Genomic DNA, 257037 nt, shown 5'->3' with positions numbered 1-257037 from the left:
ATTCAGTGCAGTGTGGGGTCACACCAGTGTGTAGCAGAGGGGCAGGATCTGCTCCCTTGACCTGCTGCCCACCCTGCTTTGGATGCAGCCCAGGACAGGATTGGTTTCTGGGCTGTAAGTGCACATGGCTGGGTCGTGTCCAGCCTCTCACCCACCAGCACCCCAAGTCCTTCCCAGCAGGGCTGCTCTTGATCTGTTCTTCCCCCAGCCTGTGTTGGTACCAGAGGTTGGCCTGATGCAGGTGCAGCACTTTGCACTTGGTCTTGTTAAACCACATGTGATTCCCATGTGCCCGCTGCTCAAGCTTGTCCAAGTCCCTCTGGATGACGTCCAGGTCCCTCTGGATGGTGTCCAGGTCCCTCTGGATGTCATCCAGTCCTTCAGGTGTGTCAACAGCACCACTCAGATTGGTGTCATCTAAAAATACTGATGCTGCACTATGGTGTACCCCTGACAGTGGAGAACAGTAGTAGTGGGGCTCCTGAACACTGGTGAATCAAAAAGACCTACTCCAAAGCCTGGGTTTTGAGAGGCTGCAGACAGACTTTCCTCCAGATTTGAAAGGGAAGGGGTTGAGCTCAGGTTCATAATTAATAGGCCAATACAGTGCCCAATTAACAGAGCAAAATACATGTTTTAAGAGTCCTACTATGCCATAAAGGCATAACAGAAAGAACAGAAACCCTGAACTTTCTCTTGTGTAGTGTGAAATCTCAATAATTGAAAGAAGGGGTGAACTTTGGATACGGAACACTTAAAGATTGTCTTGGATTTGAGTAAGTGCTATCTGCAAGCAAAAGAGACCATTCATTCTCTGTGCATAGAGGCTGGTGGAATCTGGAAACAAGAAAGGGCTTTATGTGGTGCCAAGCCAGTTCCCTGTAAGTGATGAGGGAAATCCCAAGCAGGTGAAGGTCACTCGCCATGTGAGCATTTATGGTAAGCCTTGGGATGTGAACAGATGCCTAGAGCTGCCCTCTCAATGCCAAATCTGTGGTCCTGTTTTTTGGACTGCCTGGGCAAAGGGCACTGCTGTTTGCTATAGTGCTGGTGATAGGGAAAGCTCCCACTGGGAACACTGCCATACTGGAGTGATGGCAAATGTGGCATTAATGGGAAACCGCCGTAAGGAAAGCTCCAGTGTGAGGGAAGCTGATTAATGAAGCAGCAGAGAGGGAATGCTTTATTACAAATACATGAGAACTTGCTGTGAACAGAAGTGCAGTGAAGCTTCAAGCTCCCCACATGCTTATTTACACAGATGGAAGGCATGGAGATATTATGTTTCCAGTTTATTGTCCCATATCTTTTATCTGTTTCATATGATAGCTGAACTAATGAAACTTGAGATTAAATTACCACTGTGTTCACTTGGAAGTATATTTCTTGGGTTTTTGGCTCTGGAAATAAAAATATATTGTCATGCTATAAATACATGGGAGCATGAATCAGACTCGTAACAAACTGCTGGCTGATAAAATTACTGCCCTTTGGTGCAATGCCTACTATCTGAAAGCAAATTGAATGGTGTTTTTCTCCAGAGGAAAGCTGCAAATTCTCTTCTGTGTGTATCTGTTCCTAATCCTAACCTTCATGGGACACAGCCCTGGCTCTCGCAGTCATAGAAAATCACTGGAATAACTAAACACACTGAAAGACTAGTGAGATTTTGCCCCTAGATAAAAGTGGGCTGTGCCAGACCCTGCACCCAGCAGCTGTGAACCTAGAAGAAAAGCAACTAACTTCACCCTCCTGCCCATCTGATGAGATGTTGAGCCCAGTTGGTCTTGGCTTCCCATCCATGTGAAGTGAAAGTTTTACTTTACATCTGAGCTGAGGGGAGGCCATGAGCATCCTCAGGCTCCAGCATGAGGCAGGAGTTTGCTTACAGCAGATATCCCCCTTGTTAGCAGGTGCTGTGTGCCACCTGGAAGCTGACAGTTCCCTGTTGCTCCTGGGTTACTTAATTTCTGTTCATACCTGTCTTCCAAGTGTGTGTTCGAGCAAGGAGGCAGAGGGGTTGTTGCAGCAGCCAGATCCTGCTGTAGTTGATGGAAGCAAAAATGGGTCTTGGTAATTATTGTAGTTACATGTTCAGTAAACTTGATGGCTCCCCCTGCCCTCCCACTAGGGACACATGGTCTGATTGACAAGGGTACTCTTTGTTAATGTGAGGACCCTGCTGGGAGCAGGCCGTGCTGGCCTGTGCAAGGATGGGGTTTTGGATCTGCTGCTCCTCTGCCTCCCCAACACCCCCTTGGACTCAGCATCAGTCTGACCTGCAATCACCCTCCAAATGGGAAATGTGTCTTTCATGCCTTGTTGGACTCATGGTATCCAAAAGAGTGGTGAGACGTGGAACACAAAAACGTTCTCTGCCGAGCTCAACAAATCCTTTGAGCAACCCATGTCTCAGGGTTCACTGACTGCTGTCGTTACGAGCATGTGAGGAGGCAAAAAGTGCCCACTAATACAATGGAAGCTTTGTTTAGGGAGCTTTTATTCTGCTGCTGGGACTGCCATGGTCATGACCCTTATTGGGTCTGAAACTGTAGAAAGTTAATCAAAATTGGAGTTGAAATTTTCCATCCGCTACAGATAGTCACCCTTACCCTAAATGAAGAATGAGTTTATCTGTGTAAATGTGAAGTTTTTGTTAAGCAGCAATGGAAACAAACTATGCTAGAAAGTTGAGTTTGTAAAAGTGGCATATTGGAGTGTTTGAAACCTTTTTCACATTAATACAGGTTCCATGAGTAATCATGAACAATGTCAAACCTGATAATTGTAATATTTCTGAAATGAAGTGTTTCTGTTGAGGGGTGCTGGTGGGTGCTTTTCACAGGACAGGAACTCTATTGGGCAGTTTGTCCATCAGTTGCCACTCCCTTGTACTTCACATTTGGGTCAGGTACCTCGCTGCAAGGTGGTGTGAGTGCCTTAAGTGCAGTTCTGGGCAGGACGCTGCAGTGGTCCCTTTCCTGTCCTCTTGACGGAGTTTTCCACTATATAGTGTCAATTACAGCAGTGCAAACAGCATAATGGGATATTTAGGGCTGGCAGATGAGAGCAAGGAGCAGTCCCTCCTTCAGAGCACAGAGAAACACCTGCATTTCACCTTGACCCTAGGATTTGTTTGGGTTTTTTAAAACAAATAATCAGCTGAGTAAGGACTGGTTTGATGAAAACAGTCAAGAAATCCAAGAATTGTTGAAGAAGAAGAGACCACTCACCAAGCACACCTTGCACTGCCATCCTGTCATGCAAGAAAAACAGCCTTTCGCCTTGCATGCAGCAAGCTCCAACAGAAGAAAGAGTTACCTGGAAAAGCTGGTATTTTTCTGGTGGCCAGACACATTGTGCTGGTTTGATAAAGGAAATATGCTGAGCACATAGCTGAAAGCTGTTGGTTTCCCTGGATGTATTTTACTAGCTGGGAAGTTGGTACTGAATTGGCCCAGCAAGCAATTACTGGAAGTCCTTAAACTGATTTGTAGGGTATGTCCAACTGACATGACAGGGCTGTCATGTCCTCAAGCCTTTTATAGCAGAAGTAATAAAACAAGTCTCTGAGGAAAGAACATCATGTATGCTCTGCAGTAGCCCATGACACCTATCCCTCTCAAATGAGAGTTGCCTGCTGAGATGAAAATATACCATATATGGGGTGCAAAACCCACCATAGATTAGAGATACAAGGGCAACAGGTTTCTTTCTCCTCTTTCATCACCTTTATTTATTTAGAGAATGACTGTAAATATTTAGCCCTAGATTAGTGAATAAAAGTTGCTGGTAAGAGGACTGTTCTTCTGATCAAAGGAAGAGTATGTTCTTAATTTGAGCTATGCAGAGGTTGTGTCCTGGTGAAACCAAGAAATCTTTATTGGTTGACAAGCTCAGATTATGTGTTTCATTTAGGGAGAGAGATGGATTTCATGAGTGGACTGTTGGATAAGAAAGTGGTTGGACAGTCACATCCAGAGGGGGGTAGTCAATGGCTTAGAGTCCTGATGGACATCAGTGACAAGTGGTGTCCCTCAGGGATCAATGTTGGGACCAGTGTTATTTAATATCTTCATTAATGACATAGACAAAGGGATTGAGTGCACTCTCAGGAAATTTGCAGATGACACGAAGCTGAGAGTGCATTTGACGTGCCTGAACAATGAGATGCGTCCCAGAGGGACGTGGACAAGCTCAAGGACTGGGCCTTTGGGAACATCATAAGGTTCAAGAAGGCCAAGTGCAAGGTCCTGCACCAAGAGCAGCCCTACTGAGAAGGACTTAGGGGTGCTGGTGGATGGCAGGCTGGACATGACCCGGCCATGTGCACTCACAGCCCAGAAACCAATCCTGTCCTGGGCTGCATCCAAAGCAGGGTGGGCAGCAGGTGAGGGAGGAGATTCTGCCCCTCAGCTCTGCTCTGGTGAGACCCTACCTGGGGCACTGCATCCAGCTCTGGGGTCGTCAGCACAGGAAGGACATGGACCTGTTGGAGCAAGTCCAGAGGAGTCCACCAAGTTGATTAGAGGGATGGAGCAGCTCTCCTACAAGGAAAGGCTGAGAGATCTAGGATTGTTCAGCCTGGGATAAGAGCCTTCTCTGTGGTGATGTAAATGCAGCCTTTCAGTATCTGAAGGGAGCCTACAAGAAAGATGAAGAAGGACTTTTTACAAGACCATGTAGTGACAGGACAAGGGAAGTAGCTCCAAACTGAGATACTAGGAAAAAGTTCTTCACTGTGAGGGGTGGTGAGGCTCTGCAACAGGTTGCCAGAGAAGCTGTTGGATTCCACAGAAGTGTTCAAGACAAGGTTGGTTAGGACTCTAAGCAACCTGGCCTAGTGGAAGGCTTGTCTGCCCGCAGTAGGAAGGCTGAAACTAGATGATCTCTAAGGTCTCTTCCGACCCATGCCATTCTATGATTCTGTGATTCTGTGAGTGATTTTTCAAGCTTTTTGCCTTTTGCTAGCTGCCACTTTTGTACCTTCTTTTTCCAAGCTTAGGATGGTGCTCTTTCTTTGCATGCCAGGAATAGGTGCAGCCTCCATTAGAAATCTATTTCAGAGAGATGTGCTTTCAAACTTTGGTCAAATCACTTCTCTCTTCCCTTAAATGAGATAAATACACTGAGTTTCTTCAGTTATTCCAAGGCTTATTCCATGGATTTCATTATTTCTGCTGTTTTTGAATGCTTAAAAATGTAGCTTTGAAGCACAGACACACAAACTTGCAAATTGCAAATCTGGACTTGTCACTGCACGCAACATTGGTATTCTATTACTTTTTCAGGGACAAATTTTACTTATTACATATCTTGCATTAGGTTATAAACATAAAGTCATATAGTAGTTTGCCATTACTGTGCTGCTATTTCCCAATGTCATGAAGTTTGGCATGCAGCCCTCCCTCATATATGATCTCTCATCTTTGCTTTTCCTTTTCCTTCTTTTATGAAAGCAGATTTTTAACTTCCACCAACTTTAGCGAGTGACCCAGTTCACCCTATCTAACCAATCTCCCTCGTTTACTGTCTCGCCAATTTTTGTCTCATCTGAAAACAGTCTCAGCACTGACTTTCTGTTTTCTTCCAGATCACCAGTAAAGATATTTAATGGTGGAATATCTTTCTACAGGAGTGAAAGTGTTTGGTTGACATTTTCTTTGTATATTATTTTTTATGGTGAATTCTGAATACGTTTGTGTTTTTACAAACACAATATAACAGTGGTAGTTTTTACAATCAAGATATCTCATGGGACAAGGCAAAATTTTTCTTTTGCCTGATCTAATCAAGCTTGTCTTTTGGAGAGAAGCTGTGTTAGCATTGTGGTTTTACTAAGTTGGAGAACCAAGCTAGCATAAGCGCAGCCCTAACCTTTGTCTTACTGAAGTTTCAACCTCGAGGCATACTCAAAACATGCTCAACAACAGCTTTGAAATGCCTTTGATCTCAGATTTCCTCTAGCATAACTACTAAGATATCTTTGGGTCACATGGCTGGTTGCCATCTTAAATACTCAAAATGGGAAGAAAGCAAAATAAGAGACTCATAGAGATCTATTGCAGGACATGCTGAGGGGGTTACCCTATGGGGAATCGATGGTTTTTAAATTCTTCTTGAGCCAGTACTTCCATATGCCTGAAGATCTGATCAACGGGGAAGCCTGCAATAGAAGATGCAGTGCTCCAGGTCACGCTGGATAAAGGTGCATCCCAACCCCAGGCTGCTACCTTGGTGCACACAGGTATTATTCATGGCCTTCCAGCTCTTCTCCAGGGGTCATGGCTCCTACAAAGTAAAACCAAATTGAGGAAGGAAGCAAAGGTAGAAAGGGAGCTGGCTGTCCTTGTCACTGCCGTAACTGAGCAAATCATCCCAAATACCTGTATAGCTGAAGCCAGGAACAGAGCTGCTTTTGATCTAGGGACGCTAGTCTAGATCAGAAACACCTTAGAAGGGGAAGTATGTTGTTTTATTTGCAGCTAGTTTGGAGGGAAAAGAAGGCAACTTGAAGTTCTGGAAACTTGTGAGAAGAGGCATGTCACAGTGACCTTGTTACAAATCCAGGTGCTCTTTGAATCTGTAGTGCTGAGCTGTGACCCCTCCAGATGGATCCCAAAAGCTCAGCCTTGGGCTTGTGGTCAGGCAAAATGTCCATGGAAAGCTCTAAGGCAGCGGTAGTTATTAATGACTGATAGATAAAATGAAGTGAAAATATGCACAATTTTCATAAGAGAAGGAATTTCATTGTCCCAGTGAAGGACTTGCCACTTTCCCCTTGTTGCCACCACTGTATAAGCTTGTGAACAAGGAATAATTTGCCTCTGAATTAACAATTTTGGGAACGCTTATCTTCAATGATCTAACCTCACTCTCTGTTTAGCCAATTTATGACTGAGAATACTTCTTTCTACATAAAATAATATATTATTTCAAATGTCAATGGTATCTAGCTTATAAAATAACAAGTCAGAATCTAGACATTTCAAAACTGGAGCTAGTCAGGAACTTTTTAATGGATGAAAAGAGTCTTCACTGAAAATATTTTGTCCAACTGTGGGAAGCCCGGAATTAATTTTTAAAAATTATGTATTATAGTACAAATGACATCTCATTAGATTCTTCCTTTCAAAGAAAAGATGTGGCAAAGCTATAGGTCTTACTGAAAAGTTCACAAGCAATGAAAACCTTCACCAGTGCCTATTTGTTTGACCTTGTGTGCAATCCTAGCAACTACACCTAACATGTTTCTGAAATTATGGTGTTAACTCCAATGTTCTGTCTAATTTCCTTTCTGTGCCTATATTTCCCCTCCATAAATACTGGAGGGATACTGCAGGTAACTGATGAGCTGTGCTATCATTCTTTATTATTGTTCACTGTTAAATAGCCTTTCTGTGCTATATAACTGGATGTTATTTATTAACACATGCAGCTTCAAACCATGATTCATATGAAATTGCTCTCAGATCTGAAGACAGTCCTAAAATGACGTATTAAACATGACTTCTACCTCAAGTACTAAGTCATGCACCTTTGAAGAAGCAACAGAAGAATAAAACTGAACAGCAATTCGTAAGATTTTCATTGGCAAGGACTTTGCCCTTTCCCCATTTTTTAAATGAGAAATTTAACTAAAATTGCTTTACACCATTATTTTTCTTTAAATTTAATCTGTGTTCGCAAAAAAAAAAAAAAAAGCTTTGCAAAGCTTTGGATAATTTTGAATGAATTTTAGGTGTTGAGCAAATATTCCTTGGATGAGACTTGCATGACTATTAAGTTTCCAAGCTGAAAACTGTTCTGATAACAATGTAGGGTTTTTTTCAAACAGAAGTCTGCATCCTCTTACAGCATCCTTTCCTGTCTCCAGCTCAGCTCTTCTAGCCACCTGCTGCAGATTCTATTTCCATCACATCACGCGTGATTTCTCCCTAATAGACTTCCTTCATCATCTTTGTGTCCCTTCATGGGGCTCCCTCTAGTGCGTCTGTGTCATTTCTACTGGGGAGCCCAGCACGTTGTGCAGCTGATGTGTCTCACCAGACTGAGCAGAGGGGAAGGATCCCCTCCCCTGATTTGCTGGCAGTGCTTTGCCTAAAGGAGCCCAGGATGCTGCTGGCCTTTGCTACAGGGGCACATTGGTGGCTCATGTTCCCTTTGTCCACCAGGATCCCCAGGTCCTTCTCGGCAAAAGACTGTCAAAAGTAAGAATGGACTAGAAACATACTCAACAATCTCAGCCCTTTTCAGAGTGTGCGTGACTGAAAAAACTAATGTTTTGTCATAATTCAATCCTCAGTTTTCTCACTCTGTGTTTACGGGAGGGTAACTGAGAACCTAATGTTTTTTTGCAGCAGAGATGGAGGTGAAGAAAACCAACCTGTCTTGCACTGAGTTATATCTGAGGATGAAAACTATTGGGCTGCAGTTCTTTAATGAGATTAATTTTTATGAAATTTTTATATGCTTTTATTACAGCCAGTAATCCTTGTTGAGGGTGGTGAATGCTGCCCTTCCTGTCCAGCACATCCCCTCCAGGCTCTTCCCCTGTCTTGAGCAATGCTTCTTATCAAGTATAAATGCCTTTTTGTTATGATGATGCAGAAATCCAACAATGATAAAAAGTTGTGGAGAGAAAAATCTGTCTACCTCCACCATGGAAACTGAAAACCATTTGAGGGAGGGAAAAAGTAAATTGCTAGCTATCAGGCTTTTGATGTTTTTTCCTTTCCAAGAGGATTATATAGGTCTTTCTACACACCCCAGAATTGTGTAGCAACATCTTCATTGCTCACCCAACTTCAGAAGTTTCTCTTACGGAACAGAATAGAACAGAACAGAACGTAAAGATGCTGCATTCAAAGCAGTGTGGCCAGCAGGTTGAGGGAGATGATTCTGCCCCTCTGCTCTGCTGTGCTCTGCTGTGCTCTGGTGAGACCCCTGGAACACTGCATCCAGCTCTGGGGTCCCCAGCACAGGAAGAATATCGACCTGTTGGAGTGAATCCAGAGGAAGCCACCAAGTTGATTAGAGGCATGGAACACCTCTCCTATGAGGAAAGTCTAAGACAATTGAGATTGTTCAGCCTGGAGAAGAGAAGGCCTTGGGGTGACCTAATGGCAGCCTTCCAGTACCTGAAGGGAGCCTACAAGGAAGATGGAGACAGACTATTTATTTATAAGAACATGCAGTGACAGGATAAGGGGAGTGGCTTCAAGCTGAAAGAGAGTAGGTTTAGATTAGATGTTGAAGAGAAATTTACTGTGAGGGTGGTGAAGCACTGAAACAAGTTGCCCAGGGAAGTAGTTGGATCCTCTTCCCAGTTGAATGGAGCTCTGAGCAATCTGGTCTAGTGAAATGTTCCCTGCCACAGCAGTGGGGTTGGAACTAGATAATCTTTAAGGTCCCTTCAACCCAAGCCATTCTTTGATTCTATGATAAATTACTGGGGAGAGGGATCAAGACTTTGTGAGTGGCTCAGACAGATATTCCAACAAACAAAATGAGTGCCTAAACATTGCACAAGGTTATCTACAAGTAATAACTCCAAATCAGGCTGTAAAGCCTCAGCACACATTTGTCTCCTTCTAAAATTGTGCTTGGTCAATATGTGCAATAAAAACTGCCTGCTTGGTGGGTATACAAGGATTGAAGGCCCTGCTGATGAACCATGGAGAAGAATTAATCAGTGAGCTACATTTTGTTTTTTCCAGACTTTATTATCCATGACAGTTTCTGAAGATTATTGTCTTCTGAAGAACTGAAGACCTTTTATTGATCAAAACTGTTTAAGAGCACTGATGATATTTTGAGCACTGAATCAATAATGGGACTGACACACCATAAGCCACGGCAGACCAGAGAAGGACAGATTGACTGACTGATTTTTCCTTTTGCAAATTTTGAAGTAGCACCTCTCTGGGCTCCCAGGGCTCCTCTCTACAAATGCTGGGCAGCTGCTGGGCCAAACTAGCACTTGAAATCTGGGGGAAAAAGGTCTTAAAGAGTTGAGGTTACAATAGTGCCACTGAGAACAGGGAGTGACTATCTAAAGGCGTAAATAGAATGATGCAGTGACTCAGAGCAGACCTCTTTATGGCTGCAGTTTAAACAGCAGAGAACTTCATACTTTTCAAGATGAAAAAAAAGTTTTGATAGTGTCTGTTTTCTCTTCCTGTGGCTGATGGTGTGATCCACTTACTGCTCTGATGTAAAGAACTGAGGGCAGACTGGCAGCTCCCAAGAGTGTGTGGTGCAAGAAGCAGCAGTGTCAGTGGGCCAGGCCTGTCTGCAGTGATGCAGACAATCTCTGCACACCTACATAAACACACGTGCATGGTTGCTTTTCTTCTAACAAATGTGATCTAATTAAAAAAACGCTACTTGGCAAAGCAAACAGAAGAGGCAGTGTGGTGTGGGGAGCAGAGAGCTGGTTTCCAAGCCTGAAGGTCCAGTCCTTCCAGGGCTCTGCAGGGTGACAGGGGTTAAGTCGGCACAGTGCTCTGCACTCCTGGTGCCCCCTGTAATTAGATCGGCGGCACTTCAGAGCAGAGCCTGCTTGTGTATAGCTTTGAACAATGAGGTTTTGATCTTGTTGGGGTCCCTTGGCACCACATTAATAGTATTTTATTAAACATATTATACGATTTACTGCCAAATCATCAGGGCAGTTTTTAAGAAGACTGTCCTGGTGATGGAGGGACAGACCTGAGGATGGAAAGTTAAAATGTCTAATCTGTTTTTCTGTTAATTTTAAGCTGAGTATTTATTCCTTCAACAGGCATAAACCCCTGTCTTGCACAGGTCAGCTGTCAGTGAACTAAGATTTGCAGAAATTCTCTATGGATGCTCTGTTACTATTACAATGTATTTTGTCTCTGACCATGACACAGATAATCCATTAAAGCTCATGTTATCATGTTCAAAAAGTGGCTACATAACAAAGGCAATATAAGTCACCACTCATAACCAGATGATGAGGGGTTTGAAGCTAAGAATGAACAGGCTGCCCAGCTGAGGTGGGGAAGAGGGGGGAGTTATAGAGTTATGGAGAAAACCGGCTTAGCAACTCTTGACCTATACGAGAGCAAGGGTGTCACTGTCCCTGTTTTGGCTTGACACATGCAGCTGAACTTCATGCTGCCACTTCCTTTGTCATCTAGAATGGCATCTGTTCTAGGAGAGGAGGGACAGCAAACACCCACCACCCATGAGCTCTGGCACAGTGCGTGTGTTTTCCTAGCAGCCCCCAGTATAGCAAGCCCATAAACACTAGTCTGAACAAGCCAGAGGGATTAGCTGTGAGTGTGTGGTAATTAACCCATGCTCAGCCCATTGGCTGAGGCTCTGGTCCATAACTCTCTGCAGTGTCTGGAGGTCAGCATACTCTTCAGCACAGCCCAGCATTAGCCCTCTGCTCTGAGGAGGCAGTGTGTGCATGGTGTCTTCCCTTGGGGGAGGGAAAAGAAAGTTTTGGTCTTGGAGATACAACAATTCTTACATATTCATTTGGTAGCAGGGGTGAGGCTGTCATGGAGGAGGTTCTCCATTAGCCAGGGATTCCAGGTAAAGGCTGAAAGGGAGAATTGCAACAGGGCTGATCTTCAGAAGTTGCTCAGTAGACTCTGGGTTTGGGTGTTGGAAGAGCCTCCCTGGGTCGTCCTTGCACGGGCCTCGGTCATTCCAGGTGTAATTGCTGCAGCAGCTTGACAAAGCCTGTTTGTGGAAGGGAAAGTGAAGAGGAAAGAAAACCATAGTTGGCTTCTGAGAGCTTGGCTTCACCATGTGGCCGGAGCCCTTGCCTTGTGCTGCCTGCAGAGTGGCACACACATGTAAACAGGCAAGTAACAGCTCTCCTTCCCCATTCCTGAGTCTAAAAGCACTCCCTTGTTTGCTGTACCCTGCTGTCTCCTCCTTGTCCTTTTCTTACACAATTCCTGAATCTTTTTCCTTTTCTCACTTGAGCTCAAGCTGTGATTTAAATGCTGCCTGATTACCTCCTGTTTGCTGTTCAGGAAAGCTGAAATGTGCTTTGTGGCAGTTTTCCAGTAGTAGTAGCAGTGCTTTATCCTGGTTACAGCACGGAATGGGACAGGAATGCTTTCAGTGCTTTGACCTCCAGCAGTTTCCTCACTTACGGTGGTGAAACTAGTGCTCTAGATGAGGTATGTACTGATATCTCTCTCCATCTAAATTTTTAATGGGTAATACAAGACAGATATTTCTAAGCAAAACAATACTTGATTTTCTTCGTTGACTGAAAGGAAAATTGCACTATTTGGTGTATCTTGGTTCATATGCAGACTGATGTCACAAACCAGAGCTGCTACTTACATTCACTTGGAAACACTGCTACTCAAAGACTGACAGCTTGCCATAATCTCCCTGCACTATCTCCCATGCATAAGGGTGGTTGAAATTACTTTTTCAGGGGTTTATGATACTTGTTCTGATGAGTTTATTAATTAGAAGACAACATATTGTCCTGTAAACAAAGTAATGCTTTGCAAAGTATTCTGTTGGGAACACAAAGTTGAACACCACAGTATTATAATGTGTGCTCCATCAGCTCTACATGGAGCATCTTGAAAACTTAGGCATTAATTGCCAGGAGTTCAAGATCCATTAAACCAGAAATAGCAACCAAAAATTCTAACTTTATATACTGGTGGTGAGAAGAGAGTATTTCCTTCCTATAAAGTAGAAATGTGTTTGAAATCCTCAGTCCCAGCACAGCCAGGCTGTTCCAGTGTGCAGCCTGACATCCTTGCAGGTACTCAGGTGTAGAGATTTCACATCCTTATAGGCCTGTATCCTGTTAAACAAAACTACAGAGAAATTTTCCTGTAACAGCTAATGTGCTTTAGACAGCTTACAGATTGTCCCTGAAGTGTGCAATTGAAAAACCACATATCAAACACGATTAAATTGTCATTCTGCATCTAAGGTGCTGTAAAGTATTAAGTCATGTTTCAGGAGTGCACTAAAATCAATAAAAGTCTGGTTTATAAGCCTACTTTTTCTTGTGATAGATAGCAAAAGGTGCTCCAAGTGTCAACCCCAAACTGACATGAGTGAACATACTCTCTTCTAAGCTAGTCAGATAAATCTTTTCATATAGTGGAACATTCAGACTCCAAGGAGCTTAACTTTGCATCTAGATGTCAGCAGGGAGAGCACTGTATGCCTTTGTTCTGTGATGTCTTGCCTCATCTCTGCTGCCTTCCACCAACTCTCTCGTTCCTGTTTCTGCTTCTCTCTGTGGGGATCTTAGAGAGGCAATTCCAAAGGCTTTGAGGAAGACAAGGATGTCTCATGTGGCAGTGTGGATTCACCTGTTTTGTCTCCATTCTAGTGGTCCCCACTACCTTATCTTTTAGTACAGAGACATACAGTTGCCTGGTGGAGGCTCTGTCAATGGTTAATTGGCTTGTGATTTGTTTTTTTTTTTTGGATGCTGAATACTTTTGGTTGGGTTGTTGGTATTTTTTTCCAGTTTTCACAGATGCCTTCTGTGCAACTCAGAGCATTCTCCTGTTTGCAGAAGAGCTTTGTGATCCATCTGAAGGCTGTGGTTTTGGGAGGGACACAGAGATCTCATGTATTGAAACCAAATGTGTAGCCCAGATGAACTATCCTCAATGTCTGAGAACACTACAAAATGTCCCTGGCTGCCCCAGTTTATCTGAGCACGTGTTCTTGTAGTAATTTATCAGAAGATGTTTTTCCTACATGAAAAAAACTAACTTTGGTACAAGTCCAAATGTAGCTCATTCTGTATGAGCATGCTCAATCACAGTGGCTAACAAGGCATCAGCCACATCCAGAAAACTGTGAAAGAATATTCCTGTCCAAAGCAGATAGAAAATTCTACCATGTAGAAAGGCTGAATTGTTTTGGAAGTACTCTTTAAGCATCAAGCACTGTATTCTGTCTTTTTTTTTTCCAATAAGTATAGCCTTTAGCAGTTCTTAACTTTAATAGCATCAGTTTCTAATTATCAGATTTGAGGGTCAATTGCTTAGATCTTTGCCAGAGATGATTGTGCAATTTAGAAATGGTGGAGAAGGCAATCACGAAATTACACAGGACATGAGCTGCAGACCTGAAATGAGTTTTCGAAGACCCCTTAATTTTGGCCTTGTCTCACAAGGGAAAAGTCTGATTTGGCAAAACGATTTTCTTTTATCAAGGATCCTGTGTGAACTGGGTTTGGCTACAGTGAGAAAAATGTAGTGAGGCAAGACTGACTTGAGTAAAAGTGCCTATGGCAATTAACAGTTTATCTCACAGCTGGGCTCTCCCCAAAAGTGGTGCTGCACTGTTTCTAGAGGAGTTGGTACGACATGACTGATTCTGAATACTGAAACTGCATCAGATTGACTCAGTGGTGTGATGGAGTAAGTATTATGAGCCGCTGTGGGAATTTCATCCCAAGATGTGACAGGAAGTACCTTAGTGGAATTACCCTTGGTAGTAGCAGCATCCAGATGGCTCTGGGCCAGGGGAAACTTTCAAGGAAGTTTGCAGAACTGAGGAGCTTCACAGAAAGCTGAATCCTGGCATAGTCGTTCCTGCCAGGTACAGAAATTACTGCCAAACATTACTTGTTTATACTTGGATGATCTATCAGATTAGATATCTTCATTCCCTTTCATTCTGTGTGCATCCTTCAGCAATTCGCTTTAAAATCTGTTTTAAAGAGTGAGGAAACAGAACTTGCTTTGCAGTGAAGCAGAGTTGGAACTGTATCTTACCAGCTACTCCACAGGAAATGCCCTTGAAAACTTCCCTAGGGGTATACAGTATGAAAAGTGAACAGCAAACGACTTATGAGAGCAGGCTCTGCAGAACTGGAGAGATGACTTTTAGCCTTCTGAGACCCTAAATTAATTATACAGAGGCTTCTCTCCTGCTTGACAAGTGGTCCCACCAATAATCTATGACACCAAATCTGCATCCTGCCTTACGAGACATGCACAGTACTTTGTTGGAAGTTTAGTCCTACCAAAGATTACAAGAGTGACCAAAGCTGCTGTTCAGAGGACTTCTGATTGAACCAAGAGAGAAGATGTGCTGCTTGGGCCAGGCAAGTGTTGCAGATGAAGTGAGGCACTTCCTTTGTAACAGTAATAGCAGTATGTTTATTGATATAAAACAGCTATTTAACAATTTTTGATAGTAAATGCAACAGTGGTTAAAAAAGATTCAATAGCAAGGTGCTCTTGATTGTCACTGCATAGAGGACGGGGTCAGACAAAATTGTTAGGGAGACCCTCCCATTGAGTCATGAGGTTCAGAAAGGGCCCCCTCGCATTCTAAACTTCTTTCTGAGGGGAGTCTAGGTGAAGCTGGATCCAGACTTAGTCCCAGATTTGGACAACAGTTTATGTCTAAAGGATTACATGTGTGCATCCACTCTTTATATCACTTAACCAAGATTTCTAAGCTTGCTGAGAATCTGTTGTGGCAAGGATTCTCCCAGCCTCAAGAATCCCCACAAAGAGAAAGCAGAGCTGTCTGAAAACCAACAAATACACCAGCACAGTGGAAAGGCAGACTGAGGCACGATTCATAGAGAGAAATGGAGCTGGTGGTTTGTTTTCCCTGGGGGACTTGTTTTGCTTCAGTATTTGGTAGTCCTTCTGCCCCAGGTGACGTCTGATTCCATTGCAGTGACTGCATGGGCAAGTCACTTCACAGGAAAGTAAAGCAGGTGCAAAATACAGAAAAGTTAGTAACTCTCACAAAAATGTTTGAAACCAGCAAGGCAGTGGAAAATCAATTTCCTCTTTTTTTATCCCCCACACAGCACTTAGATGGAACCTTTAATCTGAATGAACAGGAGGAGGAAATAGATTTTGCTGAAAGTTGCTGGGGTTGCAGTCTGAGTCTGAATTCACTATGGGTTCAAGTGCTGATAAAATGTGACCATCTCCCCTGAGTAAGACAGCTGAGAAAAGGCAGCATGAAATGTTTCTGCCCAGACAGTAATGGAAATGGCAAAACTCATGAGGTTTCGAAAAGATCAGATAGTTCAAACACGTCCTCAGATTTGTCTGATCTTTGCTAGGGCTGTAGCAGTAGCTTTCTTTTTAAAGGAACTGTTACCAGTCACCTTGGGAAGCTGCTAAGGTTAGTTAAGATTTAAAAAAAACAACACATAGATGCAAAAAAACCCCAGACCAAGATTTTATTTTTTGTCAGTAACAGACATTTACCTCTTGTCAGCCAAATGTAAAAAAATGCCTCAAACCAAACCCAAAAACAATTGATGAGATTCATCAGCTGTAAGACAGAAGGGGTGCTAATTAAGTATGTGATGCTCTGGACTAGAGGCTTGGGAAGGAAGTGTTCCATGGGAGGGGACAGTACTCATTAAATTGGAAAATTGCATTTGTCTTAAACAAATAATCACTATCCTCTTCTGTTCAGTACTTTCTTGTTTCTGGTGTGACATACAACCTTACTGTAACGACAGTTCAGAGACAGGAACAGAAAGACCTTTTGTTTCTAAGAATCCTGCTTTTCTTAACTGCTTCTTTGACCCTACTATGCCATGCCTTTTCCAGACAGTGTTATCCCCTTTCTTCAGCTCCAAGGACATGCCCTGCAGAGCCAGCACATTTCAGAGACTGCCTTTGGAAAAGGGCACAGTAGGCTTTGGTTAGCAGCTTTGGTGAGCAGCTCGGTGCTCTGTGGCAGAGCGTTTCCCCTTTCATGTGACTGGGAATTCTTGAGAGTCAGTATCTTCAACTGATGTAAGACTGGGAGACAGGATGTCAAGATATCACTTTCCTTGCTCATGGAGACACTCCAAAAGCTGGTGCTGTGCATGTTTACTAGGTGGTTTCTTAAGCCTGAGGTTTTTTGTTACAACTTTCATGAAAAACATTTGTTACTAAAAAGGATTTTATTCTTAACAGGGTAGTTAGAATGCTATAGGTATCCCTGATTAACATTGCAATTTTCCCTTGCAGTCACAAAAAGCCATTTCACCTTACTTCATCTGTCATTGGTTAGAGGCCAGGAAATTTTACTTCAAGGTTTGTGAAAAATTGATTTTTTTTTTACAAAAAGAAGCATTTCTGACTAAAGAAAAATCCCCATTAAAATGAGCATGAGATCCAAATGTGAAATCTGGCTCAGAACAAAAGCTCTGTGGTTAACTAAACTAGGAAAACTAGAATGTGGGGGTTTTTTTAATGTCACGTAGAGCAGGTGGGTGTTAAAATTCTTCTTCGGCTTGTCTGGAACGAGAGCGTTTCAGCTGCAGGAGCCTCTCCACAGTGTCTGCAATGGTTCTCTCTCCATGCACCTTGTTATCCCGGGTGCGGATGTTCACTGTTCCACTTGCCTTCTCCTTTTCACCAACAACTAGAAAAAACCAAGGCACAAAAGGAATAAACTTAAAATTCAGCAAGCTCTTCCCCCACTCCCCATCCCTGCAAAACTTTAAGCTTGCTAAACAAAAATTCTAAAAATCTTACAGATACCAAGACAATACGTGTGTGTCTAACTAAAATAAATTTTATATAACACACTTGGAGATTGTGTTTCTCCAGTACCCAATCTAAACTCTTTGAAACAACCTCTGAATGTAAATAAAGTGAGATTTTTTTTTCCTTAATAGGGTGATTATTTGTTTGTGGTCCTGAAAGTGAAATGTGCTTGTGCCTTATTTGTATCAAATACTTAAAGTTTTAAACAATAGAACTTTTTCATGGTTCTGTCAGTTACTCTGAGGGCAGAGTTTCTCTGTCAAAGGCTCTTTCGACTCTAGTGGATCCCAGATAACTTTAAGGTCAATGATAGACCCCCAATTTACATGACAGGACTAATGTGCTCCTTCAAATCAAAGACTTCAGGATCAGTTTCTAATTGTCCCTGCATCACCCTCTCTAAAAGAGCACAGCTCAGAAGTGCACTTCAGCTGAATACAGTGAAAACATGGCATTTGTTTTGCTCCATTAGAAACAAGAGCATAAATTACTGGGAGAATGAAAAATAACTGAAGGATCTGACTGACAAAGGACAAGAGACTTCATACATGTCTCCACATGGCTGATGAAAGAACAGCAAAAACCTTTTTCTGTAGCAACAGTAATGCCTTGGGTCACAGTGATCTTTCAGTGACAGCTGTAAAGTGAGAAACGCTATCATGTAGGCAGGAAAGACTCTCTGCAATGGAGACCCTTAGGAACAAAGTGACCTAAAACACCGATTACAATCCTGCCCTGCTCACAGAAGATCAAATCCTGTAACAAGAAAGTCAGCCAGGATAAGGTAAGAAATACGTTACCTAGAATAAAGTTATACTGTGCAAGCTGAGCATTTCTGATCTTCTTGTTCAGTGTGCACCCAGGATCTACATCAACATCTGCCATAAATCCTGCATCATGGAAGTCCTGCCGGACCTAGAAGAAAAAGTATTTAAACTGTCACTACAGGATATTGATGATCATGAACTATTTATGATATGTAGACTTAAGCCAGTTAAGATTATCTGACCCCTAAAACAAAGACACTGTCATGGGCTCAGGTGATAGAGATGAGCCCAGTTCAAGAAATTAAAATTAAGTCAGCGATCATGCAACAACATACACACAACAAACAGGCAGTGATGTGAACATCTAATGTTTGGGCTGAATAGTGATTGGAGTTTGATACTGTAAAAGGCAGCAGGCTGGTAGAGCTTACTGATTAGAAGAGATTTTTTTTTTTTAATTTATTTTGCAGACTATTTTACTCATATACAGTGTGCTTGAAAAAACTATAGGAGATCAATGCTGGAGGCAAAGACTTATTTTCATCTTTCTTACTGCTCTGCAAGATGCACATGGCAATGGGAGACTTGAACCTGAAGGGTAAGACAGCTTTTGAGCTAGAGTGAAAAACTAAGTTTTCCAAAGATAAAAGTCTCACAAAGACCAACATTTGTTGTTTATGTACCCAAAATCTAACTCAGGTTATCTTTAAGACAGATCTACACAACTTCAGCAGCTAATTGTCACTGTAATATAAAAATGACTCAATATGTAAAGACTTAGAACACTTGTCTGAGATAAATACTACTAATCATGAATAACCAGGTATTTCAGCTAAATGTGATATACTGAAAATGAAGCACAAAACCATGTACATCACCTTTTGAGCATACTCATCACACGCTGGTCCCACTGGTACCACCATTACCTGCTGTGGGGACAGCCAGAGCGGCCTTCAATAAACAAACAAAACAAGTTTATTTAGCTTTCAGTATGAAATCCTATTTACAGATAGAAGTACAATCTACACAAGAGACTCATCAAGCCATCTGGTTAGATTCAGTGATGAGAGCCCTACACTCATTATAACTTATCTCCTAAAAAGAGCTGAGTGTCTAAAAGAATTCAGTGTGGGCAAAAGCACTCGCTGACCAGAAGATTCATGTTGTGTTTTCCAATATACAACAAATCATAATTGAGTTGTTGATCTTGTTACTAACTAAGCACAGGAAAACATTTACTTTAGTACAGTCTTGTTATAATCAGAGGGGTCATTCCCAGTGGGTATTATACATATATTACATAGGTAAAGTAGGTCATGTACATTAATAACTCTTTACAAGGCACCCCAGCTGCAAAAGCAGCTGGGAGACTTATGCCTTGGGCAGAGCAGCTGTATGCTGCAACTGCATGAGCAGTATCATATAGAATCTACCATATCTTGAATTATTTAATACTTAAGGCAGGTGGTTCAGAAGAAATTGCCTTGTGGGTATCCCTATGGCGTGTCCCTGTAGCAAGCAAGAAGAACAAACAAACCCTCTTGACTCTTAAGATGACTGGGGTCAATTTCTCTCCTAAAGTGTTTTCTCAAACTGGAATAGTAACTTTTCAACGTTACCATTTGCCTCCATAGTTTTCAGTTAGAATGGCAATCATTCTCTCCACAGATCCCAAGATAGCCCGGTGAATGATAACTGGTCTTGTTTTGTCATTACCATCATGGCTGTAAAGAAAAGGGTTTCGTAAGGTTTTTTTACTCAATGCAAACTTATGCCTGTAAGCATCAGTGAAGCTAGATTATACATAATTTAAAGCCACCAGCCTCTGTGCTTACCTGACAAAGGTGAGGTTAAATCTGACTGGCAGCTGGAAGTCGAGCTGAATTGTAGCACATTGGTGGTAGCGGCCAATGGCATCTTTAATCTGAATGTCAATCTTAAAAACACAAAGATACAAACTTTTACTACAGCTTAAAAGACAAGGATTCCCCTCTGAAAGCAAACTCATTGTTTTAAGACGGAAGGTTTCATTCAATGCAGAGGAACTATGTGCGCCTTAAGACAGCATAGTTTTACTTCAGCCTGTGTTAGGATTTAAGTGATTTGCAGGTTCTGATGCAAAAAATGTTAGAGTAAAACCAGAGTGAGTAAGTAGAGAGACAATACTTCAGGGGGAAACTACCTTAGATATCTCAGATTACTTTTTGTGTTTTTCCATCTGGTACTTTCATGGGCCTTTTCACTGAGTGAATTAAGCAGCCTGTAAGTGCAGAACTGAACATGTCTGCACAAAAATAAAACTTCCTCAACATCAAACTGGCAAACTTACACTTCTGTATTATGCAGTATTTGAATACTTTGTAGCTTATGTTACAAATTCAGGGCATGAACGTGGGATGAGAATCCTACTGTTAAATAGTCCACTTACCAGTAGAGAGTCATATTAATCAATGTTACTAATCCTGACCTATGAGTCAAGCCTATTCTTTCTTTTGCATCCGACACTTAAATCCTGAGTAAATTTATGATACAAGTTAGACAGAATAGACTGATAGAAAACAGTAGATTTATAATGTCCTGACCTTATTATTTATCACATTGCTCACTTACTCATCGTTTTACCAGTATGGCTATATGTTGAGGCTGTGTCCCTTATTTTAATTTATGTATTACACACCCAGATCAGTGTTTTAACAACTCAAGACCTAAATATCTTTCAACTTTGCAATCAGAAGTCAGAGTTTATTGTAGTTCAGCTAGTTACCACAGAGCTTCATTCTTTACAATCTACTTTTTCAAATTCAGACTGTATTAGGAGCAAGTGTAAGGTTAATTAACGTTAACAAAGGTTCCTGTATATTTGCCCTCTTTCAATCAAATGAGGAAATTACTAAATCTTGTTTGCATTTCATGTTATGAATGACTAGCTGCTATAACACATTTCACCTACAACAAAATAAGCTGAAACTGAATCATTAGCATACAAATAGAGTAATCAGAACAAGTTTACTAGACGAGAACACTACATAAATGTAGTGCAGGTGTATTACGGAAAGAATTAAAAGCAGTTGACTTTTGTTCTTCTCGTGACCTAGGATTCACTTTCTAATGCAGGAGCTGCTCTGCTAAAACAGATCTTACAGTGCCACCTTCTGTTCATGTTGCTCACTAAACCAGTCAGCTCTGTTTAAGCTGCGGACAAATAGTTGATTCATGTAAACTGGGTTTAAGTAATGAAATGAGTGTTAGAACTCATGTTACAACTATGTGAACACCAGGATGACAGAGTGTTATCCCTCTCTCAAGTATGTCAGAGTTTCTGTTTCTGGAAAACCAGAAGATTTTAGCCAGACAGCATCTTAAAATGGTATTAGATAACTGTAACAAAAAAAAATCCCTTTATTCCTGGATAAGGTCTTTTGCCTTATCCAAACAGAATTAAAAGCTGAAACCAGATAGGGGCTAGCACATACTAACCTTAGGTCCATAGAAAGCTCCATCACCAGGGTTTAACTCCCACTTCTCACCAAAGGCATTGAGGCTGTTTTCAAGTTGCTGGAGATAAAAGGACACACACTCAGTGTTTCTTTCCACGTTGCAGCATCAGGTCAGCCTGCTACTACAGATAGGTGACCCTACCAAATTCTCTGTACTTCTCAGTTGCTGCTGAAACTCATTTATTGACTGAAAAAGGGAAGTTTTGGAAGAGAGACAACTAAAAAAAAAATTAATTAGTCAAAATTTAAACAAACAAAATTAATGCAACCATTTTGGAAAAGGTCGAACAAGCATTAGCTAAGATGCAAGAACTGTTTATGCCAGATTCAAAGTCTGTAGATAACTTTGAGATGAGATCCACCCTGGTACACCAAATGTCTATTCCGCCCCATCTTCTCACACCTGCACGGGCTAACCCCATCCCTTCCAACCTCCCTTTCAGGAAATAGATTTAAGTCTTACTATAGGGGCTGCCAGAACTGGTTCTCTTTGCAGTTCTTACAGAACTTGCAGCTGCAGCCTTGCTTTTGTAAAAAAAGTTAATAAAACTACTGTTTACCTTTTCAGCCTGATTCCACACTTCAATATCTCCCAGGTACTTTTCAGGACGAGTGGAGAGATTCAGTTTAAAGGAAAATCCAAAGACATCATACACAGTACGCAAGAACTGCAGACAACTCTTTATCTCCTCTTCGATCTTTATGACAAGAGACAGAATGTGTCAATTATGGAAAAAAATCAGTTAATGTGATTTTAATGCCCGATTTCCTTCCACAGCAGCCCATACCTGCTCCATAGCACAGAATATGTGAGCATCGTCCTGCTGGAACCGGCGCACTCGAGTGAGCCCTGTTAGAGCTCCTGACAGTTCGTTGCGGTGCAGGACTCCAAAATCAGCCAAACGTAACGGCAGCTCACGCCACGATCTCGGGCGATGATCAAACATGAGGCTGAAGGAAAAGTTTGTTACCGGGAGCCCACTAAGGATCAAAATTCTGCAAACTGCAGGCAGTGAGAAGCTACCAGTGACTAAGCACGTGCCCATTAAGCCAATGGTGTAATCTGGAGAGAACCATCAGTCATATCTAGTTTTGTCAGGAAAACAAATGCACATCTCCTTTTACAGCTGGTAGGCTTCCCCCACCTCACAGAGAGAAGATACGAGAGGTCCTAAAACTGGGCATTAAAAGCTGAATGCCTAAAGTAGCACAAAATTGACAATGTCCCAGTATTTATTTTGGATATCTAGGTTTTGTAGTATCAAGGTAAGATTCAGGTCTAAAACACTGTCACTATAATGGTGGAAAAATGACACTTCTCAGTGTCTCAAGTAAAGAGAGAATGTAGGCAACAACACTCACAATTACAGCATTCCTGACAGCATGAATACCTGAAGACAGCCATGTCTACAGTTACACAGGCAAAAGGAGGAGGGTGGGATTGCTTTTTTTTTCCCCAACATCTTTGCTAAACTGGATTTGCTATGTATTTACCAGTGTCCTGGGCAGTTCATGGGCTTCAGAGCAAAGATCTCCTTCTCAACTTCAAAGGAAAACATGTTGTCACTGTAATGCTGCCAGTGCCCTGAAGTCATCCACAGTTTGCTGTTGAAAACATTTGGAGTGACAACCTCCTGGAATCCACGTTTTCGATACTCACTCTAAAACAACAGTTAGTTGTTTTATTTTATTGTTTATAGTATTTCTTTGTTTACAGTTGTTTTATTTAGTTTATTTTATAACTTTATTTGTTATAAAATAACTAATAAAGAAAGCAAAAGTACAGACTTCAATCCGCAGCCATAACAATATACAAATGCTGCTGTAAAAAGCTCCACAACTTAGGGAAGGAGGCAGGGAAGAGAAAAATTCAAGTTGGGCATGTAGTAAGCAAGAAGAACAAGTTTCTTCCCTGCAAGCAAAGCAGCAGTCTCTAATTACTCGATCATACTCGATAGTACATTGCAGACCAAATATACAGTAAAAACAAAGACTTTAAATATTACAACAGGAAGATCAGGGTGGTTTTTTTCTACATATATTTTCAAAGTGAATAGGTCTACAGGGCCAAATTAAGTAAGTTTATTAAAACAAATCAATATGCATCAGTGGAACAGCAGTAGTGTGAGCTTAACTGTACTATTAGATGTCAACGAATTCATATTATAAAGCACCTTTATCACAGCTTTAGCTGCAGATATAAAGTACTTGTATAATATAATGTCATTTTGCAGAGACTGTGACAAGACCAATTAAAGAAAAATCAGGTTTCTTTAGTGCCTTATAGAATTAAGAGATTAAAATAACTTGAAATGAAAGGCTATTAATACTGTTATATGTAGCATGCTGTTACACATTTTTCTAAAATCATGCAATTTTTTCTATAAGCTTTCCAAAAGACAGCACTTACCCGGATGAATTCAATTAATGTATTATAAATGTAAGCTCCTTTTGGCAGGAAAAAACAGCTACCAGGGCTAAGCTCATGGAAGAAAAACAGTTCTTGGTCCTGCAGAAAAATAATACTTGAAAAACTCAGTATTTGCACCCTACTTTTTTCACTTAACATTCACAAATGAATTACTACTGACTGGGCATCACTATCAGTTTCAAAAAGAAAAACCTGGAAAAAAACCCCACAATACCCAATAGATCAGATGCCTTTTCACTAGTATTTTTACGTCCATCAGTAGTTAAAGGAGAAGGGGATTGTTCAGTTTCATGTTTCATTACTGATGCTCCAGAACTTCACACTTAACTCTCAACTGTGCCCCCACATCTTCCTTTGTACATCGACAACTAAATGTTTAGTTCTGCTTCTGCAGCTAATTATGTGCACATGAAATGATTGTGTGAACTACAGTGAACTACAGTTGGCTAATGTGACACACTGTGGACATGCTTCAGGTCTGCACAGTGAATTTTTTCATGATGTACTAGCAGCAGACATTATAATGCTGTTCAGAACTATCAGTTATCTGACAGGGGTATCTACTGAAGAAAAACGAACCCAAAAACCAACCAACCAAAAAACATAGCTCTGTATTACAGATTCTGAAATCACACAGAAGAAAAGAACTGTGTGAACAGACCACAGCAAACTGCGTTGGAATGAGCACTGCCCACAGAGTGGGGCATTGATGTGTTGCAGATGGAAGTGTTTCTGTTCTGTTCTGATTGATCTGTGGAATAAGGATGTCATTGCACTTAAAAGAGCAAAAAGTTATTTTTCTAGGACTTTGATGCTTGAAAGAAAAGTACCTGACTTTGCAACTCAAAATAAAATTGTGTCACATCTTGATTGTGGCAGCAAAGTATACACTGTCTTCAAGAGGCTTCTAGTTAAGGGGTTAAATCCACACAGTGTTTTTGAAATACATTACTTAGAAAAACTGTCTCACCCGCCCAATTTTTCTGTGATCTCTGCTTTTAGCCTCCTCCTGGAATTTCTCCCATTCCTTCAGCATTTTTGCATCTGGGAATGAAATTCCATAGATCCGCTGGAGGGATTCCATATCAGCCTTGCCTTCCCAATAGGTAGAAGAATTCTGCATGCAAAAAAATAAATGTAACACTGAAGAAAAGGAGGAGCCTCCACTACTACAGCCTGCTATGAAAAGGCATATAATTATTAATAAACCATTAATGTGGAACAATTAAAGCGTACAGAGAATTTTAATTGTTAATTCAGAGCACTGATCAGAAAAGTCCAGAAAGAAGAGGTGAACACACTAAGCAAATATGGTTTCGGGCTCCCTCCTGTCTTTTTCCAAAGCCTGTCTGCTCTCTTTGTAGCCATCCTTTTCCAACTGTTTAGTCACAAATAGCTATAACCATTAGCTGAGCAAAAACTATAAACTTTAACTGACACAGCTCAGTCAAAACTTGAGCTAAACTTATGTTCCTATCTGTGCTGGAAGTGCAAGCCCTGGACACACAGCTGGCTTCACACCATGTGAATATCATTCCAGCACACGACCTTTCCACAATTTGCAACACTGAGTTTTTAGCCAGGTTACTCATTTCACAGTACATTCTTGCCTCAGCCCAAAGACAGCAACACATTTTCAGTGAAAACATTTGTCTAAGGAAGTTTTAGCGCTTACCTTATGAATTTTTATGGTCTTTATCTTGCCAGTATGTCTGACATGAGGCCCTCTGCATAAATCTATCAAGGGACCACACCTAAGAAAAGGAAAGCATTCATTTGGCATATTTAACCCTAGATTCATAAATCCAGTAATATTATGATCCACGCATAATTACCTGTATACTGTAGTAGTTGGAGTATTGACTTTCTCATTCAGGATGCGACACTTGAATTTATTATACTGAGAAAAAAAGCAGCACAAATATTTGTTAAGTCTTTGTTAAGCAGGAGAACTGGCCAGCAGTTTAAATTATTTGCTAACCTGATGCTATGCTGCATCAAAAGAGGACTGTAGAAGAGACAGACAGAAGCACAGAGCAGTAGCAGAGCAAGCTGCCCAGAAAGCAGTTTGTGCAGTCTCTGTCCTTAAGAAATTTTGAAGGCCCAGCCGGAAGCCTGGTCTGATTTCAGTGTTGGTCCCATGCCCTCTGCATGATATTGGACTGGAGACCTACAGAGGTAGGTCTGAATGACACTATGATCCTCATGATGTCCCAACAGTGAAAACTCAGTAACGTCTACCTCAGGAATTCAAAAAAACTATTTGCTGCTAGATACTAAAGGGAAAGCATGAACTTTTAGTGTCGCTTGGACTTTCTCAGAAGTCCTCGTTTTAAAAAACGTTTTATGAAGCTTTCTGAATGCAGCAGCACATGCAGTTACAGTATCATACAGCCAAGATAATACAACATAACTGCACATAATACACTGCAAATTTGTATCTCTGGGAAATAAATGAATAATGCAAGTTCACAGATTTTGTGCAGGTCACTCAGGGAAAGAAATAGTTCTTACGTTCTCAAGAAACTAAGAATTACACCTTTGCTCATTTTTTTTTCGTTAGATATCACACATGAGTTTATAAGAAACTTAAAAAGTTAATTTGGTAGCCTTTCCTCTACCACTAATAGAACATACACTAAAGTTACAAACACTTAAAGACTAATTGCATGAGGCTAGAAACAACCTTCTAAAACAGCCTACCTTAAACATTTCAAGTAGTGTTTCCTTCTTAACTTCCAGTCTCTCAAAGGCTTGTTTTTCCTTCATTATCTTTTTGCATAATGTTTCCAAAGTAGAGAAGTCATTACTTGATACACCCCTAAAATAAACACACACACACACAGAAGTGAATAATTTTTGCTTCCATTTGCAATTTGTGATCCACTAGCTTGTGGATGGGAGGCATTACAAAGGACAAAGTCATCTATAGCAGTAGATATGATGTTCCAGAAACAAGTACGTAACAGAAATTTTGCTGTGACTGCCACCCCACACCTCCAAAAAACCAGAAAAATACAAAACATACCCTTCCTCAAGGAACATGTCGTAATAAAATCCATTTTCGATTGGTGGGCCGTAGCACAAACAGCCACCATAGATCCGTTCCATTGCTTCACCCATTATGTGAGCACTTGAGTGCCAGTACACCTAGTGGAAGTAAAAAAAGAGGGAATTAGTGCATTTCAACTGTTTTATTTAAAACCTTTTTTTTGAAACTTTTGCTTTTAAGGATACACTAGATCAGTCAGGAGAAGAGAAGTGACCTGCCCAGCAACACTCTCAGCCCAAGCACCAATGTTTCCAAAAGGGAGCATTTCCACCACAAAACTGTTTAGACTGTGGTAGCAAACAATTCTTATTTCCAACTACTGTTGAAATTATTCAATTATTTTCAAGACGTCTGGAAACTAATTCAGAAACCTTTTTTTCCTAAGAACTTCAATCAGTCAACTCTGCGTAAAGACCAAAAGGTGTGCTTTCAACATTAGGCTGTTGTCCTAGTCCAAAGATTTTATGCATGGGAAATCCTGCACATTCCATCTTCTAGGACACCTGAGGTTTTGACAAAACTAAATCTGTAAGAGTTTGTCTGTCCTGACTAGCACAGACAAATCAGGAGCCCTCACTTAGCCAGTAAGAAAACTCTGAGTTTGAATGCAAGACTTTTGTGATGAGTTTGACTGACAGCTTCTTGTACCAACTCATTTTTTCTAAAGATAGTATTTATCAGTTTACTGGATATCCACATTTATCTGAACGAGTAGGCAAAATAAAGTAGGTACATCTGCATGTAAAAAGAAAAAGAGGAGCCCACTCAGTACTTTTATCATTGTACGTAGACAGTACTTTTGTACTGTTTTGTTCTCAAAGGCAGTGCTGAAGAGGTCAGTTCAAAAGACCTCCTTTATGTGAACACAAAGGTTGTAAATGTAAAATTTTAATGAAAATAAACTTGACATAATCTACAGCAACTGTGAGCAGAATTGGCTACAAATACACAGCAGAATGTACATTATCTGTAGTACCGAAACCACTCTGTAAGGAACTATTAGGAAATGCAGATGTACCTACACTGCAAACCTGTTCCTTCCTCTTCATCTTCTGAACACAGTAAATATGCAAATAACTACCAGAGGCTGAATTTCATGTAAATCCAAGGGCAAACAAGTTTTGGTAGAAGATACTCACTGCTTGAGCCTCTTCATCTTCAAACTTAAGCAGCTCCAAGGTACAATCCTCCTCCAAAGGACGATCTAGATCCCAAACCATCTTGTTCACTTTAGCAATAACAGTGTTGTCAGCTAATCCCTGACTACAGAATAAACATAAAAGTACAATTATAAGTCATAATAAGTATACAGTATTTTGAAATCACTCAGTAGAAGTCCCCTGGATTTTCCCCTCCAGGTTGAATAAGATCAGGAGTGCTCAGAGTGGACACAATGTCATAAATAAATTCCAAATAAACAAGCAGCTTAGCCAGTCTTGAACACTCATGAAAAATCCTATTTATATTTCAGAGATATGGAAAGTAAATTGTGTTATATACCCAACATTCACACATTTTTTAACATACTTGACTTAGAGGCAGCCACCTCAAGGTACTAACCTGACTTCCCAATCCTGTTGCAATATAACACAGAACTTCTCTCATAAAAATTATTCAATACCATTTTTGATGTAGTAACTTTATAGTTTGTATCCACTAGGCAAAATACCCTTTTCTTGATCCCAAATCACAAAAGTAAATAAATTCCAATGTCATAGCACCTTTCGGGGAGGGGGAAGGGGGCAGAAAGAAAACAAAAAAAGACATCTCACCTTTAGGAATCATCCAATTTTTGTAATTTTAACTGTCAGGGTGTTCACTGTGTATCATTCAAAAATGACCCACAGCCAGTAGGAGTAACCTGTAGATGTGCAAAACTCTTTTGGATAGGTATCTCCCATGCAAGTAAAAGTACAATTAAGTGAGAGATACTCATATGTTACCTTTCTCTGAAATCAATTGAAACATCACCCAGCAGTTGTCCTCCTCAGGCCAATGCAAGCTGGTTTGCAAGTGCTAACATTCAATCTGATCATTTACTAGCAAATCGGGTCTTAATGCAAGAGCAGTACTTGCAGGAGAAAATCCGCAAGTAATGTGTATCAAAAAGACCTCAATTCTATTCTTATTTATTTTTAGAAACTGTACCTTTATAAAGAAGAAAAAAATTTCACTCCAAAACTAAAACCCAACCGGTTACCTCCAGTTCATTGTACACAAGGTGCTTTGAGAAGAGATAAATGACTAAGAAATCATACATTACCCATCCCCTCAAAGCCACTCTCTGACCCTGACTGTGTGTATCACGGAACAGAACCGTACCTAATTCCACAAGCGATTTGATAAGGAGTAGTCTTCCAAGATTCAGCATCAACCTGCTTGCCATCAGGCAGTGTAACTTTAATGGGTTTACTATCCTTTGCCGCTCTTTCTGCAAGGAGTGCATCATGTTCAGCTTTAAGTTTATTGTACATCTCTAAACGCTCATTGATAAATGCAGGCCAAGGATTCAGCTACGCAGAATAAAGAGAAAGGAAAATAGTTTATAGATTATTAATCTGATAGCACGTTATGTCAAGAATGCAAACAGTAGTTATACTTTTCATAAGCAGCTACGTGACGATATCTATATACGTACTATATCTAAAAAATAATCAACATTATTCCAGGTTATGTAGTATTAGTTACATCATTCATAATGTCATAAGGTTTCAGTTGAATGAAAACTATACCATTGTACACCTGTTTAATAAACCACATATGTTACCAATCACCTACACAGCTTATTAAACACCTGTTTAATAACCTAAATAAGGGCAAAAATCAACCTGAAAAGACTGTATAAGAGCAATGTAAAACCAGATTTTTCTTATTAAGTCAAAAAACTGCGGCAATGCCGGTTCGTGTCCAGCCAGACAGGAACTGACTCCAGCTTACACACGTGTACTGACGTCAGGACTATCTGCCTGGGCACAGCCAAGGTTGCACAGCTCCGCAGCTGGTTCAGGACTGGTGCTGGCTCGCAGCTGGCCCTCTGTGCAGTCAGAAGGATGTGTGTTTTACCCACCATAAAGAGGAAAAGACAAGAGCACCTTATGCAGCCTTTCCTCATCCCAAAGATCTGCCTCCTGCCTCCCGCTGCAAACAGGGTCACAGGTGGAAAGCATCGCCGAGCCGCAGCTGCGCCAATCTGAGCCGCCCTCCCATTACCCCAAGGAAACTTGGTGCAGAACCCGACAACGTCACTTCGGGCCAAAATCTGGGAAAGATGTAACTGTATCGCCTGATAAAATACTTTAGAAGGACGAGTTGTAGCAAATGCCACCAGCACGCCCAGGACACGGCATCTCCCACCCCCTGGCCGAGGGGCAGCTCACCTCCGACCGCCCTCCATCGCCGGCCCCGTCCTTCATCTTCTTCTTCTCGCAGTTTGTTTTCCTCTCTTCCCCACCGTCCACCTGCGGAGGGCGAGCACCATTTCCTCACTCTCCAGGAGTCGCTTTAAGCCCCCTGAGCCCCCCATCCGGCGAACAGACCCAACGCCCTCGCCCCGGGAAGCCCCAGCCCCGCTCCCAGCTCCTTTTCCCTGGGGCACATCCCACCGCTGTGGAAGCCCCACGGAAGAGGCCCAGCTCCCTCCGCCGCCAGCACCCGCCCTCCTGACAGGGCTGCCCCTCTCCCGAGCCCTGACGCGGGGCCGGAGGAGCCTCCCCGGCTCAGCCCGAGGGGGACGTGGATCCCACCTGCCCGTCACCTCCCGCCATGGCCGCGCAGAGCTGCCCGGGAAGGGGCGGGCGCGCAGGCGCCGCTCGGCCCCGCGGCTGATGCAACCGGGGCGGCCGCTCCGGCCCGGCCCGAGCGGGGCCGCCCTGGGCGGGGGGTAGGAGGGGGAAGGCGGCCCGTGAGGGGCTCCGGCAGCTCGGGATGGCAGAGGATCTGTCCGCACCCGCGATAGCGGGGAGCGGGGCTCGTGTCTCCGTACCCCCGCTCCCCTCGGTGCCTCTGGGAGAATCGCAAAGTGAATTAGGTTGAACAAGTCCTCTGAGCATCGCGCCCAACCTGTGACCCAGCACAACCATGGCACGAAGTGCTACGTCTGGTCTTTCCTTTAACACCCTCAGGGGCGGTGACTGCAGGGACGGCAGTGCATTCCTATGTCTAATCACCCTTTCTGTGAAGAAATTCTTCCTAATGTCCAACCTAAACCTCCCCTGGTGCAGCTTAGCATTGCCCTGTCTCTCGTTGCCTGGGAGAAGAGACCGACCCCCACCTGGCTACAACCTCCTTGTTGGAGAGAGTGAGAGGTCACCCCTGAGCCTCCTTCAGACTAAACATCCCCAGCTCCCTCAGCTGCTCCTCACAGGACTTGTGTTCCAGTCTCCTTCCCAGCTCTGTTGCCCTTCTCTGAACTCACTCCAGCACTCAGGGATACCTGGCTACCATTCCCCTGAGGCAGAAGTTCATCAAGGATGGATCAGTGAATGGAAGTACTCTTTGCAAAAGAGACTGAAATAAAATAAAAATTGGACTGAACAATGTCTGATTTTGGGGGAGGGGGGTGGGGGTGTGCAGAGAAGAAGTGGAAATGATTCTCAGGTGGTTGTGTCAGACCTGAAGCGCAGGACTGTCCACAGCTGTCCTGAGGGAAGGCTCAGCTTAATGCCTTAGAAGTTATAGACACTTCTGAGGAAAGGATGTGATGTTCAGGCATTTAGTTTGTAACCTTCTTCCCCCCCTTTCCCTGCTGCTGTTCTTCTCTAATAACAATGTTTTCATTTAGGAAGCTTATTTTCTTTCAGCACATTCTAATGGTGGCTATAGACACCCAGAGTGGTCAGTCCCAAGGCCTGAGGTGTGTCTGGTAACATTAAGTGTAATGGTGAAGTCACTTAGTAGCCTAGTTTGAGGAAGATGTTCATTACAAGATTTCATGTTTTCAAGAAATCCTGGCATAGCATCCTTGCTTTGAAGAGGATAAATCACAGGTCAGGGCTTGGCTTGGACTTCTGCCACCTGCAGAGCATCCAAACACCACTTCTGCCTCCCGGAATAGCAGCATTCTCTTATCTGCAGAAGAGATCTGGGAGCTTAGAGTGTTTCAGTCAGCGAAAATGTTCTCAGATGGACATCAGAGCACCTCAGGCTCCACAAACTTAAGTGCTGGAAGTTTTGCTTAGCTTTCAAATACTGATTATGTAGTGGTGAAGGATGGCTGAGAGAACAGTACCGTGCTATTTGATCACAAATGTAGGAGCTTAAACAATGCAAATACTTTTATCTATATTTTAAATATGAAAACAGAAAGGTGTAGTAAATAGGAATTTAAAGACAGAATCGGGCCTAGATCTGAATAATTAATTTGTTGTCTGAAAGTAAAATATGAGCAGCATAAATATTGGCAAAAACATTTATTAAACAGCTACACTTAATAATATATGTAACATCTTCTGTAGCAATACAATGTTTAGTAATGCAAAGGATATTTGTTCTATAATACTAATTTTTATGTTTGCAATATCTCCAATCTTTTTGGGGTGGATGAATTACAGGTGGCTAAAAGGACATTGCAAAATTAGAGATAAATTATCTAAGGCCAAAATGAACAAAAAACTATGCTGATACTGCTAAAGAGAAAAAACGATTAAGTATTTCAAAAGCAATTGAGAAACTGTAGGAGAACTATCCCTTGTGCCAGAAGATGGCAGTAGCGAAACATGGTGAACTAATAAGACACATTCTGAGAAAGACCCTGCTCACAGCTCTTCATTAGCCTCACTCTTAAGCAGCGTATTTAAAGATATGTGACTGAACTCAACCATAGTTTAATAGTATAAATTGATTTCAGTATGCTTTAATGATTATCAGCAAGCGAATGAATAGATGTTGCTGTTTCATGTGAAGTTTATTGGGAAAAATGTGGTCAGAAATTCCGATTGGAATTGCAGTGCCATTTGGCTTATATTTCATTTAGAAAAAGGAAAAATTAAAATGAAATCAAAATGCAAATAAAAATTTAAAATAATAAATGAAAATATAAGTAAAGAAATATATAAAAAAAAGCTAATGAGAAGTTTTGAAAAGAGAAGACAGTAAAAAAAGTGTGAAACAAAAGGTAAATGAGCATACATGGAACTGAGGAAGGAGAAAGAGGTGATATTTTAAGAAAAGTATTTCACAATCTGTAATATGTTTACACCATTTATTTGCACCAGCTGCTCTAGGGAAACCATCTAACTTGTGATACAGCACTGAAATTTCTGTAAAGTGTCTGGATTTGTTTGCATCTGAGTACATTAAATCTATTTAATCACAGATATAAATCTATCTACTGTTGACTGTGGAGTATATACTAACTTCTCAAACTCACATCTAATTTGAAAATCAAACTGTATGAACACCACCCATTTACATACAGGGCTCAAAATATACCATTTGAATTCAGGGTCGAGTGGATTTCCATAAGCCCACTTCAAGCAAATGGTTATCAGCTCCCATTACAAAATCATATCAATATGGCAATCTCGGGTGTGAGAATTGAAATATCTTTGTGCAGTTTCCTGTTATATTAATTTCACCTTGGCTAATACAACAAAGCATTAGACTTCTTAGAATTCCAGTTAAGCAATCTTAGATATGTACATTCAGAAATTGAAAAATGTGTAAAGTTAAATAAAAAAATTAAGTTGACATTAAATTTAAATACTCGTGGAAACAACGGAAGTCCTGATTCAAACTGGAACATGCTAGGAAAACTGAATCTGAGCTGTGACTTTTGATATATTTTCAACTTTTGGGGCCTCATTATTAAAAGAAAACAGTTATATTTTTAGGAGGACAAAAAAAAATTGATATTTCACTCAAGGAAGGAGACAAGTTTTGATTTTTCCATATCCATGATGGCTTTGTGTACAGTCTCTGCTGTATATAGTCCCTCAGTCTTCATGCTACCAAGAGGTTTACCAAATATCAGGCGCTTTTTTTTTTCTTTTTCAAAAGAGCTGCATGCTCATGCTTGCTAGGGAGAAAACCCTCACTGATTGCAGAAATCCCGCTGACCTTTTGTAGACTGTAGAAGCGCACTTCACAGACAGCCTCGTCCCACCTGTGTTCCCTGGGGTGCAGGTCCTCTTCACTTGCCCCTCTTACCACCTTCATACCTGCAGCAGTGCAGATAATGCATTCAAATTACTCAGGGTCAGTTTGTTCTCCACTACCAGGCAGGGTTTTTGAGTAAAACACAATAAAGTTTGTATTTGTCAAATGTAGGAGACACCCAGTTTCATTGCTCATAGTTAGAGATGCTGAGATGAGAGGTTAAAAATTCTGGGTGGAACTTTAAACCAGGGTTCACTCCTTCTCATCAGATAAGCAGCAGACTTATACTAGGAATCCTTGGGCCTTTTAAAGAAGTGACATGCTGGGTGATTTCCCCTCCTCTCCCCGCCCTTCCTCCAATAAAATTAGATTTGGCTTTCTGCTTCTTCGTAACAAACATATCAATTATAACTCATGTCTCATTTCCCTGCTTGTCAATTTTACCCCTAATACACTTGGCTAAAATGTTCTAGCATACTTATTAGCTGAGTCAATAATATTTTGTTGTCTCACATCATGAAAAGTAGTAGGTGTGGATACATTCAATTAACTCAGATCTTCCTGTGTTCTTTTCATAGAATTCATACATGTCAGTTGGAGGGGCACATTATTAATCCATTATTAATTATACATTAATGTACATTAATTATATACATTATTAATGTACCTAAGATTAAGATACTTTTCCAAACTTTTGCCTTCAGGATAAACTACCCCTGCTTCACAGTATTATAGCAGATTACTCCAATTTTCCAGAAAGATTAGCACTTCAAAACTTGAAACTATTGTTTGTTTTTCATTTAAGACCTTTTTTGGATATTGGTCTCAGAAAAAGATGTGCTGTCTGCAGTTGTGACTCCCACTCTGGTCTCCACTCTCAGTCTTGTGACTGGGCTGTGAGATGTGGATCCAGAGCTCCTGCCTTCCATTTCCTGTTCTTTGCTTAAGATAAAACAGTGAGGCACCAGTCATTTAAAAAGGGAAATAAAATGTTAGTGATTTCATATAATGAGGAGGAGGAGTGATAAACTAAAAAAAAAAAAAATGAAAATCACGTCTTTGACTGTCATTAATCACAACTTAAACTACTACAACAAACTAATGTTAAATATCACATTGATACATTTTTTGCCAAACTTCTGGATCTTGGACATATCCTTGAATTTCGTAACTAAATTTAAACTAGCTTTTACTATAACTGAGCATCACCAGGCTATTGTACTACATAAAACTTTTTTGCCCATATATGGAATTTTCCAGAATACAAACCACTTTTTTGTTAATCTTTTTCCTAACAAAGAAGTATCATCATTCCTTTTAGTGTGTATTTCAGAATTCAAAGTCTAAGAGTGTGGGTTTTGTCAGATATTTTTGTAATAATGGAATTCCTTTTTTTCCTGATAGATACCTCTGATATTTTTTCCCTCAGAATAGTATTCTCTGTGCCTATAACAGCAGACAATGGATATACTTACATAATACCAATACAATTAAAAGTTAAATTTCACAATTTATGAAACTGAAAATAATTAGCACCAAAAAAAAATTAAAATTAGTGTGGTCAGAGAACCCTCCTGATACTCTTACACGAAAAGTAGTGATTTGCACAATATTGAGATTGAACTGCTCCTTCATCTGTCATGGCATGACATGGCACATGGAGATTTTTTTTACATAGCGCAACTAGAGGCAAGAAATGCATTTCCTAGTCATTTCTTTGGTACAGTCCATAACCTTCAATGTTCCGAATTCGATTTCTTATTCCAAGCATTCTCCATCACTACTCCATAGCACTGGGAATGATCTCCAAATACAGGAGAAAGGACAAAAAAATTCTTGCATCAGCTTCTTCTGCTAATACTCCAGCTCATAATTTTGAGGGGAAATGACAGACTATATGGAAGTTGTTTTCTAGGATTTTGTTTCCTTTGACCATATTTTTCATTGACATTACGATCTAATTTCACACATTTCCAGTGAAACTTATTTTATTTGAAAAGTCTGTTCTCAGTTTCTCTTTTCAGCTATGACTCAGATGTTCTGGTGATCTTCTCATTAACATCCCTTTTTAACGATGCTTCATGGACACAGTCCAGTAACATTGTTTCAAATAAAGAAACACATGAAAGCTGATGAAAAGAGGGACATCTTAACTGTGAATTTTGTCAAAGCTCTTGTGACAAGTTATATAAAGGCTTTTTCCTTTGTGTCCTTTTCACTTGAAAGTATTTGGAATATTACTAAAAATTATACTAAACTGCTAAATTGTTTCAAAGTTTTATAACTACAGGGAGTAAGGACAGAAAAATCCTTAGTTAGCAGTGGCTGCTGGAAGATGGATTCCTGAGGGACTCCATTGTTAGGTGCTGATCAGAGGAAAAAGGTATTCCCAGGGGACATACAAAGCTTTATTTATTTGCAGTTTACCTAGACGAATGGGATGGGATGTCTTTGCAATAGCATGGAACAGAAAAAAACCCAACTGATCACTATCTTTAAAACATCTGCTTCATATGGAAGGACAACAGTATGTCTTTTCAGTCTTCTCTTTTCTGTGCTAAGCAAACTTAACATTTGAAGCTGTCTCAGGGGGACATGCTTTCAGATGCTGGTTCTTCCGTTCTGAACTCTCCAGTTTGTCTGTGATTCTCTCAAAACAATAATACTTAAAATGTAGTACTCCTGCAGAGCAGAGAGACTATTGCTCGGAGCTGAGGCAGAGCACTTCAGTTAGTATAACAGCATTTTATAGCTCACTCTTCTTCAGTTTGTGGCTCATTAGGATGAGCAGCTCCATTCTGTACTGTTTTTCTGTATGCTTTCCTGAAGGGAAAAGCACTGGACATTACCAAATTGCTTCTTTGACTTCAAACTACCTCTCCAGTTTGTTGGTCACAGATTTTTAACATGTGCTCCGTCCTCCCTCATACGGCTAGTGACTTTTTGGACAAGAACAAAATATAGGATATAATCAGCTTGAAATATCCCTCTGGTTTAACACAGTTTCATCTAGTCATGCAAGTGTTCAGTAATTAATGCAGTCTATATTAATACAGACCTTTTTGCCTCCATAAAGTGATTATTATCACAACTGGCTGCACTTCTCACTGCTCTCATGTCTTCCTGATGTCTCTCCATTAGTTTGTCATGATTATGGCTTTGTCTTCTTGTGGTTCTCTCATACCTGATAATTACTGCATTGCTCATTGTGCATTGCCTGTGCTGCTAGGCTGTGTACATAAAGCTTTCCTTCACAAACATCATAGGGTCAATCACCCCTTTAAACAATGGCACCGCTCAATGTAGGCAGTAAGGGTTAACCACAAGAGAAGGAAAGATGGTAAAAAAAAAATATTTTCTACACACATACACCTATATATATAGGGGTGTGTGTGTGTGTGTGTATTTTATCATCTAGGTCACCTGCCATCTTGTTGCTGCAACTCACCTGGAGCTGTTTTCTGCACTAAAGATTATCACCCCCTCCAGGCTCTTGGCATTTCTTCATGTGGAGCCGCTCCCTAGCTCGGTTCTGTCAATGACCTAGTTTAGCAGAAACACCTTTTACACTCAAATCATACTGACAGAATGAGGGTAAGTAGCAATTACACGTGCAGTTGTTCTGACATATCTGTAAGGGCAGTAAAGTCTGGCAGCAAAACCCAGCCAGACAGCCAGCTAGGGGCTGGAGACCCATTCCCAAAGCCCCTTCTTCTACATCACCTACTGCCAGAACGGGCATGACTTGAAGCCATTTTTTTGGCCTCTTTTTTTTACTCACAGCAGTACAATTGATTTTGGCAAGAACAGTTGTGTACAAGAACCCAACAGTCCCACTTCAGCTACAAATTATATTGGGGTCTTACTCTGCTCTGCCCTACATTGCACCAGCTCTCGATTGCCTTTGAGAGAAACAAGTTGGCCAAAGTCATCTGCCTAAAAAGATCTGTCTGGTATTAAAAGAACAGTGGAACAATTAGTGTTGAAAACAAAAAGAATTAGAAACTGGTATTTTCTGTCCTTGTTTTCCTATGTGAAAACTGTTGGGAAAATCTGAGAGGAAAAAAGAAGTTTAAAATTACTTACTTCTTCAAAAAGGTGTCTAATTCCTGCTAACATTTCCACAACTGCATGTGTTTGCTCTTTCTGTATGTTTTGGCAGCAAAATACATTAGGATTTATTTTTTTTTATAAATGTAAGCAGTGTTTCTGTTCTTTTGACCTTAGTCTATAAGTGCACATATAGGAGAATGAGTTAAATATTATCAAGCAGGTTTTTGTGTGTATGTATGTGACAAAAACACCCTGTCAGCAAAAACAAAATACACATTTAAAAGAAAGAACAAGCAGGCTCTTAAGAAATACATAATCAACTACACATAAAGATATCACTTCCTAGAGGTCTCTGTTGTCAGTGTGCAAATAGAAGCCACACTTCCAAAAGGCCTTTCTGTCTTTGCATAAAGCATGAGGACACCTCTATTTCCTCTGCCTCTGCTTCTGGCAGCCTGAAGAAGTGATCACTGCTGAGTGCCTGCCTTTTATCAGGAACTAGAACCTGTGAACCTCTGTCCATTTTGTTTGCTGAGCCCTTATCCATCTTGGCCTAATTAAATGACATTAACTGTTGTGTGAAATGGCCAGTTCCTCATTAAGAGTAAGATCTCCTCTTTTAACTTGCTTTGCTGTATAACCCTTTATAGACTACTGGCATCCCACTCTTTGCTCTGTGCTTTGTCTTCCTCCATCCACCCATCTGTTCCTGGAGCTTTTGTCCTTCTCACTCAGTAATCTCATTTGTTCCCATTCCAATGATGTGATGACAAGTGACAAATGTGTATTTCACTAAGTCCATACATTCACTTTTTAAATTGCATTAGTGCTTTAATAAACTGGAAATGACAGAACTCCTGAAGCACATATTTTTACTGAATTAAATATTTAAAATATTTTTTAAATCAGCTAATTGGAATAAGATCTGTCAACACTATTAAAAATGTTTTTTCCATGCATTCCCCATATTTTAATCATCAACTAACATGCAAGAGAAAAGACAGCCAGAGATTTCAGCACTAATTTCTATTCTAAGGAGTTCCTGCCTCTTGTCTCTGGCATCTTTCTGCTGTCCTTTCAGATCTCTTCCTCTGCCATGCCAACACAACTGCAAACCTTATCAAAGAACTGATCTGGCTTAAAAAATAACCCGTGTTTACCCTCAGAATATTCTTAGAGATCAATCAGTTCCTGGGATGATATGACTATGTAAACTGACACTGCCTGTAGAGCTGAATATCCAGACAAAGCATAGATGTCTGGTTTCTTTATATTGTGAGAATTCTGTTTAATTTATATTGGAATACATGTGAAAGTAGCACTTTGGGATAGTTCCTGTTTTGAGTTTACACACAACATAACAACAATCCAGTTCCTTGGTTGTCAGTGGATCTGGGATGTCTGCTCCTAGCTGTTTTTGAGGAACACCAATTTCTAACATTTCTTTTACAAGCAATGTGGGTACCTACTGCAGAGTTACTTAATCTCAAGCAGAAATGTTCTTTGCTCTCCAAAGCCTTTTGGTTCCACTGGACAGAAGTGCCATAATGTTGGTAAGGCACAGCAGACATTTGTATTTCACCACTTGCTATTTATCTCAAACTATGATATAGTTGTTTGATGGAGACAGATGTATGTGAGGAACAAGGTGGCCATTGTCCTGTGCACTGCAGTAACTATCCAAGGCTGAACTATCTAAGACATGGAAATGAAAAACAAGTGAAAATCACAGCAATGCTTGGATCCAAACCAAGATGATTTATCCTCCTAATTTAATTTACTTAGCATAACAGTCTGTTCTATACCCAGATATTACCCAAAATTACAGAAATTTGTTGCCTAAACAAAGTGAATATTTTGTGATGTAGTATAGGCAGAAGAGGAAAGTAAATTTTGCAGACAGGCAGTATGAGCCAAGGTTATTTATAAAGTTACACTGTTAAAAAGGATGCAAGAGTTGCATTCTCAATATTGCTCTCATGACTAAAAATACTTGCAAAACCAGAGGAAATGTGGTGATACTTTGTTTAAAGTGAAAACAATTACAAGAACATCTTTCTTCTTAGAAATAAAAATAAAATCTTAGAAATAAAATCTTGAAGGTTTTGATGTCCAGTTGTGATCGGTATGTTCTTCCACAGGCTTCAGTGGAGCCATGCATTGGCTGTAAAACACAAATGACTAATGCAAATAACATTTGCTGTGCATAAAGCTGTCTTTTGCCCATGTTGTATGTTGTCTGCGGTGGCAGGCAGCAGACAAGAAGTATTATTCCTCCTTAAACTGTCATGACAAGAACTTTAATTTTAATTATTTATGGAAGAGAAAGGAGTGGGGGGCAGTCTTTTCATCCTACCATCTCCTGGTTTTCCCATTTGTAAAATAAAAATGACATCCACCTGCCTGTCTTTACCATACTTGGTGCTGTGAAGTGGAAGCTGTTAAGACAGCAAGAACAGTGAAGTGCAATTATTCTATATATGTGTGTATGCCCAAGTTTCGTGTGTAGTTCTGTGATCTTGTTGTTCTTACGTACATACCTCCACAGAAGTTTGTGTCACTTAAAAGGAAAATGAGTAAATATGTCCCCTTTCCATTTATTTGTTTTTTAGCATCAGATTGGCTCATCTTGAGTTTTCATGCTGCAGTATTTTCACCTGAAAACAGCGTTGATTTTTACATAACCTAAGTATATGAAGGTAGGGTCACAGAACACAAAAAGAAACACAAGATACATCATGTTGCATTTACAAATCCCATAGATATGTTCAAGAAGAGCATAGATTCCTTAAAATAAAAAGAGAATAAATTTCTTGAAAAACAGGGAAAGAATTTGCAAGTCTGAGTGGCAGGGTGTGTTTGCAGTACAGATGATATTGAAGTATTTCGTCTTTTCAGCCTGTAGGTGGGACTGTGTTTTCAGTGAACCCATCTGTGAAAGAAATTCAAATGTGCATCGGCAGCTCAGGCTGCTGCTAACACTAGTTGGAGTGAGTCAAGTGATTCTTGACTTGTGCTTAAGTTATTTCTGGGGGGAAAATAGCCCGTGCCCGAAATTACTTTAGTCCTAAAGGACCAGCCTGAAATCTCTGTTCTCACTGAAATCCATGGGCATTCTGCCTGCTACAAATCCACAACTGCAGGATTTGTTCCTATTAAAAAGCACTTATGTAGCTGAAAAAAATAATGTCTGTGGAGAAATGTTAAATTTATAACTATGGAAAATACTGTAAGTGAACTAACGATGAGGCAGATTAAGTGACATTTCGATTGGAGATTAACAAGTAAATTCTCATGCATAACTTCCTGGCTCAGAAAAATAAATCAATCACAGGCTGGGATTCTTCCTCATAAAACCTCTTAGGGTAAAGTGGAACAACAGAAATGTTCATGGCATTTTGAGCACACAGAAACACTGTGACTCCCCTAACATTGAATGCAATTCCTCAGGTAAGTAAGGACCACATACTGTGGGCCAAATGTTTTTATGAAAGCACTGAAATTGGACTTTGATGCTAGTACTGCTACACAGTACTGGCTAGATGCCTTTTGTTTCTTTTTTTTTGCCTCATACTAGCCCTGCTTCTCCCACTCTTCTTCATTCCCAGCAGTACTTTACCTCACAAGGAGCAGCTCGTGTGAAGGGAGAGCAGCCCTGTGATTTATGGGCTTACTATCTCTTCCGTTGTGTTTACACAGCTTATGCTCAAATAACACAGCTAGGAGAGTATGGAGCTCACATGTAAAATGAAAAAGATATTCTGGTGGGGGAAGGAGGAAATCAAGAGAGATCTGACCAGATTTCGGTGTTGTAAACACATCTGTAGGGTCACCATAAAGCAATGACTACAAAGGTCAGCATTTCAAAATGTGTCTTAAGAAAATGTTTTTGTAAGCTTTGTGGTGAAGATGGCTGGCGTGTTGTATATTGTAACATTCTGCTTAATCTCTGCTATGTTATACGGAGTCATTTACAACAAAAAATGCCTGACATAACTTACAGCACAGGAACACACAAAACCAGCTTCACCAGGGTGGATGTTTATGTAATCTTCAAGAACACTCTGAAGTTTGATTCAGTAATCAAATAAAACTATGAGAGGCACATTTTTCAGAGACACTACCCATCTTTGAATTTCTGAGCTTCTTTATTTTACCGAGCCTTGTTTGATAAATGCCAATGATTATTTCTGTACATCGCCTTATCTGCTGTTTTCACTTCTCGGCTGTAATTGCAAAAGCACTTCCAGCTTTTCTTTATTTAATAGAGGCATCTTAAAGGTGAGCAGATGGTCATCCCAGGAGTGCAGGTTTCCCATTCATAGCTTGCACAGTGAAGGCAGCAACAAAAGTTAAGTTTACACATACTGCCCTGACAACGACCTCTGTGCTGAACTAAACAAACCCCTTCTGTAAAGCCAGAAGCAGTTCGCTCACCTTTCGAATGCAAACCTGGCACTGTCTGAATAACCATAAAACATCAAACCGTGCAGCCCTGCTCCTGGCTTCGAGGATATGTTCTGTCACAGGGCACAGAAAACTCCACAGAGAGCCATCCTTCAGGATTTTGCTGTCAAAAAGGATCAGGTATTCCAAAGCCTCTTTCACAAAGCATTCTGCACATTTCACATTACTTTATTCCAGAAAAGGCATGCCCATTTTAAATGGACGCTAACCAAATCTTAAGCACAGCAGCTTTATGGTCAGTGAGTACAGCTGAACAGGGATGCCCTTCTGCCCTGGCAGTGTTGTCAAAAGAATTCAAAAAGTTCTTTTTTTCACAAGAAAATAATCTCAGAACAGGACTTGTCTCCTTCACTGGAGGTAACCTCTGCTGCTTGGGGCATGAAATTGTGTCTCTCAGACACAGCGGGAAGTGACAAAAAATGGCATCTGGACCTTCTTGGTGCAGGGGTCTCTGAAAGACCCCAGAAGGACACAGGCAGGGGTCACATATCCAGTGCCAACTTCCTCATAGGGTTATGCCGTGCACGGACATCTTTCTAGGCGAGAAGATGGGAGCAGGACAGCCGTGCCTGTGCCTTGCTGATGAGCCCTTCAGGCTGGTGCCTTGCTTCAGAGCCCATCAGCAACCCCTGGTGCTGATGCCGGAACCCCTCCTTCCCCAAATGCCCCAGCCCTGCGGCGCACCGACCCCTGAGCCCTCGGGGTGGCTCAAGTGCTTTTCTTATGCAGCTTAAGCAGGCTGGAGCAACCCCAAAAAACTATGAAAGTGCAACGGGATCCTTTTACTCCCCGGCTCCAGTTGCAGGGGATTCGCTTGGCAGGGGGGGCAGGGAGCCGAGCAGGAAGGTACACGAATTGCACACACATCAGTGTCAGATGCGTGCGATAAGGACACCCCCCCGCCCGCCCGCGGAGGTGTGCAGAGCGGGGGGGCCGCCGAAGAGAGGGGGCGGGCAGGAGGGAGCGCCCGGTCCGGCTCCTCCCTGCGCACAAACCCGGCCGCGCCGCGCTGGGTGTGCGGAGACGCCGCCGCCGCTCCCGCGCTACTTAAGCGCGGAGGGCGCAGCCCGGCAGCCCCGCGGGGAGATCCGGCGGGGGGGCGAGCAATCATAGTAATAGTCGTCTATCTCTAAGAGAACGAGAAAAGCACAGCCGAGATGCTCCGTCCGTGACCCGCAGGCGGGGAAAGGGGTGGGGGGGCCAGGTTGTGAGTCCGCCAAACACCTGAGAAATAAAGCACGACCGAACAATTTTCGAGGCGGGCGGGGGAAGTGGGGGGCGAAAAGTTTGCCGGAGCTCGGGCGTCTCTGGGGGGGGCGGGCGCGATGCCGCCCTGGCTGCTCGGCAGCCTCTGCTGCGTCCTGGCGGCGCGGGCGGCGCTGGGCGGCGGCTCCGCGGGCGCGGAGGAGGAGGAGGAGGAGAAGCTGATCCGGGTGCTGGTGCTGCTGCCGCAGGACGACGCCTACCTCTTCTCGCTGGGGCGGGTGCGCCCGGCCATCGAGTACGCGGTGCGGAGCCTGCGGGAGAGCGGCGCGGGTCTGCCGCCCGGCTACGCCTTCCAGCTCACCTACGAGGACTCGGCGTGCGGCAACCGCGCCCTGTTCAGCCTGGTGGACATGGTGGCCCTGCAGCGCCGCCGCCCCGACCTGCTGCTGGGGCCCGTGTGCGAGTACGCGGCGGCGCCCGTGGCGCGGCTGGCGGCGCACTGGGACGTGCCGATGCTGTCGGCGGGCGCGCTGGCCGCGGGCTTCGGCGCCAAGGCCGGCGAGTACTCGCACCTCACCCGCGTGGCCCCCGCCTACGCCAAGATGGGCGAGATGCTGCTGGCCCTCTTCCGCCACCACCAGTGGAACCGGGCCACGCTGCTCTACAGCGACAGCAACCCCGAGCGCAGCTGCTACTTCGCCATGGAGGGCGTCCATGTGGTCTTCCAGGAGGAAGCCTTCCACATGGCCGTGCACAGCTTCGACGAGACCAGCCGCCACCTCGACCTCGACGACGTCGTCCGCGCTCTCCAGACCGGCGAGAGGGGTGAGTGAGTGTCGGCGAAGCGCCCGGCTTGGCTCCTCGGTTAAGGCTGAGGCGGTGGGAACACCCGGGGAGGAAGGACCTGCGGGATGGGGGGAGTCGTGGTCCGTCCGCGCCTCTGGGGAAACTCGCTGCGGTGCTTGGCGGCATCCCCGGGTCGGGCATCCCCCGGCAGATGACAACTAGCAGCCCGGAGTGAGAGCTCTGCCCGCAGAGGTTCATTAGAGCTTTGCCTCCCAACGGCGGAGAGGGCGGCTTGCCCTCGGGGACCGCGATAGGAGAGTTTTGTGGCATAGTAGGAAATCTGCTTTCTGCTGACGGTCTGGTTTACTCAAAATTGCCCAAATCTACAGGGTTGCAAATGTGTTGCTTATTCTGTGACGTTTCTGCAATGACTCTCTAAGTTCAAAGACTAAGCAAAGATGTTTTCTTCTCACCCCACTGTGTCATGTAGCGGGAGCTATTTTCACACTCCTGCCACTGGACGCCCCTTCGAGTACTTTATAAATAACAAATGCGTTTAGGTGAGGGGGTCATTTCAGGGGATGGGTGCGTGGGAATCGCTTGAGCGCGTGCTGTGTTATTTGCCACCAACTGTTAGCAAAACAGCGTGGAGATAAATGGCTTGTAAAACGTCTTGGACAGTCACCCCTGGGCTGGATGAACTGACTTTGCATCATGAAACACTAAAACAAAGTGCTTCAAAACGTGCAGTTTTGTGTTTTAGATGTATTTTAAAGTGAGATCTTGCCAAGCAATGTGTGGGTATATGGGCTTATGAGAAAGATGTTTTCTGTTAGAGGGTTTTAGCAGACACAGGCTTCCCCAGTAAGTTATTGCAAAAGAAAAGATGTATTCTGGGAGTGGACCACATGATAAAGTTAAGTACTTCAATATCTTCCAAAAGAGCCATAGATGTGCAAAGCCCTTTGTATAACTGTTACATATCTTTGTTTTAGAGTGTTAAAATAGCATAAGAATTGGACAGATAAAGATCATGCGATGTGTGGTTGGCAGAACTGGTGTTCTGGTGCTGTAGGCTGTGGATGGAGCAGCCTTGCACTGCTAATGTTGCGCTGCTGTGAAATCCTTAACCGTGCAGGAGTGTGTGTGAGATAACTGAGGTCTAACAGCATATGGCTATTTAATTCTCTATTCGCTATTCTATTCACTAGGTGCTTAAAATAGAGCTTTCCTTGTAAGTATGATTCAGGGAAATACAATGAATGGAGAGAGAAGTGTGTCAGTGCTGAAGAAATTGCTGTATGGGGAAAGATGCTTGTCGTGTCTGTGTGTGTAGCTTTCCTGATGCTGAGAGGAGCATAGCAGTATACTTAGAGCAGGAAAAGACAAGTGCTTACTCCAACCCCACTCTTCAGACCATGCTGACAGTCAGGAAAGAGAAGCTTGCTTTCAGTGTGACAGATGTTTTGCTGAGGTGAGACCTTTGGTCTTTCACCATTCTGGAACTTGCAAATGACCCAACAGGAGTATTTCCCCCCCCCTTGTGCCCTGTGGGGTCACTCCATCTCACCTTGTCATTTGTTATCTGGCTCATGCCACTACCGCAAAATGCAGCAAGCGAGGCCCTCCAGCTTCCACTTGTGCCTTTCTGACACTAAAGACTGACTGCAGGACTCACTTGGCACGTTCCTTTGGGACCTTTCAGGTTACCACAATGCACACAGTTGTGCATTGTGTGGGTGCACTGTATGCTTTAGCTGACCAGATGAGATCTTCATGTCTCCTGGGGACTCCTTGGAACTCCCTGTTGTGGCCAACAGGGCATTGTCCAAAGCGCTTTATAGAAATGTTTTTGTTTGATTGGTTCCCAGTTTTTGACAGCTCCTGTGTCACAGCTACTGTGACACTGTGTTGGGCTCTGACCCTGCACCATGTCATGTTTCCAGAGATTGCTGCTGGCTAGGGTCCCACTCGAGTGGTCAGGCTTCCTTGACCTGCCTGCGTGGGAGTGGGCTTTCAAGCAGATACCTACTTGAAACTCTCCCAGAGCTGAGAAGGAAACTGCCCCAGCAGCTGTCCTGTGGGGCCCGAGACAGGGGCTGATCCTATGGATTAGGCTGCTGCTGGCTGGGGCTGAGCTCCCAGCGGTCTGGGAGGAAGAGGTATACTCAACCATGCACCCCTCTTTACCGGGGACTGCCTGTTCAGTCCCTGGAGCCACTTGAAAAAACTGAAGTCTTAGAGCCACAACAAAATCATGAAAAATATGATACTAAAAGTTAGGCACTTGTCTTCAATTAATTTCATTAGTAATTCAAGCTCCCTTACAGGCTCAGTTAGCTGCACTGCAGACTTGATGCTGTAGGCTCAGGTCACAAATGCAGGACTGTGCTTAAATGCATAAGTATGTAGTCCATGGGATATGTGTAGCAAAGGGGACGCTTACTCCTTTAGCTGGAACTAAACTCTAAAAATTTGCAGGACGAGTCAATAATCCTAGTCAATAAATTCAGCATGCTAGTATTAGAATTACTGTGCTCTGTGTGTATTATGCTGGAGGGAGAATGTTTTGTCTATGTTTGCACTTACGTGTTTGTATGTACACAATAGTATGGTACAGATGCAGATTAAATACATAATTTGTGTTTTTTGAAGATCTTGAGAGGCATGTCTGCAGTTTATTTGCTTCAAAATCTTGAAATATGTAATCTTTGCTCTCCTGCTGGGTTAAAACCCCCATCCAAATAGTTAATATTACTTCCCTTGCATTCCTTTAGAGGCTTACAAAATATGATTTAATGTATTTTAAAGTAGTTCCCCACACACACTCTTTCTTTTATTCTTTTTGGTCAAAGTCTTTTACTGGTGTTGTGGGAATCTCTTTGATTCCATCTACAGATTACAATTTTATGATAGATGTGAATTACAAAGGCAAAGTCAAGGGAGAATTGAGAGGGCAGCAAGGAAACGTTTCAAAAGGAAATCTCTCACCTATACTGAAATTAGAAACAGTGAGACAAATTCGTTCCTGATGTACATCTGGAAAAGATTTGGTCCAAATTTTATTGTAAGAATTTTTTTCTTCCTCTTTTCCTTCATGCTAATATACTTCACAATAGTCATGAAATATGTCTTGCTCTGTTGCTCTGGAAATTATTATATTACTCTGCTATAATCAGTAGGACAGAGCTATGCATGGTATAACTCTCCTGAAGCACGGGGATGTACTGAACGTGACTCACTCCGGCGGCACATCTGGAGGTTATGCCTGAGATGGCATCCAACCAGAAAAGCAATGGGAGAAGATTCATTGTGTGCGAAAAGATTTGGCCCGTTTGGCCTTTTCATTTCTTATAATAGAAAACACTTCTACCGAGAAGAGCTGAATGTGGTTTTGATTCATTTTTATTGTTGGGTTGAAAATATTTGCGTACATTATTGTAGCTTTTGAGTCCTGCCATGCGTGACGGCGTTCTTGGAAACGTGTGCGCAGTTGGTTTCGAATCATCGTCCTAGCTGGATCTCTTATGACTGTTGTAGGATATGTCCCCAACGTACACACCGATGAAACACTTTCCTGCTCCCTGTGATGTCAGTAGCTTCTTACCTGTAGTCTTGTGAACTTGCATAGCAGTTTATAGTGTAACATGCTCTGTGTGGGAGTTGTCTCCCTATTGCTGAAGACCTCACCTGAGTTTCTGCTTTCTCTTTGCAGAAGGAAGGGATAGCAAGGAGTGTAGTCCCCTGCCCAGCAGGTCTGGGGAGAGACCTGTCAACCACAATTGTCACAGTGTGGATCAAGGTGCCCACACGGAGCACACCTGTGGGCTTGTAGGTCCCATTGCAGCAGCAAGGCCTCTGCTTAGCTCTTGGTCGGTGATAAATGAAGCTCTGTGGTGTTTAATCTTGTACCCACCTTTAATCTTGATGCTTAGAAAGTGGCACTTAATTTTCCTATTTCTTAATATTAAGCATCCCATCAAAGATTGTTGCTTAGACTTATTGTATGGTCTCTGGAGAGAAAGTCACATTCTGGAAAGATTCATACCACTGGCCCTGCTGCACAGGTGCACAGATGCTCATCTTCCTTAAGTGCAGAGAAGCAACAAATTCTATATCTAAATATTAGATATCTGAAGTGGAAGTGGTTGAATCTATGCCAGACTGTTCAGTGGAATGGAAATTGAAATGGTAATGCCATGGTATCACCTTAATTCTCCATCTTCAGATTGTTTTATGTTCACTAAGAAGTAACAACAGAGGCTTCTGGTTGCAGTGTACTCTACAAATATATGCAGCTAAAGAAATTTGGAGCCAGAACTTATCACATCTTGCACAGGTACAAAACTAGATCACACAGAGGCTCTATTTAATTATCTTCTTCAGAGGAGACAAGGGAGGAGGAAACCTCCCTGTGTTTGCTACCTGTCTTTTCAGCTGTTTGGGAAATCAGCTTTGTTTGCTATCTGTGTTGTCATGTTTGTTGCAACACTGGGAGGACAGCTGAGGTCGCTGTCTCTGGCAGTATTCATGCTTAACAGGCTGTTCCCTGAAGTTCTTGAACTGCTTCTTATCTGTGTTTCTCATTTTCTTCCACCAGTTGTAATCATGTGTGCCAGCGGTGACACTATCAGGAACATCATGTTGGCTGCTCATCGGCAAGGAATGACCAACGGGGACTACGCTTTCTTCAACATTGAACTCTTCAACAGCTCATCATATGGTAGTGTTTTTCTTGCCCAGGTGTATTGCAAAGTCTTTGTAAGCTTGGTAGTATTTCTAGATTTGTTAGCCTCAAAATACGCAGCACTGAGTCCCAGAAAACACCACTGTCTCTCCCTGTTGTTGCGGTTGTCTTCCTCTTGGGCTATGGCATTGCAGGAAGTAAAACAAACCTTGTGGCTGTAGTTGATACTGGGTGGGTCACAGCATAGCACAGGGGTTACTTTTTTTATTACTTTTCAGGGAATCAGCACCAGGCAGAGACATTGGTTATGGTGTGGGTCCCCCACTCAGCAGTGTGCTCAGGTCTAGGCGACTTGCACTGTCCCCACACTTGTGACTGCCAAATCTTGGGGCAGGGGTATTCCTGGCTGCCTGGTGACCTGTGGTCTAAGCAAATGGCTGGAAGGAGGCACTAATGACAGCCAGTGCTGTGGGCAGCTGCAGGCCTTGGGTCTCCAGAAATCATCTCTGTGCTGGAGCGTCCACGCATCTAATTTATTTCAGATTTTTTCAGAAACAGTATCTGCAAAAATATTCAGCCGTGCTGTGTTGAAGGGAAAGTGCTAGATGGGACAAAGGCAGTCCAGATTTATTAAAGTGGATAAAAGTGACTGACTCCACCACTAAGTGAAAAGGATCATATTTGTCAAACTAAACCATGATTTCAAAATGTGAATTAAATACATTTTCTTTTTAAAATACACCTAATATTCCTATATACCATAGTATCAAATGTAACTGCATGTTACATCAGTGCATGGCAGGGACTATACCTGCTCTTAGGTGCTGCAACTGTCTCAAATTTCCAGTAATATTGGAGCAACATGTTTGCCGAGTTTAAACATTAGATGGCTGAAGCTGGGGTAAGTTAGTGTCTTGAAACTAGGCCTTATTAAAGTGTCAACGTGGCTTTTGAAGAGAGAACCTTCTTTTGCTTTCTTTAGAAAAAAAAATATTTAAAAAATAATTTCCCCCTGCAGATTGCTTTAATTAATCCACTACAATAACAAATTATTTCAAATTAAAAATGAAGTGGGAGTTGAGAAGTGAAAACTTTGGATTTTTTCTTTCTTTAAGCCTCAAAGGCTGAGCAACAAGAACAAATAAATTCAAAAAAGGATAATTTTTTTTAGTTAATCAGTTAATCATAAATTAAGGTTTTTTGCATAAACTTTTTGTTACCCATCTACCACCACTGAGATTATTTCACCGTAACCAGTGCTGTTTGTCACGCTGTATAATGAAGGTATGTAACTCCTAGAATTCAGAGATCTAGATATGTACAGAAGTACAGATACTGCTACATGTCTAGGTTAGCTAAAGAGTGCCGAGTTTTGCCAGGTAATAAGGAAATTGCTCAAATAACTAAAAGATAAAGTTGCAAAAGAGGATCATAGCCAGGGGTTCGAATCAAGGTTTGCTTGTTCAGTTGAGTGACTTTGGAGTGACTTTATCCCTGGGGACAAACAAAGCTATTTGGCATTGCAGCTTTATTCAGGACCAGAGCAAAAAGTTGAAGTTCTACCCATATCAGCAGTCACAAAATCCTGCAGTTTTTGCCCTTGTGTTAGACTGTGGGAGTTTTGTAGACTTGACTTTACTAGAAACCACTGATCAAATAACTCTTCTGACTGCCAGCATTGACTCACAGTAGAAATGCATCAGAAGTGATTCACCTGGCCACATGCGCAAGTCTGCGTGTGAGCTGGGCTGTCTTTGGAGAGAAATAGGCACCTCTGGACAGCAATTCACCTCATCCTTAGGTATCCACTGTGGCTCAGGTGGATCCCTTACAACTGATGGTTTCCTTGCCTTGGCTGAAATGGGCTCAGGGTGACTACCTGGGAAGTAGTAATGTGGAGATTACAGCTGATGTGGGGTGGGTGTCCCCAGTGATGCAGCCCCAGGTAGATGGCACTTTGCCCAGCCAGGTACAGGGCAATGCTGGAATTCTGACATGCAGCCTCTGTGGGGGACAGTGGTGGGAGCAATTCTCATTTGCCCCACGGTTTGTGGGAGCCTCAGCACCACCCTCCTTTGCATCACAGGTACTCCTATCTTCTTGTAGCTTTTCTAAGGGATTAATGAGAACTGGCTGTCTTCTGATGTAGTGTAGTTGGAATGTGGCATTTCCTGACATTTCTTTTAAACCAATTTTTTCTGTTTGTGGATGTGTTTCCCAGGAAATGACTGTGCATCAGAAGTTGACTTTTATGCAGATGGTAACTGCATATGAAAAGAAAACATAAGAGAAGTCTAGAGAATTTCCCCTAAAGCTCATTGTTCCCAGTGCCTGGAGATAGTAGATTTTGTACTTTATAAAATCTAAGAGTGGGAGCGATTGGGCAATTGGCACTGCCTTTATGTTCAGATGATTTTATTGCAGTTTGTTGTTGCCCTCTGTTCTGAATATTTTTAATTTTTCAGAAGAACAGGCATATTAAATGCCAAGGCTGCAATACACAATTGAACTGTAACGAGATGACCCCCCACAAAGTAATCCATGAAGGAATTTAAATATGTAAATTATTCTAGGAAAACTGTTATGCAAGTGTGCTGTCCCCACTCTCAGTGTCAGGATTTTTAAAACGAAACATGTATAGTGTCCAGGACAGAAACTTACACTACCTTCTATATTTGCATCTATAATCTTACACTTTTTAGCCATCCCATCTCCATTTGTAAATGCAAAGCCCTCCTTTCTGTAGTCTCTGCTCTACTTGAATGTTGCACCTCTAAAATGCTGGTACCCAGCTGGGGCATAAGCTTTTTGAGACTCCTGCAAGGCTTGTACTTCTCTTTTGGGGAATGCAGCAAGATGTGCTAGCTTACAATTGCTGGAAGTGCATTTCTTTCTCTTGGAAAGCAGTAAGGAGGACAGGTGCAGGCGCTGAACAGAAGAGTGGCAAAACCAGACACTGGGATGTTAGTTGCTCTCCTGTATTTCCACTGGGTCTGATGAATAGAGTTTTGGTGTAAGTTATTTTGGCTGGTTAAATTTTGTATGGGGAAAAAGTCCCTAAATGGAGGCATATGCATCTAGAGCTTCTTCCTAAAAAAATGAAATCACTTTAAAAAAAAAAAGAAAAGGAAAGAAATAGCCAAGTTCATGATATGTCCTGAGTAGTGCTGGGCTGTGATAAATAAGGCTTTCCTGGTGTGGAAAAGAGAAGGAAAGGGGCTTAGGTGCTCCTGTGTTTCCTGTCTTGTGCTGGGAATGACAGGAGCTGCCCTGGAACCAAAAGCTGCAGGAGAAAAGACTTAACTTCCAGAAAAATGCAGGTCCTTTGCTCGTTCCCATGTGCTTTCTGAGAAAGCAGAGCAATTCTCCAGTTAATTCCCAGCAGCAGTGCCAGGGTGCTGGGAGGACAAAATGCAAGTTCTGTTCACCTGCTTCAGGGGGCAGAGGTGGTATGTCTATGACTTTGCTCTTGCAGCCATGTGATGCAGCTGGTAGTGAGTGCTGTGCGAGGAGCACCATGGTTTTGATGCTTGGATTCCATCTTCCTTAACGTCTCCACTCCCAAATCACTTCTCTTGGTCCAAATGACACCATGGTCCTCAACTCAAGGAAAACCTCTCTCATTCCAGGTTCCCTTGTGCTTCCAGATCACCCTTGGGAGTTTAGCATTAGTCTTTGCCTTGGCTCATTTAGCCATAAATGGGGATTATTGCTGCTGTTCGAACAATAAGTTGTCTAGCTTTTAATTATTTGTAAACATTTAAAGGCACACTGCTTAGGGCTACCACTGTACCCTCTAGCCTTTTTTAGTTATCATTTACATTTGAGTTATCATTTATATTTTAGCTATAATTATTATTCGCCTGCTCCAGAACAATGTGAACCTTTCCACGGACATCCTGAAGCTTTGGATCATGGTCTCAGGGCCTGCTATGGCCAGTCTCTGTTCTGCAGAAGGACTCCTCTGCTAATAAACAACTAGTCAGCTATCCTGCTTTTTAAAAATGTGGTTTCTTTACTGGTGGTCTGAGTTAAATTGTTCCCTTGCTGTGACACAAAACACGTGTAAATACAGCGTAGGCGCAGGATTCCATTTTGTTTCCAAATGTTCCTTTTCCTCTAAAAGCTGGACTGGTATGGCAGCCACAGCACACATGGTTTTTTCCTTGTCTGCAGTGGGAGAGCTGCACCGTGTGCCTCCCATTCAGGGTGATGCTCTCATATTGACTTTACTGGTGCCTTTCTGACTGTCCAGGAATGTCGCTGGTGGAGTGTTGTGTAAGAAAGTCTTGGTGCTTGAATCCTCCCTCCCTTCTTCTAACTTAAATATCTCTGCGTTTGAGATCCAGCTTGTGTGTTTTGTTCCCAGATGTCTTCTCACACTCAGGCTTCACCCCACCCTTTGAAAATAATCAAATACAGTAAGGGAATAGTTGACCTTCAGTTTGCATGTTTACTTCCCACCAACTATTCCTCACTGCCTGGTTTTCTTCGCATCTGGAGAAGGTTCAGTTTTCCCTTGTATTCTGCTATCTCCCCAAGGTGCACGAAAGGGGACTTTTGGGTGGAAAAAGGAAGGCAATCCTATAATGGTACCTAGTTTGGAGCAGGAAATATGCTTGTTTTCCCCTTTAGGAAATGGTTCTTGGAGAAGAGGAGACAAACATGACCTTGAAGCCAAGAAAGCATACTCGTACCTCCAGACTGTCACTCTGCTAAGGACCGTGAAGCCTGAGTTTGAGAAGTTTTCATTGGAGGTGAAAAGTTCTGTTCAGAAGCAAGGTCTTCATGAGGATGACTATGTAAGTACTTGACGAATCATGGCATCTTCAAAAACTTGCTCCTAATTAAAGAAAAAACATCAGTGAGATCTTCCCAAGACAGAGTCACCTGGGTTCAGTTGCAAAATCCTCCTGTTGCATATATAATTATTTTTTTTTTGGTGGATAACGTAAATAGCAAGAACAGACTTGGTCTAGGTGCACTAGATCTGTACACCACTATCCATGACTAGTTGGCCTGTGCTCATCCCTTAGTTCATCAGCAGGAAGGCTGGGGAAAGGCAGGTTGCCAGGTCTCTCACTTTACCACCAATTACTTGTCTTCTTCTAACAGGCAAATAACTATAGTCTTCTTTTTTGTTTTCTCAGAATAATTATTTTTTCTTAGACTCAGATCTCAGAAAGGTACACTCTCAGTATTGCATCTGACGAAGTTATTCTTGGTGTGAGTGAGAAAAGGGGTCTTATTTTCCAACAAAGCATATTTAGGTAGTTGCTGTTTTTCAGTTTGAACTGTCTAAAGTATCAGTAAAGTCCTTCCAAGTTGTTTTAAGCCTTGGGGTATGCCCCTGTTGTCCCGAGATGGACGTGGGAAAGATTTTTTTAATCTCTCAAAATGTAGAAGGAAAATGCCTTTGAAAATTGCTTTTGAGGTACTGCTAAGCTAGTTCGTTAGGCATTTTTGTAGAAAAGTCATCTGTGAAGGCAAAAATGTATAGCACATACCTATAAGGATTCCTTCATGCTGATACAAGTGCTTCCCAGACAGTCAGCCTTCTCTCTGGTGCAGAGTAAACCTTCCAAATATAAAGAAAAGAAGCTTGAAGAGAGTTTGGTCAGCCTTTAGCTGTAAGAAATGAGAGCAAGGAATTAATGCCTGAAACTCGTAAATCAACCCAAACCCTTCATTTTCCAACTCCCACTTAGGCACCTACCTCACATCTTTGCTTCAAACATTGTGTCCCTCACAGGTGGAGACATCATCTTCAGTTGCATTATGTTGTGTTAAAGAACCTTTCCTGCAGTTTATTGTATAACTTAGGCTGCCTTTACAAAATTTGTGCTTCTTAGAAATAGAATATATTTTATTTAAATATTAAAATGCTAAACTTGAATCACATCAGTAGTTTGTATTTTTCCTGTGATACTTTCAAAGTCTAGTCATAGTCTTTTGAAGGCATTTTTTTTTCTTGGGTTAGTAGAGAAACCCAACTAGCAATTTCAAGGTGCTGCTCTCTGAAGAACCTGCTAAATGAGTTCGGAAGAAGGCTTGGAACTGTAATTTGTGCTGTTCCTCCCTTTGCTCTCTATGTGCCCCTTTGCAGGTGTTGCTTAGCAAGCAATGTACCTTGAATATGTGCTATGTGCCCTTGGTTATGGTTGGTGAAAAATGTGATTTTGAATATTAAAGATCCATTCACCTGCAGTTTTGTGACTTTTTTAGTCTGGGCAGTGTGACATCTCCCCAGATCAGAAAAGCCTTATACTGCTGAGAGCTTAGGATGCTGCCTGTGGGTAGCTTGGTGGCAGGCGTGGGGATGCTTTGCTGTTATGTAGGATAGGGACCCTCTGCAAACATTGTACAGTGTTGATTTGTTCTGGACAGATACAAGATACTCTGTCATGGTCAAGCAGAAGTGGAAAGCAGAAGAGAGCAAATTCCCCTGTGCCAGCATGGGGGAGATTTTGCAGGCTGATGTGCTTGTTGGGGAAATGCAACTGCACACCCACTACCAGAAGTGCTCTTTTCTGATTCCTCACTCCATGGTCTGTCCTGTAAATGCTTCTGGCTGTCTGAGAGCAGCTGTGGGGAATGTCTCCCTACCATCTCATCCTTGAGCACCTTCTGCCTGGCTCTGAGGGCTTCCTCTCTCTGTTTCCCATTTCCACCTCTGATCCAGAGTTTTTCATCTTGTTCCAAGCACTCCTTCACACAAAAACATCAGCTTTTGCTAGGATTGGGCAGTGTCATGGACCCCCTCCTGCTGCTGCTGCCTCTTCTGCTCCTCTTCCTCTTCTTCCTTTCCCACCTGGCTTTCTGCACTCTTCCCAGTCTGTTCTTGCTGGGACAGAGGGAGGATCTTGTGATCTCTGTACATGTACCACAGCTTCCTGCCATCTGAAACATCAATCCTTGATTCATAGGAAACCTCAATAGTGGAGGCCTTAGGGATCTGGACTCTCAGTGGAGGAGCTACAGATCATGGCTATGGGGGAAGGAGGTTTGATTTGAAATGCAGAGCTTCCTGGATGCTTACCTTACATAGCTCTTAGCAGACCCTTCTCTACCTGCTTTCTCACAGCACTGTAACAATGGTAAAATAAAATGTCTTCATGAGAGTTGGTCTTGGGTTGAGTATCTCAAAAGAACATTAACTGTGTTTCTCCATTAACAGCATGTGAATTTTAACTTTCTGGTTTGCTTTTCATAATTTATGGTGAATTATACATTTCCCCAGTTTGAACAGTGGGAAAGAGATGCTTCATATTCCCTTAACTGATTGTCCTGCTGCCCTGTTCAGAGGAGAAACGTTTTGGGGCAGCTTTCAGAATTAAAAAAAAAAAAATCCATTCTGAAAATTAATTGGGAAAAAAAAAAAAGCCAGACTGAAGGCCAATTCCTTCCTCTCTGAAAGATTTGTGGATAGTGGGCACCCATTAATAATGCTTCATGGTAAGAAAGCGCTTTGGGTGTGCATTAAGCAAGGCTGTGTCCTCCAAGGGAAGACTTGGAGGCAGAACTCCTTGAGTTGAGTGGGTAGAAAGTGACAGTGATGGATTTTTCTCTGCTGGATTCTGCTCCTGAAAACAAAAACTATGCAGAAAGATAGTCAGTAGTTCAGTCCATCTCAAGTCCTATCTATGGGTGTTGAAATATAGTCCTCATTCTTTTCTGCAAGCTTTGTCCCAAGAGGATGAACTTAGGGGGGTTTGGATTTGAAGCATTCAATGTTTCTGCTTTTCTGTGTGGATTTTTTCAGTGTCATGGGAAAGTGGGGCCCCAGGTCTGTGGTCTAAATTATCTCACAGTGACCCTAAGTCAAACAAAAGTCATTAGTGCTGCCATTTTGTCCTGGCTGCTTGCCAGTACTAATCCTAATGGCATTATTATCTAACAAAAAAGAATATCATAAAAATGGAAAATAAGCAGATGACAGAAGGAAAGATAAGGGAGACAGAAAGGGCAGAGTTCTAAAGCAGCAGCTGTCCCATTGCCAGATGCAGAACACATAATGGCCCTTGGAGAAGTAACAGGTCAAAGAGTGTTGGCCGTCTCCATCTCCAGCTGTGAAATTACACAGAAAAGAGAAAAACGTGTTCGGGGTATGGCATTCCCAGGTCAGAAGTTACTGTGGTTTCTGCATGGGTGTTATCTTGTGGAAATAGAGAAGGTGGAGGAACCTGTGCCTTATGAATGAGCAGGAAAGTGTGGAAAAAGAAATTTCTTTGACTCTTCCAGGAATCTCTCTTCTGAGGGGGAAAAGCTTCTTTAAGCACCTTTTAACTAGACAGCATTGAAAATAAGAGAGGTTCTGAGAAAGCATCTCAGAAGTATTTGGGTAGGTTGTAGTTGCACAGGATGAGGCTAAAAATGACGATGTTCCCTCTCTGCGATGTCCCATTGCAACATCCCATTGCAAACAGTTGCCTGAGACCACTAGCAAATACTATTAGTTTGGTTGTTCACCACTCTCTGAGTACTGTCATATTAATGCAACCCAAAGAACTGTGGGCTGAAGCATTAAATCTGCTCAGCCATTGTTTGAGCATTCAACAGTGTCATTATGTTTTTTCAAGAAGCATCCTGTAGTTTTGTGGAAAGCCTGACCATTTTATTTTGTGCTTACCCGGAGAATGAATTCGCTGATAAAATATCCAAAAAAAAAGGAGGAATTTTTTCAAAAATCTATTCAAATTTGGGGTTCAATAAGGACATTAGAATCACTTTAATGCTTTTATACCAATGACAGCAGTTTTATAGTGTTAATGCATTAACAAGACATTAACAGCAGTGTGTTCTGGTCTCTATAAACCAACTGAGATCCTTGGTTTAATTGCAAAATACAGGACAAGCTCTCCTTGCAGACCTGTAGCCTGGTTGAGCCAGACAGCAGTGGGAATTGCATGCAGTTACTTGAAGGAAGAATTTGAAACTGTCTCTAAATTGGTATGTGAATAACTCCCAACACATACTGTAGTTAAAAATGTTTATGAATAAACAGTGTTTCAGTTAAAGTATATGCATAAGCCATTTTTATTAAATAATGCTGAACACTTAATGAATTGGCGGTAGGCTGCAGTTTGGAAGCTCTTAATGCACCTTCTGTTCCTGACTCAGGCCTAGGATTCAATAAATGCTTTTTTTATGTCCAACCCAGTATTCTGAGCTGGGATGATTTTACAGCCCAGGATATTTGCTCTTCTGAGGTTACAGACCACCCATGGCTTGTTTTTTCTTGTCCTTTAAAAGCTGAAAATGTAACTAATCAAACAAATATTTCTGCTGTGTTAACTACACGACAGCATTGTTCATGAGGTAGAGGCATGGGTTTTATCCTACCCACAGCCTTTTTCACCCTGAAAATGAGCATCAGGAAAAGCAGACTGGAGCCTGATTTGCCAGTTCAGTTATCTCAGTGAAAGAATGAGCTACATAGATTAATTAGATCAGCAAAATGCTGCTACCTATTGGAAAGGGCAACTCTGTTTTATTTAACATTTTCAGCCCTCTGAAATGAGAAGTGGTGCACTTAGGAGCAACAGTTCTAGCTCCAGCAGTTAACTACAAAAGCTACATGGGAGGTAGCTCATAAAGTTTATCATCTCATCCATAACATCCGTGCCAGGCTTTTCTCTGTGTGTATTCCTTACGTCAGCCTTTTAATTAGGATTGCACACCAGCTAAGATAAGGTTGGAATAAGCGAGCAATTCAGTTGTGTCACTGAGATGCTGAAAATGTAACTTATTCAGTGGTGTCTGTCCCACTTCTCTTTTTTCAGGCACAGGCAGGCAAGATTAATGTCAAGCTTTTGTGTCTTCTGACTACATCAGAATGGGAGAGAGTTTTGAGGAGATTTAAGAAAAAAAAAAAAGGCAAAAAAAACCCTTCGAACCCTGGCAGGGAATAATTTGTTCAAATGAATGGGTCTATTCAACTGCTGGAGTGCTTTGCTAATTGTGTTTGAGAGAATAAAAGCAAACCACAAGCTGCTTTCAGCAGCCGGAAAAAATGAGTTCACATGCCAGCTTATTAACAAGATGAATTCTATTAGGAAAACATAGTTAGGATTTTCACGACCAGCCCTTCACCCCTTGGAATTAATGAGAGTTTCTTCAATTTCTGTAAGAGCAGCATTGAACTGTAGACTGCTAAATTTGGTGAATACAACAGACACTTCTTTTTTTTCCTGAAGTTAATGCTTTCTCAGTGGAAGACTAGTGTCATCCACATCAGGGTCTCAGGCAAAACTGCAGTGTAATAGTATGTTATTTGCCATTAATAGATGCCATAAAAGACAGTAAAAGAAAGAAATTATTCTTCTTTCTTCCAGTGGATTTGTTTAGTTTTTCTAGCCTATCTAAGCATATTTTTTGAGGCTGTCTTGAGCCATAGAGGAGATAGTACAAAACTGTATGTATATCTGAAAATAGTAACATCTGAACTCTTTGGGCATGTAAAAGTTTAGAGTTGAACTTCATATACATGTTGTATGTTTTCCATAGCCCCATGTTTTTACTTGGGTTTCACAGATATTCACATTCCACTTTCCTAAACAGACACTCAGACATTTATGAGTAAGGCATTCGCCCTTTGAAGTGCTTGCTAGAAATACACCTTATTTTCCACTTTCAAAGTGTGAAAAATATGTCTTCCTACCAAGTTCATAACCTGCTTCTGTTTTTAATGCCTCTCTATGCTGTTTGCATTGCTAATAGTCCAAAGCTAATTTGTCCCACTGAGGCATCGTTTTTATGTAAAATCATAGGATTTTTGATGCTGATATTTAAATGGTCCTCAGGTTTGGCTCTGAAATGTTTGAATGAAGGAAAAGGTAGACTGTATCTTGTTTAGCATAAAATGACACTTAAAAGATGAAATACCTTTGCTAACTAACTTTCTAGCAGCCAATACCTTTGTCTATGACTCCTGTTCCTGGATATCTTATGAAAAAAACCTCAGCTCAACAAAGCATGCAGAGAAAGTTTGGATGAGCCTGTCCTATGTCCGGATGCTGCTTCCGGTGGGCAGCTGGAAACTGGTTTTTTGTGGGAGTAGTGGACTTGCAGGATGGCTGAGGGGATGCTCCAGCCTCAGTACCTTGGGTGCCATGGATGGTTCACCTCACCTGTGCCAGTAACCTCACACTGTGGTAACAAGTTGGGTTAAGAGTTCAGTGTTTGACTTCTGGCTGAGGCAAACAGTTTAAATGAGAGAGTTGATTCTACAAGAAGAAGGAGGGTGGCAGGGGTTGCTGGGAAGGAGACATGCTTTGTTTTCTTCAGGGGCATAAAAAAAGGACAGTTCTTCAAGGCCAGAAATGTGTATTCCTTGTTTGAGAGCCTGAGAGCACAGGAGACATTACCTCCACAGTGGCAGATCCCACATGGAGTTGATCCAGGGAAGCTTTCCTGAACTCATTTTTGATACAGTGAAAGTGATCCTGAATGAGAGTGGGGCAAGGTCTAACCTTGTGGTATTCAAATGACAAATCTCCTGAGAAACAGTATAGATGGCGATCAGTAACAACTGTGATCTCCTGCTGTGCCAGCGTGTTCATGTCTTATGGCTGAGTGCTCTGAGGTTAAGCAACCTGAATGTAGCTCTGAGACAGACTCATTCTCCAGAGGGACAAGTCTTTTTAATATGAGGGTGTGCCAGCCCCGTGGGTGAGTCAAAGCACCCCAGTGCAGGAGTGTTGGCAGAGCAAAGGCAGACAGCAGGGCTCAGGTGTGCTCCTGCGCTGTAAGAGATGAGTGTACCATGCTGCCAGCTCTGATGGATTGTTTTTTTTCTTTTTCCGGGGGATATTTAGCAATTTGTCAAATGCAGAGGGGGTAATGTAGTTGGCCTGTGAGGATGGGCTGGGTGAATAAAGGCAGCGGTGTTTTTGTGCATGCAAGGAGGCGTAGGAACCCACAGGAGGATCCTCACAACTTTTCTTCTCTCTTTCTTCATTAGCAAGAGAAGCCTGATACAAAAATCAAAAGGTCTAGCCCACTTTAAAAAGAACTAATATATCAAGGCGTATTGAAGAGAGAAGGACTGTCTCTGTCCCAGAGCAAATGAATAAGAGGGGCATGAGAATGGGGCACAGGACAATGGGAGGAGGGAAGGTGGGGAGCTCTGGATGCCCTGCACTCTGTGGCTGGGAACAAGGTGGCATTTCACTAGACAGGAGGACATTTACATCGGATGGGACACATATTTGTACAATGCATCCAGTTAGCCCATCAGCCTGCAGACTCTGCAATACCTTAGAAAGCAAAATCAAGCAGGATCTCAGGGATCAGTCAGTCAATAAGGAAGCAAGAAGCTAAGAGAGTGAGGTTTTAGTTTTTTTGGAGGGGCTGCAAATACTCAAATTTGGAGGTGTTAACTATCATGCTGCTGCTGAAGGGTGGGAGGACGTGTTTCAGATGTGTAGCTGGAACGTTACTGCCTGCTGATAGGTACACATAAATATCTTCTGACATAGCTGCTGCACCTATCCTTTCCCATGCTAGTGCAAGTATGCCAGCAAAGGGGTAGTTAATCAGTCAGCTGAACACCTTTCATCAGATATCCACTATCTGGAAGAAAATAACAAAGCCAAGTAATTAATTTTTAAACTATTTGGTATGGAAGCATGATTAATAGCAGCCTGAGGGTTTACATTAGTTCCATGCCATTAAAGTTTACAAGTTCATATGCCTATTTACCCTGGTATTTCATAAAAGGATCATTTGTCATGGCAACCTCAGCCTCAGGTGGGCTCTTCTGGCAAATTATTGACGCTCAGCCCAGAGGTTCCCCAGGTCTTGGCACATCATAGGTTTTCCCCAGCACCTGGGTTTCAGCTCTAGGAGTGCCTACATCCCAGGATGCCCTGCAGAGAGGGCCAGGGAAGGGTGGAGTTCAGATTCCCTGAAAGCAGAGATTTCATCCTGAATTTCTCTCCTGCTAGCACAGTAGAAGTAGCCCCAGGGCTTTTAGATGAAAAAAGGGCAGGGAACTTGAAAGGACTGACACCCTGTGGGGTTTTTGTAAAGGCTTGACTGCATGTTCTTGCAATGGGGAGCTGTTACCTGCCTATGTGAGAGTAGCCAGGTCACATCCATCCCTCATTCCTTACCTCCTCTGCTGGCAGGGGTGAGGTGGGATGCTGGTGCTTATGAATCCTGGTTTTGTGTGCCTAATTTTTGCCTGGTACTGAATAAGGAGATTAGATGACTAATTCCAGTTCCAAGCATACTTTCGAACTAAGCCGTGCTTTTTTGGCTGTGCCTAAATCATTCCTGTTTAGCCAGCCCTTAAGACTGCATTTAAATCAAATGCTATGCTGGGTAGCCTTCGATAATCTGCTGCAAAGCAGAAATTAAATGGTCCTTTTCATCAGATGTGGTTTTTACCCCACTGAAGATTTCACCAGCCCGCATGTGTAGCACAGGCAAATTGTTTTAATGCATGGGTTGTCTCCGCAGTGATACAGTGATTTTTCTGAGTTTTGCCTGAGAACTGATGTAATCTGGAGCATTTTTATTATGGAAAATAAAATATGTCTGTGATTTCCGTGGTTTGATGGTAATCTTAGAAATCCAGAACCCAAAACAATTGCACATTGTACAAGGATAAACATTTAACAAAAAAAATGTCTTTCCTGTTTGTCCTTGCTCTGCATTTCTTAAACCAGTTTAACTTATTTTAGCAAGTGGAACTGATTTTTTCAGATGAGTGACTGTCATTCTGAAAAACTGAGATATGTTCCTGCTTGAAAAACAATCTTGCTCGCTGACATTAAAAACTTAATATGTAATTAAAGGACCGGGCTGGTAGTTTTTTGTTACTAGGTGTTTATCTGCAATTAATGTGTCCCAAGTTAAAGGCTAACTTAAAACATAAGCATTCATTACAACTATATAACAGGTTAACATCAGACTACCAATGGGAATCCTTAGAAAAATCTATTTAAAACAAGTATGTTGTAATTTCTGTGTGTGTGTGTTCAGCTGAAAAGAGTAACTTCTTTAATATCTTTCATGTTTCACCACTGTGACTAGATGTATGATTTCTGAACATAGTTTTGTAACTCATCACGTGAATGACCACATAGTTTGTTAGAAAGCAGGAAATTCTAAAAAAGGCAGCTATACCTCTTACGGTTAAGATCCCTTAAGTATTTAGTCAGTCACAGTATACTGCTTTGTGCTAGACACCCTTTGCATTAGTTGTTTATCTGGAATTAGAGATGTATTATGAATGTAGGGCATATCACATTAACTACAAGCACATATATTCTCTGATTCTATCCTTTTCTTGATAGGTGACGTGCAGCCCTTTAGGGCTAAATTACATAGGTGAATAGTATGTGTGTAAAGCATACATAAGGGAGAACTTCCCCTAAATGATCATTCTGTAGGTAGTTCACTTCTGGTACAAAACAGTGCTGCTCCTTAGATAAATCAGTTGTTCTCCTTTGAGGCTGATACTAAAGGTGCTACAGGAACCAAAACCACAGAGAGGTAAAATGGCTGGTAGCAGCTTGCAAAAGGAATCTGTGAACATGATGGATAGAGCCAGAAATGAATCCCATGCAGGTTTTCAGAGGGGAAAATCTGGTCTCAGAAGAGCATCCTGTTCCTGGAGCAGAGCAATTTTCAGCCCAGCCTGCCCCTGCGTTGGCCATGCCGTTGGAGGTCTGGAGAAGGTCTGAGACCCAGTGATGTAAGGCTGTGGGTTGAGTCCAAAATTTGTGCAAATGAGTGACAGTAAGAGCCCCTTTATGTGAACAGACTGTGCATAAGGTTCTAACTCTGCTGAGGTGGCAATTCCTGTGTCTATGTTTAATAGAAGGAACTCATTTTGTCTCTATCTGGAAATTTCTGCCTGGCCTGTTGGCAGCAGGCACTGGGAGTTTAAAGCTATTTTCTAGATAACATAGGAGAGTGTTGGAAGCAATAAACAAAGAATGGGCAGCTTTCACAGGCAGTGGGATGAATGGGTTTCTCCATACCCTTGCATCTCAGTTGTTACTGTGCCCTGGTGTATTTTAGCTGACATTGCACAGCACAGCCACCCTGCAGCCTGGGACTGAATAGGTTTTTGCTTTAGTTCACCATTGAGACAATAGAGCAACTTGTGGCTGCCCCAGCGGGATGACCAGGAGTAAATCTAGCAGTTTTTCAAGAATGGGTTATTAGGAAAAACAAGGAAGAAACACTGAAGAATGAGGATTAGATACAAGACAGAGCTGGCTTTGTGGTTAATTTTTTCCTCATAGCAAGAAAATAACCTTCACTGACAAAATCCCTTAACTCCATGAATTTGGCAGCCTTTTTTAAGTAAATCACAGATATTGCTTGTTAATATACTTTTCTTTTTGTAATTTATTTATTTCAGCAGACCTTCTTGTGGAATAAAAGGCTTCTGGTCCACAACTGGCTTTAAAGTGGCTGAGAGTTTGTCACTAGTGGTACTTCGGTCCTGCTCGAGTAAGCATCCTCTTGTCTAGGTGGAGCCAGGGTAGCAGTGCTTTGGCATGCCTGGAGTGCACATCAGCTCGTGTACCAGCTGGTCAGAGGCATATCTGAACAGTGCAGGCAGGCAAAGGCATGGTTTCACCCTTAAGGAAATGGGTTTAGCTGCGGCGCCCCATCTTTGTGTCCGAATCAAACAAAGTGCAAAAAAAAGCAGGGATCTTTCCATATGCAGGCTCTTTCATGGTGGAGAAGGATGGCTTATGAGCTGTGAGCAATGGTTGTTCCCCAGACTCCCTCAACCTGCACTTCAGTTGCAAAGTCCTCACGTTGGGGCCTCGTTGCCTGGTGCGCAGAGCACTGAGGTGGAGCACGCACCTCCATCTCCTCTGCACTCAGCATTACTACTGTACCAGTGGATACTGGAAAGGAGATGGACACAACCAGACAGCCTTGCTGGAAGATGCTTCCTTAAAGGGAAGTGATGTCTTGTTCGACTGAGGTGCTAAATTGTTAAGCCAGAATTTTAAAGTGGAGTATATGCTTCAGTTTGCAGAATTCACATAATAAGGTGACATGCTCCCCTATAAGAAAAATCTCTTGCAGGTTTCCACATAAACACTGTCTCCCTGTGAAAGATGAAATTGATGCAATAGTACTTGAATAAATCTTTCTTAAATATGCACAAGGTTTTACTGTTACGTGACATCTCCTTGCACTGAGGAATGCTCATCCTCTTTTTCTAGGGAGACATGTGAGTTCCAGCCCCAAATAATAAAGAATGTTTGGACAGTTATATGTCCTTTAGAAAACAAAGTCCTGGGCCCTGCCCTCATGTGTTCTTGAGCAGGTGCCCATTTGTGTATTTATAGAGATTGAATATCAGTGAATATAGCGAGAAGCTGTCCTTGGCTACAGCTGCATTGCCCAGAATTTGGCGTAATGCCCTATGTTCTCTTTCAGTTTTGAATTAAATATTGAGGAAATGGCCTTCTCTGAAGAAGGCACATGTTTCAATTATTTTTCCCTTTCCTTTTACTGTTTCTTTGAAGCACTAAGGTCCTTTAGAAGGGCATTCTGGTTGCCCAAGTGAACAGGCTGTATTTTCGGTCTTAGGCATCTAAACATACAGGTTTGGTTAACTGTCTTACAGCTATATCTTCTTTTCCAGTTGCTGGGCTGGTTCCACAGTGATGTGATCTCTGTGGAAACAGGTCTAGTCATGTATCTGTGTCTGCAGGCATCTAGAGGCATGCTGTTTATGACAGCTGTCTATGAGTGCATCCTCTGGCTTTGCATTTGTTATACTTGGGAGTCCTTGAAATCCCAATCTCGATGCATGGAAGTAGCTGTTATCAATAGGTGAGGTTTGGGAGCTCTGCGAGTTTCTATTGCATTGTGGCATTAAGAAATCACGTGAAGATCTGAGGAGGTGGATGGTACGTAAATGAGAGCTGTGGTAATCCTGTTATGGTGGTAACACGCAGAATCATACGTGGTAGTGTTACGCCTGTAGGACTAATAAATTACTGCAAAGCTGAAACTGGACATGATATTCCTGGTTTGAAATGCACTTCCCCTATTCTCAGGTAATGCTCAAGTGTAAGGATATTCTTCCCTCACCTTCACATTCTCAATCTACATCTCAGTTCCACCTAGAGTTTGACTTGAGTTTTTATAAACTAAAAGTTTAACAGAAAATCAGTTTGTAACAACAATGTTTTATCTTTAAAAAAGAATGATTAAAAAAACCCTGAATCGTTTCTATCTGTCGATCATCTATTGTATAAGAATCATGAGCACCTTATTCTGGATTTGTGCAGCTCAGAGCAAGGGCATAGAAACTCATCGAGGAACTGCTGAGGGCCCCTCTGGGCATCCCAGTGCTTAAGAACAACAGAAGCAGCAGTGGCAATGTCCTAAATGGGAATGTGCAACATCAACAAATGATAGCAAAGAGAAAAGTCCCTGCTCCAGAGTTAAGTGAAGAGTGTATTGCTGGATAGTGAGTCAGCAGAACACAACTGAAGATATTTGACAAGAATACATGTAAGAAAAGTTAGCTACGTCAGGGTTTCTTAGAAAAGCTCATAAATAAAGGATCATAATTATAATTGGCTTGCTGAAGAAGGATTAAAAAGAGAGCACTGACAGTTTAATTGCAACTGCTTAAAAAAATACTTTTATTGAGATATTAAAAAATACTTTTATTGAAGCAGCATGAGATAGCAGGAAGACATCTACCTAAATAGTAAGATGTGTTATGGAGAAATCCATAGTCATGAAGTCTGTGAACAAGCTTGTTACAGAATCACAGAATAAGTCAGTTTGGAAAAGACCTCTGAGATCATCAAATCTAACCTTTGACTGATCAGCGCCATGTCAACTAGAGCACGGCACCAAGTGCCAGTCTTTCCTTGAACACCTTCAGGGATGGTGACTGCACCACCTCCCTGAGAGATTGTCATGAGATTGGTTTAAAATACATCATAGCATTTTTTTTTTTAATATAGCTGCTGTATTTGAACTTTGTTGCCGTATTTTTACTGTGCTATAGTTTTACAGTATAACACAATACTGCTGAACTTCATGAGGTTCACTTACAGTATTCATAATCCTGATGTTGGATGAGTGCCATATGTTTATAGGATCAAACTTCCGTGCTTGATTGCTTAGTTTCATCTGTGTGGAATAATCTAAACCAGGTTGAAGGCAGACTTCAGTGGGCAGTATCTCACCTGAGCATCATGTCAAGTATGTAAATTGATAAGATTTTTGCAAAAAGTCTAGGTACAACCCTCTGCAGTTCTGCAAGGTCCTCACTGATTTTGGCTGGAACTATAATTTGACAACTTGAAAATAACTGTGGATATACTGGAAAGTAGATGCAGAGACCAGGTTTGGGAAATGTTAGTTGTTTGCCTTTGCAATAGAGAAAAAGTGCTGATGATGCTCCCCACCTGGCACTGAAGTGGTATTAATTGCTGTAATTGCTGTGATTCAGAGTTGGGCAGTTCCAGATGGGAGAGAGTAAGCTTGCTTAACAGCTAGTAGGCAGGATATGGAAAATTATGGGTCCTGCATAGCTGTAGCTTGGCTCTCTTCCATGTCAGTAGTATTTTGCATTGCTGTGTATGCTGTTAACACCTTGGTATATATGAATAGTGTGGTCACACTATAGCTGCTTGGGGAACTATAACTTTGAACTGTGTAAAATTTATTCATATGATTTCCATTGAGAGAGGTTGTTTCTTTTTTTTTTTTTTTTCCCCGATGGAAGAGGATTATTTAGAGTAGAAAGGCAGGAAAATAAAAGGGGTGTATGTGTGCTTATCTTATTTAGCTATGGAGTTAGCTTACCTGCTTTTTAGGTATTTGAATAGGATTTGAAAGTAATATGGAAGATCTCATTAAGACATTTCCATATATTTATACTGCAGCCTCCAAAGCTGTTCAGCAAACCTGGTAGCTTCTGTGCTGCCAGTGGCATTGGTGCCACTTTGAAGGGTGGCTCTGCTGTGCAGAAGGAGCCAGGGACAATAATTTTTTAGTTGACATGCAAGTTGTGAAGCTCAGCTTGCACCTGTGATTAAAAAGCAGCATAAATGAAAATCGAAAATACTGTAATCAAAATTTTCTGCTTTTTATTAGAGCTCAACTAAAAGACTTTTACTTACTTACAAGAGTAGTTGACCTCTAGTAGATTTTGTACCTTCTGTAGATTTTATCCCAAAAGTGTCTAAGGTTGAACCACGCACATAATTACTTACCATGGACACCTTCAAGGAGCCTGTGAAGACATCTTCATATTTACTCTGATTTCTATTTGAAATATTCATGGAATATATACTTCTGCTGTCCCTTTTTAACCCTTTTCACCAGCAAGGAGCAATCCCTTCAAAATTTTCTGTAGCTGTCATTTCACATGTTCCCCTGTCCTTTGCATCGTGCAACCCATGTTCTGTGTGGAATTATGGAAACTTCTAAATGATTGAGAAGATGATATGCATAAAAACTTTATGCCCCTCATGGTATCCAGTATCCCCTTTCAAGAACTGGTGCTTGAACATGTTTCTGGAATAATGTGAGAAGTTGCAGCTGTGTCCAGCAGATGATTTGGCTGGGGAGTGTAGGTGCAATCTCACCTGTAAATAGTAACTATTACTCTTTTAGAAGAAGATTTTAAATGGCATAAATTACCCACAGTTTCACCTTCCTTGGCAACATAAGATAAAATGCTGGGGTTTGTGTTTCAGCAACTGAGCAGTGGCATAGATGATCCTCTGACAATTTTCTAATGTGATTTTTCATATGTGATGTCAGGGGGTTTGGCCAAGAGGGGCTTTGGCAAGAGGCTGTGGCAGTAATCTCCCAAACTGCCAACTGAGTTTTGACAGGGCTTATCTGGCAGATCTGCAGTGTCTACAGAAGTGTTTCCAGGCCTGTGGCATGAGTAGATTTTAGGTTGAGCAAATTAGCTGACAAAAAGGATTTTGAAGGTTGCTGTGTTACGCTGAGAGGTCTTTGCCATGGACAAAGGAAGTGACAAATAGCTTTCTTTGAAACAAGTGCCAGCCACAAGCTGTAAATCAGCCAGCAGGGAGGTAGAGCTACTAGAGAGACTAGAGAAAGAATGTCACGTAAAGAAAGCCCATGTTTGATCATCCACAGGCCACTTGGACTGTAATACTGGCACATGAAGCAGTTGTCGAGCTTTGTGGTTTCTTGGTTTGGTTGGGTTTTTTTCAACTCTGAAAAGTTAAACCCCCTGCTGGCAAAGCCTGTCCTAGTGTGCACTCTGTCCATCAGCTCTTGTTATTCCACTAAAAGCCTGACTTTCACCTCTTCTTTCATGCTTTCTCTCCTTAGCTCAGAATAACTGCAGCTGCCCTTTAGTCTTTGGCTGTCAGAGTGAGCTGAGCTGTCTGTGCCTCCTGTAGCGCTGTGGGCTCTTTCCCTGAACTGTAATGCATTTTCTTAATGCAATATAGTTTGGAGTTACTGAAAGTCTAGTTTTAAATGTAAGAGCAGTGTAAACTTTTGTAATATTCAGTAAAGAATTCCAAAATTCTTCTTACTGTTGGCAAGTGCTTTAAGAGTGAAGGAATGTCTTGGATGTAATTACATTATCAGGGTTTGATTAGTTTGGCTTAACCAATCAACTATGTAATGCTTTTTATCTATGGAGCAGTTATTTACTTAACTGGCTGCATGTTTTTGTCTTTGAATGTTTCTGATGTCCAGGTAAAACTGTGAGAGTTAGACTGACACTTTATGTACTAGCATTTTAAATTGTTTAGATACACTGAAGTGGAAGATATCCTAAATCTGTCTTTTTTCTGTCCAGGGCAATATTTGTAGAGGTGAGTTGTTCACTGGAAATGGCAATAAGAGACCTCATAATGTGGTACAATCCTTGCTAACACCTCTGCTAGGATGTCAGGAGGTTTTTTATTGTAGTGAAACTCTGAGTGAATGGGAACATCTTTCTTGCAGCTGAAAAGATAATTCGTTCTGAATTACTGTCGTAAAGTGAGTGCATTGCATTGCTGATGTGTAAGTTGCTGCCTACAGAAGAGGAATACCTGTGCTGCTCAAGTAGTGTGTGTCTCCTTCTTCTGATGGGCTTCCATCTGAACTCAGCTCCTGCAATAACTATTGCTTCACTACTGAAGCACATCAGGCTCCCTGTGAGCAAACCTGTAATGTTTCTGCAGCACTCAGCTTTTAAGTGTTGTTTACTCAGTGATACAGACCAAAAGCTGTAGTTTGCCTATGGAGACTCATGTGAGGCGGAGCTGGTAGGTAGCAGTTTTCTTTTGTATTAGGGTTATAAGACAACGTTTCATTCATTTCATGTCACTTACTGAAAAAACTATAAAGGACAGGCGGGAAAAGTTCTGGCAGTGCCAGAGAATACATTGCTGGAGAGGGTAAGTAGTTTTCTCCATTTGCTAGTGGAGAGATGCTTGGCTGAACAAGGGCCAGTAATGGAAGCGGTAATCATTAAACAAGCAAAGACACCAGTTGTGCTCTCCAGAAAAAATCATGACAGAACATACTTCCCGGTCCTGAGACGTGCTAAGTCCCCTGCACAAGGGGAGTGGGACTGCTGCGGGATGAGGGTGCTCAGCCCCTTACAGAATCTCACGTGGTTAAGTGCAGAATTTGTGCATCTGGGCGTGGGAACTGTGATCTGTGAATTTCTTCCCTATCTGCAGAGCTGTTCAGACACAACATTAAAGTGTGATTTGAGTGTTCAGAATAGCAGATAGTGGTTAACTGTTTTTAAAAATGGGTCAAAAGTTGCCGTTTTCCCCCTGAGGTTTTTTTGAGACACATTCCTTTGGATTCCAACAGTTGAGAAAATAACTCTCCGAATTAGTCATTGTGGTTAATTTGTAGATTCCCTCTAGTGAATCAATTCCATAGGGAAAAAATTTGTAATGTGTCAATTGCCATTGCTCTTTTTTTTCTTTTTTCTTTCTTTTCTAGGTGAACATGTTTGTGGAAGGATTCCATGATGCTATTCTTCTTTATGCTCTAGCTTTACAGGAAGTCCTGAAGTTTGGTTTCACTAAGAAAGATGGGGAAAAAATTGTTCAGCAAACACGGAACAGAACATACGAAGGTAAGAGTTACTGTGGCATTCCAGATTTTGGAGTCAAAAGGATTGAGGTCTTTGTTATGTGCAGAGTAAGGACCCATGCCTATTCCACTCTTAAATGAGAGGGAAGTAACATATGAAACCACGTACATCTTTAAGGCTGGCTCACATACCTCATTTGTCTGACTTTTTTTTGCACCACCTGTCGAGGTCTTACTTAGTTCAAAGTACTCTAATAATTTAATGACCCTCACTGATGTGGTAAAGAAATACCAATAATTTTCTCAGGCTCCTTCTTTGTTTTTGAAAAGATTACATCTGCTCGCTTTACTCATGTTCATCTATTAACTCTGAGATTGCCTCATTTTTTCCATGTCACTTTTTTATCTTAAAAGCCTGGGAATGGATAGAAGCAAGCAGGTGCCAGGATTAAGGTTATTTTGTGTTTCTTGATGGGACTCCACTGGGCCCTAGAAGGATTTCCCCCAGCCTCCTTTCAGGAGCTGTGCATGTTATCTCAGAGGCAGCAGCTGAACACCACTGTGCCTTTCTGTGCCTAATCCTGGACATTACAATTCCACAGTGCAAATGGCACTTGTGTATCACCTTGCTGATGCAAAGCAATGCAAATGCTTTTTCCAGGTAAGAATTGTAGTAAAGAAACTGAGGATTATTGGTTTCATCTGTCATCTCTTAAAATATTTCCATCCGTCTCTTTATGATGTTGCCATCCATCTCATGTAATACTTCAGTCATTTGGTGTAGGATTGGCAAGATTTCCTATGGAAATGCCTAAGAGAAGTAAACATTTCCCCTAGATAAGACATGAATGATTCATTTGAATGTGTAAGAAAAACCCTGGTGGCCAGGTTCTCAGCTCTAATAGCACACTGGATGTTGTGTAGGAAGGCAAGAAGGGCAGCAGCTCCAAACCAAGTTTTTATTCTCAAACTGTGGCCTGAACAGAAGGCAAAAGGATACCCAGGGCAGCTTAAGGGAACTCAGGGATTGCTTTAAATTATGCTGGTTGCAGTCATCACATAAGAAGCCCTCCACCAGCTGGAGATTGTGCTTGATGTCCCACTACCTCTCTTCACATCCATGGCTTCCCAAAACAGTCTGTTTTAACAGAGGGAATTTAATGTTTAGGGATTTGCCTCAGTCTTTGCTTGTCCTGTGTATGAACAAATGCCCCAGTACAGCCTGTGTTTTCTCTACTCCTGTTTCTGTGCTCCAGGAAGCCACCCACCGGGCGTGCCCATGTGAGTCTTTTGTAGGACCATGTGCTTCATGGGGGTTTTACATGGTTGATTCTCACACCTTGCGTGTAAAACCAGCCAGGAGGAAAAAATGTTCTCTCTCCTCACTTGTGAAAACCAGGTTGTTGTTGATTGCTGATCTGTGTACACTTATTCTGAAAATGTAGCTGTAAAGTTTGGGCTGTGAGGGTGCAGATGAAAAGGTCAAAACACCACGTAAGTCATATCCCGTTTCCTCCCCATGGCAGTATTTTGCTGGACATAAAACTGATTTTGGAAGAGGCCTTTAATTTGATATCTTGCAATCCAGTCCTTTTAGGAAGGTCATGTCCCTTTGTTCTTCCAGTAGACCCTTCTCTGCGGTGGCTGCAGCATTGCAGAGTGCAGTGCCTGCACACACCCATCAGGCTCTGCTGCAGGACTGAGGCTTTATAATTCCCTTCAACTTTTGCAGGCCTCAGTGATGAGAACTTCAGTTTCATTAATTACGTTAATTCAACTGCTGACATTTAGATATCTAAGTTCCTTGGCACCTCATGTTACAGCTTGGTCTGACCCATCAGGACTCCCAAGAGGATCTGGATGCTGCTTCCTGCAGCATTCCATCTGCCAGCCACAAGTGCACAGATATCATGTGCTTAGGAAGGGTTCAGTCTGAGGTGATCAAAGGGTCTCTTACTGCTTGCGTTGTTAATGACACCTTGGTGTGACTGCAGGGCACATTTTGTGGAGACTATTTTCTATTAATTGGAATTTCCTCTGGAAAAGTAGCAAAATGTTCTGTATGTATCTGTATGTATCTCACATAACAGAACAAAAAGAAAGTCTAGGTAAAATCCTTCCACCTTCATCCAAATCCAGTTCTCAATCAAGGTTGTTTCAGAATTTCCTACCTATGTTTTCTAAGGAAGAACATTGCAGGAAATATCAACATTCCAAACTACCTGTTCTGATTCAGATGGTAAAATTAAAAATTAGTCTTTCCTGCTAAAAAAAAAAAAATCCCATAGGAATTCTGAGTTTCAATAATTTTAGTACCCACTTCCAAAAATTTTTGGTTTTCTTAGGCCAGGTTAACAGCTCCTGTCAGATTCAGAATCGAAATTGCTGTGTAGGCAAGGACATAGTGGGCTCTTCTTCCAGTGCTCTCACAGCCAAGTGGTTGTTACACCCATTCTGTTTTCCTGCAGTAATCGAATTGACAGTTGTTTGATTACTATCTTGTTATAACGAAACAGATGCTCAACAATAATCTTTGATTACCACTACATATTTTGAAAATCGCAGCAAGTCAAAACATTCCTGACATCATCTCTAAATCAGAACAGAGACAGGATGAATGAAGATGTGTTAATCTGTTGCATGTTCACTGTCATTAGGCACATTGAGGGGAATTTATACTCTGACTGAATATCTGACCTCTCTCTTCTGATTTACCATCGCTGAGAGCCTGAGTCTCCACAGCTTTGTGTCTTCTCTGGTCATGTAGTTGGTGTAACATGGATATACAGTGGTACCTATTTGCCTTGCACATGTGTAAATAGCTGTGTTTGGTGTCAGGCAGTGGAGGATCACATCTGAGAGTATCTGAGGTGATAAAGCATATCAGCAACTTCATGATGTCTTCATCATAGTTAATTGGTGTTTGATGGCTTTTAAGAACCAATTTGACTTACACAGCAAGAATTTGGAGCCATGCTGTTTTTACACAAGGACAGAGATTGTAAGAAGAGATTCAGACTGAATCCAAGGATGTGTTTATTCCTTGTGACATCTGGAACAAGTTGCCCTAGTGAGGTTGTGCAGTTTCCATCATTGGAGGTTTTAGAGACTAGATAAAATCCTGCACATCCTTCTCTTCTGACCTTGTGGCTGACCCTGCTCTGAGCAGGGTGTTCGGCTCTGATATGCTTTGAAGCTGGCTCCCTGCCAAGTCTCCAAACCTTACCACAAGAAGTCCCCTCCCCCCCCAAACCTCAGGGAGAAGAGGGAGAAAAGCAACCAAGAAAACCGAAACGAGAGAGAGACAGCTAAAGCAATATATATAAATATATTTACACTTATATTACAGTTATATACAATTGAAATATATATACAGTTTCACAAGGGAAAGGAAAGGGGGAAGGGAGAAGGAACAAAACCAAAATAAAATATATATATATATATATCCTGATTAGTAGCCCAATATCTAGCAACTAAAAAAAGTTAGCAAAGAAATATCTCACTACTCTCCTTGGGACAACCGAGAGTCGCTCTGGACCGATCGCCGACAACCTCCGCCTCCCAAGGCTGACAAGGCCTAACCAGACCTCACTCCCCAACACGGCAGACTCAACAGCAGGGAACCTGCACCTCCGAGTCGCCGGAAGGAAAGAGAGCGAAGGCCTCTCCTCCTTTCTTCTTATAGTCTGGCTTACGTAAAAATTGTAGGGAATACTGGGTAAATCTGGGCTTTTCCTTGGTTACAAACTGGTCACCAAGGAAGGCCTAGACCAAACTACCACAGGCCCAATGTCTCCTGAAGCCGCTTCAAACTTGAGATATCCTACGAGTCTATGATTCCCAGTTTCCCTAAAGTTTCCCAGAAGTTGTAAAGGAAGGAAGTGAACTGGGGGTCTAAGAAATATATTACAAACAGCATCGTATTATGTAGTTAATCTTAAGTAAATGAACACAGGGCTTAATGCATATGTAGTGCACATGGTGGCTCTTGTTCATACCCTCTCCAGTATCCCATTAGATGGAAACTACGTTGGACTGGCTGTGTGGGTGCAGTCTGTGAGATGTAGGCCTGTGTCCTCTGCAGCACGAGCTGGACTCTTTTTATTGAGGCACCATTAGATATTTCAGGGTTAGGCACTCTGTAAATAATTCACATTAAATATATTTGTGTTTTATTCTTACATGCTGGCTTTTGGATTAGATTTTTCTCACGTAGTCTCCAAAAAGTCTCACACATTTGATATTTAAAAAGGAGAAATGTTAAGAATTCAGGAATGCAGGCACCAAGATGAAATTACAATTTCTTTTGGAATGCCAACAAAAATGCTGGGAGACTGATGAGATTTCCTGTCATATCGGTCTGTAAAAACCTGTCCACTGTTTTCTTGTGTTCCTTGAAAAGGCTCAGTATTTTAACTAATTAATCTTCTGATTCCTCGCATGCCATTCTTTAGGCATTGCAGGGCAGGTGTCCATTGATGCAAATGGAGACAGATACGGGGATTTCTCTGTGATTGGAATGACAGACCCAGAGGCAGGCACACAGGAGGTAAGGAAACAAACACCATTGCACTTGGCCACTGATGAATTAACCAGTGTAATGTAACATGACATCATCTCTTTACTTGGTGGTTTAACCTTATCAACTTAAAGACCAAATCCTTTCTGTAAAATAACTATCTTGAAGTAGTTATCTGAAAGTTTTTTAAACTTCTTTTCTTTCACAATACATCTTTCTTCACATGATGCTAGCCTTTAACTAAAGTGTGAATTCTCACAAGCCAGCTAAGCAATTATAATTCTGAATATGAGGAATTATTGTTCAAAGTGAGCAAGACCTTTTATTCACTGGTAGGAAAAAGGATTAATCTTACAGCAGCAGTGATGCACAAGTTATCCTGATGTATTAACACAGCAAGTACATGTATTTCAGTCTTACACTGAGGTCAACCACAAGAAGGAGTGCAGGCCTTGCTTGGCCTTGTTTATCAGGCCTAAATGCCTTGTTTTCAGTGTTTAAGAGACATTTTAGATGGCTCCATATACACCACATAGGTTATTCCACTGGATGCAGGAGTGGAAGAGATGAAAAATAGCACGTCTAGGCTGAATTTATTAATACATGCATTGCCTAACTCCAGTTGCACCTTTTGTTAGTTACAAAGTCAGTTTCTGCCTAAGCTTTGCTGGTCTGCCCTATTTCATCAAGGTCAACTGTAAAGCAGCAGTGCATCTGAGCTGGACATTTCCATGTGTGGATTTGAATCCAGTGAAGTTATATTGTTCCTGTCACTGCTGCAGCAGAGACAACTCAAGGAGCCTTTTTAAAAGTGTGAGGATGTCTTTTGTGCATTAGTGGATAAAAGTCGATAAAAACTACAGCAGTAAACTGCAGACACTCACAAGGGTAGTAGGAGTACAAGTTGTTTGCAATAACTTTGGTTTGAACAACCTGTATTTCTTCTGTTTATTCAGTCCATTAACTCTTTATCTCATTTATCAATTTAATCTCCTTCTCCTACCCTCCCTTCCATTGCTCTTTTACTTGCAATTTAAACTATCTTTTACTTTTTTAGTGTTACATTTCTTCCTTTAACTTATTGTTCAGTTTCCCTCTGCTTTACTGTGTATAAAATATACATACAATTAACATTTTACATGTGATTACTTCCACTTATCTGCTACATCATTTCTACTCTTACTCTAAAAACATTGTTTCTTTGATAACTTATTTTATTAGTTTGAAGTTTTTTTCTGTGTCTGTACAAGAACGTTTCTCAGCTGAACTGCGCCAGATGAATGGGTGTTTGGGCAGAGCTGTTTTCCCAATTCTGTTCGCACAGTTTAAAGCTAGAAGAAAACTTCAGATTACCTAGTTTGACCTCTGCCATTTTACAGACAGTCAGGTTTCTTACCCTTGTATGGAGCCCTGTAGTTTACACGTGACTAAAGCTCAGGCTGTAACAGGCATTCATTTTTCCTTTGGAGACACTGAGAGAACAGGGACTGCCTCGCTTGTTCCGTCAACGTTTGTTCCACTGTTTAACCACTTCTGCTCTTCAAAAATCTGTATCGTCCTTCTGTTCTGAATCTGCTTGGTTACTGCTTATAGCTTTTTGTTCTTAAGCCGTTCTGCATACTTTCATATTTAGTTTGTCCTGCAGGTAGAGGACTCTCTCACTACTGTTTGATAAATTAAACCATCATTTAATGAATAATTTGCTTCCTGCAAATTGTCTCAGAGGTTTTTTTCCTCTGCTTTTTCCAGTTTACTGAATTTGCCTTTATTTTTGAACAGACGTTAAAAAACCTCTTTCTGCAAAGAATTTCTATTTCAGTGGCAACAGGGAGAGAAATTAGCTCCTTCATCTAGTGTAAAATCTACCTTTGTATGTCTAACCAGAGCAAACGTTCTCTAAACTTTTTAGCTTCAAAATGAAAGTTAGGTGAAAGATTTGAACAGGCCTTGAGTTCTAAACCCGGTGTATTAATACGTGGGTTTTATCCATGGTGGGACAAATACATCTTTTGATGTGCTTCTGCCACTGCTTCTGACTACTTAAGTGTCATGATATTTGGCCTTGCTTACTGTACATAGATGTTTTTAGACTATTTTCAGATTAGTGAACTACTACTGTTAGCACAATTTAGTCCCACAACTTTGCAGTAGATTCAACATCTTACCTTGAAAAAAACTTGGGCTTAACTGTTAAAGGCAGGACTGAAATCCTGAAGTGACTGTCATAGTTCTTCAGAAGGTTTGAAGACTTTAACTGACCTTAATCAAGTACCTCCAAATTCTGACAAAATAGAAAACTCCAACCTAGACTGTGTAGTTGGAAATCTCAGCACTGTATCTACTTGAAATCATAAAACCATAGGACCACAGAATGGCTTGGGTTGGAAGGGACCTTAAAGATCGTCCAGTTCCAACCCTCCTGCCCTGAGCAGGGGCACTTTCCACTAGACCAGGTTGCTGAGAGCCCCATCCAGCCTGGCCTTGAACACTTCGAGGGATAGGGCATCCACAGTTTCTCTGGGCAACCTGTGCCAGTGTCTCACCACCCTCACAGCAAAGAATTTCTTCCTAACATCTAGTATAAATCTCTTTTAGTTTAAATCTGTTCCCTCTTGTCCTGTCACTACCTGCTGTGATAAAGTCAACCTCTCTCTATTTCATAACCCTCTATAAGTACTGGAAGGCTGCAATGAGGTTTCCCTGGAGCCTTCTCTTTTCCATGCTGAGCAACCCCAATTCTCTCAACCTTTCCTCATAGGAGAGGCGTTCCAGCTCTCTGATCAACTTTGTGGCCTCCTCTGGACTAATTCCAACAGGGCCACGTCCTTCTTGTATTGAGGACCCCAGAGCTGGGTTCTTTGCTCCAGGTGGGGTCTTACTAGAGCAGAGCAGAGGGGCAGAATCAGAATCGCCTCCCTTGGCCTGCTGCCCACCCTGCTTTGGATGCAGCCCAGGACATGTTGGGCCTTCTGGGCTGCAAGTGCTCATGGCTGGGTCATGTTCAGCTTTTCATCCACGAGAACCCACAAGTCCTTCTTGGCAGGGCTGCTCTCAATGAGTTCTTCCCTCAGTCTGGACTCATGTCTAATTACTGATACTTTCACTTGGATGAGAGTCCTGGGCACTCAACCCACTGTGCAGCAAGTGAAGAAAGCCCAGGGACAAAGGAGGAATATTCAGAAGGTTAAAAATCTTAAATAAATGGGATTTATATAGAAGAGAAGCCTGAGGGCAGACCAGATAAGGGCCTGTGAATATGTAAAGCAATGTTTCAGAAAGGAAGAGTCTCTGTGTCCACTGGCAATTGGGTAAGTAGTGACGGACAATTACAACAAAGGAATTTTAGGTTACATGCTAGGGAAAACAACTGACAGTAAGGCTAGCTAAGTTCCGGAATAATTCCCTGAAGAAATTATCAAGTCTTTGTCTTTGAAGGCTCTTAAGAACAGATTAGATAAACATCTGTCAGGAATGCTTTTGCTCAGCTGATTCTGCCCTGGGGCAGTGCATACACTACATAACTTCCCACAGACCTCTTCAACCCTCTTCTTCCAGGGTTCAGCATTGTGCCACAGGAGTCCAACTGAGTGATGCTGCTCTCCTGTTTGTTTTACTTCTCCAAGTTCATAGGAAAATCTTTTCATTCCTTTCATGTTTTGCACAGGTGATCGGGGACTACTATGGAAAGCAGGGGCGTTTTGAGATTCGGTCAAATGTGAAATACCCTTGGAATCATGGCAGGCTGCGGCTAGATGAAAGCCGAGTTTCAGAGCACACAAACAATACACCGTGTAAATCATGTAAGTTTAGTGACTTAATGCTTCTGCCCCAACTCAAGAGAGAGGAATCCATGTGTTGATGCAACGTAACAGGCCGTAATAAATTGCTTTAGCACAGTTGTCCATCTAACACATAGTGACAGTCTCTCTCTGCTAACTGCTTGGGAAGTAAAGGTCTGGCAGCCGTGGGTAGTACATGGCCTGAATCTCTTCCCTGAACTTAAGCTTGACAGCAATCATGATTCACAACACGGAGCCCTGGAGGCTTTAGGAGTTTCCAGGGGCCTTTTAGTCAGAAAGAAGGATATAACTGAAACCCAAAACAGAGAAGAATCACACTGATAATTAGCAGCTGTGCTGCCAGTGCTGATGGGAGCAGCGTTCTCCCAATGCAGAATGATTTTCAGTGCTATGAGAAGGGACTGTGAGAGGTCCAGCAGGCTGAGAAGTGAAGTTGTTTGAGTGGGGTAACATCTGTGAATTCTGAAAGCTCAGACTGTCCTCCACAGAGCAGGTGTCCATATTTTCCAGCACATTGACTTTCCAGACCATGTTGTAGGATTGATCTCCATTGCAAAGGAGATCAGCGTAGGAGGATACCAGTGCCTCGGTGGCAAAGGGTGGTCTTAGCTTTTCACAGAAAACAAATTGCTAGTCCTGAAGTGAAAAGGTAACTCCAGCCTGATAATTCTTCAATCCTTGAAAAACCTGTGTGTACACACGTGATGTAGAGACTGTTTCCCTCTATGGTCAGTGTGGTGTAACTATGCACCTTCTTCCTGCTGACGTACAGACAAAATCCCTTCAAAGGGGCGAGGGCAAATGAAGAGAAGGGAACAGTTTAATTTCCTTAATATTTCTCTGTTCCTTTCCACAAACTCAGGTGGACAAGGAAATGGGAGCAGACTACATGCATATGAAAATGCCATTGTTCTTCAGCTGCCCTGTACTTCCCAGTGACAGTTCTCCTTGGGCTCCCCTTCAGCCACTGTGTCCCTGCTCTGCCTCTGTTGAGATTTGGAGCAAGGCGAAGCTCATGTGGCTTTAACTTGAAACCACGTATCTTCAGGAAAAAAACCCAAAACCAAAAAAACCACCCCAAAATTGAGGAACTGTTGGATAATCATAGTCATTTTAATAAACCCGGGTGATAGAGGTCTGTGATGCTAAACCAGGTGAAATGAGTTTGTTTGTGTTACAGTGACTCGGTATACTCAGTGCTGATTCCCATTATGTGCGTGACTGTAATCCCAATCTGTGTTATGATTCAGACCAAGCTTTCCAGAGAAGTTTCCTAACAACATTCCCTTGTATCGTATCTCCAGAATTGTGTCGTCATCTGACACTGATTTTGGAGGCTTGTTTAATCCCAAGGAAAGCATGTACAAAAAACAAACGTGCAGACACTGAAACAGGTTCTCATGGAGCTCTGAAAGGCTTTAGTTATTTTCTGATGTTGGTCACTAATTTCCTAGTTGTGTGTATTTTCCAGTACATGAATGCAAACAGTTCTCAATATGAACCCTGATTGTTTATTTTTCCCCTTCTCAAGCAGGTGGTCTAGGAGAATCAGCAGTTACAGGAATAGTTGTGGGTGCCTTGCTTGGAGCAGGATTGCTAATGGCTTTTTACTTTTTCAGGTTAGTCCAATTGAAATTTTGTAAACTTTTTATTTGTCATCTAAGTGTCTCAGCTCCTGGCACAACATCCTTGATGGGAGACAGAGAAGCACCATAATAATCTGTGGTAACGTTTTCACCAAAGACAGTGAGCACATTTTGATTGTCCCTTTGTGTTTATCTAAATAATTTTGTTGATTTGGGTCTTCATCCTGTAGCTACTCACATCTCTAAGTAATGTGACTCATGGAAGTAATTGCAGTGGGTTCCAGACATTCACAGTTGCTTTAGTAAAATGCCCTGGCCTTGAAAGCCTTCTTTGTTTGGTACTCATTTCTAGCACAGTTGTGCAGGATGTGATTGTATGAGAGGTTTACATCATTTGCCTGGTACTGAGCTTATTTTTTTGCATGTTGAGTGGAATTGTACTGGAAAAGAGAAAGAGATTTCTGTTTTGGTCTGAGAGATTATTTGGATAGCAAAGCTGTGCATTTAACTTAATAAGCTGAGGTCAGTGCAGGGGAATCAGTGTTTTATTCTTGTTTAAGTAAAATAATTCTTACACCGCTAGTCAGCAAATGTGAAGTCTTGACAGCTGCTCCTGTAGTGACAGAATAAATTAGTTATACACATTCAGCACCTTATATATACAATAATTTATCCTCATGATATGGAAGAGTAAAAACATATAGGAGAAGAGAATTAACCTCTGCATATAAGAATGAAATAACTCTATCCAATAAAAATATATGTTATAAAGAAAGTTAACAAAATAAAACAAGCAAAAGCTGCCTCAATTCACTGGGGCACTTCAAAGGTCCCAGAACCGGGGTTGTTCGTCAGGTGCTTGCAACTGAAAATTCTACAGGGTGATTTTAATCTTGCATGTGTTCAGTGCTTATATAATATGTTGTTTGGGTTTGAGACAACATTAAGTTAGCTTGGACTGATTAAAGACTATCTTTAAAAGAAAAAGAAAATACGAGTCTGTCCTTATATTTTATGTAATCAGAGATTCTTGCGTCTTATATAGATTCTCAATCAAATTACAGTTGTTAGGTGTTTTTAGCATTGCTGATAGTGGGAGAGAATTGGTATGTAAGGACAAGAAATGAGGCAGTAGATATCCTGAGCTGGTATAAAGCTATGGGAAGTATCATTGTAAGAACAGGACTTAAACTCATAGTCATCTGACACAAAGATTTGGATTGGAAATCCATGTGAGCAAAGGAGGGTGTCTGTAAAAGTAGATGTACACACCTGAGTTCAACACCCAGTCTTTTTATGTATGGTCAGAGGGGAGAAATGAACACTCTTTTCCTCTGCAATTTATGTCATCCTCATGTAAAAGCTAAACCAGGTCAGAATAATGTCTCTTAGAAGAGCCTGTTTCTCTCTGTTAACTGAAGGAAGCTGCAGGTACTGTCAGATGGATCTGCACATTGGAGATGTCTAAAGACATATGCGTGAATTTCATCCTGGAGATCTGATTGCAATTGCTCAAAGCAGGAGTAGGGACAACCTTCTTATTCCACCTGTAGAGTTAAATGTCTGAAACATAATGTATCAGGATGCATGGGTTGGATTTTCAGAAAATATAGGTTTAGCAGTTGTGTGCCTGAAAGTAATTTGTACCTTTTAAACTGTATATGTACTTTCTGACTGTGTCTAATTTGAATCTGTCATTGTCACAAATGAGTATGCAAACACAGTTTTGAGTGTGCACGCAAACTGTTAAAATATCTGGGTAGGAGTTTTGATATGTAGCTTTGACAGGACTTAAGCACTTGTACATCCAAAATGTGGACCTATCCTTTTGCAAGAGCTACTGCTATGCATGCTCTGAGCCATGGAAGAATCTGACTTAAAAATACATAAAGGAAGTAAACAAGACAGTTTTATCAAGTTATGTTGGAGCCTATGATACAGACACAAATATCTAGGGAATATTTTCAGAACTTTTAGGTTGCCACTTTCTATTCAGACATGCTACCCAGATTAAAACCTTGGTGTTTTGAAAATCATTCTTCCACTGCTACATGTGCTCTGACTCTGGCTACACATGCAAGTGGAGCAGAGCTTTCCTTGGCATACAAGCTTTTTGCCGTGCATCTCCACAGGCAGTACAAGCTCATCGGACTGGACTAACATCTTTTGGAAAAATTTGTCCTGAAGCTGAGGAGAAGCATAAATGCAAATCATCTTACGATTTTTGGAGCAGGTTTGGGTACTAAATGAGAAGCTGAAAAGTAGTCAGAGGGCTTGTTTGACGTATAAAGTAACATAGCAGAATTCTTCTAAAGGCCCTAGAGGAAGACACACAGGAAGAGCTGTGTCTGATGCATGAACATTTGTGTTTATTTCTTATCTGTCCTCTGCATCCCTCTCCTTAATTCATCATACTACCTCATCTGACATTACAAACATAGTAGCTTTCTCAGAGGGAAATGGGAAAATCAGTTAGTTAATACACAGTTTTGATGAGAAACGCAACTGAATAGTCAGTTCTGTTGTTTGAACTCTCCAGAAAGTGCCCCCCCCGCCTAGTGAAAAGAAATTTGTCTTTGATCAATATAAAGCAGTGATGTGACACAGTTCACATGACACTTCACAAAAACTCCTAATCACTTAGATCAGAAATTTTCAAAGAAGCAAATGTCTGTGTCTTGGTGCTTTGAGACTGCCATGTAGAAATTAACAGGCATTCTTGAGCCTGGGTAAAATGTTTTGAGGAAAACGACTTTAATCTTTGACCAGGGTTTCACATTCTGCCACATTTCATTTTTCAACTGGCACCCAGCTGTCCCCTACAGGCATTCTTTATAAGGGAAGTCTGTTAGCCTATAGCTGGAGAAGGGTTTCTCACTCTGTTTTTTTTCTTTTCATGCAGAAAGAAATACAGAATAACTATTGAGAGACGAACTCGACAGGAGGACTGTAACATGGGGAAACATCGGCAGTTACGTGAAGACTCCATTAGATCTCATTTTTCTGCTGCATAAAGAAGAGGAAAAAGAATCCCATTCTTCCTAGGGAAAAAAAAATAATTAGGGAAAAGGACACAACCAAAGACATCAGTGTAGAAAGAGGCTCTTGAAGAACATACTCTTTTAAGCAGTAATTTTGTCTTAATTTCTTTCAGAAGCTCAGGAATGATTTACTAATCACATTATGCCGCATGGCCTTTCATCTCATGAAAAAAGAAAATTATGCGGTTTGATGTTATAGGGTGTACTTAATATGTAAAGACAGTATTTCTTAAAGCATGTATTGAGGGCAGCAGATCTGGGTTTAGTTGATGGGGAATGCCTCATTGTGTTCCTTTTTTTTTTTTTTTTTAGCTTCTACCACCTCCTTCCATAATTGCATCTCATCCATGGGTGTCAGATATGGTTTCACAGGCACAGGTGCTGGTTGCTGTCAAAAGGAAAAAAAGAGATTTATTTGGGGTATGATCCTGCATCACTGAATCACTGCCATTGGTTATAGGGGATATAAGATTTGGTGTACGGAGTTTAGTTCTGGGAAAGAACTGGCACTTGGGTCTAATTAACTCCACTGAAAAAGGCAGGTGGAAACACACACAATTCTTTCCTTGTTTGTGTGGTATCACAATCAAAAGCACTGTTTCTCCCTCTTAAATGCTGGGAGTTACGAAAGTCTTCAGTGAAGAATGGGGAGTTTTGGTGGTGTGAAATAGGGAGAGAAGACAATCAGGCCTTGGAGAGGACTGTTTAATTCCTCAGTCTTAACATGTGTTTTATCACGCTCTTTTCTCTCCTCTGCCGTGACTTTTCAGAGTGGCAAATATAGACCGTGTCGAGCCTGCTCCTGTTCTCAGTGAAGTCAGTGGCAAAATCCCATTAACTTCAATGAGCACAGGACTGCATCCAAAACTGTAAATATGAAAGTGTTTGTATAGCTGATGCAATTAAAAAGGGGATCTTTTTTTGTGTAAAAATGACATTCCATGCTTCCATTTTATTTTTGGGATATTTTTTATCTTGTATTTTTCTATTAAAGTATCTATTTTTGCTTTGGTAGGATTAAAAATAAAGGAAGAGGATGTTTTGAAGACATATTTTTTATGATAGGAGTAGTATGCAGGGAAAGTCAACAGCTGTAAATACATTTTAGAACTAGCATTTAGGGGAGGAGAAGTGACTTTGTTGATAGTAACAGACTTTCTTCTCCAGGCATGTGCAACATTCAAGTAGTTACTTAAACAATATAAATGCAGTTATTGAGTTGTCAATGGGATGATGGTGCTGATGGTGAAAATTACGAATTTTTCTTGTTAAAGGGTCCTACAGAAGTTGGTGAGATTTAGCTGTCCCTGTGTGTACAATTGAACAACCAAGGAACTACCTTCAGGAATTGGGTGGTAAAACACTCTTCTAGTGGTGACTTTAATCCTGCTGCCGTCAGTATCCCTGGGACTTTTGCCATTGATTTTAGCAGGAGCAAAACTGAATCTGTGATGAATTAGCTACTGACAGGTTATTTTATACTAGACAAAGGAAAGTTTTGCACTTTCTAGTCAACAAATGGAAATGAACCGTATACTTACTGTAAATGTGGTGAAGAAGACCCATAAAATATTGTCTGTGGGAAAACTGAGCTATGACTATGGTTCTAGTGCATGAAATATTTTGGTTTATCCCGTTCTGATTTTGTAAGAAAAAATTGCTGGTCTGAGCTGTCATAATCAGATTTGAAAATTAATCTCAAAAATGGCTCTGAAGCCTGACTTCTACAAAACTTCTCATCCCTGAGAAGCTAGGGTACCAACTCTGAGAAACCACTTTGGGGTTGCTGTAAGTGAATGAAGAGTTAAAACCAGCTATGCCTCCTTTCTGCTGCCTTTTATTTGTTGATGGACTTTTTTTCCCATTATATTTCACTCCTTTCTTAGCATATATAGAGGTTCATCACCTGCCCTTGTTAAATACTGTCCAATTTTCCAGACAGACAGAGGGTAGGTCTTCCTGACTGTCAGGGCAGCTCCAGTACAGGGAGTAGATTTGCATCATCCCATTGCCACCTCTGGGCCTGTGTGACTTCTGCAACGGTGCCTTGGGCAGGTTTCTGAAGTAGCCTCCTTATCTCATGGGTACCAGAGAAGAATGTAGGCTAGAGCAGCATTCATACTGCTATGGAATTGGGGAGAAAAAAAGACTTTGTGATTAGTTTATTTTTCTCAAGCAGTTGAGTTTGCCTAGTCCCTGGGCATGCTTAAAGTTTGGGGTTTTTTTTAATAGTTTCCAAGGCAGTTTTGATCTACTTCTTATTTTGCAAAGTTGCATTTCAGTATCTTCTTTTGCCCGTTTGACTACTTTACCACAGGAAAAAAAGAGAAGGAAAATTCTTACATATATAAAAATAAGAGGGTGTGATTTGAACCATAAACTTTTTTTGAAATTATTTTTGTTGTGACTTTGCAGTGTAAACTAGTACTCAAACAGTCACTTAAGACAGTTGTGTAGATTTTATTTTTCCTGTACCATGCACAGTTGGGTCGGACCAGAATATCTGAGACAGGAGATCCGGCTGGTACAAGAAATTGTTAAGAGAGTTTGTTTATTTATTGTGTCATTTTATGATAACTATAAAAAAGTATAGTGAAATATTGCTTTTTATTAAAAAAATAATGATTCTGATCCTTGGTTTTATGTAGGGTTTTAAATCATGATCTCAAGAAGTGTTTTCTGTGAGTGTTTCTATGAGATGTCTCTTGGTAGGATGCTGACAGAGGCTTAGCCAAAACTATACATCTCAGCACTTCCCAAGAAAGGTGAATCTTTCTTGCACATTAGAGTGTTTTAGATCAATGGGGTTTAATCTTTCTACATTGATGCACGCAAATGTGCATTCCACTTTCCCGTGGAAGTGTGGAGATTATTTAAGACATTTCAGGTAAGTAGATTCCTGTATAGCATAAACAGACTTGCTCATCTTAGCTGCCTTTCACAGGCCTCTTGCAAATAGTTCCCAGGTCTTCTCTGGACCATAGATCAAAAACTGCCTTGGGTTTAGATTATTCAGCGGAGAGATTCTTTACCGGCTAATGCACTGTGCCTTTCTGGTTCATCTGCATTAGCTCAATGCCACAATGTTTAAGCTTCAAACTCTGCAAGGGAATGTCTAATCAAAATAATAATAATTGATTCTCAAAAGAGGTTTCAAGACCTACATTTTTGACTTCAGCAAATTGCCCGTATTACAAACACACATCTGTATTACAGAGCAGCACAAGGAGACCCTTCTCCCAGCTCAGCACTTCAGAACATACTTAAAATATGTTCAACTTCAGCTTCTAAGTGCTTTGCTCACTTGGGACCAAAGGATATGGTCCTGGCCATGGCTGAACCAAGGGGAAATTTGCCATGTGCTTGAATTGGAGAAAGGTTGGCCCTGTAGGTCATATGTTTCTTGCTAAATCTAACAGTTGTGCCTGTTAAATTGAACTTGAAGTAGCAGCTTCATACTTTTGTTTGTCAAAGTTTAACAAATTCTGCTAATTTTGGTTTGTTTTGTTTTGTTTTTTAATCACCAAATAGTGATCAGCTTAATGGCTGATTCACCTCAGAATCTTCTTCCCAAGGATTCTGACAGTTTACCTGTCACCTTCTTAACTTCAACACACAGGCTTCCACTGCAAGTGACAAAGATGAAGCAACACTTTGAAAAGTATCTGTAATTTATTATCCTGAAACCCACAACTTCAGAGTCAGATGCCTAGATGTTTTGTCCCGAGCCACTGGTAGTTCTGGAAGTTTTTTTGTGCTTCATTGAAGGCTACACCCAGCTAAGCTCTGAAAACATTCAGTCATTGGTAAAACTGATGGTTGTGAGTGGTCTGCACCTTGCAAGATTGTGGCCAGAATTCACTATTAAAGAGTTAGGTTAATTCATGTATGAAAATAAATTGAATTGATCTATTTTCAATTTAGTTTTAAGAAATGCATTATTGCATTATTGAAAGCTTTTTTTGAGGTTTTTTTATGTATTAATAAACTGTAGCTAATGCTTTGAAAACATTCATGCTGGAGAAATTAAGAGTCTTCTCCCTTACAGAATGTTTTACTGGGAGGTTGATCTCTGAGTCATGTTTTGGCTTGGAAGTGCAAACATACTGTCATGAAGCTGACAAAAAAACTCTCATTGATTCAGTGGAAGTAAACTCAGGCCCTCAGTGCAGTGTCTTTAGGCTTGAAGCAGTTCAGGGTGAGTTTCTCAGCTTTGCAGTAGAACAGGCTGCATCAGCCTTAGCTGACCTTGGCTCCAGTGCTATTTTCACCTCATGAATGCCATAATGCTCCTGGAAAGCCAAGAATAGACATCAAAGACAGGAAGCCAATAGTCCTGGTCATAAATTTCTCTGGCAATTCAGTCCACCTTTCCCGCAGCTCAAGACATTTCCACATCCTTCACTGCCCTCCTCTGTGCTTCAGAGTGTGGCCATGTAGCAGTTCTAGTTCTTTCAGTAAAGCAGTTGAGGTTATTTTTCCTCATTTTTGCCCAGGGTAGAGTAAGCAGTCTTTAATCCCCCTTTTTTTTCATGGTCTTTTGTGTAGATTTAGAAGTACTTTGACAAGAGACAGCCATTTCCCATAACCTGATCAGAAATGTTCCTTCACTGCAAGTGTTGGCTTTCATGTAATTTCAGACATGGTTCATTGTCTCTATGCTGCTCAGCTGCCAGCACACCTCGTGTTGGCCCGTGGCCACACCAGCCACTGTGTGAGATCTAGACCCAGAATTGTCTATTGGGTTTTTTTATCCTAATTGTTGCTGCTATAAAATGATGTCAGATCTAGCCACCAGCTTCCCCAAAGCAGGGCATATGAGAAGAGAAATACAAGTTTCTAATGGTACATTACCTTTTTTCTTGGTTAGCATTGTGGCCTAGTAACTCACCTCATAACAGTGAGCAATAAAGAGACAAATTTCAGCAAAGTGCATGTTTTGGAGGAGTCAGTTTTAGGAATACAGGAGTTACTTTTTGGAATATATTTTTAAGGACATGCTGGAAAAAGTTTTGCCTTCAGATATGTTGTATGTGTCACTTCTCCTCCCCCCTTTCCTTCTTGCTGTTGAAAGCACAAAAAGATTTGTTTGTGTATGAAACCTTTCAAATGGGAGAATGGAAGAGTTTGCACTGTGCTATCCCTGCTTAGAGATGGAAATTAATTCAGATGGCTTGAGGCCTGAATTTTTTTCCCTTCTTAGATACCTTCTAATATCTGAGGTCTGAAACTGATGAAAAATGATCGTTGAAATTAAAACAAATAGCTGTTTGTGAGAGACCTCAGACTTGGCTGTCTACAGGGGTCAGCAAGCTGCATGGCAGACATTGGTAGTGTCTGTTCTCTTCTAGAGAATAAAAGAAAGCCTAAACACTGGGGTTTGTCCCACTGAAGTCTTAAGTCTGTCTTAAATGCAGCTCTCCCTTTATCTCACCCACAGAGGAAGAAAGGATAAAGGTTAAAGTTGGTATTTTTATGGTGTTACTGCTGGTTTCGATTGAGAAGATAATGCTGCCATGGTTTTGAGGCTTTCTTGGGCTAGTGTTTAATTGTGTCCAGTGTATCATTACATAGACTGTTTTATTACACTATTACTTCTTCCAGAATTTACCTTCTAGGAGGTCCTAACTGACATGCACCAGATTTACAGAATATAAACCTAGCTTTCAAAAAGAGAGGCTTAGAGTTCCTTCAAAATCTTTCACTAACCACTAAGTTAATATTCAGCATCAAAGGCAAAATATTCTAAATAACCTGACACTGTTAAAGTTTGTATGTTAAGCTATATAATTTCAGAAATCTTAGGTGGATTCATTAGATGTTGAATCTTTGAAAGGTTAAAATCCACTCTGTGTGAACTGTTGCTTGTGTTTCTGTCATGTGAATGTTTCTAGAGGACACTTGAGCAAGCAAAGAAAATGTACCAAAATGAGTATTTAAGAAAATAATCTCATTTAGTTGTTTCTTTTGTAATCCCAAATGGTATGCACAAGGAACACACAATTCTTCCCCCAGCCCCCCAGCTATGGACAAAGGTTTTGTTAATTAGTTGTTTACTGACAGCAGACATAATGAGCACAGGTGTCTTGGTTCATAGTTGAGGATGATCTGGACTTCTCTTTCTCTGAGAACAGTGTGTGAAGTGTGATAGAGGAACGAGCCATCAGTGGTCATTTTTCTGGGTTCTGTGTGAGAGGTAAATGTTTCCTCGCATGTTTAGTAGCGCCCTGATGTAACATTGAGATCACTTCTGCGGTATGTGATCCATGGGATTAAAAGATCTGTTGAAAATACAGATCTTTGGGTTAGGGTTAGAGGGGACCTTAAATATCATAGTTCCAACCCCTCTGCCGAAGCATCTGCAGCTGAGAGAAGAGGGAAAATGCTCAGGGACTGACTGTACTCCTGCGATGATACTATTGACTGTATGGAGGATGGGATTGAGTTCCTTCTGCACAGTACCATCTTTATTGTTCAATATCTGCTCTCTTAGAGCTGCAGCAGAAAGCTTTTAAATCTCACATAGCCCCCCTGCCTTAAATGCAGACAGGATTTAAGTGGTGCATGGGGCCTGCTCAGGGTGTACTGTGTCCTTAGGTCGGGTATTTACCCAATAACACTGTCGTCTTTACTGCGCAGGTCTCAGAGTGCTGAGAAAACTTGAGTGAAGTGGCAGGATGAAGGCAGTGGGTAGAATTTGCAGTGTTTCTTGTGCATAACTATCAAAAACTAAGAGGACTCAGGATAGGCACTGTGGACATTAACTTTGTCCCCCTTTTTTTCAGTGATACTGTTATTAATGTAAAAATACTGGACAACAGAGAAACCTAGTACCAGTCTAGTAGAAAACAAATGGAAAGCTGCACAGTATATTGTACTGATGTAAGTAGAACTATCTGCATATAATGTGATTTTATTTATTGTTGTTTTTGTGTAGAGGAGAGTGCATATTCATGTCTGTGGATATAACCTTTTTTTATGTGTGTAATGTATTTTATTTCTTTTATGACTTGGTCTTTTAAAATATCTACATTCATTGGTGTCCTTTGACTTTTTGTTCTGTGCATTTTCTTTCACACATTTTAAAGATACAAGAATATCACATAACCTAAATTGTAACAAAATGTTTCCATTAAAGACATAGGAATATGTTATCACCTGTTTCTGTGGTGTCTTTTGTCGCTTATTCACTACATTCTTGGTCTGTTTCATATAGAGGGTACTCTCCTATGGTACAGAGTTAATAACAGGAGGGCTATTCTGGGTCTAAGACACTGTATAAACCCCTGCTTTTAATGATGTTTAGCAACTGATTAAATCGGGAATCAATCTAACCTTTCTCTGGGAAGAAAATTCCCCCTAGTATTTTAAGGTCTGGGAAAGGTTTTAATCAGTAAACTCCAAATAAACTTTGGATATTTTTGTATTTATTCTCAGTCCTCTAGAAATGCAATTAATTATGCACCAAATTATTTAGATGCATTGGAACCGTAAGTAGGAAGCATTAATTTTTATAGCCTGCAGAGAAGCAAAACTTAGCATGTTTTCCTAAGCTACAGATTCATTTCTTTGCAGCAATCTTATCAAATTGGGGGGATTTGATTCTGTTTCTTTCCTGTGTTATTAAATACAGTCTTCACATTATCCTGTTTTGTCTAGCCTTCTGCTTTCTGTATGCGTGTGTCTGTAGGAGCAGTGTTGCCAAAAGTAAGATTTGTGCTTGAGAGTATGCCAGGCCTTTATAATCTAAAATAACTTGGAAATGAGTGTGAGGTAGAAGTATCTGATCACACTCCTATCAAAACTACAAGTACTAAGAATTCACTGGAGAGCTGATGGAGAGATAGAAACATCTTCTGGGTTAACTGTGGACCTAAAGCCTTTCTACAGCCTAGGAAACAAAAAAGAGCAGAGAGTAAAAATACAGATTTAGAGAGGCCCATTCAGTTAGGGAAGGGTTGAACTACTTTCCTAATTGCACTGCCTTTCACTTGTCAATCTCTAAATGTGTCAGTACATTGAATTAACTCAATACTGCGAAGAAAAAAAAATTAATATTACCAGTTTTTACAGCTGATTAAAAGTCCAAACAGATTAATTTTCTTGTAGAAGGTATTCTCAATATTTGTTAGAATTGAGATTATTTTTTTAAATTTGCCTCCTCACAGATACACTTATAATTATATGCATGTCGTACAAATAAAAGTAATTATTTCTCCTGCTTTTGCTTGATGGCTGTGCTCTTATGTCTTCATCCCATTGCAAACAGGATTTCTCTGGAAGTACCTAGTAATTTTCCAGTATTTCTGTATAAAGCATTGTAGAAAAAAAAATGCACAAATAGTCTTTTGTGCTCCTGATAACCGCAGTAACCCTTAAGGTGCTTTGTGAACAAAAGTGCACATTTTACATGACTCATCTACAGTCTCCTCTAGCAATTTAAGATTCTAGTCAGGGTAAACTAAAGATTAGTTTACTAATGTTTGTTAATATTCTAAATTTTCTAGAAATCAGTAATGATTAATGTTTTACCCCCACTATATTATACATCTTCAGAGAAGACGGCAGGAAGACAGACTTCTGACATCTTTCCTTCATTGACAGCAATGGAAAAACGTCTCATCAACTTTCCTAAAATGAGCTTTTCACTCAGGCTTGGGAATATGGCTTGAGAGATCATTGACTGAATTTGTGTTCAGTGCATGACCCCCAGGCTATTAGTGCATGCCCAACATGTCATTATGTTCACAGTGACAGGACTTTCTTCCACTGTCGCTAGATTAATCATTTTTTTTAGTAGCTTGTCCTTCAAAATAAATGCTTGAGATATGTGTGATGAATTGTGAACATGTATACGTATATCAATATTTATGAAACAGTTCATCCAAGTGTGTTGGGTATCCTTTTGTCAGAGAGCATCAGCCAGTCTGACAGGTAAAAATTTCGTGTAGTGAAATTACTTAAGGCAATTGATCTTCAGTGGTAGCAACTTTTGGATATCATTTTAGATATCCTGAAACCTAGCTGGACACATTTTTGTGGCTTTCTTAGGAAACTATTTCTTGAGGAACATTCATCACATTTCTGAAAAATTATGGTGGCCTTTGAGCCAAATCTTGGTCTTGAACCTCTGCCAATGTTTTCTTGAGTTGAAAGAGCACTGCCAATAAAAAATAATTGTACAACTGACAGAACCTCTTTTCTTGCCTCCTATGAATAATTTACAGTCTATCATGCCAAGAAGGGTCTGCCTATGTACATATGCTACTCTTGGTAAATATTCCTAAATCGTCTTAGGGTTGGTTTGGTGGTCTTTAGTTCTCTACCTCAGAAAAAAATAATCATATTCCTCTTTTGATAAGTAAGTGCTCTGCCCAGCTTTTTGTTCTGGCAGTGCACTGGTTTATTGTCAGTGTTTATTACTTCTTGACATTGCCATCTAATTTAGACAGTAAATCCCTGGTTTCAAATTTTCATTGCACATACATGTAGTTCAGAAATAAGCTAATGGCAAAAGTCATAACCATGAATTTATAATCATCCAGGACAGGCAACATAGGAAGCCCATGTCTATGTAAGCCCTGTTCTTCTCCCACTTGTGTTTCTGCAGTACCAAAACAATGTCCTCAGCCTGCCCTATTCCTACTGCTCACTATGTGAACAACCTCCAACAACTACTACTGGGCTGCCTGTAAGCCAGCAAACTTCCCCTTTTGGGGTCTAGCAGGCTGATAGCACAGTTATACCATATAAAACAGAAAGGAGAAGCAGTGCTTGAGCTTCTTCCTCCCACATCTTGCCTGTCGTTACAGTAGTAGTGCTATGACTGGGGGAAAACCAGCATCCTGGCTTTGGATGAGGTATGGAGCTGCAGTTTTTCTGCCTCCCAAGAGAAAAATATGAATGTGGACCAGTGTTTTGCTCTACTCATTTACTGTTGTATAAAAAATGAAAATTCTGCATGTAAAGGTATTTAAAAATAATTTTCCCGTAATCTAAATGCCTAGACTACTAGACTACAGCAGGCATTTCTCACTTCTTATTTCTCTTGCTGCAGCAGAACAATTTTTTTATCATTATTTTGTCTTCAAATGGGAAGAGCGAGAAGGTAGACTATACTGGAGCACAGTGGCAATTTTCACAGCAACATGGATTTGAGGATTTAAATCCCTCTTAAACCCTGACAGAAGAAAGGTATGATCTGGTGCTTGTTACAGCCCTGGTAATAAATATTTATTAAAATGACTGTAGTAGGAACAGTCCCTCTGAGTGTGACTTATGTATCCTTGCCAAGTTAGATGCCTGAATCAAGGAGTGGACTAATGTCTCTGACATCTAAAGAGAGAGGAAGCTGCTCTCATGATGAAGAGTTTCAGATAGGGAGGAAATCCTGACAGCACTGTCTGTTGTTGAACTTGCACACACGTGATATGCCCCTGCTGAAAAGGATTGCCAGTAACAATTAACTTGACTGTTGCTTGGGCAGCCTTAGAGTGTATAGTATGCTGAGACTCCTCTGCAGTACTTACCTCCATGTGCAGGAAGGAGGGTCTAGAGGAAAAATTCGCAGCCCCTGACTAAATCCCTTCATGCAAGATTTCTTCAAAGCAAATGAAGGGATCCCACTTGCCCCCACTTGATTACTTCAGTGTTTCATGGAATATCAACTGGAATAACAGTTTAAGAAATAGCTTTCTCTTTTAAGAAAAAATACTTAAAGGAATACCTTAGACATCAAAAGGGCCAGTCCAATAAAACCACCCTCAATTAGGTAAGGGAGAACAAAAAGCGCAGCAACAGCCTGATGAGTACAGGAAATTAAACTGAAAGTCTTAGGCTACTGGGTAATGACTAGAAAAAGGCATATTATAGGTTGGGGAGACAAGGGCTTTGGTCTCTGTTCACAGGATAGATTTACCAGAGCAGAGAACTGGCCAGTATCCAACCTCCTACCCTCCTGGGATAGAGAGAAACAAGGCTTTCTACTGGGTCCTGGGCAGTTTCAGGGAACAAATAATGGAGCCTGTCAGGAAGGCACCAAAAGGTTTAAAGAATGTGGACTAGTCCCTGCCTTTTCACATGCCTTCTTAAACAGAAATAAACCTCAGAACCACCTGGGATTCACCCAGCACTACTTATAAATATGAATAATGGAGTAAAGACATCCAACAAAGGAAAATGCAGGCTATGTATCAGAAAAAATTGCATAAGAGTGTGATCTATTAGCACTCGTACACTCCTCCCAAAGGGGGTGGAGGTGGAATTTCTGTTGCTCAAAGTATTAAAACCCCAGGCCCTTGGGAGTGTGCTGCGGGAACAATCTCACACTGACTGGAGGGAGGATGAGGTGATTTAACTAGTAGTCATTTCCACCTCCAAATCCCTTTTATGTACATGCCAGGGTACCTTTAGTGACAAGCTGCAGTTCAACGCCAGAGCTGAAAGCAGCCTGGACACAGCTCGAGAGAGTGATTCAGAAGAAGTAGACAGGAAAGGAGGTATAGAAAGAGGGGTGGGGGTGTTAATTTGGCTGAGACAAGCCAAAGAGCATAAAAAATTTTCCAGTTCAGTTTCGGATGGGAACTGAGGCTGAAATAAAGAAAGAGTAGTTAAGTGATCCCATCATTCCTTAAATATTTATAGACATATGTCACATGCCAGTGGCAAGTATATTAAAGCCTCATTAACACTGCTTTCCTTAGTCAAGGCCTGACAAATTAATATAGATACTAAGGGCTTCTACCTCTGCCACAGATACCATTGCTCTCTAAGCCTTCACCTGGACCTGACCAGGGGAAATTCTTCTCCTGCCTGAGCTGCAACAAAAGTTTCCATCGGCACCAGCAGCAAGCACTTAATTTCCTCCTCCCTACAGCTCCCCCTTTTCTGCCAAGGAAATAAAAATGAAGGAGAAATAACCTTTCCTAATCGTGAATGTCTGCATAAGAGATTATATTCCTTTTCACCCCTTTGCGTTGTCAGTTGTTTCTATAGTCACTCCTTTCATCACTTGTTTTCACTTTGTCATTTTTTCCCTTTGTTTCCTCCATCGTCCTCTCCAGTGCCTCTACTCCATCCCTAACCTGTGTCCTTCCCTCTCCCTGCCAGTTTTCCTAAGTGCATTCTTTCTCTTTCTTTAAAGCCATTTTAAAAATTATTGTCTTGTTTTAAAGAGTCCACCTGGATTGTACACTCCTGTAGAAAAAGTGTCAGCCAAGCTGGCAGCCTGATACAACGAATCTCTGGCCCAGCGGTCTTGCCATTGGTTCCCCCAGGCTGTGCTGAGGGGATCTGCATTGTGCTCCCTTGTTCCCAACCTGCTCTGAGTGTTACCGTACCCCCTTACTGCTGCAGGGACTGATACTGAAGGAGAAAGTACCTTTCTCTATTGCTATGTGGCTCTGATTTTATTTCTGACTCACAGCAGAATAACTGCAAACAACTGCATTCCTTCAGAGGACATTGTGTCTGTCACCTGTCCATTAGCAGGTGTCAGACAGTGTCATGATTTTTTTTTTTCATAAAAGACAACACAACTTTCTTTAGGATATTTTGAAGATTTATTTATTTATTTATTTATTTATTTATTTATTTATTTATTTATTTATTTATTTATTGCTAGGTATAAGAGGCTTCTCTCTGATTTCTCAGAATCTAACCTCCCAGACTGGAAGAATGATCAAAATCCATTTGCAATATTGTAGCCTTCAACAGCATACAGACCACCTGTTGAAAATAAAGGTTATTGTCTGCCAAACAAACATTATTAGGAGTCTATGTCCTGCTAGAACATGATGTACCTAACTTGGCAGACTAATGTTAACAGGATAGTGCCATCACAGAGGGAGGAGGCAAAGACACACCCGTACATATCCCATGATGCCAGCACAATTCTTCCTATTCCTAGAGGCCTATAAAATTTCAAGCTGACTGTGTTATCTGTAGACCTACAGCCCTGTGTTTAGGCAGCAAAGAGAACCACAGTGCAGGAGAAGATCTTCAAACACTGATAGTAACTACTACTTACACAAGGCTCCACAAGGATAAGAAAGTTCTACAGAAACACCAACCAACACACCCCACATGGCATTGACAATGAGCAGTGCTGCCTCTCAAGGAATGTTTTAATCTTCTGGCTAAATGCCAGCTTAGTTTTCCTTGTGAAATAAGTTCTACAATTGAAACTCTGCGTAAGTTGATTTCTCCCATGACAGATCAGGCACCTGATGCAGCCCTTGCACTTCTGTCGCTGATTTGGCCAAATGTTGAACCTGACTATGGAGCAGATGCCACAGCTTAGTTGCATCAGAGTAGGGTGGTTAGGTTAAAATTCTTCCAGATGCAGCAGCCAAGGCTTTGAAAAAGTAGTAATGGTTTTAAATCTCTCAGTTCAGAGGATGCGTGATTTGAGATACTTTGATGTGATTTGTCTTTGTCAAAGGCTTACTCTGAGAAAATCACAGCTTCTTTAGATGCCCATGTATAAACAATGCATCCAAAATCACTAATCATTTGGAAAACAGAAGTATTTAAAAAAAAAGGTTCTCACATCCTTTTCAACCCCCAAATCCCTAGTTACTACACAAAAAATCTGATTATTATGTCCTTTTTTTGTTAACTGGTTACTTCTCACTAGTAGTTTCACAAATGCACATATAGGGGAACACACTGAAATAGCAAGAAAAGTGTATAGGAAACTTTGAAATATTGGGGAAAAAAAAGAACCACCAGCCCTGTGAATGGAACAAACCTGAAGTTGTTGCTTGAGTAACACCTGCATTCAAAATGCAATCTGAAGCAGGGCTTTCAATCAAAAACATCACCTTTCAGGCCTGCAGCTCTGGTAGCTTTAAATGTCCACATATTTACATTACATTTACACTGCTCCACTGCTCTGTGTTTCATTAGTTGCTTAGGCTCCCTTGTGGTTGCAAGGCTAACTGGATTAGTCCATGATTCCCAAGAAAATTAGTGTCCTGGGTGGGAGGCAGGAAGATGGGCAGTGTTGCAAAACAATTGTTTCCTATTGTAGTTCCGGTTTAAAAATCAAGGAGATAATGTTATACTAAGCTACTTATTAATAACTAATGTTATTAATAAATAGACTAGATATAAATCTAGTCAAATTGTATCAATGCATTCTCATGCACAACACACTATCTTCTGTATGATCATGCCAGATATATATATATGTAGATATATAGATATATGAAATACCAAAAGCATGCATTAACTACGTGGTGGAAACAAAGCTAAGTTGTATAACTATGTGTTATTTTTAAAAAGTTAGGCCTGAGTGCTTTGTGTGCCATAGAAATCATACCTGCTCATAGATATACACATTTCTTTCCAATGGTTGGAGAGCAAATTAATAATTGAGGAGCAACAGCTTTTTATGGGAATGAGAACTCTTTTCCCAGAACTTCCTTTGCACAACTTTCTTCAGGTTTGTCCTGTTCAGAAAAGGAAAACACAGATCTTAAGTATAAAGGACAAGCTTTAGAAACTGTTCAAGGCATGGTCTATCAAAATACATCTGGTAGAATTATTTCCACTGTCCCACCCTTAAGACACATGTGTGCAAATTTTCTCACAAATACTTGTGTATAGTTCTATCAAAGTAAAATACAGTTATGAAATGTCTTGTTTTATTTTCTATGTATTGCCGTTCTTACTCACGATTGGATGATCACATCTGAAAAGCTTCATATGTGAGATTGATTGAAAAATGTGCATCCACACTGTGAAAAAGAAAACACTGTTGAGCCCTGCTATAATGCTCTTTCCTAGAAATCCTGTTACAACTTTTTAAAATTAAAAAAAAATATTTTCTGTCAGCCCTTTTTTTTAAAAGAAATCAGTATTTTCTGCAAGAGAAAGAGTCCTTTTTTTCTTTAAATAGGTCTGTTGTCAAGCATTTAACACTATATTAGGAAATACTAAAATGTAAATAAGAAATGCTGCCTTCATCATTTTTTGCTGAAAAAGAACCGAAGGTTCAAGCAAGAGTTTTGTAGCAAGGTAAAACTTAAAAGAAGGTTTTCTGTAATTAAGGTCCTCATTATGCCTTCCTCTGTGCTTATGTGGTTTCCTAAAGGAATGAGATCATGAACTCCAGTAGTTTGTCGATCAGTGGCAAGTTTTGAAACAGTTGTTTATTTCAACTGTTTGACAAAGGGGTGGATGAGTGAAAAAGATACTTGGGGTTCAGAGATTTTGTTTAAATGGATGACTAAGTACAAGGAGGGGATAAGAATCAGAGGGAGAGAGAAACAGCTGAAGACCTCTGCTGATGGAAGGAATCAAAGCTGGGTTCAGCGTTTATCATCTCTGTTGTCCTGGTGCTACCAGTACCAATCCATACACTGAGCTGGTGGTCAAGCATGCTGTCCCAGGCTTCTTTCTCAGTAACAGGTTTGAAAGGTAGTGTAACTTGGAGTCATTACTTTTCATTTGGCATTGAAATAGATGAAGGAAAAAGACAAAGAAAGGGAAGGATAAATATTTCTTCAACACACATCTAAAACACTAATAAGCAGGAGTTTGCAAATCAAAGGAAACAAGGAAGAAACCCTCCTAAGTTTAAACTGAGAACAACTACTCTTATTTTTTCTTTTTCTACTATTATCTGGAGTTTTCCTTCTTCCTAACATTATCATTATTACCTTACATTGAAGCCTATGCTAAGTGTGATTTAACACTGGAGACAGAAAAACAGAGAGGTCTGTTTTTTCAGTATCAGGGGTGTCTTTGTTGTGGAAAGCTGTCAGCTCCCAAATGTTGTCTACACTGCATAGATCTGTATACTTTGGCAGGTTTATAGCTCAGAATCTAGCTCCCCAGAGACTTGCTGCAACTTGTAAACCCATAAGGAGTTTTTCAGGCCAGTTCTATATCCTAATTCATTCACTTATGAGAACAGTTTCATTGTAAGACTTTTAAAAGGCATTTTCAAATACTTGTTTTCCTTTGTCATTTTTGCTGTAACTGTGATTTGAAACATTGAAAAAGATGTCAGGTTAGGTTCCTGGGCAATATCTGGATTTCAAGGTGGAATTCCTAAAGTTTTGGGGTTGTTATCTGAGATGCAGAAAAACAGACAGGACAAAAAATATTGCAGCATTTGTTCTTGGCTTTTTACTTGGATTTATTTCTAAATGTACTGCTTGCCCTTTAGGTCAAATGCCTATATCAGCTGTGCAGCTGGACAAAATATTTCCAGCTGTAAAAAGTGAAAAAAGCAAAAAATAATCATCAAATTAAACATTTTATTTTATGTTTAGCAGCAGAGTTCAGGTAACCTGAGACATTTTGGTGTTTTTATTTGTTCTCTTGATGGGAAAACAACCTGTTTTCATTTCATTTTGATCTGAATCTGTTTCTCTCTGCACGTTTTCAGCTCACTTAATTAATTGCTGATAAAGCAAACATATGAATAAAAGATCATTTAAACCTACTCTTTCATTACTAATATCTAAAATATTCCATTTATTTCAGGGGAATAAGTAACACAAAACTTCTTTTTTGACTACAGATTGTTCAGGAACCTCCAGTAATATGAAATCTTAGCTCAGTAAATTACTTTACACTTTGTCTCAGGATTATAGCTTCTTTGGATGACTGGATTGCTTGGCTTGAATCTTTTATCTTTTTTTCTCATCAGTTCTTCCAGTCTTCCGCTCTTAGTCTTTCATGTTCTCTCTCTCTCTCCATTCTGTGTGACCTTTTCTTTGTACTCTTAAAGCCACAGATACTAACTGGTTTTTTGAAAGACACACTAAAAATTGACTCACTCCTGAATGCCAAGAGTAAATTGCAAATTATTTCCGCCACCATTCCAGGGGGTCCGTTCAGAGCCCCCTGAGATGAGGGCCTGCATTCACAATGTAACACGTACAGAAAGAGGATAGCCAAAGCTTTGCTGTATTCCAGCAATTCCTGCCTAAGCAATGGCCTAGAGGGAGGCTGCTGCAACTGGAAACACCTTGAAGTCCTGAAAGACCTTCCAACATGCCTCTGTTCCTGTTCAAGGTGAGAGACGATGGAGGTGATTTACTGATGCAGCTGATCCTTTCACTTCCTTGCAGAGCTCCAGCACACCTGGACCGCTGCCCCACTGGGACCAGGAGCAATGATGAAATCAGCCTCTGGAGGACCGGCTGCCAAATGATTCAAAGAGTATTGCGCAAAAGCACATTTCTGATAAAGTGTTTACACACCAGTTTATAGTGTTTTCATGCAACCCATACATCCTCCTATTCGGTTCTGGTTCATTCCCCCTGCCCACAAACACAGTATGTAAGAGTGTCCAGAGACAGTGTGATTATGTCTGTTTTAACAATACACACCATCCTGTGGAAATGGGACCAGCAATTAAAATTAAATTATGTTTCTTTTCCTCTTTGAAATCATCGATGAAAAAAATAATCTAAAAATACTGGCTTAACCTTTTACTAATATCACTGTGAACTTTGGTTTAAGGTCTCTTTATTTAACTGTTTAAAAGAGGAAATGATAACAAATGTTTCAAGGAACATTTTTTCCCAAAGACGTAGGAACTCTGTCTCCAAGCAAAATACTTAACCACTTCTTGTTTACAAGAGGTATTTTCTGATGTTCTTCTCTGGTTTGAAAAGTTCCAAAACTCACATTAAAAAAAAGGGAGAAGCACCTTTGTGGAACTCACAAAAAAGATCCCTCACTTGCATTGCAGTTGGTTTGACAGAGAAATGTAACAGAAGACATGAGAAGTACCCAACAATGAGTTTTCTTATAGGACTACACTGTGGAGTACATAAGCACAAGTGAATTTAGTAACACCTAGCCATGTTAGATTGCAGTTAAATTAGAGCTTTCGCTTACTGAGAAATATTTGATTTAGCTGAAGTTTCCAATACAGAGTTTTAAAATTGAATGGAAATAAATAATTTAATGCTGCAAAATGTTTGGGACATTGTTAACTAAGTTAACTTCTTTAATTGGGGGGGGGGGTAACCCTACACATGTTATTAAACTGATTTTTGCACAGTGCTGAATGTTTTGTCCACATTCTCTCCATGAAATTGACAGAGCTAAGTGGAAGTAAAGAGGCATGTGAGAGGAATCATCACTTTAATTTGATTTACTTATCAAGGCACATCTAGGAACCTGCAGATTGGAGAGATTTTATTCACCAATCTTTAGTTACAGAAATAGTATTACTGCCATCAGAGGAGAAGCAGGCGCCTCATGGGCTTTCTGAGCACGTTAAAAGTGCATAGTGAAAGGACTCAGCACGGAGCTTTTCAAACCTCTAAGTATTACCAGTTGAAACAATTTTTAGGATTTATGTTGCTTCATTCTTATGGATGTGGAGACCATAACCTGGCCTGCAAAATTCAGTTGCTTCTTCAGTTTTTTGCAGCTGTCCTGGACAGTTGCTGGATCTGGTCTCTTGTGGGAGTTCTCTGTTGAATACTTTCTGACAACTGGACAGAAGGACCCTTGTTTAGTTGTTTTCCTCCTTGCAATGGAAAGAAAATTCACTCTACCAGCTACTTTGAGGAAATCTCGATATGGAGGGAAGAAGAAAACTTTTAAAGAGGTTGATATTTAGCATTTTTAAAGGTGAGGAATACATACCAGCCAAACTGTTGGACCACTGGTACTCAGAATCAAAGACAAAACAGAGGAAAATTAATTTGTCTGGAGATTTCAGTCCTTCACTTGTATAAGGCAGTAAGAGTAATCACAGTGAAGTCAAGAAGGTCCCTCAACTGACTGCAAACAAGGTTTTACTTTTAAGCCTGGATGTAGATGTTTGGTTAATATCAAAGAAGTTCTATTGCTATAGCTGGGAAAAGAAACCAGGGAGGTTGATTCTTCCTGGTGAGGGACATTATGACTTTTATCATTCTTAGTGAGAGATGAATGCATTACTCAGGAGAATAATAATAATGAGAAAGAACTCAGATTTTCCAAGGGATCTTTTTATTTAATTTTATTCATGTTATATTTATTTCATTCACTGTGCTTGACAGTGGTCACATAGTTTAAAGAAAGCTGAAAAAATTCTCATCAGATAAAGCCTTCCCAGAGGAGGAATTTCTCCCAGTCTGTATCGGTTAGTGATTATTTTGTATCCTGAAGCAAAGGATTCATACATAAACATAAGCCACAATTTCTATCTGAATTCATACAGTTATGTGTCTGTGAAAAAATAGCATTTTCCATGATGGGTTTCCAGAATATTTCTGTCAGATATTCCTGTGCCTTGGGTACTTTTGAAAAACAAATTAAAAGCCATTATAAAGTGAATCTCTGAAAATGGGATGTGACACAATTAAAAAATGGGGTCTCTGGACATTTTTCCTATGCCAAAGCACCACAGTGGGACTAAGTGAAGGTTGCATGGTACACTGCACACCTGACATGAAAAATAGATTAAAAAAACTGCAGACTGTACAGACCTTTTACAGTTTTCCTCAGAGAGACCCACTGTAACAACCAAAGCATCAAGCTGGCAATGACCACAACAGCAGCTCTGTCCCAGGGCACTGTCAGCTTCCTAATGCTCCAACTCATTTGTGACTCTGCACAGCTCTGAGGAGTTGTGTTTGAAGGCTGGAATACTGAAGGACTACTGCTGACTGGATTTACATTGCTGGAATAACTGCATGATGTGCAAAATCTCCTGTAACTTCTTTTTTCCTCATACTGTTTTATCTCAGCATGATGAGAACCCCTTCTGCAATTTCATTAGGTGGGCCTGAGCTGAATACAAAATGCAAACTCTGACTGGTAAAGGATGCTTTCCTCACTCAGATGAAAACATTTGGTCTTAAGCCAGATTTAGAGCTTTCACAAGAGTACATGGTCATGAAGCAAGGCATCTTGATTTTTGCCAGCACCTTGTGTAATAAGAAATCTGTCTAGCCATTCCAGGAGGAATTTTGGATGTGATTATTTCTCACATAATTTTACAGTTTTTAAGTACTTCTCACTTACACGTGAGTGGAAGGAAAATGATAGTCAGGACAGCAAGCCCTGCAACAGAAAGTTGACCCTGGCAGTGCTGCCCTTAATCAAGCTGAAGTGCTAACCATTTCTCATAGAAATTATTTCCTGTCTGCTGGACGTATTCCCACAGCACCAATAGAGAGCTGGTGTATTGCTGTAATTGAAAAAGCTTAAGTTGTCCAGGAGGCTAGCTTTGTATGAAATGCAACACAGAATATCTACTACCAGATAGCAGAAAATACAGAAATTAATCCAAACAATGTTACTTTCAGCTCAAAAAAAAAAAAAGAAGTTTAATAAATGGAAAAACTAACACTGATTGCACTATACAGTATGCTATGCTACCCTTTTAATAACCCTGACTCTCTCACCCTTTCACAAAATCACTCTTTATCATACTACGGTAAAGCATTTTCTCATTCATTCTGATCTCAATTCATTCATTTTCCACAGTATTTCCCCTCTATCCCACAATGTCTAGTGCCTACTTATGCAGAGTTTAATGACAGCTTAATTCCACTTATAAATACCCGCATCTAAGTACATATGAATTGCTTTCATATTTAGTGGAGCTATATACAAATCATCCAGGCACCACTTACGGTACCCAGGCTTCAGTATATAGCTGTTTATCAGATCTGCTGTGTATTCATTCATGAATGTTTGGAATGCATTCTATAGCAATTAGACAGGCCTGTCTGTTTATACTGGTACTAATCTAAATCAAACCTAAAATAAATTTTATTCAAAAAAAAAAAACCTACGTCCTTCTCATGCAGAGATTTGCAGAGTACTGATCAGAAGCCATTATCCTGTTGTGCAACAAGAAAATTTCAATCTCAGGTTGTGCAAATCTGACAACACACTTACATATTTGCAAGCATCCTCTGCATTTCATTTAAAAAAAAATGAAGAAAAAACTTAAAGGTGTTGATGCTAAGTTAAAAGGGGACTCCTGCAAAGTGTCTGTCCTCAGGAAAATGGTCAAGTTACCACTTTTGGATATTCTTGAGGTTTCTGAGAATAGTAAAATGACCGTTCTGTTCTTCCCTCTGATTTTGGTGCCTAATGACCAATTTCTGAGAGCTAGAAGCCTGTGGTCCCTGAGTTTAGACACTGTGATTAGCACAGCAGCCACAGACTCCCTAGTGCCTGAGCATAACCTTTCACAGAGTTCCCTTTCATGGGCAATTTGACTTACAGTTCATGTCTTCAGGGATGCACGATCATGGAAGCAGACAGACATAGCCCTTGAAAAAAAATCTGTTAATCTTTACCTCTGCTAGCATAACTGATCTCCAAATCCAGACAAAAAATAAGCTGCCTGTATTTATTTTCCTGCTTCAGTTTCCTCATACTTAAGCAGTTTTTGGGGTTAAGGTACTCTACTAAGGAGCTCATTAACGTTTTCTTCTTCCTACTGTACTTTGACTTTTTCTTCAAAGCACAGAGTTGAAACAAGCTTTTCTCTACCCTTTTCCAAAATGTCCTCTAGAAAAAAAGAGTTTTCTTTTATAACTTACTTTATGATGACAAGATGACTAACTTTGTTTAATTTCTCTCTCTTGGAGTGCTCGAAAATGAAAAACTAGTTTGTCCTGAGCAAAAGTTTTCCTCAATGCTATTTGAATGCACAATCACCAAAAAGTTTAATATATTATAATTATGTTCCATTATTATCCCTGTAACCAGTGCAAGATTCTTTCTTGACAGCGCTGCTGAGGTTTAACCTAAGTAGGAAGGCAAAAGACAGCAGCAAAAGAAGCCAAGCTCCACCTCCAAAATAGATGTTGCAAGCTGACAAAGTCATGTGCGTATGGAAATCTCATTTCACATGGACATTTTCAGTGACCTTTTTCGTTATTCTATTGCAGAAGTGATATTCTGCAATAACTGTGTCCACATGGCCAGCTGTTTCCTACTTAATTTCTATAACAATGGCATAAAGACAGCAGGGGCCTTTTTCTGGGCAGGAATCCTGTGGTGTTTTTTCCAGATGGTGAGCTAGCTGTTTGTGTTCTGGATCTTGTGGTGTGTTGTGATTGCATAGCAGAGCCAGCTGGAATCAGCCAGAATTGCAGGACTTGTGGTCAAACTACAGATTTCCACTGGTTCATCTCCTTTTGGTGAACCAAAGCATTTTCAAGCTGCTGTCAGTGCCCACAAAGGGAACTCTTTTGTCTGCCATGCCCCTAAAAGCCTCTCATACAAAGGGGCTGAGATCTCCACACTGAATGGATTTTCCTATAGAAAGCACACAATATTTTAACAGGCTATTTAGCAGCTCAAACGAGGTGATGGGCACCAGGAAGATGAGAACACTAGGCAGGAATAAACTGTTTCTGAAATAATTTTATTTTGTGAGCACAGGTGAAAGACTGAAGGTGCTCGGGAAGGCACGGTGCTGCAGATCTGTCATGCTTAGTGGGGACAAAAATAATGTAAGTATTATGATGATTTCTGTTCTTAGGAACTCTGCCATGCCAATCTTACAGGTATGGAAGCAGCACAGCAGCATGGAACATAAGTCATAGAAGGCATGGGAGATTCTTGGTGACATTACTTGCTTGTTCCCAAGTGATTTTAATGTACTAATGGCACCCCATGCCCATATTTTGCCTACTGCACCAAGATGAAGCATTCTAAAGAAATATGTTTAAAGAGATGTTTCTCCATAGGTTTTGACGGCCTGGTTGCTCAGTATGGAGGCTTCTCCAACAGCAGCATCACAAACTCATGTATACATTGAATAAACTGTGACATTGCTCCAAAACCCACAGGGGATACTTGCAGTGTTTAAATTCTTGCTATTGTTTTGAAAAAAACCCAAAAGGACAGCTTACCTACCATTCCCCTTGCTCGTGAAGCCTTTAAGCAAGAGTCCTGCAGAAGCTAATATGGGAAGATGTATTAGTTTTTCCTGAGAAACTACAGATAGACAGTGGAGTGTGAATTTAAAAATCTGAGCAAGAAAAGAGAGTTCTTAAATGGATGACTGTGAACACTACTCCCCTGCTTGCTTGCTCTGGGCTGATAAGAACAAAGGAGAGCATTTTTCATGGAGGCAAAAAAAAGAGGTGCTCCCAGACAGCAACTGACAATGACAACAGATTCAGAGAGGATTTGTCTTCCTACATGGAACATCAAAATAAAGAGACTTCATTCATCACATCTTTTAAGCATGGGAATTATGCTTTTATGGAAAAGAGAATGACTTTTCACAGAACAGCATATGTTAAGTATGTCACTTTGGTAGGAGAGGCCACTTTATAAACTGTATTTTGCTGATCTGCATTAAGACCAGTGCTTTTATCAGCCATACATTGTGCATTCAGCTTGAGGTGCTTTGCCTTACAAGAATCAAATCAGATATTAAAAGAAATATTCTTATCAGCCAAATGTAGGATCATTGGACGTGTAAGATCTATGATCGTTGAAAAAGAGAAAAGGTCTGGAGAGGGTCTGACTTCCTACCACTCCCTCAGTGAGTTCAGCAGCATACTGAAAACTTCACTTTCAAGCAGGAGGTAATGTTCCACCCCCAGCAGCTCTGTCTGCCCTGAAGGGAGCTGGAGATACAGCGAGGAAGGTGCTGCAGAGAAAATTTCTCCTCTGAGCAGGCAGCATTCTCAAATACTCACATTTGTCATTGGGTTGTTGTATTGCTGAAGGCTACTGTGATCTCTGAGAAAAAAACAGTAATAATGAGCACTTGTGCAAAATCATTTGTCTTTTCTCTGGTTGCTGCCTCTGTTTGCCTCTGCCCTCTAAATACTATTGTGGAGTGGGTAAATGGTCTCTCATGTGCTGCCCAAAGTCATCAGATATATCCTTAACTTTCTTTATCTCCTCCTTTATTTCCATGTGTTTTCACTTTCTTCTGTGATTTTGATAGATTTCTGGCCCATCTTCTTTGTTCTTACCCCTTCTCATTCAGGCCAGCAGTTAGTACATAATAACGAATTTCACCTTGGCTGTCTTGGTACTTTGTTTATGTTGGTTGTAGAAAAGAGAAAGGAAAAAAAAAAGGCCCTGTCTGTGGGTGTTAACAAAGTAATATTTCCTTACTCAGGCTCCATCAGCTTGCACAAGATGACAAATGCCATTTTTCTCAAGGCCAAATTATGAATCTTCCTACAATGAACCACATGCTGCTACTGGTTGTGTGAAGTAATGGTCTGGACCAGTGGACAACAGCATCTGGCTTTACAATGTGAAGTGGGACACATTCAGCTCTTAAAAAATGCAGCAGTCACAGGCCTCGAGTTTGAGGCAAGGGGAGAGTGAATTGGGTGGGAGAAGGATGGTAATTACACCTGCATGTCTGCGGCAGCCCTTATGGGGTTGGATATGAATTTTTGGATTTACTGTTATTAGAAGAGACTGCTCACAAGACAATAAAGATTGAAAATGTATGCAAAAATTATGAACCAGGTAAACGCCTCCAAAATCTTACTGGAAGGGAAATGCCTGCTTATATGTAATTGCTGTACAGTCCAGCCGTGCTGTCCATCTTCTGCGCTGAAACAGGACATCCCTCTGGTTCTTTGCAAGGCTCAAGATTCACTCATCCTCTGCAGATTTCTACACAGATGTCCTAAACATTTGAGGCACAAGCATTTTTTTGTGTCAACAAGAAATCCTGGCTTTCAAGAAGGAGCTCCTCATCAGTAATATCTAGGCCATATCTCACTAGTCTCTTTATTGTTGTTCTCCACAATCCTGGATGCTGAAACAGCCACCCAGGCATCGGAAAGTAGAAGAATCATTGGGATGCACAAAGTTAGCCAACCAGGAAGACAGCAGAGAATAGAAAAGCACTGAAAGACTGCTGTGAAGTATAGATACACACATGCAAAGATTAGTCAGCAAACACTAGCCAGCTAAACACAAGGAACTGGAACCTTTTTCAATATAGTCAGAAAAAGTCATATCAACTGGTAGGTGAATTCAGAAAGAAAGACTGCAGAAAGAGTAAGTGTGGAGAACAGGCTAACTCAGGCATGGTCACAGATACTGAAATAAAGTTCCCTCTGCCAAAGATCCATGAACCATGCAAAAATTTCTCTTAGTATTAAGTATGAAGCTATTTTTCTGATTTCTGTGTATAAGCACTGCAGAAATTGAAGCTTAGGTTCATAGTCTTTTGAAAATGCACCCAATTAAGCTCACTAATCAGGTGCAAAAAATTCAATTCTAGATATTAGCATATAGCCCTGTGTAAATAATTGATTTTTTGGTTGACTAGGCTAGTGTTTCTGTTCGATTTCACTTGAGTACCCAGAGGAGATACAGACTCCTCATTAACATGGAAAGAAGCATCATCTATTAGTCTTTGTACCTCAAAGACTACTATAAAAAACACAGAATATATGTATACCTTGATACAGTTAGAGTAGGAGGTAAGGTTTAGTTAGTAATTTAATGTTCTATTTCTCTCTATTAATTTTTGAAAATGGTTTTGTTGTTGATGTTCAATGTAAGTTATGGAGACATGTGACAAACAGCAAATGAAAGTAGTCTTGGCTTTAAGTATGTCCAGATGAGGTCCACTTTCTAAGAGTCAAAATTTTTCAAGAAACTGTTCACTCATGTTTAGCTTAATAGGTCCATGGCTTTGTGTTCCAGGGCAAAAACAACTACAGGGATAAAATGAGTTACACCAACACATACACAGATTCTACACCACTGGTGTCTCTTGCAACAATAACTCACAACCTCTGTTATGGAGATTTTATTACAACACAATAAAAGTGTGACCAGGCCCCCAAAACCACAGTTATGCTTTGATTGAAACTACACTGCCCAGGGTGGCAAATGTAAATGTCCAGATGTGCACCAGCAAAGGAGGTGAAAGAAAAGCACATTGTTCATCTTTAGCTGTGAGGAAATAATTTTTGTGCATCAGGTGACAACAATTCTCAGAGGTGATCTCGGTATCAAGATCATGCCAGCTTTTGAGAAAAGGATCATGGTTGGCTTTAGATTAAGTAAATCTTACTGGTTTGGTAAAAAATTTCATATGAATATTTCTTCCATTTTCAGTTTGCACCTATATACAAAATGAAACATTTCACAAAAGGATTTTGAATTGAAACTTGTAGGTAGTTGACATGGGTGGAAATTTTCAGCCTTAAATTTGCTTAATAGAAACCATGCTGAGTTGACCTTATGGATACGCAGCAGGGGAATCCAAGGCTCATGCTGAATGCAAGGCAGAAGACATTTAAGTGCTTGCCAACCTCAGCCAATCTCAGCCTATTACTCAGCTCAACAGGGTATGAAGCTCACATACACATATCTAAAGTATCTAGAAACATTATGTGAGATCAAGTCAAATCCACACATGCATGACATTTAATTACAGCAAGTATTGAGTTGGTTCACAGATGTTAAAGTCAGAAAGGATTGCTGTGAGCTTCAGCCTGGCACCTCTACAACAGAGTATAGTCATATTGTGATCATCTGACTCATGAGCATTGAAAGAAAACGACCACTGAGTTCAGTGAGCTGATATACTCTTAGCAAATACAGTTAATTACTTTTTATTATAAAATTTTCATGCAAAATACCCTCATTAATGAAGAGCGCTTGATTTTCCAGAGTTGTTTGATGAATTTTGGCCAGGGACAGCCCTAACGCAGTCCAGAGTTAATCAGGGCAGTGGATTGCTGTGTGAACAAGTGGCCATGGCCTCGTGGTTTACCTTTCTGTGCTATAGGAGCTACTAGGCATCCCTGCTGCCAGAGGTGAGCACAAGAGCTCATGGGACAGCAGCTGTGGCTGGGGTAACCACTGCACCACTAAGCAATGACAGCCATCCTGTGCCCTTTCAACTTCCTGGCTGGAATCTCCAACCTTCTGCCTTCTTCCCTCTCACCGTTCCTCTTCCACAATGTGAGCAGCTCGATCCAAGTCAGGAGCATGCTCCTCACCTCCAGTGCAGCAAAACACAACGCAGCCTTTGATGCTAGGAAGCCTTCAGTCAGCTCTGAGTCAGGAATCCTTTAAATTAATAAGATGTGTCTTCTGACTGCTGACAGGAGTCCCTAGACCCTGTATTAATCATTATTCATTAATAATCCCAAACTAAAATCTATTGGAACAAAAATTCCTTTTGGAAGTAATACCATTCAGATTTCCAATATACTTGGAATTTTGCTTCATGTTGCCCTCAGGTGAAGAATGAAAGGACTAGGATCACCCATGCCACCAACTAAAGTACCCAGAGGACCTCTTACCTCATTTTTACTGCATACCAGAGATTTATAGTATGAGACCTTTGATTTTATAGGGTGCTGTAAAGCAAATTCAAATACTAATTTAAATACATGAAGATTCTACCATTCAATTTTGTGAGCTATTTCCCTCATGGACAGACACCTATCTGCTGAAAACAAGTGAAACCTTGGACGTGTGGGGATTTTTTTGGCTGGTTTCATGTTGGGGTTTTATCCAAAGGGACCTGTGGGTCATGGACATTTATTTTAAATAAATGTGTGTTCTGATGCATATAGCATAGAACTCAAATTTTCACCCAAGGTATGTGTTTCTAGGCACAATCTGGGGTTTGGAAATACTTGGGCTACATGCTGGAAGGGAGGCTGTTCCATGGCATGCTGCCACATCCCTTTTGATTAGGAAGCTCATGGCTGGATAACTTCTGAAAACAGGAAGGTATGACAGCAAAACTTTATTTCGAATAAATAGCTCCTACATAAACACAGGAATTCCACTGCCATTCCTGCTTCTTATCCTCATCAGGTTTTGCAAGGACAGACTGGCTGGGTGACAGGTCTGATGGCTCTCGGCTGGCCACAGGTCACTGAGGGCAGGTTCCTTACCTAGCTCAGCTGTCATCTGAAAGAAATTCTCTGAAAAGTCACAACACAACCAGTGTTGGCAGAATTTACTGTTCCTCTGTGGATCTAGTGATTTTATAACATTTTCATGGAGACCTGAGGGGAAACTTCCAGCACTTCCAATCGTCTTACACACAAAATGTCTGCCGCCTCCCCTGACTGACAGTGGTTTGGAAGCCAACAAAACAACTGTGTTTTCACAGTGGGTGAAAACAAGCAGAGAGAACAACAACAGAGAAAAACAACAGGAGAACAAGGGAGGAGGCAGCCACAGGGTGAGGGCTGAAATTGGTTATGGGTGGGAGTGGGACGCCTGGTCTGGGCCTGTCTCTCCGTGTGCCGTGTGGAGGGAGGTCACCCCTCCTGCTGCTGTGTGGGTGGGTGTCCGAGGCTAGATTTTAGCCTTGGAAGTCTGCAGACACTTTGGAAGTACTGTCCGCCATAAGTTCGACTACCAGCAGGAAAATGAAGAGCACTAAAACTGGATTATATTTAACATATCAGCAGTGATCTCTGACGTGTGCTTGTGTTTGTTGGGGCCTGGCTGAGGTCAGCAGCCACGAGCAGCGCCATTTCTAATGCTGGCAGCTGCCGACTAGCAAAGTAGGATTTTCCTGAATTGTTTTTGGTGTATTTCAAACATTACGGAAAAAATTTCAAAGATGTCTTTAGAATGAAAAAAAAGTATGTTCTTTTCTGGGGAAAGAAATCCACCTGTCTCAGGTATATTGCGTGTCTTCTAACAGGGCAGTGAAAGTATATCGGTGCAGGAATTTGGAAGGCTGAGAACACCAAGTGAGCAGGGAAGTCAGGTAGAGGGAGGTGGAAAGTGACTAGAAGACCGCAGAATGGAGTTGGGGGAAGCTGCAAATGGTAGTAGTGTTCCCACCGAGGCTGAAGGGCGCTATTGCAGACCTGAAGAAGGGTTGAGTTCAGCTTCTGGTCTGCAATCACTGAGAAGAAAATGGATCACTTGGAGGTAGCTCAGGCTTAGGGAGTTGCAATGGGGCATGGAGGGAGAAGTTCATAGGGTACAGAAGGTGAAAGACACATGGAGTTTTTCAATTATCAGATAGAAAAGCATCATTACAGGATTGTAGTGCTGTGTCTGCAAGACAGCATGAGAGGCAATAGAGAACAAAGCTTTCTAGGCTATATTGACTTTGGTGCTGTGCTCAGTAGCATCTTGAACACTACAGTTAAACATGAATTGACCTATGTACTAACTACACGGTGCACATGTAAAAATCACTGATTCAGAAAAATTGACAGAACGCAATCTAGAGAAAAGATGCAGTAACTATTTGATGAAATACAGGTGTAAGAAAATGTTGCAATGGTAATGGTACGAGCTGTTACTAATTTGCTCTATTTATAGTTCAGTTTCTCCTAAAGTTCTCAATGAGGTTTGACGTAAAGTACGAAGGATTACTAAAAATATTTGTTAAATAAACAAAATGAAGCATATACATTCAATTTCTTAGAAGGTTGGTTAAGTTCATTTTAACTTAAATCATCTGCTTCCAAATCATCATAAAATTCAATCTCACACAAAAAAAGTGAATGTGGAACTGACTCTTGGTGTTTATGAAGCAATGTTACATCATTTCATTCCCACATTTAACTCACCTTTTAGCCATGGAGTCACACTTTCAGTGTTTGTATACTTACAATGTATTGCAGTTTCAACAAATCCCTCTTTAGAAGTTGTAAATATTCAGGTGAGAATCAGGTAGAAGAAAATCCAAACCATATTTGAGAATTATTATTTAAGTTCTACTCTCTCTTGCACGAAGTTTAAGAATATTAGTAGAAATCTGTTATCTTAACCATTTTAATCTTAATGTCTGCCATTAACACTTTACTATGCAGTTCCTAAATTACTGGACATTAGACTAGGCTTGTCATTGCTTCCACAAACTCACCTGGACTTTAAAAACAGACAAACCTGAAAATTTTCTGTATGTCCACCCTTGTGGACCTCACAGTTCTGATAAACTCTAAAAAGTACTTTGCACTGATAAATTAAAAATCCATCCTCAAAGTTGCCCTCTAATAGTCATACGTTGTTTAAATATACTGTGCAAACTGTGACTCCTTGGAACAATTACACAGATCAGTTGCCTATATTTCTTTATAAACAATACTGAGATTAATTAGTTGGAATGGCTTCCTTTGCTTCGCCTCTGATGTCATGAAAATGCTATTGCTAGCTCTTCCTTGGACAGAATAAACAAGAGTATCTGATATGCAAGCTAATATAATATCCTTTATTTACATGATTGTAAATCCTGTTAGCTTTAAAACAATTTTGAATCTAGGAGAGAGCCAAAAAGAAGAATAACAAAGGAGAGAAGTGACCTCAGCGATTCCACGCTGACGTATCTTCAGTCTCAGAACTGTCATGGGAAGCTTGTGTTATCAGTTGGCTTGGGAAACCTGAGTGATGGCTCTACCATTCTGCCCAGAGCAGGACATAAACAACTACTAATTGTTTCAGGACTTCATATCTTTTACCTGTATCTCTGTTAAGCTTTCTGCGTAGCATTCATAGGGTATCAGAGATGTTGAGTAGAGCTAATCCTTTAAAAAGAGTTAAACCAGAATTTTAGGGCTTCATCTGCAAAAGAACTTTGTATTCAATATCCAAGTGTTTTAGGCTTCTACTATAACATCTGTATTTTTTTTCTGTGTCTCCGCATCATATTGTTAATGTAAGTATCTAAATAGGAAATCTAACCTCTTTCAAAAATGGCAATCATATTTCCTCTGAAAATATTGTTGCATGATACAGAAAGGCCATGAAAGGTCAGCCAGCTGGTGTTGTATTTGTGAGGGAGTGCTACCCAATCTTAAGCTCAGGCTGGTTATCTAAGCACTCTTACAAGTATATTTTGAAAAGTGTAAGTATTGTCCATGCTACCTTATGATATCTACTCGAGAATGAACATACATTATAAAAATGATAAGCATTTAGCATACTTTGTCTATTTAAACATACCTTTTCAGCTACATTCCACACTTTGAGCTTTGTTATAAGATCAGCTGCTAAAGATTACAAAAAAAAAGAACCAAGGTAGAAGCCAGAACCATAGCACAAGCAGCAAAACTCATAGTTGTTCCAATGCAAATGAGTTTTCAGTCCAGCTTTGTCGAGGAAGGACTCACAGAGAAGTGGCTAGGAGTTTTTCTTGTCTCACAAGTAAAAGCTGGTTTTGCCTTACCGGTAATTGGTTGAGACCAGGACTTCACATACATCCAAATAGAAGTTTATGACACTGCGGTACCTTATTTAAGTCTACAGAATAACCTAAATGACGTAAGGCTGGGAAATTGAAATCATGTTCAAAGATTCCATACAGGTTAAAATTTCGTTAGAGCTGATTTCCTGTCACTAAACTCATAGTGGTCTTGCCTTATCAGATGTCTGAAAGCATAGAAGAGCCATCTTGCCCAAGGTCTACCCAAGCTACTTGCCATCATAAGTGAATGCCTGGAGAATAGTGGAAGCATGGCAAACATTTTACAAGTACACCAAATATTTTTGTTTCAGGAACTTCAAAAATCCTTCGTAGATCATAAATCCTGTCCCCAAAAGTAATGATTCCCTAATGCAGTGCATAATCTGAATGGATGCTGAGGCAATATCCCATATACTGAATTCATCCCGTTGGAGAAAATCTCCTGATACACACTCCATGCCTGATATGTAATAGCCTTATTTCTTGCAACCCCGTAGGGAGGTTTGCCTGTTTGCATCCATTCTGTAGCACACACATCGTGAGCTATGTTGGGTTGTCTGCAGGCATGTTATACAGTAGATCTGTTCTTATTCAGTAGGTCTAGTAATTTTTCAGGGAAAGGATAGTGACATTCAGACTCTACCTGCATGACTTACAAGGGCTGGAAACCACTGTTTTTGTAAATTCATTCCCTTTTTTCAGTAAGTGTGTGATTTATGGGATCAACCTTACAGGGTTAACTTTGCTGAAGTCACTGACATTCATCCCATGATTTGGCACTCTTCCTTTCTAAGAAAGGCACATGAAAATAACAATAGGAAAAGTAACTGGTAACTTAAGCTCAAAAAAAAAAAGGTACCTGATTTTGGTGTTTTCTTTCTTTCCCTGAATTTTTTCCTTGACAAAAATAGGTAAAGTAACCATGGACCATATATTACCAAGAAATCAGATATTATTCAGAAACTTAAGCTCTTACCAAAAACCTGAACCAATGTTTATACACTTAAAACTTTGTAATATTTAATTTTGTGTGATAAATATTCTTCTATTTTAAAAGATCACTAGGAATTTCCAAGTATAAAACTGAGTCTGACCTGGCTCACATGTTAGACTTGTGAGTAATCAGAAGCTTCAGATTTAGCAGAGTGAAAAAATTAAAATTGGATTCAGATTTGCTGTGAATTTTCATTTTCCTTCTGGATTCCATGTCTCTCAAGTGTACCTTAAAATAGTATCATTTTTGATCCATAATATAACTTTTATAGAATTACTGAAGCCTATGCTATCCATAAGAATTAACACAAGTATATGTAATTTTATTTAATATAATTGATGTGCTTAATGTACGTTAACACACTGAGAATTGTGCTAAAGTTCTGAACAGTACAAAACTGTTTTAAAAAAGGGAGCTCACAGGATATCTGTGACTTTTCTAGAGGAATGACTTTAAATGGGTCCTTCACTATTTTACCTACCCTGGACTCTATGGGCAAGTCTGTGTGACTCCACACTCTACAGCTGGTCAGGTAAAACCGCTACTGAAAAAGCACCGGCTCTGCATTTCCTCATCACAGTTAACATTGAATCCATGGGCACACTCTCCTCCCCTCCTGCCTCAGCCTATTTGCCATAAAGCAATTTTATCTTTCTGCTTCGTGTCTCACTTTTTGTCCCAAACATTTAGCTAATCTTCAGAGCCCTGTAAGATTTTTCACCTACAAGATTGGATGATAGATTCCAGTGCTTTTATTTGCAAAGAGTGTTGTCCTAAATGAGAGAGAAGACAACGCTTTATTTACTTTAGTGAGCCCCATTCCAGACAGCTCTAAATTCCCAAATTTGCTTGTTTAGTTTGTTGTTACACTTGGTGGTGTGCCCTTGAGGGAATTTTTCGAGCAGGTTTGTGGAGTTGCTGTTTGTGTTTGCTTTGTTTCTGATTTCTGATGGTGTCTTTTACTGTTGTGGTATTCGCTCAACTGAAAAGCATAATTTACCTTTACAGATTTGCTGAAGAAAATCTGTCTGCTGCAGTCATTATCTTTATAAGATTTAGTTCAACGCATGGTCACTTACTCCAGGATGTGAAGGAGACAATAAAGGACAGGCAGAAAGCAGTGAGGGGGTTACTAGAAAGTCTTGAAACTTAAAGAAATACTGCCATTCAAAATGGTGTTTTGTTTCATGTGCAAAGCAGGTTCTTGTGACAGGATTAAGTTCTCTAAGATTTTCAGAAAGCATTTGCAATACGAATATGAAAGTTTTACCTGTTTTTTTTATATATGTAAAACTTGCTGGTTTTTATTCTAATTTTTTCAGACTAACTTTATCTGTTTGTATTAGTAGCAGCCAAGCACGCTGTCCTAAGGGCTCTAGTGCAACACATTAGTGATCAAGATGCCACAGTTCTACTGGTCTTCTGTGTGATCCAGGACAAACTGATCACTGTGTGATCCAGGACAAACTGAGGACTTCTCTCCTTCAGTCTTGGAGCTCAGAAGATGCAATACTGCAGACCTAGCAACTTCCATGTGGAAAAAAACCACCACTTTCTGAATTTCTTGGTGGTATGTCAAAGACAATTTTGTCTCCAAGAACATTAATGGGGGCAAGGGAATAGAACAATATAAATATTGTTCTTTCAAGAGTATTGAGTTGTTAAAACAGAGGTAGGACTCTAAGGTTTAGCTGGTTGGGTAAGATCCTTAATCTCTCTAATCCTCCAGCTGTGGATTCCTTACCCCATCTTCTTTTTGTTGCTCATTCTTTATACCATAATTTTTTCCCATCTGTTCTACTACATGCATCCATAATTTCATAGCTCCCACACTAAATGAAGCTTTGACTTTCTAAACACTGCTTGAGGCATTGGGGCTTGTTTGTTGTGGTTTTTTTACTGCAGAATCCACTGTAAATTCTGTCTTCAGTTGGTTATTAGGTTTTTTAGGATGATCAGCTCTTCTACCCAGAGCAAGTCACTCTAACATCTGATAACTTCTGGTGAAAATAGTTGTTCTGCTACTTCAGCTGTTTCAAATTGTGAATAAATGACTATTTGCACCCAACACATGAGCTCTTTGCATTGCCAATATCAAATCCATGGTTTTCATTATTTTAAGCTACTGGTATTGCAAGTGCTGTCTAACTGCAAGGCATTTGGTCTCAACAACTGAACGGCACCACAAAAATAGAAAATATTTCATTGCTATTTATATTTTATAATAATAAATATAGCAGTGATATCAGGAGAGATATATGTGTGACAGTAGCTTTTGGAAAGTTGTTGGCTGTGTTCTGGTAGAGCATAAAAACCTTTTCCTCTGTTTTGTCTTCGACTGAGGTTAACAAAAACAGCAAACTGGACAGGAAAAATTCTAGGGCATGGTCAACTATGTCTTTTTCAGTCACACTCATTTTTACTGGGAGATGAAGAATAGGATTTTTGGTTCTAAAACAGGAGACAGTAACGTTGGGCTGAATAAAAAAAATGCTAAGGGATTTACATATCATTCTACATCTTTGAACTGTATGTTTCTAAGTCATGTTATAAACATATTTCTCTACTCTACAAACTATTTTAACTGATGCTTGGACTGTATTATGTCACATTCCTGTAAAGATGCCGATAGCTGAGTTATTCATTACTATGTAAAGAATATTATTTGGCTACTTTCTGTTTCTTCATCCATCTTCACATCTTCTTCCTTCTGAAATCCCCTTGTGCCTGATGTTTTTGACTGCATAATTTTAGCCAGAGATTCTATAATTTCAGAAAACTCAGTGTATGGGACCGTAATCATCTCAAGGTCATCTGCTCAAGACCTGACCTTTAAAAATGAAAATCATTTGAAGATCAGGGAAGGTGAAGAGGACTATTGAATCACAAATTTGAGTGTGTAGGAGACTGAAGGACAGATTGTGTGCAGTCACAAATCACAGAACTGAAGGCTGATTTCTAAGTAGTCGACTCTGACATACACTACAAGAGCAGTGAGAGAGTCCTGTAATTGCCATGACATTCACATTCAGATCAGTTTGAGGTGAGCAGTGAAAATGGATGACTAGGACATCACTACTTACAAGCTGTCAGGAACAAACTTAAAAGATTACACCAGGGAGAGCTGCACATCCACACAGATTATTAGTGCTGACATCAGCTGCTGAAAGTAACTTGCACTGTTTTTAGAAACCATCCTTGGTATGCATTGGAGATATTCAGAATCCCTACATGGTAACCTTATCTATAGCCATTCTGCCTCATTTGTTACTTTCAGGAGATACCTATACATATGTGTTTATGAACTCTGTAAATAGCCATCCTCATTTTCTACATTGAAGGAGAAATTGATTCTTCTTTAATACTAAATTATTTAGTAACATCAATAAAACTTCTGAGCCATTTCACAAAGTTCTTCAGAGAACAGCTGCTACTTCATGGTGTTTCTGAACACTTCATCAAGCTGAGGAGGACAGACCTGCCAGCTTTCACCTGCAAGAATAACCTGGCTTACAGTCTTGATCTTCCTCCAAGGGGAAGGGCTGTACATTTAGTGTCATTCCTCGGTCAAGTTAACACTAAAGATGGTGGATCCCTGCAAGCAATTTTTCATTAATAAGTGAGTGCCTTTTGTGAAGGAAAGGACTGGACCACACACAGGGAACGTATTACCTTTTTCCTTCCTACCATTTCTTCTTTTGCTCTGTGTCTCCTTTTCCCTAATCTCCTTATTTTTATCATATGAAATCTGAAAGCGATTGAAGGAAGGGAAAGGATAAATATATTTCCTGAAACTGTTAGTGTGAATGAGGATTGATTTAGAACTGTGCAGCACCAAAGTAAAGAAAGGAGACCCTGTCAGCAGGTGAACCCGATGGAATAATCTCTTTTAACTCCCACATTATGAAAAACCTTTTTCCTGACTTCCAGAAATGCTGAATCAGATACCAGATAAAACCATGATAACCCTGAAAAGAGATTTCAGTTAGTATTTGTTGTTCTTGCATTCAATCTCATCCTGGTGCTCACTAGCTTAGACAAAAAATTTTTTTCTCAATTCATTCTTAGAGGTCATTTCAGGCTTTGGGAGATATTGAACTTCCAAGTACTTGCATTGTTTCTGAAAAGGGGCAGGAAATGATTTATAAAATATCATTCTTCCTCACAGAATTTATGCCTGGAATTGGAACAGGAAGACAGCTGCATTTCTTCCAGCATTTCCATCAGGATCATTTTAGCAGCTTAGATAGCTCTAAGAAACTCAGAAACTGACCTTTTTATAACTATCTAAATGAAATTCTGGCTATTATTCTCTGGATTCCTGTTTGGTGTTTAAAAAGTTTTCTGCACATCTTTATGGATTATAAGCTTGGTATGTCAGAGTTCATTTATGAGAAAAGCAGTAAATCTGTGTAAAATATTTTTTTAAAGTTAAGGAACATACGTTTGCTTAGAGACTTGTGCAGTTTCTTTGTCAACTATCTTTTATCCTTCACCATGTAAGATCTTCTAACATGTTTGATAACTGACAAGCTGCCAGCTCTCTCACATAGACCACCCACTCTTCACAATGACGTCAAGGAAGTCCCCAAGTTTGCATTATTCAATGGCAAGGAAGCCTTTGCTATCTTTGACTACACAGCTGGTGAGCAAAGGGATGGGAATCTTTGGACTGAACTGCATCCCTTGACTCTGATTTGTTTTCTCTTCTCTTCTCTTTCTCCCATAACAAAGAAATCTTCTGTTTCATATACTTGCAATGGGAAAAAAATGCTCCAATTGATGACAGGTGTTTTAGCTTCCAGCTGATTTCAAAGTGCGTCATACCGCTAGAAAAAAAAACAGCTGAAAAATTCATGGAACTTTAAAAAGCCTTTCACGAGTCGTGCTGTGTGATCACTAGGAATGTGCTTTACTCAGCTGAGCTCAGTGCAGGGCTGCATGCTTCATCTCTTACCTTTTTACCCTGCTGCTCTTTCCCAGTGTCGTTGTAGTGCCCCAATCTCTGTCCCTGCAAATTGGTTCACAAGAGCACAGAATCACAGAATAGGTTGGGTCAGAAGGGACCTACAGGGTCATCTAGTCCAGTCTCCTGCAATGAACATCTTCAACTGTATCAGCTTACTCAGAACCCTGACCTTGAATGTTACCATCTGTGACATCTAATGGCAGGAGAGGTTACTCGCAATTCTAATTTCCTTCTTTGTACTCCGCATCCTCTGCCGTCTGCTCTTGGACTCTTCCTGATGTTTTTATGTTGCAAAACTCTTCGAGACAGGATGTTTCCCTTTTCATTTGTTAAGGATCTAGTGTAGAGTAATGATAAACAGGAATCTGAGGCTACGATGAATATCGAGTTGCTGTATTTTCCTGGCATTGTGGAATGTGTCAGTTACTCAGGTGTGTAGGACTAATGCAAACAAGGAGAGAGACTCCCAATAGCCAAATATCAGCTAATACTTAACAACGAGAATGATACTAAAACTACTAAGTTTTTATGACTTTGTATGCAGATGTCCCCCTATTTTCACTTAAGACCTGCAAATTCAGATTAAAAGACTTCTGAAAAGAAAAATGTTTTGAATATTCGTGTAGAGGAAAAATGAACGGTGTAAAAAGTTTGATTTCCATCTATTAAGCCAGAGTGAAAGACTGTGGTTGCACCAAAATTTGCCTTCATTCAAACTGGTAAGCACTTAAACGTGTGCTTTCGCCTTTGCCTTCCTCCCCAGCTCAAATATGGAAGACATGGGAGGCCCAGTGATCAGGGATGGATCATGCTGCCCTAAAAAAACCCTTCTGTGCAAAGCAAAAGGCAGGTAAGGAGTGTTACCTTAGCACATGCACCTGCCAGCTGAACCAGTCTGTCATCTGATACCAGAGGCTTCCCCCCTCTGCATGGAGAACTGCATGGAAAACTGCTAAACCCCACATTCTGTCAGCTACCACATCTCAGCTGAGGCATGTGCCTGTGTAGTCACAGCTGGGAGGAGTAAGTTCACTCACTAGGCTGTAAGACAGGGGCTCAAGACCAAGTTCAACATGCAAGGTGTTTAGTATCTGCAATGGGGATGGCTGATGAAATTTTCTGAATGAACCAGGCAAGCCTTACTCCCCTCTAACGGTTAGAAAGATTTTAGGGAAAATATGTCTTTGTTTGATATCACGTTTCAGCCTTCTGTTTAGAAAATTCCTTTCTGCTTAGAGAAGATTCCCTTTCTGTTTAGAGACCTGCCTGGTCATTGTATACTCCTGTTTAATGGCACCAATGGCTGCAGATTAGATCTGCGGAACGCTGAGCAGTTAGTGCTCAGTGCAAAAGGCATAGCACAAGAACAAGAAAATGGCAAATTTTACCTTAAAATCTGTTGAAATATTGGGATAGAGTTGTTGGGAAAGAACAGTTGTGGACCTAAGATAAGGCTTATGTCCTCAGAATACCTCAGAATTAGGTGGTTTGTTTGAAGGAATATGATAAAGCACAATAATTCCACTGACTGATGTGCACTGACATCTCTCTTTTGAATGCTTTTTATGAAAATTGAATTGTAAAAGCTTAATTTATAGAGTTCACCTTTAGGAATATAACACATTTTGAGTAACTTACTTCAGATGACAGAAATTTTATGAGGCACTAGAGAGCAGAATGGAAGAACCATCATTTACCTTTTATGGTCCACCCATTAACACATGCTTTATCTTCCTGGACCAAACAGGAAGAATTATTGAAGCCTGTTACATTAATTAGGCATACATTTGAAAAAAAAAAATACTTCTAAGCCTATTACATGGATATAATCCACCTCAAAATCTCTTTTGCAGCTTTTGTGCAATAAAAATTTGTTGGTACAAGTAATATGGCTTATAAGGGGAAGTCAAATTTACATGTGTACCTTGGACAGATCTAAGTTTTAATATGCATAATTGCATGAGGAAACATGATTTACATATATAGGTTTTGTTTACAAATAGGTGTGTACAAATGTTGAGCATCCTATTGAAAGTGTGAAGTTTCAGTTTAAATGTCACTGCCTGAAGGAATACTGAGAAAACTAAAAGCTACAGTTAAATAAATGGGCAGTGAAATTTAAGTCTGGCAATCCTGCAACAAGTATCTTTACTAATTTTAGTTTCAAATGGGAAGTGTATACAGAAAAGAAGTGTGGAGAAATAGGGTCAGTGGTAAAACAGAACCCTATTGGTCTGGATTAATTTCATTTAACTTTAAGTGCTTATTTGAGTTGCCTGCTAAGACACCTTTTCCCTCAGTCTGTTTTCTAATCAGTGGAGAGAAAGGCACCATAAACTGGTCAACCATCTTTAAGCCAAAATCATCCTTGGAAGTCATCTACCTGTGTCTTAAATATAGGCAGTATCTAGAGCAAATGAGCTGCTTACTTAGGCACCTTATGGATAACCCAAAAGAGGAATGAACCCAAATCTAAATGGATGTCTTAACAAACCTGGACAAGAAGTTTGCTTTTCCTTTTCTAAACTTAAAAAGTAAATAGAAAGCACCAAATAAGTTTGATTACCATCTTCTAAAAATCTTTCATCTTCTCTTGAAACCCATTGTTCAGTTCTGCAGAAATCATCATGCAGTTTTACATATTGCTTCCAGTCTGTGGTGACAAAAGTGAGCATGATGCTAGGTATTGCCTTTCTACTCTAATTTCTAGTAAAATACCTGCTAATTAAAAAAAGGTCTGAAAAAGAGCCAAGAGAGAGAAAATTCTGAAAAATACCATAAGTATATTTCTATACTCTTTGTGAAAGTTGTTTCAGCTTCTGGTGAAGCTCAGATGTTTCCATTAATTTTAAGTTCTTTGTTCTCAAAAAAAAAAAAAATCCCATCTTTCAAGGAATCTCTGTTTTGGAGTTATTCTATTTTATGAATAAAATATGTGGAAGGAGATCCAACACGGACATTTTGGAACTGATTTATTTCCACTGGATTGAGTTAAAAATCAGATATGACATATATCATATGCTTCTTCCAAAGAATTAGCAATTCCTTCCAAACTGAGAACTAAGGCAATTATTGTGCCTCACCTAGAAAACAGAAAGAAATATTTCTGAATCCTAGCTGAACAGGACTTTGCATCAGTTGAAACAATAGATGAACTTGTCCATTGAGTTACTTTCAAGCAACGATTTCTCTTCATAAAGTTCAGCAGCTGCATTTCAAATCTTGCCTTGTTTCAGTCCTCAGGCCTTCATGGCTGCAGTAGCAGCACTCTCATTTTTGATAAGCAATAGCAAGGTCTTTTCCTTGTGCTTACCTCTCAACTAGGTAAATGCAACATAGAGCACATTAACTGGAAGTTGCTTAGCAGTTGTTACTGATATATCCACAGGGAACATTTTGGTCTAACAGCCTTGATCCAGATTGCCTAATTTCTTATGTGCTCTGATCAGCATGCAAAAGTTTATTTGCTGATTAGAAGCTGAAGTGTAGGAGCTGGGAGACCTAGCTGGAAAGAATTTCTCAGGCCCTGTCCTAGGCCCTTTAGGTTTCTTCCTCTTAGCCCTTCATGTTTCTGACAGGACCACAGAGAGCAGTGGCCCAGGGTGTACAAGGGTACAGTCCCGTGTTTGTACCAGTTGCTCTTTCAGAACAGAACCTGTTTCCCAGTCAAAGGAATTCTGTGTCCAATGAATAGGCAGCAAGGCTGCTCTTTGGCTTCAACAAAAAAGTAAAAGGATCTCAAGAAACTGGAACTTAAATTTCCATTTTAAGAACCATGTCAGTGATTGCCATAGCAAAGGAAGGACATGCTTGATGTAGTAGGATGGCCCTTTCACAACTCCTGTTTTCGCATGGAACTGGCCTCAGCTGCTACAAAATGGGGACGAAATTACATTCCTTTTTGTTCTGGAATTCAAAAACTCACAAAGATATCCTTTTGCTCCAAAACATGTTACTGGTTCATTTCTCCTTGAGTCATCTCTTGCATCTGTGCCGGTTAAGGATAAATTGATGGTGTTCTGATTTGGTTGAGATCACATTTAGACTGCCAGAGGCTGTAGCAAATGAAATGGATCAGGTTTGTATTTCACTTATCCCCAGGCAACCCTAGTGGGTTCAGCAGGTTCACAGGGAGGTGATTGAGAACCAGATTCAATCTGTGTCTTTTTTACAGGGTTATGTGCAATCTGTCACACATGCTTCTCTATTTTCAGACAGTTACTCTTTGTATTACACTTCTGCATTGCATTCATTTCAGCTTAGCCACAAACACCAGCTGAGAAGGAGAGTTCTCTAAAAAGTTTGTTTCTCACTCTCTCCAGATATGATCTATACCATGCTCAGGCTGAATGTTTATTTAGATATGCCCTACTTGTCTCTGAGAAGTATGAACAAGTTGCTTATTCACGTACTCATGAAACTGGTTAAGAGAAAAGCCTGTAAACCAGATACCCTACGTTGCATTTAATAATTCTTCAAAAAGTATGCTTGTCTTTCTTTTCCAGCCATTGCCTTGTTGCTCTAACAGGGGGAGTTTATCAACTTAGTTTTCCAAAGACATTAATTTGCGCTGTACAAGTTGGAGAGATATTTTCTTAACCTTAAATAGGAGGAGAGCATAAGTCAGAAGACTCAGAACCTCAGATGACAAAAATAGATTAATTTGATAAGAGTGATTTTTAATAGCCAAGGATCTGGCACATTATCAGAGCAGGCAGCGCAGCACGATCTGATGCAAAGGATTGTTAGGTAACATACAAAGCAAGGAAACTTCAGTTACTCATCTCTGAGGAGCTGGCATGCAGAGTTTCTTCTAAATCATACAATCCCTATCACTGGGCTGAAAAACTGAGGCTTGACCTTGAGGGCAAGGCTGACAGTCTTGTTTGTTGAAATGTACCCTTAATTTTGAAAATGTCCTCCCCTTATATGATGGATTTGATTCTTCACTGGAAAATCTTCTGCCAGAAAGATTGCTTGGGATTCCACGGGAGTTCATCTGAAACACATCCAAGATGGAGCTCAGAGTTTGTGCACACATGCAGTATACGAAGCTGTGTTGCCTGGAGTGAACTTAAAAGGGAAAATGAGCAGGCATCTTTTATCCTGAAGGTGACTGTGCCAAAGCCTTCCTGTACCATTTTCTGTGTGTGAGGACAGGAGTTTTAGATGGCTTAGGGAAACACGCTGCTTGTAGAAGTGGTACATAGCAAAAGTATATTTGAAAGAGTTCTAAGCCAGTTTATTCAGATATTTTCAATATTTGACGTAAGATATGCTTCAATAAAGCAATACCATTATGAAACTACAGTTACAATTAATAGATAATAAGTAGAGGGCTGAATATTACCTACTTTCAAAGTTGCCTTTGCAGATCCCCTTTCTAGGCAAGACACACCTTTCTCCTACTCCATTGCATTCTTTATTTTAAACTGATGTTTCTTGAATTCCATCACCTGACCCTGATACAAATGAGGATTTACACTGCTGGTAACTCAGTGTGTGGAAATCAGTGGAAGTTCTTCATTGCAACTGCATGCAAATTTTCCTAAATGTGTATTCTGATATAACAGAAATCACTCCAGAAGCAGATGCTCATCCTTACTTGTGATTGTTACCTACAGAAGCTCTTGTCGTCTCCTGTTTTAGGAGATATGTATTTGGCAAAATTATACTTTCAATGATAAACAGTGACCAAACTTTTACTTGCTCCAATTCTCCTTCTTGATAGACAGTGTTGATTTCTGAGAGATTGTTTTTGTTTAAGGAGTACTTAGTTAGGTATTGTGCTAAATCTATAGGAAGATTTAGATGGTTAAAGCAGGGCTTTAGGTGACAGGATTTAGATGCCTAAATGGTAAACTACAAAATCCTAGTTTACTACAACTTGGGGAGGATTGTGAAGTCTGTAGGTAGTTCAAACTTTTAGAAGAAATTTCTAGCAGTATCTTTGTCCTCCTAGGCATGGCACTTGTGGATAGCTTCTGCTAAACTTACGACAACAACCTCCTGGGATCTGCCAGCGAGGCGTTCTTCAGCCTCCCAGCTGGAAGATCAGTCTGAGGGTGTTCTGAAGGTGAGCCCGTCAAGACCGGTCCCATCCAAAATCTATCAGAAGCAGCTACATTTTTTCAAAACATAGGTGAGGGGGATGTTTCCTCATCCCATTTACACCTAAAGTTTATGGATGGACAGCTTGGTACGTGAGAAACCTATTGACAACCCTCAGTCTGATGGCCTAGACTCAAACCCTCTTCTTCCTAGTTTATGGGGAAAAAACCACTATCCCTAAAGTATAGACTACCAGCCACGGACTACCCAGGGTGCAGCTGGGTAGTCTGAAGTGGCTATTAGCAGGGGTGAGAAGCTGGGTGTCAGACCAGTATTCTGTGTTATGCTGTGCACGTGCTTTCTAGGCCAAACACCAGCTTTTCTCAGAAAAAGCCTTTCCTTTGGACTTATAAGTATCTTTCTCAGCATAAATTCTTCCACAGTCCCCTAGACAAATGACTCCCAAATACAGGTAGCGTCCAAGTAAACGCTAAATATTTTCTGGAATACTAATTCTGCATGTGACCATTCTAGCGCAAACTCCTTTTGCTCAATGTCCTGCTGTAAATTTCCAAATTTGCACCTGATTTGGGACTGATTTGTTTACATTTCCCTCAGGCTCCCTCCAAGGTTTAGTGAAACCCTCCAGCGAAGTCAGGGATATTTTGCAGCATTGTGTTCAATGCAGTTGCATAAAACAACTCGATTGTCTTTGACATTTAGGTAATAAATCTCCAAAAATAATAGTAATAATAATAATAAAAATAATAATAATAAAACCCAGAATTATATCGATTATAAATTGAGAGTCATGTCCCAGAAGAAAATTTTGATTAGTGACTTTATCCAATAATTATTATCTATCTGATCTGACCTTTTTTAAACTAGATATTCCAAAGCAAAGGAGATGTTGTCCAAAATTATATAACGAAAACTGGTGTATATACACAGATTTAAAATTAAATTTTGTAATAAAAATACAGATGTTAATAACATTAATAAATACCAAGGCAGTTCTTATAAGTTTTGATAAACAGGAGCAAAATATTATCTAGTTCTTGTTTTGCATTCTATAAGAATTATTGTATTATCAGGTGTAATCTTTTCCATACAAGAAGTCTATAGTCCTAAGAAAAATGTCCAAGAGAAGTGGCCTTCAGCAGGAGTTATACTCAGTATAATAAAAACATACAGAACATAGAGAAGAGGTAATAATGAACCCATAGACAAACTTCAACATGCTAGAGACTTAAATATTTTACAACAACAGTACACTAGGGGGACAAGTTTTACTCTTTCTTCAGTCCTGGACATATGTCGTAGTCACAGAAGACAGTGCAGCTCCAGGGAATAAGTACTTTTGGCACTGCTAGTAGCGGATCCTGCTCATAGCAGGTCAAAAATCATTATTCTTACTCCTCTAAAATCAGAAAGTAACTAATACCTAAAAGTTTTTTGGTCTACAATTTTACTTTCTTCCCTTCAGCTCACACAGGTGTTTCTCCGGCACAGAACTGCAATTGTTAAATATGAATGTGGCAAGAAAGAAGAAATGAATGCTCATAATGTAGAAATTGATAACTTCAGATATCATCAATCAGAACAGACTGAATACTTTTCTGCTAATGTAAATCTGCAGCATTTTCACTGCATAAAATGAACTTGCTTCAGGACAAGTGCTATCCAGCTCCTAGCTTATTTTATATGGTACAACTAGAAAAACTGAGTTTCATACCACGGAGCATGTTTAAATTCTGGTTTAATAGGAAACTTGATTAGTTTGTTAAATATACTCCACTTATTTCTTTGAAGAGGTTAATAGAATTGAGTAACAAAGTGAAATTAATGTTTTCTTATTTAGGTGATTTGTGTTTAGCAAAGAATTGGTAAGAATAAAGGGAGGAACTCCTGATTTCTCTGGTGCTGCCTCTTGTCTCTTTCAAAAAATCACAGAATGTTTCACCTTAATTTCCCCCCATGCTTTTGTTTAGTCTTTGCTGTGCTGGCAGCCCCAAAGGGCAGTGTATGCTCAGGACACTCTTCAGGGGCTGTAATGCGTGGGTGAGTCTTTCAAGAATTCATCACCTGAATGTTCCTGTTTAAATGTAAACATAACTAATACGAAACTGGAACTGAATTTTTTCACTGAGTTGTCATTCTTCAATAGGGTGTGTAATGTTGTGGATACATCTCTTCTTAAGTATGCTGGGTTCTAAAATTTACTTCCATTTTAAATATCCTTTTGTCTCATTATAAAGTTCTAGAGAAAAAAAGGTTGTATGAAAAGGTAATGATTGCCTAGTATTCCACTTTTATCAGATTGTGTTCTTTATAGAATATTTCTCCAGAGCATCTCACCTGCACAGTTGCTGAAAATATTCCATGATGCTCTCTCAAAAAACTTTAGGAATCCAGGGCTATTTGAGTTAAGAACTTCTTACTACAGCCTAACCTAAACTTTCCCTTCCTTAGTTCCAGGCCATTGTTCCAATGCGATTGTAAATATTTTCCTTCCTTCACTTAAGATAAACTTTTAAGGAAAACATCAAGCAAACAGAAAAAAAAATAAATAAATTAATCTTCTCTTCTTCTTTATAAGCACTGAAATACCAAGTGTAGTTCAAATGTGTGTAGCTTTTAATATTTACGCGAGAGAACAGTCCATAAGTGGAGAATAGTCAAACAAGTCATTATAAAAGCTGCTAGCCTGAGCTACTGAAAAATTCCCAGGAACAAAACTCTCTTCTGATCAGAGGTTTTCAAATGAAAGTGCGCACTGCACATATTAGTAGTGCGTGGAGAGATGGTTCTTCTCTATATGTGACCTCAACTCTGACATTTACATCTAGCCACCAAATTAATATAAATGCAGTACAGTTCAACTGCTGTAAAACATTTCACTTGGTACTTTCTGATATTTCCATTAAGGAAAGAGAAAAATTACAATATCAGTACTGCACATACTAAGTAAAATAATAGGAAACATCAGTAAAAATATAAATAGAGGATCATCAATGATCTGGTGTTTAGTGAGACCCTGTGAGTCTTTTCAGTCTGGTTCAAAAGAGTTACGTGATGACAACAACTGTCAGGCAGTATACAAATAAGAAATCAGAGTTAGAAGAGAGGATATTAAATCAAATATAGGCTAAAAATTAGCCTTTGGAAAAAAACAAAAGAAACAAACCCATCACCACCAACAACTAATGTGGCAACTGGTTACAGAAAGAGTAGTGGATTCATAGTGGATTCTTAGTTCCTGGAATTTTTCAAGTCAAGTAATTTCCACTGAAATGGAAATTAGTTCATGAGACCCTCTGCAACTTAACCTAAACTATTCCTGTTTTGAAGAGGGGGTTGCACAAGATGCCCTCCTGAGGTTTCTTCCAGCTTTAGAATATAAACTACTCCACAATTCTATGGTTTCTGCTTTCTCGGAGATCTGATTAGATAACCCTTTTTGTCCCTAAGGTAAGTTTCTACTTGTTTGCAGTATAATGTAGAGATAGCAGCAGCACTGCAGCTGCAGAGAGTACAGCTCAGCAGAGCTAATTTATCTAGACTTCGGTGTACCTTGTCCTTCCGTAACCCAAGGCAGATCTGATTTGCAGTATTCCAGAACCAAGGTGTGCATGTGTGCCACTGGAATCCAGATGCTTTACTTGTTTGATGTTAGCCTTTGGTTTTGATATTTGTTTGCGAATAACAAACTAAAACCCATTCAAAGTCAAGTTAGCACTGGTACAGAATTGGGTAAAGGAGATATCTTTACGGTTTTAGTTCCCATTAGAAGGGGAGGAATAAAACAGGGCACAGTACCAACATACTGTTACCAACACAGGGAAAGATATTTTCCCTGCCCCCGGAGGAGAAGTCAAAGAGTTTGTTATAATTAGGATGTGAAAGGGCTATAATAAATCATAGGAGTCTAGAGGAACTGCATTCAAAGCCATGTATAAATACCGAAAAGAGTTGCTCAGTGAGGTATTTCTGGTCCTCCTAACATCCACGTGCAGCACTAGTGGTTTGTTTTGATAATGTTTACTCAGTTACCAACTCTGTTGATTTCTGTTACCAGCATTCTGTTGATTTCTGTAGTTGTTATGGCTAAAGGTGAGGGAGGAGGAGGACTTAAGAATGAATGCAATACTCTTGTTGATTATGTGTGGGAATCTGTATGGGACTATGCAGAATAAAGGCAGCCTTCAAGGCATGGGACCATGGGGAAGAAAGCCAAGCACAGATTCACTGTTGGAGAAGGGGAGACAGAGAAACACAAGCTAAAGAAGATAAAAGAGAGTTGTAGTCTTTTTTATTTTCCCATATTGTTGTATTGTTTATAACTTTTCTTTTTGTTAAACTCTGGCTTTAGTATTCTGGTGTGGTTACTACACTGCATTTTGATACTGTATTAATATAAGTTTTGCATAACAAATATCCATATTCAGCAAATATTTATCTATCTGTTTGATGGATGACAGATCTCAGTGTTTTTCCTTTGAAATTTTCTCTTCTTAAACCCATAAAAATTATCATCAGTGAGTAAATCTGAACCAAACAGAGCAGACAAAGAACTCCACCTTCCAATTAAGTATGTTAGCTCATGTAGCCCAAATACTAAGAGGGTACAGACATTAAAACATTTACTGTGTTGATTCTACTTGGCCAAAAAGTCTGCTCTTTCTAGATGTGAAAAATCAGTCTGCTAAAAGAAGTAAAAACAAGTGAGGAAAACTAAACATTCAGCACCAGAAATAATTCTCTCTTAGAAGAGAACAAGGACCTAAATACCTGTTACAGTATCTCAGACTGTTGGATGTTTCTGGGTCTTGGCCTCAGCTCCACACCTGGACAGCAGCACGGCAAGGGAAGCAAGTTAAATATCCATTTCACTTGGAACACTTGTCATGCATTTTAAAATACAGGAGAAATACTTGGAATCACTCTGTACATATCTCACAAATATTTTTTAAATTTATGTCATTGCACTAGAAACCAGCAGATATTTACTGACCCACTGAGTACGTGTATCAAATGGAACCTGAATGTTGACTGAGGAGAAAGATGGGACCAGCAGGAAGAAGAGCAAGGAAGCGGGTTCCCAAAGTGTTGCGGTGAGGTTAAACTGCTTTTCTTTTGCCTGTTTTGTTGCTGTTGTTGTTTGTGCTGCAGTAGCAACCTCTGAAAAGCACTGACATGAACAGAGATTTCTGCAAGAAATCTAGGAAGCTGTTTTATATAATGTGTTTTCTATTTTTGAGAAAAGTTACACGTCCAGGTTGTTAAGAGAGGTCCCTGTACCTGGTTTGTTTGAAGAAAATCAATAAAAATTGATTCTTATGGAGAAGGGCAATAATAAAATTATCAAAGTTAAGCCAGAAAGATACCATCTTTTGTACTTATGTGGTAAAGAGTAGTGCTAATGGGAGAAAACAGAAGGAAAAGGTAGGAACACCATGTTTCTGTGAGCCTAAGGATGGACAACAACCTATCCTTATCAGTTATTCGGGCTGACTGAAATGTAAGGGCTCCAGAAGCTGTTCCTGCAGTTCACATGGGGCAAACCAGCTGAAAGACAGAAAAAGCTTTAAGCAGGACTCCATTACAGAGTTCCATAGAAAAGACAGCAAGAGTTTTGCTCTGTAGCAGGGAGAAAGTGATCTTAACAAGAAGAAAGGAACAGCTGCACGAGCACAAAGTCAAAAGACACAATGCAGGAAGTCTAACCAATGGCCTGTGCATAAGTTTCCCTTTTTCTAGGATGGGACATTACTATTGCTCTCCCTCCCAAGAGTGCTTGTAGATAAATAATCATAGTAATGCACTATTTGGAGGTTCTAAAAACAGAAATTTGATAAGAACAAACGATATGCCAGAAAAGGACTGAATTTCCAAATTCAGAATTAATTAAAATCTCCTAGTAAACACATTAATCAAGATCTTAATGTTATGGAAGAATTTGTGATTACATACTAAAACTGGGTCCTTTGAGGAGAACACAAACATTTGTCTAGTGGAAAGGACAACATACAGGGTACACTGTGTACTTGCTTTTAAGTGCAGTCACCCTGTATCTCGAGTACAAAAAGCATGTGGGAAGGCACATGCTTCTTCAGCACACAAACTATAACCCGCAATCTCAACACAAGTGGCATCAAGATATTTTTTTTTTCTCTCTGTTGGCACAAATGCAGTTTTGCCCTCACCTCTTCGCACCTCTTTTCTGTTCATTACATTTACACAGCTGGATCTTGCTGGACACTGGCTGTTCTAGCCATGCCCACTGCAGGCCCTCCTTCCCTTTCCCTCCTGCTTTCACACCTTGGGGTCCTTTGCAGAAACACAAGGCGGGCTTTTAAAAGCACTTGTTGTGTCTCCTTCCTTGGCTGGACAGCCCGTTTATTTTAGATAATGCTACTGCTTCAGATGAAGGAAATGGAGAGTGTCAGAGTGTTTCATGGTGCTTATGTCTTCATAAACACAAGATTTGCTGACTAGATATAAAGCAAATGGAAGGTGAAATCCTACGTTATAGAAATGAGAATTAAAATAATTACAAATGTGAGGATTTCTCTTTCTCACCAAAACCTGAAGAATGACTTCTATGCCCAAAACCTTGGCTGTTTTTGGGTTTTTTTACAGCTACCCTAGCTAGTTTAATGAGAGATACTACTTTAATTTGCAAATGCCCTTTGCCCAAGACAGGTATTTTCCTCATATGCAGGTACAAACACTATTTAGGTAAATGCTCATTAAGGTTTTGTGGACAACTCTCTGCCCATACATCAAAGGACACCCACCCATTATATTTTTTTAATTTAAAAATTTAACATAATATTTGATATCCCATACACAAAAGTCCCTGCCTTGTCCTGCTCTCACTACATGGCTGCCAAGAGTAGGTGATAGGTATGGGATGATCATTGTGGAATGACGATTGTTGTGAGAATTAGGTTTCCCAGACTGTAATTTTTCATTTTGGAAGGCAGCAACTCTCAGTAAGTTGAGTTCTCTCTGAAAAGAGACCAACATCCCACCATGCAATCAGGCCCCCTAGGATACCTTCACAGGCAGTTAAAATCAGGGTACCTATTTGCTGGTTTGTTTTCACTTGGAGGCTCAGCCTCCACAGTGCTCTAAGGCTGAAAATCCAAATCCTGGTTGTGCAACTGTGATTCGAATGGACCAGATCTGGAAATGGCCAAGCACTCAGTCCACTAGGAGACAACTCGCACTCATTTCTTTTCAAGGACAGTCTTGCTGCAGACAGTGGGTCCTGTGCTAATAGCAACAGTATGAATGGAGAATATGTAGGTCATGAAGCTGGTTACACCTTATCCCACACAGAATCTGTTCCTGCTCTCACTGAAAGCCCATGCTCAACAATAGTAAAGCTGCTCAAAGGCTTTGAAAAACTGACAGGAAGGTATTTTGGTAATCAAAACAAAAGGTAAGCACAGCAGATCTCCTCATGTTGGACCTACTTCTGGATCTTGGCCAGTCTTGGATTCCACTGGAGAGAGAAGAATGAAAAGTTACAGCTGTTCATCACCGAAGCACAGCCCTACTGCTCTGGAGGAGTAAATGGGAAGCTGTGATGCTGTGTGGAGCTGGAGATGTATCAATGCTGCAGCATGAGCCCAGGAGGCAGGATTAAGATTCCCAAAATATTTCTCCTGCAGTCAGTATGTGTTCAGTGGGATCAAGTTGCCTGTAGTCTGACAGTGTTGGGAAAAATTAATCCTTGTGAGGATGCTTTTAATTGTCTAATGTGAACTGTCAACGCTAAAGAGCAAAGTCTGGGAAATTTTACAGGGTGAAATGTGGACTGTGCAGTCTGAATTTCTTCATTTTAATATAAATTGAGAATCTCTGTATCTGCAGAAGTGTAGCTGTGCAATCACAGATGTCAGTGAAAGAAGTGGTAATTATTTTCTATATTTAAAAATTCCATTTTTTTTTTTTTCTCAGCTTTTTCAGGAGAGCGATTTCCAATATTGTAGGCCTTTCTAGATATCACACTCTAATATTGAATCTGCTTTTTGGGCAATTGGTTATCTCTAATTTATCATTAATTTGTGACTAGGCAATACTGTGCTACAAGAACATATAAGCAGTTCATCCTCACTTTTGTGTTCAAAACAAAGAGAAATGTTGACCTAAACACCCTACAAACATATAGTCTAAATAAGTTTATAAACAAAATTTCCAGACTATTTAGCAACACCCTCTGTATAAAGTGTCTTGTGTATGTACATCTGACAGGAAAAGAAATTATTGAAACCGTAATAGTTTCCAAATGTAATTCTATACTGAGCTGATATATATTGTTCAGTGTATCTGAAGCAATGAGTTTTTGTGGTCAGGGAAACTCTGCGAGGATTAGAGAGATATTTCAGCAGTGACATGGCCAAAACAAACAAATACAAATATTTAGTACTTTTTCTAATTCAACCTGACAGCTACTGTTATCAGTAACTGCAGAGTGTGGAGGTGACAGATTTTGCCACTGGAGGAGCAACAAGGACTTCATGGGATGATAACTGGTCTGAGTTTAATCTTTTAAATTAAAAAGCTGCAAAAGTTTCTCAAGGGTGAGAGAGCACAAATAAAAGAAAAGGTTGTACTTGTTCTGTGGGATCACTGTGTATCTAGATAGAGCACAAACAGCCAGGCAGGAAGATGCACACAACTTAGGTGCAATGTAACCATAGACAAAAAACCCAGGTAGTCAGTGTGTTTCAGAAAAAAAAAAAAAAAAGAGCTATGAAACAGAGCAAAAGGTTGTTGTATTGAATGTTAGAGAAGTTTACAGGACATTTATGTTGCATTTGTATAGCATCACAGCAGCAACAACAGGTTAGAGGGCTAAATTAGAGGGCTAAATGAGAAAAAAAGGAACTAATGTGCTATGCACATGAGTGTTAAGGAGATAGTTACCATAGGAACAGTGACTGTGCGTAATCATTCATGCCTTTCAACTCCAGTTACTAAAAGAAAACAAGCTCAAATTATGGAAGCTTAAATTCAGATCAAGTGTAAAAGTGTGTAGCTTCCTAAATTCAAGGGAATGGCAAGATCCTGCACCAGATCATGGACTGACCAGCATGCCAGAGGAGAAAAGGGAGAACACCAGAGAAATGCAGAATACCCACCAACTGGCCAGTGACAGTGTCTTCTATTTTTCTCTTTCTGGAGAATTACTGACATTTCTAGACATTTAAGAAAAATTAAGAGTAATTACTCCTTCAGAAAACATCTAATTTCTCTAATTTCCACGAAATCTGGACTGTTCTGCATTTGTTGCCTGGTATGGACATGTAGCACTTTCACTGCTTCCCATGCTATGACCACAACATACTCTGAACATCATTTGAAGTTCCTCTGAAACACCATCCCAGCTTCATCGCACGATAAGTAAAATTTCACCACACCCAACTTCAGGTGTCTTCTGTGAAAGTTCTGTAATCTGAGCTGGCTGTCCAGGTCCCCTTCTTATCCAACACACAGAAACAGGCACTTAGGGGAGCTGGCTGTCTGATGTACATGGACATCCTCCTGCAGGTGGCTTCAGCAGTTACGTCACCTACTACTCCATCGTCTCTAAAGGAAACCTGGACGACTGGCTGACGTTCACCTCACTGCACAGTAGATTTTGTGTGGACACATATCTTAGCTCAGATATCAGAAACTGATGCTCTGGCGTTTTCCATGGATATCCCTGCCACGTTTTCCTTTGCATGGCTTCTCAGGTTCTCCATGTAACCTTCCTTTCTGGAGCATCCCCAGTGCCCAGCTCTGCATGTGGACTCACTGCCAAACATTCTGCACAGATAATACTGTTTGTATGTCTGCCTCTGCCTTTCTTCCAGTTCTCATAATCTCCATGGCCCATCATCAAATAGATTTTTTAAATGCTTTTGCTGAACAGTCTCAACTCCAGTTCTAACTTCACAACTCTGGAATTGTGTCAGTCTCATCAGGTAAAATTCTCCATCTTGACACTCCTTCAAATCCACAGCAATTCTGAACAAAAATTGAATAAGCAGGAAATGCTGTTTACCCATAACAATCCTTTAGGAAGTGTGCATTGGATTGATAATGTCTCATCAAAACCAAAACCAGTATCTCTTCAGTTTTAAAATAGTTCTAAATTCTCATGGATACCATAGCACTCAGATAAGCTTCTTTGAATTACTCTTGGATGATGGCATTTGCAACAGTTTGAATCACTAAGTCTGGGCTGTGTGAGGACTGCAACTTGCTAATGAGCATAAAACTGTCCTTTTGGAATAAGTTCATCCGAGCTCTGTGGTATTAGATTGGTCTAAATCAGAAGAATATTGCCCCTTGTAATAATTTTTGCTCAGAGTATTTACCCTAATAAATTGATAGATCAGCTCTATCCTTCTGTTTATAAAAAGAAAATTAACTTATTTCCTAGTTGGCCCAGGAATATAATAGTTTAATTATTTCTTTTTCTTTTTAATTTTTTTAAAATCTTTCCCATTCTTATTTGGTTCCATGGTGATTTCAAATTTCCCCAGACACTGAAATATTTCTATATCACATTCGCATTGAAGACAACAACATAAATTCTACAAAAATAATTGGTGTCACATACATTCCTCTCACAAGATCTGGCTAGTGTTTGAGGTTATCTATTCTAAAGCACACACAGAAGAATTATATAATAAGAACATAGGAAGGGATGAACAGTTATCAGTAATCTGTTTTGAAAATAGTAAAAGTTGATCTTTACTTGGCAAAACAGTCTTCCTTCTCTTTCTTTAGTTCAAATTAAAAATAGGGTTTTATGCTGTAAAAGAGAACATTTCATTCAGAAACAATAGCTATTAGATGAAATTACTGGTTTTCTGGGTTTTGTATTCCTTTCCAAACTTTCAAAGAGTAACTGTCTTGGCACTTTCATGACAAGGGCAAAACCCCATGGAACTTCATGGGCTGTCACCTCTATTGAAGAACAAAGAAACCTCATAAATTAATTAATATATAGCTGAAAGGATAGAGAGTCACTCTAGGTTAAGCACACCTTTGTTCAATGTGATTGAGCACCTCGAAGGCATAAAATGTAAACCCAAAGGCCTTCCTGCCAAAATATATCACATCCAAGGCAGTTTTTGCCATAGTTTTCAAAGCTCTTTATACCTTTGATGCACATTTTCTGACAGTAGCTTAGTAATGTTTTCTTTTTAACTCCAGCTACGTTTGGTCTGAGATATGAGGGCAGGATTATTCAGAAACTCATATTGTGAGGGGTCTCATTTTAGCTTCAAAGGATGTCAGTAGGACTAAAATTTGCAAGTCTGAATTATGTCAAGCAGTAGACAGAGAACAGAAGGTGGGCCAGCAATATGCCATTGCCGTGGAAGAATAAACAGCATAGCATGACTGACAGTACTATAGCTATTATTTACCATGCAAGAAACAGCATTTTCTTTTAGGCTTGATTATTTATCGTTGAAGGCCAAAGTGGCACTTAGTTATCGCTAGAAACTTGTTTTAACCACATGCCAATGATGCTTTTACAATATTATTAACTATCTGCATTCCTACCTGCCTTAGCCATACTGTCTTAAACCATTTAATAAAATTATGGTAGCTCGGACAATCTCTTATGATCACTCACAGACTGTTTGTACCTTCTGTAACAGCAACCCCACTGCTCTTTCTGCTTGGAATACAACTAAAGAAATTGCTTTTTCCTACTTAGGATTGGATTTGAATATAGAAATATTTCTTTACAATAATCTATATAAGCAGCTTCATATGTTCTGTTGCTTAGGCTCCTGATCTTAGTATTTCAGTTGTTTCTTATTGACCAGAGTTTAGAATGCATTTGGCACCATCTTACCATTTGCTGCCGCAGCTTCTGGGGGGTTTTGAGAAAGAGCACATCAAAAATTCCTGCTGTATATTTGCCCTCTCTCTACTTAAACAGCTTATCCTTTTAAGTAACATTTATTTTATATACAAGAATAGTAAATGCAAGAGAGTGATTCAGATTCAGGTTGTAAGTAGCTACCAGTATTTAGATGTCTAAATACAGGCAAGATAGGTTTCTAAGCTTTTGGTACTATCACTAAGACTATTTCCTAGTTTCCTATTTTATGGAAGGAGAGTTGACGAAACAAAATAGAAGAAAGAAGAAATGAACTCATATCTCCAAAATGCCATGTCAGTCACTTGTCTGCCATGACTTAGATGGCACGTTCTTTCTTTTATATAGATGTAGGAATAAGTTCCCATTTGATGCCTATTTTTCACAGCAACAGAAAATAAAAATAAAGTAGCCAGAGCTTTGCCCTGCATTAGGCAGATTCTTATATTGACAAGAAGAACCTCAGAACAAACATGAAAAAAATGCATTTTGGTTCATTCATTTATGGAATTTTCTCATACAACAGCTATTGTTAAGAACCTGGGTGAGTCATTAGGATTTAGGTAGTTTTGACATTTTTATGTGTGCATAAATAGTTATAGTACAAACTCCTCCTATTTATTTTAATAAGAACTCAGTCCTATCAACAAGTTCAGTACATGCAACTGAATATGATAAGCTGTAATTTCTAAAGTGTATTTGGGAGAAGTATGGGCTCCTAGCTAGTGAAAATACAAACATAAGTATAGTCAAGATGGAGTCTCAAGGTCTGTAGTTTTAGTTTTATTGCTTTTAATAGGCACTCCAATATCAGGGTAATAGAGTAAGCGGATAAAAGAAGCTTTGTAACTTCAGCTATGAATTTGAAACCATGAAAGAGTTTACAGTCTGGAGAGGCATATGAAAATAACAAAAGAAACCAGATAACTTAAACTGTTACTGGATGAAATTACTGTTTTCAGGCAATTTAAATACACAGTGATAAATGAACCTCTCTGAGATTGTAAAACATATTACAAAGGCAAATTCAGACTGTCTACTGATAGGAATCTAGCAAGCAAGTACAACAATTTTTTTTCAAAAATATTTTATTTAATTTAGATCGCTGCAAGCTTGATCCAGTTTTCAGTCTTTACTTTGGTTTAAAAGTGTCCTTCAAATTCACTGAGCTGTTCACTGGACCAAATTCATTATGACCATAACAACTCTTCCAATAAATCAAAACTCAACCACTTACCCAAAGCCTTGATTGCTTCTTCTACTCATGAAAGTTGCTCTTAAAGATACTATTTTCCTCTAAAAGCATGGCTGCAGTCCACCATCCACCACAGAATAGTGGATAAAGAAAGATAAAGAAAATAAGCCCAACTTCTTTTCAGACCTGATAATTATTCTAGAATACTACGAGATTTTCTGATCAGTAAAGGTTATACATTATTTGCACTGTCAAAACTGGCTGTTAAAATTTAAAGTTATTATTTTGTTTTGTCAGTGGGAGTATTGCAATTCTTTATAAGATGATATCTAGGACAACAGAGCAATTGTCTGTGATAGATGCACAATCCTTCAATCCCTTAAAGAGAAGTTGTACTTTCTTTGTGGTTCCTATTGATTCAAGCAAAACAGCTCTCTACCTAAATGGTTGCAACGGTGGCTTTCAATCACATATTGCTGTTCATAAATAATGAAGATTATACCCAAATGGATCATAAACTTTAATTAGGAAGAATGTCATAACAGGACTGGAAGCTTTTGGTGGTTTAGTTGGCATTTCGAATAACAATTCTTCATGTCCTCTTGAAAATCATGTTTTAGTGCATGTTGTGTAGTGTCTGGCACATTTTAAGAAAGTGGTTTGATCCTTTAATTGGCTCCTGTAGCTATTTTCTCTCTCTAACATGAAAAGTTTAGCTTTCTTTCAACAGATTTCTAAAATCTGCCATGAAAAGTAGCATACTTTATGACATGGTCTCATGTCATTTTCTTCCTCTGACATGTACACCTGGCAAAGGCACAAAGTGAAAACATTCCAGTTGTAATCACTCCCATTTAGGCAGCATGCTAGCGTTCTGACAAAGATATAAATATTAATATATTCATATTTAACATGACTTCTTTACCGTCATGCAACATGAAATAGCTGTCACAACTTTCAGAATATTTTTTTTTTCCTGTATTTAAGATTTACACTATAGATTACAAGTGAGGTAGAATGAATTGGTTCAGGAAAGTGGATAGCTGTAACCTGAAGTTTCTCCTCACTTAAGTTGCAAAGTCAAAACAAATATTTAGCCTTTGGATTGTTTCTATTATTTTTCTTACTTAAGCAAAGAAAAGACAGAGGCACACACTTTCTTACATAGTTCACTAAAGATAAAGAAATACAGATATTGTGGTCTTTCATGGAAACTTTGCATTGTTCCTTATTTTGTTGTTTTAATCTAAAATCAAAATAATGTTAATTAAAGGCATATGGCAGCTCTTTATACATAACAGTTCTTCATACACAAAAACATAACAGTCTAGGAACAATTATTTGATACCCTGCAGATAAAAGAAGAAGTTTCTTACAAGATTTATGGCTATTTTACAGACTTACAGTAGTTTGTTCTCTCATGTACCTTGGAAAAGCATTTGAAATTTATAATCAACTCCAGGGATGAATTTGACTGTGATTCTTTGAAAACCCCCTTGCAGCTGAACTCAGTTACAGAACACTGCTCTGTCCCTCCTCATGCAATGCCACTGAATTCAGGGAGTGGAATAGAGCATGTGTATGTTGCCATCCATGGTAAGAAAAACTCTGAGACAACTGGTAGTTTGTGTAATTTAAAGTGGAAATTTACGCTGACTAGCAATTGGCATCTGCATATAGGCCACTTCAGAAAAGGAGAAGGCAGCTGGTTGTGTGTAACTCAGCTCAGGAAACAGACAGAAAAAGCTTTAACAGAGATGACTGTAACTCAAAATGCAAGCAGTCCATTTACATATTAAAAAATAAATCTACCCTAGTCTTTCTGAGTCATACATATCTACTATATTTAATTTCATATACTCATATTGAAGACTTCTTCATGAACAGAGATAGCAAACCTTTCCCTTTCCTCTGTGAAGTCATGCTGGCCAAGAGGAGCATCAGTCAAAGGCCTGCTCATGCTTACTAACATGATTGCTAAGAGGCAGCAAAGGGTGCCAAAGATTAATTAACCCATTAAAAATAAAGAAGTGCTTATCATAATCTCCAGAACTATACCAAGAGCTGCTACTCAGAAACAAAAGCCACACTAGATGCTCATCCTGTCTCTTTCTTACTCTGCAGAATTTAGGAAATATTTCTCACCGTGTTACTAAGACCAAACTACACAAATTCAATCATGGTTTCTTTTTGTCAAGTTTTACAAATACAGAGAAAAGGATTCTAGATAAAAATAAGATTGATGCAATAGTAATACTAAGATTTATATATCTGCTGATACTGTATAAGACCACTTTACTCATAAAAACTTTTTACTAATTAGGCATTTACAAGAATATTTTTTTCCGAAACTGTATTGAACTAAGAGATTGATCTTATTCACCCCTGAAGTCAGGACTTTATATGGGCCATGATTTACTTTAACACTTTAGTCAAATTATTTATTTGCTGAATAGAATGTTTTAGTAACCAAAAGTGAGTATGTGACGTATCCATTGGCATCAAGTTATATAGTATATTAATAATTTTCTCATAGTATTTCACTATTACCTGCTACGATCAATTTCTCTGGTTATGGAAATCTGTTTAGTGTTCAAGGCTTCTCTCATGATTTGTAAAACAACAAAATCAAAGTAAGTTCCCTGATGGCTTCTTCAGTTAGGGTAAAACTTGCAGTAGATTTGACCTTAGTGACTGAATAAACAAAAGTAAGAATTTTTAAAGAATAAGTGATAGTGTTGTATTTCTACACTAAAGTCAATGCATGGTCTAAACTTCAAAATTTTGCTGGCATATAGAGCTGACTACGGAGTAAAACTGTCTACTGGGGAAAATTCATACTGAGGTTTGAATGCCTCAGTTTCAATTTGGAATGCCTTATCGGCTGGAGACAGAAAAATATGTCAGCAAAGGCCCAGGCAGAGATGCAAGCAGATTTGTACAAGCAAGCTTTAGCAGCTTCCAGTACAACTTGGAAAGGATGAGCATTAGGGGAATACTGCCTCCTTATGCTGACCCACGAACACAGCCTGTGTAATATCAAACAGCAGCACAGAGGGTTGTGAAGCTACCTTAACACTTGTACATCAGAAGAGGATGCAGGTAAAGCCACTTCCTTTCTGTTGTTGAACTAAGGATAGAAAGCTGCTGGCATCACTAAAAGTGCTTGAGACCTACATAGTAAGAAAAGTCATGTAAGATTTATACATACGATCCCTCTCTCATGTGAAATGGCAGGATCTTAGAAAAACAACCCAAATGTTTTAAATAGAGCAACATATTTTTTATCCAGGTGGAATGAACAGAGGGAAATAAAGAGTGAAAATGGTTTGAAGATTAAGGAATCAATTCCCAGGAAGTCAACCTACCCAAACACAGGAGAGTAATCTCCTGGGGAGAATTCACACTGAGTTTTGAATGTCCCATCACCTGGCTGATGCCACTGGGGTTCCTGTTCAACAGTCATAGTTGGCACTTAAGAGTGAGAAAAATACTAGTTCGTGAATTCTCTTAAATACTAGACCTGTGACAGAACACTACCAGAGCTGTGACAGAAGCATTCAGAATCTTTCTTTTGTTAGTTTTCATGCACTTCCTTGTATGAAAAGATGCCGTTAATTAATTATTGTGGTATATTTCTGAATTAGGTGGCTGACATTGTAATTCTGAGTTTTGTACCCATTGCTCAGTTTTCATCACTGTTTGCTTTCTCTCCTTCAAATTCTTTTAATCTTGTCATCCCTAGAGAAAGGACGATCTCTTCAGGGACATTACTCAGCAGTGCCAACAACACTGCTCTAACAGCATGATTGCAGTAGTCATGAATGTGGAAAACACACAACCTCTAACAAGGACTGAAAAAACATGATGCACTTGAATCCATGCCAGCAAAAGAGGTTAGCTTACATTCACAGAAGACATGCACCTTGACATCTGAAAATGTCTTTTAGACAAAATGATGCTGCATGTCACTACCAGCACCACTGTTTAAGCCTGATTCTATGATTCCATGGTTATGTGTTTATTCAAGTGAAGGGGGTACATAAGTCCTCAAATACTGTGGAAAAGAAATTCCAGTTATCATGACGAATTGGAGAAGAATTCATTTTCTTGGATTTTATTACTTTGGAGTAGTCGGTGTCTTCTGAGCTTTGTACAACAATGAGTGCATCTTTGACTGCTTGTGGGTGACATAGCTACAAATTTTGGACATTGTTGTGAGTGGACTATTTGGGTCTGTACACTGTTCCCAAACCAAAGTTCATCAACCCAGCAGTGCAAATGAAGGTCAATAATGCTAACAGGGTAACATTCCCAAGCAAAAAATTTAAATAATTCCAACTGGAGTGATTCAACAAAAAGCCTCTCTACCCAGTAGCTCATCTCTGACAATAATCAGTAATGCACAGGAAGAATTTTATAAAGGGGTGAGGTGTTAACAAGTTTATTCTGTAATACACCCTGTCTGCTGCTGGCAACTGAGAGTTCTTGGACTTTCTGAACCAGGATTTTCATCTGAACCACTGAATTCCTCTAATGTCTGCTTGGCTGGAAGAACAACTAATGTATTTTTGAGTACTGTTTGTATACTAGAATAGTACCACCATTTGGCTGTATGGAAAACTATGCCAAACATGCCATATCTTGAGTCTCCTTTAACAAGACTTAAAGGATGTTTTCTGAGTCATTCACTTGAAGCATTTATTTAAAAATGAGGTGTGTGCAGAAAATCTTTCATAAGACCCAACCCTCATTTGAATTCTAGACACCCTCAAAATTCTACAGTAGAAAAACAGCAATTTCAAACTTACGTGGAAAACAAATTGAAAGTCTTTCCTGAAAACATGTATAAGTATGAGGGATTGAAAAGTAACTTAAGAAATTATTAGAACCAGGTACTTCTTCATAGCAGAACTGCAAAAGAGAGAATTGTAGTTGAAATCTTGAGGGAAGCAAATCTACTAAAGAGGCAGCAGTAATTTGAAGGTGCAAGTACTGTTAGATATTGAAGGTGTAAATTCTGTTAGATATTGTAATAAGTGTTGATATAACAGGCAATATTATCTTTTTCCATGCTTTCCTTCATGTAAAACCAGAATATATGGAGTTTGAATACTTCTCCATCTCAAGAGAGTTTATATATATATATTTATTGAAAGTTTGTTCTGTTTAATCTCTGGGTGAAAGTAAGCAAATGATAAGGAGCCTTGATAGGAAAATGTGCAGTGTTTAATTTATTTTTTCCCCAGTGTTTTCAGTGTGACTGCTTGTTATCAGTATGATTGAAAAGGCTATCCCAGGTTTTTGTGTCCTTTCTTTGCTCCCCGTGGAGACTTGGATGGATTCACTCCACGCAAAACAAACTTGTTCCTCCACCCATCAGAGATAACTTTTGTAATTGTACAAACATCAGAGTGTAAGTCTTGTTCTGATAAATTTGAAATGTCAATTCTGTGAATGAAGCTTCACAGTATGTTCTTTTGAGCAGTTATAAACAAGATATGAATATTGTATCTGACATAACAAAATCTGTACCTCATTCACAGCTTTCGCAAGGAAAATAAAACCCTCACATCATTACACTGGGGACTTCTTGGAATTGCAGTGAGAGATGATGATTATGCGGAAACTGAGACTTATAAATGCTTTATTGTTTTGATGGAAATCAGCCAAAAAGGCAGATAAAAGACTTAAGAAGAGCTAGCTAGGAAACAAATCAGAGACCTAAATGACCCTCCTGGAAAAATAAATTGTAGAACTTAACATCTGGTTCTTGCAGTTGTCAGCTCACTCAGCAAAGGGTCAGACTGATTAGCTGCTTGCATACAGAATATAGGGAAGGGAGTAAAGACCACATCATATCAACAGTAGCAGGCAGTGCCAAGTAAATGCTCATAATCTACAGAGATAGCAGCACATAGCAGTGTCTAGATATATAAAGTTTGTGTTCGTGTTTCAGTGTGACCTGTCTTCACTGGCGCAGCCATGCAAACAATAACTGGTGATTAGCTGTTTTTTGAGGAGGTGCATATGGAATCTTAAGCATCACACAAAATATTCAGTAGCAAGTTACCTTGGACTTTGTTGCAAACTTTTAACAGAGGCCAGGTTTTTTCAGTTCAGGAACTGTTCTTCCAAAAGTTTCCAGTCAGCTTAGACAGTGGTTAAGTGACTTAGCTCAGAACAATAATTTGATGAAAAACCACAATCAAGACAATGGGTTTGAAGAAGATTTTTGCTCGAAATAAAACTTTAAAATTAAGGAGGTGGGAAGCCCTCTCAACACGAAAGAGAAATACCTTCTCCTGCATGCCCTGAACAAGCAAGAAGACTAATACTTTATGTAAGCTGTATTTACATCATGCAAGAAAAAGGAGGCTTAGGAAATTACTAAGCATGAGGAACCTGAGGCACTATCTCAAAATGAAGCTTAACACAGTGCAAATGCAGGTGTATCATTCAGCTTGGGTCTTATTACTCCTTGCAAGGTGTGCAGCATTGTAAAGCATCAGGGACATATTGTTTATCTGCTTCCAGATCCCAGCTGTCCTTCCCCACATCACCAGCATTGGTCTTTTTTCTGATACTAATAAACAGTTAAGAACACAAAAACATTTTCTTTGTTATTTAAGGAAGAGTGAGTGGAGTTCAAATGTGTTTGCTTTGTTACATAAACTACACAATGTGTTTGAAGCTTGTTTTTGACCCCTCTAATCTGCCCTTAGCCCAGGATGGCAACTCTAATAGCAAACAGCAGACTACCCGGAGGTGCAATTCCCAGGAGTCTGGTGGAATCAGAGTCTTCTTGCATGACTAGTTATTCTCACTTTCAAGCCTTCAGCATATTTTGCTCGCAAATAAGTGTTGCTCCAGTGTAGAAACTGGGCACTGGCGGGGTATTTTATAACATTCTCTTTTGTGAAAAGAAGTCTTCTTGCCTAAATATTCAGCAGCAAATTAATCGGCTGGTTTTTGATGATGCAGTAATTAATGTGAACAGGGACAGGATGCTGAACACACCCCCACACACCCACCCTCGCCCTGAGTCTACACCCCGCCCAAATACATAGAAATTTGACTGTTATTCTGTCAAGCTTCTTGACAGCGAACATCTTGAAAGGCTACTGGTATGTCTCCAGACATTCCGCATTAAAGCCAGGGCAGCCAAGCCCAGAAATGTCGGCTTTCCTTAGAACAGTAGTAAGAGAGGACTTGGACTCTTTTTCTGCCCTGCTTACTTTCTGTGAAACATGATGAATGTCACCCAGATGTTTCTATAGGAGCTGTATTTACTTCCAGCAGCTTTGACCATGGTGGTTGACTTATAAAGCTACTACCTTACAAGGCTATTACCTTTTTACAGACACAGTTCTTTGCATTTTTTTAATTTCTAATCATGGGGGTTCACAATACTTCATTCAGTTCAAGGTGCCTCGATATACACTATAGGCTAAATCTTGATTTATACAATCCAGTAGAATTGTACAGTCAACTGGGGTAGAATATGGCTCCAAATTTTTTTTCGGAAGCTCATATATTCATTATCTTGTCATCTGCTGTAGTCCCTAAAATAATCCTCTTTTCCTCAACAGAAAAAAGTGCTGCTGCTCATTTTAACCATCAAGGCATTTTTAAGGCCATCACAAAGCCCACAAAAAGAGCACTTCAGGATACTTGAGCTTGAATATTAAGTATTCAAGTACAACTTTACTCGGCTCTGGCGAGGCCACATCCTGTGTCCAGTTTTGGGCCCCTCACTACAAGAAAGACACTGAGCTGCTGGAGTGTGTCCAGAGAAGGACAACAGAGCTGGGGAAGAGTCTGGAGCACAAGTTTGATGAGGAGCAGCTGAAGGAGCTCAGGGTGTTTAGTCTGAAGGAGTCTCGGGGGGACCTCATCCCTCACTACAACCACCTGAAAGGAGGTTTTAGTGAGGTCAGGGTCAATCTCTTCTCCCAGGTAACAAGAGGCCTCAAATTGTGCCAAGAGAGATTTAGATTGGATATTGGAAAAAATTTCTTCATGGAAAGGGATGTCAGACATTGGAACAGGGAGAGGATTTAAAAGACATATAGATATGGCACTGTGGGACATGGTTTAGTGGTGGACTTGGCAGTACTGGGTTAATGGTTTAACACAATGATCTAAAAGCTCTTTTCTGACCTAAACAATTCTATGATTCTATAACTTCATGTTCATTCATTGTGATTACTGAACTTGATAAATCTTTGATTTGGATGGAACACGTGAAACCTTTACATTTCCTTGGTCTATTTCACAGCTTGAGCTGGGCAACAAAATGAAAAAAAAGTTGATTTAGTGAAACACTGTCATGTTTCAGGGTCTTGCACTCTCTCCATTAAAATTCTTTTGTAAAACAAAAGAATGCCATTTCGTTAAACAAAATAGCTACATACATTTCTCCATATGTTATTTTCTCTCAAGGTTGATGCATATAGAAAATCTGTATTGCATTAAATAGGAAGTGAGTGTAAATATGACATATGGAAATCTTCCAGATGATTGAAATGTAAAAAATTATTTAATGCTGCAAAACATTTATCTACTCTCTTAGCTAGCAGCACGCATTTCTATATAGAGACAATACAAAGCTTTTCAATTATTTATTTTAAAGGAATTTAAGCAGCACTTTTAGCAGAAAAAAAAATCTCATCCTATTTCTGCATAGCTGTGTTGGGATTCCTACTTAAGTCAAAACAAAACGAGATCAAACTAAACTCATTCAGTCAGTGCATATCAAAATCAACTTCACTGAAGTAAGTGAAATTCAATGGGTACAGAAGTTATGAGACTGGGGTCAGTTCCACTGACCTCAGTACAGTTACCTCTGATTTGCTCCAGTGTGAGATATTCAGTCCTGTGTGGATAGACTTGCACATTCAATTTAACTCCAGGAATGAGCTTGAGATGCAAAGTTTAAATCCACATCCACATTTCTCAAAAATAGGGTGTCAATTTGGGGCTTGACAGTGGGAAAAATAGAGGCTGGTTGCAAGTTCAGAATACTTGGGTATAGATGAATTTCTAATTAATTTATTTTAAAATCTGCAAATCAGCATGCTTGTTTATATTGAAAGGACGTAACTACATGTCTCTGAATTTCTGCAGTAGGGGAAACTAATACTTAAAATAGAGCATATGCTTGAAGTGTGAGGAAAATTATCTGCTGTTGTGGAAGAAATCCAGAACTCTGGACTCAATTCTTGGCAGACAAACACCTTTTGATTCATCTCTATACCAAAACCTAATGTTGACATTAAAGAAGGACAAGATGAATAAAACTTGGTTTATTAACTCTTTTGAGTGTTCTGTATGAAGTGAGATAACAACGCTGGCTAAAGTGGTGAAAGAATTTGCTGTGCAGAAGTTTGAAAGGGATGGTAACTGCAGAAATTTCCTATAACCCTTGAACCTTTCTTATTCCTACAGCTACCTCCAAAATGTACTGGTTTTTTGAAGTTTAGAATTGTTTCAAGAAATCTTTTTAGATTTTGGTTTCTAATTGCATCTAAAGTGCCAAATGTGTTAAGGAGGGCTGCTCTTTCAGTTTATTCAAGATGTTTGAATACATTTTAAATCCACATGGAAACACAACTTAAGTATAAAGCCTTTGGATATGTCACCTCATTACACCCCTACAGTTCCAAAAACCTGTGCCAACCCACCTACCAAAGTTGTGAACATGTCTACTTCACACTGCACTCTTGTTGTGTTAAACCAGGTAGCAATTAATAAAGATTAATAAAGATCACATTGTCAGTAGAACATTATAGACATTTACTTAAGAATGTACATTTTTTTGTTTCATTTCTTATTTTCAAAGCATATCAGCAAAATCAGGAGGGCATCAAGATTTCCTTTGAACATCATTGTTAAGGATTCTTGCTAGAATCCCATGGAAGGAAAAGGAAAATAACCAAACATAAAATATAGCACATCTGCCTTTTTAGGTTGACCCAAGAACAGCCAGACATTGAAGTGAATTCAGATCTGTTCTCTTTTCTCATTCTCATATGGAGTGAACTTCCAGAGGAAATTAAGAACAAAGTGGAGGTTGGGTGATGATCTGGTCGTAACCATGTAATCATAGGAAGACAGGACAGGGAACATGCTGCAATCTTCAAGATATAGTACAGTACAACATAAACACAACATTTTCCCTGGAGACACTTGCTTAATGTACTTAAATGTTAGAAAAATTCTGAAACCTATTGAGACTTAGATTGGTGAGTGTTTAAATTCCTTCAAATCCGTATAGCTGGAGAGAATAAAGACCTAAATCCAGACAAAAAAAGCTGCCTACAGGCTAGGAGTTGAGTGATCGGCCAGCAACCTTCCCTTAAAAAAATTGTACTTTGATAAGGCTACCATTCTGACAAACAGCATGATGAATACAGATGACAGAGTTTTGTTTAAAGTCTCTAGGTCATATTTGATGGTACAAAAACCCTATGAGTGTATACAGTAACCACTGACTTAGCTTGGTGTGGTTTTTTAAATTTGCTTACTTTCATATTGTAGCAGTAGGATGTATAATCTGAAACAAAATAAGTAGGTGATTCAGATGTCATACAACTTTACTTGGTTGATGGTTGTTCCTTTTTTTCTGAAAGCTTCCATGTAAAGATTTATAGATAGAACAAAATGCAAAAAGAAAATATTATTCCGACTGAGGTCTTTGGTGAATGTAGATTGTTTGCATCTGTTGTGCTGCATGAAACTTCACAGAACGGCAGATCACTGAGGAGATCAAGAGTCAGAAACTGATCCCAACAGGAACTCCAGAAGTGTAATAGAAGGGTCCTCTGAGACTGTCTCACCCTGGTGCAATTATCTCCTGTTACTAGACAAATGTTGAAGCACATTTGAGTCACTATCAAAACGAAACGTCAAGAAATGTTTATTTTCAAAGCTGGAGACTCTGCCCCAGGAAAGCAACCTTCTGAATGACCCTGCTCTTCCTGACTGCGTCAAATGACAGAAGTAGGTGTAGGGTCATGTCATCTGATAGGCACAGGAGCAAGGGGGTGACATTTCTGCACTATGAAATGGGATTCACAGAGGTTAACTATTAAAAAAAATTATATGCATGTACTAGGATTCTGATTATACTTACGATTTTAAAAAGGTTCCTGGGCATTCAGGAGGCCCAGTGGATGTGAAACTAAATCTTTGAGGAGGCTCCCTGAAGAGCATGTCCCCATTGAGCTCACGAGGCAGAACTACATAAGCCTGGCCCATCCATAAGGGACATAGACCTTGGATGGTAGCCTGAAGTTAGGCACATCATCCCTGATCCAGTGGCACCTGTCAGCAGCCAGCATTTCAGCAGGGCTTTTCCTTCAGCTTGCCCTATGTTGGTTCTGCTTCTCTTCAGGATCTGAGGGCAAAAGCTGATTCTCTCCCTGTTCACATGGATCAATTACAGGTAACTTTTTTTTTTTGTTGATTTGTTTTGGTTTATACAATCAAAGTTTGGACAATGCAATGCTGCTTTTCATGAGAAAGGCTTTGATTTGTGTTTTTTTGGTGGGGATTTTTTTTTATAGTTTTGTTTTAATTAAATTTACTTGAATTTTTAAGTTTTCTATTGTGAGCTATCCTAAATTCAGCACAAAACTGAAAAGAATCATTGAGTTTTTAAACTATTTCTTCACTTTTGGGACTTTTATTAGAAGGTGTTCCATCAGTATTAAATCAAGGAGAGTGAACAGCATTTGGATGTGGAGAGGGGATGGGGAGACCAGTATGACTGCATAACCTGCATAAGCACAAAGGAAAGGAGCTCAGACTCCAGACGTGCAGTTATAATTCATTCAGCCTAGGCAGCTGCTGATTGATGGAAATCCCTGAAATTTCCAAAGCAAATGTACAGAACTGACAAGATGGTTGAACAAATTCTTATGTCATATTTTGATTTAACTCTTTCAAAGCACTCATTTTAAATTGAAAGGCAGAGAAAATGTATTTGCTTGGTTTTTCACTGTGTTTTGTTATTTCCCAGTAACATAGTTGGAGAAAACCAATTTTTCTGGGTTGATGGAATTGCTATTGAGAAACAGAACTGTTTGGCTTTAGATCACTGAGTTGAACTGGAAGGGGTAAAGCCTGTCAAGGTTTAGTGACTGCTCCAGGCTGCATATAGAATTAATTAGTAGATTCAATTTTATTCTTGGTTGCACAAAGAAAAAAAAATACCACTACTATGACTTAAGCCTTTTTTGGCAATCTCAACAGAACAAGATAGGTCAAGATTGAAAGCAAAAGAGTGGGGTGGAGTGGGTTGGGATGGGGGAAATTTCCTCTCAATCCTACAGGTGCACTATCTAAACCAGCACTGGAGCACATGGAGGAGGTCTGTACTGCCACAACACCAGCTGGATCTCCTCTGAGCTTAACCAAAAGACCTGGATACACAAATTCAGATTGGAATGGCCTGAAAACACTTCATTTAAAAGATAACAGATCTCCAGTGTCTGTCACCAGAACTCCTGAGTTTTCCCAGGCTTTCAGTGGGTCCCAGGAAGTTAAACTAGAACGTGCTGTAAATGGAGTAATCCTCTCCAGCTCTAAACAGACCACTAAGCACAGCGCACTTTCACTGTGTTTGACAAAAGGAACATTTTCAGCACATTTTTATCAGTGCCTGGCTTTCATTTCCCCATTTGTAAGGTTCCTGGTATTAAGTTCATCTTAAGGCAAACATTCACTGTGCACTGATAACAAACTGGAGACACTCTGCATTCGATAGTGGTAAAGTAACCCCTTTCTTCCACAAAATATAAAAACATATTTATTTTAGCTAAGTTTGCCTAGGAATTGATGTTATTTGTCTTACAATGTACAAGGAAGAAAAAAAAGGTCCTTGAGCTACAGTAAAGAAAAATTTATATAAAATTTTTGCATGTGACATTAGAAAATCTCTGAATCACTTCTATCAATTCTATCAAGACAGAAAGGTAAATGCTGAATGTTTTTCATGTGAAAAATCCATAATTTTTTCACTTCACATATCAGTAAATTATTGCTTCATTTTAAAAAGAAGTGGTTGTTTAATATTTATGGTAAAATGCTTCAATTTTAGTTCTTAAAATGATGGAAAGGAAATTGCAGTGAATAACTCATTAGTTGAATTTTATATTTTATTTTGTATTTTACAGATTGTTGTTAACAGATCGTTAGTTCCAGGAATGTCTCCATTGAACATTAGGTCAAAATTGCAAAACTATCCTAATTCAAATAATTTTTGAACCTAGGGGAGTTTTTCAATGAGGACAGTAAAGGAAGTATTTAATACTAATATGTTGTTGCACTTATATATTTATAAATAACTGTAATAAATATTTATTTATGTACACTTTAAATCTGAGGTTGCTTATGTTTAAATGGAATTAGAAAATAAGAGTTAAGGTCCAATTCTTGTTTCAGCATACACAGGAATTAATTTTCTTTGAATATTTTCTCATATTTACCGTAAGTGAGCTGTCTTATTTAATACTACTGAAAATATGCTTCCTTGAGAGAAAAGTCAGGAGAAATAAAGAATTATAAACTGAATGTTTAATTCGGTTCAAAATTTGAGGAAAATATGCCTTGTTTTAAGGCAGAAAAGGTAGTTTTACCTAACTCTTATTGAAAAGATGTCTTTGACTGACATATTTTATCTAATCCTACTTATTTAAGAAAATAAAGGTGCTTTACGGCAGTTCTATTTCCAACTCTCTGCCATTAGACTGCTTGCCAAGTTTTTCTTGGCTAACACTATGGATAATTATTTTTCAACTATGTGCATTTTAGCACTCAAACCACAATATTTACCTACATAACAACTATGGATAGAGTGCAAGTTCCTCAAATCAGTATGGCAGAGCCATTTGTGTGAGCAAAAGCCATAAGGATAAGATACCAGTATAAATGATAACTATTTCAAATGTACAGATATTCAAGTGCTGTAAGCACAGATTTACTCTTTAATATAATTTACACTGATGTTACCAAGCCCAGTATATTTCTTTAATTGTTGTTTTAACAAGTTGCCAATAAACCAATAAAAAAAAGTACTATTAGCAATCTATGTTCTCCAGTGAAGTATATTTTTATCCTCTAGGAAACAAACAAGAGACAGGTTCATTTTTCACAGCCCTGTGTGTGACTTTGTGCAGTACTCTTTGGCTAATACAAGCTATACCAGAAGTTCAGAGCCTTTCCCTTTCCATCCCTTAATGCTGAAGGATGAAGAAGAGGAGTGCTCTTAATGACTGTATTTGCCTACTGGATCCAGGCTATGTGTGATCTTCCCACCTTCACCAGGTTTACACATACGGAGGAAGTGATGAATATCCATCCAGCTTTTTAAGGAAGCAGCACTGGCTAGTTCCTAGCAGATCTCAAGTACTTAAATAGTAGTTTCCTACAGGACTCCAGTAAGGCACAAGACTCTCATTTAATGTTTGCATCAATTGCTTTATTTGAGAACTACTGACCCATCTTTTCATAGTCTACGTCCCAGGAACGCATTCAAGTGAGATTTGAAACACTGGGGGGTTTTCTGTTATTAATCCTTGGAGCATTAAATGATTGAGGCCAAAAAAAAAAGAAAACCAAAACAACCCATTAAATTTTCCAAAGTTTCTGCTCCTCTTAGCTGCCGCCTTACATAGCTGTAGGGGTAAATATTGAAATGCACTGGCATTCAGTTGCTAAACTGATGATGCCTGGATGGAATGAGCTGTTTCAAAAACATTTTAAATTTTATTTACTTTTAAGGTGGATGTTAAGCTCCTGCACCCATCCCAAAAGGTAAATCAATTGGGAGAAATTGTGATACGTGAAAGCGACAGTCTGGAGTGATTCTTGACTGAGTCATGGCTAAAGGGCAAATATTTATGTTTGGATAATGTTTGTTGCTATAAAAAGCAAGACTGATCTTGATGGATGGAATACTTCTTGATGTGGAGGCTGGGGGAAGAAGCTGTAGTAGAGAGGTGTGCCTGTTCCATTCTAGTTATCATCTGTTGCACTGCTGCTTGTGTACAAAAATTGCCAAGATATCTTACCAGCCTATGTGATCCATCAGAAACACATCCTAATTCCCTTTGAATGTGCTAGCTATTTTTCAAAGGATTGCCAAGGGCTTTGCTAAACAATTTTTAGAGCATCTTTATGAAGCTTTCTCTGCAGATCTTTCTTTTCAGTTTTTTAGTTTTCTGTTTGGTCGCCTGAATCTTGTGTTGAAAGAGAAAGGAAATTCAACCTTCAAAGAGGGGCAGTGCATGGTTTCACTATTGTGGCCATGTCTCAGAGTAAATCTTATGACTCTTTCCCTACCTCTGATAGAGGAGTGACCTGTCCCTTCTCCACTCAGCATCTGAAAACCTCTCTACTTACACAGACCCACTCCAGCTGTCAGTACACTTTGAATCCCAGAGAACCTTGGGTGGCCCATAGTAGATTACAGGAAATACAGAACAGCAACATTTTGCACAGGGTATTATTCTTGTTCCCAAAATTAAAGACAAATCTGGGAAGAAGAGAGATCAGATTTCTGCCATCATTAATCATTTGTGCTTAAATCCACAGCACCTCTATGATTTATTAGCATTCTCTGAAAGAGTGGAAAGTTGTCCAAATAATCATAATTGAATAAGTTTTTGATTACCTACTAATCACTCTGCAAACTGAAATTGGATTTTATATTTGAGTGGGGATTCACATAACAGGTTTACATAATTTTGTTAGCCAGATAGTTCTCTTCTTATGAAGCACAGCGAACAAAACAAACAAAAATAACCCAACCTTTATTGCTCTGTTTGCCTTTTGATGTGTTGGCAGCCTGGGCCATTTTTAGACCACACATAAGCACTCCCTAGAGACAGGTCTCAGAACAGTTCAGCCTACAAAAAATAGAGTAAAAGTTCAGGTTCTGATACTTGGTTTTTGGTGCTTCTATTTTACAGTATTTGAGAAAGGTAAAATCACAATGCAGAGATAGAAATCTGCCTGCTTGCTCAGTCCTCTTCTGTTGTCTGCTTTGGATGCTCAGGCTGGCAGGTCCTTAGAGATGTGTGGAAAGGTGATCAATTCCTGTAGCAACAAGGCCCAATGATTTCCTCGTAATTTTGCAGAAAAGAGAGTAATTTCTATGAACTGGAGTTCTGACAGACACACATTCACAGGGAACAGAAGTCTTTGGTTAAAAGTGGCTCATTATTTTTTGAAGTCCAGTCAGTTTGAAAAAGAAATGGTTTTGCACACACACCAGCCTATTCCAGGTGGCCAAATTTGGCCATTCCTAATGGCCAAATTCCAGGTCTCTTCTTGGAATTGTGATGCCTAAATTGATAAATTCTATCATAACTGCATGGTTGGCAAAGGTAATGGTTGCATAGCTGCAAAGAGCTCTTCACATGCATGAAATAGGTGTACCCAGCCTAATTAATATTGTGATGTTAATTAATTAATTAGGAAAGGTAATAATATCTCCTGGGGCAATGGTTTCTCTTTTGGTCTGTTGGTTTTATGATGGCGTAGCAAGGGATTTATCCACGAGACAATCATTAGACTAGTGTTCCAGCTTCTGGTGGCTTGGATCACCAGGACGCTCTGGAGATAGGAGGGAATGTTTCTGACCTGTTCCTGGCTTTCACTTCTGAAATGCAGAACAATAGTCACTGCAGATGTAATTGCATGAGGTCTTTCTTCATGAGCAGCTCTGAGGAATCACGTCCCTCTTGCTCTTCAATCTTCTGGTTTTGGGCTGATGCCTTGAACAAAATGTAGCTTGCTGAGTTTCCTGGGACAGCCTAGAGATAAAATATTTTGTGGACAAATGTTGGGGTTGAGCCTATGAGCTGCAAAGTGATTTTTGACACAGGATTTCTCTAGAACACCACCCTCATGAAGGGCTGACAGCAAACCATTGCTCTTGGTGACAAAATCAGTCATCTCATGCAAAACATCACAGGGCCTATTCTCTAACCTTGATGATCCCAAGGGATTTGTAGTCCTCTTCTCTTTATTGGGTCCCCTTTGTCTTTCCTTTCAGTTCTGGACTCTTCATGGTCTATGCATACATTCACTGAGACATTCTGAGAGCCAGGCCCTTCTGGCAGCCACTCTGTCCCTTGCCGGCCTCTCCCTTCTTCAACAGGCCTCTACATCTGCTCCTGCATGAACCAGCAGCGCTGGGATGTGGGAGCAGGTAGAAGCATCAGGTCTGTACATCTGAGGCCATGAGTTCAGCTCATAGATGAAGTGATGGGCACAAGCATCCAGGAAAGGTGCTGCTGCACTCGGGAAATGACAGTAGAGCCTCCAGAGCCAGCAGAGCTGAGACATTGTCAGGGCTCCCTGTAACCGATACAAAGAAAACCCATCCCAGCCGAAGCCAGACCCTTGGCACATCTGTACCTGCTGACAGAGTTATACAATTTGAAACAAAAAAGCATTTTTAAGGCCAGTGGGGAGGAGGAGGCTTCTGCCTACATAAAACATGTCATGCACCATTTGCACAGACGTTTATGTTTTAGTGGTGCTGGCAATACAACTTTCCTTTTTCAAAGTACGTGCGTATGCTCTAATAAGAGAGAGTTACTGGGAATGGATAACCAGCTGGAAAAATGTGGTCAAGGTAAAACCTTTCAGGCCCATTCACGCCTGTGAATTAATTTAGCTTTTCATTTTATGATCTTGAGTTATGAAATATTTGTGCAAAGCATTAACAGCTAAGGCAATTCAAGAGACAGTCGATTATGCCAAACTCTAATCACTAGACAATAATTAGGCTGTCAGTTACAAAACATAGCATTTGTGATATTTCCAAATGAAGCAACAGCCAACGCCATGTGCCAAAACCAGGGATTGGTTCAGACAGGTAAGAGTCTCTTCATTTGACCGTTGCCAGCGCAACTTCTGAGCAAATTAAAACCTTGTGCCATTGTGCTAGTGAATCCAGATTTGACAGAAGAGATTATGGAGACATTCTCAGTGAAAGCCCACAGATAATGAAAGAAAAATTTGCTAAGAATACAGTAGAGATTTTCCCCTGATTTTCAACACAATGGCAGATTATTACTCATCCCATTATCTGAGATCTCAAGGCATTCCTTTAACACACGCATGAGCAGAAGTTAAACATCACAACATCCGGAAGAGTTTAGGGAAGCCTGTTTTCTGTCTCTTGGATGTGAGGTACATATTAGTTCCAGCATTTTTGAATAGCCACTGTTAAAGTCATGTAACAGGATCCATTTTTAGGGTTAAAAGATTAAATCAATGGTTTGCTAGATTAGGGGCCCAAAGTACACTTAGTTGTCAATGTGCCCATATTTTTTACTCCTAGGGTTCTTTTACTCACATTTACCTACTGACAACTCCCCAGAGGCTGTTTGCTGGGAGAGGTAGAAAATTAAGATGCACTTAAATCTTTGAATTTATGCTCATTGTCATGCATAAACACAGATAAAGAAAACATTTAAGTTCAAATGCAGAAATGGTAGCTGATGCTGACTTCACACCCATGGTGACATAAACAAAACCAGTGATATTTTACATTCAAATATGCCATTTGGGGCTCATGCAGTGGCTTGTTTGTGGCTGAACTGTCCAGTGTGACAGCAGGAAAAAAATCTCACTACCTGCAACTAACCACTGCAGCAGGTATTTGACATGCTAATTATGAAACCTTTGCACTTCCAGAGCAAGAGTTATTTACTGAAAACATGGATGTAAAATTTCTCTATGATAAAAAACTAGTTCTATAATGGGCAAAAAACCTCCATGGTTCCTCCTCAGTGTAGAGAACTGCTGTCCTTTTCCTGAAAACATCCATGTGCACCTGCAGCTTTCATTTCAGGTAACAGCGAAACTCACCATGAAAAGGATTAACATTCAATATTCAAAAAGGAAAGACTTACTAGAGATCAGTATTTTCTCTTTTCATGGTTTCATTATAATTTATGTAATATTTAATTTTTTCTTACAAGGTCATAGAGTCATAGAATGGTTTGGGTTGGAAGGGTGTTCTCGTTCCAGCCCTCCTACCATGGGCAGGGTCACCTTCCACTACAGCAGGTTGCTCAAAGCCCCATCCAGCCTGGCCTTGACACTTGGAGGGATGGAGCATCCACAACTTCTCTGGGCAACCTGTGCCAGTGACTCAGCCTATATGTCCCAGAGAATCTTTCAGTTTGAAGCCATTTCCCTTTGTCTTAGCACTACCTGCCCATATAAAAAAACCCTCTTCAGCTTTCTTGTAGGCCCTTTAGCTACTGGAAGGTGCTAGAAGGTCACCCTGTAGCCTTCTCCTCTCCAAGCTGAACAGCCCCAACTCTCTCAGCCAGTCCTCATAGGAAAGATGATTCAGACCTCTGATCATCTTCACGGCCCTGCTTCCTTTCCTGGTGACCCCTGAACTGGATACAATGCTCCAGGTGGAGTCTAATGAGAGCAGATCCTGCTGGCCACACTCTTTTAGATGCAGCCCAGAAGTCTGGGCTGTAAGTGCATATTGCTGGCTCAAGTCCAGTCTCTTATCCACCAGCATCAAGTCCTTGTCCTTCAGACTGCTCTTGATCTATTCATCCTCCAGCCAGTACTTGTCCTTGGGGTTGCTCTGACCCAGGCATAGGACCTTGCACTTGGTCATGTTGAACTTCACAAGGTTCACACAGCTTGGTGTGAAGCCTGTCCAGGCCCTTCTTGATGGCTTCTCTTGCCTCCATCTTGTCAAACTGTGTGACACCACACAGACTGATGTCACCACTGAAAGTGCTGAGGGTGCCCTTGATCCCAATGTCCATGTCACCAGCCAAGATGTTAAACAGTGCTGGCCCCAATACCAACCCTGAGGGATACCACTTGTCAGTGGTCTCCACTTGGACATTGAACTGTTGATCCTGCAAATTCCATGTGACATTACTAGATTTTATTTAAAGGAGTGAAGTAGACTTAGATAACTAGAGCTCCCATCTGCAGATGGGCTTGACTGTCTAACCAGAATTGGTACCCCTCAAGATATCAGAGAACAACTTTTCTTAAAATGCTTTTTGGATACCGATAACCAGTTCTTAACCTCACAGCCCTGTGCACAGATGCATATACACTGTGCATATCAGCTCCTTGAGGTAGACATGAGTTCACCTACTAAATAAATACCAGAAGTGTTCTCCCGTTTGATAGAAGAGGTCATTAATGCTTTGGCAGTTGCTGCTAGGAACAACCAGCTCACCCACTGTAGCCATTCTTAAGGATAACAGATCCAACTCTAAGTCCCAGCAAGCTGTAGAACAATGTGAACAATTTTACTGCCTTTCACAAGACCAGCACTCATTACTAATGAGTCTGTGGTTCTCAGAAATTTTAATTTGGAGAAACAGACATTCGGACGGTATACAGACATTTGTGAATTTCTTTTCCATTGTAAACATGCCTTTTATTTTTATTATTCTATCTAGTCATGCTTAGGCAGGTATTTGTCAGCTATGTATGAGTAGATTCTATGAAATCTCAGACAAATTGGGAGGGGTAAATACTGCAGAGGACAGAAAATACTACTCAAATATTTAATGAAATTGAAAACATGACAACAAAGACAGACTTCTTCCAGAGCATTTGAACAGTCCCAGTATCAGCACATGTAGCTGTTTTGCAGTGGTGAAATGCACTTATGCTCACAGTACCATTTAGTAACATAGACTTATATTGACTCATTTTCCACAGAGCCGTAAAATAAACACAGAATTATCAAATCTTCTACTAGTATCCTAAGCCATTATTCTGTTATTACAACTAGAAACATACAGTGCAAGAATTTCTGGGGAATGACTTACTGCCAAGTGAGGACAAAAGGAGAAACGTGTAGAAAGAAAGAGAGATACCATAAGAAAGATTTTGAAAGAGATATTTAACATGACTTTCCAGTGCAATATGGCAGCAAGAAAAATTTAATTACAAACTGCAGGACACTAGGTCATGGGGAAGACAGGTTGTATAACCCTGTCCATATGGTTCTGGTGAGACCATACCTAAAATTACGTTTGGTTTTGAGCAACTTGGTGTACAGGTGATTGTGCCAAACTGGAATGAGTCCAGAGAACAGCAAAACAATTATTAAATGGCTGAATTTATGAGGAAAGATAAAGCAGCTAAATATATACACCACTTGGCTATGAGATATCTAAAGGGAGACATTAGTTGTTTGTTAGTACGGCATTCAAAGACTTAAATGCCAAAGAGGCTGAAAAATCATATGAATTATTTAGTGAGATATTAAGAGGATGTAGTTAAGGCTAATGAAATAGTCTCCAGTGATAGTGCTTGAGAAAGGGCTGGCCCTCAACCATGTAATACAAGAGCAGTCTTTGGTCTATCTGCCACATTATCTGTCTGCAGGTTTATTGAAAGAACATGTGTGTAGGCTAGGGAGCAGAAAGTAAGGCAGTAGAGTCAATTTCACTCCAAAATTAATTTGTGGCTAATAATGTGCAATTTATGCTCTGGGTGAACAAACAATATGACTTATATATGTAAACTCTCCAAATTCTTGTGGAAACAAAGCGTTTGGTACAAGGACTACAGCATTTAGCTATCAAAAAACAGAAGTTTCTGTGCCGCAACTCATGTGTGGGCTACACATGCATTGCAAACTCTGATATTAACTATTCTGTTACTGATTTACATCTGCAGTACAACTGAATAAATTTAAAGTGTTCAGTGGGTTTAAAAGAATGTACTATGCTGCCTACTGGATTTTCCAGCATGAGAAAGAAACCTCTAGAGGCTTTTCTTATGTTTTCATGTGAGATGGATGAAACTACACAAACACAGAGATCCCAAACTCATTTAATCTCCCCTCATTCCCTGGCAAAGAGTGTATAAAACTTCGGAGATCTTTGGTTCTGCTAAAAAAATAGACTTCATCTATTTCCGCTGTGCTGTTACGGTTTTTATCTATGGTGCTTTGTATGGAAGTTGCCAAACAACATCTGTGTTGCTCATGAAAAACAAATGAAAATCTTTTCAGTTTGTTTAGATCAGCACAAAAATACATTTTCATGTTAAATAGTTTCTGTTCTACCATCTATCTGATGAAGAATTGACTCACAAACACATGAATCATAATTGCTCCTGGCACTTTGCTGCCTTAGGTGAAATACCAGCCCAAATACCCATTCAATTTTTTATTATGTTTGACAAGTTAATTTAAGAGTGCTTTCTATTCAGTCAGAATTTTGTGAGATAATTTGTCTCTTTGATTTTGCTGTGCTTTCTGCTCTATTGTCTTCAATCAGATCCATGCTTCAACATGTCTCTTTCTTCTTGTTAGACTTGTTTCCTAAGCTTATTACAATTCTATTTGCCATCCAGTCTCTCTTCATGCATTGCTTCTCTTTTCCTTCCCACACTCTGTTTTACTGCAGTCTCACATTTTGAGGTCCAACCATCACCGTTGCAACATGTCGTCACCTAATGAGCCCTAAGGCTCATGAATGCACTTACCCTTGAAGGAAAAGTGCTCTGCACCTTGGTGTTTTAAAGCCTGTGATGGAGAAGAAAAGCAGAAAGATTTCTAAAGAGGAAGAAAAGGCAATAGTTTCAACCACAAAACCTCCTTTATTCTGTTTTTATGTAATTTTAATGATTATGTATTTTAGTATCTGTGGGTTTTGCCTCCTATCTTTGAAGTGCTGCCCCTCCATATCTGAAAGCAGAGTTCTTACAATCCAGTGTGCTGGGGTAGATGAGCACCTCTTCTCACTCCTTCACTTACAAATAGGCAGGAAGGACCATCAGGAAAAGAGTTTCCTGAACTTATTGGTTCTGCAGAATGAGCTGAGACATGACTGACACAGGTCCTTAACACACAAATGTCATCTTTTGGAACAGCTTTGAAGTAGTTGCTGGCAGAAAAGCTCTGTTTGGTCCCAAAGGATTTCGGTTTAGCAAAAGCTCCCAGGTTCATCTCTAGAAGATAAGGATGTGAGATGGGTGTGACAGCAGAGTCCTGCTATAAACTTCAGGTCAAATGCCTGAAACTCATATGTCCTTCAAAGAGCAGACCTTTCCAAGACCTTTCAAAAAGCTGCACTTCTTGCAATTCCTGCAAAAGGGCCAGAAGCAGAAAAATTTCACAAAGAATTTGTCCAAAGAAAGCTCCTTCCCTGTCCCTCGATGGGAAGTTTCCCTTGGTGAAACCTATTAAGATGAAGTAACCCTTTGAGATGGATCTCCACTAAAAGTCCAAGTTTACACTGATATTCAGGAACATCTTAAATAACGGGAGGTGAGATACTCCTATACTATACATTTTTTCATATGCATATGAATACATATATGAATGTACAATATAAATTTACTAAACCTTTTGAGTATTCATATTATTAAAAGAGTGTATTTTAAAATTTAAGAAGATAGTACATTCAGTCCGGGTTCTTCTCTTAATGCTGTGTCCTGCTCGTTTCCAAGTCTATTTTCCCAGTCTATTTTCTACTGTTTTCATCAAGTGTTTTTAAGAAGATGTCTTGTGTGAATGTGAGACCTTAAAATTGCCAGATAACCATATTCAGACTGTCTAGGGAAACTGTGAAACCTGATGCATGAGAAATAGGATGCAAACGGATTACAGAGAAACTAGAAAAGTATCCAGGAGTTTGGGAGCGTAGGCATATTTTCCAAGCACCATAGAGGCACTTAGCCATGGTTTAAATGGAATGTGTTACTCCTTGATTTAGTTTTAGAAAAATACTCAAGAAAATTTGAGGCCTCTTTGGGACACACTAATTTTTGGTTTTGCAGTTGCAGCTGTCCACAGAGATTAAGGGACTTGGATCAGTTCCAGCCTTCATTTACATGTGTTGAAATAACAACATTCTGTTTGCTGTGTCACATGGTGGTGCCTTTAATTAAATGCATGAATTTGTGTCCTAACCACTGAAATTGAGACGAAGATAGAAATAATAAAGGATAGTAAGCATCGTTAAGCTTCCTTCCTGTTTCTAATTTAACTGTTACCGTAAACTTTGAATATGAAAGTGCATACATGACTTTCATTCCAATATGAGAGACCTTGACCCTAAACACTGCTTCAGCTGAGCAGGTTCCTGCAGCCTGCAGAAGCACATGAACCTGACATGCACACAAGCAGCAGTTAAGGGTGTAATCTTGTATCATTCTTAACAGCACAGTAAATGGCACTGGTAGTTGAAACATTCTGAAAGAATAGTTCATCATACAACTCGTAATATATACAGAAGGAAGAGAATACAGCAAATACCTGTTGATTTTGCCAATCAACAGACTTTCCTCACGGGAATAACTCTGTTGTCCTCAGCAGGAGGGAAGTACCCTGCAGCGTCTGAAGAATGCAAGAAGCATTCCAGAAATCATGTTCATTGTTAGCAGTGTTCAAGTTGTATTTGAAACAGTGTATTATATAAAAAAAAAAAAATAAATGTCCCAACTAAAACTTCACCAGGCACAAATCTCTGTTGAACCTCTATTATCAAAAAATGACTGGTTAGAAGTCAGCTGTGGAAAGATACAGTTTCTCACTACTGTTCCCAAACGCGCCTGTGACAAAACAAGGGATGTATAAAATCTTTTATTGCCTACCAGCAGGTACCATCAACTACTAAATTCTAGGCACTGTTAATGACATCACCAGGGATCATGACTTAGGTCAACAGCTTGGCAGGAGGTGCTGGCAACTGTTCAATCAACAGCAATCAAAACTGGAAAACCAACATGCTTGCTACCATCAAATTTAAAAGAGAACTTATTGTGCCTCAAACACAGCAGCAGGTTTAATAGAAAAGTAGACATGTTTATGGTTTCAGATTTACAACAAGACTTATAAAAACCTTATTACTCAGAATCCAGTCTGCCTCCCTAGAAACTAAGAATGTTACTTTGTTGAGAAGAAGGATCTGTTGACACAAATGTCTTGCTTAAGTTTGCCATTGTGGTTAACCAAAATACATTTACTAGTGAGAAGGTAAATAAAAGCAAACAAGATGCCTCTTATACCACAATACAGTAAGGTTCAAAATGACCAAGCTTAATGCTATGGCATAAATATGCTTAATGTTTATGGAATTTTTCTAGAAGCTATTTGGCCTGTTGGGCTTAACGTCTTATATGAGACCTACTGAATGGGAATGTGTTTTCAGCATTACACATACTTAAAGACCTCATCAAAAATATTCTGAGGAGGTGCCACGAATGCCACAGTTAACCACACTGCAAATAAAATGGGTCATGGTCACTCTTAGATTAACATGAATAAATCAATCTTGTCCCATTTAGTATATGTACACAGAAAAATTAACTGACAATTAAAATGATAACAGTATTGGAATCAATGCTATAAACATAAGTCAACTGCACAGACTGTGATGAAAAAACACTAGCTCTTTGAATGCAAGAGAACAGAGAAACTGGGAGAACAAGTTCTGGTGTTTGAGTTTCTGTTCAGAGATGCAGGGTCTTTCACAGTTGCTGGACTGCTTCTCCTGTAAGCAATCAAAAGCATGCCCAGCATCATCTGATGGTAATGGAGAGACAAAGAGCTGGATGTCCAGTCTCGGATTGCTTTGCTGCCATGCAATAGGCTCCTCATTTTTGTCTTCCTCCTACATGGAAGAGAAGAAAGGCAAAAAGAGAGAGAGGGAAACTACTGAGAAGAAAATAAGGACACTATTTCCATTTCAGTATATAGCCTTGGACTGAATCAGGTTGGTTTGCAAACTAAGAAATCTCGAGAGACAATTCCCTTTCATCTGAATTTATGTTTTGTTAAATTCATACTTTAACAGTCCCTTAATTCTATTTTTACAATTAAACTTGAAGCCATAAAAAATAAAGTATAAGACCAGTCTCCAGTAGCTTTAAAAAATATCTGTTATTAAGTCCTGCTCCAGAACATGCCATTTAACATTAAAATGAGCTTGTTTTCTCAGCAGAAATTCTTTCTTTACTCTCATGCACATCTGTGAGCAAGACTGGAGCCTCACTAAAATTAATATGAAAATACAAAACAATCAGCAGCTGTTGAAGGAGGGAAAAAAGAAAAAGGTCAAAGTATTAAGATCATGTGATTGCTCAGTAAGGCTATCATTTACCCAGAGCCACAAATCAGAATGGAAATAGCAAATTTTGCTCAGAGATCACAGATTCCTTCAGAGAAGGACCCTACATTGCAGCTGTTATTTGTGACAGTGCAACAAAACCACTCAAAGGAATAATGCAGTCAAGTAGTAGAACTTTTCCACTTCCACAGAAAAAGCCCCAGGCTCTGATTTCTGCAGCTTCTCCCTCCTTTTTCTGGCATTTTTCTTTCTTGGTGGTGGTAAAGGAAGTACAGTGTTTCCCATCACTCTTTATTTAACAATATTGTGCAAAAGCTTGTGAAACAATATTTCTTACATTACATCCTGAGAGAATGAGGGCTCAGAAGTTGGTCAGTGGTTCACTTGTGGAAGACCACCACTGCCCTGAGGTGTCATTCTCCTGTGACTTTTGTGTTTCGATGAAGCACTGTAAACACCCCTTGTCATACCACTGCAAAATAAACCAGATTCAGTTCTGTCATAAGTGCTCACATGACTGTGTATTGTATGGGAGCTAAAGTGCAGTAACTTCTGGTAAGACTCCAGGGAGGAATAAAATGGTTGGCTGACTATGCCTGAGAATCCTGATTTCCAGTATTACCTTATGTAGTGGTTTGAACTAAGTTTTCCCCCTGAAGCTAAGAGAAAGTGGTAACCCCCAAGGGGTGGTAACCCCTGGAAGTTTTGAAGTTCTGTCCAATCTGCGCTCCTGCGAAATGTAAACATACCACAAGCAAAGGGAAGAGAAGACTTGTAGTTTGGTTGTTGTAGGAGAGGTGGCCATGCTGTAAGACCACGAGGAAAGGGGCTCCAAGCCCCTTGGGGCTCTGCCCCCCCCCAGCCCCAGCTGGGGGACTGCAGAGACTTGGAATAGTGTTAGACTGAGTTAAGTGTCTGTAGTTAAGCTGGGAGATGTTTTCTCCACCGTGGGCAGCGGAGACAGAGCAGAAGCAGAGATGCAGCGTCCAGAGGCTATGGCTGAAAGCCAACTGATAAGAACTGAACCGGAGAAGCAGCCGAAACGGCATGCAGCACCGCAGAGAGGACTCTTGGAAGGAGAGCTGAGAAAAAGAGAGTCAGCAGCAGAGTTACAGAGTTTTGGGGGTAAGAACTGGACCAGACCCCCCAAACTCCTTGGAGACCCCTCACGTCCTAGAGGGGAGGGGTGAAGTGCGACATGCACTTGCAGAGAGGAGCTAGAAGCTCAGTCGTCCTGAGAGCTCAGCCAGGACGGTGTGGGAGGTTGGCCTTGGGGACCCTCCCTTGCTGCAAGCTACAAAGAAGCTTGCAGCCTGAGGCAGGGCACAGAGGCCCTGCAAGGAGCTTGAATCTCCTGAAGATACCAGACCGTCACGAAGACCCCCTGGGCTCGTGATATGACCATGGTGGAACGACCTTTGTCTGGGGTGACGTAGCCCACGGAAGACCCCTTTTGCCTGCATCAAGGGACCGAGGGGGATACCTCCCTCGTGAGTGCTGGTAGAAATCCAGCCACAGCTGCTGCATGCATGTGAAGAGGACAGATTGCTGCTGTAGAAGATACTCCTGCTTAGAGACTGGAAAGGGATCTGTCCTTCTTCCCTCCTGGACTTTTATTTGGAGGGGAGAAGAGATCTGATCATTGTAAATACATATGTCATGGTAGAGATAGTTGTGATCGTGTGTATAATGTATTATAATATTTATTTGTACAGTCATTGTAATATATTCCCTTTTCCTCATTTGGAGTCCGGTGTGTTTTGTCTGGAAAAAACCCATCTCACGTTAGGTTGAGATGTGACAGGGGGCTAGGACTAGGGAATTAGATTTTTGGGGATCTCAAACCTTGACACCTTAACACACCAATAAGCTTTCAATTTAGTTCACAGAATTTCTCTGTCATTTGTTGTTAAAAAAAATGAGGTAAGCTAGAAGGAGGGAGATAGAGGAAATATTTAAGGTAGCTGGATCATGTTTCCCTAGGGACTTTCCAAAGGACTGGTATCTGCCATGCTTTTGAACTGTATCCATAATTACACAGGCCTTCCAACCTTCCAAAATGCTGCTGTCAGAACATCTTCGTCAGCTTCTAGTCTACAGGCCACTGGCAGGCAAAGTCTTCTCTAACTTCACTGAGTTTCTCAGCTGGTCAATGTCATTGTAAGTTCACTCCCAATAGTTTTTAAAAGTCATGGTGATCTGGGAAGGTTCTTGAGACATAGAAAAAAAAAATATCACTCCTGTCTTCAAGAATGACAATATGGAGAACCTGGAGAACTACAGGCTAATCAGCCTTAACTCACTCCCCGAGAATGTGAAGGAACGAGAATTTGTCCCCTTTTCTATGAAGATCAGAATGCTGTGTCATTTAAGGTGTGAAAATATATATCAGAAAAATTAATAGCTGATAAAGTCTTCACTCAAGAAATCCTTAGCCACTAACTTCTAAGAGCACAGAGCAGACTGTAGTGAAGATCAGTCTATACAGACCATTACTGGACTCTCATCACAAGTATTCACAGATTCACAGAACCAATTAGTTTGAAAAAAACCTCTGAGATCACTGAGTCCAGCCTTTGACTGAGCACCGCCAGAGCAACTAGACCATGGCACAAAGTACCACAACCAGCCTTTCTTTAAACACCTCCAGGGATGGTGACTCCACCACCTCCCTGGGCAGCCTGTTCCAACGTCTACTCACTCCTTCTGTGAAGAAATTCTTCCTAATTCACTGCTCCTTTCTGTCCCAGACATGATAGCATGGCAATTATTAAATAATTTATCCCCACTTATAAGCTTTTAGGCCAAAAAACTAGCTACTCTCAACTGCAATAGAAAATTGTTCATGAAGTTAATGCTGTGAGTTACTGTTTCTTGGAAAATAACATGAGAAAATAATAAATAAAGATGAGAGGATCAAAATACAATAAGCAAATTATGGTTCAAAGTGATAACATATCAGAGAGAGAAAATAAAGGTATTTGAATACCGAGTTTGGAAAACAAAAAGATTTTCTGTAGTGTTCATATGGCACAATAATCACTATCCTTTTAAAAATGTTTCCTCAGAGGCATTAATTTTCTGTGAATCCAACAGGTAAAGTACAAACATCAGACTCTGTACTGATATGTCTAAATAGCACTGCAGGCTTTTAGGTACTTCTAGGATTTCACAATGAGCAAGAGTTCTCCCTTGTATAGGAAGTGGAGATGTGGATTATGGGTAATGCTACATGGACATAAAGGACTTCAATAAGCAAGGCGAAAAGCAAATAAGACAGGGCAGAGGGTAGTGGTGGGAGCAGAAGTATCTTTCATCAATTAATGGTGACACTCAAGACATATTGAGGGTCCCGGGCAGAGTGTCCCGGGTGCTAGCTTAATTTTTTTTCCTCTGCTGTAAAAATGGGAAATCCAAATTAATACTATTTCATAAATGGAAAAGTCAGATTTTTTTTCATAATAAGAGGGACTCTACCCAGCCACAGACTGAACATGACTCAGATTAACCAAGTGCCACCCCTTAAAATAAATCTGTACCTAGTCTGAAGAACTTCCTTTTCAGCCTGAGTCAGAGCAAATAAGTTTCAAGCCATGACAGCATTACTGGTTCATAGCCATGAAGCCCATTAACTCATTTACCAGCCTCCATTTTCTGCTGCTCATTAACATTCACAAAAACTAACATTCCTTTTCAAGAATGGCATCATTTTTTTTCATAAAACTAGCCCTAGCAGTGAAGTGTTGTCTACCAAGGAGAAGGTGCTTGCATCATTAACTGCTTTGTATCTGTGCTCTGAAGACTGCAAGAGATTGCACCTTGTTTCTTGGAATAATTAGGACTGAGTTGATACAGATAACTGTGAAAATAATTCCTGGACCCTAGCAGTGTTCTCATTTTTGTTTTGAAATTACTCACATAGTCCTACATTAAACACTTGCAACAAAATCTGGTTGTCTTCCATTATTCTGAAAGGGAGTAATAAAAACAATAAAAATACAAAAATAATTAAAAAATAAATAAAAATATTCAATATTGGAGTCAAGACTGTTTCAGTTTTCATATGAATTTTAATTGATTTAAGATCGATGATTCTCGCATAGGAATGTAAGAGCACCATGGGTCAAATCAAATACATTAATCATGATGGTAAGTCTCAAATCAGAAGCCCAGATGAGTGCTGGTACTCGATACCGCTCTCCTGCTTTACCGGCAGATGTCTCTGTGTCAGCTTCTCCCTCTATCTCTCCTCTGATAAAAAATCCCCATTTGAACACTGTGCTGCAAAAGGATGCCTAACATTTTTCATTGCACCTGCTAATCTGTGTCTGTATCCACGTGATTTTGAAAGAAATTCAAAGAATCTGGCTTGTCTAGACTATTTTGAAATGCAAAACAAGACTTTTTTTAAATAATCAAAACTACCAGCAGTTAAATCAACATTAGTTAGTGCATCCTCATCTTGAATGTCTACATGTTACTTATGAACTGATGTAGTAGATTAAATGCTAGTTCATTAGAAGTACATCACAACTATTGATATAAGGAAAAATAGAATTGACACAAAAGAAGAAACACCCTACAATAAAAGTGGCTCTGAATTTCACATTATTTTAATTCACTTTCACATTCAAAGGAAAAAAAGATGGGCAGAAGTATTACCCAAAGGCAACTATCTTTTCCTCTAATTGTTAATTACCTGTAACAAAATTGCCTGAGAGAAAAGCTGCTACTAATCAATAGCTGGAATTTTTTGAGATTTGCAGTTCACATTTACACATGACAGTCTGTCAAATGCACGTAACTGAGAATTTTTCCTAGTGCTGATAAAGTTAAACTTATTAGGCACCTGGTAGGGTGCCCGATACTGGAATGCCACCCCAGGACAACCAATTTCCTCCCAGTCCACAATGTAATCAAAGAGTTATGGGACAATAGTGCAGAACAGCATGAGGTTAAGAAGCAATGATGCATATGCACTAAACACCTTCAAGAACCCTAAGTATACCATATACCTCCTTTTATCCTCAGGTAGAATGCCTATGCTTTTTCAAATTTTTCTGCAGCTGCAAGCAACAGAATCATAGAACCACAGAATGGTTTGGGTTGAAAGAGACCTTAAAGATCAGAGATCACAGAATCACAGAATATGCTGAGTTGGAAGGGACCCACAAGGACTATTCAGTCCAACTCTTAGCCCTGCACAGGACCATCTCCAAGAGTCACACCATGTGCCTGAGAGTATCATCCAAACGCTTCTAGTTCCAACCCCACCACTGTAGATAGGGACCAAACTCACTAGGTCAGGTTGCTAAAAGCCCCATCCAACCTGGCCTTGAATACTTCCAGGGATGCGGCATCCACAGCTTCTCTGGGCAACCTGTGCCAGGGCCTCACTACCTCAGATCATCTTTGTGGACCTCCTCTGGACCCACTTCTAACAGATCAACATATCTCTTGTGCTGAGGAACCCAGAGACGGAATTGTAGAATCATTTAGGTTGGAACAGATCTCCAAGATCATCAAGTTCAACTGTTGACCTGGCACTGCTGTGTTCACCACCAAACTGTGGCCCTAAGAGCCACATCCACATGTTTTTTGAACACCTCCAGGAATGGTGATTCCATCCCTTTCCTGGGCAGCCTGTTCTGATACCTAACCACCCCTTTAATGAAGAATTTTTTCCTAATATCCAATCTAAACTTTCCGTGTTGCAACTTGAGTCCATTTCCTCTCATCCTGTTATCTGTTACTTGAGAGAAGAGGCCTACCCCCATCTGGCTACAATCTCCTTTCTGGTGGTTATAGAGAGTGAAAAAGTCTCTTCTTAGCCTCCTTTTCTCCAGGCAAAACACTCCCATCTCCTATTACCTCAGACGACTTACTCTCAAGACCCTTCACCAGCTCCACTGCCCTTCTCTGGACATGCTCCAGCACCTCAAGGTCTTCCTTGTAGTGAGGGGCCCAGAACTGGAAACAGGATTCAAGGTGCAGCCTCACCAGTGCCCAGTACAGGGGGATAGTCACTGCCCTGGTCCTGCTGGCCACGCTTTTGCTGATACAGGCTAGAGTGCCTTTGGCCTTCTTGGCCACCTGGGCACACTCTGGCTCATGGTCAGTCACTGCTGACCAGTACCCCCAGGTCCTTTTCCACCAAGCAGCTTTCCAGCCACTCTTCCCCAAGCCTGTAGTACACAAAGAGTTACCTTGTGACTGCTGTCAGGGCTATTGAAGAATGGGAATATCAACACAGTTTTGGCTGTGCTTTAAAAATGTGTGACTGACACTCACCCATCACCATCAGAGATGCATGTGTATAATAGGAGGACTGCAAAGGGATGGGATCGTGACTTTCTCTGAGTTGTTTCATTTCTGTTTCTGTCATTCCCCACAGGACAGCAACTAGGAGAGCCCTCCCTCAGTAGGGAGGCAGGGTGCAGGGAAATCTGGAGGGAAATCTGGAGATGATGAACACAAGCAAAAGAGGAGTTAGCAGTGAAGATAAGTGGAAAAATAAGTAGAAATTGGGGGTACTACAGGATCAAACATATTGCTCTATTTCCTTATTCTAGAGGGTTAGAAAGATGTCTGAGGGCGAATGTTAAGTGAGGGTGACTGTGAGTTCAGCTCTTTCCTGAAGTAGGATGCCTGTCAGACTGCAGGATTTGAAGGCCACTGGCTTGGGGTATTGCCTGATGCCGAAGAGATTCCACAGACAGGGTGTCGAAATTGTCCACGGTTGAAAAGTTTACGGTAACTGAGATCATTTGCCAACATATGGAAGGTAAACCTAGAGTTTCATACATGTAAGTATGTATATACAGAGGTGAATTATGGGCCAAATACCTCTTTTTGATCTAAAAAGGTAAGGGAAAGAAAATAAGAGGACAAAAAGAAAAAAAATTCAGGACAGAAAAAAAAAGTCATGACAATAAATTAACTGTAGCTTGGAGAAGAATGCAGTTCTAATGGAAGCTCTGTACAGTAGTGAGCTGAGAATAACATACTGTATGCTGTGACCACTGTGATCTAACATCAGCGAGGACACGACCCTGACTTTCAAAGTTTAGTGCCATTGTGGAGGAGGAGTCCAGTCCCTACCACATCCAAAATCTGAACAGACATACCAATTATTGCTCGAAGTGATACCTGTAATTACCTCCAGGACAACTCCAAAAAGGTAGTTAATCTAAACTACAATAATAAGAGCTACAAGTCCCACTTAATTTCAGAATAGTTATGCAGATCTTCAAGGAATTCCAGGAAGAATTCCCTCAGTTCTCCACAGCATGCTGCAAACCACTAGAACAGACCACTACAGAAATAACCCAGGGAATTTCTCCACTGAAGCTTTGTTTTTGAAGACAGTGCATGAACATTTTAAAAATTGGCTTCAGATCATGAAAGAATTAGGTGTAGAAATTAAAGCTTCCTGGCATAACACTTTGATGGAATGCACTCATCGTTTATGGAACAACTGACCCACATGTACTGGATTTTTGAAAACACAGTATTTTCTCACACATTAACTCTTCTCTGTTTGAACTAGGGCTACTCCCTGAACTTCTGTACCAAACTGGCACATTAACTGGCACATTATTTTCTTCCAGGTACTTGTTAACAAAATTAGCTTGTCTCAGTCCACCTCTAACTGTCTTGGAAACAGAAAACAGAACAGCAGCTAAAAGTTGCTGAAAGTTTTGTAATCTTATCCTGAAAGATAGCTATGTTAAAGAGGATTTCAATTTTAAACACCTAAGGAAGGTATTCATACACTTTCACTTCAGGTAGCATTCAAAGAATAGCTATATTGAAAACCTTCTTCCATCCATTGTTTACCAGAGGAATAGTCCAGATTCTTAACTAGTGTGACTCCAGTAGATGTGAGTGTACTGTCACTTATGTGAGGTTAATATTCCCTCTAACACGGTTGGTACCTACACAGACATGGTTAAACACACTAGATTTCAGTATGTAATAACTAAGGAATTCAACAAGGTACAAAGAACAATGAAGCTCAGCATCTGAGAAAAATGATTTAGCATGGTACACGAAAGAGGCAAGTTGCCATTATACATTGTTTCATTTTTCTCCCTCTGAAAAGCACCTCAGATTTCGTTTCATATTAGGTCTGACTGGTTCAGCTCAGTAAGAATCAATACAAACTCTTTGTTCAAATGGAAATCACATCTATGAGTTCAAGTATGTTCACTAAAGCAACAGGTCCATTTGCCTTTCTTTTCAAATATCAAGACTCAGCTCCATCACTATCCTTTAGAACCCTGTATCAGTGTGCTCCTCCTGCCTCTTGCTTAACCTTTCCAGAGACTTATTTCCTAAAGCTGCTCAATTCTGTCCAACCCTCGTCATCTCCATGCACTCATTACCTACCTCTCTTCCTTTTTTTCTTCTGCATTTGCAGCCTCGTCTTCTGACAACTTCTAAGTTCACACCTCATATGCTTGGTAACTTCTCCCAGTACAATACTTCCACACCACTCCAATTGGCAAAGCTGTAACTAAGCACCTGTGTAATCTCACTGAAGTTGACTTCCATCATACAGCTGTTTTTAAGGAATGGCCTCCTTGAGTCTTTTCCAGTAACAAGTGGCTTCAGGACAAAAAAATTATTCATCTGAGGAAAAGCTGTGATGTGAAAAAGCGTTAACCCACCTCATTTCCATCCAAAACATAAGGAGTTTGACCCACTGTGATAAGGTGAGCACTTCCAGAGGAAAAAGAGTAATTCAGCCTTGAAAAAAACTCTCAAAGGTTGAACAAAAATTGAGAAAAACACATGAATATATAATTGAGAGAAACACATAAATATATATGTGTTGGAAGGCCATGGAAAGGAGTTTAAATTATGCTTATCTGACTAATTTACTTATGGTGAATAATGACTTACCACTGTTCTGTTGAATGCCAGTTGTTATGTTACTTGTAAGTGAAGTGTACAGAGCAGGACAGAAATGAAACAAACGTAAGAGACTTAGAGTTTGTGCATGTCATAATCAGTGGGAGAAAAACAAACACTAAGACCTTCTAAAGAAAGTAACCAGTCCTGAAGGGTAAAGGTACTACTGTTTCATTTCATTAATTTAAATATTTACAGGCCTTCTAATTATAGAATCGTAGAATGGCCTGGGTTGGAAGTGACCTTAAGGATCATCTTGTTTCTCTGCCCTGCCATGGATGGGGACACTTTCCACAGACCGGATTGTTCAAAGCCCCATCCAGCCCAGCCTCAAACACCTCCAGGGATGGGGTATCCACACTTCTCTTGGCAACATGTTCCTGTGTTTCACCACTCTCACAGTAAGGAATTTCTTTCTAATATCTAATCTAAGCCTATTTTCTTTCAGTTTGAAGTCATTTCTCCTTATTCTGTCACTATGTGCCCTTGTAAAAAGTCTCTTTCCATTTTTCTTGTAGGCTTCTTTCCGGTACTGGAAGGTCCCAATTAGATCACCCCAAAGCCACCTCTTTTCCAGGCTGCACAATCCCCATTCTCTCAACCTTTCCTCATAGGAGAGGTCCATCCCACTGGTGGCCTCCTCTGGACTTATTCCAACAGGTCAATGTCCATCTTGTGCTGGGTAACCCAGAGCTGGATGCAGTGCTCCAGGTGGGTTCTCACCAGAGCAGAGCAGAGGGGCAGAATCCCCTCCCTTGACCTGCTGCCCACCCTGCTTTGGATCAGCCCAGGATGTGGTTGGCTTTAGAAAACTCAGTATGGACAATGCATTTAGAAATCTCAACAAAAACCTCAAAGAGAAAAAGTAATAGGTATTCTAAGGAATGTCCTCTAAGAAAAAGAAATCCAACTTATCACTGTCAATTCAAGAGCTCCCTCATTGACACTGCTTGATGACAAAACAGGGTAAAGGAAATCATGGTTTTCTTCTCTTTCGTCACAGTCGTCCTTTGATGAGCAAACCATCATACTGCTACTGCCACTACTTAAAAGTCTACTACAAAGAGATTTTCCTTCTTGCAGCACTGTGTAGTTCGTTTTCCCAGAAGAAGGCAGGTATTTGTATATTATGTTTTCTCCTTGTCTTCTTTTTGCATCTTGTTCAAATTCCCCACCCCCTTCACCCTTGCTTTGCTCTCTCTTTCTTCCCCACCAATATTACTACCACGTGTACAACCTTCTCACACAAGCAGTTGGGTTTTTTTTTTGGCCCTCCACACTAAGTACAAAAATGTAAAACCTGCAGTCCTGGGTATGTTACCAAAGGAAACAGTTTTACTTAAAATCTTGTTTTTGCCAAAATATTTTCAAAGTATCTGGAGAGGAGTCAAACCACAGTGGCTCTCAGTTGTATTTCCTTTTACTATTTCCTCAGGTACTCCCAGCACAGCACTAAGTAATTGGATAGTCCTTCAGAAAAAAAAAAAAAAATAAAAAAGGAGGCTGCACGAGACAGTTTAAGAATTATCCTTCTGGGGCCTGTGGGGATGAATACAGGGCACACAGCTGCCAAACTTGAAATCCTTGCTTGTGTTAGTTATTCCTGAAGACAGGAATCGAATATGACAGCTTGTACTAAATACACTGATTATGTTCAGCCTTTGTAATGTTGTTTCAAGTCTGCATAACTTCTGAAAATTAGGAATCAGAGACTGAAATTATCTGTGATTTTACTTGATTTTGGTATCTGGTCCTGACTCTATTTCAGATCACTCTTTTCCTATAATATAGATATTGTAATACAAGTTTAGATATATATTACTCACAAAGCATTAAAAGTGCAGTGGGGAAAAAAGTTTCTAAGGCAGTTAGATTTGCTGAATTAGTCATATAACTATATGCTATAAATGCTATCATTCCATTTTATATGCCATCTAACTAAATCTTTTTACGTCCCAGACTTCAGCTTATATGGAAAACACAGCTGCAAGGCTTCTTGGTATAAGCCAAAGACATATTCCTTGTGTACTGGGGGTCTTCCCACAGGCCACCTGTAGTCTATTATTTTTAAATTTTACTTAATTCTTCTCAAGCTATTTGTGGTCTTGCTGACATCTCCAGAAGACTTATTCCACATCTCTCTTCAGGAGTGTTAAGATCTTGAGAACACAGACACTTCACTTTGGCACTAAGGATTCTGTCTGCTTCTCTTGATGGTTGCTGAATTCTCTCCCACTAGAACTGGAAAAAATCTTTTAAAGCTGAAGCAGGAAAAGTCTTTTTGTTCTGTGCCTTCGTGATCATCATAGAAAGCTTGATGAGAATGAATTCTCATTATGTTTTCCTTTCTTTGCGAGATCGTAATTTCAGGGGAGCAGAGGGACATCTGACATTGTTTGGTGAAGAGCATGAGAGACTGGCTGAGGGAGCAGCAGAATAAACGCAATTCAAATATCACAGCCCATATGATCCAGAGTTTATGGCTAGCCCCAGAAGGACGTCTGTTGTATGCAGTGCGTGCAGCTATGGGTTTGTTGGAGAGACCTTTCAGTGAGTCAGTTGTTCCCTTACATCTTAGAGGAGCCAGTGTTACCAGATGGACTGTAATAGGTTTGTAAAGAAGAGATGACAGTTCCCTGGAGTACACATTGCTGCTATCCAGTGTATGGGCTCTACTGCAATAATGTCTTACAGCCCTTAATATGCCTTCTCGAAGATTATTCATTTGAAAATGTGCACACATAAACAACATATATACAGCTGGAACAATGTCCAAAACACAGAACCTTTCACCTCAAGCTGGGATTCTCTCATCACCCGGTGTTGTAACAGCACCCCTTTCCAAAAAGTGTTAGGAAGAATTACATACTCTGCAGTTTGAGTTGAAAGTCAGTGTATTTATGCTTGGTGGGATGGAAACTGATATGATTCTGTTCTGTTGCTGTGCTGTTTTTGGCTGAATAGTACTAATTTTCTTCATAGTAGCAGGTATGGAGCTGTGTTTTGGATTTGTGCTGAAAACAGTGTTGATAACACAGAGATATTTTAGTTATTGCTGAGCAAGTACTCACAGAGAGAGTCAAGGCCCTCTCTACTCCTCACCCCACCCCAGCAGTGAAGGGGTTGGTGGTGCACAGGAAGTTAAGAAGGTCCACAGCTGGGACAGCTGACCCCAGCTGACCAAACGGACATTCCATATCATATGGCACCATCCTCAGCATACAAATCTGGGGGAAGAAGAAGGAAAGGGGAGGAAGTTCAAAAAAATGGTGTTTGGCTTCCCAAGTCATTGTTACACGTGTGATGGAGCCCTGCTTTCCTGGGAATGGCTGAATACCTGCCTGCCCATGAGAAGCAGTGCATGCACGGCTTTTGCTTTACTTATTAAACAGTTTTTATCTCAACCCACAAGTTTGCTCAGTTTTTCCCTTTCAAATCTCTCCCCCATCCCACCTGGGAAATAGGTGAATGGCTGTGTGGGGTGGAGTTGCTCACAAAATTGCCCTGAGAGGAATAACCAAAAAGTGCATCGGAACAGAAACTGTTCTCAACTACAAATATTGCCATGCACTACTGATATCCTAGTATGTCACAATATCTTACTGCTTCAGTCAGGTGCGTAAAATCAGATTTTGTTGCATCACTGAGAGCAGTCTATACTCTGAAAATGTGTTTTGGATATACACATGCAATAGGAAGTAACAATCCATCACAACTTTTCAGTTTCAAATCTTTGTTCCTGGGATCATATGGCAGAATATTTAACTTCAAATCATCTTTCTTGCTACTAGGCTCACAACACAGATGAAGGAGCTTCCCTTAGAGAAGATGGCCATAAGGCAAAATGTCACAAGGACCTGCAAATCCCTTGGAATCAGAGGGACATTTTTCATTTGCTGTTCCAGAAAGAATAAATCATCTGTTCATTCTGATATCCAAAATGAAGTTAAAATGCTGACTTTTTGGAAGAAGTCACAGAGACAGTGGAATTGAACTCTCCAATGTGAGGGGTTACAAAACCAAGATGTCAGCCACAAGTTAAGGTTTCAGAGGTTCAGACTGAACACTAGAAAAACTTCTCCACTGGGATAGCATTACAGTACTGCAACAGGTGGAATGTCCATCCTGGGAGGTTTTCAACACTTCACCATACAAAACAATTGATCTAGTATTGGCAAAAGTCCTGCTCCAAAAGAGATGGTGGACTGCATGACCTCCACTGTTTCTTCCAGCCAACATTTCTATGATTTTACTATGAACAAGAGCTTTAGCAAGTGCTAAAATCAATAAGAAAGGAAAACAGAAATCAAGTCAATCCAGCTATGCAGGAAAGATTTTAGAAAGAAAAGTTATCTATGAGTATATACGGGTTTGTTTTTCTTCAACACCAGTGAACTTAAGCAACAGCTTATAAGGGGTGTTCAGGAGCATCCCTAGAAAAGAAACATTTGGAAGGATACTCCATCCAGTCTTCCCTCTAATTCCCTCCTGCTGTCCTCTGACTTTATTGCAGGGATGCCAATATAGGTGGTCACAGGGAGGATTGCTCTACCAGAGCACGGTAAATCAGGCACATCACTTTGTTAGCTTTGATGTGGAGTCCACATTGGAAGATAACTGTTGATGGCAGCAGAGGTGGAAAAGCAGTTCACTTTAACACAGATCTGACTGTGCTGCATTCCCTTCTGAGATGTCTGGCAAATGCCTACAATGAAATGGTGTCTTATGGTTTGAATTGTGCTCTGTCTTTCTGTAGAGAAAGAAGGCTCATAATGCAGGATTAATAATCCCCATAACAATTCAATTTCCTGTGTTTTATCCACTCATGCAGGCACTTTTCTTTTTCCCAAGGATGAAAGAGTCTGTATTTAAAACTATTTATTTAAAAATATTCCAGCTGCTGCCTTCTTATTGGCTGCTAAGTTTAAGAAGAAAGACTTCACTCAATATCATCCTGCAGTCAGACTCCAAAATGAAACAACCTCTTTTTTTTAACATCATTGTTTTTCTTGAAGGCACCCCAACTTATAATTGGTCCCAAGTTACTTCTTAATTTCTCCATATTTTTTCTTACTCTGCTTTATTATCATGAGCATAGGAAATATGAGTCAGTAACCCTAAGATCATCTATTTCACTCACTTACAGGGGTTGAAGCCCAAGGCTAACAAAAAGTGTCAAATATTTCAAATAAACTGAAAAAACCTCTACCATTTACCACCCACAGCTGTGTTCACATTTGTAGCAGCATCATAGCTGGTCTAAAACATGTTTAAAGAATTAAGCATAGTAGCCCCACAAAAAAGAATGTTTAAGCTCTCAACAGTTATACCTGAAAAAGAATATATTATGAGATGTTCTTTTAAATGGAGTTTTTAATGTCTGTACATAAATTTTATATATTCTTTGATACGTAAATAAGAAATTTATATTTGCCTTGAACTGCTGAAAATGTGACCAGTCCCCTTATTTTCTTGGTTAAAAAATGTTACAGATTTCTTTTATTTTTTCATTTTCCTGACATTATCTTCTTGTTTTCAGCTGAATCATAAGTACCAACTCTTACAGAAAGTCCATTCTTTCAATATTTCCTGACAGACAAAAAGCAGTATTAGCTAGACTTCTCTAGTGCTCATCTATTCTCCAGAGACTTTAAGATCTGTATTTAGGGTCAGAGGTTCAGGGGATTTAGATGAGTTTATATGTGTTTCTCTAGACCCACCTCAGAACAGCTAATGGGCCCCAACCAGAGTAGCTTGGATGTAGCTTGACACTTCCCTGGAAATGGCGACTTAAGAAATCTTTCACCACAAAAACCCAAAAATCTTAAGCCAAAAGTTAGTGGTGACTGCTGGACCTTTACTTTATTCACTTAACAATTACTCTATGGTTGAAGTGTCTTAATTCAAATGGAATTAGACTTTGAAGTCTTTAAGTGCAGAGTACAGCAGAACATCCGTGAGTTATGCCCTTGATAACAGCATTCACAGGAGCCAGTACATAGAAGACAAGGACATCTACACAGGAAAACAGGAGCAGTGGTGGAGAAAAACATCTTTACAGCCACTTTCCTTCTGGACTTAGACTACACCAGATGCTTGAATAAAAGTGAGGGTGGCAGTTTCAAATCCATACTTGACTTCTCCATTTGGTGTGGGAGTCTCGTTACTCTATTCTTCTAAAAGATGGGAAGAGATCCTAGTAGTGTCACATTTTTGGTAACAGCCTAGTGGTGAGAGCATTTGTGCAGGAAGTGTGAGTCCTGATCTCAGTGCTACACTGTGTATCCTGAAAATGTCCAGAAATAACTTAATGCAATTTACTACATTCCTTGGAATTGTTAGTGTGTTTAGAAGAAAATTAATTTGCATTTTGGCAAACAGTGACACCACAAATTCTGGTTTTCACGGGAAATATGCAGTACATACAGAGCATTGCTAAACCACAGGGTGCCATTCCTGAACGGGTGTTACAAGTTGAATTTTTACTGTGTAAAGATCAGTGGAATCAACTTCAGCAGTTGCATGTTTTCAGTTAAGCTGGGCAGAGTCACTATGGGTGAGCTGTAGATAGGCAGGAGCTATGATCACAGCCTAGTCCTAGCAGTTAGAACACTCAAAAAATTGCACACAGGATAATCTACTTTGGGAAATTCAAGTACGAACTACTGAGTGTCATTTAGGTGCTATTAACCAAAAACATATTAGGTAAGTCAAGGAGAAACATTCTAGATGACTAAGTGGCTTCACTGGTGGTTAAATGAGTGTCTGTGGTCCTTCTGTTTAATTATGGAACTAGAAGGTTTATATTGCTCATTCAGTTTTGATGCCTAAGACACATACTAGAGTCCTACATGTTTTTTCAGACTTACCTTTTAGGTAACTGAAAGCAACACCTTCCCCCTCGAATTGACGGAATTTTTGTTCCTTCCCAACTTTGAAAAATGTTGTCTCACCTTTCATGTCTGATATGAAGAAATATGAACGTTAGGCTACCACATACCTTTTTAAAACCATTATATTAGCTTACCTGGGATAGTTGCATAGTAACATGGCAAGCAGCTTGACTTTGATTCTGTGCCTCTTCATCAGCGTTTTATGCACTGAGAAGGGCAATGGGTACCACTGGGTAGTTTTCAACTTTCTAATGAAAGTTTTTCCTGTTGATGTAAACAAAGTAATCCAAATTTTAAAAATCGCTTAAAGTAAAATTGTCTCAGAGTCATTCTGCTGATTAGAGGCAGACACTGCACAGAGATATTTTGCTCTGCTTTCCCTCTGAAGCCCTGTATTTCATTTGTTTGGGAATTCAGTCAACTCAAGGCAAAAGTTCTTTGTGGGAGGTTTGTAGGGTATCCACTGCATGATTATACATTTCTTTGTTATGGCATTGACTGATTTGTATCATGTTCTTGTGGTGCTCAGCGAGCCCGGGAGCTGAGCCAAGTCTCTTATTACACATTTGACTGCAGAAATGAGTACATCTGGGAAGACAGGAGTGTTATTAAACTGAATTATGTTATGTCTTCATTTTTCTGCTCCAGAGCAGCATGACATAAGAATGAATTGTCAGATTTGGGGCCTTTGCATGAAGGCAGTGAGTTAAACATGAATCTGGTACAGACTGGGAAGTGATTTCTACTAAATTTCAAAGAAATTCATTAATCTTACCATAGTTATAATATCTTCTTAGTCTTTTTGTCGAAAAAAACCAACCTAGGACTCTTTAGTGTGACTGCCTTTTGATCTGTAACACAGTCTTATACATTTATGTTTAGTTTGGCTCAGAATCACCTATAAGTCTTATGCAAAAAGATGGCTTCTCCTAGTATTATCCCTTCAAATGCAATATGATATAAAGGTGAAGCTAAATTCTTTCTTGTGACTCATCAAGAAAAATAATGTTTCTGCAAGCCCAGGTTTGGCCTTAGGCCTTTGGCCTCACCTTCACCTGTGCAGAGATTCTGTGAGGTTAAGGTCCCCTCAACGTACATCTTGTTAAACATTTTCTTATAATTTTCTCTCTGAAAGAGAATAAAAATACATAATTTTTTTTTTCTAAGGTATCCAGAGAATTCCATCTCATATAATTTTTTCTAAATCTCTCCACAGTCCAGTCACAAACTAGAATTGAGCATTTGTTGTAATACACATTGGAACTGCTGCGTTGACCAAATTTCTAAGTGTTTTGATAATATGGTTCAATTAATATCCACTTCTAAGCATCCAGAAGATGAAAGATCACAGAGTAGTCCCAAATAACAATTTCTTTTTGTTAAACTTTTCCCTTCAAAACTGAGAAATATGTTTTAGTTTGTTTTACAGGCTAAAAACCTCACAGTTTATGAAAATAATTTTGAAAACAATACATATAGAGGGAAAATTAATAAAATATCTAACAATTAGAAAAATTATTAAACTAGCTGGTAAAAGTGCCAGTACAAAGAATAAATAGCACCAGTAACAATTCTACTGGGAATGTGGGTTAAATTGGGGCAGGTTAGGTTGGCATGTGTGAAAATAGGGCAAAATTTTGGAACAAGAAATCTGGTTGAACAATGAGAATATAATTTATGATGAGTAACTAATGCAAAAGAAAAGTAATGCAAAAGAAAAATAAGCAAAATATGGTCATGAGCCTGGAGGAAAGATGATCCACCCATAAGCTTTTCTAACTTCTCTCCTATAAGCAACACTAGTCTAATAAAACTTTTTGTGTTTCCCTCTAAGCCTTTCCTTTCAATAAAAAAAATAATTACAAAAAAATGAAAAAATAAAAAAAAGAAGAAAAAAGAAAAAAGAAAAAAGGAAAAAAGAAAAAAAGAGTATATTTGTAGTAAAGACTTTATGCAAATGGAGATTTTAAGATATCTGATGAACACAATAAAACACTGTACCTGCCTGATGCTTGGGGGGAGGTTTCATCCAATCAGAATATTACAGAACATTTGTTCCCAATCTCACAAGCTTCCTCCTCAGTTTTGTGGTCTGCATTCCTTTAAAAGAAGCAGTTGCTGCAATGGTTGAGACCCCACAATTCATGACCTAAGGCTTCATCTATTGTTACTGAAATTAGAACCAAAAGCTTGAACTGACATTGCAAGTGAAGCAGGAACCAGCTGTCAGCTTGAGCACAGTGCAGACGAGGGGCTCACAGAGCAGCCAAAGTCACAGGTCATAAGCCATCTCACCTTTGAACCTGGGAGCTGACATCGCAGCTGGATTATGTGGAACAGTCCCCCACAATGAGCGTGGCAAAGACGTGCACTGCTCTGTCCAGGCCTGCACTCCAAACAAAGTCTCCTTGGAAGTCAGAAAGTAAAAGAAAGGCAGGCAGTCAGACTCATTGGGAAGAGCATTGCAAAGGTTTTGGGCTGTTGTGGGTTGAATGCTGACAGGGACATGTGGAAACAGCATCATGCATTTTCACCTTCCCAAGTATTGCTCTCATCTTGCTTGTTTCAGCCTGCGCCAGTGGGTTGTCATCTGAAAGGTTATTCCCTGGCCTTTGCTGATGCATTACACATGATGACAGCTGCATGAGTAAAGAACAAGATAAACAGCTGGGTGTTATCATTCTAAGCTAAGACGATGGTGTTTCTCTTTCCCCTTCTCCCAGAAGTCTTGTGGATTTTTGAAAAGAATTTGTAAAGCCCTCAGTCTTAGCACTGATCTCTGCAAGATGTTCACAGAAAGAGAAGTTGCTCTTTACTACTAGGAAGAATTCTAGGAGACCATGCCTATGCATGCCTATGCATGACAAACATGCTGGTGTTAGCATTAGTATGCTTTGCTGTGTCAAGGCTAGAGGGAAGTCCAGTAGTTTGATCAGGAATATTTAATGGTTGCTTATGGCCTGGAGGAAGTTTTTAAGTAGCCTCAGCACTCACAAATCCAGTTCATACACTTATGCTGAGGTTGTCTTTCAGGCTTTACGATGGCAGGAAGTCCAAAAGGAATTAATGTTAATATGGCACTATCCAAAATATCAGGATGAAAAGGTTTACTGTGTTTTGGTTGTAAATAGACTGTTTGCAAAAGAAAAAAAAACGTTGTTTTCTTTTTTTTTTTTTTTTTAAGACCAATCCCCTAACATTTTGAAAATTAAAATGAAAGTTATGGAATCTAGCTTCAGCAGCAACAAAACACTCTGAGATCAATCCCAAATGCCACTGTAAAAATATATATAGAACAATTTTACAGAGACATGAAATATGAAATGAACTTGGATTTTAGTATTGTTACAAGCAGCCAAATAGTAAACTCAAAAGGCTCTTTCTTTACAATGCAGACATCAACAATGTTAACAATGGCAGTTCTGCTTCAAAGTTCTAATGAAAGCCTTAAATTCTTGTAAAATGTTAATAACTACTAAGGCCATTTGTTCTTGACTGGAAAAAATAATTTCATTTCCATGTTTTCTCCTCAGATCATTTAGACTGGGCTATACTTGAAGCGTTGACCACAGTAAGAACCCCAGACATATAAAAGAGCCTGAGCAGTTATGCTACTTGCCAAAGACAACTGTTAGTTTAGGAAGTAGTATGGCGAAATCACATCACACCACTTTCAGGGGTCAGACGAACGCACGCAATTTAAAGAAAGAGAGAAATCAACCATAACTTAACTAAAATTTTGAAGACCTGGCATGAGTCTCCTATCATTTTTTCTCTCCAGTTGAAAAGATGGGTAATATTTCTAGTTCCACCCTCATACCCACTAAAAATAGCACTGAAGCAAAATCAAACTGATGCTTTCCTGCTAGGTGAGCAAATAACAGACCAGTATATAGAGTGAGCTGGACCTGAAGAGCTGCTTTACACATCGGCAATTTTGCTTCAAGTTCAGTTAGAATTGCTTTGAGGCCACAAAACAATTATTCCTCTGGCACAGAAGTAAAGGGGGGTTATGATTAAACATCACAGTAAGCAGAACATCTATCTGTACCCTAAGAGTTGTCTTTTTAGTCATTCAAGAAAAGTTATGTCTTCAAGAACATAAGGAGGAAGGGTTACAAATCAAAAAAGGACCTCTTTCTGTATCTGAAGATAATCTGAATGAGTCTAATGCATGCATCACAGGCAAACCTGTTGCTTTAAATCCACTTTTCTCTCTCAGTGTAATGCTCCCTTAATGTCTGGTTCAGCTGCCTGACAGACAACTGAATTGACTCTTTTTGAAGACACATTGCAAAAGGTGCTTTCTAGGGACCACCCTTCTGCTGATGAGAAGAAGCTGTTAGCAGCTTTTCTCTACCATTCTGCAATGCTGTGCGTTTTCATATCTTTTGTTCTCAGTCACTGGAAATCATATGTAATCGTATAGAAACTGAGGCCATCTGACAAGTCCAAGAATCAGTGCAAGGGGGAAGTACAGGTTATCACACAATTTGCAACCCCAATGTCTGGACTGACAAAGACAGTACAGAGCTAATTGCAGAATTCATATAAAAGAGAAATAGAAGAGTAAAAACTGAGTGAGATTCTTTTTCAGAAAGAGAGGAGAGGTGGAACATTACCAGAAGGGCCTAACTTTTTTATTCAGAGAGAGAGAGATGGTATGAACTGCTGCTATTAGGCTTGAAGTTTAATGTTGCATAAAGGGGAGAGGAAATAAGGTTAACTAAACAGACAAGCCATGTTTCTGGTTATCCCAGCCTTTTCAGGAGGAAAAATATTTGTTTATATATAAAAAAAAAAGAAAATAAAATAAAATTTAAAATTTAAATTTAAAATAAAATTTAAAAAAATTAAAATAAATTAAAAAACATAATCTGAGAATCTATAAAAAGTGTGTGATAGGAAGGCTGAGCTTGCTCACATGAGAGAAAACATGGGATTGTCAGCAGAAAAAGCCTTAGAAAACATGAAACATCCTCATATCTTTGCTACTATCTCTTCAATTTGAACAGTTCTTTACACATGATCTAATTTTTCTATACTGGATCCAAATATGCCATCACTTCCCTTTCATGGGAGTTTATAGGAGTTTATTACTTCATTCAAACATTTTATGTGCTGGATTTCTTTTGTGGTCAAAGAATCAAGGGTACACTAGTCATTCTCATACTCTTTTCTAAGGAGAATATACATAATTTCCCATCAAAACTAACTATATGACAGAGATGGGGTTGTTTGGCCTGGAGAAGAGAAGGCTCCAGGGGGAACTTAAAGCATCCTTCCAGAATCTGAAGAGGGCTACAAGAGAGCTGGAGAAGGACTTTTTACCCTTTGTCTTAGTGATAGGATGAGGGGGAATGGGTTTAAACTGAGAGAGGGCATGTTTAGATTAGATATTGGGAAGAAATTATTTGCTGTGAGTTTGGTGAGACACTGAAATAGGTTTCCCAGAGAAGTTGTGGATGTTCCATCTCTGGAAATGTTCAAGATGATGTTGGCTGGGGCTCTGAGCAACCTCATCTTATGGAAGGTGTCCCTGCCCATGGCAGGGTGGTTGGAACTAGATATCTTTCAACCCAAACCATTGTAGGATTCTATGATATATCACGATATTCAACAGTTTTGGGCTTCACCCTGAACTCTGGGCTAAAGCAAGAGATTCCCTCCCTTTCTATTTTCTGTAGCTGCTGATGATGTCATTGTCCTCTATGGGACACATGCATGAGCCAGAGTTGCTATTAATTTCAGAATTTGTCAAATGCCACCTGTGAGACACTGGATTATTATATTAATTATTACCCTTTAAACTTTTGCCAAGTACTCTCATTTCCTAAAATTTGCTAGTAAAAGTGCCCCCTGAGAAAATGTGTGCAGCTTTTCTCCTATGTGCTCTCTCTTAAGGTGTTAAAAGAACCAAATACTCTTCTAAAAAATTTGGTGGGGAAATTTTTGGAGCCTTGTATATTTTTAAAATAAAACTCCTTTGGTGAGCTTGTAGCTCAAGATTTGGGATCTTACATCATCCTCTTCCTAAAGTCCCAGATGAAGAACAACATACTATTTATAAATTAAACAAAAAATACAATCAAGTTGCCACTGACAAAACATCGTAATGTAGAAAGAACTAGGTGCAGAAGGCAGATGCTAAAGGAAAAGGGTCTGAATGATTTTAGCTGGAACCTGCATTTTTACCAAGGCCTAGTTTCCTTCGTTCACAACACACCCCAGCTGGATCATCCCCTCCAGGGCATGGAATATATATTGAGATTTGTGTTTGAGACTTTGTGACCTTCCTGGGGAAATGGTCTCCATAATGTCACAAATATCTCAGAGCAAGTAATTAAATTCCCAATATTATGCTGACACTGATGCGTTCCACTAGTTTGTACTTAATAACACCCAGCTGCAGAAGTCACGAGAACAGTAGAAAGGTGAGCAATAAATAGAGCTGTGTCTGTTCAGCCGTCACCACAATTAGGGATGATTTTTTTCAAGCTTTATACACAAACTTTGCCAATAAAGGTGGCTGAATTGCTGGTTCCAGTTTGTTGATATCTGTACTTTTGTTTTCTTTTTACATAGATCCGTTGCCTCTGACAGTCCCGTGCTTGAAGGAAACCAGAACACAGTGCGAAACATGGATAAACTATCTATTTCTGAACTGTTCGAGGTCATCAAACAAAACCAAAAAGCGTCTCACAAAATTTCCATCTGGAAGCAAGAATTGGCTGAGCTGGATGCACAAACCCTGTCAAGCCTTCCCTTAAGTCTCGCCAGGATATTAACTTTGAAATAAAGCCTAGTTTTTCTGAGTTCTGTTTTGAAGATTTCTGCCCTATTCAGAATGTCTGACTTCCCATTATTTTAAGAAAGAGGTAAAAGCAAACGAGTGGAATTTGGAAATATATCAGCTCAATTATATTGTTGTCTAGAAGCGAGTCGTGCTGGCACATAAAACTAATTTATGGTTATAATTACATGCACGGGACAGTCATAACACCTTTGCTTGATTCATCTAGTAGTTACAGCCACTAGAAGTACATCCATCCTGCATCAACTCAGCTATTGGTGACCGTCTATAAACACCATTTCTGCACCCTGCCTTAGTACAACAAAAAAGAAAGAGATTTGGAGGGCCATGAGGGCTGTTTCAGAGAGCTCTCCTTGTAATAAAAGTTTCTAAAAATTCATCCCCAATTTCTACGTAGAGGGTCACATTCCTGCCATATGAAAAGTTTACCACCACGTTGCAAACCACTAGAAATTAGGGAATTGATTCAGATCCAATATCAACAGTGCTCAACTCTTGCCGACAGTACTATCATACAACAGGAATCACCAAATGGCTTGATCCAGTGCCTGCCTAATTGAATAGGAAACTTTCTGTGGGTTTGAGGGAGAGCTGGTTGAGAAAAGGAAGAGATGTCCAACACTGATTTAGATATTAACATGGCTAGGTAAATTTTCAAACTTCAAGTCACAAGACTTCATGTTTTTGTAGAGAGGACATGTGGTTTAGTGACTGAACAGCTTTATTTCTTTAAAATTCTTAACAGCATCAAAACACTTGTTGGATGAGGATAAAATACATACACAGACAGACAGGAAAACATGTCACAACATTTATGCTAAAACCTTCAGGTTCATATACTAGCCAGTCCTTTGAAAATATTAATTTTTAGAAATATTTTTTTCCGATTGGTTTTCCACTGCTCCTTGGGAAATGAGGTCTTATATGGCTCACAGTTTGCACCATAATTCATGACTTTGAAGCATCAATCATGTCTGGATTGTTGAAAAGCATGGTGTTTAAAAAGATTTTGCCTGAGAATTTCAGACTGGGTGTTCTCTGCCCACATATTGATGATACATTTTTTTATACTCAGTGCTAAAAAAATATTTAACCAACTCCTTCACTTAACCAAGCTCCTCTCAGTGGAAGTGAAGCCACTTACTCCTATCTTTTGTTCATTTCAAGGATATTATGTATCAGCTGCATTCAGATTAAAACATCAACTGGAAAAAGATATGATATTTTCAAAGTTGGTGAGAAACAGAAGATAAATCTGACTGATTTTTGGAATGTAGGCTAAAAACATGACAAGAAAGTATTTCCCTGTAAAAGCATTAATGACTGTTGAGCAGGGATGAGTAATTGTCAAGAATCTGTCATGAGGTGCCATCACCTTCGTAGCTGCTTCTATTAGTGAGCCTCAGCTCTAGAGTGGCAACATTCCCTGAGTGAAGAGACTGGACTGCTGTGCTCCTTTGTTTCCAACTGCTTCTGCAGACACCTAGACTTTTTTTGTAAGCAGCCAAATACTTATGTATCAGCTGGAGAAAAGGAGAGCCAAAGTTTTTCTACACAGACCACAAGCAAGTAAGCCATCGTTGGTTCATCCACGAACAACAGCACGGGAATCCCTGAGAATGTGTGTAAACAACCAGTCCAAATAGGGAATCCAGAGCAATGCAGTTCCAAGATAGCTCTGTGTGTGAAAAGTGAGCATGTGTGGGTCCTGCTAATGGAAGAGTGCAATCCCCATTAGTCCCTCTGGAAAACTCCTGCCAACAGTTTTGTGTCTATACAACATAATTAAGAACATCAACATGATAATATAGCCTATTTCCTAGCACATAAATTGTATGGGATGAGAACAAAATGGGTCTGCATTGCTAAACTCTCAGTGCATCCTCCCTAACTCTGTGTCAGTAGAAATCATTGACCCAAGAGATTGTTCAGAATTTGCCCAAGTCACACAGCCTACACAGCGAAGGTTATAGCAAACAGTGCCTTTCAGACCTCCATGTTCTCAGAATCACAGCTAGAAAGGACCCACAAGGATTATCAAGTCCAACCTTTAGCCTTGCACAAGACCATCCCCAAGAGTTACACCATGTGCCTGGGTGTATGCTATGGATAACAGACACGATCTACATGGCAGGAACATGAATCTTTATCTTTCATCTATCCAGCTTAGTGGCTATTTTAATGTTACTCCTCTCAGCAGCACATCTGACCCAAATCATGGTCTGGAGGGACTATTTGAGTCTGACCTGAATCCATACACCTGCAGGATTTTTCTGTACTCTAGGCCTATGCTTCTGCTACCAGGCTGCCTTATTCATTTAGCCCTTGGAAGCCCCTTGGAAGAGTGTGCTAATAAGCTCATGTATTGTTACTCCATTAGTTTATTACCTCTTTGCGTTCAGATTACATCTTTCCAAATTCTAAAATTTCAAAGTAAATATTGTTTATGAGCTCTTAGGCTGGGATTCGTGGCACTTATTTTTAGCTCTAAAAGTGGAGCAGCTTTTCTAAGCTGGCCATCCATATTCCTCCTCCAGGGAGTGGCAAGGGCCTCCAAAAGGCAACTCAATACAGCCAAAAATGGATGCCTAAAATAAATGGGATGAATCACCATTCAGAAGCTTCTTTTGTTCTGTAGGGGAAGCTTGCAAAACTGGTTCTAACTACTAGCCTAACTCTGTCTACAGTTAGCTGAGAGGCATAGAAACACTTTACCATATTTTAAACCGTCCATTATGAGTAACTTTAAAAAGCCCGTAAATGAGGTGAACACCTACATCTGCTACATTTACAATAGAAATCACTTTTACTGTTAGAAATTATTCAAGAGACAAACAGCAAGCAGACCAGCCAAAAGGAAGTAGAACATGGCAGGTTACAGAATTTCTACCACAACATGTTTTGAATGCTCAAAATTTACATGAGCCCAACGGGAGACTGAAGAAGTTCAAGGCAGAGAAATCCACAAAGGTTCCATATATAGCACATATTGTCAGGAAGCTACATGTTGTTACAGGATGAGATATTACTCTGAGAATTTATTATCTGAATATTATTACTGAGAATGCTTTGCTGAATTCATATACGTTGTCCTACGCATCTGCTTTAGGCCACTGTTGAAGTGGGAGTGTAAGAGTTAGATGACATTGGTCTGACTGAGCTGAACATTTCTTTACGCTCAGTCATTTTCTCTCTATCATCCATTCTTTTTTTTTTAAATGAACTACAGTAAGCTCAGATGCACTATACAGCCTCATTCTACTATTTTTTGTTGTCCAACCTACTAAAAAGCCACATGAAACAAGTAAAAACTTACAGCTTTTATGTGGTCACCTCCACCCTGAGCCAAACCAATTTTTTGGTGTCTTTGGACTCTAAGCGTCTGGGTCTTAGCTTTACATCCTGTAAAGGAGAGAGGTAATATCACAGGGTTCAGACAGAAAAAATAGGAGAAAAACAAAGCTTTAAACGTAAAAATTCTGAATCAAAGTTTTCAGACTGTAATGACCCTGTTACATGATTGTTTGGGTTAGTTTTCAGTAGAAGTTGTGGGATGTTGCAACAATTGTGAGCTGTATTTCTGGGTCTTGTGGGATGTTTCACTTTTCCTCTTTGGACTGAGAATTCATCTCAAATATGCTCACAAAGACTTTAGGTAGCTGTGAGTATGAGGGGTTCCGCCAGTTCGGACTAGGAAGATATCCTCCCTCTCACTTCACACTGTGTTCTGCAACAACACAGTACCATGCCTGTTATACCACTGAGATCAAGTTCTCTCAAGAAACTTGATATACCTCCAAATGTAACCAGATGCATCAGAAATAGAAAGGGGCAAAAAAAAAAAAAAATGGCAACAGGTCTTGTCTGGGTATGCTTTTTGTGCAAAGAGGATCACATTTGAAAAGACCAGGAAAGGTTGATTTGTTTGTTTGTTTACTCAATCCTGAAATACAAGATCAAGGGCACAACTGACGAAATTGAAAGGCAAGACATTTATAGCTGTTGAAAGAAGAAACACATAAAAATAAGCATTTTTTTGAATAATAACCCCTTACGTATTACCAACCCACTAGAGGAAAACCTGAAGGACTCACAGAAGAAGGATTAGGCATTATGTGAATTGTACAAATAAAACATGATTAAATTTTGGGACCTCCTTCCTCTGTCAGTCACTAAGAAATAGGAGTTAGGAAGTAATTTCCTTTTGGGTGAATTTTACCATAATTTTCTGTTTCATAATTTTCTTGTAGATTCTCCACAAGATATTGCTCACAGACACTGCTGGAGGCAAGATACTGGATTATGTGAATTTTTTATGTGTTCTAATAGGAGTGTGCGAAAAATCCTTAAGAAATTGTTCAGGTTCTTATCAACTATGAACTCCATTTAACACCTGTGAAGACTGTTAAAAATGTCATGGCAGTCTTCCAAATATATTTGAATTTAATCCAAAGGAGAAAAAAATGCTGCTGAAGTAAGTAGGACGACTTATGTGAAAAGTGTTAAAGAATGAACAGAGAACTTTTTTGCTTCCTTTTGTATATCATTCCTACTTTTATTAGATATTGTCTAACTAGACTATGTTGTTAGTGCAATTAATTTGACTTTAGGAAATATTTCTATGCAAGAGAAGATTTTAAACTTAAACAACCAGTAAGACAAGACAGAATTTTACAATTCTACTTGGTATTAAACTAGAATAGGTCTAAACCAAGGACAGGAAGTAAGACATCCAAGGGAACAAGACATAAACTAAGTACAAGAAGCAGTACCTTTGAAACAACATGAAGCTGAATGATGACTAATCCACCTTCTTTAAGTGGATCAAGAGCCCTGAGATTGCGTTCTGCATCCAATTTTAAAAAAGAAGTTTTTGAAAGTTGTGGATTACCTGGCAGAATAGAATATAGAGTATTAAAAAAAAAAAAAAAAAAGAAAAAAAAAAGTCATAAAGAAGCTTGAGGACTTAATTTTCTTTAGAAGAAAAAAGTCCAAGAAGGACATAATTGTAGACTCTGTTACATAGAAGGCTGTAAATACAATCACTGTATCATGGAATCACAGAATGATTTGGGTTGGAAGTGACCTTAAATATCATCCAGCTTCAACCCCCCTGCCATAGGCAGGGACACCTTCCACTAGCTCAGGCTGCTCAAAGCTCCATCCAACCCATCCTTGAACACTTCCGGGGATGGGGCATCCACAGCTTCTCTGGGCAACCTGTGCCAGTGCCTCACCACCCTCACAGTGAAGAATTTCTTCCTAATATCTATTCCAAATCTATCCTATTTCAAATAAAACTATATCTCATTGTTCCTTATAGCCCTCCATTTTTATAATTTTGTGGTACACTCCTAGCCAGATGCATCTCAAGGGAAGATTGCTTGTGCTTAGTGGGAAATCCCAACAGGCTACGCCAAGGAGGACAACTGAGAATTTAAGACATGGAAAGATCAAGTACTTGTAGATACGCTGGAAAAATTGTAGCATACCACACAAGCAGCTTTTGTAATTCCCAAACCTGGTATGTATTCTTCATTCAAAACTAACATGACACAGATGCCAAAACCTACATTGTTTTCTGTGCTGATTTATATTGTGGTTAAAATAGAGAAAGTGCCTACATTTTCATACAAAATATTGAATTCATGTACAAAAATTCCTTTTTTTTGTCTTTTGAGTTAATGAAAAGTGAGGTCTTTTGAGACATTTTAAGATTGCAATCCAGCCACCTTTGGGACTGGCAGTCAGGGGCATTCAGATGTCTGCTGAGAGAGAACTGAAAAGGCCTAAAAAATGAAGGATGAAGATTCAGTGGCAGAAGCTGGGACATTATCATAGGCCAACTTCCATGTCTAGGACCATCATTCTGTTTCCTTTCAAAATACTAACATGTAAATAGTTTTCTATTATTAAGAAAATTTAATTTCACCATTGGTTTTTAGTTAATTTAACTCTCAATCCCAGCACTTTTTCTAATATGCATCTGCTTAAATTGCATTAAAATCAGATCCATCTGAATTTCTTCAACAAAATATTTGAAATCTTACTGAATTAATCAAGCAGCTCTTCTATTTCATAATAGTGTGTAAGGAAGGATTGATGAGAAGCAATTTTTTTTATCTCATTCACCTTTAATTCAGATTATTTTAATAGGAACAGGGAAGATCAAGTTCCTTTGGACCACTAGAGAAATAATAGTGAACTGAATTCTTTCCATTAAAATTACTTATTATTAAGATAATTATTTTTGAACAAGAGTCACAATGCTGTCAGGTACCACATTAAAACAAGATAAGCCCCTGTTCTGAGAAAACAAGATTTCATTTGTTCTATGGGGGCTCCTGCTCTGTCACTTTTGGGATGTTTAGTTCCTTTATTAGAACTAGGAGCAGCCCTACAAACATGGAAAATGATCTACAGAAAGGTGATATAATCAATGACATTGCAGACAGCAAAAGCCATGGAGTCTGGCAAAAATTTCATGCAGCAGGAACAAAAGTAATTACAAGAAGTCATACAAGAAAGGGTCAGAGAGAAGTGTGAAAGGTGTATATGAAAGTTATCAAGTATACATCAAGTTGAGAACTGTTGCAAAAATCCAAGAATAGACTCAGCTGGAAAGGACCTAAAATGATGGTCTAGTCCAACTGCCTGCACCACTTCAGGGCCGATAAAAGTTAAAACCTTTAACTCAGGGCATTGTCCAAGTGCCTTTGAACACTGATAGACTGGGAGCATCAACCATCCCTCTAGGAAGCCTCTTCCAGTATTTGACCACACCGTTTTCAGTGAAACTGCTTTGTTTGACAGTGTCAGTACCAAGTGCCATGACTTCAGTTCTACTTGATCCATTTCATCAAGTTCCCAATTAATTCGTCAGACATACACACCATTAATAAATAGTCTATAAATAAATTAGTACATGCAGCACACTTAAGTAAGAGGAAGAATTTAGAAATGCAACAAAACTACCAGTTTTGATATTTGACTGAAATCCTCGAACTTCACACATCATCAAACATCCCTTCTCTAGTCACATTACAGTGTTGAGTACCCTGAAGCTTGTCAAACCTGAGTGGACCCTGGGGAATACAGCGGTCATGGGGCTTTGCAGGGCACAATCAGCTCTTTAAGCTTTCTGCTTTAGTGTACAGACAGGTCAGGGGCCTGGTTTTGCACTAAAATATCTGTTTTAAAATATTAGCAACTGCATGCCCCTTTTCTATACAGACTTAAAGACAGTAGAAGTAAGAGGAGGTCATGCCTTGTAATCCTGCAATTTTGAAATGGTGGCTGTAGGATAAAGGAGTCAAAAAAAAAAAAAAGAAGTCTTATCTCCAGAGGTGAAGTAAATGAATGAATTAATTTGTAATGGTTCTCCAGGGTTGCTCTGAATTCCATTAGTTCTCTGTTCTGCTGATATGGTAAGGGCATTTAATTCTCTTCAAAATCAACAGCCAAGGAAGGCACTAACAGCTTGATCTTGCAAAAGCTAAGTTATAAAATCATGCATGTTTTTGGAATCCCAGGAATGTGCAAAGATTTAGAATTTATACTTCTAGGATTACATTTTTTAACCCAATTAAATCTGACTGTGCCAGATGCAGTAGCTGAAATTACAGATTTGGAACCATTTATTCAGAGAATGTTCCAAAATAGATGTAAATCAAGCACCATGATTATTTTTAAATGAACCAAGAAGCAATTTGTTTTGTTTAACAAAAGTTTTTTAATACCACAAATTCTTGTATATTTGCATGTGTGTTAGCTAGGGTCTGGATTACATCTACATTGCAAAATAAGGTACCCAGGAAGAAGCAAAAGTGTGGAGACATTGTGAGGCATCAAATGCTGTTTCCTAATTACAGGATAAATGAGGAAGGCAGTATGAATTGTACAGCACTGTGCAGATGTGCAGTTGAAGTTCATCCAGACCATTCAAAATCTCCCGAGACTTGAGGCTGAAAGCATATTTTGAACAACTTTACTTCTACAAGATCTGTTGTACTTCACCAGGTTCAGTACTGGTACCTAACCTGAATCCACTAATTCACTAACCCTGTGAAAGTCAGAAGGCAAAAGTAAGAGTACGTATGTTAAGATTATTTTGAAACTTACCTTTGTTGACAAAACTGGGCTATCCTGCCACTGTGGCAACCATTCTCCTGACAGAACCAGGAGCTATGCTCTGCCACAAAGGTAAATTTATTCAGAGCTTTCAGCAAGAGTCTGTGTGGAAAACACAACACATGTCCCTATCTATATTTTTCCCAGCTTCATAATAATAGAGAACATGTTAAAAAATGCTAAAAGACATTTCAAATGAACTGCAAATTAGTTCCCTATCAGCTCAAGTGGTACTTTCATTGAAGTTTGTGTAGGAGATGGCTTACTGAGAAGGAGAGTCATGAGCATATTCCTCAGTTGTCTTTTTCAAAAGTTTGCATTCCCTTTTGATCAGTAAAATACAAAATTCCAGTGACAAGGGAATTAGTCAGGTATAAAAGCTCTCTCTGCCTATCAATCGTTCTGTGTCATTATGAGAGAAACAGCAGAAGTGGATCATTAGACTTTGAACAACCTGCTCACTGAACTATTACTTAAACATGGATGGATATGAGACTGGAACTCCCAAGAGTTCCCCCAAGGAAACCAAGGATTTACCATGACACCACTGCTTTCCTATTGCACAGTTTTAATTTCCAGCTAATAATCCCATGAACTAGTCTTTACGGCTGACAGAACTTGTTCTCATGCATCTGTGTTTGTCATAAATCCAAAACACTGAAGGCACTGTACCTCCCCATGCCTTCTCTGTGGACTTCTTTCTGTACATACAAACCCAACAAAACCAAAACAACTGAAAATTAAAGAAGCAAACAAACAAACAAACAAAAAAAAAGCAAGTAAGCAAGAATCAACCAGAAACAAAGACATAAATTTCTGCCCCTTCTGAAGCCAGTATTTTTACTACAGTGATGTTGGAGATGGAGATCCTAGGGGCATATGTATCATCAAATATGTTGGGGTTTTTTTCAACTGGGGAGAAAACAAGCAAACAAAATAAAATACAGATGCTATCCAGCTGCCCTAAAGTTTGCACAAATGGGAATACTTTAAAGGGAAGACTTCCTTATGAGTTTATTTAGCTTTTAGAGAAAATGCTCCTGCTTCTCTTTTTCCAAACTCTCTGAAGTAGGTCATAGTGGAAAAGACAAACGATGATATTATTCATGTTATGAGTTTTTCCGTTAATTATAAGAGCAGAAATTGGACAGACCTAATTTCTAAAACACTCTATCGTATAAATCCTTTAATCAGATCTCTAGGTGTCTATTTGTTCCCAAATGGAAAGAACCTGACAAAGTTGACAAATAAGGCTGTCCAGGAAAACTGTAGAAACTGAGAAGGCAGAGAGCTATGACTGATGCCTCTTGATGTAGCTACAACTTGCAAGAAAGTATTTCACTCAATCACAGAATCCTTGAGGCTGGAAGAGACCTCTCAAAATCATCAGAGCTCCTCAGAGCTCACATCACGGAAAATTCACCAAAGCCCTTACAGAGTCACAATTCCAGAAAATCCCTTGTGATCAGGCATCCAACACAGACTTGTGCAGATAGAAGTTTTCTTAGGACTTAGACAAAAGTAGAGTTCTTTAAAAAAACAGTAGATATTGCAGGAAACAGCTGACTCTGATGACTCTTACCTGCTAAGTCATGCGTCTTTCTGTAGACTCACAAGCAACAGAAGGTCCACAAAGTCTTCAAGGTTTTCAGAGAATCTTAGGATGGTTTGGGTCGGAAGGCACTATGAAGGGTCATCCAGCCCAACCTCCCAGCAATCAACAGGAATATCTTCAGCTAGATCAGGTTGCTCTGGACCCCACTCAACCTGGCCTTGAACACTCCCATGGGTGGGACATACACAGCTTCTCTGGGCAACCTGTGCCAGAACCTCACCCCCCGTATCTCCCCAATTTAGAAAGAAAGCTTCACAAGGAAGCTCTATCTTGTTCCTACATGGAAGTTTTTGTGTAACATTTCACAACCAGCAATTCTGAGTTCATAGAGCTCAGCCCAAACTGAAAATACCACCTGTGGAACAGTTCTAAAACAGCCACATCTTCACAAGGATTTGCATCCAACACTCATTCTGGTACAGAGGCAGAGGTTCTTTATTTATAGTGCTCTTGAGTTATGGCAGAACTGGTATTTAGGATGCAACTGGACTCATATGCTTGTTGTCTCCTCTATTGGTTTTGGCAATGAATCAAAGACGGAAGGAAAGGGAAATAGACCTTGAACCTCACTTCTGGACTTTATGGTTGGCAACTAGAACTTTCATAATTACGTGGCAACCTTCCACATTTGTGCCCTCACAGTGAAGAGAAAGGGAAGGCTGCTTATTCGAGAACCGGTTTCATCCCCAGTTTGCTTTAGTACCAGGAAGCTGATCTAGTGCAGAAAATAAATAACTCTTTGGAATTACTGATAAATCTCTCGATTGATTGTGTTATCCATTGGCTTTTGCAGCTGGCTATTGAAAGAAATGAAATATCAAGTCCACAATCCAGCTGTGAGAGTTGGCAACATTCTAGCATAATGGAGACAAAAATGCATAAAGTCCAATTGCTTATTGAATTTACTGAGATTATTGTTGTCAGCGGGATGGTGAGATTCAGAACTGAGTTCACGAGGATTTCAGGAGTAAGCCAGAAAACCAAGACAAAATGTAATTTTTTTTCATTGGAGATTGAAATATGCAAAGATATTGAACTTTATTCAGATGCCAGCGAGACTAATTTCTGATATTCAGTGGCGTTCTGAATGACCACGAAAAATGTTCCTTTCATCGAGTAATATGCATTCATGCCATCCTTAGGAATGAGAGATTGTAACATCCATATCAGAGCATGGACTGTGTGCCTAAAATTTAATTTGAATCTTTTGCAGGCATTGGGTGTAAGCCAGTAAAGAAAATAATTTAGTCACTCATTCAATAATTCCTTTCTTAAATTTTAGTCAATACCAGCCTAGAAGGTGGGTGGTAATGTGTGGTTCTAAATCTCAATAGTCAGTTATGTGCAAAGGTAAAGAAAACATGAAAAGAAGGCTGAAAAACACAGCAATTCACTATTGTATTGTATCACTGGATCATATTTTACTTAAATGCGCACAAAATGTTTCAAATTCTGAAGTTTAAAAAAATACTCCAGGAATCCCAGTAGGTGGTGGTGGGGGGGTGGTCATAATAACCTTTCATAAGTGCCACTTTCTAATTTTGCAGCAATTTACCCACTGACCTCTCTCTCTGATTTCTTCCATGTTGCCTGGAATGCACTTGAGAGAAACACCTCTCTCTGCAAGCTTTATCCATGCCCTGAAGACTGAAAAATGCTCAGTTGAATGGTATTAGCTTATTTATATGTATTACTATAGGAAGAAGAGGAGCTTTAAGTTTCTTATACATTATTACAGGAAACCACTTTAAGTATCTCATTGGTTAGTCCTATTTTCTCTTTTTCCTGTTCTTTGCTGATGGTAGTTACATTCTGTCCTGTACCATGCCTCTGTGCAGTTAAATCAATTTAAATTGGTCTGAATGTGATAACGAGGAAATTATTGTGATCCTAAAAATTTCAGCTTTTAAATCTATTTGTTAAAGTGAGCTGAATTTTGGTGTCACTACATTTTAAATTTCTGGCAGTACAGAACTACCCTTTATAACACCTTGTACATTATCGGGATCTTTTTTATTATCACACAGAGAAGCAGCTAAAAATGGCTAAAAATGGCTCCTTGATACAAGGGAGTATCCCAGGCAATTTCACACGAGAGCCTTTGAATCACAGAATATTCTGAGTTGAAAGGGACCCACAAGAATCATCAAGTCCACCTTGATGTGAATGGCCCATACTGGGATTGAACCCACAGCCTTGGTGTTATTAGCACCATGTTCTAACCAACTGAGCTAAGAAAGACTAGACATGTTTCATGTCAAGACACATTTCATGTCAAGACATCAAAGAGAATTCACTTGAAATGTCCCATGCCATATCCAACAGGACACACGGTAAATAAAAGGAGTTTTGTTTTGCTAAGTCTGAAAGGAGAGGGCATTGCTCTCTCGAAACATGCAGATAGACAGCAGTGATGGAGAAAAGGTATTTAAATAGAAAGATAACTTCTGCAGTGTTTCTACCATGATATATCAAAAGAACCAGCTAGTAAGAACCAGTAGTGAATGATTAAACCTAAATATTCTTCTTTAAAAGAGCTTTTGGAGAAGCCTTTCAGAAGAAAGAATCAGACAAAAAAATTTAAGACGTTTCCAGGTAAGGTTTGATTACATGCTTTTTCTTTCTCTATCACAGCTAGGAAACTAGACCTCATGGTTTCTTCCTGCAGTGTCTTCCTACACAACACAGTCATGATTCACCCATTTAAAACCTTGTAATAGATTTAACATTTTCAGATGGTTTCAGATATTGATTTGATTTGATGTTACAAGTTGTAACCTGAGAAAGATTTCTTCCAATATTTTAATTCACAGTATCTCTCTGTTATTTTAAGTATCAGAAGAAATTCTTTCTTATGAATTTGCAATGAGCATTCTCACTTTTCCCTGTATGTTAATAACATACAGGGAAAAGCTGTCTTCGTACAGAGCCAAGTAAAGAGTACAGGAAGAGATCAGGAGACTGTTGAGACAAGTCCAGCAATATGACAAATCTTCTCTAAAGACCATTCCCATGGCAAGGTAGATAGTACAATTCCATATGTTTACGCACAACTCTTCTACTCAAATTTGATCTCTGTTCCACAGTAGTGTCTCCATTAAAATTCCAAGTCAAATGATCGATTAAAATCCTACATCTTGTTTTTAAAACAAAGACCTCACACACAGCCATCAGTGAAAACAGAGATCCTAGCAGAAACTTTTACCTGCCTCTCTATTCTTTTTATGCTTTATTTTCATATACTGCCAGTGCCCAGTAGTACAATGCTTGTATGACAAAGTTCTCCCCAGAGAACATATTTTGGCAATGACTATAGACTGATAGACACGGGTATTTCACAAACTACCTAGTGCTGTTGCTGTGTAATGGAGAGCTTGAGTCCCATCGTGATGGGAACTGCAACAATGGAATCCAGGTAAAAATGTAACTGAAAAATCATTCAGCTTTAACGCCTTCCTTCACTAGATACAGTTTTCAAAAGCATGTCCCTTGATTACTTAGAATAGTGTTCTTGTAGCAGATTTTAAACTTTAGGAAAGATGTTATGACCAAATGCTCAGACACTTCTGTAGCACAAAATACAAAACTTCACTTATTGAAGCTTCGCTCATTTGGTGAGTAACTGGGTATATCACTGTATCTCAAAGTCTTTGGCTATTTCTGAAAAATTCTTGAGGTTGGAGGAGATGAAATATGGTTAATTAGTATGGTTTCTGCATGAAATAAGGTGAATAACCAGTGAAGTGGAGCAATGAGCAACCAGCGATTCACAGCTACTGGGAAGTTAATTGGAAAAGACACTCAAACACCACTGCACATCCATATCTCAAAAGATAGTCTTGTGTGATATTTTTCTCCCAGCATTAAGCATCACAGAGTCATTGGGAAGAAAATGGACATGTGCAATTGTGAGAAAATAAAATGTTTAATATATAGAAACCTGACCTCCAAGAAAAAAAACAAAATGGTGGAAGGGCCAGGTAAATATGTGCAAAAATGTTCACAGGACAAGCTGTGATGTTAGACAGAGACATCCCTCCTGGGAAGCTCAAAAGGCACTGCACTTGGGAACTTCTATAATAACATTCTGGAATCTGTGGACTATAGTAACTAGACTTTAGCCATGAAAATCAAGAAAACGTGACTCTTATCCCCTTTCTCTGAAAGTCTCCCTTTTGTTGTGTGGGTAACTGGATAGTTTTTTTTCATAGTAGCTAAAAAAGCTGTGACCTCTGTGGAATCTATTAGTTCTCTGCAGCAGAAAATATAGGCTTCATTTTGCCAAATCGAGGGCACTTATGCTGGGGATGACAAGCGAAGTAGAATTAATTTGCAGAAACAGGACTCCAAAGTGGGCATCAATCCAGAAGAAGAGTTCCCAATGGGAACATTTGCAACCTGCTGCTTTTTGCACATGAGAAAAATTAACTTAGCTACCAGTAAATACACTAACAGTTCTCAGCTGTGAGGAGGAGGAAAAAAAAAAGCCTTCCCCTCCAGACACTTTCCCTGGAGATCCAAGAAAAGCATGTGGGAAATGCACAGAAACGCCAACATGCCTCATCAACACCATTCCCTCAAACCTTAGCTCTCACACTAATGTGAATGAATCCAAAGCACTTTGAAGGTTTTTATACAGATTACTGACGTAGGAGTCATGTATAGGATAGGCAACTCTAAAAAAGATACCACAAATTCCCTAGTGCCTTATTTGCTGCTGCTCCTGCCAGGACTGTTACTCCGTTAAAAAAATGCACAGATCTAGAGAATGGATAGAATTAGCCACTGTTTTCTGTATTTACTTACTCAGAAATATAAACTAGTAGGCTTTATTTTGTGATACTGGGCAATACAAGGGAACTTCAGGTGTGTTGGCACTTTACTGTTGATCACAGAGGTCACATTTATGTCCCCAACAGACAACCTGCTATGACAGGTACAAGAAGTTAAGATGCAAGACTTATACTGACAAAGCCATAAAGACAAACCTTTTCCACACCTTTCCCCAGACTGCACCAGAAAATGATACTTATTACTGCTTTTACCTGTGACTAAGCTGAGCTGGTTTAATCAAGTGAAGGAAGTGCTGCTCACAGCAGCAAAGTTGTGAGCAGTGTATTCAGTCCTTTGGTTGCCAGGAATATAATACTCAGTGAAAACATGTGACAAAAAATTGTTAACTCTGAGGAGTGAGGGAGAACTAACATAGTCACTGTTGAATAAAGATACAGAGTCTACTAGCTGGGAAAATTTGCAAGTGTAGACTCATAACAAGAGTGAGTAGTTGAAGTGATCCTCTGAAATATGGACATACAAGCCAGTTTAACAAACTCATCAGAATAATATATGCACATACTACATAAAGCAGTCTTTTCCAGCACAGTCAGCTTATATGATACAAACTGACCTCTTGGGCATTTTTGCAATCACAAGAGGGAGGATGAAAGTGGAAGATTTATTTCATTTTAAATAATGGCAATACTTCATAATTTAATTTTATTATTTCTGCATTAAAAGGACGCTTTTCAATAACGAGTGAATGTTACACTTTGCCTTGGTGTCCATATTATTGTTTTACAATGAGCTCTACAAACTGTAACATCTGGGAGCTCTACAGGGCTTCACTTGGGAAACATGAACACTGAAGGAATATTCTGTGATGCTGGCAACAGTGGCTCAAAGGACAAAGATGGGTTATAGAGATAGCCAGTGGATTCAATTCCCATGATTATGAATCCACAGTAGATGATGAGACAAAAATATTCTGCAATATGATCCAAAGAAGGAAAATCTTGGCTTCAGTCTAATTCTAGATAAAGCAAACTGCAGAGAAAAGGGTTTTCCATGAAAAGCTCTCTGCATCAGCTTCTCAGAGACAGCACTGCTCTCATGGGGAGTGAAGCAGGCCTTGCAGAACAGAATTAACAATACATCAAGGAAGGCTTGAAGACACTTTGTGACAACAGAGTAATGCTAGCCATTATTGGGCACTGTGAAAAGTCATCCACTGGTATTTCATTGATGGCAAAGACACGGAAGGTAAAGTTGCCCATGTTGGTGCTCAAAATTACAGTTACTTGTACAATTACATCTGGAATCAGCACTCAAGCTCAGTTCTAAAGACAATCTACAAAGTATAAACTTGATAAAAATAAATGCTATTGTATAAAATAAGAGAAAAAGGAAGAGGGATTTCTGTATATTATTTATGTGAGGAAATCTACTGCATTTTTCCTGGAAGACTATGGATGGCTGGAGAACAGGTGGGATTATCACCCCAGTAGCGTATAAGTGAAACCTAAGAAATAGAGAGGGGAAGTGGTTTATTATTTGGACTGTTTAATGCTTTGAGTTATTTTTATTAACACATATTTAACTCAAACACTAAGAGACACCTGGAAGAAATATTGAATCCACTTGCTTTTCAGTGGAGGACTGAGAAAGCTTATAAAACACCTATGGGACTTTCAAAGAGCCTTCTAGGGAAAACAGGAGAGATCAGATTTAATATAGCTAGCTGATACTTTTAAAAGGAAAAGAATCTATGACTACAACACCCTAAAGGCATATAAAAGTCATCACAGCTTCTTTTTCCTGATTTTTTAGTACTTTGGCAGAAGTTTTTATAAAGCAGGAGGAGCCAATGTCCTCTGACATTATCTCACTGGGATAGAGGAGACTACTACAGCACCACACCTACACACCAACAACGTCAGTACTTTGTTTTGCCACAGCAAGACTTTTGTTTTATTTCATGGAAGTGGAAGAGCTCACCCTAACTAAAAGTAGTTGGAGGTTGTCAACCTGTTAGACTTCCACTAATAGTTTCTAAACTCTCAGGAGCATTTTGGTTGTAGTTTTGAAGTCTTTTTCTGCAAGGCCAGAGCCAGGAGACGGCTGACAACAGAGATGAGAGACAGGATAAAGGGGTATTGAAAAGATAACTTAGCTTACAGTTAAAAGAGTTAAAACTAAATAGAGTTAAACTATTTTTAGTTGTACATAAATATGGGTAAAGGAGTTTAACTCACAGTTGGCCTTGGAGGGGAAATCTTTTAATAAGATAACATTAAACTAATTTGGGAAAAATAGATATAAAAGAGACCACAGCTTAAATAATACAATGGAAATACTTAGCAATATGAAATACACTGGGCTAAGGATCAAATCCAGGGGAAAAAAAGGGGAAAAATACATAACTAAAATAGCATTCAACACCTAGACTAACATAAAGCACATCACAACCACATTCTCACTTGAAGACACCTTCAGATATGCAATTAAACAAAGTCACATATCTGGTTTAATATTTAGTCTCAACACAAAAATAGGCAGAGGTTAGAAACTAAATCTGAAATTTGTCTATGTCTGGGGTAGACAGATATTTAAAGTTAAGCAGGAAGTAAAACGTGTAAAGACATTGTGGTTAATGTGTATCTTTTCCCTTTGGCTGTGAGTATCTGCTAGAAACACCAGGTTTTCTAATGCAGGCACACAAGACACTAATTAAAATAACCTCCCAAGCTATTAGGACTGTTTCTCCAAATCAAAGATCAAGATAGCACGAGGTATAAAAGCCAGACACTAGTAAAAGAAAGACCACATGGCATTATTGTCATCAATACTATTTTGTAGTTTAAACACTGCAACTTCGCATGAACTTGCTGTACTGTGAGTTTTATTGGCACTGCAAATGTCTCAGGCCAAGAGTTCAGAGCATCTCATAAAAAACTTGGGTAATCAAAATCAAGTGTTCAAAACAATCCTAACACCAAACGAAACAGGGAGATTTATTTACTAGTTACCTCAACAGGACTGCCAAGTAAGGGCCTTTTTTTTTCCCAAAGCACCCACGCTGTTGTGGTAACAGACATTCAAGCTTCTCTTGTTATTTGTGTCCAATTTACAGGAAGACTGGTGCCTACCAATCTTCAGTTATCTCAACCAAAATCCTTGAATTAACCCCAGAAAGGTGGGTGTTCTTAGGCTAAAACAGCCATAGAGCATTTCAGTTCCCTTTGTCAGAGGAACAGCATTTCCTAATCAATGCCTACCATTAAGGTAGGTATGCCAGCTAGCATTGTCAGATGTCACATTTTCCAAATTTTTTACTTTGGACTCAGAATTTGAAAACGGTCAGTAAAAGAATTGTAACAAGCTTATCATGTCTTAAGAATCTTCCTTCTCGCCTTTCACAAAGAAGGCATATCGACAAATCTATCAGCATAAACCCAAAACATGCACGCAAATGGAAAGACTGTAAATGTAAGAGAAGTTTCCAGCAGACCTATGATAGAGTCTTCCTACATTTTGTACTCTAATGGGATTTTAATGTTCATTACCTGAAGTGTAACTTCCTTGTAATCTGATCGTGTTTCATATTACTATGATCTTATAAATTTTATTACATGGATACTGTAAGCAGCTGCTAATACCAGAATCCTGGGATGCTGTTAGACAAGAACGATCCTGAACAGCTGACTGTCTCAGTACATTGACTTGTCATTAGCATCAATATCTCCAAAATCATAATTAGGCCTTGCCTTTCTTAACTTACCAGCATTCACCTTCCTGAAATCCTGTGCCTTTATAATGGCTTTGCCAATGACTTCATGCAGAATGTGTGCACAGTGGGGGATGGGACAGGGGAGCCCTGTGTTTTGTCGATACACATTACTGTTCTTTGATGGTTAAAGCAGGTGGAGTTGCTAGGACAGCTATAAATGAACAGTGAATGAAGAGGGATGTGTTCTGAAAGAGGCTGTGAATATATTTCTGTGTAGAATGGTGTTGGGACATCCCATCCGTGGAATACAAGCACCATCCTGTCCTACAGCATTCTGAAAAGAAACAAGTTAATGGTGCTTGCCCAAGAATCACAGAATTGTTAAGGTTGGAAGGGACCTCTGGAGAGCATCTAGTCTAACCCCTCTGCCAAGGCAGGATCATCTAGAGGAGGTGACACACTAACATGCCCAGATGGGTTTTGAATGTCTCCAGAAACACGATCACTCAATACTCTTTTTTATGGTAACCACTAATAGCTGCTGGTGCAGCTTATTATCCTTGTTGGCCTTGCTTATGGACCCTAAGGCCTTTAAAGCATCATATCTGGTTTTGGTCTGGATGTTGGAAGGTGGAGGTTGAATTGGAGCCCTGCTTTTGTGAGTCATCAGGGTCCAAGGTGCCTTTGGCTCACCAGTATCATTGTAAGTGCAGGGTTTTGAAGTCACGTATCCATCTCCCTTTCAGACCCTCTAATACTGCACAGCCTCCCACATCAGCATCTAAGGCCTTTTGGGGACCTAGGCCTTGTTCCAATAGCATCTATCATTTAGAGAGAGAAATCATCTTTCTGTTGTGTACATTTATTGTGTTTAGACCAAAAAGCCTTAAATTGTGTCTGGGGATTCCAGACATCACCACAGAAACACAAATAATATCACAACTTTGGCTCCGTGTCTGCTATACTTATAGCCTAACAGGGAAGAAAGTTTACTTGCAAAATGTTTGCAATGTGGTTTTTCTTTATCTACTATAAGAAAGTCCTACATGTGAGGGAGGTTGTTCCTACATTTATGTGTAAAGAAAAAGTCTCTCTGGCTTTAAGAACCCAAACTGCAATAACTATTATCCATCCCCTCTAGAAAGATTGCATTTCTGACAAATAAATTTCCTGAATATTGTTCCAATCAAGTCCCTTGTTTTCTAATTTTTCACCAAACTCCCAGATGGAATGGTTTGCCCATGGCTACCCATGTGTAAGGCCTATACTAACAGTCTGAATATCTAGACCTATCCGAGGTGTCAGCAGCGATCTAGAGGAATTAAATGAGGAGCCACAGTCACTTCTGCTATCTTATGAGCCCACGTTCTAGAAACACATAGCAAACAGGTGAATGGCACCACTGCTGACACGTGGGACATGGTGTTGCAGAACAGGAGAAAAAATGCAAGCTCCACACGCCCCATAAGCCCTCTGCTCACAGGCACATCAGCTGCTTCTCCTCATGGGACCCCAGAGAGAATAAAACTGGAGACAAATTTTGTGTGCAGCCTCCAAACTGAGACTATGTAGTATGGCAAGAACTGCTTCAAGGTCAAGGAACATCTGTGCTGTGCTCCACTCCATGTAAGAACATACTGTGTTCCTTCAGTTCAGCTCATTCAGCCTTAAGCAGAGGGTTTAGGTGTTAGGTCTAAATGACTTATTTACACAAAAGGAAAATGTGTGGGTCAGGTTCAACAAGAGGCATTAGAATATGCAGTACAAGACTACCACAAGATTGAATGATTTCAAATATTACCATATTTTCTGGGAAGAAAATAAACACCACCCAAGAGAAAAAGTGGTCAGAAATCAGAGACGTGTCTGACCTGAGTTGTACATACCACAGTGTTGTTGCTCAGGTCGACATTCCCACTGAATCACTGGCCAGAACAACACGGCTGCTGAATTCAGTTGCTGCACTGCGAACCCAAATGTTAAATACTGGGAACTCAAACAATAACCTTTCTAATGCTCTGAGTTAGTTTTATTCCCACACAACTTTCCTATCTCCCCTTTCACTTTATTATTTAAGGATCTATTACCATGGGTTTGTACAGCAATTTAATCATACAAGGCCTGATCTTGTGTGGTGCTGAATACCTTCAGCTAGCACCACACTTCACTGGAGGAATGTTTTGTCTTTGGCTACATTTTCAGCCTGGCTGTTCCCCCTGTCTTTTCCACACAGTGGTGCTACATGATCCATTTAAAGGGCACCGTCACTGTTGTTTGTATTCCTGATACACAGAATTTTTAAAGTAAATGATTTTGTAAAGTAACTATTTTAAGAGTTAATTAAGCATGTCTCTAAGTTTAAAAGCAAAGAGTGTTTCCACAGACTTCAAGGGAACTATTCGTATGTTTAACATTGTTAATTAAATTAAATTCCAGCCAAAATGAGCTGTTTATTTTACTCCTTGTTTATGTCATTCAGGTCCCAAGAACATGGCTAGCACTACAGATTCACAAAACTGTAAAAGGAGCCTGTGACATTCAGTATGTCACACAGACCCTATACAGCAAAATAAACATCACTGAATCCATTAAAACAAATCATCATCTTATAGTAATAAGGCACTTCACAAGGGCTTTCCAAAACACTCCACAAGGCAGATCTATTAAATTATGCACAGCCACAACTACATGTAATATAGATCGAGGTTTGTTGGGTGAGGGCACCTAGGGCACCTATCCATCCCAATCCTGCCAGTCAGATGCCAATATCTGTAATGGATGCCCAGAACAGTGCAAAGGCATTCCAGGTACTGCAGCCATTGCATTGGCTTTATACAGGGCCCAGCTCAGATGCCTATACACAAATGCATACAGTACAGAGAACAAACAAGAGGGACTAGAGACATGCGCACACCCGCGTGGGTATAATATCATTGGCACCTCAGGAACACGGTGAGATGGCTCCTGTGACTGGAGCATTGGAATGGAAGATTTTAGGTTTTTTTGAAAAGGTAGATGAGGAGACAGTGTAGGCATCTATGTCAGTGACCATCTGGAGAGTGTGGAAGTCTGCCTGGGGAAAGATGAAGACCTAGCCCAGAGGTTGGGAAGTGAAGATTAAGGGGAGGGCAGGGACTGGGGATGTCAGAGTGGGGGCCTGCCACAGGCCATTTGACCAGGAGGATGGTGTGGATGAAGCTCTCCCCAGGCAGATGGGAGCAGCCTCACCTTGCAAGGCCTGTTCCTCATGGGGGATTTGGAACATCCCATTATCTGTTGGAGGGACAACATGGCAGGGCACAGACAATCCCGGGGGTTCCTTGAAAGGGTGAATGACACTTTCCTTACATAAATGATTGAAGAGCCAACAAGGACCTTGAGAAGCAATGCTGGACCTTGTGCTCACCAACAGGGAGGAGCTGGTGGGAAATGTAGTGCTTCAAGGCAGCCTTGGTTGCAGTGACCATGAGATGTCATACAAGAGAACAACTTCCTAAGGTCTTACCAAAAGTTTTAAAATTATTAGCTGAGCACGAACATGAAATACTATGAATGTGAAGAGTGTTTGCACCTGGTTCTTATCTCCCCCTAAGAACATGAAGAACCAAAAATAATCATTATTCAGATCATTACTGGGAGATTGTCTGTATTTTTGTGTGTTCTGGACTCAGGTACAGGGAATTGTCAAGCTACCTTTTTAATAATCTATTTTGTTCTTCTAGCCTGTTTGAAATAGCAAATGCCCTTATGGGTAGCATAGCAGTGTTTAATCAGTAACTAATTACAATGTCTGAAATTTGAAAAGAAAATAATAAGAAAAATCTTCCAAATGAATTTCTGAAGTGGTCATTAATTTTCCTGGCTACAGTTATGAAAACAAAATTTACCAAAGCCACTGATAAAATACAGCTCAGCAAAGAATCAGATTTTCTATGAATATTTGTAATAAGTGATTGATGGTTTATATTATTGCCTTACATAGTAGTTAAATTTTTTTAAAAAATAAACCTTACTAGGAAACAATATAGAATATTTCTCTCCAGTGAGAAGAAGTTAAGAATTTTCAGATGAAAGTGGTTTGTATGTGGAGTGAGTAGATCATGCCAACATGACTTAAATGTTTGTAACTTGGATTCCACACAAATTTAGTTCAGTTCAGTTCAAAAACTATAGGAAAAACTCAGTTAGATTGAACTTTAGCCTTCAAAACAGCAGGTAACCATAGTACAGCTCTACATTATAGTGGCCTGAGTTCAAATGGGGGGAGATTGACACCCAAAGATTCACACTCTTAGGAGAAATTTGTTTTGGTTTTGCATAGATATTCAACATTTCCATCATAAGGAGAAAATATTTTAACTTAATGAAGACCTAGTCCTCCTATATTTCTTCCATCCAGTCCTCCATTTACATATAAAGGCATGAAACATTTATTACAACTAGCCGAGAAGCTGGCCTAGTACACTTGTATGAGATGGGATAACCATAAAATTCTAGCTTTTCTTTTCATGAAAAATGTTTAAAATGTACCCAGACTAGGACCTGATGTTGGAACTCAACTGAAATGTGTTAAAAGAGAAAATCTTCTTCTAAGAATCATAGACCTCTGGTGTTGCAGACCATGCTCCAATGCAAACAGAACATCATTTTAGAGTAGTACACAGCTGAGTGGCATAACTTTAGCTATCAATCTTTTTAGCTTCACCTGTTAGGAATGTTTTCATCTGAATAACTTAGTCCAGTAGCTTTATTCTTTTCAATATACCATTAAGGACACAAAGGGCTATAAATTTAATGAGTATTACTGCTAAACTTGCCTTTCTTTGTTGAAGAAGTTTTAGAGAAAAATTACAATCATTTTTTTAAAAACTCCTTTATGCTGGGAAATATCCTTTTCTCGCAAGATGTAATTCTTAGGGTACTTTTTTCGTCTTTCTCAGTGATACCTGAGTTTATACAGATAAGCCAATCCCATTGAAGGTTAAATCTTGATTTGAATTAGACAGAATCATATGTACGCACTCATCCTCTGAAACGAAATACTTTTTTAAGAAAAAGAGGTGTCTTTATCTTTCTTTGAACATTGGATTGATGAGAGCACTCAGGCTGGTAAGGAGAGCATGGTTAGGAGACAGCTGTTGAACTGGCAAAACCAAACCAGTGAAACAAGTTTATAAAGTTTTGTAGCTCAGTGCCATTTCCTTGGATCATGACAGTAACATAAAATAACTCTGTTCTCTTTAGGAAGAAAACAAAAACTTGGAGATGCAATGCACTTTTGGAAAAGCAGCTTTGTGCTGGGCCTGGTCAAATTGTTGTCTGGGCTAATGGTGTAACATTTGTCGAGATGAAGTTGGAAACTGGGAAGAAAATCTCTTAATCACTTCTATATATTTTACACTGACCTGGAAATGGATTTCTTTTGGTTTCGATATTCTACATTAATCTTCCAACCTGAAATAAAAGTTTCCAAATACATATATATTGCAAAACCAACTGGCTAATCCCTCCATGAGTGAAGCCAAGTCAAATGTTGCTCGAGCAAAGACAAAACCCTGGAGGTTTAGTCTGTGTTTGGATTCATGGTCTGATCCAAAGCTAATCATAGCCACAGGAAGCAGCACTGCTGTGTTGCTCCATTCTTCAATCTGCTCAATGCTCCTGATCACTTTGTCATCCAACACTTCCCTTGCTGGAAGAAAGTGGACAGAAGTTTGGACACTGGGACAATCACCACCATTTTTCCTGGAGAAAAGGAGGTTCCTCCTTCAGGAAGAGCAATGGTTTAAGGAAAGCTTCACAAAGCAAGGTTTTAGCATAGGTGTTGTGAATTGCTGGCTGAAAGAGCTCCTCTCCTGAAGGCATGCTGACCCTGAGAAAGCAGCTTCTAGCATTAGTATGGAAGGTAAATGCTGCCCATGAATACCCATATTTGCCTTTGCAATGCTTTTTAACACTGGCAGGAATGTTTCAAGGAAACTCTTTTTCACCTGTGAGTTGACAGCATTTCAGCAGCAGTGAGTAGGAAAAAGGAGAAAAAGAAGAAAGGCTAAACTTAGTGTCACTGGCACTTCTTGGTTTCTTTTTCAGAGTTTTATGACTGTCACTGGCAACAATGGGAACAAACTCAGCAGAAGAAAGGACTGTCTAATCTGCCCTGAGCAGTAGCATTTGAATTCCTGTGTAAAACCTCTGAGATTTTAGTAAGAATTAAGCCTTCTCCAAAAGGCATAAGGTTGTGAAAATTCTTGACACTTTTGTCCACAGTTAAACAAACTGCATAATCACAAGACAAGACAGAAATTTGGGGGATACATTTTATACTATGTAGACAAGAAATAAGATGTATTTTTTCCTGCTGAATGAGGTACACCTACATTTGTGCCCCTTGCTTTCTATAGACTGTACATTTCAACTTTTGCTATCGAGAAATTTAAAAAGCTCAAGAACTCTTTTAAGTGGCACTTCTGCATTGTACTGTGCAATTAATAAATTATAATCTATTACCACAGAACAGCCTAGACGTCATATGGAACTGAGGTCCCCATGCACATATGTCACGAATTGTAGAATCTCTGATCTGAGTATGACTTGTGAATTATTTGTAAGATCCCTTATGATGCTCAAGCGTATATTTTATGTAACATCTCATGGACATGTAAACCTGTATACTAATGACATTTAAAAGGCAAACCCTGTTTTAGTCATATATGAAGGTTTCAAGGATTTGTGCTGCGATGGTAGGGAACATAAGGCGGGGCTTCCATCCAGGTGGAAAATTTGCACAGCTGGTCAAAAAGAAAGTTGGTTTCACAAAGGTAAAGACATTTCCTGCTGTCAAAGCTAAACATTGATCCAGCAAGGTGCTCAATTACAGGTTTAACAATCTTGAGTAAACTCACTGGTCCTCAGGAGTGTTGCTGGGCTGAAATGAAAAGTTAAGAGAGTTTTAAAATCGTATTTCCTTTGTTTATACACTAGCAAATAATAATTATAAAATCACACTATATTAATTTCAAAGTAGATTTCTTCCTACAAACATTCAACATAAAGCCCTGTATACCTGTACAATGGCAGTCAGGTATCTCAAAAAATTACTCAGAAGACACAGAATAACATACAAGAGAAAACTGCGAAAGAGACTGGGATTTGCAGGCCTTAAAAGAAAGCAAGGTAATAAATGAAATGCTCCTTACCAACTACTCATAACTGAGGCTACTCAGCAGCTATTTTTCCTGGAGGAGAACCAAACACTGCTCAGCACTCAAAGCTAGTTTGAACCCAAATTGCACCTTTCAAACCCCATCTTTTCTTCCGTAGGTCACTTCAAAAATAGTGTGATGAGCCTGATTTACAGCACACATCTCCAGAACTTTTGCCAGCCTCAGCATCTTCAGATACTTTCAGATTAATTATTTTGACATCAACTATTTCATACAGTAACTCAAAGCTTCCCTTGAGATCACCTCTATTGGATCCATGTATACCAGGTGTATTTCTGCAAGAAATTGCTGTTGAAATTAGTTTCACTGCCAATCCCTCATCTTTCAGGACCCTTTACTTAAACTTCAGTTCACTTCTGAACTGAAGGTGAGAAACACATATATGAATGCAAATGGTGAGTTTTGCCAGTTCTATTAACCTGATCCAATCTTCGTGAGGAAATTGCTTTGTGATCTCATAGCAATAGATTAATTACTGCTGCTTTTGAGAGAAAATGCTATGTGGAATTGCAAAACTTACATGTCGATCTACAAAATAGTTTGAAATAACAGTATCAGTCTAGGGGTTTATATATATATATATTTCTATCTGATTTTTTTTACAAAGTCAGGTTCCACCCAAGTGGGTCTTTTTTTCAGATATATCGAAAATCATCCTGAAACAATAAATCATTTTCTCCCAAAAGGTTTCAATTATGATCAGCAGTGTAGAACAAAGTAGTGGCTCAAGGCTGCTGAAAAGTATGCTGGTTCTTAAAAAGCCCATCAAGTTTTAAATCACTGCTGTAAATAATTTTGGTTGCACTCATCTCCTATTTCAGACCACTCTACTCTCACTTTCCTAGTAAACAGGCAATGCAGGAAGCCTGCTCAAACTGATCTTTTTCTTTGCAAACTATTATACCATACTTCAAAACCTCAGGAAGGTGATTTCAAAACTTTTCAGCTGTTCAGGAACCCAGACTAACCCGCTGAAATCTACTGACCTCACATATGGAAAATAACCAAGTAGGAACTAGTGTGTATATCCTCTTTGAACTTCCTCTTACACATTTCAGGCATAAGAAAAAGACTGAAAAGGAAAACCTTTCCTTCCTATAAACATTAAGCTTTACAATACCATTCGCTTTCCGTTCTCAAATTAAACCGGAGCTCACATTTTGTTATGGTCTTGAGTTGTCTGCAATAAAAACACCTTCCCCCTTCCAAAATATAGAAATCAAGGCATAACAAGGATCGTAATGTTTGAGGTTGTTTTAAACCACTTAGGAAGTCTGCAGAAACTGTACTCCCACAACTACTTTGCATTGAGAGGAGAATAGGTTCACGAAAGGAACAAGAAATCTTTGTTTTGGGTTGTTTAAGATGTAGAACAAAGGAAACTCTTTGGCAACAAACAAGCCTTAACAGACCTTAGAAACAACGAGAGTCAAAAAAAAAACAAACAAACAAAAAACAACCAAAAAAACCACAACCTTCTCTTACAGGATATGAAAGAAACAAATTTCACAGCATTCCTCAAGCTTCCTATGTTTTTTTTCCCAGGCACTACCTGACGTGTTCCCAAAGTCACAGAGGACTCCATCCTAAAAGATGCGTGCATTCAAACCCCTGCCCACTCCACCGTATCTCTTAGGAAGTGTTCAGAGAATTGCACACTCATTTCCAAAGTTCAGCTTCCTGGATATTTGTGTCCTGCTAACTCTCAGCAGACAGTTTTTCTTTCGTAAGTGCACAGCTTTCTCTTCTTAAGTGCGATATCTTTGGCTGAACGCATCCTTTTCCAAACAGACTTTTTTTCCTGAAAGATCAAGCTTTCATTTGTTGTTTTTCTTTCATTAACTTAGAGACCAGTTGAGTGTCCTGATATTTCTCTTCATCATATTTCCATTGTTTTGTAAAAGACTTCTGCTGCTCTCTTGTCTCTGAGGTTGGTCCTACATGACTGAAATGTGTGGGAGTCTTTCTATTGAGATGCATGGAGGCAGAAAGAGATCCTCAAAGCAAGGTAAGCTGGTCAAAGCCCAGTTCGGTCTCATTTCTGACCAAATAATGCATTTACTCTTCATATTATCTGATTTTGTTTACAGCATACACTCTGATTTCTAGTAAAGATATAGTAGTCAAATGTAACACAACAGAAAAAATAGAACATGTATAAACTTTTCAAAGTTATCTTTTTCTATCAGTTAAACGCACAGTAGAGAATTTCATAAAACTCTTCTTGACTTCCATCTCCAGAACAGTATTTCAAGCAAGTGAAGAAACCTGACATTCACATTTGAAGTGTTTTTGAACTGACAGAAAGCTTTCATCCATAAATTCATCCACCATAATGCAAAATTCATCACTACCTTACCTTTACCTTCTCTCTCTTTCTATACGGATAAAAAAATATGTTATGAATAGATGAAACTGAGGTGATAAATGTGCTGGAGCATGGAGGGAGCCATTTCCCTTACGACACTTCCACATGAGCCAGCACAAATGTATGTGCTCAGTTTGTCAGGTGACTGGAAGTGTTAGCAGACCCAAGAAAAAGCTGGCATTCTTCTTGACCTCCTCACCTTCTCTGCAACAAAAAGTCTTCCTTTCAGCCTATGGTTCAAAAGGCAAATTAGTGTTTTTTCACTAAGATCTGGAGAGGAAGCCCCAAGACTCAAGGCCTAGTTTGCATCCAATCCTCATGCAAGTCCCTTTTTCCGTGCATAATGATACATAATTAAATATTTATTTATATGTCTCTTTTGCGAGGTCTGTGGCACTGATGGAGTCATGAGATGAATCCATCAGATAAAAAGGAAATCTTGTGTACTACTGTCATGAGAGCTGTTGTCATGGTTTAGGAATGGTACTCCCCAGTTTAGTATCCCCACTGAAACTCCAAACCACACTGCCACTCGCTTGCTCCCCCTGTCCCTCTCCGTGCTTTCCATAGGGGGCTGAAGAGTAGAATTGGAGGCACAAAAGGTGAAGATTGTGGGTTGAGATAAGAACAATTTACTGGAAACAGCAATGAGATAAGAAAACAAATAGTAACAGCAACAATGCTAATGACAGAGAGTACAAGAAATGAAAACATCACTACTCACTGCAGAAATCCCAGACAATAGAAAATGCCCAAGTGCTCCCTTCAGCTCAGAACCCAAGCCAGATGGAACAGTTTCTTCTTGGAAGAGACTCCTTTCCTCCAGCCAGGGAATGATGTAAGGTGTTATAAATATCCTCTGGGTCCTGACCATTACCCTCCTGGCTAGTGCAAAAATTAACCCTGTCCTGACCAGAACAGCTTGATGCAAAGTACAGGATAATGTCTTGAATTTACAAGACAATGAGTGAAGGGAATGCAAGAGGAATGACACCACAGCTGCCAGTTCTGTCTCCTGTACTATCAAAACGTCATGAGGAGTCTCCATGAAAAACCCAGGCTATGACAGAACTGGCAATGGTGGACTGATAACATATTTTGGCTCTTTGTACTTTGGGTGAAATGAAGCCATAAAACATTTTGACACATAAGACATGACTTAGAAAGGCTGCATCAGGTAGTGGAATCAGCTTTCTCAGGATGAAAAGGCAGCATCTGAGAGTCTTTGTAACTCTCAACCCAAGACAAAGAAAAAGCATGGACAAAATGCATTACTCAGAAAGCCATACAGCTGTGCACATATGTGTATTTTTTCCACAACGGATACTGTTTACTTGCAAATTTCAGCAACTGCATAGCATTTTAGGGTCATCCAATCATATTATCACGTATCAGACAGTAACTACACTTGGTAGTCTGGTTGTCATCTAGCTGGTGGGTTTGTATGCTCTCACATAATAATTTGCACTGGCTGCTGTAAGACACTTGTTAATAACCACAGAATCACAGAATCAATTAGGTTGGAAAAGACCTCTGACCCTAAAAGCCAACAAGACCCTAAAAACTACAGTCTATGAACTAACTTCTCGAACTCAGATGTCCTGCACTGTCCAGACCTACAAACAAATGGCAAAGATCTTGGGATCAACTTTCCCCGAGTCTGTGGTGGCTACAACCCTGAGCCTAGGCTCTCAGGTAGGTAAAGCAACCGACTGGCTTCACGCTTTTCCCTTCCCTTGTGATATGGAGCAGGCAACGGCAGTCCACAGGACCCAGCCAGCATGACAGGGGGGTGCCATGCCATGGTGCCTCACACTGCTCAGAGGCCATTGTGACATGGGCCCCTGCCCTGACTGTGGGAATGTTTAAGGAACAGAGAGCCTTGGAGGTACCCAGTCCTAAGGAAATACCTCCCTCAGGACTCAGCAGCTCGCCAGGGCAACCCTGGCAGGTCAGAGGCAGAGGATGCCAAAGGCAAATACGGACAAGGAGCAGCTGACAGCACACATGAAACAGGCACATGGCAGGGCTTCATCAGCTTCCCTGGGCAGGGATGCAGATGCGTGGAGAGGCCACTGGGAGCAAACAGCACAGCAGGACACAGCAAGGCCGTCGGTGTGCATTGAATACAACCTCGGCAGTATGTCAGGGGGGCACAAGAAGAAGGGGACTGTTGTAAAGCAGATCATTGTGTCCTTCAAGAGGAAGCCTCCAGAGGAACTGTGCAGGAACTGCCTGACCCACACCACGTGCAGACAGGCTCCACTTCGGAGAGCCAGCCTGCCACAGCAGCAGGATGACCTGGAGGACAGGGAGATCCAGCAGCCAGAGAATGAGGGACAGTGTTTCTCCCGGAGGCAGTCAGGGGGACTCTATGGCAGACCTGGGCAGGTGGGTGCCAAGGATGGAATGAGACAGCCTAAGACAGGACGCGACAGGTCCATGAGCTTTCCATGGACCACACGACAGCAGCCACAAGTTGTATATGTGAACTTCACGAAGGGCACCATGAGCAAGCAGGAGGCATTGGAGTGTCTGGAAGCCCATACTGCCACCAGTGAGCCAGTGGCTTTGGCCGAGGAGGAAGAGCGGGAAGAGGGTGTTGGTAAAAAGCTGTCCCAGGAGGAGAGGTGGGAAGATTCAATCAGCAGACAACTGGACCTGAAACTAAGCATGAGTGAAGCAACAGCAGCAGAAACACCTGCAGGACATACCTACAGATCTCCTTCCCTCACAGTCATTGATGCCCTGGCTCACGAGAGGCGGACGTCCTTCCAGAAGGCACCAAGGGCTCTGCACAGGGCCTCCACTGCCACAGAGAGCAGGAGAAGCAGCAGGAGCAGTCTCTCTCCAGAAGAGCAGGAGAAGCAGCACGCAAGAGACTGCACACCGGCTCTGCTGGACACAGCCCAGTACATTACGGGTGAGGTCGTACACAAGGCTGTAACTGTGATCCAGGAACCCAGTGAGCAGACAGAAGAGCAACAGGACCTGGAAGACAGCATGGATGTGTCATTGGTCACACCAGCAGGGGCAGAAGACCAGACACCTGCCCCCAACAGCTCCACAAACAATGGTTTACTGGACACAGCCCAGTACATTACGGATGGGGTCGTACACAAGGCTGTAACTGTGATCCAGGAACCCAGTGAGCAGACAGAAGAGCAACAGGACCTGGAAGACAGCATGGATGTGTCATTGGTCACACCAGCAGGGGCAGAAGACCAGACACCTGCCCCCGACAGCCCCACAGATGATGCCCCAGCTCTGCTGGACACAGCCCAGTACATTACAGGTGAGGTCGTACACAAGGCTGTAACTGTGATCCAGGAACCCAGTGAGCAGACAGAAGAGCAACAGGATGTGAAAGACAGCATGGATGTGTCATTGGCCACACTAGCAGGGGTAGAAGACCAGACACCTGCCCCCGACAACCCCACAGATGATGCCCCAGCTCTGCTGGACACAGCCCAGTACATTACAGGTGAGGTCGTACACAAGGCTGTAACTGTGATCCAGGAATCCAGTGAGCAGACAGAAGAGCAACAGGACCTGGAAGACAGTGCGGATGTGTCATTGGCCACATCAACAGGGGCAGAAGACCAGACACCTGCCCCCGACAGCTCCACAGGCAATGGTCTACTGGACACAGCCCAGTACATCAAGGGTGGGGTTGTGCGCAAGGCTGTAACTGTGATCCAGGAACCCAGTGAGCAGACGGAAGAGCAACAAGACCTGGAAGACAGTGCGGATGTGTCATTGGCCACATCAACAGGGGCAGAAGACCAGACACCTGCCCCCGACAGCTCCACAAACAATGGTTTACTGGACACAGCCCAGTACATCAAGGGTGGGGTTGTGCGCAAGGCTGTAACTGTGATCCAGGAACCCAGTGAGCAGACAGAAGTGCAACAGGACCTGGAAGACAGCATGGATGTGTCATTGGCCACACCAGCAGGGGCAGAAGACCAGACACCTGCCCCCGACAGCCCCACAGACGATGCTCTGCTGGACACAGCCCAGTACATCAAGGGTGGGGTTGTGCGCAAGGCTGTAATTGTGACCCAGGGACCTGAGGAGCAGACAGAAGAGCAACAGGACCTGGATCAAAATATGGATGAGGTGACAAAAGCCACAACAGAAGAGACAGAAAGCCCAGCAGACACCCCGCACAGCCCCACAGAGGATGCCCCTGTTCTGCTGGACACAGACGAGTACAACAGGACAAAGGTCCTGGGCAAGGGTGTAATTGCGATCCAGGGAACCAAGCAACAGCCAGAAGAACTGAGGGACCTGGAACAAAGTACAGATGAGGTGACAAGAGCAACAGCCACAGCAGCAGGGGCAGAGATACCCAGGCACATACCCCACACAGTCCCACACAGCCCCACAGACGATGCCCCTGTTCTGCTGGACACAGCTCAGTACATCAGGACTGAGGTCGTCCGCAAGGCTGTAATTATGACCCAGGCACCTGTTCTGCAGCTGGAAGAACAGTGGAACCGGGAAGGAAGCATGGATGAGGTAATGGCAGCAACAGCCACAACAGCAGAAGTGACAGAAAGTCCAGTATATGCTCCGAACTGCCCCACACCTGATGCTTCAACTCTGCTGGACACATTCCAGTACATCAGGAATGAAGTCCAGGGCAAGGCTACGCTGTTAGTCCGGAGTCCTGAACAGCAGCCGGAAGAACAGCAGGACCTGGAACAAGGCGTGGATGAGGTGGTGAGAGCAACAGCCACAGCAGCAGGAGCAGAGAGCCCAGCACATGCCCTGCACAGCCCCACAGACAATGCCCCCATTCTGCTGAACACAGACGAGTACAACAGGACAGAGGTCCTGGGCAAGGGTGTAATTGTGATCCAGGGAACCAACCAACAGCCAGAAGAACTGAAGGACCTGAAACAAAGCACAGGAGAGGTGATGAGAGCAACAGCCACAGCAGCAGAGGCAGAGGTTCTGGCACATACCCTGCACAGCCCCACAGGCAATGCTCCAGCTCTGCTGGACACAGCCCAGGACATCAGGGGTAAGGTCATGGGCAAGGCTGCTCTAAACAGTTCTCTAAAGAGTTCCAAACAGCGGCCGAAAGTACAGCAGAACCTGGAAAAAGGTACAGATAACATGCTGAAAGCAACAGCCACAGCAGCACAGACTGCTCCAACAGCCAGAAGAACAGCAGGACCAGAAAAGAAGTATGGACGAGGTACCGGCAGGACCAACCTCCTCAGCAGGACCAGAGAGCCCAGCAAACGCCCCCCAAAGCCCCACAGCTGAAGCTCCGACTCTGCTGGACACAACCCACTACATCAGGAGTGGGGTCCTGGGCAAGGCCGCTCTTGCAGCCCTGGGACCTGTCCAGCAGACAGAAAAACAGTGGGACTGGTAAGGAAGCATGGGTGAAGGAACAGCATCAGGAACAGCTGCATCCAGCTGCCCCAAGGACTTGGCACTACCAGCATATCCTTGTCCATGGCTTCAGGGGACCCACCTATGATTTGATGCGGACACATTTTGAGGCTAATGAAATGTGATGATTTTCCAACAGTGCTTCCCTGTTTCATTTTGCCCTCTCTCTGTACCTCCTTGTATTTACAGGTCCCCAGGGCTGTTGGCAAGAGGTCTTAGTGCTCCTAATGTTCAACTCCTTTCAAAGCAAGTTGTTACAGTTTAAATCCTATAGTTCAAAATTTCCTCCTTCCATGGATTTGGGAGGAAACAAAGGAGACATTCCCACTGTTAGCTCTGAGATCCTGCAGTACACGACAGGGTTGTAGCCATCTGACAAATTGCCCTCCCTGCTACATGAACCTGTCTGCATATGAATCTTTTATCTCTCACTTCTTGGCAAGGAAAACCCAGAAACCTTTAAATAAAGTCTGATTTGATATTGACAGCTCCTTTTGAGAGTAACAGTAGGGAGTGGGAGCACAAGACCTTTGCTGCTCAGCCATAATGACTTTATTTATTTCTGGACAGTGACTGACAGTAACTGTCCATTACCATCATCATCATGGCTGGGCTTCACAAACGAAGATTTGGGAAGGGCTCTACCCATGTTTCTTACAAGTGTGTTGGTGGCTAAAAAGGCCAGTATGAGATAGACATGTCTGGTTGCAAAAGGCACAGCAGAAGGACTCCTTAGGTGGTATATTCTGCAAGGCATGGTTCTTTCTGCGTTGTCTTTTCTTCTTAAGAGTGATCCTGTGTGCTTTCTCAAAAGCATCTGCAGAATAGTGTATCTGCAGATAGTGTTTCTCCAGACCTCCTGATTGGAGGCCAGAGTAGACCAGTTATGTTCATCAATATGGCCAAGGCTGAGATGTTGTTTCAGGGAGTCCTTGTATCTTTTCTTCGGGGCTCCTCTCATGCGGCAGCCAGTGGCAAGTTCACCATAGAGCAAGATCTTAGGAAGGCGGTGGTCCTTCATCCTGGAGACGTGTCCTGCCCATCGCAGCTGTGTTCTCATCAACATGGCCTCAATACTTGTGATTGCTGCTTGTTCTAGAACAGATGTATTGGTCACATAATCTGACCAGTGGATATTTAGGATTGTACAAAGGCAGCGTTGATGGAAACGTTCTAGGAGACGCAGGTGGTGGCAGTAGATGACCCATGATTCAGATCCGTACAAGAGAGACTGTCCATTACATTACACATTTTACCAGCATCTTTTTTTCATCTGATTATGTACAAAACTTCACTTTATAGTACTTCACTCTACTTACATAAAATTTTGCAAAACTTACCTTTATGGCTGAAGAGAATACCCATTTTTCCAGGAGACAAACCTAATGGACTCTTTCTGACAATGAAGACAGTTTAATTTCATTTATGGAATCATAGAACATGCTGAGTTTGAATCAGGATCATCAAGTCCAACTTCTGGCCTTGCACAGGACAGCCCCAAGAATCACACCATGGACCTTGTCCATCACACCAGAGCACTGTCCAAACATTTCTTGAACTCTGCCAGGCTTGCCGCTGTGACCACTTCCCTGGGGAGCCTGTTCCAGTGCCTAATCACGCTTTGGGTGAATAACCTTCTCTTAATATCCAACCTAAACCTCCCCTAACTCAGCTTCACACCATTTCCTTGAGTCTTGTCACTGGTCACCAGAGAGAAGAGATCAGTGTCTGCCCCTCCTCTTCCCCTCATGAGGATGTTGAAGACACAATGAGGTCTCTCCTCTATCTCCTCTTCTCCAGACTGAACGAAGTGATCTCAGTTGCTTCTCTTACGGCTTCCCCTCCAGACCCTTCACCATCCTCATGGCCCTCCTTCGGACATTCTCTAACAGCTTAATGTCTTTTTTGTATTGTGGTGCCCCAAACTGCACACAGGACTTGAGGTGAGGCTGCCCCAGTGCAGAGCAGAACAGAGCAGGACAATCCCCTCCCTCAACTGGCTGGTGATGCTTTGCCTGATGCCCCCCAGGACATGGTTGGCACTGCTGACTCAATTTCAACTTGCCATCGACCAGGACCCCCAGGTCCCTTTCCACAGTGCTGCTCTCGAGTGCCTCGTTCCCCAGTCTGCACACACAACCAGGATTGCCCTATGCCAGATGCAGAATCCAATACTTGCCCTTCTTAAACTTCCCATGGTTTGTGACTGCCTATCGCTCTAATTTGCTGAGGTCTCTCTGCAGGGCCTCTCTGCCCTCAAGGGACTTGACAAGCTCCCCCACAGTTTAATGTTGTCTGCAAACTTTCTTAGTTTGGACACAGACACAGACACTTCAAGTCCTGTGTCCAAGTGATTAATGAAGATATTGAAGAGCACTGGGCTCAAGATGGAGCCTGTGGAACCTCACTAGTGACGGGTCACCAGTCTGATGTTACCCCATTCACTATAACTCTTTGTGCCCAACATGTGAGTCAGTTGCTCACCCATCACATGATGTATTTATCCAGCTGTGTGCTGGACATTTTGACCAGAAGGATGCTATGAGAGACAGCATAAAATGCTAAAGTCCAAATAGATTACACCTCAACTAGGTAGGTTACCTTGTCATAAAAGGAAATCAAGTTCGACAAGCAGGATTTTCACTTCATGAAGCCATGCTGGCTGTGACTGATGACTGTGTTGTCCTCCAGGTGTTTTTCAATACCTCCCAGAATAATCTCCTCCATAAGCACTGAAGTGGGACTGACAGACCTGGAGTTTCCAGGGTCCTCCTTGTTGCCCTTCTTCAGAATTGGGACTTTAACGAGCTTCCGGTCTGCTGGGACCTCTCCAGTTTTCCAAGAACACTCAAAAATCATTGAGAGAGGTTTTACAATGACATCACAGCTTTTTGAGGATTCTCAGATGAATTCCATCCAGCCCCATATATTTGTAGGGGTCCAGCTGGAGCAGCAGATCCCGAACAAGTTCATGGTCATCTGGGAGTTTATCTTTCTCACAGTCATGGTCTTCCAATTCAGGCCGCTGGGACCTCCTTAGCCTGTTGTCAGTGTTGAAGACAGAGGTGAAGAAAACACTGAACATATCTACCTTGTCCGTGTCCCTGTTTAAGAGGTGATCATCTTCATCCTCGAACAGGCTGATTTTATTTCTGCACTGACTCTTGCCATTAATTTATTTGAAAAAGGTTGGTATTGCCCCCCACATTTCTGGCCAACTTCAACTCCAGTTGAGCTTTGGCCACACGATTTTTCTCCCTACCATGACAAGCACTATCTCTGTGTTCTTCCCATGTCACCTGACCTTGATCCTACTGGATATACACCTTCCTTCTTTGCCTTATTTCCAAAAGAAGATCCCTGGTCAGCCAAGCCAGTCTTCTCCTCATCTCCTTTACTTCTGACTTTTAGGAATTGCCTGCTCCTGTGCCCTTAGCAGGTGATGTTTAAAAAGTGGCCAGCACTGATGGACCCCAGCACATGAAAAAACTTTTTCACAAGGCACTATATTTACTAGTTCCCTGAGTAGTCTGAAGTCTGCTCTCCTCATGTCCAGAGCTGAAGCTTTGCTGGCACTTTTCCTGTCAACAGAGATTTTAAACTCAATAAGCCTCATCAACCAGCACAAATCTCTCCCAGTAAGATGTTTTGTATTTAGTGGACAAACCCCCAACCTTCCTTGCAGTGATTCATTGTTGGATGACCAGATTGGGAGTGACTTTAACAGTGGCAAAGAGGTGAAAATAGAGCCCTTGCTGCTTCTTTAATGTTTGTTTTTCAGATTAGAGCCCACATCGGATCTGTTCCCAAACACACCTGACCTCCACTGCTTCATTTGTTGCATGGGTAAATGGAGCATTTCATTTCCAGTGCTATCAGACTTGGACTTCTGACAAGCATTTGCCTGTAATACTAAGGCAAGATCCTGTTGATTTTACAATTTTCCAGCCTTGTTTGTTTTGGCGTTGTGAAGAAGTCCTACCAGCAGTGGTGACCTGATACCATCTCTGAAACAATCCTCATTATCAGAGAACACTGTGGCCAGGGAATAGAGATCATGTGAAGGAAGGCACTTCCTCTCCCTGCCTCCATTCCAGCCCTTGGAATAATTGCCATGCCAAAGGTAACAGGAGGATGCATACTGAAATACATCAGCGTTTGCTCATACTGTTCTTATATTTTTCAGCAAACCATTCTCTTTGCATGTAAAGAAACACCTTCCTAAATGATTATAGCAGGATTTAAATTCTGTTTGCATCATCTGAAATGAATACTTTCTTCACTCACCCTGCGAGGTGTGAAAAATGCAGTTGAGCTGAATGCTCACAGAATCCACTTGATGGAGAGCCATGGGTTAGCTCATACATGGAGAAGTACTGTATGGAAAGAACATCTTGCTAACAAAGACTGATCACTGTCTGACTGTGTCCATGCTTATCCAAGCTCTCTTCTGATAACAAAAAATGTTACTGCTATAGTTTTACTCATCTGAGACTAGCAAAACACACACCTGTTGAACAAGAAACACACTTCACATGCAGAGGAGATCCTGGAACACAAGAGGCTGGTCCCAGACTTACCAAAGTCAGTAGGAAAATTCCTCCTGAACGTTTCAGGCCTGCTGGGACAGGCTTCAAATGAAGACAGTGGGGTAGATGAGACAGAACTTCTCCTTTAATCTGCCAAGACTTTGATGTTAAAAACATAAATGCAAACAGCAAAACCAACTGCAGTCTTGGTCCTCATGCTGAATTGTCACGACTGACTGCCAAAAAAGACATGTTGTCATTTATTGAGTGGTTTTTTGACTTAAAATAAAATGGCCAGTGTTGGTTGCTTTTTTTTCTTTTTCTTTTTTTAATTAAGAGACATCTATGCTGCATTTATATCACTACACAAAAAAGGGTCAGGGAGTGACCTTGCATGCTGGACTGCTGATCACCCAGCCTGACTCACAGACAACACTTCTAAGCCCAGGACAAGTGCTACCTCCCAGAGAAAATATGGGTAAAACTACACCTTGTGTGGCTCTCTCAACTTGGCAAATTCCCCCAGTGCCCTCCTGAAGGATTTGGCACCCTCAAACACCCTGGATGCTCTTGTACTGTAAATGCAGTGCACACCTGTGTTTTTATGCAATGAGAATACTCCACCACTGACCCACAATACAGTCCTCACTTTAGGTCAGGGACTTAGAGATTAGAGGAAAAAGGAGGAAAAATAGTAAGTGTTTGTGGCTGGAAGGACCCTATATGAGACTCAGAGAGATCCAAAGCCAAGTGACACATGGATGAGGTGTGGCTGTAATATGTCAGGGCTAGAGCACAGACAGTCATCCTGTTTTGTTTAGCAGTATAAAGGTAACCTAAGCCTTGTATCTTGGGACCAGGAGAAATTAAAGTTGTAAAGGATGTTCAGACCATCTGGTTTTTTCCTGTTAAGCTTGTTTTCCCTAATTTCAGTAATTCTTTTTTATTATACATTTATATAACACTTTCAAAAGCATCCTGCTTGCCTCAGCTGCTATATTTCCTACTACTGTCACTAATATTTTTTGCAAAAATCAGTGTCTGCCTGACTCTGTGAAATGGCTCTTTTCTTTATTCTCCCTCCTCCAACCCTTTTTTTTAATCTTTGAATAATGTAATATATACACTCAGCAGCTACCATTTGGTGCAGTATGAGCTACTTCTCTGTTTTTTGGCACATGGACTGAAAGCTGAAAATACAGCTAAGGCCAACACAGTTTTCAGTCAAACATATAGAAGTTGTATATTCTGCTTTCTTTAAGCACCAAACCAAACAATTTGTTTAGGCTCTCCCAGGAATGAGCCCCTGTTCTCTCCACAGCTTTGCAAACATTTTGATCTGGCTCTGTGATGCGTCATGGCAGTGCCTTGATCCTAGACATTTTCTTAAAATCCTTGAAGACAAATGGGAAAAAAAAACACCCTGTGTTCTGTCATAAAGAATTTGTGCTCTGTTTAGTGTGATGAAGAAAATTGCCTTATATGTGAAAAACGAAATAAAAGGGAGTGGGGCACACCCACTCCAAAGCTTGCTTGTTGAGCTCAAGTGATTTGTAGTTACAGAATTCCTCGAAAGGTAAGTGCCCTCTATGTAACAGTGCATAGTAAAGCCTACATCAGCCTTTATAGAAGTACAGAACAGATCCTGAATCCAGGCAGGGCTTTGGATGAATAAATGGCATGGACAATCAGAGAAAAACATTGTAACTGGCTGGAAAGGCCAAAGGGAGAAGCAAACTCCAGAGTTGGGAGCGTGTGGAGGAAGAGATGTCTCACTACATAGTCATGACCTCAAACTATGTCTGAGGATTTCTTGCTTCCAAACTAACTTCCTGCTTGTAGATGAGGAGTGTTAGAGATAAAGGACAAACACACAATTAAACAGCAGCATCTCCTTCCTTTTCCCCCTTTCTGATATTTCTGGACTGTTACTTATTTGGGTACTTTTTGATGAGCCAACAGATAGCAAAGTTGAAATCCAAAAAATAAAAAAGCAGTTCCTCTCATCTCAGCTTGTTTACATGTCATTGAAAAGCTTCATCGTCTTTCATAAGACTACATTAGACAACAGAATGGTAGAGCAATTTTTTTTCTGAAGAAATAAACACAGTTTGACATCTGTTTTTTTAGACTGCAGATGGTGGTGTTAGAACGCAGGTTTCTTAGGTTCTTCTTTACCAATCCAATTTAATATATAATAAATAGTAGTAATCTTCAAAAATTAAAGTTCAGTTATTTAAAATTGCATTTCTGCTTCAGACTGAAAACCTGTAAGGAACAACTTCTGACTTACTCAACACTTGTGTGATTCAATTAACAACCACAGGACTGTGCAATGAAAATCAGGAGAGAGTTCAGTAAGGAGAGACTTGAGAGTGCATAAGGTAAAGAAAGCTTTTAAAAGGATATTTCATAGATTTTTAGGCTTTGTATAATGCAGCTGAGAGTTTCCTGGAACTTTGTGATTTAAGGTAATAAGGCTCACTGCCAATCTCCAGAGAATGGAGGAGACGAATGTCCTCAACAGTTGCTCCTGGGGTGCAACACTAGAGACTCCCAGTAGCAACTTGTGGCCCACGACCGTCGTTTAAAAAGATGTTTTGTAAAAGAAGGGGAACAAACAAATTTTAATCCTTGTTTTTTTCTAGGGCCCCTGTGGGGCTGATAGGCAAAACATGCTCCCGCTTCATGCACTTCTGGGATGCCCAGACTCCCTTGGATTTCATTCATTTCCCTCCCATCCACCCTCTTTGGAAACAGGAATACCTTGTGAACTTGCAATGTTCAGAGAAAACCAGAAAAACCTTTGGAGTATAATCAAGTCTGATTTTAGAGCCCAAGCTTATCATTCTTACTTCAAAAAATTCCCACTGAGTGAGCAACAACCACAAAAATCAGGCCATTACTCCAAAAGAGACAAGCTACATTTTGCCTTATTATCTCTGTGAATAAAAAATATATATCTGGCAAATACAACCACATATTTTTTAGTGTTTCTTTAAATCTTATTTAATATACAAATGACACTTGAAAGTACCTTTTTATTGCAGTTGGCATTTTACCTAAGATCATAACAAGCTGCTTCCCTGGTAAAATGTCTTTTTTCCTAACCACAAGGGTATAACTCAGACTCTCAGACTTATTTAAAAAAAAGTTTAAGTGTTAAAGCAACCCTCTTAGAATAAGAAGTAGGGTTGCCCATTGAAGAGAAAGCACTCACTTCAGTGCATTAAACTGGCAGGACACCAAGGCCTGTAGTGCTTCCTACAGAAAACTTTTCAACACAACCTTTGAAAGAAAAAGTCATTTTTTAACCCATCGAGGTAATCTATGATAACAGCAAACTGTAAACAAAAGGAAAACAAACCAAAGCAAGTCTGTTGGTAAGGCATGGGGTGGAACACTATTTAGTGGGAAAGAACAAAAATAAAAAGGCAGTATGTGGTGGTATACAAGCAGACATGGTGCAGAGCCCTGTGCCTGCATTTCCATTGCAGGACACAATTGACGCCAGAATTGATTTCCATTAAGCTTTCCAGGAATGGTGTGCAGGAAGATGGGGTATTTGTTCTGAGCAATAGGACCAGAATATGATCCTGGTAAAAGCGAGTTAGGATTTATCTGTAAATAGAAAATCATCATAGAATTTAGCCAATTGCAATCTGGCTGCTTGTTTTTATCTTTTCCTCCATGTGGCTTTCTCCGTACCATCAAAATCAAATGGCAAATCTCGGTCTGGTTTTGCAATTGCTTTCTATATCCTATAGGTTTTCCTCTTTTCAGGTCCTGCTTTGGCTTTTGCACTTCTAATGTAAATATCTAGCAAAGTATAGCCAATAATCAGCAAGTCAGAATCTACAGAGAGGTACCTGCACCCTGCACAAATTCTTCCTGCATATATTTTTAATACCTTTTCCTCAGCTGCACCTGTTTGATGCTGTAATTTCTGTCCAGATACTGGTACACTTTGAAATGCAGCGTGTACACTCAAGAAACTCTTTCCTACCATGTGTATAGATCTTTAAAAGCTCTGTGGCCCATAGAACAAAGGTAATTGGGTGTTGAAGTCAGCTGGGTTTTAGGCATCTGGCCAACAACAGCACTGTTGAAATCCCAGTTGGTGTTTGTCTATGACCTGCAGTTCCTAAACACTTTTGTAATCTGACACTATTTGTGCCAAAGAGAATATTTTTTCTGAAACACTGCAAATACATTGTTTTCTTCATAAAGCTAATGTACATGTTGTGTTTTATACCTATTGTGTAGCTATGTGAGTTCCAATGGTGCAAAAATGCTCCTGCTGAAGTGACAGGTTACAAAGATTTAACCTACAAATATGCAGTGTTGGCTAGACTGGATGCCCATGGCAACACACAGCCACACTCCACCACTGTCCTCACTGTGCGTGTGAAATCTGGGAATCCCTCTCCAGGGAATATCTGAATTTCATGCAAGCACATTTTATAAGAAAAGAGACATTTAAGATATTTCTCAATACACTGTGTTATATATAAAGACATCTTGGGCAGTTGCTGGGACAGTGCCCGCACTCCTTACTGCTGACAGGCAGCAGACAAACCCTGAGCCTGTCCGGCTCCTGCTCAAAAAGTTGCCACATAAATGAAAGCACATGAGCTCCAGCCATCCTGTCCTTGTGATATACTTAAGGAAAGGAGGGCTCCAAGCCCACTTCCCTTATCCTCTTTGCAAAGGCCAAATACGTGTTTCCCGTGCTTTTATAGAAGATTATTTCTAACCCTGCAATTCTAGAATAAAATTACAAATTCCAGATTGGTTCAAAACACCAATGGGCTTGTCCTTGCCGCTATTGTCCCAATAAGTAAGTGCTTAACTACCTATAGAGCACAAGCTGAAAACACAGTCTCCCTTATTAACATTTTTGATGCAATGCCCACTTGGAGTGAGGAGGATGCTGTATAGTTCTCCAGACAAAGGAGAAACCACAATCATTTAACTCTGAATGTTTCCTTCTTCCTGAGGCTCTCGTGTACATTTCTTAGCTCATATCCCTAAAAGTTTTTATTTTCAATACCTACATTCTCCCTTACCTACCTCCTGTCCTCATCATGTAATGTTTTTTCTTTCATAACTTCCCCTCTAGAGGATGGTGCCAAGAATGTACTCTCTGCAAAATTTGTATTGGATTTTATTTTCTTTTTAGGGTTTTGTGTTTTTTTTTTAATCTCCTACGGTTGTACATTCCAGTCATATACATTCTTCACACTACTTCATTATTTACACTGAGTCCCAGTTATTTCTGCATTCCTGTAATTCTCTACCATAGGCTCATGTCCTTCTGCTCTGCTGTGGAAAAAGTGAGTGAGCTCTTCAGAGCAGTTCCTCTAGGTGATCCAGATTCCTTCCGTTCTCTTCCAAAATCACACTGGAATTGTATCTTTCAGTCTTTTGCTGATGGGTCTTCACTTTTTTTGACACATCATGGTGTGGGAGGATGTCTGGTGTAGAAATTCATTGTCAGAAGATCACCTCTGAAGGTTCAGATTCTCATGTGATTCCCTTGCTTGAGTTCCATCTGCACTTCTGAAAATCTTTAGTCTTGCTGACGGAAATATTACCCATGCTTTATCTTTAACTTACAATAAGTCTTCAGTAACTTACAATAGGGACTTAAAAAACTGTTAACAAAGGAGCTTTAACTTGTTTAGTGTAAGCCCAGAGAATGTCACAATCTTAATATTTTCAAAATTTACGGTCGGCTTGATAAAAAAGAAAAAAAGCTAATACTGACATTTTTGGCTGAAAGGGTCTGCTCTAAATCAGGGAAGTTGAGGACTGTTGTTTTCCTTGGGCAGTGAAATGGTATATGTATCCTTGCATATTCATACGCTGTCTCTCACAGAGTTCAGTATCGACGGTTTCTTCATTATAGGGTGGTGAGGCACTGGAACAAGTTGTCCAGAGAAGTTGTGGGTGCCCCATCCCTGGAATTGTTCAGGACCAGGTTGTACGGGACTTTAGGCAACCTGATCTAGTGGAAGGTGTCTCTGCCCATGGCAGGAGGGTGAAAATAAATGATCTTTAGGATTTCTTCCAACACAAGCCATTCCATTATATGATTATATGATCTTTGTCTATCAGAAATAGTTTAGTGCCTTCCTAACTGAGCCTCTCCTACAGACAAGCTGCATGTACAGCTAAGTTTTTGAAAGGCTCTCTCCCTAGACCCCTCTAACACTTACAGAGGAATTAATAGGGATGCAACGCAGTAAAAAGAAGTAATTTTGCAGGAAAAAGCCAGGCTTGGGAAACAATAAGGTCCAAACCTGATGTACCAGAGTACTGAATCACACTCTATATGAAGTTTTAAAGCTCAGTATGTGTTATATCTCGGAATATATAAACATGTTTATATTCTTTTTTATATTCTTTTTGAAACTATGTATATGGGGAAACCACCTTCTCCATATGAATCTGCCCAATCTCTATCCTGTGTCCCTCTCTTGGCCACTTTTGTTCTGCTCAGGTAGCATCATTATGCTGTATCACCTCTCCTCCTCTCCCAGATCTGCCCAGCAGCACAGGGCAGATTTATGCAGGAATCACCAGCAGCCACCCCAGGAATCAACAGCTTACTCCACGCTGGTTACTCTGCTATAACCACATAGGAAACGGTCCAGACCCCAGCCAGCTGCACAATGCCTCTGGATGTTTTAGGTTTTTTCAGGTTTCAAGCAGGAGGGCCTGGAGCCAAGCCTCATCACGCAGGAGACTGCAGAGAACTCAGTAGGAAGGGAGGTCCTCCCCAAGACCTCTGGGCAAAATGTACAGTTTGTCCTCTGGCACTGACAAAGGAAAGGCGAAGACACCCCCTCTCCCATTCTGACGTCCGCAGTTTAATTTCAGTGCTCGTGTGTTCTAGGTGATTGTTTTTTGCCCCAGTGCTTGTAAGGATTAGAAAAAAATAAGCCGAGAAATACCAAGTTAATTATTGAGGTTATTCAATAGGCCTCAGAAGGGAACCACAGTCCCATCTCTCTAGTTGTTCTGGCTGCAAATCTATTCCCTCAGCTGCTTTGAATTTTCTGATGGTCTTAGCCAATTACAAAGATGTAAAATGATGCAAGGATTGTAAATTCTTTTTACAGAGAATTTAATCGAAGCGCTTGTTTCTATAAAGCTAAGAAACAAACAAGCATTCAGGCACTTGCTTTAGAAAAAATAAACAAATGAGGTACAGTGCATCAAGCCTTACAAGATTTAACTTACATCTTTTTAAGAGGTAAGCAGGACATTGTAAACCAACTTCCCTTGCTTAAATTCCCATGTAAGAATTTTATGTGACTTCTTATTAAGTGTTTATTCTGAATAAGATGAAGGAAGAACTGAGTCCTTGCATGTTCTAAATGAGCCCTGCAAAATAGTTGAATCATTTATTTCTCATGCATCATGAAGTGGTCAAAGTTTACCAAAAAAAGGAGACAAAAATCAGAACAGAAGCACTTAGTACAACGCTATAAACTACCATTCAAAGCACTACAGAAATCTTTTATGTATGGCACATGAGGAAAATGCCATCAGTCACCTTGCAATCACATCTGTTGGATTTTATTGCAATTATGAGGATTAGTGTCTCTGCACAATCTGTTACAGGGACAGTCCAGTTGTGTTTCCAGGTAGAAAAGAAGCTGATTGCAAGTCACAATTCCGCCTAGGCTTGAACATGGCTAAGTTAAAGGGCCATCATTACTCTTGGCTCAAATTCAATGCTTTTGTGCTCCACCAGAGCCTGGTCCGGCAGATTTAAAATAAAATAATGCAAAAAGTTTGCCTAATGTGATGTTTCTCTGATTTTTTTCAATAGCTGGGTGGCCATTTGTCAGTAGGAGGCAGGGGAAATAATAGCATGGTTTGTTGGGGCACATTGTTTGTAAATCAAAACACATTCAGGGATTTGGATGGATATGGTTAGAATTTAAAATGCACACACAAATATTACCCCAAAGTACATAATTTGTATGGAGACCAGTTTTGTCCTCTTTCAAGTTAAGACAAGGTCATAAATTCTGGAACTGCACTCATTGGCTCCACAGCACACGAAATGAGAGAGGCAACAGTACCAACACTGTACTCGGGTAATAAGCTTAGGAATAATTAGCAGATTCTCATCTGGAAAGGAATGATCGTACTCACCAGCCTCTGTATTCCTAACTTTGTCAGTAGGTCACAGGCTTCTGTCAGCAACAAGCAACAGGGCCTGTGCTTTCTCAATATACCTACCAGAAAAGAAAGATGTTGGGAAACAAACTTCATACGAGTTTCCTACCAATCATCAGTCTTTTTTTTATTATTTTTTTTGGATATATACGGTTTTCAATATCAGAACAGCTTCTTCAAGACAACTGAGTCATGGTCTTTGGATGGGTGGAATTGATCTCACCCTTCTTTCCTACAATACCCACTGCTGTATTGCCAGTGCTGCCAGTGCTGGTAGACCAAATCATGCTTGATAGATCAGGTGTTTTGCAGCTGCTTCTTCAGCCATCTGGCAAAATCTTTCTGTTTAGGAGACACAGATCCCACCTTTGCCATCACATACACTGTGTACTTTTTGGTCTTCCCTCTGTCACATCTGTGGATACAGGTCCAGAGTAGAAAGAGACTCTAAATGAATAATGTAAACGTGCATTTTTAACCAGTTGAGTACCCATTCAGTTAACACCCTCCTTTAAGAACTGCCTTCCATGTTCCCTAAAGAAAACATCTTTGAAACAGTTTTTTGACAGACACTCTGCTGAAATGAACTTACAAATGCATGTTAATATACATACTTTTTCTTTTTTGCCCTTCCTCAGAGTAAATAAATCAAAGACCCAGATCTACCTACAGCTTTCATTTCTGCAATGCAGCTGGCAAAGAAAAGAACAAATAAAGCTCCCCCTTCACTTATTTGTATGCTTTTTGGGTAACCTCACACATGTGATTTATAATATTAACGAAAATTACTGTGACATTTTCCTATTCATTCACTAAACCCCAGGAGAACATTACTATTTCTAGCCATTCAAATAGAAATTCACACCATTTCTCACACATTCCAAATGGAGCCAAAAAGATGCTGGCAAGCCATCAACTACAGGGCAAACACGTGAGCATATTTCCTACGAAGTGTGTTTTCCTTACATTGAGATGGTGTGTCGATTTCTAATTCTCACAGAGAAACAAAGACAGTCTGTAAAAATCCATCAGCTGCATAATATTGCAGCACTATGGTCAGTCAGAAAAGAAAGAGTGAGCACCTTTCCATGGATATGAGTGCACTGAGTACAGGGATAGTACACAAGGAGCTGAAGAAAGGAAGCCAAGGAACAGCAACAGCAGCTGCTGTTTGAGGTGCCTGACTGGTATATAGTCAGAAGGTCAATTACAGTGAGCAGGGCAAATTTCTAGAGTCAGAGGATGGCAGGAGAGCACCAAGACCCATGTGGAGCCAGCAGCTTGCCCTAGAGCAGCTCCCTCAGCATGGGCACAGCCAGCAGGGTCGGTGCCTGTTCCCACTCTCTCACGAGGGTCCCATGGGGACTGTCAGCAGCGAGGAGAAGGGCACGGCAGATCAAGCAGCAGTTCACACAGGAAAGGCTCCTCTCCAGCCATCCAGGAGCAGCCAAGAGAGGCAGAAAAAAACCCCAGTAGCTGATGAAGAAGGGCACAACAAGACCTTTTCAGCCCCATTCTTACTAGTGTACGCTCCCTGGGTGTGGTTGTGACACTGCAGGGCTCATTCCCCTGTAACTGCTGCACTAGCAATGTCAGAGGCCTCCAGACAGCCAGACCTTCTGGTGGGAGATGTATCTCTCCAGGTTGCCAGTAGTGCCTGGTGCCTCTCTGTGAGGCTGGGGCCAACAAACATTCCTCTTGCAGAAGGTGTGCTGCTGTCAGTGAGCTGTGTTGCCAGGTGAAGGAACTACAGAAGGAAGTGATAAGACTGTGCAACATTAGAGAAAATGAGTGAGAGATTGATAGGTTATTCTCAGAGATACCACAGTCTCAGGAGTCTCAAACCTCAATTGTAGTGGAGATGCAGGTGGATTTGGAACCCTGACAAGTAGCTGGTCAAGGGTCTTTCAAACAAGAAGGCTGGAAGTTTGTCCCTACCCATATTAGGAGAAAGGCTCCTCCTTCTGAAAACTTGATAAGTAGGACTGGCACAGTTTGGAACAAGTATGAGGCCCTGGAACTAGAAGGACAGTCAACTGATGAGGTGGACAAAGGTCCTTTTGGGATAGAGGGGTCACCTAGGGCAACACCCTAGGGATAGGCAGGGCAGGCAAAGTGGAGACGTGGCATTGTATGTAATTGAATGGAATGTGTGGAGCTCACAGCTGGCAATGGCACAGTCAAGAGCCTCTGGGTAAGGATTAAGGGAAAAATAAATAATGTGGATGTCGTTGTGAGAGTCTGTTATAGACCTCTCAGCCAGGACGATGACACCACTGAATTATTCTTCAAGGAACTATGAGACACTTCAAAATCCATTGCCATTGTACTTACAGGAGACTTCAACTTGCCAAAAATTAACTGGGAGCACCACACAGCTGGCACGAACAGATCCAGAAGATTCCTAAAATATGTGGATGATAACATCATGGTACAGGTACCAAGGGTAGCTGACTGAGAAAGATGCCTTCCTTGATTTGTTGCTTGTTAACAGAGAGGGTCTCGTGATTGGTGGCTGTCTTGGCCACAGCAACCACAAAGTGATGGAGTTTAGAATCTCCGGACACGAGGAGAGCAGACTTCAGGCCGCACCAGGAACTAGAGGATAAGGTACCCTGGGAAAACACTTTGGAATATGCGGGGGTTCATCAGTGCTGGTCAATTTTTAAGCATCACCTCCTAAGGGCACAGGAGCAGGCAATTCCTAAAAGTCAGGAGTCAAGCAGGGGAGGCAGAAGGCCAGCTTGGCTGAACAGGGATCTTCTTTTGGAGCTGGGGTAGAAAAGGAATATGTATGTCTAGTAGAAGCAAGGTCAGGTGGTATAGGAACAATAAAGAGACACGGTTTGCTGCTGCAGGGAGAAAATTCATGTGGCCAAAGCTCAGCTGGAGTTGAAGCTGCCCAGAAATGTGGGGGACAATAGAAAGAGGTATTTTAAAATATATTAATGACAAAACTCAGTGCAGAAATAACATCAGCCCGTTACAGGATGAGGATGGTCACCTCACAAACAGGGTTATGGACAAGGCAGAGATGCTTAATACGTTTTTTGCCTCTGTCTTCAACACTGACAACAAGCTAAGGCGGTCTCAGTGATCTGAGTTGGAGGACCATGACTGTGACGATGATCACCTCCCATTTGACCCTGAACTTGTGTGGGATCTGCTGCTCCAACTGGGTCCCTATAAGTCTATGTGGCCTGATGAGATTCAACCAAGAATACCCAAAGAGCTAGTTGATGATTTTTGAACAGTCCTGGGAATCTGGAGAAGTCCCAGTTGACTGGAAGTTGGCTAATGTTGTCCCAGTTTTCAAAAATGACAAAAAAGATGTGCCTGTAGACTAGACGCCTGTCAGTGCCTGGTAAAATCACGGAAAAGATTATTCCAGGAGGTATTGGAAAACACCTAGAGGACGATGCAGTCATCCGTCACAGCCAGCATAACTTCATGAGGGCAAAGTCCTTCTTGTCAAAACTCATTTCCTTTCATGACAAGGAGCGAGAGAATGGGAACTTCACCTGTGCGGACAATGCCATCGTTGGAGTTGAGAGGGGAGCCCCGGAACACACAGAAGAGAAGGACAACTCTAAACCCGGGCAGATGGAGCTCGTTCAGCCCTGTAAGGCCATCCATCTAAGAGAAGGTCACTCTAAACAAACCTACGTCCTGAGGACCTCGCTGCCACCGTCCAAGCTCGCTCGGCCCCGACAGATGAACCTCAGGATTAAGGGGTGGGTTCAGTTCAGCACACACTGTGCCTCACCTAAAAAATCCACTGCGCAGGCTCAAAGGCCTTACCCGCGTTTGCAAAGCCCTGTATCACCAGCGTGCCTGTAACGAATGTGGGTAGAGACCTTTCCCAAATCTTCGTTCGCAAAGCCCAGCCATGATGATTATGATTGATTGATCATGACAAGGTAACCCTCCCAGTTGATCAAGGGAAGCTGGTTGATGTAATCTTTTTGCGTTACAGTAAAGCTTTCAATACTGTCTCTCACAGTATCCTTCTGGACAAAATATCCAGCACACAGCTGGATAAACACATCATGTGATGGGTGAACAATTGGCTCACATGTTGGGCACAAAGAGTTATTATAGTGAATGGGGTGACATCAGACTGGTGACCTGTCACTAGTGGGGTTCCACAGACTCCTTCGTAGGCCCCATGCTTTTCAACATCTTCATTGAGGGACCTGGACACAGGATTTGAAGGCATACAAAGTAGGTTTGCAGACAATACTAAACTGGGGAGAGCTGTCAAGTCCCTTGAGGGCAGAGAGGCCCTGCAGAGAGACCTCAACAAATTAGAGCAACGAGCAATCACTAATCATATGAAGTTTAACAATGGCAAGTGTTGGATTCTGCACCCAGCATAGGGCAATCCTGGATGTATGGACAGACTGGGAAGCAAGAGGCTCGAGAGCAGTGTTGTGGAAAGGGATCTGGGGGTCCTGGTCAATGATAAGTTGAATATGAGTCACCAGTGCTCTGGCAGCCGGGAGGGCCAACCATGTCCCGGGGGGACATCAGGCAAAGCATCACCAGCCGGTTGAGGGAGGGGATTGTCCTGCTCCACTCTGCACTGGGGTGGCCTCACCTTGAATATTGTGTGCAATTTTGGACACCACAATGTAAGAAAGATATTGAGCTCTTAGAGAATGTTCAAAGGAGGGTAACGAAGATGGTGAAGGGCCTTGAGGGGAAGCTGTGTGAGGAGCGTCTGAGGGCATTTGGTTTGTTCAGCCCAGAGAAGAGGAAACGAGGGGAGACCTCATTGCACTCCACAACTTCCTCATGAGGGGAAGAGGAGTGTCAAGCGCTGATCTCTTCTCTGCGGTGACCAGTGACAGAACCCGAGGGAATGGCCTGAATTGTGTCAGGGAGCTTCAGACTGGATATTAGGAAAAGGTTCTTCCCCCCAAAGTGTGGTTGGGCAGTGGAAGAGGCTCCCCAGGGAAATGGTCACAGAAGCAAGCCTGACAGAGTTCAAGAAGCATTTGGACAGCTATCATCAACTGGTGGGTGAGAGGGAGAGACACAAAATACAGGAGAAGCAAGAAACCAAGGATTCAAATCCAGAAATATATTTTGACACTAGCATGCAAGACAGTAAGGATACAAAAGGTTTCTTCAAGCATCATAGATAACTCAAGGCTTTGTCAAAAGCTTACAAGAAACTATACTTTTTATCAAAGAATTTTCTCTCTTCCACTTTTCCTGCTCAACAGTACTAGAGCTGGTAAAGAGGAGAGAGGAACAAGTATTAGTGGATATGGTGTATCCACATCTAACATCTGTTCAGCAATCTTGCTGGTAAAGCAGACATTTTGAATTGAACATGGAAAATAAAGGGTATTATCTTAACATTAAATATGGACATTCTATATCTTGGCTAAAGCACCAGAGCAGGATGTTGTGAAGGGTATGTCCTGTGCATTTCTGTAGAGAGTATTCATTCCTGTCTTTTGTTTTACTACTTATCAGGGACTTGTTTTCTTAAGGTCTCATAGATGCAGCCTACTAAACAGAAGAATTACCAGTGATTTTTCCTTGCATACACCCAAGCTTTCCTTCACCTTTTGGCTTTGCTGGGAAGGATTTTGTAGCTTAAGAAGCTGCTCTTAAGGTCACATACAAAGGCCACTTGCACAGAGGGACAGAAACGGTCATAAGCACAATTTAAAGCACTTTTCCTAGTGAAGAGCTCAGGATTCTTCAGGTTTGCTGGGACATCAGAAAGAGCTGAACCCCAGAAAATATGTATTTGCATGCTAAGAGCTGTCTGTGCATCATGCCAGCAGCAGTAAGCTGATGTTCTTAGCAGAAAATACAGAAGCTGCGAGATAGAATAGAAACACAGAATCATAGAATTTTAGGTTAGAAAGGAACTGCACTGCACTTATTGAAACCTCAGTGTTTATCACACAAAAACCTCTTAAAAATACTAGATGCCTCAAAACTTCTCCATAGCCAGCAGAAAAATAGAGTTCTGTGTTCCCAACATTATGGATGGAAAAACCTCCCAGAACAAAGTCCCAGACCTAATCACAATTGCTTCCTGAAAGGAAGTGAGGCTAAACAGTACCCAAGGCCAATTGAAATCTGCTTGGAAACCTTGTCTCTTGTTGCTCTAGGTATCAAAATAGGAAGTAAACAGCTTAGAAACAGTGCTGAGAATGGTTCGGAGGAAGTACAGCTTCCTCTCCCTGCACTTGTTAAGTTTGCTTATCTAATCTTATCTTATCTTTCTCTCAGCATCCCCCCTTCACTCACTGCAGCCAGCAAATGCTGCAGAGACTTTGCAGAAACAACCTAGAAAAATAATGTTTGTGCAAAAAATCTGTTACCAGCTCCTGACTCTGAGAAGTCTTGCAATGCTCTGCCTAAAAACAAGAGCTTGAGGACTTACTTCATGTCCCTCAGACCCTCTCCATTCATGTCCCAAGATTTTCACCAATAGTACATCTCAAGTAGCAGGTAATCTTACACCTTTGCTGAAGATGTAACCTGATTGTGATTTTCACCCTATTTATATACATATTATGGCAGTGGATTAAATACTTCGCTTTACAGGTACCACTTAGAGGGAAAATACTGTCTTCCTTGAGGTTTTTTTGGACTTTCATTCCAGTTACTAAAAAATACAAGGACAAACAAATAACTGCCCCCAAGATAAGTAAGTAATAAATTACAGGCGACATGGAATTGTTGAGAACAAATCACATGCAACTACTCCGGTTTTCATTGTGACAATAATAGATATTTTGGGTGGAGAGAAGCTAGAAATGTCATTTATATTGATTTACACAAACCCTTACTAGAATTTCTCAGAAGTTAACCAGAGAAACATTTTCTGAACGGATCAACAATGAAATGGGTGCTAAACTGGTTAGAAACCAGACTAGATACATCTTGGTTTTGCACTGCAAGGAAAAATCAAACAGCACTCCTGGCCAATATGCCCTAAATGGGGACTGATTTGACATTTTCATGACTGACTTGGCCAGCAGGATATAAAATATTATCATTGTTATTATTAAATAACCACTGGCTAGGAGGAGTGGTGGTCGTAAGGAATCCAATAATAAGTGAGCACACAAAGAAGGGAAGAACAGATTGCTTGTACAGAGGAAAGGAAAACCAGCTGAAACATTGCAATTGCCTTCAAATATGTGAAATATAAGTGCAAAGTTTGAGGGCGGAGCCTGTTCTCCAGGACTGTCTACCCTCTAGAACAAGTATTCAGAACCCTAAATTTCAGCTCAGGCAATTCTTTCTATGGCTCTAGGGGGTCTAGATCAGAGAAGCATCTGTGGGCAATTGATCCTGCCTTGGGCCAGCACAAGAGTCATCTCCCTCTTAGCTCTGTACTTTCTGACTTTAGTTGCAATGGAATACATCTGTAAGCTATTAAAAAAAAAAAAAAAGGAAAAAAAAAAGAAAAGAAGGTAAAATCTGAGGTAAATATGTATCATCATCTGGAGGCTGGGAATGTTTTCAAATTTTATTTCAAATTTCAATGCAAGATCAGGTTTTCACATTGAATCATGCAAACATTTGAGATTGACTATTTCAATACAAAGCTAACTATTTTGAAAAAATAATAATAATTAAAAAAGACATTTCTGGATGGCAAACTGGCCCAAACTTTTCATGTGAGTAGTTTAACAAAGTTTCACAAAGGAATTTACATATCCCACAGGGAGAGGATTTTTAATATTTCTAATCAAGACATTCTGAGAAACTAAGCTAGAAAAAAACTTCTATTCTCATTTTTTTTTTCATCTTCTCCAAAAGCTCATGACATCAGTCCTCTTGTTAAACAAATATTTTAATTCCATAATTTTATTAACTGGACAAAACACTCTACTGGACAAAAATGGTACAAAACTCTGCTGGCTGCTGTTGCGAAACACCTAGAGACTTTTCGTGCAAACTGTAGAATATGTGGAATTTTAGCTTTTTCAATATTCTAGAAATCAGTCTGATCAAGATTTTGCAAATAGTTGTTTAGTTTCCGTTTGTTAGGAACAAATTTTACACTTGGAACCATTTGAGAATAACAGATTTTTTCATGCCAATGAGTAAACAAACAAAATCCTTCTAAAAAGAGAAAAATAGGAACTACAACCACCAGAGTCTCTGGGGCTAAGGAGGATTATCATCTTCATTCATTTTTTTAAGCAACAAAAATAAAACAGCTCAAATTATACAAAGAATAATTTAGGGGGGGAAAGACCATTTTCAGTATATCAGGGTTTTGAGAAGGTCAAAAGCTGAACAGGGTGATGTCGGTTGAATACCAAATATTAAATTCATATCATAAAGATTATATATTTTTCCTAGACAGGCTGCCTCTCTACAGACCTGTTGGAAACAGATGCCATTTCTTTGTAGGTGGGACATGCTCACAAAGGTCTGCAGATTCAGTTAGAAACTGGGACAAGGCAAATATCCAAAGAGCCCTCCCAGAAGCCTAGAATTTTCTCTCCAGCAGATATGAAGGATGAGAAATTGCTTTTTTTTTCCTGATGAAAATGGTGGAGCAAACCTTCATTTTCCTTTCTGAATGTGTAGCTGCCCTTCTTCAGTTATGACCATGTCCAAAGGAGGAGAAAGAAGCATCCTAGAGACAAGAGGCCTCATTAGCAGCAGATTTAATCACAAGCCTGGAGAAAAGTGTTTTCCTCTCTCTCTCTTTTTCTCAAAAAAGCTTCAAATGGCCTTGTTTTCATCCCACTGTAGAAAAGGAATACATTGAAATGTTTAAAAATAAAACGGTTGGGGAACAGAAAAGCAGTTTCCTTCCAAGCTTCAATTTTGAGGCCACTAAGACAAGCCATTCTGACCTCACTGCTTAAATTTCGTGTTTCCTTGCCCAGCCCCTGGTCTTTTGGATGGGAATTACTTACCCTGTGAAAGTAACGATCCACAAAGCCTCCTCCCAGAAATGGCAATGGCAGCATCACATCGAGGACCTGACTTTGAACCAGGTCAGCGCTCACTGCAGACAAGAAATTCTTCAAAACCAGTCTTTCCTTGCAGTCTAAGCCCATGGTGACTCCTACCTTCTCCTTTGGCCACCCTGTTGGAGGGTGGTCACCCTGTTGGAGCTTACCTTACACAGCTTTATCTGAAGATCTTTTATGTGCCAGGGAAGTTCCTAAAGAAATGTAATGTACTATTGCCATGAAAGTCACAAAGTCTTGTGCTGGGAATCCACACGTCATTTCAGGATTTCAGCTATGTAACGGTTTTCACCATGCTTTTCTTATAATAAAATAAATTTTACTGCAGAATGGAAGTTGTCCTGGGGCAAAGTAAAGTAAGTTGTATTTGTATTGTGTAAAGTGTTTTGTGATGTGACAAAATATATACATACACTTTTCTTTAAAGGAGAGAATAAAACCCTTTTAGTTCATTTTTTGAAGTTTGGATTAAGAGCCAAGCTTTGATTGAAGGGAAAGCTTAATTTGAACACCTGAACCAACAACGGATATTTCAGAATCCATTCATACATATTGCATGGCTTTTATTTGAAAGTTCAGAAAATAATGGGGGTAAGTATTTAAGTAGCATGTTAAATCTTCAGCCAGTCTTTCCACTCAATATATTTGTTAAAATAATGTGCTGAAGAAGCAGGAATTTATTACTGGGCTCTTTTACACAAGACACACCTTGAATTTTTCCGTTCTAAATCTTTTAACAGATGCATAAAGTAGTAAAGTGTTTTATAGTAAAAGCTTCATATATGATGTGAGTTTAAAGAGCAACATAATGAAGATATGAAATATCAACTCTTGACCTATATCTTAATTAGTTTCAGATTTTTAGCCTAATATTTTTAGGTGGCTTTGACATCAACAGTCCTATAAAGAATAATCTGCAACAGACATTACACTACAGAGAAAAGTCAGTTATCATATATTTGGAGTAAGTTTCTGGTTTGAATTTTTTTAAATAGCTGGATTAAGGATGAATTTTATAAATTCAAAACTGTGGTACACTAAGGATTTGGCCTTCATCATTGTGAGGTAACACCCCACTGTATCTGACCTCGGATTTACTGACAGATCGAGTGGTCTCTGACACACAGAAATGACCATTACTGTGTCACAAGGAGCAACTAAAAATGCCTTTTTTTGCCTGGACAGATGAAGTCAGATGATATTACTAATGCCTTACCAGGGCATGCAGTGCCTTTGATTTCAGAAATGTGGGTACAAAGTTCCAGAACAAATGTAAAGGAATGAGACACTTACATTTCAAATACACATGTGCAGTGGGTGGTGCAGTGGGTGGTGCAGCACTGGCACAGCTTGCAGGTTTGGCTGTCACCACTGGCATAATGCAGCTGACACATGAGCTGCAGAAGTGGGTTAGATTAGACATCTTCTTTTCCCTCTTTGCAGCACAAACACTGGCGTTTTGCTCATGAGCCCCTTGCCTACCACCTTCTTTGCAAGGACACACTTTTCCTGATGACCACAAATGTCAACTTTGACTTAAAAAAAGATAATGTTGTGTTACACTAAAGAACAGCTCAGCTGAAATCACACTAAAATTCAAAAATGTAAGTTTTTTTGATTTTTCAATGTGAGAATTAGTTTTCTGCTTACTTATTTATAATCCTGCCTTTCCTCTAGAAGCATCCTATCATTCATTCTGGGGCAAAACACATATAAAACATGTCATTAACTCAGCACCCACAGAGATCAGTTTCCAGGATCAAATCTGAAAAAGGCAGACCTCTGTGAAGCTTGTAAGACTCCAGTAATAAGTTCTGGATTTTAAGTATGTCTGATGGCTTTTTTTTTCCGATCACATAAGTAAAGGGTATAAAAGGGCATGCAAGATGTTCGTAAGGATAGTGAAACAGAAGTCATTGCACACTGAGATCAAACAGCTGTTGAACCAGTAAAGCCAGAAGTAACCCACAGTCTTATAACTAGGTTTGCAATTTTCAGAGCCTGTCGTATTGCACATTAGCTGGGCTGCACACAGTAAGCCATGGTATTTCGCCTGATTTCCAATACAGCCTCTTGGGCAGTGAATGAGCTGCTGCTGGCTAAAAGCTGCTTTAAATAACTTAGACTTCTATAGAGTTTTGCATCATACTGGAAGAGTTACTTTTGTAAGCTACACAAGCAGCAAAATATGTGAATTTCAGTAATTATGTCACTATTAAAGTGTGCTTCTGAAAGTAAATCACATCTCTTTTTGTTAGCAGGCTGCATATTGCTGTGTAGAATCCACTGCCTGTGGGCAAACTGAAAAGACTCCTGTCGGTTCAGGGCCCACTTTACCATTTCATTTAACTCACCATTTGGAAAAAAGAAACCACATGTAAGAAATGCAGAACAGTGCCAGCAGTCAAATGAGATTTACCTTGCTCTTTTTTGTGTTTTAACCATTTTTGTGTTTTAAAAATTTCTGTGTTTTGACAGATTTAAGAATCTGTTCTTGAGCAATTTTGATAAGGACTCCCAGCTCAAAGGAGCTGTTTAGAAGATGACTTGAGCAACTCCTGGAGTATTTTGCAACAAAAATAATTAGGTAGTGAGGTCAACACATGTGAAAACAAAACAAAATCGTTTTTGCATTACTTCTGCTAAAAATCCTCAGCTTGTAAACCTTGTGGGAAGTTTCATCTATCACATAAACTGAAATAATCATTAGAAATAGAAGATCTGGACTACCAAGATTTGGTAGCACTGAGAGAGCAGATTAAGCTTTTATTGGCTGCTCAGTGAAGAGCTGGACTCTCATCAAGCATCAGAAGAAAGGATCCTCTAGAATGCAAGGACATTAAAAACAACTGAAAATCAGAAAATGTGGTAGATGTTGATCTGGTTTAGCATCTTAGAAAACCATTTGAAAGAAAAATGCAAGAGATCTTTGTGGAATCATTGGATAATACTGGAGCAGAAAATTTGTGGTAGGAAAAAGTCTCTGTCTACAGCACATACTGAAACTGCATGTATGAAAAGATGACGCCTTTTTATTGCAGTTAGATTTAAATATAAAAGTGTTTCACCTACGGGGGAGAAGAAGTAGGTCTGCAAATATATATTTTACTGTCATTAAAATGTGCACACTGCCCCAAAGCAAGACACATAGGCTGTAAGTCTGACAGACCATCTGCAAAGAACATGGGAACTGAGAATAAAAACTGAACAGGAAGTCTAGAAGAAAGCCCAGCTACTTGATTATATCATCTGGGCAGATTTAATGCCTAAAATATGAATATTTTCTGGCAGAACAAACACGGCCAGAGAGGTTGATTTTTATAGCCGGGTTGTGCTAACTCCTGCAACAGATCGGCTCTCAGCCACTGGGCAAGACACTTGGGAATTAGCCACGGCTGCACTCATGTTGTCCCCAGTGAACTGCTTTCCCTTTCTCAGAAGCTACACAAATTTGGCCCTTTCTTAAAATTGCTCCCAAGCTAGAAGACCACATGCAAAAAAAAAACCATGACTTGCTGCTTAGGAATGTAAATCACTTCACATCCTGGTCTTTGAGAAATGTAAGTCAGCCCATGGAGTGGGAGAATGATCCTCCTTGTTTTGCCCCATCTTGGGGGTCATAGGGTGGGTGACCCCCACTCCCACGAGCAGAAAGCTCCCAGGCAGAGGAGCAGCCAGGAAAACAGGGCAGGTCATTTTGAGCTGAATGTATTTCATTTACCACTGTGAGGGCATGACCTTCACCAGGCTGCAGCATGTGGAATATGGATGACAAGATGGTTGATACAGCCTTTCAAAAGAGAGCATTTAAGAGCATTAAAGTCCTCTCTTAAGAGCTTTTTTGGCTCCTTTATTTCATATACACAGGCACCATACGTACAGAGGCCTGGCCTGCTAGAAACTCATGGGTTAGGGTGAAACATTGCACAAGAGAGGGAAGCAGAGCCTCCTCTGAAAGGGTTTTAAAGGTTTTATCAAAGTTTTTAACCTATCAACACAAATAGATTATTACAGCCCTGCAACAAATAGCACATCACAGGGGTTGGGTAGCTACCTGTGTGGCACACACCAGGAAAGGATGGCACTGCTCTGAATCCACAGCAATGCCTGTGGATCAGCGAGTGCTGCCTCAGGAGCTCTCAGGGCAGCCAGATGAATTCTCATCACCTTGCAAGCAGCATTAGGGAAGATCCCAATGAGTTTTGGTTCCCTGAGAGTAACATTAGAAATATGAGGATGAATTAGGAGCACTTGCTGACCAGGCGATTCACAAGCACTTGACTGCCTACCTTTCTCCCCAGCACCACCTTCCATTTTCATCTGGAGGCAGAAACATCTAATTGCCTTCAGTTCTGGTCTGCATCTAGAAGCAAAGGCTTTTTTGGGCCATAGGGTGCAGATAAAGCAAATCAGACAGTATTTCCTAACATTCTCACCCAGGCACACACTTGTCCCCCATACTGTGAGGTCTTTAAAGTAAAATCTCTAATGGGACAGCATATCTAGGAAAAACAGAATATTTCACAGAGTTGTTGAGCATCACTTAATGTCCAAATTGCTAAATCAAAATTTTGAAGTTCGTAATCAGCAAAAATTGTATGAAACTAAATAATTTTCACTGAATTGGTTGAAGGAAAACATAAGTAAATGATGGAGTTACCAATAGTTACAGCAAAACAAAATTCACATTCACTCTTTGCCCTTTCATGTATTTGAGGACTGCCAAAGGACTTATTTAACTAGAGAGCTTACTGATTCTAACAAAACCACTAAAACACAGGATGAGTTATGCAGATGAACAAAGGGAAATGAATACTGAGTTGAAAAAATATTTGGTTATGTACAACTGTACTACTCATACTTTGGCAATAACTACCAGCCAGCCATATCAGAGTGTCTTCAATAATGACAGGAAATTTAAATCAGGTATTTATGAAGGAACTGAAGTAGATTAATCAAAAAGTCAATTATCATTACTACATACTTAACTCCAGATGTAAATGTGATTGTGAAAATTTGCGAAAGGACTACAAGGAACTTCAAGCACAATTCAATTCCATTAGAGCAAAATAAGATGCAATTTCATAATCAAATCTCTTAGACTAAAGAAAAAAACTCAAATGCATAATTAGATTTGATGGTCATTGCTAAATACCTCAATATTACACCACAACTAATAACGAAAAACAGCTTTTAGGTCTCCTTTAAGGAAATCCTGACCTAAGGCTAATGCTAGGAATAGAAAAACAATGTCATATAATGACTATTGTTCAAGTCTATGGAGTACTTCGGTTTACCAGTGTAGCTGAACATTTTTTCATTGTATAAGTTAGATTAATGTAATTTCATCCAAAGAGATCAATACAATAATGTTACAAAATAAGAGATAGTTTTGCTCACACTGGATTTGCTGCACACACAGACTGGTTTTGTTGGACAAAGGTTAAAATCTTAATTATTTATGTATTCTGAAAAGCTTGGGGGGGTGTTTCCCATAAAGAACACATATGTTTAGGTTTGGTTTTTTGTTTGTTTTTTTTTTTTTTTTAAACTCAGGGGATTCCTCATGGAAACTGAAGCAAGAAGTATTGATTTATCTGATTTCTCTGACTCTGAGCCAGATGGGTGGACTCCATTCACGCACCAGCTCCCTGAGTGGCCTTTGGGGGGCAGCTTAGAAGAACAGTGGAGAAGGTCTTGGAGAAGGAGAGCTTCCTGGTCACTCTGATCTTCAGAAAAGTTAATTCTTTCCCAGAATTCTGACAGTTTAAAGAACTCTTTGGAGAAGCATAATCTTTAGCTGGGGAGGTCATTCCCTGATCCACATCCTGCCTGAGAAGAAACTTTGGTGTGAGGGGATGTCTGGCTGCTCAAGCCAAGCTCAAGCTTTTACCATTTTTCTGATTACAGCTTATTTTTTGAAATCTGAAGGTTAAAAGAATGGATCATGAGAGAGAACCCACTGTTGCAGACATCTTCTCCTTACATTGGAGTTCTTTTGTCTTCCTTTCAAACATAGGAAGACTGTAGTCCTCTTTTGTTAAACAAGCCTCATATTAATTTTTAAGTATCATAACCATAAATATTATACTTTTATTAGACTGAAAATTTTTCCTTAAAGGTCTAAAAGCTTGGAAAATTTTTAACATAGAATGCAAATCATGCAGTATGGTTTCTGACTAGCAGCACCTCCTGTGGTTACTTCTCTCAAGGCAGAAAATGGGTATTTTGATATAATTTTTTTGCATTATCAGTTGAATAGGAACTCTCAAGCAGCAAAAGTATCAGATAGAGACAATAGCTGCAGAAAAAGTTAGCTATGCACTCATTTGGAATTTCAAACTCTCTGTGAAGGAATAACTGCAGTTTGCATTGTTTTAGAGCAACTGTTCACTCAAAGAAAGTTTCTGTTTCTGAATGAGAAGAATCTCTTAGTGTGTGCATGACTAATTAAATTCTGGTTATTTTTTAAAAAACTTTTCTATATAATCGTGTCTTTCAAGTTCTTAGGAAACTTTGCAAACAGTAAACATGGCACTAAACTTACAGATTTCTGAGTAAGGAAAGATTCTCAAATGTTAAGCTTCGGCATTTCAGCAACAACAATAAATTCCTGATTGCAGCCTTCCTAAGAGAGTCATAAATATTTTTATGCAGTCAGTGTGCAGTTCTACCATTTGCAACATGATGCAACATTCATGGTAGTATCAAAAGTCCAAATCATATTATCTTGCCAGGAAGCTTTAAAGCAGCTCTTGGACTGCACTAATGTATCTGTTTGGTGTCAAACAAGCATAACATCAGTATTTTCCCTGTTGACTACTATTTACTGACCTGGTTTTCAGGATGACACAACAGAAGTTGCAACTTACAGGACATACTTATAGTATTAGAAAAGAAAGCAGAAACAAATGGAAGTGTTGTTTAGTTTTTTGTTCAAATGATTTTACTGCTAAAGCAAGAAAGGACATCCCTGCACCACAAGGAACAGATTGGTGGGGAGAGAATGCAGCCACAATACTGAAACCCAGCAACAGCTTTACCATAACATTAATTCCTGGTGCTCTGTATGTCCACACAGCTATGACCAGAAAGCAGGATGTAATCCTGGCAGAAATTTTTTGTATGTTGAGTTTTTCATTTAAAACTAAAGAAAAATCTGCTGAGAACATTTATGCATGTGATGCTACATCATTATTCATGAGTTGGCTTCTACGTGCAGTATCAGGTTCCTCCATAAACACAGAATCCTCTTCTTCACATATAACCCCAAAATATTGAAAGGTTGATATATTAACTAATTCCCATCAGTTGTAAATTTCTGTGTGAAATATGCCATAAAACTTACTGAGTCATAGGTACCACTCCTCCTTCTCCAATTAAACACAAGTTAGCCCTGAACTTGAGTTTAAATGTTTGATTTCAGATTTGCTTTTATTGATCCTAGTTATTCTTTTCTACACAAGGAATTTAAATGAATCAGTAAAGCATATTGTGAAAAAAGACCAGAAATGTGCAATCAAGTGTGAAAACTAATAATTAATAACAATTTTAATGAAAATCTTGCTTCTCTATCCTTTTTTTCTCAGAGCACAAACTGAAAGACATAAAATTAATCCTCTTTGCCAAAATTAAGCAATGAAACTTCCTAGGGGAGTCTTCAGTGAAAGAATATCCAAGCAGAAAAGTTGAGTGCATTTGTGGCTTTCTAACCATATGGGAAGCTGTCACATAAAGTTTTATGATCCTTTTTTGAGACCTTATAATAAGTCTTTGTTAAGTGTATTGGAGATAATCTAAACTCTTGAAAGTATTTTCTAAGTACCATGAAGTGCCCTTCATGCAAGCATGAGTTTTGTAGAAATACAGCAGATACTTTCCCCCATTTATACATAAAAAGGGCCCTTTCTTCACATGTAAATGGGACCCTCTTGAGCACTGTGTATAATTTTTAAGAATCTTAATACGGGTAAATAGTGGCTTTGTGGAAAAACTGACTTCCATGTTGTGAAGGAAAAACGTAGAAGTTCTTGAAACTTACAAAGTTGGATACTTAGTGAAGTTTCTCCACTTTTAGCAGAACAAATGGGAATTCACGCAGCTCATACAGCTCCCTTCTCTCAAATTTGTTTGTTATCTCCTGCTAAATTAAGTCTTTGAGGAAGTGAAATAGATTAAGATCATCCATCTAAATTCGTGATTATTCAGAAGGTTAAAAGTTCATGAGTTTTTTTCCTCAACATTAAAAACATGCCAGGTAAAAAAAAAAAAAAAAAAAAAAAAGGGGGGAGGGAAAAAAGAGAAAGATAAAAAAGAACAAAGGTTTCTGACACTTTTCAGGTCAAAACCAAGCAAACAAAAATAAAAAAGAGAGCACAAACCTGTTCATTATTGAGATTGAGGCCTATCAGTCTGACCAACCAGTGGCTATTTAAAGACCTTCTACACCTTGTTTCCATGTTCTTCCCTGTTTGACCTTCTTCAGGCCATGGCTGGATAGAGCAAAAATGTTCAAGGACAAGGAAAAGACCTTTTAATTAACCATTGCCCTCTGCAAATGGGATTACCAAAGCAATGAGCTTAGTTAGCATACACCAGTAAAATCTTTGGTAAGCAGTCAAGCCATAACCACATACCAGGTTCTCTCTTCCCTTCTCTGAGTTTCTACCCCAACCACATCTCTCCCACAAGGTCAGCAGCTTCCAAGAGTGGTACCCTGGCAGAGTCAACTCTGAATCATCCTCCAAAAGGCAGGTCCCTGGGACAGCCTTGGCATTGGGTACAGGGAATACTAATAGACAAGCAGAGAAGTTTACACTGGTCATGCCTGTGCTAGGGAGCGAAGGAGCTGGGACTGATGACCCAACTTGTGCACTATACACCCTTCAGGGTGTCCTTACTTAGGACTAGCTCTGGTCTGGTCACAGGGAACAAATGCCCACTTGTGCCTGCAGCTCACTTGAAGCTCTTCCATCTTAGTATCCTTAAAAAAAGAGTCCAGTTCATACACCCTAAGACTGCTCCATGATACAAACTAAAGCACAGTAAGTGTGAACAAACAGGACATTGTCTTCAAAGGCTCACTGCTGATCCACACGTCATGCCTAAAGATGAGAGTCAACCTCTCCCAACAAGTACATCCATGGTTCTCCTGAGGCTACCATTCCTGGAAGGTTCTCACCTTCTAATCTCTGTCCTAATTCACACAAGTACCATTAATGTAGCAGGGGGAGACCGACTGACCCCAAGACACCTCATTAAGTTTTCTGTTCCTCATGGATTTTGCTTCTCTCACCCCACTGGAAAGTCAAATCCCAAGGCCTAGATATGCAGAAAAAAATATTTTCAGTCCATTTTTCTTTATGCACCAGGGAGAGATGGAGATCAGCAATAGGCAGGCAGTTTATTTACTACATATTGATTTATCCCTTCCATCCAGTAGAGAGTGTTTTCTGAAGCAGCACTTCTCTTTACTTGTAAAGCCAGCATTTTCCAGCAAGCAACAGATGATCTCAGTACATCTCTTTTGGGGTTCTCTATGTAAAAAATAAGTTCATGACAATTATTTACTCCACTTTCACACTTCTGCCTCTCAATTTAGTCATTTCATTAGGTTTTGGTATTTCAGACTCTTGGTGACCACTGTCTGCAGGCGCAGTGGGAGGAGAGCAAGACCCTGCAATGCCACAGCAGGTCCAGAGAGGAAGGAAGAGTCACAGACTGCACCATTACACAATTATACTTTTTATTTATCCACAGTGCCCAATACACAACATCCTTCAAAAGAGACTGACTTTCTAGGGGGAAGGTAAACAAAGGTATGGTCTTTAAAGGAGAATAATTTGCTTCACAAACATTTTGAAGCCTTAAAAGAAGACCCTCCTACAGCCTTTGGGCAGCAGTCTGACTGACTACTGTAAACCAGCAAAACAGCCCCAAATGCATTTCACTGCAAGTAAACAAAATTACAAACCTAAGCATTCAAAATATATTTTGAGGGCACAAAGTAAACTTTTGCCAATAGTCCAGTGTCTATTTCCACGACCGTCTTGGCTGCTGTTATTTTAAAGAGAAAATTTTCACAATGTACAGTGATATAATTCAAACACTGCAGTAAGCTTTGCTTTAATTAGGAACTCTGAAGGGAAGAAAAAGGGTCTCATTATGTTTTAACAGAGGAGAGGAGTAGAGAAAGAGGTCCTGACCCAGGGAATTTGCTCTTTTTTAGCGTGGAATGTGCAAACTGTTGACTAACCCTTCTTTCCTTCTGAAATACCTTGGTGATTTGAATGGAAAAGCCCTTCTTTCCTCCATAGACAGTCCTGATACCATTTCCTTATGCATGAACTTCGATGTCTCTGTGTGATTCCTAGAAATCTCCCAGAAAGCTGCCTGCACTATACTTCACCAGGAGTTACTCATTTCCAGGTGCAGCACATCTGCCTTAACCATCCAGCTTGAAAACATTTAAGCCCTGTCTCTGCACTCACACTTCCTTTCCCTGCTTTCCTCCTCTTGCAACCACAGATGCTGTGCAGCCTGTCCAGAACTGTACTGATGTACCCTAACAGCATGACCCTCTACAAAATGGCATGAAAAAGTTCCACAGTGAAAATAAGGGACAACTTCAATTCTCTTAAAGTGGGAAATGTAAAGTCCTCTCTGACTCATACTGTTTCTTTGGCATCAAATTCAGTTGTACAAACTGCTCTGGAACAAATGACTGAAGTGTTGGCAAGAGCAATCTCTGCACCCAGTGGACATTCACCCATGGAGCTAGTAGCCAACATCCTTCCATATTCCCATTCCTTTCTCAACCTGTTCATCCCTAGCATTAACTGGAGACATAGGTTTACATATTCCTCTTCTCTCCCAAGGAAATTAAGGGTGGCAGTGATTACCTCCACACAAACATTCCAGTTCAAAACGAGGAAAAGTACAACATAAAAGCACATTCCACTCTGCATTCCTGTTGGAGCTTTAAACAATTGCTTAGAAATATTACTAAATGATGCTGTTCAATCAGCATGTACAGTAGAAACACGAAAAAAGTAATGAATGTTTTGCTTCCCTTCTCCACAGGTCCTTATCAACTACTTTTGGATAAGGCCAACATCTCTTCAGCAGGCTCACACAATTCTTGTTGGTCCCAGTCTATCCACTTGCCCCTACAGTCCCACGGCAAGGTTTTCTTGGCTATTGTACAAAACAACTGTGAAATACACATTTGCATAATCTATGCAGAGAAAAGAAAAAAGAAACAACCCACAGGATGCCTCACTGAAAGTTTTCACTGATGACTTTTCCACGAAAACGTGCTGTCCAGTCATTCTGCATCTTGTGGTTCCATCCATGAGTGCTGAGACCTCCAAAGCCAGTCCTGGTATTTCAGTGCCCATGTCCAGCCGTGCTTGAGTCTTTCCTCATCACAGCTCCACCCTCTGTGGTTCTGGTCACCTCCCCACCAGCAAACACACAGCTCCTACACCTACAGATCCTACAGATCCTGGGACAAGCACAACAGATTGATAGACATTTGTCCTCCATGCTCTTCCTTTCAGCTCTTTGCTGAGGATGAAGGAGATGAAGGAAAAGGTGAGCATCTCAGTGAAGACGATGGATTACTGCTCAGGTGAGGGGAATTCTTATTCTGTTGAGTTTTTTTTTAACATGATCAGCACTAGTGGCAACTGGAAAAGGACTGAGAGGAAAAATGTGATTTGAGCAAATGACAAATGGCTTTTCCACCCCAAAAAAAAAAAAAAGAGAGACATAACATTTCATGGAGCTGTCAGAATGGCACAGCAAAGCAGAACTGTAAGTTAAACATCATCTGTGGGTTCTTTCTCAGGCTGGTCATAGTTGGAAGCACTAAAAAACATTTGGGCAATACTGAATAACAACTTCACAATGTTTTGTTGCCACATTTTCAAAATGGGGTAATCTCTGCACAGGTTGATTGGACAAAGAGAGACGTTGCCTTTCTTCCAAGTCAATATGAAAAAAAGGAAGAAAATAAGAAGCAAAGATTTATAGCTAATAAAGTCTACATGCACATTTATCCTTTTTCTTCTCTGAGGGACGTCATAGTGATTTTATGATGCTGCTAAGGAGAACCTTTGGCTTGGATTGGTTTGGAAACAGAAATTCTTTGCATATCATAGTCATTAACTAGCCTAGCTAAGAATTACTCAATGTTAACCCTGACCTACATGGATTGGAAACAATCATCCCTTGATACTAAGAGCTTTTTCACTCAATAACCAAGAAAAGCTATTTTTCACCCTGGACCACACTTTAAAAAGAAAAAGCAACACAAACATGTTTTCCAAACCAGCCTAAATGCAAAAGGGAACATTTACCCTAAAAGCAATTTGTTTAAACTGACACAACATCGCTTCTCATATTATATTTGGATCTATTTCAGCAATTGTTGGAGGAAAACAGCAAGCCTTGGAGCTCAGAGTGCTCAAGGGCTGCTGTGGCAAGTTTGCGCCATCCCGTTGCTGTGCTTGGAGCGCGTTGTGTCATCAGTGTGAAGCACAGCTGCGACGTTGGAGGGCTGAGCAAGCAGAGCTGGGTTTGGCTACAGTCCTTGCTGCCCCCA

The 257037-nt window shown here is 40.2% G+C and overlaps 3 protein-coding genes and 1 long non-coding RNA gene across 10 annotated transcripts; 3 read left to right on the top strand and 1 right to left on the bottom strand.

Moving 5' to 3' along the window:
- Positions 1-16173: 16173 nt before the first annotated feature.
- TARS1 (threonyl-tRNA synthetase 1) lies at positions 16174-31057 on the bottom strand. Its single transcript, XM_027745611.2, has 19 exons — positions 30998-31057; positions 30632-30712; positions 29577-29767; positions 28394-28517; positions 27231-27352; positions 26906-27023; positions 26038-26102; positions 25878-25956; positions 25173-25319; positions 24182-24280; positions 23266-23432; positions 22560-22722; positions 22332-22469; positions 21752-21829; positions 20110-20210; positions 19894-19998; positions 19153-19225; positions 18308-18422; positions 16174-17382 (listed from the first exon to the last, which is right to left on the bottom strand). Exons 1-19 carry the CDS (start codon positions 31016-31018, stop codon positions 17234-17236), a joined length of 2136 nt encoding a protein of 711 aa, XP_027601412.1. The 5' UTR covers positions 31019-31057; the 3' UTR covers positions 16174-17233.
- Positions 31058-43925: 12868 nt separating this feature from the next.
- On the top strand, positions 43926-94844 carry NPR3 (natriuretic peptide receptor 3). 5 transcript variants are annotated; one of them, XR_005567053.1, is made up of 9 exons: positions 43926-44900; positions 49462-49584; positions 54184-54350; positions 71500-71635; positions 76047-76141; positions 79776-79911; positions 81443-81530; positions 84400-91420; positions 93095-94844. XR_005567053.1 is itself a non-coding variant. In XM_039390750.1 (8 exons), exons 1-8 carry the CDS (start codon positions 44195-44197, stop codon positions 84509-84511), a joined length of 1560 nt encoding a protein of 519 aa, XP_039246684.1. In that variant the 5' UTR covers positions 43926-44194; the 3' UTR covers positions 84512-92182. The 5 variants fall into 5 exon arrangements, 2 of the variants coding, with proteins under 2 accessions (XP_039246684.1, XP_027601485.1); XR_005567055.1 differs by lacking the exon at positions 93095-94844 and having other exon boundaries at positions 84400-84626; positions 91324-92182; XR_005567054.1 differs by lacking the exon at positions 93095-94844 and having other exon boundaries at positions 84400-84958; positions 91324-92182.
- A 17555-nt stretch (positions 94845-112399) lies between these two features.
- On the top strand, positions 112400-189480 carry LOC120325172. 2 transcript variants are annotated; one of them, XR_005567060.1, is made up of 3 exons: positions 112400-112673; positions 132647-132768; positions 189251-189480. It is a non-coding gene; the product is annotated as an uncharacterized LOC120325172 (long non-coding RNA). The 2 variants fall into 2 exon arrangements; XR_005567061.1 differs by lacking the exon at positions 189251-189480 and adding an exon at positions 148344-148515.
- Positions 189481-219224: 29744 nt separating this feature from the next.
- On the top strand, positions 219225-222869 carry LOC114000933. 2 transcript variants are annotated; one of them, XM_039390742.1, is made up of 2 exons: positions 219225-220249; positions 220433-222869. In XM_039390742.1, the coding sequence occupies exons 1-2, from the start codon at positions 219287-219289 to the stop codon at positions 222599-222601; spliced, it is 3132 nt and encodes a 1043-aa protein (XP_039246676.1). In that variant the 5' UTR covers positions 219225-219286; the 3' UTR covers positions 222602-222869. The 2 variants fall into 2 exon arrangements, with proteins under 2 accessions (XP_039246676.1, XP_039246677.1); XM_039390743.1 differs by having other exon boundaries at positions 219225-220432; positions 220622-222869.
- The last annotated feature ends 34168 nt before the right edge of the window (positions 222870-257037 follow it).

This window comes from Pipra filicauda, unplaced genomic scaffold (genome assembly GCF_003945595.2).
Source record: "Pipra filicauda isolate LSUMZ 115617 unplaced genomic scaffold, ASM394559v2 scaffold86_size2582843_pilon, whole genome shotgun sequence".
Classification (NCBI taxonomy): Eukaryota; Metazoa; Chordata; class Aves; order Passeriformes; family Pipridae; genus Pipra; species Pipra filicauda.
The sequence above is the reverse complement of the archived record's forward strand: the minus strand, read 5'-3'. Positions and strand labels throughout refer to the sequence as shown.

Bases quoted from the DNA above. Each gene is read 5' to 3' on its own strand.
- TARS1 (XM_027745611.2), bottom strand. From the start codon at position 31,018: ATGGCGGGAGGTGACGGGCAG. The intron at 27,024-27,230 runs GTATGTTTTGTA...TGTTTATTTTAG, and splicing joins GACATGTTCCTTGAGGAAGG to GGGTGTATCAAGTAATGACT. The intron at 25,957-26,037 runs GTAATTATGCGT...TCCTTTTCTTAG, and splicing joins CCAACTACTACAGTATACAG to GTGTGGTCCCTTGATAGATT.
- NPR3 (XM_027745684.2), top strand. From the start codon at position 44,195: ATGCCGCCCTGGCTGCTCGGCAGCCTCTGCTGCGTCCTGGCGGCGCGG. The intron at 54,351-71,499 runs GTAAGTACTTGA...TTTCTTTTCTAG, and splicing joins GTCTTCATGAGGATGACTAT to GTGAACATGTTTGTGGAAGG. The intron at 79,912-81,442 runs GTAAGTTTAGTG...CCCCTTCTCAAG, and splicing joins CAATACACCGTGTAAATCAT to CAGGTGGTCTAGGAGAATCA.
- LOC114000933 (XM_039390742.1), top strand. From the start codon at position 219,287: ATGCCAAAGGCAAATACGGACAAGGAGCAGCTGACAGCACACATGAAA. The intron at 220,250-220,432 runs GTCGTACACAAG...ATTACGGATGGG, and splicing joins CCCAGTACATTACGGGTGAG to GTCGTACACAAGGCTGTAAC.